General features: G+C 42.8%; 3 protein-coding genes across 12 annotated transcripts in view; 2 read left to right on the top strand and 1 right to left on the bottom strand.

The window, feature by feature from the left end:
• The first annotated feature begins 52,587 nt into the window (after positions 1 to 52,587).
• On the top strand, positions 52,588 to 279,736 carry TPK1 (thiamin pyrophosphokinase 1). 10 transcript variants are annotated; one of them, XM_077916546.1, is made up of 10 exons: positions 52,588 to 52,804; positions 93,177 to 93,251; positions 139,659 to 139,728; positions 164,739 to 164,811; positions 192,950 to 193,045; positions 203,125 to 203,271; positions 222,885 to 222,996; positions 252,209 to 252,259; positions 253,530 to 253,672; positions 276,521 to 276,653. In XM_077916546.1, exons 1-9 carry the CDS (start codon positions 52,603 to 52,605, stop codon positions 253,634 to 253,636), a joined length of 933 nt encoding a protein of 310 aa, XP_077772672.1. In that variant the 5' UTR covers positions 52,588 to 52,602; the 3' UTR covers positions 253,637 to 253,672; positions 276,521 to 276,653. The 10 variants fall into 10 exon arrangements, 9 of the variants coding, with proteins under 9 accessions (XP_077772672.1, XP_077772675.1, XP_077772673.1 ...); XR_013390279.1 differs by lacking the exons at positions 252,209 to 252,259; positions 253,530 to 253,672 and adding an exon at positions 258,481 to 258,623 and having other exon boundaries at positions 276,521 to 276,618; XM_077916549.1 differs by lacking the exon at positions 252,209 to 252,259.
• SEC61G (SEC61 translocon subunit gamma) lies at positions 278,036 to 282,466 on the bottom strand. Its single transcript, XM_028750807.2, has 4 exons — positions 282,311 to 282,466; positions 281,071 to 281,170; positions 278,641 to 278,743; positions 278,036 to 278,175 (listed from the first exon to the last, which is right to left on the bottom strand). The coding sequence occupies exons 2-4, from the start codon at positions 281,162 to 281,164 to the stop codon at positions 278,166 to 278,168; spliced, it is 207 nt and encodes a 68-aa protein (XP_028606640.1). The 5' UTR covers positions 281,165 to 281,170; positions 282,311 to 282,466; the 3' UTR covers positions 278,036 to 278,165.
• A 4,297-nt stretch (positions 282,467 to 286,763) lies between these two features.
• The window catches only part of LOC114607064 (uncharacterized), a 7,482-nt gene continuing 5,887 nt past the window's right edge, over positions 286,764 to 288,358 (top strand). Inside the window, exon 1 of the mRNA XM_028749820.2 lies at positions 286,764 to 288,358. This exon is cut by the window's right edge and continues 5,887 nt beyond it. Coding sequence (XP_028605653.2) covers positions 286,899 to 288,358 — 1,460 coding nt within the window. The 5' untranslated portion in view covers positions 286,764 to 286,898.

Here is a 288,358-nt window from a genome sequence, read left to right as displayed (position 1 = left end):
TCAGGCCCCCACCTAGAGTACTGTGTCCAGTTCTGGGTGCCACAATTGAAGGAGGATGTTGACAAGCTGGAAGGTGTGCAGAGGAGGGCAACCAAGATGATCAAGGATCTGGAAACCAAGCCTAATGAGGAACGATTCAAGGAGGAATGATTCAACCCTACTATAGTGCTGTCTACTATATTCGCCCTCATATTTTTTTCAGCCAACAGCTCCATGTGCCCCATGGCATTGTGGGCTGAGAGTTTTTTAAGCTTCTGTCAAGTTGGAACGTTCATATATATTCCATAATACCTCAGTAGGTGACTTCAATGCTAGGGAAAGGTCATTTCAATAAACCGAAATCAGAGCTGCCATAGCCAGTTGCTAAAGAGGTTTCAAACAGTGACTGTGTTTGCCAGATTCTTTATTATTTAATCAGGTTTAGCTGCTCTGGGAGGTAATCTCACTATTTCACTATTTTCCTGCAAATCAATGTCTTCTGTGCTTTAACCTGATGTTTTATAGGCTCCCTACAAACATAGAAAGTGCTTTATCTGAAGTTTATGTTCGTTTTACAAATATGGATATTGTGCAGATATTTTTCATTCAATGTGGTAGCATATTTATTTCATATATATTTTTCTACATTGCGAAACTATAAATAATGAAATAAATACAATTTGGCTTTAATGCTTTAAACAATGACATCACTAATACATTCAGCCCTGAGTGCTCACTGGAAGGACAGATCATGAAGCTGAGGCTCCAATACTTTGGCCACCTCATGAGAAGAGAAGACTCCCTGGAAAAGACCCTGATGTTGGGAAAGATGGAGGGCACAAGGAGAAGGGGACGACAGAGGACGAGATGGTGGGACAGTGTTCTCAAAGTTACCAGCATGAGTTTGACCAAACTGCAGGAGGCAGTGGAAGACAGGAGTGCCTGGCATGCTCTCGTCCATGGGGTCATGAAGAGTCGGACACGACTAAACGACTAAACAACAACAACAACAAACTCTGCTGGCATTTACTTTAACAATGGTGTCAGGACAGCAGCCTCCAATGCACCTGAGAGCAGCGGGTTAGCTTAGAGAGTTTAGGACAGGTTGTGTGGCACACACAACTCTGTCCTCAACCACCTTGCCACCACTCTCACGCACACACATCTCTGTTTGATGCCTGCCTACTGTCCCCTCAGGCAAATGCTTCAATACAGTTGTAGCACCAGCGTGAATCCATGTGATCAAAAAGGCATACATGTGCATGCATGTGTGATGCCTTCTGCAGCCTTCTGGCCCAGAAGAATAAAAGAGCAAGCATCACAGACACTGTGGCAGCAGCTCAAGAGGACAAGAATGGACAGGGGACTCCAGAAGAATGGTGGGAAGAGGCAGCTGCTTTTTCAGCATCCATCATCTGAGGAGGCCAACTCATTCTGCCCAGTGATAGAACTAGCCCTGGCTTAGGGGAGGAAAAGTAATGTCAGGTCGATGATAAATACTCTGAAAAGTTCCTGGGGAGAGAGAGGAAAGTTGGCATAGAATATCATTTGCAGCAGTATCCTTGCAGGAGTGTTCAAATGGTGGTCACATGAGAAGGGCAGTGGCAGGCTAATGCATCTGTAGGCAAACTGACCAGCAGGCACACTTTGGGCATTAATGAGAACAGGTCCTGTGTGGCTACAGCTGTATTTGTGAACAAGGACCCTGATGGCTCAAGGATTCTGATTGCATGCGCGCAGGGTCCTTTCTCATTAATGCTGTAATACTGGCTAGCAGGTGCATCTGCACCATATGGGTCAAATGTTCACCACTTGTGCCTTTTTAATATGCAGGTCAGCTCTGAGCGAAACCCACAGTTTAGAAGGAGCGTGCTGCTCTGATCTTTCCGTTGAAAACTGAAAGTGGTTTGCTACATATGCTAGAAATTCTGTGTTGAAGCCAGTCAGATTTTCCCCCCTTAGCAACTGCTCTCCTGGTAGTTGCTGCCGGTTCTAGAGTCCCATGGGAACGAGAGCATACAACCAAACTGTTGGCCATATTTCAAGTAAAGCACTCCACTTAAAGTGACAGAACATGGTCAAATGTCACTGCTGCTGAAGTTGGAAGAATTATGTGATGCCAGTACCTAAAATTAGAAATACTATTCCAAGCAAAACTTTGTTTCCAGCATATGTTCCATCCTTGCTCCTGCAGAAAAGAAGTTCTACTAATAAAACAAAGATTCCATCACAACATTATGAACAGAATGCCAGTGATGGACAATAAACCAAATATATTGTGCATTTCTTAAAGCGCTGCATGACAATAGGCTGTAAAGATAACTTCACACTTCACCTGTTCTTGGAAAATACTTTTAAAAGCCACTGAAGACAGAAGCTATGAATAAAACAAAAGCTTCTCACTCCCTCTCTTTCTCTGCTTCTGAACAAAGTTTAAGAATTAAATGAAACATACATCATACTTCAGAAATATGCTAGAGATGGAGCCATCTGGCTTTTTATAGTGGGGTAAAATTAAAGCTTATTTTCACTCTAAGAAATTAAGTTATAATCATTCGGATTGTTTCATTTTAGCAGAACAATGTGGATGTCCGTGACCCTGAAATTTATTTTCAGAATTTGCATGCTACACTTCAATAAAAATATTTTCAGAGTGCCTTACAAATGAAGCAATAAAATATAGAGTAAAATAACAATGAAAAATAAAGCTTTAATGTTTTATATTCTTGTATAAATTTTGTTAAATAGAATATTAAAAAAATTAAAGGCAGATTAAAAGCAGAAGGCAGACAAAACTGAGAGTTAACAGGTCTAAAACATCAAAAGGTCTTTGCACAACACTAAGACATCAAAATTGGTACGAGGTAAACTGTCTTGCAGGTAACTTTCCACAAGTGAGGTGCCACAACCAGGAAGCTGCACAACATAAGGCGTGCAAATAAATTTATGTCACTGAAGTCAAGAATTATCATCATCACCTGACTACAGTTAATTTAGCAAATGATGGTGATAGGGACATTTCTCCCTCCCCCACAACTGACCCTCCTCAACCCCCCATTTCCGCCTCCTCCCCGCAGAACATTTCCACTACCCTGCTGTCTGCCTTTGCACCGGTGTGTCACATGGCTGGGTGCAGCCTCTCCTGCTCCTCACTTGTTCTCCAGCAGCCATTACCAGGGAGGAGGCGGCAGCAGCAGCAGCCATGGAGAGGCCATGGAGAGGCAACGGGGGGCTCCCTTGCGGCTACCACTGCTGCCGCCACTGTCACTCAGGATAAGCACCAAACATTTAGAAGTGTGCACAGGTTGCCAAGGAAGAGCTACCTTCAATATTTCTCATTTTGGAAGTGAAAAGGCCAGGTATAATAAACCTAATATTCACCAGGTTTTGGATATTTAACATGTTACAACAATGGCTCCATTGACTTCAGTGGAAGAGAAATAATCAATAGGGCTTATAAAAGGAACTGCTGTGTGGGGGACAATTTGATTTGCCATATTCATTTCACATTACAACAATGCAGGTTTAGTTCTCCCTAGAGCTACTGTATGTCACTTCAGAATGCACTGGAGGCTCACAGCATTGAATGATTCTCTACACGACAGATTTGAAAAAGAGGGAGCATGTGGGAGAGAAGCATTCTGTGCTGGCCTAGCGCACCTTCACTAGTTTATGAACCATTATTTGACCTAACCATTGTAGTGTGACTTAAACAATATGTTTTGCTAATTCCTTCCATGAGGAACAACACAACCATTTGAAGTTCCAAGGCAGATTGATTTGATTTGATTTCCATTCTGCCTTTCTGTCATGGTATGAGGCACCCAAGACAGCTCAGAACAAGAACAATAAAGCAATCAGGCACAAGAAGTCAGCCAGAAGAACTTACAAATTAAGAGACATGGGAGGACAACAAGAAGGGATGCAGGAAAACATCAGCCAATGAGAGCAGGTATCATGCAGGCTGATGGCTTGCCAGGCTAAAAAGTCTTCAATAACTTGGGTTTAAGCTTAAAAATGGGTGGAGGGGAGCAGCACATTTCAAGCAGAGGTTGGATGGCCCTCTGCCATGGATGCTTTAAGTTGAGATTCCTGCATTGCGGGGGGTTGGACTAGATGACCATAGGGGTCCCTTCTGACTCTACAATTCTGTGAAGATTTTGAGAGTGGTGGCAGTTTGTTGAAACTTGAGGCACTCAGAAATGCAGTTGTGGCCCAGGCATGATGGAACCAGTGGCAGGGTGGGTGCACATACAATCAGACAATAATAGACACAGGACAACCATGTTGGGAATGAAATAAGGCCACAACTTTATTTATTACAGATGTCAGATGGTTTGACATGGACACTGAAATGAAGCCACAGTGACGCCACGGGGGGGGGGGGGAGGCAGAGACAGGAGTATCAGCATATTTGGGGAAACTCCTGTGTGCAGAAGTACAAGAACACTATGGGGAGAGTAGAATGCTCTGAGAAGGTTGGAATGGTTGGCCAAAGACGCTCACTGTTGTGAGGAAGATGGATACACTGCAATATTGGGTTGCAGGTGCTGAGGGATGTGTTGGAGCTCACCATGAACTTCTCCCTTGTTCTCTTAGAATAGCAATGATGGCCACCTGACAGGAGCTGGAGCTCAGTTCCTGTAAGCTCTGGTTGAAAAGAAAAGAAAAAAAGCTCTGGATGTGGAACAGGCAATCTACCCTGCACCCCCTAAGCTCACCCGATGCCCTCAGATGAGTCACCACCACATGTCCTCCCCTCCACATGCCCCCCTCTGCTTCCAACCAGGGTTTAATCAGTAGCTTACATTTAAAAGGGCCAACCTTAATTGGTGGGGTGTCAGATAATGGCATATCACCCTTGTTTCTAGGCTAGTTCTGGTATTTCAAAAAGGAGCGCTAGTTTAGAGGTGCTGCTCGTCTGCCTGTACTAAATTTAAGCAGTCCTACTTCAAAGTCAAATTCCTTTCAGCAATACCAATTCACACATTCACATCAGTCATCAAGCGATACATCCATAATGGAAATGGATGTATGAATCAGTCTGTGAACAGATTATCAACTGAAAAATATAAAGTCGAAAACTAGGAGAACACACTGGGTTTATGTGTCATAAGTGGAGGAAAAGAAGCCATCGTGGAGTAGACTGCATCAGAACTAGAGTCCATAGATGCAAGTGAAGAGAGATGGTTGATGGATTCCATCAGAATCTGGTAAGTATATTTCTAAAACTACAGTTCCTGCAGAATATGGAACGTGGCATCTGCTTGGCTCAGATCCTAAGAAAGTTCTCCTTTGACATCTTGCTCTGCCCTAGATAAGCACATTTATTCCCAATTTGAATAAAATAAAAGGCTATCAAATGTATTTTCAGATTTATCATTCTGGAGAAGCTGTCCTATGACTCATACATTTTTTACATAAATGGAAGGAAACTGTTGATCGATATTTAATAATTGTTCAGACCACACAGCAGCAGCACACATAGATTTAAATGAAATGAAGGCTCTTTCTGCACCAAGGACTTTTTTAAATAAAAAGAGAATGTTGTAGCATTGCTGGTAATTATCTAGGGATTTTGCCTGTGTGGTGGCAGATCTGAATTAGATTTTGCCTCTGAAACTGCTTGAGCTGTTGAAGCTTTGTCAGCTTCTTCATGTACTGTCCCAGACACCTACAGCAGGGTGCTGCATTTTAGAATAATATAGTTGGAAGGGACACCAAGGGACATCTAGTCCACACACCCCCACACACACACACAATGCAGGAATCTCAACTAAAGCATCCATGGCAGATGGCCATCTGACCTCTGCTTAAAAACCTCCAATGAAGCAGAGTCCACAACCTCCCGAGGGAGTCTGTTCCACTGTCAAACAGCTCTTACTGTCAGAAAGTTCTCCCTATGAATCTCCTTTCTTATGACTTATGAAGCCATTAGTTTGGGTCCTAGCCTCCATAGCAGGAGAAAACAAGCTTGTTCCCTCTTCCATGTGACAGCCCTTGAGATATTTGAAGATGGCTAGCATACATCTCAGTCTCCTCTTTTCCAGGCTAAATCTACCCAATTCCCTCAACCATTCCTCAGAAGTCTTGGTTTCCAGACCCTCGATCATCTTTGTTGCCCTCGTCTGCACACGTTCCAGCTTGTGTCAACATCCTTCTTAAATGGTGGTGCTCAGATGTGGACACAGGACTCCAGATGTGATCTGACCAAGGGAAAATAAAATGGCAGTATTATTTCCCTTGATCAGAACACTATACTTCTGTTGATGCAACCTAGAATAGCACTCGCTTTTTTGCTGTTGCATCAGACTGTTTTCACATGTTAAGTGTGTGGTCTACTAAAACCCCAAGATCCTCTTCACATGCACTACTGGCAAGCCAGGTGTCCCACACTGGATATTTGTGCAGCTGGTTCTTAAGTTGCCAGTGATCAGTCTGAGCATATCTATTACTAAACAGTATATTTTTAAAAACAAAGAACACACCATATTTTATTTTACTGTAAATTTATATTGAGTTTTTGAAGTTAACATTTTCATAACAATAGCAATCAGTTGTCCTAAACAGGTGAAATATTCTGCATATATCTCTTGATATTGTTAACAACTTATTATACTGTATTGAAATTTATTATATTGACATTTTCCATCTCCATTTCATAGGAAGTTCCGGTGGATGCCTCTGTATGGAGTTCTTTTGATATGAGTGTGCACAGGAGACATGTTATTTTTGTATTTGTTTACAAATGCATAAGCAAAGCCAACTGAAAGCAAGTACACTCTGTCCCAGCTTCTGCCAACCTAGCAGTTCAAAAGCAAACCAGGATGAGTAGATTAGGTACCACCGTTGCGGGAAGGTAAACGGCGTTTCCGTATGCTATGGCATTCGTCACAGTGTCCCGTTGCGCCAGAAGCGGTTTAGTCATGCTGGCCACATGACCCGTAAAGCAAGAATGAAGCAAGATGAGTGCTGTACTCCATAATTGCCCTTGACTGGACTTAACTGTCCAGCGGACCTTTGCCTTATTTTTAACTTTACACTCCTAAAGCAGACCTCAAAGCTGCTAAAGTCGGGAAATAAAAGTTACTCTCAGTGTCAAAGAGCTTCCTTTAAAAAAGACCTGTAAGACTCTGTCTGACTGCTCCAAATTCAAATTGCAACTGTTGTTTCAATGCTCCTCCCATTAGTTAAACTAAGACATTAGTTTAAGCCAAGTTACAGGGAACCAGGCAGAGGGCCTTCTTGGTAGTGGCACCCTCCCTGTGGAACGCCCTCCCACCAGATCTCAAAGAGAACAACAACTACCAGACTTTTAGAAGACATCTGAAGGCAGCCCTGTTTAGGGAAGCTTTTAATATTTGATGTATCACAGTATTTTAATATTCTTTTGGAAGCCGCCCAGAGTGGCTGGGGAAGCCCAGCCAGATGGGCGGGGTATAAATAATAAATTATTATTATTATTATTATTATTATTACTACTACTACTACTACTACTACTACTACTACTGGGACATAGTAAAAGGTTGATCGCTCACCACACTGGTGTCCAAACTTTTTCCAAAGAGAGCCAGATCTGATGCAGTGAAGAGTGAAGGGGAGGGCCGACCGAAGTTGTTGACCTTTTTTTAGGGTTGACGTTGCTGAGGTTTTTTTTAGAATTTTACCCCAGGAAATAAACTGCTGCAGGGGCCGGATTAAACCGACCGGCGAGCCAGATTAGGCCCCCAAAACGGACTTTGGACGTGCCTGGCTCACCAGATGCCAGGAGATGGGCCACAAGTAAGGCAGCCAAAACTTGCAACCCAATCTTTGTGCTTTTTGTGCTGAATCTGCTGGCACTTGATTGGCTGAGTTGGTGTGAAGGCTAACAATGTTCATGGAAAGCTATTTCCAGTCCACCTTCTATGAAGTGCAGAGACGTCAGTTTGGCAGAGATCTCAGAAGAAGCCCCAAATTGGGGGGGGGGGGGGGAGGAGCCAAGGCAGAAGCAGCATGGAGGAAACTAGGCCGAAGAAGGAAAGAGGCAGTGGGTGGAGGCTGCGCACACGTTGGCCGGTTTAAGACACAGCTAGATTGTCCTTTAAAAATGGATCAAAGCTGGTTTGCAGGGAAAACCCATCAAAACACAGTATTTCATAAGAAAGAGCAAGATAAATGCAGGGGAGATATGGATTGTGGCTAACATTCCCAACCCAGCGCTTGGGACACAAGGGGTGCAGAGTAAGTGGGAGTGTGGGCAGCACAAGAGGAAATGGGGAATTGAGGTGAAAATGGACAACCACCATAAAAGCAATTATAAAAATCAACTGATAATTCAAACAGTGGATGGAAAAAGGATCAGAAGGGGGGTTGCTAGTGGAAGCAAGTGACATAGGCAGGGGCATAAAATGCAGGGATCTGAGGAAATAACGGATGCAGAAAACATGGACTTGCAGAACAGAGAAAGCAAAACTATAGATAGGACTCAGAGACAGACAGGCAAGCAGGCAGCTGTGCTTTATTGTCAGGCCAGGGAGGTGTGGAGGTCTGGGGTCAGGGATCGTGGGCCCAGGGATTTCTGCAAGTTCTGACTTCTGGTATTACCGCAGCATTACAGTGGTACCTCGGGTTACAAACACCTCAGGTTACAAAAACACTTCGGGTTACAGACTCCGCTAACCCAGAAATAGTACCTCGGGTTAAGAACTTTGATTCAGAATGAGAACAGAAATCACGTGGCGGCGGGAGGCCCCATTAGCTAAAGTGGTGCTTCAGGTTAAGAACACTTTCAGGTTAAGAATGGACCTCCAGAATGAATTAAGTTCTTAACCCGAGGTACCACTGTATAACCAGCAACCTTAAACGTACGAGTGTGATGGGACTGAATTTCACATGATGATTTGAACTAACCCGCCAATTAACTGGCTGCAGGTTTCCAGTGTTCTGTTCAAATTTATGTACCCTTCTGTTCTGAAGGGTAGGTTCCTCATCTGAATCCTCCATGCACATAGATATGCATGCAAATACTGGCAAGATGCTGAATATTTGCAAAAAGAGAAATAACTTTACCATGCCCCAGTGATGTTTTCTGAGCTTTGATTTTCACAGTGAAGCAGTCAGTATTTCCTGAGAGCAGCTTCAAGATGGCCGCCGTGTAAGGTTCCTTCTTCCAGCTCTCTCCGACCTCTTCTCCCGATTTGGATTTTACAACCAATGGAGTAAGTTACTTACTTAAGTTTTGCATTTTGCTAGACAAGTAATTGCTGGACTCTCCACTGGTGTGATGCCAGATTTTAATTAAGTTTGACGAAGGAGGATTGTTTTGGATTGATCTGGGATGCGGCTGTAGAAATGGCGACGAGGTAAGACGCATCTGCCGGAGTCATTTCGAATCCTCCCCAAAATCTGTGTTGTGGCTCCCAGCCTTTCAAGTTCTTGCTGAAGACTGCACCAGGGTGTTGGAGCCCATGCCAGGAGTTCAAATTGCTGATAATCTGTAAAGCCTGCATCGTAAATCAGCTTTAACGAGCAGATAACTGTATCCTCCGGCAGCCTTCGACTCACTGGTTTTCCGCCAGCTCACATCAGCTTGTATTTCTATTTTTACTACCTTTTATTACCTTTTAAGCACTGCTATTTTAAAAGACTCACAACGATGGGCCAAGGCAAACGCCTAAGGGACTGTGACGAGGCTTTGCCCTCCCCAAGAGCCAAACAATCAAAAACCGACCCCCCCGTGTCTGGCAAATGGAGTGTCCCCACTGATCACTGCTATAGGGTGAAAACTCAGAACCGTTTTCACCCTCTAATGTCACCAGAAACAACGTCAACACCAGAGGAATTACTTTTACCCCAGATTAAAACTGTGGACGGCAAGCTCGGAGGAAGAGGGAGTGTCCCACTGGGGGTGGTGCAGGACGCTGGAGCTGAGGACTGCGCAAGACAAGAACAACATGAACATCTCCACCTTGTGGTCAGAACCCTTAATTGCATATTCAAGAAGATTGATGTGCTATCCTCCCAGCTATGTAACCTTGAACAGAAAATTGATAACCTCTGGTCAAAGTCTAAACCAACTGTAGCTACGGGGGAAATGAAGTGCCAGAGAACCTTACCCTCAACCAAAAAAGGAAGTGTGATCCCTAAATATAAACCAAATCCTGCACTGAAACAGCAAGCATTGTCTTTGCAACCTAAGAAAATCTGCCTAAATATCGGGGTAGGGTCAGCAAGGTGGCTCACTCTGGATGGGGTCAAAAAGCATCTAAGCAATCTCCTAAACATAGAAATCACACAATGTGATCTCATTGCAGTATTACCTTTGAACCAGCACCTCAGGCAACAGAAAGTGATGCTTGCGTTTTACTCTCCAAGGATCCCTTCAGCTATCATCAGGCAGAAATCACTCTTGGCTAGGTATGATATCATCCCAACAAGAGTTTTTATGGATAGCATGATCCATCCCCTTCTACTTGCCGGTTACGACACGGAGCGGACCCTGTCGGAGAGGTCGGGAGCACCTCGGGACATTGAGCCTCCTTTTCCGGAGGATATCCATCTGTACCAAAACTGGACTTACCCCACGTCCCCACGAGCTCCAAAGGAACCCACTGGCGCAAGTAATTCTCTGACCCCACCGGAGGAAAGAGAGCTTTTAGCCACCTTTGGCGACCTTCCACCGAGGGAACAACAAGAAATAATTGATAGACTAGAAGTACTTAATCATCAGCTCATACATGTCCAGAAGAACGGAAAAGTCCTGCCCACTTCTCAGGATAACCTTGCCAGCTTTTCGGAGTCGTGTTTTAAGGAAGTAGGAAGTCTTCCATACCTCAGTCCAGCTCCTAAACCCATGCCTCCCCCACTTGTGGGCAAATCCCACCGACGCTGGGCAGACCCAGGTTCTGCCTCACAAGTTGGCCTCTCATCCCAACTCTTGATAAATTTTGACTCGCCCCCCAAGAGTCCCCCGCCGAAGAGTGTAACTCAGAGTGTAACTCAGATTCCTTTCCACCAAAACAATTCCTTACCATCCAATCCATCAATGCCGGAACTGGAATCCTCATATTCCCCTGAGCGGCATAGACCCGACATACAAACAGTACCTGTACGTCAAGCACCCCCAGTACCTTCGCTAGCATCAGGACAGAGGAGTGTTCCACTTACATCAAAAAATGACCCGGATTGGACTGAAGACCCGGCCGGACATATAAATCAAATGGTTTCATCGACGACCTTTAGACCTCGCGGTGGGGCAGTCTCAGCAAATCCTGTGGAGTCTCCCACTGAAGTGTCCGCCCTTGGGCCAGCCAGCGGGAGACCCGTTCTGTCGCCCCAGTCTGAACACCTCACTACCAACTTCAAGATTAGGCACCTCCAGCAGGTGCCTGCCATGCAAAGTAAAATAACTGACTTTTTTGTGGGGTCTGCCCTGCCTCCAAAGGACTCACTTCTCTCCCCGAATTGACAGCGAATTGAACACAACAGGAACTCCCCCCTATCAGTCCTCAGCTGGAACATCGCGGGCTGGAGGGGAAAAAAACATGAGCCAGAATTCTTGGAGTTTATTAACCTGTTTCATATCATCTTGTTCCAAGAATCGTGGGAAGTAGAGAAAATTGTCCTAAATGGCTTTGAGCTGCTAGAACTCCCTGCCTGCCCCTCCCTGAAAGGAGGCCGCCCTAAAGGGGGCCTAATAATAGGCATCTCCCTCAACCTACATGCTAAATTTACTCTAGTACAGGCCTTGCCTCCCTATGCCCTTACCGGGCTGATTGCGGGGGATAAGATCTCGCTCCTAGTTACAAATGTTTACTTGCCACCTGGGGGTTCTTCCCTCGAACTGGGCTCTAAATGGGGCTCGCTAGAAGAGCATTTGCTCTCATGCTATGTTAAGTTCCCTAACACCCCGGCCATTATAGGTGGCGATTTTAATGCCCGCACAGCAGCAAACTGGGACTCGCTGACCAAAGCCAAATGGTGGGTTACCCCAAACCTTGATAATTACGACCTGGAACATATCATGAGGAGAACCTCTAAAGACCACAGAGCAAATGAGGCTGGGGTACTCCTCTACCAAACGGCCATCCGTTTGAATTTGGTGCCCTTAAATGGCACATGCCTCCCTGATATCCCAGGGGATTTCACTCACCTGAGCGTTAAATCAAACAGCGTCCTCGATTACCTGTTGGTCTCTAGGGATCTACTTAAGTGTATTTCCACTTTTAAGATCGAAAATGTACAATTTAGTGATCATCTTCCCCTTGTAGCTAAGCTCTCCCTGAACTGGCAGCCGGAGGCTCATAGACATGCGACCCAGATGGTAACCAACGAATCTCTCCAAGTAAGAGGAATCAAATGGTCGGAGACCCAGGCTCAAAGGTACCAGGAATTCTTTCAAAAAGAAATCCTCGGGCCCCATTCCAACATAGGCTCTGCCTCAGACGAGCATAGCATAGTGTTGAAGCGCTTCCACCATCATACGACTGATCTTACATCCTTCTTTAGGTTACCACCCAAAAATTTAAATCGAATCGAGTATACTCACGGTGCCCCCTGGTATAATTCTCAGTGCAAACAAGCAAGACAGCGCCTCCGTGCTATATATAATGTATATAAGACCTCCGATGCATCTACTCTGCCAGCTAGTTATGCCCAAGCCAAGCAAGTCTACAAACGCACGCAGAAAACTGCCAAGCGTGAGTGGCAACATAATCGTTGGCAGGCTTTGATTACTGCTTCAAAACCACACAGATCCAGGGAATTCTGGTCTTTGATTAACAGAAGGGTGAGGAAATACCCAAGGGCAGTCATCTCTGCACCGACATGGGAAGTGTTCCTGAAGAAATGCTTCTCACAGGCAGATGCTCCCTCCGACCATCTGATGCATCTGTTCACCCACCTACCTATTTGGCCTCCCACCGATCCTGACGAAATAGCCAAGCTAATAGCTCAGCTGAAACCGGGCAAAGCCCCTGGGCCCGACCTGATCCCTGCTGAAGCCATCAAACTACACCCAAAATGGTGGGCTGGCATCTTGGCCAAAACCTTCGATGCAATCAACGCTTCCGGTCTCATCCCCAAAATATGGAAGGAGGCCATTATAGTACCAATTCATAAAAAAGGTTCTCCAACGGAGCCGGAAAACTATCGCAACATCAGCCTCCTTTCGATCATAGGGAAAATCTATGCCAGCTTTTTGCTGACTAAATTATTGCGATGGGTAGATGAGACTAACCAGATTGGCCACGAACAAGCAGGGTTCAGAACTAAACGTTCTACAACAGATCATGCAATAATTCTTTATCATCTGGCACGGAAGTACTCCTCCCCTCCCCGGGGCAACCTCTGTGCTGCCTTCTTAGATCTAAAGGCAGCCTTTGACAGCGTTCCTAGAAATATTCTTTGGGAGAAACTTGCGAAACAGGGTATTGATAGAAGACTCTTATGGCTCATAAGTCAGCTCCACGAAGGTACCCTTGCCAGAGTGAGACTTACTCCTGCGGGCGACCTCACAAATTCTATACCAATAAACAAGGGAGTGCGCCAAGGATGTATATTGGCTCCCTGCCTATTCAACCTTTTCATCAGCGACATGCGAGCATCCCTAGTTAACTCATCTCCAAGTACACACGCGCCTAGACTAGCGGATTACCGCTGCCCACTCCTTTTATATGCGGACGACGCGGTAATTCTATCTTATACACGTGTTGGACTAACCAGAGCTCTGAAGATCTTTGCCACGTATTGCCAACTCAACCAATTAACCATCAACCATGCTAAGTCCAAGATTCTGATTTTCTCCAGAAGCCGGAGATTATACAAATGGAAGCTTGGTGGAGCAAAAATAGAGCAAGTCCTAAAATTTCAATATCTAGGAGTTATTTTTCAATACAACTTGGGATGGAAAGCTCAAATTCAACACCTACTTAACAAGGCCAAAACCCTGTTATATGCGCTCCTCCGATTTTTCTTTTCGGACGGAGCTCGGCATGTCCCTTCGGCCCTAAAGGTGTTCAAGGCAAAAGTGGTTGCAGTGCTTGCTTATGCTGCCCCGCTCTGGGCCGTGATGACAGATCTTGCTCCCCTTGAGACTCTGCAAAGCCAATTCCTACGTCGGCTCCTAATGCTCCCCCTATGCGTAAGCAACGCAGCCATGCGACTAGAATTGAAGATCGCATCCTTAGAAACTTGCCTGTGGAAGCAAGTCTTCAATTACTGGTTATCATTGTGGCATAGATTACCAAACCATTACCTTGCCCAATGCTTATGGCGAGATGAATTCTCCAGCCTTTGGACTAGTAAAATTCATGCCAAACTCCTGAGCTATGGAATCTCTCCCTCAGATTCCCTAAAACTAGACCAAATCACTGCTCAAAGACTGATCCGTCAAAGACTGGAGGACATCGACTTGCAGCAAAATTACACGCTGGGGGGAGGTGTTTGTTCGCCCCAGAACATTGGTATCACTTTAACTTATTGCGTTCCATCATACCTCTCCTCCCTTTCGACTGTTGCCCATAGACTGGCCTTCACCAAAGCGAGGTTCAACGTTTTCCCCTCCAATGTCCTGAGACATAGATTCTCAAAGGGCCAAGTCCCCGCCACGTGCGAATGTGATGAGGTGACGCCGGAGTCGCTCCAGCACATTATGTTCACTTGCCCCCTGTTCAATGTGCCACGGGCAAATTTGTTGGGATCAATCATACAGAAACTAGAGGGTACCCCACCAAAATTCCACCTTGCCCAAATCTTGCAGGATAAGGATTCCCACACGACCCTGAAAGTGGCTAGGTTCCTGGTCGCTGTCCTCTCCCAAAAGCGACGCCAAGGAGCGCTACAAGCTAATTAAGGCGTAGCATGCCTCTCCATCTTATAGTATTTATTGTTATAGTGGTGTTTTAGCGACTGTTTTTTCTTTTCCCCACGGCATAAGCTGTCACTTATGTGTTGTTTTTACCTGTATGGGCCTATGGCCGTAATAAATATTATCTTATCTTATCTATCAGTCAGTATTTCCAAGAAACTGACAGCCAGCTCTGTTGAAGCCACAGAACACAATGGCAGCTGTGAGTACATTTGGGGCTCAACTTTTCCGTTACTTGTTCTTTGCAAAGCTATTTGTCTGAAAGTTAGCAAGGGTTTATATTCAAGCTGCCAACTGAAATTAAAATACCACACGATTTCACCTGCAGTAAAATTTGGACCATATTTGGAGGCTCATGAGAAGTATCTGCAGGAATTGCAAGGTTGTTAATTTTTCTCTTTACTGGCTTGCTTCTGTTTAGTTCTGTGCTCTATCTTTCTTTTAAGACTTCTTATTAAGATTTTCCCATAATACAATAAAATTACTACTACAGAAGATACAAATCAAATAAATAGAATACGAAGTCCTCTCTTAAAAGTAATTCCTAGCCCTTCCCACCCACAAAGGGCAGAAGTGCTCACCTGGGACCTTTCCATTCTCTCCCTGACTCTCATCCCAGGTCCTCCACCAACCTTCTCCTACCCCTATGAGTGGACAATCTCTGGACCCTAATAAAGGTCCCAGAGGCAGGACTCCAAAGAAAGAAAAACAAAGGAGAGAAACAGAAAAGGAAAGAAATAGAAAGAAAGGAAAAAGAGAGAGAAGAAAATGGGGGGGGGGGACATTAGAAAAACCCCCACAAAAGAACAACTTGCAATTTTCCATCTGCTGGTTACATAAAAAAAAAAAAACATATTTTGCAGTTTGGAGACCATGTACTGTAGTTGCCTAAGCTGTACTTTGAGTTTTAAACTGCTTAATCTGTTGTGACATGACAGTAGCCCTTCAAATAATATAAGCAGGTCCTTGCATTCTAAACATCCTGAAGAGATGGTTTTGTTTCCAGGTTTTTCTCTCCATTTGTCCCCATAAAATGCAAGGACCATAATTAAAGCTGCCGCAACCTAGAGACCCCAAACTGATTTAGTACCTCTTGTTAAGTGCAGCTTTGCAAAGGGAAAAGATACTTGTAAGGCGACAAGAATGTATTCTGTGATTATGTGCTCTGGGGGTGATGTTACAACTGTAGTTCACACAGAACACATGAGGTAGATTACTAATTTGTTTGCTTTGGCAGGGAGTGTATATCTATTAACTGCATCCAGCTGTTTGGGGATAAAGGTAATGCCAGAACAGACAAAAGATGTCTTGATTGAGATTTGGGTCATGATTTTTCTCTGCTTCTGGAGGTGAAGCCGCAGCACCAGTCACAAAATACTGGCTATCCTTTGTTCCCCAAGGCCCTTCAAGAGCAAAGAATGACACGCGGAGACCTGGACTGGCCACAGCTTTTATTGATTACAGGAATAAGAAGTGTAGAATAGATCCTCAGGGTCCCTTCCAACCCTGCAGTTCTCTGGTTCTAAGGCAAGGATCCTGCTGTAGGGCAGCCTGCTTGCTGGCCAATGTCTCACTGCCTCCCCCACCCCAACAGGGAGTTTCTGGCCCCTGGGTGTGGGGTGGTCAGCCTCAGCTCCCCTTGGACAGTCCAAGCCAGGACCTCTTATTGTGGTCTCTCTATGTGATGGTGGATCCTGACCACCACCACCAAGTAAAGTTCTGACAGAACCAAACTCCAAAAGAAAACCCTCCATTTTGCTGTGGGGAAAGGGAAATCTCACTGCCTCTTGCCCATGAGTAAAGTTTGTTTCCAGCGCTATCAAGCAGCAACAGGCCATTGTCTGCAGCAGGAATGCTTGAAATGGGGGGGGGGGGTGAATTCGCCGAAGGCACTACAGTGCCACAGGGATATACAAAATGCAGTTGTGCGAGTTTACCTGGTTTGCACTGAAATGCGTGAATTTTGTGGTAATGATGATGAACCTGTTGATGTGATTGGCTGAACCTTGTAATATCAGATGAGGCAGAATAACATCTTCTGTCACTGGTTGAGATGCTCCTGCTGTAGAGTGATGGGTACATTGGCTAGGCAGAAGAACCCAGGGAAGGAGAAGGAGAGCAAGCCTTGACCTAGGAATGCGGCAGGCCAGGGGAAGGTGCATAGGAAGTGGGAGAGGGAGACAGCCAAAGGGCTGAGTGGAAGAGGAGAAAGGCCGTGGTAGGAAGAGCTGGAGAAGAAAACAAAGGAGCCGAGAGAAGAGATGCACAAGGCCATGAGCTGCCTGTGAGGACACATGTGTTGCTTTAAGATAAGCCAAGAGCCACCATCTCCCTACTACGTGCAACAGTGTTCCCTGCCCCTTCTATTGCCCCTAGTATGAAAATGCATTCTGCATTGGCATAGGGACCAACTCTAAGGAGCCCAGGTCCCTTCAGCCCCCACCACTAAAATATTTATTGCTACCCCATGTTGAAAACAATCAGTTGCAGAGGAGGCCTATCGTGGAGCATGCATGCCCCACAACAGGGATTACTGCAAAGTTGTTTGTGTGGGGCGAGGTGGGGAGAGCCCATTGCAGAGGCATTGTTGAGGTGATGGTGATAATAGTCATCACCTTTTTCCCAGGTTGTTACCAAGTTGGGGGGGGGGGGGAGTCAACCCCGCCCTTCAAATTAGTCAAGAGATAGTTGAGTGCAATCAGATGTCTAGACCTCAGCTACCGCAAAGGATCGCTGCCCCTTTGACATCTCCATTCAGACAGCAGCACATGCCGTAATGTTACAGTCCCACTCCTGCAGCAGTTTCATGCTTGCAAAGGTGGAGGCTGCCATATCTGGAGATGCAGGTGTCCTGGTGACTGGTGCCCCACCTCATGCCCCACAGCTGTAAACACATCTATACATGGTTGCTGTCTACATGTCTTTGGCACAGGAGCTCAACCCTCCTGGGTTTGGACCTCTTTGAATGGCTGTCATGCCCCCTGGACTTTCAGCTCAGCTGAGTTCTGACCCTCCCACTCTGTATCAGGACAATTGCTATGGGGTGATTTATCCATAACTGGCTGCTCAGCAAAACTGGCTCTTGGCTTTCCCCTTGGTGGTCATTTTAAAAGCTTCTCTGCCACCCTTTTTATTTTAAAAACAAAAACTTGGCACAACCAAACATATTTCCTATTTAAAGTTTCTACACTGCAAGTCTTTTTATGTACTGAAAACAGGACGGTATATTCTGATCACAGTATAACAGCAAAACAGCTACACTTCTCAGTAAAGTAGACCAAAACCTGTTCTACTGGCAATGCACCGGTGGGGTAATTGGACTGGTAGCCCTCTGTGATAGCTATGGTATGCTTCTGAAAGGCCAATCCCAAAGGATTTAGACCTTCTTCCCTTTTTTTAGAAGAAATAAAGAGGCGTCTAAGAAACCTTTGCATCATGTGAACTTTCATACACCATCTCATCTTTCCTTCAAACTCAAGTGGGAAAGATCAAAAACATCTCACCTGCTGTTCAAGGCTTCCTCTGTTACCCTATTGTACCAAGTGAAAAGACAGGCAGGAGACGGAGAAAAATACCCTATTCATAATGAGCTTGTATTTCAGTGTGGCAGAGGCTATACACTCATCAACTCTCATTCCTATTTAAAAAGTCTTTCTTTTTCCTGGGCTCTGTCATTTTCTGAAAGCTTTTTATAGCCCTAGCTATTATATCACTGTACATTCGCTTCACTCCAGCTGGGGACAAAGAGGGCACTTTTATTAGCAATAATGAGCACAGGATTGAAAGACGCAACTAACTTCTCCCTAGCCTGCTCATTCCCTTCACCTGATTCCTGATAGTTTTGGCCTGCCAAGTCAACCACATTATCCCCTTTCTTGCATGCTCTTCCAGAATTAGCACTGCCTTTCATCACCAAACTTGGTATTTAAACAATGAAAAAGCCAGTTCCGAGGCCAGGGGCAAAGAAACTGAGTGAAGGGGTTTCATACAGTCTGGAGAATTATTCTGCCTTGCACAAAGTGGCCAAGAATACCTGCAAAGTGGCTCAGTGCTGTACTCACAAGAAACCAAGGAGCAGATCTCGTGATAAACTCAGGAAGGAAAAGAAAGAGTTGAGGACCGAGCAGCCAAAGGAATGGATGGAATCAGAGTTGCCCCACTTGACTATCTCTGTCAGGAACAAGGAAGCAAAAGTGTGTCCCTGCTGGTTCTGTTGAACCTCTCAGCAGCTTGAATACAGTGGACCAAAATCTCCCAGACTGTCTTGCTGGGCTAAGGATTGGAGTGGTTGTTCTGCCAACTCTGGCCCCTTCTGGTGGTCAGGTTGAGGAGGTGGTGGGTGGCTTGTGCTTGATCCCTTGGCCTCCCACAGGGCTTTCAAACCTCTACGTGCAACTTCAGGGAAAGGTACGGGAATCTGAAGTTATTGAGTGGATTGTCACTGGTATGTAGGTGACATCCATGCCTATCTTGCTTTGCCTGTTCACTCTGGGGAAGTGGTTTGGAGTTTGTGATGGTCTAGATAAGAGTAAACAAGCTGGAATTAAATCTGGACCAGGCAGAGATGCTACGAGTCAGGATACCTACCAGACCAGAGATAGGATATCAGCCTGTTCTGAACAGGGTTGCGCTCCGTCTAAAAAATCACATTCGTACTCCTGGGCTTGGCCTTCCTACTGGATGGCCAGCTGATGGCTCTGAACAAGAGCGCTTTCACTTAACGTCTGCTAGTGTATCTATTCCTGACCCACTGAGACCTCACGACACGCACAAAGGCTGCATCTTGACCAAACCTCAGAAGGTGGCGGCCTTTCCTTTCTTGGAGGTCTTTAAGCAGCATCTGTCATGGATGCATTGCAGGGGGTTGGACTAGATGACTCTTGGGGTCCCTTCCAACGCTACAATTTTGTGATTCTATGAAGGCTTTTCCCAGTGGCCGTGCCATGTATGAGATGAGTCCCAGAGGGCTTCCCAAACCACTCACCAAAATTCTCCTCTGTAGATGTCAAAAAGGGATATTTACCAAATATCCCCAAATGTGAGAATGTTTGGGAAATATTTTATATTCATTGGATATTTGATATCCAATGTCAATCTAATAGTGTCAGCATTTCAGCTGACCCAACAACTAATATGCAGCAACAGTGACTGTCTATGGCCGTCATTCAGTGAACCAATCAAGAAATTCCCTGAATAGGGGAAGAAAACTAAACACCCTAAAAGCACAAAATATTAGTGGGCAGGAATGATCTTTTTATAATTGACAATATTTCCTCCTATTTTTTATTATCATGTTCCATCTGCTGTGTGGGTCTGTGTGTAGAAAGATATATATAGCTATATTGTGACCCCCAATAATACAAACCTAAGAGACTAGCTCCCTTGTTTAAATGGAGAAGGCTATCAAAAAGGGCACAGATTTGCCCTGCTCAGTGTGTGTTCTACACAAGAAAAGCAGCAAGTGCTCTGGCCTCTTCAAGGAAACCCAGGACTGCTGGTGAATCCTAACAAGCACATCTGCTTCATAAGAGTTGGCGTTCTCTAGGCCATGGGCTTGGCATCCTCCTCCCCGGAAGGTGCCAACCCCTGAGAGGAGAATAGGGTGCCCTGGCAGCAGGCTTCCCTTGCCTTTTCTGAAGCCACACAAAAGGAAGCCCTTCGGGGTTTTCCAAATCGCTGCACATATTGCAAAGGTTTGGCCTCTGTCATGCAACTTACCTCATTTGGATGCCTGGTTCATTGTGCATTAGGAGCTAAATTGTAAAAAAAAAAAAAAAAAGGCAATACAGAAAATGGATTTTTGTCTTGTTTCCTGCCTGCTGTTAATGGGTTTTATTATGATTTATTTCCATGTAAACAGTATTGTACAACTGCTGTCACTACCAAAACGTGGCTCCTTTGCAAAAGCGCTTGTGCAAGGGGTAATCACAGCATACAAATTTCTGAGATATTTGCAAATTGCTGTGTTATGGGAAATCTGGCCTGTAGCTATTGCTGCAATACTTCCTACCATGAGTGAAACCTATGGAGCCTTTTAACACCCTTATGGCAAGCAGCTTATAATGGCAGGTTTAAAAAGCACAATAACGGGCTCACCTAAATGCAAGGTGTGGATGGCTGGCATACCTAATTCAACTGCACTTTACATCATTATTTGTGGGGAAGTGGGGGCAGAGGGACTTTTATTTCAGGTGAAGAACAGCCTCCTTCAAATAAATGCAAGCCGATTGGTAAGTGGAACCCAGTACCACACCCACCGGAAGCAGAAGCAGATGGGAATCAGGAAGGCTCTCTATACAGGAGGATTTACCAACTGCTTGGTTCTGAAGGTCCAAAGAGCCTGGGAGGGTCCAACAGGCATTCACTTATCCCTCTCCTCTATCACTGGATGCAGGACCAGTCTCACAATTAAGCCAGCTGAGGGGTCCCAACTCAGGCAGCAGATTTTAAAGGACGCCATTGGAGAGCAATTGATTGTCAGTTAGTTAATTATTTTATTTTTTACAATAATGGATGGTGGGAGGAATTTATTTATTATTATTTTGCTCATGCACCAAACTGGCTTTGGCTATTTCTGATTGGTGCATCTTTGCAAGTCACTATCATTCACCAAGATTCCTTGAACTACTCCATTAAAATAACAGTGACCCGGCTCATGAGGAGACTTGCTGTTTTGCTTCTGGCCCACTTAGTATGCCTTACAGCAGCCTGTGGCAAAGAAATCAAGGTGGCAAAACCTTTCTTGTCATTTGAGTGTTTTAAAGATCCCGGGCTTAGGCTCCTAGTCACAAATGAGCATTAAATGTGCATATGTTAATTTACTTGTATAGCTACATATTTAGAAATACTTACTATTATTTACAATTTACAGAGGACAAACCAATTAATTTCCCATCCAAATCACCCCAAATAATTTTTCAATTAATTTTACCCTTCCCTGTATTACCCAAACCAGTTCAATTAATTTACCCATTAACCCCAATTACAGTAATATCCTACCCTGGTGATCCAGATCCTGCTCTAAAATCAATTTCTCTTCATTTATCCTCATTCAATCATCATTGCATCATTACCTCCTTAAATGAAAATATTTTTAAATTCAAAGTAAGTAGGAAGTGAAGGGGCTTCTACTTGGAAACAAAATTGCTGCTTCTCCTTTTTCTTCTGAAAGAAAATGCATTCTATCTCTGGCTCCAGGGGAATCTGTGGTGTTCTGGCAGACAGAATAGAATGCAAAAAAGATGGTGCAGTGTGAGAAAAGCAAGTAAGTCTGCTTATTTTATAGAATGCCCTTATTCACCACCTATGTTCTTATCTGCAGCTGTTCTTAGGCAGAAGCCACTGGCCAGTAACAATAAGTTTAAGAACTGCAGCTGACATGAAGGGGAGCCATTCAGCCTTGTGGGAGGTCAGACGTTGAGTGGCTACTCAAATCTCCATAGTCTTAAACTGATTAATATAACTGTCTGTTGTCAGGATCCAGAGAACCATGACATTTTAGTGAGCAAAGGGGCTTTTGCACTGCAGTCCCTACGTGTGTCTGCTTGGGAGAAAGTCCTGCTGAGCTCAGCGGAACTTTCCAGGAAGGTTTGTATAAGACTGCAGCCTTACTAGAGATGAGGAAGAAATTCAATTCCATTTATAGCTGAGGCTACCTAATTTTCACTTTCACAAATGACATGCAAACCCAAACACAGCCAACTATTGAAATTTGAAATGCAGCTCTCCAGCCAAGGATTATGTACAAAAATGCATATACTGAGACAAAGTATCCCCAGGAATGTGTATGTTAGTGAAAAGAGTGTGTAAAATGCACTATTTAAGGGGAAATAACTTTGCAAAAATGTCTATACTTTTGGCAAAATTGCATATGAAGATCTATATGTGTGCATGTATATACCATTTATATGCCAAAATACAATCAATGCATAATTCAAACACACAATTACATTGTCTCATTAAAACATATTTATTTATTTATTTTTTAAAAAACAACTCTAAACAGTTAAAAACAGTTAAAACAATAAAATCAGAAATATAGTTCAATGGAATGCTTGCCAACACTGATGAGCATATGATGTGCATATGCAGAGAAATTCACGCTAAAATGCTGCTGGATTTTCAAGATGATTTGTTGTTTTTAACAACTGCAAAGACATGCAATATGGAGTGGGAAAATGAGAAATTGAGAGAAAACAAAATTGACAGAGATTCACCCATCTCAAGTTGCTTTGGGTAACAAGAGAAAAAGGGTGGAATGCTCATTTTGATGTGAATGGATCCAAAACAGGCTTTATTGTAAAGGTTTGCAAGAAGGTAAACATGCAGATTTCACGCAACCAAAATATACTAGACAAAACTTGAAATCCTGCTGCTGGCCCAGTCCAGACAAGGAGTGCAGGAGCTGGCAGAACACCTGCTTTGCAGGTTCCACCCCTGGCATCTCCAGAAAGGGCTTGGGGGGGGGGAGTCCTGCCTGAAACCCTGGAGTGCTGCCACCAGTCAGCAGAGACAATACTGTTCCTAAATGGGTGATTCAGCAGAGATTTCTGTATTGCAGGGGGTTGGACTGGATGACCCGCGGGGTCCCTTCCAAATCTACAATTCTGTGAGTCTGAGCTGGCTCCGGAACCACTGACAAAAGTTGGATATACAGGCACACCTCATTTTATTGCGCTTCGCTTTCTTGCGCTTTGCAGGTGATGCTCCTTACAAGGACTCAGGTGCAGCTGCCTGGCCACTTCCAGGGGAAGGAAGCCCCCCCCCCCCCCCCGCCCCCCTTCTGGCCAAGAGAGTGGAGCTGGCTGGAGCCAGGCCTCCCCCCCCCCCCCCACCTCTGCAGCCAAGCAGGCCTGGCTTAATAAACTACAGTATACTATAAACATAACTTTTATATGCACTGGGAAACCACAAAAATTCTGTGACTCACATTATTACAATATTCGCTTTATTGCGGTGGTCTGGAATGGAACCCGCGATATCTCTGAGATATGCCTGTACATCTAAACAAGGGTGTCTAATTGCATAGCATTGCTTTTGATAGGATGTATGGATGTGCAGTCAAACTTCATAATCTATCTACTTCCTGGTACAACTAGTTAAATACACACACACAGTTTTTTACATGCAGCTAAATCTGGATAGGGGTACTTGTGAGTTTGTCTGAAAGTTTCCATCAGATTCACTCAGATTTAGGGCACACTTGTTTATTTTTTAGGCTATTTTTGTTCTGATGGGGAATGCTCCACTTTTTGTTTTTGGCAATATGCAAATTAATTTAAATTTAATTATTTAACCGGTGATTATCAACTAAAAATATTCAGTTCCTTTTCAAGATATCTGCTTTTTCACAGAGTTCCTGGGATACCCCCTGCCTCCCCTCATATGAGACTAGAAATGAAATATTAAGACTGGGAGTGAAATACCATCAGCATCACTTTTTCTTTCATGGGGTCTTGAGTGAGCAGTTGGCATAATATATCCATAAACAATGTTTACTTTCGATGCAATTCCAGGCAGATGAGTAATTTCTGAAAAGCAACTGTTGGAGATGCACTTTTGCCTCTTCATCAAGAATGTACACAAAACTAGTGTATTGCAATATTTATTGCAATGTATTGCAAACCTCAGCCATGATGCAATCAAAGTTCCTCTTCAAAGATTCCATGCACCTTCAAAGATGATGATGTGAAAAAGCCCTAGATTTTATGGCAGCTTAACTCTGAATATGTTACAGCCTCCCTATTAATATGTATTTCAAGCCCTGCTATAAACTTTGAATATGAAGAAAAAGATGTTTATATGGGTAAAAGCAGGTTTTGACAATATTTATGGTAAATCGTGTGCCTTCTCTGTCGTCATCCACTGAAGGCATAACTTATTTTGTATGTTCCATAAATTTGACATTTGCTAGATTTGTAAATCGAATCATTCACAATATAAGGGCCACACCAGGAAAATGATATATTAGGGAACATGGTCATAAAATTACTAGCTTCTCATAGTTCCATAGCCAATTGGTATTCATAGTTTAATTTGGAGAAATTTTTCTGACATCAGTCTTTGTGACTGCTGCTCCTTCTCAATACTCTGCTGTCTCTGTTTAAGTGGATCTAAATGCTCTTTTCACATTTATAGGAAAGGCTTCTAGGTCAGGCAGATGGCTGCCAGTAGATCAAACTTATACTGTCCAGGTTAGAATATAATCTTCTTGCCCTGTTGCCAGGATAGAAAACCAGGATGTAAAAGGAGAAAACCGTGTTTTCATTATGTTAGCATACATAGTGTTTGTATAGAAATGGTCTATCCAGCAGTGAGCACTAAACCTTTATTCATGGATACGGTTTGGGTGGGCACTTTGCACATGCTCACAGGAACTCTCCATATGTCAATTTTTTAAAAAAGAAAGAAATTGGCTCCCTTCACAAATGAAAGGTACCTTGGACATCATGGGAGGTCATGGCTTTGAGTCCTTAAAAATAGAATAAAAAGGATTCCACTTGGAAGAAGGCACTTTACAAATGCCAGACATATGCCATCTTTTGGACCTAACACTAGTCAGGAAATAGGGGAAAGATGTCCTTCTCTGTCCACAACACTCTTCCCCCACCCCACCTTCACTTTTTCCATTCTTTCCCTACATGGAATCCTCTCACTACATCCAAAATTTGTGAGATCTGGGACAAAGAGAGGAAGGAAGAGATCTGCAACTGAGTATCATGGGGAGCCAGTTCAGCCCCGCGGTTCCATCGGCCAAAGCATTAGTTAGATCTCCTAATCTCCTCCAGTGGTTTGACACCAGCGGGCGCTGCCTGGCTTTAAAAAAAAAAACAAAAAACCTGAGCATCGTGGAGTAGTCCTAATTTTGTGGCAAAGCATCTGACACCCATAAAGAGAAAGAAAAGATGGAGTATCAAAAAGTCTGAGCATTCGTCATCAGTTGAGTTGAAGCTATTAGGCAAGGCAATTGGTGGCTCTTGCAAGGACCCGACAGCCACCAGCTATATGGCAAATGGCCAGCAAAACTATGAAACATGCAGATTGGACAACATATCTATTTACTTTATTTAAATGTTTGTTTCACATCTTTTAATCTGAAGATCTGCAAGGCAACTAACAAAATTCATAAACCATGACACAATTCACACATGCAAAATTACATCACAATGCATACTAACTGAACCAACAGAATGATTTGCACCAAAAGAATCATCAGTAATAGTCAACTGACAAATGAATAGAGGTAGTACAGTCAAAGGAAGTGGGAAGCAGCAACTGATTTAAGGGAGTGCCCACACTGCGCCCCAAGCCAAGGGGGCGCCACAGGAGGCACCGCAACAATGATGAACAATGGAAAGTGAGAGGTGAGGGGTGCAGGATTTGGGTGTTGCACAGGGCACCGCTGGAATTTTAAAGCCCAAAGTCCGCCACTGTTCAAAGCACACACAAAAGTAGACTCTTCTAAACAGCTTCAGATAGAAAGATGGGAGAAATACAAAGAAGTGAGCTATGGAGACAGAGCCCTGTAGAAGTGACTTGTTTCATTGTCCCAGAAGGCTGTTTTATCTTATATTTGCATGCTCCTTCAAAAACACTGTGGGAAAGTAGGAATACCAGAGTACAGCCCTGCTCTCATGTGAAGAATAGAACACTCCCTATGAAAGCAAGCTTTTGCCCAGTCGCAGCCAATTTCAATGGGCTTCAGCACCTCTAGCTTTAAACTAGACTGTGGTTCAATCTAGATTTGCAATATAAGGTTACTTATATGTTGACTTAGAAATAAGCCCCATTGAGTTCAGGAGGGCTTTCTCTTGAGTAAGTGGATGTAGAATTGCAGCCAAAATTAGCTGCACTTCAGTCTCATTTATTTGGGAGGCTATGTTTCTCCATTGATTTGCGTGGGACCTGAATGCAACTAAATTAGCTTCAAACTTTATTCCTCCCAATTGCATATTCTTTTGTTGTTTTTAGATTTCATTTAGTTTACAGTATATTTCTAAGCATCAAACATATTGCATTTTGCTTCATACATCTTTAATGGTTTCTTCCGTTAAATGAATTAATTTGGTTTAATGACTTCATTGTGTCTCCTTTTTGCCACCAAGCCATAGATATGAATCTAAAAGATAGCAAAAATCACAGTGTGAAGTGAACCAGCAAAGAAGTGTTTATCATTAAAATGACCTGGCTAAAGTCAGAAAACTCTCTGTGGTTTGTTGGAATGAGATATTTAACTAACAGAGGTCTCATTTAAAATACATGGTGTTAATGAAATAATTTCAATCTCACCACCAGACAATCAACAAAAACAGCAGGGAAAGAATGGGAGAGGAAGCTACAGGAATCCTAAAGGCCTTTCATTCAAATTAAACTCAACAACTTTTAATTTTCTTTGCAAAACTATATTGGTGTCAGAAATCTACTCAGCCCCGTCCTGCAGGCTTCCAGTTAAGCTCAGCTGGGACATTTGATTTTACCAATTTTGGGCCCCAGCAACCCTTGCCAAAGGAAGCTGGAAAAGATTTCTGGGGGGCAGGTTTGGTCTATAGAAATGGAAAGCGTTAACCAGCATAAATATTGATGGTCTTTCCATTTGACTTGCAATTTCATTCTACCCTTTGTGTAGGATAAAGACACAGCATTTCTACTGGAACTATAGCTGCATTTGCATGTAAGGGAGTACTGGCTGTGGAATGGGATGAGTTTCAAGGAAGGAATTTAAGTTGAACTTTGCTGTCAGTGGCGAATCTTCATGCTCCGGCATGGGGGGGTGGAGAGCAGGCGGGGGGAGGGGCTGGCGCGCATCCTGGGGGCGGGGCGCGCCACACGCAGGGGCATGGTGTGCGTCCTGGGGGTGGGGCACGCTGCCTGCAGGAGCGGGGCTCCCAGCGTGGGGGGGCAGCATCGATGGCGGTGTGCTCCCCCCTCACTCCTCTTCCTCCACCAGTGTTTGCTGTAACCTGAAGTGTGTTCTGTTTGGGGATTTTAATTTTTTGCACAAAATCCAATGGCCACCAATAGAAAAGAGGCTGTGGTTAATAGTATTGAGGGCTGAACTTTGCAGGACACCAAGAGAACCATGACTCAGTGGTGATTTTTTGTGTGGAGGAGGGAGGGAGACAGAAAGGTGAGCTTTCCTTTGTCAAAACCTCCTTCTCCATTTAAACCTGCCAGTAGGAAGTGTTCTAGTTTAGTCTTTTCCCTGGTGTTTCTTTATTTTTACATGGAGACCAGTCATAATTTATATCATGCATGAAGGAATGAAGGAAACAGTAGTAAAATTGTGACAAAAGTTTGACTGGGTGCTAGTTAAGATCAAGCAAAAGATGGGAATACGGATAATCCTAGTTTTCTAATGAATATGAATATGAGCACATTTTCTTTCTGTTCTACTCATGATAAACATTTCCTAGATGAACTATTCAACAGATACTTTCCTGAAGAATGTATGTACTGAAGAAAAACCAAACCAGTTATAATATTTGGGTTATGCATAATTAATTCTATTTGCAATGCTCAACATATATCTCAGAACATTAAGTTGCTTCTCTTTTCAGTCCTGCTGTGGGGATTCTTAAAAGTCCCTGTGGAAGCAGCCATGAAAAGCCCTAAGGGTTGCTTCTCAAGCTCCCTGACAACGCACAGAACAGACAGTGCAGAGAAACCATGCTCTAAACCCAGCTACACTCAAATATACACCATAAACAAAGGGTCATTTATGTGCTTACACCAGCTGCAAAAGGTGGTGCTGTAATAGCAGAAATGGCTGCTGCTTCCTTGGGTGGCCTTGCATGGCTCCTGTGGGGGTTTCTTCACACACTCTCAGACATTGAAGAAATCTTGCTTGCAGATATGAACTGCTCCCAAAAGGTCAGGAAAAGTACAGCCTCTCCCATTAGCCTCATTTAGCAGCATTTTCGTGCATGGGTACTAGGCCCATAACCAGAGCTCGCCCACTCAAGAATGGCTTGGGCAAACCCTCCAAGGGTCCTGTGGTAAGCAGGGCATCCTGGATTGACAGAAGCCCCTTGCTTCTGATCCCAATTTGGCTCCCAGCAAGACCCAAAATGGGCATGGGTCAGTTGGCTCACACCAGAGCATGCAACCAAAAAACGGGGGGGGGGAGCACTGACCTTGTCCTCATGCATCCCCACTCCTCATCCTCCTTCTGCCATTGCACTTCCAGAAGCATGTCTGCAGCGCCAGAGGCGGAGGAGGCCTGGCTGGTCCACACAGCATCTACTGGTGCTGCACAGGCCAGGACAACCTACAGCCAGGCCACACCAAGCCGTGTGGTATCTCCTGAGACTGCAGAAGAGGACAGTGGGGGGAGGGAGGTGAGTGATCAGGTTGCAGCAGCAAGCAGGTGGGTGAGTGGTCAACAACAGGGATGGTGTGAGTGATGTGGTCAGTGGGGTTGTGGTGGGTGCCCCAAATTGCCCCCCAAAAATGTTTTGGGATATGCTTATTTCCTTTGGCTTCCAAAGTCAGCACTAAGACATGGCTGTACCTATAGTTTGTGGCATGAAAGACATGTGCAGTGCCACAAATATCTGAAAGGATATTTTACATATCCTTTCTGTCCCATGGGTAATGCTCAGCTGTAAGTGGATCGTTGATTCCCTGGACGCAATGGAAAGCTCAGGCCTCTCCCACCAATTGCCAAGCAACCCCCTCAAGCAGCCTCCTTCACAATCTGAGCATTGTGATGAACGAGCATGAATTCCCCTCGAGAACTAATTTAAGCAAGACTTTAAAATCCTTACTGGTTCTTTATTATTAAACTAATGAGTTTTGAAGTTTCTCACTGTAGGTCCTTCAGAATATTTCCCCCATGACAATGTCTTTTGTGGTGCTCACCCCTCCTCTTGAACAAGGGCATGAAGCCCTTGACCTTTCCCACCCCTCTGGCGGGTGCCCCATCATCAGATGACAGCTTTCCATATACTTTGCGCTCTGAAAAGGTTACAGCAAAATAACTGTTTAACATATCTCCTGTGCCTCTCATGGCCTCTACTTCTTTGCTATCATTTTTGGTGAACCAATTTTCTCCTTTATGTCAGCAGGAGCTTTTATATATCTATTATATCTATATCTATATCTATATCTATATCTATATCTATATCTATATCTATATCTATATCTATATCTATATCTCTATATCTCTATATCTATATCATCTATATCTATATCTATGAAATAGCATTGTTAGCTGAACATCCGCTTGGGAAATCTGAACTTTTCCTTGTTATCCTACTAATTTTGAAAAATAAGTGAGGGAACAGCTGGCTGGGCCAGGGAGGTGATCAATGCCTCTTTACAAGAGAGGGTGGTCCCTGCCTGTTTGAAGGAGGCGGTGGTAAAACCACTCCTTAAGAAACCTTCCCTGGGTTCAAAAAACCTAACTAACTACTAGCCAATTGCTAATCTCCCTTTCCTGAGTAAGGTTCTGGAGTGAGTGGTCGTGGACCAGATCCAGGCGCTTTTGGAAAAAAACTGATTTTCTGAATCCATTTCAGTTAGAGTTTAGGCCCAGTTTTGGCACAGAAACTGCTTTGGTCACCCTGTATGATGACCTCTGTCGAGAGAGAGACAAGGGAAACACGTCCCTGTGAATTCTTCTCAACATCTCAGCAGCTTTTGTTACCATCGACCATGGTATCCACACCCACCTGCCTGAAACTTGACTTCAAATATGTTTGTACTTTTTGTTATCTGCTGTTGAACAGCAGCAGATAAAAATTCTAAATAAATAATATGTGAGAGACATGGCTTCTGATGTACAATCAGGAGCCTTAAAGTGGCACCCCAACCGTGCATCGGAAAGGGAGGATGGCTGTCTCTACCAAACAGCCAATAGGCTCTGGAGGCAAGCTCTGCTTTTTTCTGTGATCCAGCCGACCTGGCCCCCATTATTGAAGGGGTTTGCAAAGAGCTGAGCCTGGCTTGCCAAGGGCTCTCCTCAGTACATTGACACACGGATGATCAGCTGATTGGCGATGCCTTTGAAGTCCCAACAATTGTCTGGACTTGAAAGCGCCCCGTCACCTGATGTCCTTGTGACGTCAGGTTGTGCCAATTCCTACCAGTGGAAAAAAACAACCAGTTTAAAAGGGCTTTCTAGCTGCATTTTTCGCGTTATCTGTAGCAGCATGTGAGGCTTCAGTTTTTGTTTGCTTTTTAAAATCAATAGTAAGCACTGGAGGATCCAGTCTGTTTTGATTCAGGACTGCAGCACATGAGGAAAGGAGGCTCAACCCACAATCCTGGCGAGAATCACCTCCCTGCCCTATGCTGCAATTAGCAGAGAGAAAGACTCCCAGTGGTGACCAAAGGGGGGAAACCTTGATGGGTGGTGTAATCAGCAACAGACTGTTTTACACCTACAAGTTGGAGGTGGACCATGAGCCCAGAACCTCAGTTTATGGTCTGCAACATTGTCCAGAAGTGTGGAAAGCATGCATGTTCCGTGGCTGCAATTCTGGCCAAAGTCTGTTTAGAGAACTGTTTCTCTCTCCTTTCTACAAAGTTACAATGGAAAATCAGTCTCATTTCAGTAGGCAGGCTCTCACAAATAACTTTAAAAAAAAAAAAAAACCACAATCTCAGTATTGTTTCATCCTTTCAAAGTTCAGGCTCTTTATCAACAAGGGCATATCAACCTTTTAAATAAAACAATAGAAGTCGCTTCTTCCAAAACTATCATTATAGTCTTGAGTTCTTGACAAACTTGATTGCAGCTGTAAGGACAGCTCATTAATTTAATTAGCAGCATAGGGAGTTCACTTTTAAATATTTCTTTAAATTTAAGTAGGGCTAGATTTTATAAATAAATGATAATAGTTTTTTTATAATATCGGGAGCTCCTTTGTGATTCAATTTATTCAGATTAATTTATCCTTAAAACTTCAACATGAGTGTCATTCTGATGCCTTTTATTACCATCTCTGTTCCTCTAACAATTGCCTTTAACAGCAGCATTAATAGCACAATCCAATCTGGGTCTGAGGCGCTGCAGAGTGTTGGATGCTTCACTGCAACTTTATCCCCACAGGCCAAGGCAGAAAGATGAGGTGGAGTTAATTCACCACTTTTTCACTGTGCCAGATCTATGTTGGCACATCAGAGATGTCAAAATCAGGCTCCTTTAGGACCAGAGGCCACTCCCAGTCACCAGTCTAGCTGCCATATTCTGGATCAGTTGTAGTTTCCGAGTCACCTTCAAACGTAGACCCACTTAGAGCATGTTGCAGTACAAGCAGGAGATAACTAGAGCATGCACTACTCTGGCAAGACAGTGTTCAGACAGGTAGGGTTTCAGCCAGAATACCAGATGGAGCTGGTAGACAGCCACACTGGACACAGAATTAGCCTGCGCCTCCATGGACAGCTGTGGGTCCAAAATGACTCCCAGGCTACGCACCTGGTCCTTCAGGGGCACAGTTACCCAGTTCAGGGCCAGGGAATCCTCCACACCTGCCCACCCCCTGTCCACCCAAAAGAGTACTTCTGTCTTGTCAGGTTTCAAAGTCAAACCATTAGCCACCATGCACTTTCCAACCACCTCCAGACACTCACACAGGACCTTCACCACCTTCATTGGTTTTGATTTAAAAGAGAGGTAGAGCTGGGTATTATCTGCATACTGATGAACACCCAGCCCAACCCCCCTGATGATCTCTCCCAGTGGCTGCATGTAGATGTTGAAAAGCATGGGGGTGAGGATGGAACCCTGAGGCACCCCACAAGTGAGAGCCCGGGGTCTGAACACTCATCTTCCAACACCACTTTCTGGACATGGCCCAGGAGAAAGGAGCAGAACCACTGCATAACTATGCCCCAGCTCCCAACCCCCTTAGAAGATCCAGAAGGATACAGTGATCAATGGTATCAAAAGCCACTAAGAGATCCAGCACAATCAGGAAACAGCTTTCACCTCGGCCCCTAGTCCACTGGAGATCATTGACCAGCACGACCAAGGCAGTTTCAGTCCCATGATGGGGCCTGAATCCTGATTGGAAGGGATCCAAATTGTCTGCATCCTCCAGCCATGCCTGGAGTTGCCCCATGACCACCTGCTCAGTCACCTTGCCCAGGAATGGATTGAGACTGGGCAATCATTGGCCATAATGACCGGGTCCAGCAGATTGATATAGAGCAGTAGATTGGTTTACTAGTTTGGACAGGATGTTGGGTTTCATGTAGTAACCTTTCATACATGTATGCATCCAGTCCAAAATCCCAGTCTACGCTAGGATGTACATGGAACTCCTGTGTGGGCAGGCTCTCTCATTCACATGACAATGGAAGGGACATTCATTGTGGCTGGGTGCACTAGAAACTGTGCACCTACAGCAGATTGCTAACACAGCGTGTGAAGAGGCTGATTTGCACATGCAGTTGTATCACCTGTGAAATGACTTAGGCCCTGCCTTGAAGTCTGAGCCTTTTTGACATCAGAATCTCAATCTTCAGCCCCAAGGAAGCACTATGAGTGGTGGATAAAAGGAAGAGAGAGCAGGATGAAGAAAAGGTGAAGGAACCGCAGAGCTTGAATTATTTCCATCCTCTCACTTGCTGTTCAAGTGGGGAATTACAACTTTTATTGCTATGTTTTTGTCTCTTGAAGACAAAACTGTATTTCACAACTACAGAGTCACCCTCATCGTCCTTTAAAAAAATGAAATCGCCTAACCTATTTTGCATGGCTCAGAAAAGAAATGGAGGTAATGAAAAACAGAATTATAGTAGCTTCCTCTTCGTTCATTTTGTGCTTTCTTTTGTCATTTTAAATTCTGGAAGATGCTTAGTCAAGCAAAGGCTCCAGTCACTGCAAACTTGTAACTAGGCCAATTTGTTCCAAGCTCACCAGGAGAGGATATGTTTACCCATCTGGGATTATGGAAAGCTGATCTGCCCATAACTCATGTCTGGTTTACACAAACACATTTCACTGAGTGAGACAGAAGGTGGTGGGATGGATTGCACCACATTAGATGATAGTCCTCTACCTTGGGCTTCCTATTTTGAATGCTTCACCACAAACTTTCTAGAAACAACAACACACCAGGAATAAAGATCCCAACTCTTTGCTCTGTTTTTCTTCTTGGGAGTGTTTTTAAAAATGTGACTACCCACCTGCAGTCAGAAGTGATACAGTTTATTCTACGGGGATAACAAGACATAAGAACAACAGAGGCTTCCACTGGTTCAGAAATAAGGATGCACATAAGAAACAGAGTTAAAACATCCAAGTAACTAAGGATCTACAGAACAAAGCGGTAAGGGATCAAAGGCCGAACCAGAATTATGATGAAACGTCACAATAATTTTCAAATAAGTCATATCTTGGAGTTTACAGAAACTCCCATTCATTTCAGTTGGGTTTGCAGAGAAAAACCTTTCAATGGATTGCACCCAAAGCAATTTTATTGTTTGGGAGACTACTATAGAAAAGTTGGAAAATGACCAACTGAGATTTGGCTGTGGAAGAAAGCTTTATGATGAATCAGACCTTTGGTCCATCCAGCTCAGTATTGTCTTCACTACTAACTGACTGATAGCAACTCTCTGGGATTTTAGAAGGGCTCTTTTCCAGTACTACTTGGAGAAACTGGTGACTGAACACGAACTGCAGCTTTCCTCCAAAGCTCACTGGTGCCCTTGGATTAGTTGCTCTCCCTGAGCCCAACCTGCCTCACAGAGCTGTTGTGAGGATAAAATGGGAGAAGAACTACATGTGCCACTCTAAACATCTATGAAGGGTGGGATAAAAATCTTATAAAAACTGGAGATGCCAAATATTGAACTTGGGAACTTATTCAAGGAATTCAGTGCTCTATATGGACTGAAAATTCAACGTCAGTGTTATCAGACAGATCATGCCTCTTCTTAATGATCTTCAACAGTATATGTATGCAAAAAAGGCAAGCTTCATATATGACCGAAAATGTTACATTTCACTGCTGATATGAATTCTAATTTTGGCTTCATTTTACTGGAAAACTACTGTGCTTAATTTTTTTCAACCAAACTGGAAGGCAAATTGTTATATATGTCAGTATGTTCTATTACAAATTCTTATTTCAAGAAATTTAATTCAAAACCATTCAATTCTCTCTGGATTGGTTTGATAAGGACAGGCACCCATTTATACAAGTGCATTTATGTGAAATGCCTTTGCTTCCTATACACTAAACACACCTCCCATTAGTGCATTTAAGGGAAATGGAAGCAAGATGGTAGATAACAAAGCTGGCATTTGTAGTTTAAATTTGAATAGCACAGCACTTTGAAAATTAAACTCATGGGAGATAATGGGAGTGATCCATAGTTAGGATTTCACTTGTACGGCCAGAGGTGACAGGTTATTTGGTGAACAATTTACTGAGTGTCTCCCTTCCTAACATGGGCATTGCAGGCTGATTCTATTAACCTTAATAGGTTTGCTTTGAAAGCGCTTTACTTGGAAGATTAAAATGTAAACTCCATCATATGTCAGTGGAGAGGGAGCCTAAGCCACTAAAGTGAAAAGTGAATGCAGCACATTCATCAGGCTCGCATTTGGAGCAAACAACGGAAGCTCCTGCAAGAAGCAGACGATGACTGAATTTATTACCTGCCTTTCACCAGCAGCTCCCTGGGCGGGTTACAACAATTTAAGACTGTGAAAACAAAGTACAGCCCGAGCAGTAGATGAGGCATGCTTCCTTTGTTTCTGTACACCAATGGAAAGCCAGCCCAGCTATTAGGCCAGGCCAGGCCAGGCCACAGGAGCCTCCAGGTCCATGGGTGCCCCACTGCCTCCACCAGCGGCACAGATTTTGGGCAAGATTGCTTCTATTTGAGGTGAGATTTCATCCAAATTCACACCATATCAAGATCTCACATAGTTTGGGGGTGAGATCTCTCCCAAGATCAGCGCAGTCTTGCCTGAAATTGGTGCCGATGGTGGCAGTGCTTCTCCACCAGCAGATATGCCTCGGCTGAGGACATATTTGGCAGAAGGGTGCTATAGCACAGCCTCCCTCCCTCCCTCTTAATAAGCAGCCGCCTTCCACCTGCCCACAGAGGGTGTAGGCTTGACTATATTTGAGAATAGGATATAATGGAAAAAAATAAGCAAACCATGGACTCACAGGCCAAAAAGATACACAAACTGAATGGAGATTTGTCTGCCTCTTCCCACATATGCAACTGCTAGAGTGTGAGCTGGCTGGGCAATGGTCATGACATGAGCATACATGTGGAGGAACCAAATAGGCATAGTTACTCTGCAAGGACTGTATTAGTTCCTGGTCAGTTCTGGACCTGCAAGAGGAACACTCTGCAACTTCTCTGATTCCTAATTTGGCATGGGAAAACATATTTCATATTTTCAGGAGGTTCCACTTGCCCTTTAAGAATAGGAAAACCAAATTATTATGCTAGAACTACCTCCCTCCCATTATAGGATACTGCACAATTTACTTAATGAAAGTAGACCACATTTAGAATTTGTGGTCATGTTTCTAATAAATGGTTCTATTAATACTTAGCTAATTTTGCTAGAATTATCTGGTTAATTTGTGCAGAATGCAAGGCTGTCATTAACACTCTATTTTAGCATTACAAAAACAATTAGGCAGGAGGAGCTACAGGAAAATTAGCAAGGAAGAAGGATGTACTTTGACATAAATGAATATGCAGTAATCATACAATGCTGTTAAAATGAATTCACTGTGAATAGCATCTGGATTTAGAGCATTTTAAGTCATGAAATTTGCCAATATGCAACTATTTTATCATAATCAGGCATAGATCATAACTCTTTGTTCCAAGTATACAGACCAAATCAAACATGACTGAACAATATCTATTTCTTCCTTAACAGTAGCCCCAAGACTATCAGTACCCATTGTTCATCACCCATATAGAGGCACTGAATTCCCATTCACAGATTTTGCAAAGTATAATAATATCCCATGATTTATAAAACTAGAATCGTGGATGGAGGCATGTTTGGCAGCCACATACACAGGAAAAGACAAAGGTCCCTGCCCTAAGGAATTATAGTCTAACTTTCAACAGTGGGGAAAATACAAAGGAAGGAGAAAAGAAGGGGTCAACTGGAATCCATGTGATTCCATCGACACCACCTGGCAATGACTCTCCAGGGTTTGGGGGCTGATCATTCCCAGCCCTGCCTGGAGATACTGGGCACTGAACCTGGAGGCTTTCAAAGCAGATGCTCTTCCACTGAACTATGGTCTGGAAGATGCAGAAACTGGAGGAAATAAAGAAGCACTAGAAAGGCAACTACAGTTGGTCTGTGTAATGCACAACCCATTCTATGCACACTTGAATTCAGCCACTAGTAGAACAAGAAGAGGGCAGAGTTGGACATCTCCCTCAGACTGAACCAGAAGGAACCTCGGTGGTAAGTGACTAATATTCCAATGTCAAAAGATTAAGACTCTTTTCAACTGGGCACCATTTTTTAATACAAAGGCTTGATGTCAATTACATAATAATCATTACTATAACCGTGCATTGAACATCTTCTTCTTCTTCTTCTTCTTCTTCTTCTTCTTCTTCTTCGGTGATCAATCGTAGCTGAGTAAGATTGTCTTCCATAAACACGGTTTTAACAATGAGTCCGTAAGTGACTGTGGAGGCCAATTCTGGACCCACACATCCTTCCACAGTGGGGACATTGGTTCCCGGGCAGGAGTTGATCACGGTGTGGATTTGCCAAGCATGCCTTCCTCCTAGCACATTTCTCCCTTGCATTCTGGGTGTCTTGGAACTTGCTCCCATAGGATAATGGCTACCAAGTACCAACCTGGAGCTTTAAAAGAGGATTGGACAAACTGAAGCAGGAGAGGACTATCAATGGCTACTAGCCAGGATGGCTCTGCTCTGCCTCCAGGTTAGAGGCAGCAAGGCTTCCAAATACCAGCTGCTGGAAACCACAGGAGGGGAGAGACACTCTTGTGCTCATGTTCTGCTCCTGGTTTCCCCCAGGCATCTGGTTGGCCACTGTGAGATCAGGATGTTGGACTAGATGGGTCATTGGCCTAACCCAGCAGGCTCTTATTCTGTTGTTCTGTTATATTCTGATGTCACATATGACACCAGGTGTGGGACAGGTAAGCCTGGTTTGTGGATGAGGGGCAGCCGCCATGAGCCCGGTCTTGGCTGGGGAGGGCGGGATATAAATAAAAATTTATTTCCTTACTTTGCTGGCCAAATTGGGACAAGTACAGACCCAGCCTGGGAGTTCTCCCCGATGAGATATATAGGCCAAGTATTCAAAGTACTTCATGAAAACAGCTGGACTTTATTTTATATCAATATTGCACAGATGAAATACATAGTTCCTTGTATCCTTTTATCACCATATTCTCACATTACTTATAGCTATAGTGCTGTATTCTCACATTACTTATTACACCTTACTCTCACATTTCTTCAACTTTTTTCTCTCTTGTTTCTCATGCTGAGGATCACTGCCTGAGCTCCCCTCCTCCATTCACATATTATTAAAGGTTCTTCTCAGTTTGCTGTATGGTGCATTAATTTACTTTGCAGTTGTCTGTCCTATACTGAGCTTTGAAGCAGGCTATGGTAATTAACCAACCATAATAATTTTATTTCTAAAATATATGTTAGTTTAATAAAATGTTCTATCTCACAATTGATTTAGTGGTACTTAGGCTAGTCTTCTTCTTCATGGATCACTGTCTTGTCGTGGCAAAGGGGCTTGAATAACTCAGAGAAGCTATGAGCTATGCCATGCAGGGCCACCCAAGACGGACAGGTCATAGTGGAGAGTTTTGACCAAACGTGATCCACCTGGAGCAGGAACCGGCAAGCCACTCCAGTATCCCTGCCAAGAAAACTCCATGGACAAAGACAACAGGCATATAAAAGTTATGACGCTGGAAGATGAGCCCCTCAGGTCGGAAGGTGTCCAACATGCTACTGAGGAAGCTAGAGAGGTTAAAAGCAACAAAAAAGGCTTTTATGGGTATGTTCGTAGCAAAAGGAAGAACAAAGAAACAGTGGGGTCACTCAGAGGAGAAGATGGTGAAATGCAAACAGGGGACACAGAAAGGGCTGAACTCCTCAATGCCTTCTTTGCCTCAGTCTTCTCCGATAAAGAAAACAATGCCCGACCTGAAGAATTTGGAGCAAATGATTCAGCAGAGGAAACACAGCCCAGAATAACTAAGGAGATAGTACAAGAATACTTGGCTAGTCTAGATGTATTCAAGTCTCCAGGGCCAGATGAACTGCATCCAAGAGTATTAAAAGAACTGGCAGATGTGATTTCAGAACCACTGGCAGTCATCTTTGAGAATTCCTGGAGAACAGGCGAAGTCCTGGCAGACTGGAGGAGGGCAAATGTTGTCCCTATTTTCAAAAAGGGGGAAAGAGAGGACCCAAATAATTATCGCCCAGTCAGTCTGACATCAATACCAGGGAAGATTCTGGAGCAGATCATTAAGCAAACAGTCTGTGAGCACCTAGAAAGGAATGCTGTGATCACCAATAGTCAGCATGGATTTCTGAAAAATAAGTCATGTCAGACTAACCTGATCTCGTTTTTTGACAGAATTACAAGCCTGGTAGATGAAGGGAACGCAGTGGATGTAGCCTACCTTGATTTCAGCAAGGCATTCGACAAGGTGCCCCATGATATTCTTGTAAAGAAGCTGGTAAAATGCAGTCTTGACTATGCTACCACTCAGTGGATTTGTAACTGGCTGACTGACCGAACCCAAAGGGTGCTCATCAATGGTTCCTCTTCATCCTGGAGAAGAGTGACTAGTGGGGTGCCACAGGGTTCTGTCTTGGGTCCGGTCTTATTCAACATCTTTATCAACGACTTGGATGATGGACTCAAGGGCATCCTGATCAAATTTGCAGATGACACCAAACTGGGAGGGGTGGCTAACACCCCAGAGGACAGGATCACACTTCAAAACGACCTTGACAGATTAGAGAACTGGGCCAAAACAAACAAGATGAACTTTAACAGGGAGAAATGTAAAGTATTGCACTTGGGCAAAAAAAATGAGAGGCACAAATACAAGATGGGTGACACCTGGCTTGAGAGCAGTACATGTGAAAAGGATCTAGGAGTCTTGGTTGACCACAAACTTGACATGAGCTAACAGTGTGACGCGGCAGCTAAAAAAGCCAATGCAATTCTGGGCTGCATCAATAGGAGTATAGCATCTAGATCAAGGGAAGTAATAGTGCCACTGTATTCTGCTCTGGTCAGACCTCACCTGGAGTACTGTGTCCAGTTCTGGGCACCACAGTTCAAGAAGGACACTGACAAACTGGAACGTGTCCAGAGGAGGGCAACCAAAATGGTCAAAGGCCTGGAAACGATGCCTTATGAGGAACGGCTAAGGGAGCTGGGCATGTTTAGCCTGGAGAAGAGGAGGTTAAGGGGTGATATGATAGCCATGTTCAAATATATAAACGGATGTCATATAGAGGAGGGAGAAAGGTTGTTTTCTGCTGCTCCAGAGAAGCGGACACGGAGCAATGGATCCAAACTACAAAAAAGAAGATTCCACCTAAACATTAGGAAGAACTTCCTGACAGTAAGAGCTGTTCGACAGTGGAATTTGCTGCCAAGGAGTGTGGTGGAGTCTCCGTCTTTGGAGGTCTTTAAGCAGAGGCTTGACAACCATATGTCAGGAGTGCTCTGATGGTGTTTCCTGCTTGGCAGGGGGTTGGACTCAATGGCCCTTGTGGTCTCTTCCAACTCTATGATTCTATGATTCTATGACTCTACACATGGATATCACCAGATGGGCAGCATCGAAATCAGATTGATTATATTCTCTGCAGCCAAAGATGGAGAAGCTCTATACAGTCAGCAAAAACAAGACCTGGGGCCGACTGTGGCTCAGATCATCAGCTTTTTTGAGCAAAATTCAAGCTTAAACTGAAGAAAGTAGGAAAAACCACTGGGCTGGTAAGATACAATCTAAGTCAAATCCCTTATGAATACACAGTGGAAGAGAGGAACAGGTTTAAGGATTTAGATTTGGTCGACAGAGTGCCTGAAGAACTATGGATGGAGGCTCGTAACATTATATAGGAGGCAGCAACTAAAACCATCCCAATGAAAAGGAAATGCAAGAAAGCAAAGTGGCTGTCCAACGAGGCCTTACAAATAGCAGGGGAGAGAAGGCAAGCAAAATGCGAGGGAGATAGTGAAAGATACAGGAAATTGAATGCAGATTTCCAAAAAATAGCAAGGAGAGACAAGAGAGCCTTCTTAAACAAGCAATGCAAAAAAATAGAGGAAAACAACAGAATGGGAAGAACCAGAGATCTGTTCAAGAAAATTGGAGATATGAAAGGAACATTTCGTACAAAGATTACCATAATAAAGGACAAAAGTGGTAAGGACCTAACAGAAGCAGAAGACATCAAGAAGAGGTGGCAAGAATACACAGAGGAATTATACCAGAAAGATATGGATGTCTCGTACACCCCAGGTAGTGTGGTTGCTGACCTTGAGCCAGACATCCTGGAAAGTGAAGTCAAATGGGCCTTAGAAAGCACTGCAAATAACAAGGCCAGTGGAAGTGATGGTATTCCAGCTGAACTACTTAAAATTTTAAAAGATGATGCTGTTAAGGTGCTACACTCAATATGCCAGCAAGTTTGGAAAAGTCAGCAGTGGCCAGAGAATTGGAGAAGATCAGTCTACATCCCAATCCCAAAGAAGGGCAGTGCCAAAGAATGCTCCAACTACCGCACAATTGCACTCATTTCACACGCTAGCAAGGTTATGCTTAAAATTCTACAAGGAAGGCTCAAGCAGTATGTGGACTGAGAACTCCCAGAAGTGCAAGCTAGATTTTGAAGGGGCAGAGGAACCAGAGACCAAATTGCAAACATGCGCTGGATTATGGAGAAAGCTAGAGAGTTCCAGAAAGACATCTACTTCTGCTTCATTGACTATGCAAAAGCCTTTGACTGTGTCAACCACAGAAAACTATGGCAAGTTTTTAAAGAAATGGGAGTGCCTGATCACCTCATCTGTCTCCTGAGAAATCTCTATGTGGGACAAGAAGCTACAGTTAGAACTGGATATGGAACAACTGATTGGCTCAAAATTGGGAAAGGAGTACGACAAGGCTGTATTTTGTCTCCCTGCTTATTTAATTTATATGCAGAATACATCATGCGAAAGGCTGGGCTGGATGAATCCCAAGCTGGAATTAAGATTGCCGGAAGAAATATCAACAACCTCAGATATGCAGATGACACAACCTTGATGGCAGAAAGTGAGGAGGAATTAAAGAACCCTTTATTGAGGGTGAAAGAGGAGAGCACCAAATAAGGACTGAAGCTCAACATCAAAAAACCGAAGATCATGGCCACTGGTCCCATCACCTCCTGGCAAATAGAAGGGGAAGAAATGGAGGTAGTGAGAGATTTTACTTTCTTGGGCTCCATGATCACTGCAGATGGTGACAGCAGTCACAAAATTAAAAGATGCCTGCTTCTTGGGAGAAAAGCAATGACAAACCTAGACAGCATCTTAAAAAGTAGAGACATCACCTTGCTGACAAAGGTCTGTGTAGTTAAAGCTATCGTTTTCCCAGTAGTGATGTATGGAAGTGAGAGCTGGGCCATAAAGAAGGCTGATCGCCGAAGAATTGATCCTTTTGAATTATGGTGTTGGAGGAGACTCTTGAGAGTCCCATGGACTGCAAGATCAAACCTATCCATTCTTAAGGAAATCAGCCCTGAGTGCTCACTGGAAGGACAGATCGTGAAGCTGAGGCTCCAATACTTTGGCCACATCATAAGAAGAGAAGACTCCCTGGGAAAGACCCTGATGTTGGGAAAGATTGAGGGCACAAGGAGAAGGGGACGACAGAGGACGAGATCGTTGGACAGTGTTCTCGAAGTTACCAACATGAGTTTGACCAAACTGTGGGAGGCAGTGGAAGACAGGAGTGCCTGGTGTGCACATGGGGTCACGAAGAGTCGGACACCACTAAATGGCTAAACAACAACAGGATAGTCTTAGCACTCCGCCTTCCAATGCAGCATCTCAGAAGCTTCAGTCACAAGCTCTAATTTACACACTTTGTGCACCCTCTTTCTTCTTTCCCCCTGCTGATGTGCTTTCCATACTTTCCAATTTATTGTTTATCTCCTCCTGAAAGTCACTCACAGGCCACAAGGTAACTTGTGGACCAGTGGCTATTTTGAATTCTATACCCTCTTCCTGACTTTGACGATGATCACTGTGTGTGGCTCCATGAAACCTCACTCCCCCTGAGCCTCAGCCTGTGAGGAGTGAAAGATTACAATTCTAGGGGTTTTGTCTGCAAATATTCTCAATGTTCTGTTTTGAAGCATGCGCCTACCCCAGAATGGATTCTGATCACCAGTAAGTTAATGTATGCAACCTGTTCATGGGAGGTGAACGAATGTTTCTCTCATTTAATATGAAAAGCTTGGGCTCCATTGTGAAATGGTCTAGAAATGAGCCAATCCTTTGTAGGGAAAACCCAAACATTGTCCTCGTGCAGGAGATCCATCAAAAACCTCAACTTTCTTACAGCTGAAAGGCAGATGGATCAGGAAACGCGTTTGCTCCCCTATGGCTTTCAAATCCTACAAACTGGCAATTTTAAATGTGAAAAAAATGTCAATTTCTCCACAGGCCCCAGAATGAATGGCAAACCTGCAAAAGTATGTTTGCCAATGATGTCTTACTGTTCTTAGACAAACCTGCAAAGGTCAGACCAGCACTCCAAACCCAGTTATACATGTTCCAGAAGGTGGCAGATCTGGAAATTCAATTCTGTAAAAGTGGAGCTTCTCTGTGTTAATATTCATCTTGCTGAACAGAAACATCAGCTATCCAACCCAATACTAGAATATTGCAGCTTTACATACTTAGGAATTCTCATTATAAAGGAAGTTACAAGCATCTTTGTAAGGTTAACTTTATTCACTTGCTGCACACTGTGCAAGAAGATCTCTCCTGCTGGAAGAAATCGACTCTTTCTTGGGTAGGCTAGAATGTGGCACTTAAAAGGCCTCTTCTCCCCAAGTTCCCTTTTCTGTTTCAGAGTTTACCTGTTTTGTGGAAGAGGAAAATACATGCAGATAAATAAAGCACTTTGTGCAGAGCAAAAAAGAATGGGGGGTTTGGAATTCCAAACTTAAAATTATACTTTGTTGCTTTCTAAACAAGGCCACTAATCAAATCACTAAGGAATGAGGCAGCTGTAAAAGGATATGATTTGGCTTTTGTTATTGCCTAAAATCAGGGACGTGGGTGGCGCTGTGGGTAAAAGCCTCAGCGCCTAGGGCTTGCCAATCGAAACATCAGCGGTTCGAATCCCCGCGGCGGGGTGCGCTCCCGTTGTTCGGTCCCAGCGCCTGCCAACCTAGCAGTTCGAAAGCACCCCCGGGTGCAAGTAGATAAATAGGGACCGCTTACTAGCGGGAAGGTAAACGGCGTTTCCATGTGCAGCTCTGGCTCGCCAGAGCAGCGATGTCACGCTGGCCACGTGACCCGGAAGTGTCTCCGGACAGCGCTGGCCCCCGGCCTCTTGAGTGAGATGGGCGCACAACCCTAGAGTCTGTCAAGACTGGCCCGTACGGGCAGGGGTACCTTTACCTTTTAAAATCATTTTGCAAAGGAAGGAGAGGGGGAGGTGAAGGGTGAGAATTCAGACACACTGATCTCAGCCAAGGTCTAAGAATGGAGAATCTGGATCCTTGCCAAAGGGGTGGGATCAATTGTCTTTTTCTTTCCAAAGTCACACACACACACACACACACACACACACACACACACCCTTTTACCAGTTCATAATCAGGAGCAGGCAGGCTGGAGATAGACTTCTTGTTTGCATTCTGCTGGGATCCAAAGCTGTGGCTATGGGAGAAGCAAGGCCTTCTTGGTTGTTAATGCTGTGAGCCCCTCCATCATAAGTTCAGGTTGTATATATGTGTAAATAAACCATCTATCCTAAAGACACCACAGCCTCCGCTGAGCCTCATACCAAGGCAACCGGACCCTGGGTAAGTGCCTGGAACCCCAGGAATCTTGCACTGCTTGACTATTGGGGTGGCTTGCAACAATATCCTTCCACCTTATTCCACATTCTTGAAAATAAGATGTGGACAAGAAGCAGCCGGACAGCTTATTATGTCCCTTGTTAACGGTTCTGTGTCGCACATTTAAGACTAACCAATTTAGGCTGCAATCTTATATACACTTAACTAGTGTGAGGGAGAAAGCCCCACGGAATTCAGTGGGCCTTCCTTCTGAGTGGATATGGGTAGACACTCCTGTCCATATAAGACTATGTCACAATAAACATGCTCGCTGGTTGTTGCATTTAGTGTAGCCCTAACAGACAGAAATGCAGTCCCTGAAAGTGTTTAATATATTCTGGTGGAGTTCAACCCTATAAATGTCTTAGAATTATGTCTCATTGAGTTACCATAGAATCATCATAGAATTGTAGAGTTGGGAGTCTGAGGGTCATCTAGTGCAGAAATGTCAACTAAAGCATCTATGTCAGATGGCCTTCCAGCCTCTGCTTAAAAGCCTCCAAGGAGGGAGAGTCCACAACCTCCTGAGTTAAATGAGTAAGTGTGTAATACTGAAGATTAAGAATTTGGGGTTTATTATGAGAAGTTTGTTTTCTACAGCAGATGGATGCAAGTCCAACATTTTATTCCTCCCTTCTGCTCATGAACAATGACCTTTCTTGCTGCACTAGCAATAATGGAAGGTCTCCTGCATGCCAGGAGCACTGGACAATGTAATTTTCCTAGTGCTATTATAGTGGCACTTAGAAAACTCCATGTCTCACTGCTCTTGATGCACAGCCATAATGGTGCGCCAGGCGGCAGAGAGGGGAGGGGGAAAAGCTCTGGCCCTCCTTGTACATTCCACTGGAGCAGCAAAACCACCTAAGAGGGAGCGGTGGGAGGGAGGTAAGGAGGGGAGTTGGGGGCTTACCAGGAAGGGAGAGGGAGAGAGGCGGGAGGGCCTGGTAGTGACACAGCCTGGCTCACCTCTGGCCAAAGCAAACGCTTCTGGGGCACAGTTAAAAAAAATCCAATTATAAATAAACAAATAAAGCCCCTCCCCCCCTCAAAAAAAACCAACCCAGGCATTTCCTATAAAATGCAAAAAGCCCCCCAGATGGGGATGTGCCCCCCCCAAGAGGACATTTCTGGGATTTTCTGGCCATATGGCAAGCCTAATAAACAGAGAAATATTGTGAGTTTGTGTGAAAATGCTTTTTTATTTTTCTGAGCCCAATTCTGAATCTGACTGGGGATGTTCTTCCCATTCCTAGCATAAACAAGGAGGGTGGACTCCTATGAAGATAGGTAATTGTTACTCTTACACATTCTAAAAGTAAAACTTGTAGGCAGTGATTTTTTTTCTAGATAAATAGGTGTCGGTACTGACCATGAAGTTGTTACAGTAAGTGTTACACTTTTTAACCAACAAAAAAGAGAGATACTGGTACAGGACGGCCTGCTCTTGAGGAGCCCCTGAAAAAAAGCCCTGTTTGTAGGGATGTGTGTGGGTTCCTCAGCTATCAGAAGTTTGAGAAACACTGTGCACAAAAGAACTAGAAGGAACATGTAAAGACTTGTGAGAAGGTTCTTACAGGAAAGCCCAGCAGCAAAAGGACATGTGAAAAAGAGAGAGACAGGTTCCTTATCTTTGTGAGTTTATTAATTCAGAAGCCCTTGTTTGTACCACAGGCCTTTTAAGGATCCTTCTGTCAGCCTGCTCCCCCCTGACTGATTTCCAGCGTGATGAATCTTGCACTACTTTAACTAGCTGTAGTAAGGATACAAATTGCACTCCGCAAAGTAGCTGGCAGCTCATCAACCATTGCACCCAGGCTATATTGCCCAAACCGGCAAAGATTTCAGCGGAAAGAAATAAAGCATGCAAACAAGTGGAAGGACAAGGAGGAAGGCAGCTTCTCCTCAGAGGGAGCAAGACCTAAATAAAACCTCCAAATTCAAGTAAGTTGACACTGCTAAGAAAACTCAGGCAAGGCAGGGAGAGGTTTTGCTCTCCTCCTAGACCCCCAAGTCCTTTTCGTGTAAAGTGAACATGTGTTTCATTCTCCTTGCTTGGAGGTTTTTAAGCAGAGGTTGGGTGGCCATCCCTCGTGGATGCTTTAACAGAGATTCCTGCATTGCGGGGGGTTGGATTAGATGACCCTCAGGCTCCCTTCCAACTCTCCAACTCTATGACTCTGTGATTTGCACTCAACCACCCCACATTTCTAATTTGGCTTTAAGAGGAAATGGAAGAGAGAGGGAGGGTGGAGAACAGCCATGCTCCTCTTTCCCTGTAGCTTTGGTGCAAAATGAGTCCAGCCCCCCCCCCCTCCAGGCATGTATAACATCACCAATATTCCATCGTAAACAGAGTGCAGATTTGGCCTTTCTGCCAGGCTTGCCTCTTTGAGACTTTTTCGTTAGTCCTAATAATAGCAATACCGTTAGCTTGGATGTTTTCTTTTAGACAGACAAGGTTGCCTGCAATTTTGGTTTGCTAGCAATAACAGCTGCCATTTGACTCTGCAAGCCATGCTCCTCTGCTGCCCTCTGCTGCAGAGCTCTGTATATTTCCCCTACTTTGCAAAGAAAGGAAAAAAGAGAGAAGCTTGTTTGCTCCCCATCCCCTAAGACAGAGGTTTTCAATCTTTTTCAGTCCACGGCTCCTTTGACCAACTACATTCTTTCTGCGGCTCCCCTGGAGGGCTCAGGAGCTCATTTATGTCCCCCCTTGCCTGCAGAGCTGGCAGCCTCTCAGCCCTTTTCGAACACCCTCCCTTGTGGAGTGTTCCCTCAGCCTCCTCTCCTCTCCATTCTCCTCTGGGCAGCCGCAGCTGCTGCACCTGGCCTCTGAGCTGCCCCTCACCCGAAAGAGAGGTGTCTCCCCACACTGCCCCCCAGGGGCCTGGGAAGCACCCCCTGGCCAGCCCCAGAGGCACCATTTGCCCGGGGAGCTTGTAGCCAGGGCTGCTGCAACAAACAGCTGTGCAAGTCTTTGGGAGGCAGAGAGGCAAGAGGGCATCAGAGGAGGGAGGGGAGGAAAGAGGGACAGAGGCCAGGGTTGCCACGGCACACTAGTTGAAAACCACTGCCCTAAGAAGTCATTGCTATGAGAAAGGGAACAATCAAATCCTGGCTTCATAAACTGAGATTTGCACAAGCTTCCGGCAGCCAGTTCACTCCTCCCTTCTCACAAGTAGCCACACAAGCCAGGAAACCACAGTTAAGCAGAGATTCCAATATGAACTGGGAACTCTGCTTAATGGCTTCTGAACAAGCCAGGGTACGGAAGCCAACTTTAAAGTATAACTTCATATGCTGCTTGCTAGGAAGCCGGATACCATCATTTCTGGTTCAGACATAACAAGAGGCTACGGTTAGCTGCAGCTTCCTGGCTTGACTGCTCACTTGCAGGAAGGGAAGAAGCAGTTGCCATGCAGCCTGTGCATAGCTCACCTTCTTCTTTTCTTTTTCTTCTAAATGCTTTTCATTGGTTTTTCAAAAGGAAGATGAGAACATAACCCCCCCTCACCCAATGTTTTCCCCTTCCCACCCCCAAACACAGAATCCTATGGGGAAATGTGACCCCAGAGCTCAGTGGCTGCCACTGTAATTGATGTTCTGTTGAGTAAGTGATGAAAGGGTACCATTTCTTTACATAACTCAGTTTATTAAGCCCAAATGTAGTTTTCCAAACTTGGCCAGAGTTTGCAAAATCTTGTGAAGTAATGGACCACAGGAGGTCAAATCCACATTACCCAACAGGTGAAGGAGGGGGCAGAGCTTAGGAGACCCCACCACTCCCTCCCCAGGCATGGGGGACACAAGCAGCGCCTCCTCTTTGCAAAGATACCACACTGCTGCTGCGGCAGGGGGCAAGGCACTTCTTGGAGGCCTGATCTGCTGCCCAAGTCTTGCCTCCTGGCTGGGCCGGCCCTGCTTTCTGCTGTGAAAAGCTTACAAGCAAACTGCTGTCAATGTCACAAAAGCAGACCAGTCAGTTTCTTTTCCTGGTCAGGTGGCAACCACTGAGGTGGAGGGGGGGTGGGACTGAGATAGTGGCTTGCCTAATGCCACCTGGTGAGAGAAGTGATATTTGAACAGGGGCCATCATTCCTATTCTTTGGCTGCAGTCCTATCCACTTCTTACCTGGGAGTAAATTCCATTGAACTTCTGAGAAGACGTGGTGGGATCTCACGGCTACCCACCAGACACATTAAAGACATTCAAAGATGCTGCCATTGTGAAATAGACTAGGAAATGCATTGCAAAATTAAAAGGAATATTACCTGTAAATATCCCCCTTGTTCTTGGAAGCAGTAACATTATCTTTGATTAATGTATACTACACGTGTGAACTAGCGTTTAGAAGCGTCTGTGTTACAGTATGAATAATTGAATAGAAAACAACGGAGTTGGTGGATTAGATCTTAAAAAGGGTTTACTGATCTAAAGCAATGACTCTTACAATAGATAAAAGTGGTGTTGTTTTTAAAGCCAAAGGCATGAAAGCATAGATGGTTGTGAATGAATAAAATGCGAAGTAAAACCTTGGAAACATAAGTAAAAGGCAAACTACATTAAAATAAGTGAGATGAAAAACTGAAGTGACTCCCATAACTTAACATGCAACTGAACCATCTGAGTGGGGCAGAGTTCTTCACTTGCAAAGCCTAATTATCTCTGACTGAGTAGCTCCCAGACTGCGTGGTGACTGGTGAAGCATATTAGACTGTCAACAAAGTACTACTAGCATGTCATTAGAAATAAATATGTAACTGAAGACATCTGTGACCTCAAAGCACAGATCCATAGAGGAGCCTGTTTGCTGCATCTCTGCATGATCAATTGCTCCGGCTTTCCTGCATCTCGGCCTCCACCAGGGGAGAGTAATTCTGCCCAGTCTCAGATGCAATTGGAGCATTCGGTCACTTTTGACACAGAGACTGCATAATTACACACCCTTTGAAGAAGATGCCTGTTGTGTTCCTGCATGAATCACCATTCTCTCTTGGCCTCCTTCCAGCCCCCAATGGGGTGTTATTAAGAAGTTCTGTTGTAAGCTGATTTTGTTCTCTTAAGCACCCCGAAAGTATACCTTTTCATGTGTAAAGATGAAGGGGGTTCCAACATTAACTCAGAAAAAAAGTATTTTAGCTATCACATACCCGTCAACTGTCCCAGAAAAAAATGGGATGTCCTTGTGAGAGGATGTCGGCCAAAAAGTCTGCTGTGATTTCTGGCCGCATTCTTGCCCCCAAAAAGTGCTTTCTTTGAGGCAACGATCTTGCACAGCCCTCAAAACAAACGTTTTAGGGTGCTGTGCCCAAAAACGTGCGGGGGGGGGCCTGCAATCTTGCGCAGGTTATGGGACTCAAGGCAAAGTGAAGCCCCAGAAGATGGTGTCCCGGTTTGGGGCCTCTTCGTATTGGAGGGCATGCTATTAGACATTTGGGGATTTCTGAAACAAGCCATGAGCCCCAGTTCAGAAGTAATATTAAGTCAGGATTGTGGTTTATGGCTCCAACTTACTAGAGGGCAGAAGTGAATCAGGTGTGGTTCACACATTGAGACTACTGCAGCTGCTGCAGCTGTCCAGATGGCCCTGCCTGTGGAAATGGTAGCATTTCAGAGAAAGCCACCTTGGAGGTTGGGTTTTGGCATCCTACCTAGCAACCTAAATTTGGCTTCTAGGACCTCACAAAAAACATTTTCCCATGCCACTGGTGCTAACATGATTCCGCTCCATCACTGTCTACAAGACTGCCTAGCCAAGAGGCCACATCTGCAACCTTCATGCACTCTGCTCTCTGTATGCCCAACACACACCTAACTATCCATGTTCCTAATGATCAAATCACCCATTGCCACGATCCCTCCATCCACTGGAGAAGTACACCCACCCCTCAACACATTTGGTTTTTAAAGGGCATAAAATTAAGCAATATATTATTTGAATACAAAGTTTTATATAATATTTGTACTAATTCCTTGTGTTTTCTTTTTAGCCGCCTCCCTCTTACGTTTGGAAGGCAAGTGTGGTTAATATGCACAGAGACAACCATCCACCTGCAACAGAAAAGTAGAAAAGAGAATGCCAACTTCTCTGAGCCTCTGAAGTGACTCTTACTTCAGACCTCAACCTCGGCCCTCCGGATGTGTTTGGCCTACAACTCCCATGATCCCTAGCTAGCAGGACCAGTGGTCAGGGATGATGGGAACTGTAGTCTCAAAACATCTGGAGGGCGGAGGTTGAGGAAGCCTGCTTCAGAGCATGTTTTTGGTAGCACCCTTGAGCTGGAGAGACCAAGTGGCTTGAGAACAGGATCAGGCTGTGTCCTTCCTTGGGTGCGGATTCCCTGCTTCACATATTGCTAAGGAAAGGCACTCCCCCCCCCCCCCCGAAATTTCACATGTCAAGCACTTCCCACAGGAAACGCATCAATATATAATAATAACAACAACAATAATACAATGAAAACTGTGAGAATGATCAGTAACCTGAGAGTGAACACAGTGGAACTTATGAGTAAAAATACTTAGGATTGCAGTATAAGACAGTCAATTTACAATAATAATAAAAACACTCCATGGATTTTCTTTAATTAAAGAATTTAAAGTGGACTGGAGGGAGAGGTCTGATCTCTCCAACACTTTTCACTGATCTCTGAGAAGTGAAGGGGAGGAGAAAGGGAAATAATAAGATAAAAGATATTCTCAAGCCCTTTCCAATACCCCCCCCACTAGTGCATCAGAAAGATCTCCCATAAATAATAATTTATTTATGCCCCGCCCACCTGGCTGGGTTTCCCCAGCCACTCTGGGCAGCTTCCAACAAAATATTAAAATACAATAGTCCGTCAAACATTAAAGGCTTCCCTAAACAGGGCTGCCTCCAGATGTCTTCTAAATGTCAGGTAGTTCTTTATTTCTTTGGCATCTGATGGGAGAGTGTTCCACAAGGTGGGTGCCACTACTGAGAAGGCCCTCTGCCTGCTTCCCTGTAACTTGACTTCTTGCAGTGAGGGAACCGCCAAATGGGATTGGACTAGATGACCCTTGGGATCCCTTCCAACTCTACAATTTTATAAATCTGCTTTTCCAAGCCTGGGCATCAGTTGTTTTAAATTACTTTTAGTGCACATGACTTCCCCCTCCAAAACATTCTGGAGACCTGCAGCTTCCTCCTCACCAAGCTACAATTCCCAACACCCTTAAGATGTATGATGTCTATGAGAACGGGGCGGCGGGAGGGCGCGCGAAGAGCTGCGGCTTGGCAGAGGCTTGGCAGAGGCGGGGCTCGGCCCGCTCACGGCGCTGCGGCGCTTGAAAAGAGCCCTCTCCTCTCCCTTCCTGCCACAGGCTCTCTCTCGAGGTCCAGAGGCAGAGGAGCAGCCGGGGAGGCAGGAGCTGCCATTCTCCTCCTGCAGAGCTTGCTGCCGCATTTGGCTTTGGTTTCGCGGCGTTTCCGTGCAGCAGATGCTGCCTCCTTCGCCTGCACAGCTCGCCGCTCTGTTGCTGCAGCGCAAAAAGCAACGCAGCTCTTTGCTTGCAGGCAAAATAATCCTCCTCTCTTTTCCCGCTCCGCCTTCGAGTTGCTACAGCCTTCCTCCACCTGTGGGTCCCCAGATGTTGTTGAACTACAAGTCCCACCCACCCCAGCTAGCAAGGCCGGCGCTCAGGGATGATGGGAGTTGTAGTCCCACAAGATAGACTCGAGTGGCTGCTCGGAAGTCGACCGCCGAGCCATAGATTAGTGTGGCGATCGGCGCGATCGTCCCTCGGCGCGTCTCCCCTGGCGAGCCGGTCCTGGAGCCTCCAGGTGCAAAAGGGAAAGCGGCGGCGGCGAGAGCGAGCGAGCGGGTGTCTCTGGGCAGCAGCACCAGGTACCCCCCCCCCGGCAGAAAGACTCTCCTCTGGCCCTTCCTGCTTTTGTCAATCAGCCCCCCCCCCCCCACTTTCTTAAAGGGAACAGCTGCCTGGCTCCTGCTCTTTGCAAGTTGCAGCTCCTCTCCCAACTGGCCCGGGACTTGGAGTCTCTTCTCCCGGTCCCGCCTTTGGCCCCCAGGGGCCCCTCGAGTCCGGCATCCTCTTCCCACGCCGGTCCCTCGTGCGGGAGCACTCTCTCCGGGGGAGGCAGAGGGGGGCCGCGTGGCTGGTGGCCCTCTACTCCTCTTCTGGAGGCATCCAAGCTGGTGGCCACGGGTCGCTGCCTCCTGGTCCGGCGTGGGCTCTGCATCTACTTCCTTGACTAGTGAAAATATTATTATCAATTCATACCCCGCCTTCTTTAGCTGAGATTCCTGCATTGAAGGGGTTGGACTAGATGACCCTTGGGGCCCCTTCCAACTCTACAGTTCTATGATTCTTCCCTGACAGGGACTCACACACACTCCTTCACACTCCCTAAGCACCCTCCCATCCCGACACACAGAGAGGTGGAAGAGGGAGGGGGAAAGGAAGTATCTTGCCTCAATGCTCACTCTTGCAGAAGAGAGAACTTTGCAAAGAAGTACATGACCTTTGCAGATGCCCAGAGACACCCGCTCTCGCTAAGGACAGTTCTTTAAGAGACTGCATTGCATTCTGAATAGAATGATGGGCAGCCTGTTTATCATCATCATCATCATCATCATCCTTTTATTTATTTATTTAATTTTAGGGATAAATCCTGGCTCCTTTAAGGAAGGATTCAGGATTCTAAAGGGGTAGTTCTACCTCCCCGTCTCCTAAAAGCTGATAGCCCCCACGGGAGGTTCAGGAACAGCAAAACACGAACAAAAAAAATAAGGAGAGCCAACCTCCTACTTGAGAACTGAGGTTTAAGAACAAAGGTTCCCCTGTGCAAGAAGTGGCTTGACCCTTGGAGGGGGTTGCATTCAACAACAACAACAACAACAATGGCCAAACAAGCTGTGTTAATAAAGTGGCATCTGTACCTGTATTCTCTCTTCCCCCTCCCGCTCTAGACTAAGACTGGGGAGAGTCAGGTTCAAATCTTCATCCAATCATGTGGTTCACTGGACAGCCTTTGAATTTATTACCTGGGCTTTGCTACAGAGTCCCAGGTTTTATGTATTTATATTGTTGCAAACCGCAGTGATATATTTTTATGATGCAGCAGTACATAAATATTTTTATAAACAATAAAACAAACAATGTAATATGATAGACAGATTAAAACAAATTACAAACCAAATAACCAACAACAGCAAGGTTGCTTTGATGTGACAATGGATAGGGGCCGCGCTGAACTTCTTGGAGAAGGGCTGGGATAACATGGCAGGGGTGGGGAGGTAGCTTTTGGCAGGTGTGGGGTCCTATAAAGCTCTGGGCCTGCAGTTGATTTTGCTTTTCCAAAGCTCTTTTCATGCTCTTCTCCCCCCCTCCCCCATTGCTTCCCACCATGCTCACATACTTCTCTTTTAGCTCTGGAGCTGGCTTGGCAGTTTGAGGAATCACTTGGGCAGATGTCACTGTTGGGCTTCTAGCTGCCGGCATGTTGTATTCTGCGTTGTGGATTCTGTTATGGACAAGCCCCCCACCCACATTTTTTCGGTATTGAGTGCTCCCTGCCCACATCTTCTCTTCACACATTCCCTTGTGTTCACAGTTAAAATGCTAAAATTCAGTCCAGCTGTTTTGCTTTAGGGCACTGGACCTTGTTGCATCCAAAGTATCCCTGACGTCATGCATTTGTCCCAGTTGCAGTGTTGGAGAGACCAGCTGTTTATTGGTGGACATGCTGATATTTTACAAGTTACAGCATGTCAGCTCTGCTGGTCTTGTTTTCAGAACTGTGATAGCCATATACAGTCATACCTCGGGTTACAGACGCTTCAGGTTGCATCTTTTTGGGTTGCGGACCACCGAAACCCAGAAATACCAGAACGGGTTACTTCCGGGTTTCGGCAGTCGCGCATGCGCAGAAACCCTAAATTGTGCTTTGCGCATGCACAGAAGCACCGAATCACAACCCACGTATGCGCAGACACGCTGCTGTGGGTACGTGCATCCTGCACAGATCACGTTCGCAACCTGAGCATCCACTGTAATTCTACTGTCTTGTGCACATCTTTGAGGTTGGATAAATACAGGAGTTGGTTTATTGTCCCAAGGAGCATAAGGTCTGCACCCTCCTATCACTGCTATATCTGTTCAAAAAATTGTAATGCTTTAGAAACCTATTTGACCAGAGGAGACGACAGTAGAAATTAAGATATTATAGACCAAGGGTCCCCAAACTTTTTAGGGACCAGGAGCACATTTGGAAATCTAAGAAGCTGTCAGGGACGTAAAGGGCCAGTCTTGACGGGCCAGTCTTGACAGACTCTAGGGTTGTGCGCTCATCTCACTCTATAGGCCGGGAGCCAGCACTGTCCGCAGACACTTCCGGGTCACGTGGCCAGCGTGACAAGCTGCATCTGGCGAGCCAGCGCGCACACGGAACGCCGTTTACCTTCCCGCTGGTAAGCGGTCCCTATTTATCTACTTGCACCCGGGGGTGCTTTCGAACTGCTAGGTTGGCAGGCGCTGGGACCGAACGGCGGGAACGCACCCTGCCGCGGGGATTCGAACCGCCGATCATGAGATCGGCAAGTCCTAGGTGCTGAGGTTTTACCCACAGCGCCACCCGCGTCCCTGTCAGGGACATTAGAAAATACCAATTTAACAAAAGTAAAACTGGTATACTGAGCCCCCCCCCCCCGCCAAGCCACACACAACAACAGCAACAGCAGGAGAAGCACCTACACACAACCCAGAAAAGAGCCAAAAAGAAAAAGCAGGCCATCACCCCAAATTCGTCCCAAAGAGTGTTTTAAAACCTAAATTTAAAACAAATAGGAGGAGCTGGGAGCCTTGGGCATCTTTGTTGGATTGATGCAGAAAGATGAATACAATTTTGTTCCTATGACTATATAAAAAAAAAAGATTGTAGTCATCTTCATTTCAGTCAGTCTCATTTACCATCTGAGTCAATCAGTCAGAATCCATGTTGTCTAGTAGATTAAAAATACATTTTTATTTTAAACCTAGAACTTATTAATGTGCTTAATTAATTAATTAATTAATTAACTGCTATTTGTACCCTAGCCACTGGACTGGTGGCATTTAAAAAAATCCCCCAAAACATAATTATCCATGAAATAATAAATAAAGTGGGGCTTTTACTCAATAGATAATTTTAATAAATAAGTTTAGTAGTTAGCAACTAAGGGCCTTTTGTATTCTTTTCTTTATTGCACATATCCCAGAGTTGAGCATTAGCATCCAATCTATGTTCCTATACTACATGGCTGAAGGATGGTGCAGATTAGGTCCCGCTTTTCCCAGCCAGCTCAGACTCTCTTTTTCACCTAGCCTAGCATTGTCTAATCAGCCTGGGAATGGCTCTCCTGGGACCTTCTGCCCGCAGAACACCTGCTCTGCCACTGAGCTATGTTCCCTGCCTTAAATTGGGCCCAGAAATCCAACTGTCTGGGAACTGGTGTGCGCAGTGCTGTGTACCACCTGTGCCCCTAGACTGCCAGTGGAAATGCACACCAACAGCAAGCTGTGCTGAGTGCCCACCTCCATTCATGGCATGGTTCCTAACCCAGCAAACATGTTGATTTGGAAATAATGTCTCCTCTACAAAAATCACATCTGCTTCTATAACGTACTCTGTTTTAACAGAGCTGTAAATACATTGCTCATGCAACCTTTATTATTTTGCTTATTATTCAGTTTTGCTTTCAGGTGGCAAGTTACTTCTATAAAAATCAATATTTGCCAATTAAAAATTGAACCCTCTCAAGCTTGGCTCGTTCATTTCGCTGCTTCCCTGCTCCTCCAGAACTCAGATTTTCCAATCCCTTGAACTGTGTGTCACACTATCTATCAATCTGGCTGATGCCAAATGTACTTATAGATTAATCTCTTCACACTGGAATGGGCTTCCTGCCACCTGCTATATGTAACGGTCCATGGTTCTGTGTAAATCAGCTTTAAATGTATTTATCTTAAAATCAATATTTGTGTGTGCCTGCAAATTTGTGGCTATTTCTGAACTGAGCTTTTTTACCCTGTTCATTTTCTCATGAATATTATGCTTAGGGTATAGTTTAACTATAATTAAAATATTGAATTAATAAGTGAGGTTCATGAACTGTGGTTTTTAACACGCTTTTTTGTTTTGCTTTAGTTTTACAACATTAATAAGCAGCTATGGATCCTGTGTTTACTCCCCTGGAATGCCTGCTTCCCACTGGTATTGTATCTACTGCTTACATTTCTTTTAAGAGTGTTTTTGTTGAAATGCATCCTGAATGCACCACATTAAAAGGCGGCTTTAGTGTTGGGCGTTGTTACGTAATATTTGAAGAGACTCAGCCTTGCAGCCCCACCACAAATGCAGAATCTGGTAGAATCAGTGTTTCATTTTAGTTATTTGTTATGAATCTCTGCACTAGCACTAATGCAGTTACAACGGGAGGCTGTGCAAATGGTTTGGGAGTAGACTTTAACCATTTTGATTTGCCTGGGTAGAAATGGTTGGGTAGTTGTTGTTGTTTAGTCGTTTAGTCGTGTCCGACTCTTCGTGACCCCATGGACCAGAGCACGCCAGGCACTTCTGTCCTCCACTACCTCCCGCAGTTTGGTCAAACTCATGCTGGTAACCTCGAAAACACTATCCAACCATCTCGTCCTCTGTCGCCCCCTTCTCCTTGTGCCCTCCATCTTTCCCAGCATCAGTGTCTTCTCCAGGGAGTCTTCTCTTCTCATGAGGTGGCCAAAGTATTGGAGCCTCAGCTTCAGGATCTGTCCTTCCAGTGAGCACTCAGGTCTGATTTCCTTAAGAATGGATGCATTTGATCTTCTTGCCGTCCATGGGACTCTCAAGAGTCTTCTCCAGCACCATAATTCAAAAGCATCAATTATTCGGCGATCAGCCTTCTTTATGGTCCAGCTCTCACTTCCATACATCACTACTGGGAAGACCATGGCTTTAACTATACGGACCTTTGTTGGCAAGGTGACATCTCTACTTCTCAAGATGCTGTCTAGGCCTGTCATTGCCCTTCTCCCAAGAAGCAGTCGTCTTTTAATTTCGTGGCTGCTGTCACCATCTGCAGTGATCATGGAGCCCAAGAAAGTAAAATCTCTCACTGCCTCCATTTCTTCCCCTTCTATTTGCCAGGAGGTGATGGGACCAGTGGCCATGATCTTCGTTTTTTTGATATTGAGCTTCAGACCATATTTTGCGCTCTCCTCTTTCACCCTCATTAAAAGGTTCTTTAATTCCTCCTCACTTTCTGCCATCAAGGTTGTGTCATCTGCATATCTGAGGTTGTTGATATTTCTTCTGGCAATCTTAATTCCAGTTTGGGATTCATCCAGCCCAGCCTTTCGCATGATGTATTCTGCATATAAATTAAATAAGCAGGGAGACAAAATACAGCCTTGTCGTACTCCTTTCCCAATTTTGAACCAATCAGTTGTTCCATATCCAGTTCTAACTGTAGCTTCTTGACCCACATAGAGATTTCTCAGGAGACAGATGAGGTGATCAGGCACTCCCATTTCTTTAAGAACTTGCCATAGTTTTCTGTGGTTGACACAGTCAAAGGCTTTTGCATAGTCAATGAAGCAGAAGTAGATGTCTTTCTGGAACTCTCTAGCTTTCTCCATAATCCAGCGCATGTTTGCAATTTGGTCTCTGGTTCCTCTGCCTCTTCTAAATCCAGCTTGCACTTCTGGGAGTTCTCGATCCACATACTGCTTAAGCCTGCCTTGTAGAATTTTAAGCATAACCTTGCTAGCGTGTGAAATGAGTGCAATTGTACGGTAGTTGGAGCATTCTTTGGCACTGCCCTTCTTTGGGATTGGGATGTAGACTGATCTTCTCCAATCTTCTGGCCACTGCTGAGTTTTCCAAATTTGCTGGCATATTGAGTGTAGCACCTTAACAGCATCATCTTTTAAAATTTTAAATAGTTCAGCTGGAATACCATCACTTCCACTGGCCTTGTTATTTGCAGTGCTTTCTAAGGCCCATTTGACTTCACTTTCCAGGATGTCTGTCTCAAGGTCAGCAACCACACTACCTGGGGTGTACGAGGCATCCATTTCTTTCTGGTATAGTTCCTCTGTGTATTCTTGCCACCTCTTCTTGATGTCTTCTGCTTCTGTTAGGTCCTTTCCACTTTTGTCTTTTATTATGGTAATCTTTGTACGAAATGTTCCTTTCATATCTCCAATTTTCTTGAACAGATCTCTGGTTCTTCCCATTCTGTTGTTTTCCTCTATTTGTTTGCATTGCTCATTTAAGAAGGCCTTCTTGTCTCTCCTTGCTGTTCTTTGGAAATCTGCATTCAATTTCCTGTATCTTTCACTATCTCCCTCACATTTTGCTTGCCTTCTCTCCTCCGCTATTTGTAAGGCCTCGTTGGACAGCCACTTTGCTTTCTTGCATTTCCTTTTCATTGGGATGGTTTTCGTTGCTGCCTCCTGTACAATGTTACGAGCCTCCATCCATAGTTCTTCAGGCACTCTGTCCACCAAATCTAAATCCTTAAACCTGTTCGTCACTTCCACTGTGTATTCATAAGGGATTTGACTTAGATTGTATTTTACCGGCCCAGTGGTTTTTCCTACTTTCTTCAGTTTAAGCTTGAATTTTGCTATAAGAAGCTGATGATCTGAGCCACAGTCAGCTCCAGGTCTTGTTTTTGCTGACTGTATAGAACTTCTCCATCTTTGGCTGCAGAGAATATAATCAATCTGATTTCGATGCTGCCCATCTGGTGATGTCCATGTGTAGAGTCGTCTCTTGTGTTGTTGGAAAAGCGTGTTTGTGATGATCAGCTTGTTCTCTTGACAGAACTCTATTAGCCTTTGCCCTGCTTCGTTTTGATCTCCAAGGCCAAACTTGCCAGTTGTTCCTTTTATCTCTTGATTCCCTACTTTAGCATTCCAGTCCCCTATAATGAGAAGAACATCCTTCTTTGGTGTCACTTCTATAAGGTGTTGTAAGTCTTCATAGAATTGGTCAATTTCAGTTTCTTCAGCACCAGTAGTTGGGGCATAAACTTGGATTACTGTGATGTTAAAAGGTCTGCCTTGGATTCGTATCGAGATCATTCTATCATTTTTGAGATTGCATCCCAGTACAGCTTTCGCCACTCTTTTGTTGACTATGAGGGCCACTCCATTTCTTTTACGGGTTTCTTGCCCACAGTAGTAGATGTGATGGTCATCCAAACTGAATTCGCCCATTCCCGTCCATTTTAGTTCACTGATGCCCAGGATGTCAATATTTATTCTTGCCATCTCATTTTTGACCACCTCCAACTTACCCAGGTTCATGGTTCTTACATTCCAGGTTCCTATGCAATATTTTTCTTTACAGCATTGGACTTTCCTTTCGCTTCCAGGCATATCTGCAACTGAGCGTCCTTTCGGCTTTGGCCCAGCCGCTTCATCAGCTCTGGATCTACTTGTACTTGCCCTCCGCTCTTCCCCAGTAGCATGTTGGACGCCTTCCGACCTGAGGGGCTCATCTTCCAGCGTCATAACTTTTATATGCCTGTTGTTTTTGTCCATGGAGTTTTCTTGGCAAGGATACTGGAGTGGCTTGCCAGTTCCTCCTCCAGGTGGATCACGTTTGGTCAAAACTCTCCACTATGACCTGTTCATCTTGTGTGCCCTGCTCGGCGTAGTTCATAGCTTCTCTGAGTTCTTCAAGCCCCTTCGCCACGGCAAGGCAATGATCCATGAAGGGGATGGTTGGGTAGACTGTCTTTCAAAAGTAGTGTTCATGCTCCCATAGCCATTACAAGGGGATATGGGATAACAATAATGATTCTTCTCAACTTCAGGAGAAAACAGTCATTTATTCCCCATTCTGTGATTTGTCTTTCGCTCCATGATATTAAAGTTTAAGAGCTGCTTTGAGATCAGAGTGAGCCTATCCAAATGGCTGAATTACCCAACTCATAAAAATCATTGCTCTTATTTAAAATTTTTAATTGGGGTGATGTTATTTCAAGATGGTTAGACTTTTCCCCACTAGATTCAACATGAGTTAAATGAACATAGACGCTCTGAGCATCCCATTGTAATGCTTTGGGTCTTTAACTGAAAAACATTTAAAACAATTTATTTTATTTTCCAAGTTGTTGGCCCGTCTCTGCTACTTTCTTTTATAGAGGCAATAACACACTTCATTTAAGTGCGGCTATTTCACCTACCTATGCATATCAGGTAGCTGGAACTTCATTCATGGGTCTTTAATCTGTACCACATGTTTGTTGTGCATGTCTGAATTAATTAAACTTAGTCATTTCAGTTTATAGCTTGCTGAAGGAATTGCAGCCCCTAAAAGTTCTTAATTTCAAATTATTTTTGACATAATTAGCTACATTCTTTCTATTGCTTGTAATGAACCAACTAATAGATGGCCAATCTGTAGCACGTGTGCCACAAATAACAAAAGTAGGGGTTTGTGGAATACGTGAGGTGGCCTGATTTGCCAGAGAGTAAGGTCTCCATCCTTGACAACCTCTTGTGTGCCAGTGCGAGAGGGGGGAGGGGATTATTGCTTTGTTTTTGTTTTTATTATGTATTTTGCATTTTCGCTTGTATTTTTATGCTGTGACCCACCCTGAGATCTATGGATGAAGGGCGGTATACAAATTTAAACAAGAATAAGCTGAAGGTCACCCAGTGAGCTTTCTGACAAAGTGTGGGTTTGAACCTCCTTCTTCCTGATCATGCTTGAACATAGTAACTGCACCAATGTTACTGCTATGTGCTGTGGGCAGAAGCTTTGGATGAATAGACCCAGGACACTTAGGACTTTTGCCTGTGAGATGAATGTCAGCCAGGAACTGGCACTTGCCAATGAGGAGGCCTGGTGGCCCAAATTTGGCTCATGAACCAGAGGTTTCCGACTGCTGCTGTAAAGAGATGGTTGTCTCAATCCAGGTTTTGATGGGATTTCTACTTCTGCCCCTTTTTTGTTCTTATAATTCTTATAATTACCTGCCATTCATTTGCTTTGATTTTGGGTAGGGGTAACACTCACTGGGGGACGCAGGTGGCGCTGTGGGTAAAAGCCTCAGCGCCTAGGGCTTGCCGATCGAAAGGTCGGCGGTTCGAATCCCCGCGGCGAGGTGCGCTCCCGTTGTTCGGTCCCAGCGCCTGCCAACCTAGCAGTTCGAAAGCACCCCCGGGTGCAAGTAGATAAATAGGGACCGCTTACCAGCGGGAAGGTAAACGGCGTTTCCGTGTGCTGTGCTGACTCGCCAGATGCAGCTTGTCACACTGGCCACGTGACCCGGAAAGTGTCTCCGGACAGCGCTGGCCCCCGGCCTCTTGAGTGAGATGGGCGCACAACCCTAGAGTCTGTCAAGACTGGCCCATACGGGCAGGGGTACCTTTACCTTTAACACTCACTATTTGCACTTTCGGGGACTGAGCAGTGAATTAAAACAGTGATTGATGTATCTTAATTTTGAGAGAAAACTATGCATTTTTGCCTGCTTCCAAAAAGGTGGTGTGCGTGACAGCAAAAGCTGCATTTGCAGGACCTGAAGGGAAGTAGGGAATTTTGCTTTTTGTTTGTCAGTGTTGAACTGCCAGTTATAAATGCCATTAAAATAATCAGACATCCAGTTGTTTTTAAGGATTTTGCACAAAACTGTATTTTGTAATGCAGGTTGCAGAACTGAATAATTAATGGAGCCAGGCTTTGGGGTGATTTGCAGTTGCACCCCATAAACCTTTCTAGATTGCAGTCTTTACAATCGCCGGTTTACTTGGTGGTTGAGTTGACACTGAACAGACGACTGCTTAGGCCATCCTTCTAGTGGTTATGCTGCACCAGAAGGGATGGTTCACAATTTGCAAATGGTATAGTAAAGGACGGATAGGTAGCAGACAATGTTCCCTGCCTTATTTAAACCAGGAGAAATGACCTCTTAAACCCCACCAAGAGTTCTGTCTTGCATATCACATACTTTTGAATTCACATGTAATATGTATTTGAAGAATCCAGAGGTCTGTGGGCCAGATTTAGAATTATCTATGTGGCCCATGTCAGATGTGGTCTAAAACTGGGCTCTGTCCAAACCGAAGGTGGATTGCACCTGTAGTACCACCATCATTTCCTCTCTCTCTCTCTCTCTCTCTCTCTCTCTCTCTCTCTGTGTGTGTGTGTGTGTGTATTTCTCCTTCAAAGACACACCTAGAGAAATAGAGGGCGGAGGGCAAAGATACAAGGGACAAAATGAGAAAAAGTATTAAGAAAACCAGCAGCGGACAGAAAAGGAAAAGGAAGAGAATGACTGTTATAAGGTTATTAACAGTGGATCCCATATTGCAGGTTATACTTAAAGCTGAGCTCCCTTCTTGTATCTCCCTTTCCTTATGTGAGATTGAGATGAAAACAACTTTAGCACCTAGACTGAGCACCAAGGAACTTCTTCTCTCCCCCCCCCTCCCTATTCTTTATGGAAATTGTTCTGAATAGAGTTATACAGAGTCACTGACATAGCTTTGGGGTGAAAACAAATTCCTTGCTTTATTGCCTTATGAAAGTGCTTCAAGTAGTTTGATGCAGAGCGTTACAGCACTAGTGTTATTAAGTTCAGAATATCAATACGAGTGAGCTTCTGTGACATTTAAAAAGATCTCTGCAATACTGTTAATTTTGTGTTATTGGTGGTTGTACAACTCTTGATAGATTAAAGGGGGGGGGGGGACACCCTGACATTCTCAAAAGTGGTTTGCAGTGATTGAAGCAACACTGAAGACCAAATTGGAGACAGCCAGCCATGTGCTCAGAGAGTGATCCTGTGGAAATGAGCAGGGCCTTCATTCACACTGCAACCCTGAAGTGTCGTGCATGTTTAACACCTCTCAGGCAAAGTCCCTTAAATAACAAAGGTGCAAAGGTGACTTAGTTAAAGTTAATAGCAAAACCTTTTGATTATATTATAGTCAACTTGCATGGTGAATAATGCAAGCATGCATTTCCTGCCCCTGTTCCCTGTTAGACGTTTCAGCTGTGTGTGTGTGTGTGTGTAGTTCTCACTTCAGAAATAGTGAGAATAATACCAACTTTACAATGCCCTTGTCTGAATTCTGTCGAATGTTGGGGTGTTTAAGAAAATCTCAGTACTGTACACTCTTCTCTGAAAAACTGAACTGTGAACATACGGTGGGCCTGATGCTTACTAGACTCTGCATTATGTTTCCCAAAATGTTCATATATTTTGGAGCAGTCATCTCCAGTCTTTTGACACTGCGTCACTTTTCACTCCAACCTGCCACATGGAACCCACTTTTCCATTGTGTGCCGTTCTGTTTCTCCCTTTCTGTCTCTCTCCTTCCCTTCTTTCTCCTGCTCTTTGCAAAAAAGCATTTTTTAAAAAAAGGCAAAAGAAGGTAATAATTGTGTGCCTCATGCAACACACTGTAAGTTGGTCTGTAACTCAGTTTGGGGTCTCAACCTAACAAAACCCCATAATGTGTAATGTTTCTCTGCATAGTCACTTGGAAGTGATCTCGTAGGTGACTAGGAAAATAGCTATCTGCATTACTAGTTTACATATAACTAGTTAATTACTGGTATAATGTGTTCAGCCTGTGCGTTGTAGTACAGCATAAAGTGTCCGCACCTAGATTTGTAGCCCATCCCTAGCCAGAGTTTAGATATTCAGAAATAATACCCAGTCATGGCTAAGGAACACAAATAGGGCTTCTTTGGGGAAATGAGTGCAGCTAAGCTAATTCATCTTCTCAGCTAGTAGGCATAAAAATTTGATCGGGAACACATTAGGTCCTTTGATTTTTCCCCATTTTCTGAAAACTTGATAGTGTCTCCAACGTTGCCGTAAGTTTCATTTCCTCCCCCCAAAAACTACTGCTTTTATCAAATAATCGGGGGGGGTTTAAAAGCATAATTTTACTCTGAAAAGTGATTATGTGAAAATAGAGTCTGCCCTTTTTACTGAATACTGAGTCTACATGTGTATACCCCTTGTCAAAAACCACTTTCTTGAGAAAAGAAACTAATCCGTTTAGAGCTTAGTGAATGGGTGCTACTAAATGAGGAGCGTTATCTTACATGGAGCAACATGGTGTTGAGTTGGAACATTTGCCTGCCTTTCACTGCCTCTCACCTCTATCCATGACCCTCCCGTTCCTCATTCTTTCACCTGTTAATTTTTGCCACTTTCAGTCTCCATTACAGTTGCTCCTTATAGGACCTCTCCAGCTCTGCACCTGAGCTAACAGGTGTTTCTCTGCCTGAATGGACTAGCTTCTCAGCCCCTTCTGTATCTAAATTGAATGTTGAGTCCTCAAGAAATACATACTTGGGATAAAAGAGGGAGAGAGGCATAGGACTGAATCCTGAGGGTTAGTCCCACCCGTAGAAACAAAGTAAAAAATTAGTGATGACTGACTTGATTCCCCATTGATTACAGCGAAGGCTCTTGCACTACTTTGGTCTAAGGAGAGGTCGCACTGTAAAATTGGTACCATACACACATGGAAACTGAACATCAAGTTCACAATTCTTTTCTCTGCTAAGTCTGTAAGTCGATTTTTCAAAAAAAGCATTATCAGTGATCACATTTGTAGCATGCGCTTTCTCCAAGGAAGTCAGGCTGTTATTCATTTGCACGCAGGAATCTATTCCTGAATTCAAAGCACATCATTTTATGGATAGTGCACATGTGACTTTTAGTCACCAAGCACAAGAACAAAATGGCCCAGGAAGAATCGGACTCTTGCCAGCAGAAGCTGCCATATCTCGATGTTCCTTCTGTTCGTGAATGACAGGGTTCAAGTGTTCTCAATAAGCAGTTCCCTTGTTCTTGTACAACCTTTTTTAAAACTCTGAACAAAATCCCTGGCTGAATTCTTCAGCAGTGGCTGAGATCATCTGTACATTATGGAAGGAATTCATAAAGCTATTATTGTGGTCATTCTTCTGAAAACAGGGAGGGCAATCTCAGCAATTTCATTGTTTGTGTAGCAGATCTTCTCGGCTGATGGCTTTGTGTACTGCTTCCCAGTCTGCAGTATCCTGCTTTTGGTCCTGTAGATGTTTTGCCTTTTATTGTGCTTGAATTTGTTTTCATATTCATGTCTTATTTTTCATTTCACTTTTAATTAGTTTCATTATATTTGATGGCAAATGTTTAGTTTATCTCCACTGTTAATAGCCTAATTGTTTCTCTTGCCTTAAGTAATATCTCGTTAACTTTATATGCCATCTTTTCCACATCATCTGCAGAATTAATTTCCTGTGCATGGAGTTGTATTTAGTCTGCAGCGTTTTTTCCGAAACTTTCCTAATTAGCATTTTTATAGCTGCATTGGGTTTTTCTGTTAAGAATTAAGCTTCAGAGGAGACTTAATAAAATAAGTATTATCAGTTGATTATCTTTTTTAACACCTCTACAAAGCTGGAAATTGGTTTTGGGGAAAATGTTTGCAGAATTAATAGACAGTTTTTAAAAAATGCAGTAGAGAAATATTGGAAATGCGATAATAATTATTTTTAATATTAATATATTCTGGTTGTCTGATTCAGTAACATACGTGTTTTCCAGGGAAGATATGTTTCAGCATTTACATCTTTGTAAGTATTTTAGGGCCTTTTCTGAATTGAATTTACAAAAGAAATGTTTTTTCCTAGAACAGCAAACAGATGTTGCTAATGCTTAGGCTTCATCCTTTGGATTCCTCTCGGTTCTTAAAACCTCATGGTGCACAGACACAGAGCAAGTGTTGGCTCATAGCCCCACCATCATACTGCACATAAGCAGGGCTCTGTGGGTGCCAACGAGCATTGATGGCACATTAGTGTAGATAGCCACGCTGACATTGTATCATGCCTGTACAGCTGAGCTACTGCAAATCACTGGGTCACCCTATGTTCTTGTATTGGCCATGAGGGAGAAGCAAAAAGATTGTCAGTTCTTGCCATCTGAATTGAAGAAGAACATATATCACAATTTTAAAAATAGTCTCATTTTTTGGTAGTGAGAAATGTTTTTCAAAGCTAAGCTAGTCTATGAAGGCAAAATGAAAATAGCACTTACACAGTCCAGAAGCCTTCAAAAGTATAGAGGAATCCTTTAATTTTCATCTGACATCTCTTGAGCTTTTTCACTTTTCTTCCCCTTTGAAAAGTGTTTCTCATTTATCACCAAGCGATTTATGCTGCATTAATGTGTGACACTTAATGGGTAAAGGTTCTTAATGGATAAAGGTACCCCTGACCATTAGGTCCAGTTGTAGACGACTCTGGGGTTCCGGTGCTCATCTCGCTTTATTGGCCGAGGGAGCCGGCGTTTGTTCACTGGCAGTTTTTCTGGGTCATGTGGCCGGCATGACTAAGACTATGGCGAACCAGAGCAGCGCACGGAAACGCCGTTTACCTTCCCGCCAGAGCGGTACCTATTTATCTACTTGCACTTTGACGTGCTTTCGAACTGCTAGGTTGTTAGTCACCTATTTCCATAACATGCGTTGTGTGAAGAAATGCTTTCTATTGGTTTTCAGCCTCCTGCAAATCATATTCACTGGGAGACCCCTTGGTTCTAGTGCTTATGGGGGGGGGCACCTCCATTTTCTTCATTGAACTGGAGAAGGAGGCACCATGCAATCATTTTTAAAAACCCTCGCTTTTGAATTTCTCAGGGGCTTCCAGTACTGTCAGCCAGGGGTGAGATTGGCAGGCACCGTGCTTTGATAGCTTCCATGCTTTCTGAAGGGGAGACCCAGAACAGCCGTGCCAGAAAACAAAAAAGAAGATCGCCTTTGAACCAGCCTTGTTGCGTTGGATAGCAGGTTGCCTTGGCACTTCACATTGATATTTTGCTTCACTTCAGATCTGACGTAGAGACTTCCTTTGGTGCATTTTTTGAAGCTTTGCATTACTTCTCTACTAACTATAGTGGAAAAAATCAACAAATGCCTATGGCATGTTAATTTGGGGGCAGAATTGGGTGAATTTTGTATGCACAGTGGAGAGGAAGCCTGCCAAATTTCAGACAAAGAGGTGTGACCCTCTGCTTTTACCTGTGGTGAAGAGGCAAAGGGTTGGGTGGGTCGGAATTGATTTGACTTCTCTTGCTGTCTGTAGCATGTTCTCCCAGAAGCTGCATTGGAATGCTATATTTACCCTGCTCCCATTTCACTCTTGATAGAGTGGGTAATACTTCATGGAAATGTATGGAAGTATTCACTAATGTACAGCTTGGTACGTGCTTACAGCAGTGTGTGTGTGTGTGTGTGTTCGTGTGTGTGTGTGTGTGTGTGTGTGTGTGTGTGTGTTGTCGTCACAAAGCAAAGAACAGAGAGTTGGAGAGATGCTATCTGATTGCGCACATGCACATAAACACTGCAAATAAGTGAAACAATGCGAATGAAACTAGGGTCAGGTCAGGGTAGGGTGGGGAAGAAAAGTGACTTACCTAATAACTAGCAAAACGGCTGTGAGACGGCTGTGGACAAAAGCAAGATTAAAGGAGGCGTGTGCGCGCGCACGCAAGAAATCAGAAATAAAGAAAGGAAAGGAGAAAAGAAAGCAAGGCAGTAAGTGCACAACCAACCACTAGCTCCACAAAATAGAGTTGCTCCTAAGAGATTCAATTAGCAAAGAGCAGTTTAAACTCTTTCTACATCCCTTCCAAGTCCTTTTCAAAGGCATTTTAACATTAGGTAAAGAAGGATAGTTCTGGTAAAACCATTTACCTGATTGGAAGCTAGAGCTGTCAGTCACAGAGCTGTACCCCCTGCCGCCGCCGCCGCCGCCACCACTGTTTGCCTCTCTCCACTTTTCTCAGCTAGCATTTTCCATTTATAGAAAACTTGGAGACACTTATGGGAGATTTTTAAAAAGATATCAAATTGGGCAGAAGAGAAAGCAAGAAACATCCATCTGAATCTCTGAGATGCTTCCAAGGCCTCAGGACCAGCTTTGTGCCAGAGTTGCTTTGTGCCAGAGTCTCTTTGGACTCCCAAGCAGGGCTATTCAGTGGAGCCCTAGTTCTAACCTTTGACCTTTGGCATGTGGGGGTGACGCAGGATTCTGCCTTGTCTCCCATAATGTGTGACCTCCACATTTAATCACCACATGAGGCTGTCCAGAGATTTGGTGAAAAGTGTCACCAGTATGCTGATGTGTCTTTCTCATTTGATCCAAGGGAAACAGAGGAGGTTATGACCCATAGAAATTATGAAAATGATGGGAGGAGATCTGTGACCTTTCTTTCTTTTTAATTCAATAGCAGCCACAGGGTCCCCTGAAGCCTGTCAGGGCTGCAACACCAGAGAAAGGCGCTTTAGTGCTCAACGGTTGGGTTGGTCATGGGCACATGGGAAGCCTTGTGCTCAATGCTTCAGAAGCACTGAACCCAGAGGGTACTAAACACTTTCCACTTTCCAAGTGCCTGATCTATGCTTTCACTTTTTGCAAACAGCTTTGGATTCCTTTCACAGAAGTTTCTATAGAATGGAAGGAATGGAGTTATAAGCAAAGGAAACGGATGAGCCTTTTTGCTGAACCCCTGCATGTGTTAGCAGCTGTCTTTTCAGTTGTTCAAAAGAGCTGAAATAAATATAGAAGCAAAGAAAGCAAATCTTTTTGGAAAGAGTGAAATGTGATGTGGGGAAGAATGGCTTAATTTTCATTCCCTGTCATGAATCCATGCAATTCCTGAGCTTTGAATATTCAAAGCTTTTGTGTGTGTGCTATAAATACTGCCAAAGATTTCAACACCAAGTTTAATACACATATGTATAAAATAATTAGACACCTCTCATTTCAAGATTTCGTAAAAATAGGCAGGGTGTCGTTCACTTTGCATCTCACACATTTCTCATTGGAGAGAGCCAGTGACACTTGTTTACTGAACATCCGCATAGCTAAATGAAAATGAAAATGTATTCATAGCTTCATATGTCACCACGATGGTCTGGATCCACAAAAAGCTTATATTAAATATGCATCACAAGAGAATTAACAACAGAGTGTGGAGCTGTGTGGTCTCTAGGTTAGTTACTGTTTGGAGCATTGCTTAATGAAGGATTTACCTGGAACGTGAGTAGGATGTAAGATTTTTAGAAAGTGGTGTGTGTGTGTGTGTGTGTGTGTGTGAGAGAGAGAGAGAGAGAGAGAGAGAGAGAGAGAGAGATCCTTTCTTTTGGTTTCCCATGTTGTTGTCAGGGGCATGCTATCAGGATCTAGAGCCAAGCTAGATGTGGACATTAGGTGTGTTTGCTTCTTTCATATAACAATCTTTCTTTCTTTCTTTCTTTCTTTCTTTCTTTCTTTCTTTCTTATGCAAGTAGATTTGCTTTGGGAGGAAAGCTTCCATTGGTGCCAAAACTATGCCCCAAGAATTCTGACTGAAGAAATCAAGTCCAGACCTGGTTCCAGCGATCAGGCAGAACATGTCAATCAAAATGGCCTAGCATTAAGAAGCCAATTCAGGGGGCTTGTCTTTGTGAAATCTGAAGCTTGGAAAGAAATCTCTCAAAAGCAACAGGGATTCTGAAATGTAAACCCCAAATGTAGGCTAATTAGATGTACAAAGTGAAGTTGTTACACCTCTAGATGGTACAGAAGTAACAAATATTCTCCATGAAATGAAACACACTATAAAGTAGCCCTCTGTCAGGTAATTAGGAAACTGTAGAATCCATTGCGTAACTATTGTGGGTGCATTTATTGTGTGTGTATTTCACTATGATATGGAAAATGTATTGCTGGTGAAGGTGATGTAGATCAGAGGAGACCAACCAGCATTCAGTAAACAAATAATTCAGAAATGCCCCATATCAAGAATAGTGATAGAACTACAGAAGTTAGCAACACTTGCTTAAAAATATAAATCAGATCTCTATTGGGGAAAATGGTTATAAATATGGGGCAAAATTCAGCCTTAGGCATGAATAACCAAATCTCCCCTTTGGTTTCCTTGCTTGTAGTGGTGCTGAGAGCATGCCCCTGGAATGGTATTTTAGCATTTTGATTAAGTGATAATGAGGAGAACAAAATGTAGCACAATAACTTTTGAGTTATAATACAAGAAAATGTATTCCAAACAGGCACTTCTTGTTCTCAAAGATCTGAAACTTATGTTTTATACATCAGAAATAATTTCTAACATGCATATATACTGGCCTTTAATGGCTTGGCAGAACCAAGTAGAAAGTTCAATTTTCTTTTTAATTGGTTCAAATAATTCACTGGGAATGATTTAAAGAAAGAGACAAGATGCAACTCACATCCTATTGAAGTCAATAACACCTTTTTAATGCAAAGGCTTGGAAGTTAATACCTTTACAAGTTGAGGGACCACAAAGATTCATGTGGGAACCATGCGGAGGGAGCTGGTTGTGGTGGGAGAACATGGAGTGTGGTCCCCAGACCAGAGCTGCATAGTTTGCCAAATGCTTGTGTGTTAACTTCCTTACTACACTGTATTGTCCCCCATAAACCTGAGATCTGTGGCGCTCTTGTCAGAGTTTTGGTTGTTGACAGTGGGGCAGTGACACAGTCAGACCCAAACTGAGCACGATTGTGTATCAGGGAAGCCACTTCCTCTCAAGCAGTAAAACGAGGTTGAGAGGAAGTTGGCTCCACTCTTCCCCCCACTTTCTGGAAGAGCCCCTTCCTTCCTCTCCCGCCACTTGTTAAAAGCTCATTTTTCTTCCTTTGCGATCATCAGGACATTGAACTATTTCTGATGTTCTTATGGGACGGCTTTTTGCATGTACCGCGTAGCCGGAAACTTTTTGCTTCTTAAGCCTCTCTCCGGCTTTAAAAAATAAACTAGCAATTTTCTGAACATTTAGAAAATCTGCCCTGGAATTAGTTTTGCTTTCTTTTTTATATTTGGTGTGGTTTGAGCTGCATTGCTGCAACCTGCTAGTCTTTTTGCATTCGGTATTCCTGCTGTGGTCTTGGGAGAGCTAGAGAGGATGCAGAAACAGGCTTGTGGATAAATGCCAATTTGAAAACAAAAGCTTTTTTCCTATGTTTAGTAGCAAGGGCTAGGGCAGGGGGAGGGTTGCAAACTTTCCTCTCCCTGCAAGTCTGCCTTGTTCTGCTCAGCTGGCGGGCGAACAGCTGAGGATAATGAAAAGGAGTCTGAACTGCAGAATCAGTTAATTTTACCTGGAGGTCCTCTTTCTTCCTGCCTTGACTGATCAGCAGGAGGGTGTGTTGTGGGTCATGGAAGATTGGGTAGTGGGGCAGAAGCAGTCCAGGGGGTGCAGATTGCACACTTTTGAACCAGAAATAGAAAAGAAGTCATGTTTTGTGGAGACAATGCATACCGACTGAAGAATGTCCATATTGGCTAGAGAACGTACAAAATTGTCAAGGTATTCACATTCCCAAAAGGCCTAATGGAGATTATGTATATACCGTATTTTTCCCTCTATAACACGCAGATTTTTTCTCCTAAAAAGGAAGGGGAAATGTCTGTGCGTGTTATAGAGCGAATGTGTGGTCCCTGGAGCCAAAAAATCAAGCAAAAGTCAAATCGCGAGTCACGGAGAAGGGAAACCTGAAAAGAGTTTCAGGTTTCCCTTCTCCTTGACTGCTTTCCTGCATTCTGCCTCAGGGTCTTACTGCCCACCCTCCTCTGTTTCGTTGCTGTGATTGCTGAAACGGAACAAAGAGCAGGGAAAGCCCCTCCCCTCCAGGCAAGCAGAGTGTCGTTCTTTCTAATTCCTCTCTGTGCTCCGGTGCTGCTGGGGGAGAGGGAGAGAGAGTGGGGGAGGGAGAGGGAGAGGGGGGGGAGAGGGAGAGGGGGGAGGGAGGGAGGGAGGGAGAGAGAGAGAGAGAGAGAGAGATGGCTGGCTTGGAGGGGGGAACTTTTGCCTTTCTTTCCTCCCACCCGTTAAATCTCTCTCCAGCATTCTTAGCCAGCTGCTTCTCTGCACACCCCTCTCATGTCCCTTCTTTGTTTTTCCTTCACTCCCCACTTAAAATGTGGTTACAAAGCATAGATCAACATGGATCCTCAGGATCTTTGCATTGGGTCACCCCAGATTCACCATCAGATCACATAGCATGTCCATGGCTAGAGCCTGCCCCCCCCAAATCACGCACCCATTGTTGCCTGGGGCTGCAATGGTGCAAAACGTGGTTAAAAAGCATGGATCCACATGGATCCTCAGGATCTTTGCATTGGGTCACCCCAAATTCACCATCAGATCACATAGCATGTCCATGGCTACAGCCTTCACCAAAAAAATCACGCACCCACTGTTGCCTGGGGCTGCAATGGTGCAAAACGTGGTTAAAAAGCATGGATCCACATGGATCCTCAGGATCTTTGCATTGGGTCACCCCAAATTCACCATCAGATCACATAGCATGTCCATGGCTACAGCCTGCACCAAAAAAATCACGCACCCACTGTTGCCTGGGGCTGCAATGGTGCAAAAACGTGGTTAAAAAGCATGGATCCACAGGGATTCTCAGGATCTTTGCATTGGGTCACCCCAAATTCACCATCAGATCACATAGCATGTCCATGGCTACAGCCTGCACCCAAAAAATCACGCACCCACTGTTGCCTGGGGCTGCAACGGTGCAAAAACGTGGTTACAAAGCATGGATCCACAGGAATTCTCAGGATTTTTGCATTGGGTCACCCCAAATTCACCATCAGATCATATGTCTGTGGCCACAGCATGAAGCACAAAAATGATACATCCACTGTTTCATTCAGAATGTTTTTTCCCTTGTTTTCCTCCTCTAAAAACGATGTGCGTGTTATGGTCAGGTGCGTGTTATAGAGCGAAAAATACGGTAGATTGGGAAATATGAACAGTTATTTCTGGAAGGATTCTGTGCACATTCTCCATGAGGCCAGGTGAATATACACATTGGCTAGTTGTTATATACATGAACTGCTCAACATGCATTCCTACTCACACAAATGTGTGTGTGATGCTATGCGGTACTGGTGGGAAATAGAGAAAAACTATTTCATGAATTGAAAGGCTCCATTAGTTCAATCAAGTTTTACAGGAGTGCCAGCATTGTTGTTGGCTTTTATAATAATTCAGATGTCAAAATATGGCTTCTGAATTATGAAGCCCACATTAGACATCTAATACATGTATTCTAAAGTTTTAGGAAGAGAAGGAGAAGGAAGAAACCCCTGCAAATTTACCGTAAGCAAATACAATTGATGCTTTTATTGAAGGATAAAGAAAAGGTGGTGGAGTTAATTGCATACACTTCCAAGTCACTTTAGAACTACCAGCAGGAAATTAGCTGTTGTGCAAAAACAGCATGAAATGTAATTCAGAACAGCTGTCTAATTTATCAGCAAGAACAAACTGCTCATGTTCTTAAACTGTACTCAATTACTCCATCCACCTTTTTTGACCTGTTCTGCCAGCTAATATTTGCTTAAATTTCAAAGAAAGTTTGTCAGGCTTTTTTTGAAGTAAGCCAAAAAGCTCTGAGTCGTTTTTCTCCTGTAATATCCAGTTCATTCATATTTGGATTTATTTCCAATTTTGCACCTCTAGAATCTTTGCTGTGGGATATGTGGAATTCTCCACTTAATTAAATTTTCATCCTACCCTTCCTCTAGGGTGTCCCACCCTACAGCAGCACCCCCCCCCCCCAAGACGGATTGGGCTCAGATATAGTGGCTAGTCCAGGGCTGCCCTGTGACCTTCATGCAAAGTATGGATATGATCATCTCTTAGGCAGGCAGAATCAAGGCATGGAGGTGTTCCAGAGCCTCGGCACACCTCCCCCCCCCCCCTTTGAGAAGCATCACCACACATGTGGAAGTTCCTACCAAAGACCACTTCCTCCAGCGACTCCTGCTCACGCTACACTATACATGCTCATTGCTACATGCAGCGGGTGGCCTGGATTGTCCCCTTATTGTTTGTAGCAGGACTGAAAATATCCTTCCATTGGCCACATGCAACACCCTTCTAAATGACCACAAAACATTGAGATAAAGCTGTATCTCTCACTTGCGGTCAACCAAGGAATGCTTATTGGGTGCTAAACTGGAATGTTTTCATTTGCTCTGACCCCTGACTCCCTTCTCAGTGTTTTGCTTTAAAGTTGCCTTTATTTTCACTCTCTCTGGCACTGTGACAATGCAAAAGAAGACAATGAAAAGTGGTTCCTTCTCAGTGAATATGTGGATCTGTGTATGTTAATGAGCGAGAAGGTTCAGGAAAAGTTCCAATTCAAGGACTGTTCTTTCTAAGGGATCTTTTAAAAAGAAAATTAAATCCTCAAGAGACTGTTTATACAGACAAATTAAAGGAGTATGTTATATTGTTGCTCTGAAAGTGTTAATAAAAAAACAATTTTTCCAAAGATTTTTCTTAAGTAGCAGGCTTAATTCAGAATACAAAGCAGTGGAGCAATCTTTAAGCAGAATAACATAGCATAAGCAGGATAAAATGCTTCCTCGTTCAGTTATCAAGAACTCCAGGGAACAATAACGGAGTATGCAGCACCCTCCCTGGCAGGGAGGGCCAACGCCATAGGTCAAACCCTTTATATACTTTAGACCAGTATTTATTAAACTTGGGTCTCCAGCTGTTCTTGGCTCCCACTACAACGCCCATCATCCCTCATCACTGGTCCTGCTACCTAGGGATGGTGGGACTTGTAGTAGTTCAACAACAGCTGAGGACCCAAGTTTGAGAAACATTGCCTTAGACCAGCAGTTCTCAACCTGTGGGTCCCCAGATGTTGTTGGACACAACTCCCATCATCCCTGAGCTCTGGCCTTGCTAGCTAGCAGTGATGGGAGTTGTAGTCCAACAACATCTGGGGACCCACAGGTTGAGAACTGCTGTCTTAGACGCTTGGAGGCGACATGCTGACTGGCCTGATATCTGAATACCTCAACCTGTTACAGAAGCCGTTTTTGAGATGGTGTGAGGGATGTTACATCACCTCCAAGGTGAGATAGGCCAATAGATGGGGACCGGCATTAGGGCTGAGCGATACTCCAATTTATTGACGTTCAGCATATTGTGGTATTTAGTTGCTGAGGGTGGCGCTGTGGGTTAAAGCCTCAGCGCCTAGGATTTGCCGATCGAAAGGTCGGCGGTTCGAATCCCCGTGGCGGGGTGCGCTCCCGCTGCTCGGTCCCAGCGCCTGCCAACCTAGCAGTTCGAAAGCACCCCCGGGTGCAAGTAGATAAATAGGGACCGCTTACTAGCGGGAAGGTAAACGGCGTTCCGTGTGCTGTGCTGGCTCGCCAGATGCAGCTTGTCACGCTGGCCACGTGACCCGGAAGTGTCTCGGGACAGCGCTGGCCCCCGGCCTCTTAAGTGAGATGGGCGCACAACCCTAGAGTCTGTCAAGACTGGCCCGTATGGGCAGGGGTACCTTTACCTTTACCTATATCACAATGTTGAAAACCAGGTACAGCCTAGCCCTACCTGGCATATGTAGTTAACCTTCCGCTGCACTACTGCTGGCAGCTTCTCAGCCTTCAGCTGGCTCAGCTATAGGTCCTTCCACATCCTGGTCTCTTATCCCCCAAGCACAAGCAGCAAATCAAGACAATAAAGCAAACCAAAGAGTTTAACCCTTTGCCAGTAAGCAAGGGGGAACAACCGTAAAAGCCAATTAACTAATCTCCTCTATATACAAAATTCTTCTGCAGTAGGTTTCCTCAATAGAAAAGTTGATAAAGATAAGCCCCCCCATCACATTAGAGCTTGGGGTTATACAGTGACTTTGGGTGGCTACATTTCTCTGAGGTCCCTGGTTCTAGACAGTGTAGACTTCAGATCTGATAGATAGGTGAATTACAGGTCAGTGAAGTATTAAGATAAGATTTTGGATTTAAATTTGATAAAGTCTGTTTTAATGGGTATTCAAAAAAACCCCACATAGGATTCATCTTCACCACTTAGAAATAATGGATTTCATTCTCTTTGAATGAAGTATACAGATGAGCTAAGTAAATATGGTCACACTACTAGGTTGTTTATAAAAGCATCATCTGTTGTATAACCAAAGGCATTTTTTATAGAAAAGCAAAATGCAGTGCATTAGAAGATATGAGCATTAATTTTGAATTAGGTCTGAGTGCAGTAATCATGACATTTTGAGTCCCTTTAAGACTTGCGTTTTCCAAACACTTTTAGGTGGGCCTCAGTGCCATTGTCTCCCTGGTGCACCCTCACTTGCCTGCCCTGCCCCCTGGCCATGCCACAGCCCTTTGGTTGGACCAGTGTCAACACCAACAGCTCACTGGCTGCTCTATCAAGGTGGGCAGGAGATGGGAAAGTTTGGAAGAGGAAGGAAGGAGGGAAGGTGCTCTTCCTCTGAAGGAAGCTTTGAAGGAAATTGGAAAGAAAGATAGAAGGTTAATATTTATTATCATCACTACCAATAAATTGGGAATAGAAGGGAAGGGGATAATAGAGGGAAACTGTTAGAGGAGGAAGCAGTGAATATAAAAGGACCAGGGAAGAGAAATGAAAGAAACTGGCAGTTTGGGCAGTTGAGCATGATAAGAGAATAGGAGAAGAAATTACAGGAAATGGATAATAATACTTTGAGAGCTGTGTGGGTGGGAAGACAGAAATGCAAAAGAAAAAAGCTCCACTTGCAGTCTTTGGATCAGCAAATTCTACTTAAAATGGGGAGGCTGAGTCACAGTATTTCCAGAAAAATACTTAGCTTGAGGAAAGCTGAGCTATGCAACTCCTTGCTGCAAGGAAAACTCCATGGCCCCCAAAATTAGCAATTCCTAAAGATAAAGACCAGTAGAAAGTAATCACCAATTGGTGATTGATTGCATTTCTATCCCACCCTTTTCTGCCAGCTGCTGCCTTTTTGTGAAGTAGGGATAGCAGTGGAATCTGTTGAAAAAGAACCGCCATGTGGATTTCCGCCCGTTGGTTGCAGGGGCTTTTGCTGGGAATGCCTTTCACCTTTTGCTTGCTTGTTGCTAAAGGTAACTAATAGGCATCAAGGCTGTGATCCTAACCCTGTCTACTCAGAAGTAAGTCCCACTGAATTCATTGGGCTTACTTCCAGATAAATTAGGTTAGAATTGTTGTCTTAATCAGCTTCTGACTTTGAATTTTCAAAAACCTAGTGAAGGGCATCATTCATTATTGTCCCTTTCACATGGAAAGAAGTGGTCACTTTTGTTAACTTTGGACTCTCTCCGTGGTCCTCACTTAAAGTCTGGGGATTTGGAGCTGTCCCGTGGTTTCTCCAGCAGCTGGTATTCAGAAATATTGCTGCCTCCAGCCGTTGAGGCAGAGCAGAGGCCTTGTGGCGCATAGCCATTGAGGGCCCTTTTCTCCTCCATGAATTTGCCCCGTCCTCTTTTAAAGGCCATCACTGCCTCCTTAGAGAGCAAAGGCCGTAGTTTATCTAGGTGCTGTGTGAAGAACTCCTTTCTCTGATCTGTCCTCAATCTCCCAACATTCTGCCTCATGGGATGTCCACAAGTTTTAGTATTCCTCCCTCTAGAGAGGAGAAAACTTTTCTGTAATCACGTCCTCCATGCCATTCATAATTTTATAGACTTCTATCATGTCATCCCTTACTTGCCTTTTCTTTAAATGAAGAAGTCCCCATCGCTGCAGCCTTTCCTCACAGGAAAGTCGCTCCACCCTGGGATCGTTTTGGTGGCCCTTTTCTGAACTTTTCCCAACTACCAGAACTGCACACAGTACTCCGAATGTGTTTGCACCATAGATTTGTATAATGGCATTATGATATTGGCAGTTTTATTTTAAAATTGTTTTCTTATGAAGTTGGCTAGAGCATGTGCTGATAATGCCAAGGTTGAAGGTTCGATCCCTGCATGGCACAGCTGAATATTCCTGCAATTCAGGGGTTGGACTAGATGATCCTCAGGCTCCCTTCCAATTCTATGATCCCTACCATGGATTTTGCCTTTTTCGCAGCTGCTGCATGCTGGGTTGACATCTGCATCCAGCTATCTGCTATGACCTCAAGGTCCTGCTTCTGGTCCATCACCTCTAGTTCAGACTCCATGAGTGCACACATGAAATTTACTTATTTTGCTCCAACATGCATCACTTTACACTTGTGTACATTGAATTGCATTTGCCATTTTGCTGCCCATGAATTCATGGAGACTTTAATTTTATGCCAAGAGCGATTCCTTCACCTTGCAAAATAGAAAAAGGAAGCTCCACTCTTAAACCATGCACACCTGCATATTGGAGCGTTTCAGTCACAGCCTTTATTTTTCACATACAAGAAACCTAAGGTTATTGTGGGAACTGCAAAGTGCCTCCCTGTGTGGTGCTGTTTTAGTTCATTCTCAAACTTTATTTCTCAGAGAACTGTAAATAACATAATATTTTTCAACAAAAACATAGGAATCATGATGAGTTGGAAACTGTGCCAGGAAGCAGATAATGTTGTTTTTTGGTTACCCTTTAGCGTGTGCTAGAGCTGCTATCATCTTCTCTGGCAACTATCAAGGAGCTAGCTAGAAGCAACAGAGACAGTAAACAAAGGATGTTGGAGGAAAATCACCCCCTATGGGAGATTGTTTTAAAGTCACTGGGAAGTGCTGCCTTCAAAAGACATCTCCAGCTCCTCCTAGATTGCCTGTGGGAGTGGAAACTTCGCTTTGGAAGCACTTGCGCAACTGTCATTTCTTGCTATAATGTTTATAACTAATGTTCAGCTGCATGCATCTCTTTTCTCATGCATCATCACATACACTCACAGTTTCTTTTTACCAGTCAAAAGACCACTGTTTATTTTTTTATCCTAACCTATGGCACCAGAATAGCTGACGTAGGCAGCAGGATCCAACGAGCTGAGTAAAGACATACCCAAGTACCTGGGATTTTGAGCTTCCATGACATAGCACAAGTCCAGTTTCAGAGAATTGTTTGCCATCTGGCATTAAGAGTTTGATTCCTGAGAAACATAAGCCCTTAAAGCTTTTGTACATGTGGAACTAGTTGTATAACTCTGGATTCTGGCTATACATCATGATAAAAGGTAAAGGTAAAGGACCCCTGACAGTTACGTCCAGTTGCAAATGACTCTGGGGTTGCAGCGCTCATCTTGCTTTACAGGCCGTTTGTCCGCAGACAGTTTTCCCGGGTCATGTGACCAGCATGACTAAGCCGCTTCTGGCGCAGCGGAACACCAAAAGCAGAGCAGCGCACGGAAACGGTGTTTACCTTGCCACCACAGCAGTACCTATTTATCTACTTGCACTGGCGTGCTTTTGAACTGCTAGGTGGGCAGGAGCAGGGACAGAGCAACAGGAGCTCACCTGTCGCATGGATTCGAACCGCCGACCTTCTGATCGGCAAGCCCAAGAGGCTCAGTGGTTTAGACCACAGCGCCACCTGCATCCTGCATTAAGATTACTTAATCATGACCTGCAGAGTATCTGGCTCAAAGAGATTTGCACGTGCAGGAACGGGGAGGGACCACGGCTGCTTGACATGTCTGCTTTCGCCTTGCATGCAAAAGGTGCCTGGCTGAATCTGTGGCATTTCCAGCTAACAAGGATCAGGTGTTGGGAGGAAGTCTGCCTGGGACTGGGGAGCCACCGGCAGGCAGAGGAGCCACCTTGGCTCAGAGACCTGGGATGATGCAGGCTCTGGAAATGTGAGAGCTGCCACGTGTCCTTGCCCTTCCTGGCTCATTAGAAAGGCCAGCGCCTCCTTCAAACAAGGCAGAGTTCCAGCATGCCTAAAGGCATCTATCTGTATTTTAAAATATTTGTTTTTATAATGTTTTGTAATAGCTTTGAACAATTATCTTTTATATGTTCTGTGTTTTATTCATGTTCATTTTAATTTTTTTGAACCATCTTGAGGTGGAATATAAATATTATAAAGCTAATACTAATAAATAACTTATTCATGCACAGGGATTTCTCTTCATAAGACCATAAGACAAGCCTGCTAGGTCAGGTCAGCGGTCCATCCAATTCCTGGAATAGCCAGGCTACCTTCCTGGTGAGGTAACGGGCCATTAAGGAAACAAAGGAAGTGGATCTGTGCTAGAAAACCATGCTATGAAGCCCTCCATCGTAGGCTCTGGTTGTAAATATGTGCAAATAAGCCATCTATCCTGAAGATACCAGTCTCTGCTCTTCCTCATTTCAAAGGAAACACGAACCCTGGGAAAGCACCTGGAACCCCTGGAATCTCGTACCACTCAGAGAATAGGTGGCGCGCAACAGTGTTTTATTTTGTAAAAGTGGTTCTGGAAGGGAGAGACACCAGGCTGATGGAGACAGTTCTCCTATTAAAGGCTCTTACATGTGAGATGCTCTTGCAGAGAGTGGGGGGAAATAGCTCAGGCTGGCATTGGTCAGCCTTGTCCACCTTGTATTGAACAAGTGGTCTGCTGATATTTGAAGACAGAAAAATATTTGGGATAATTTGTAGTGTCTGAAGTAGTCAGGGTAGTGAAGTAGTGGAGGTGCTCTGATCCATGGAGACACAAAATTAACAGGATTATATTTGATTTACACAGCTTAATGCATTATGATCATAATTCTACTTGAAACTTCTTCACCTTGTATATGAGGGAAATACCTTGCTGCTTTGGCATCATTTCTTAGGACGACTCACATATTGTATTGAGCAATTCTGATTCTTTGTAATCCATAGCTGTCCCATTTAGTATAAGAAAATGATTAAAATTATGATTTAAACAGATCTGGAATTCATGACCATTATATCTGCAGTGGGTATCTGAGAAAATGGAAATGTTTCAGGTTCCTATATTTGTTTTTATTATACTAGCATTTGGTGCCAAATTAGGCATTTAAATCACTTTTTTAATGCTGAAATAGCTAGATTTTTGAGAGAAAGTGAGATAATTGGATTAAATGATTCATCTGTGCATCTGCAAGATCGCAGTTAGCAGTTTAGCTGATCTCTTGCGGAATTACAGATTTATTTGTTTAAAACAAAAAGGTCGGGATTTTTTTCCTGGAGAGTATAATATTTGGTTATTAGGCTGTTTGCTACTCTGATGAAGAAGAAATTAGAAACAATCATTTTGTTTTAATTTTTTGCTCTCATCTGCCCCCTCCATATCATTTCTACCTTTTTTTGGCCAAAGTGGTTGAAACTGTAGGCAGAGTAGCCCCGAAAAAGTGAAAAAGGCCCCCTAAGTTGTAGGCAAATAGATATAGGGGGATATGTACAGGGCACATTAATAATTTAATGTTTGTTTTCTTTAAAATGGAAATGCCTGTAACTTTTTTTATTTGGGGGCAGACACTACAGCTCTGAAGAGGGTAAAACAGGAATCACAACCGCCGATAGTGTTTTCTGGGCATTTGGTTTGAAAATTGTAGACATGAGAGAAGTTCTCCTGGGTAAGAAACCTGCCAGTTTGCAGAAAAAAATGACCTTGGGGCTTTTAAAAGTTGATTTTTTGAGGGAGGGAGAATTAAAAGGGATTTGATTTCTGGGTCAAGGCGTTCCCTCCGATTACAAGATGTCAGTCAAAATGGAGCTCTTTCTGGTTCTTCTCATCTCCCTTCCCTGGCACCTTCCTTCTGCCATGATAGGGAGACGAGAAGAACGAGAAGGAGCTCAATTTTTCTCTTGCAAAATTGAGGGTGTTGGTAAATGAATCTCCTCTTATTGTAACTAGCCTTGACTGTTGAGAAGAATTTCCCTATCTGATCATAGCATGATCTTAAGCCAGAGAGGTAAGTTTAAGCTTTTCAGGGTTGTTCCATCTCTCTCCCCTCCCCCCATTTATGAGACGCATGGGGACATCATTTGCCTGAAGTGCAGATCTGCAGTAATTTTGGGGTGCCAGGATCCCTGAGGTGCCACAGAGCAGTTTAGGAGTCCCTGTTTTCCGCATGCAGCTTTGTCAGGGTACCACTTTGCCTCAGGCAAGGCAGCCCAGCTCAGGTCAGGATTCATCTGAATCCAAATCTCCATCAACAGCAATGAAGCATTGGCTAGTTCTTTCATCTGATTTTAGCTTTTTTTGTTGGACAAGTTAATATGAACTCAGCCGAATAAATAAGCAAAAGTATTTGGAGTATGTGGTCTTAAGTGTCAGATGAGGAATTTATAGCCAAAAGGAACACTTTTCACTGAAGGATGATGAACAACAAAGACACTGACAGTATTAAGTGCCAGAGTTTCTCTTTCCCTCATTGATTTTTATTGTGTTTATTGTTTGGCTCCCAGGCATATGTATTTTCATTTTCCATTAGTACAACCAATACTCTCTCTGGAGAGTTGAGCTGACATAAGTAGCACCCATTTCATTAAAAATGGCTCCCTCTTCACATAACACAGCCTGTGATTATTAAAAAATAAAAGTTAAAAAAGGAAGCTGACATTTGTTATTAGGCCTCAGAGCTATTAAGTTTTAAATGCCATTTGTTTTTTCTTTTCATTAAATAGGCTTTTCATTTTTAAATCCTTGGCTCAAGTTTTTCTCAGTGATGCTTTTTCTTCATGGCTTTTTTTGGGGGGGGTGGCGTGTGTGTAGATTTAATATAAGTTTATTTTTACTTTCCACACACACACACACACACACACACACACTTAATCAAATGTGAAATTTTCCAACAGCAGTCTCAAGTGAACTTTTGTTACTCCTCAAACCTCAGGTTGTATCTGGGGAGAGACGAGGGGGAGAGATTGGGAGCAGCCGTTGGCCCATCTCTCCCTCTTTCTTTGTTGCTGGGGGTGCCGGATACTCACCCCCCGTGGCACTGTTAGTCAAACCTTGGTTCTCAAACGGCTCCGTTTTCAAATGTTTTGGCTTCCGAATGCTGAAAACCTGGAAGTACCAGTAAATCATCCATTTTTTGGAACCCGAACATCCGACACGGCTTCCATTTTGAATTTCCCTATTGAATTGAGGCTTCCGCTTTCAGTTTTTGGTTGCCGAATGTTTCGGAAGTCGAACGGTCTTCTGGAGTGGATTACTTTCAAAAACTGAGGTTCCACTGTAACTGGGATCTGGATAATGTTGCTATTTAAAGTTAACTTTGTACCTGCAGGGAATTGCCCCCCCCTCCACTGCCCCCACCCTGGGGAAACATTTAGCAATGCAATTCTCCACTTTCCTTTTGAAGTGGTATGTTCCATAAGCAACTTTGCCGCCTCTGGGTGCAAGGCAGTCTTGGAATGGTGGAGCTTTAGGGAATAGGAGCCAAATATCAGCGAATGTGCCAAGCCACTCTGAGATCCCTGAAGAAAATGATGAATTGTTAAATTAAACAAGAAGTATGTTTGTTTGTTTATTTATTGTTGTGGGATGAGTGTTCAGACCCCTGGGCTCTCTCACTTGTGGGGTGCCTCAGGGTTCAGTCCTCTCTCCCATGCCTTTTAAAATCTATATGAAGCTGCTGGGAGAGATCATCGGGGGTTTGACTGGGTGTTCATCAGTATGCGGATGATACCCAGCTCTACCTCTCTTTCAAATCTGAACCAGTGAAGGTCCTGTTTGAGTTTCTGGAGGCAGTTGGAGGATGGATGGCGGCTAACAGATTGAGGTTGAAGTACTGAACAGAACAGAAGTACTGTTTTGGGGGGGACAGGGGCTGGACAGGTGTGGAGGACTCCCTGGTCCTGAAAAGGGTAAGCCTGGGAATCATTTTGGACTCACAGTTGTCCATGGAGGCACAGGTCAATTCTGTGTCCAGGGCACCTGTCTACCAGCTCCATCTGCTACACAGGCTGAGACCCTCCCTGCCCACAGACTGTCTTGCCAGAGTGGTACATGCTCTAGTTACCTCCCTCTTGGACTACTGCAATGCGCTGTACGTGGAGCTACCTTTGAAGGAAACTGCAGCTAATCCAGAATGCAGCAGATAGACGGGTGTCTGGGAGTGGCCACTGGGACTATTTTACACCAGTCCTGAAAGACCTACATTGGCTCCCAGTAGGTTTCCGAGCACAATTCAAAGTGCCGGTGTTGACCTTTAAATCCCTAAATGGCCTCAGCTCAGTATACCTGAAGGAGCATCTCCACCTCCATCGTTCAGCCTGGATACTGAGGTCCAGCTCCGAGGACCTTCTGGTGGTTCCCTCCCTGCGAGAAGTGAGGTTACAGGGAACCAGGCAGAGGGCCTTCTTGGTAGTGGTGCCACGTAGAATCCCTCCCATCAGATGTCAAGGAAGTAAACAATTATCTGACATTTAGAAGCCATCTGAAGCCAGCCCTGTTTAGGGAAGTTTTTAACATTTAATGTTTTATTGTGCTTTAATTCTGTTGGGAGCCACCCAAAGTGGCTGGGGATACGAAGGCAGATGGGCGGGGTATAAATAACAACCTCCTCCTCCTCCTCCTCCTCCTCCTCCTCCTCCTCTTCTTCTTCTTCTTCTTCTTCTTCTTCTTCTTCTTCTTCTTCTTCTTCTATAAAACACCTGATAAACCATAAATAGATATGCCTTAGTGCTCTTCAGATGTTTGGTACCTTTGGTCATACTGGTCCCATAACTATTGGGAACTCCTCCTGCTAGTCCATATGCTAGATCAGAGCTTTCCAAACTCTGTGTCTGGACACATGTTGGTGTGTCGGCTGCAGTGTGCAGGTGTCCTCCTGGGGCTGCAAAGGTGTTAGTTTAACTTCTGGTTTACTAGTAAAACTGAATTACTGCATCACAAAATGATGCATGTCTAAAAAGTGTGTCATCGACATGAAAATTTGGAAAGCTCTGCTCTAATACTTGACTCCATTCATTAACCATGCAGACAACCTCTTGGCCCTGGTGGTATCTTTCTTGATCTGCATTACAGGCAGTGACCATTTTGCATGCATCCAATTGATGTGCGACACCAACGCGTGGGTCCTTTTGGACCCAGAAGAGAGCAGAATGGGGTCAGAATGAGTCAGGCTTATGTGCTCTCCACTGGAAGAGAACCCCATGCAAAATAGTTGCCACATGTATACATGCTAGCTGAGCTTCTAATGTAGTGGTTTTAAACAACTCCCAAGCAATTTGGATAGGTTTGATTGTCTTGATTTTGCCTTTCAACTTCCTTTTTACCAATCCCCTCAATTTTGGGAAAGTTTCTTCATTTGAAGACAAATATGGCTGTGTCAGATTTTCCTGCCAACTTTACATATTTGCCTGCTTTTTTCCAAGATGACTTTACCATAAGATCTCAATGTCTGGAACAATTTGCTTCTTTGACAACTAGTCTTAGAACAGTTCATAATTCTTCAAGGTTAAGACTTCTGACATTGGCTCACAAGTAATTAAACCATTTGTGTAGAATATACTTTTTTGTATAATTTTGTTGTAAACTTACCACCAGGATACATAATCTGAAGAGTGGCCAATGTGTTTTAGCCTTTTCTTTAAAACTTTTTAAAAAATAATAATTCAACCACTCCATCTAAATTTAAACAGAATCTTGAAATGGACTTTTCTTAAACTTCTGCAAACTTATGCCTGTCATCTTGCCTTTAGCCATTATTTCCTCTCTCCCCAAAGAGTTGCAACTTATGCGGAAAATACAACAGCACTCAGAAAATTTCCCCTGCTTTGTCCCCATTATGCTGAACAACTCTGGGTGTTCTATGAATATTTACATCATTATTAATGTTTCATGTATTGTCCCTTACGGTAAGGGTCTTACCACAGATGCGTATTTAGTCTATATGGATCTTTAAAGCATGTTCAAAGGCAATATATATGTGCATGTATTTAATTCCATCATCTTTTCTGAAATGCAGGGTAAAATTAAATAATTCATTATCTCATGTTTCCTCTTATAAAAATAGTTTCAGAGGTACTATACCTTCTGTGACTTACTTTGCAATGTATTTTGTAGACAGAATTCCCCACCCTCCAGTGAATTGAAACAAAATTAAAACTTCAGGGAAGGCTATGTCTACTTGTCTTTAATGGAATAATGCATTGCAAGCTTTAAAAAAAGACAGCTTGTGAAGTGCTAAAATAATGTCCCTTTACTCACGTGTAAATTCAGTGGCAAAGCAACTCCAATCACATTCACAAATGCACACACATCAGTCAACAGGGAGCAGTGTTTGATTGTTCACCTGAAGAGCAAGAATGTCTTTACCACTCCCAATGATCCCACAAAAGTTAGGAATTAGGTGGAGGAAGTAAGAAAAGAATACTCATTTCAAAAAAGAGGATTTTTTCAAATCTAGCAAAATTCTGTATTAAAGGCTTAACAACTAGAAATCACAGTATCAGAATAAAATTACCATTAACTCTCAGAATACTTTCCAGTTTGCAACACTTTGTCCTACTCCAACATGACCAAGAAATAGAATGCTGGACAGGATTTGGCAGGCAAAATCAGGCCTGACACTGAGACGACTCCTCCCTTTCCTAGTTTTCTGGACTATTAGGAGTCCTCCTTAGGTTGTAGGTGGGAGCTAAGAATGAAATTCTCAGGATTATTGGGGGGGTGGGGGATGGATCGTTCCAAAAAGCATACCCACAGCCATTAAAACAGGCTTGCAGGCCATGCAGAATGACTACGCACCTGGGAATAGTTGTGGGAAGTAAGGCACCATTACAGTAGGGGGAAAATGCTTCAGAGTAAACACATCTAGGATAGCACCATAAAACCTTGTGCAGTACCTGTGGGCAATGATTGTGTGAAGGGGCTGTTGAGAATGTGCCAGCTGGCTCTCCCTCAGATGCCAGTGCATCTTGCCCCCCAGTTAACACTTCATTGGCATCCGTCATGCTTAGACTAATGCAGATCAGCTAGGGTTATGGCCAGGGCCTGAACACCAGCATCTGGCACAGAGATTTCCAAACTTTTCATGTCGGTGACGCACTTGAACCAACCCCTTTCCAGCCCCAGGAGGTGCATGGGGAGCGTTGTGCAGCACACCTACACATGACAGCTGATACACCAATGTGTCATGACACACAGTTTGGAAAACTCTGTTTTAGAGGCAAGAAGGCCTCTTTTGGAAAGTCTTCTCCAAGACTCCAAATGAGAACAAAAGGGAATACAGACTTTGGCAAAAGAAATGCAGGCAGAGGCACACGTTGCAAAAAGGAGAATAGATTATTTAAATACATTAAGAGCAGGAGACTGACCAGAGAGGGGGTTGGACCTTTGAATGACAAGGGAGTCGAAAGTGTGCTGAAGGAGAATAAGTAGACTGTGAAGCTCAATGAATTCTTTGCATCTGTCTTCACAGTGGAATATGCATGGTAGATCCCAGTCTCTGAATGGGATTTGTGATGAGCTGTCTAGAACTTTCTGGTTGCTGGGATTCTTACAAATAAGTTTTGATTAAGTGCACTTTGATTAGCTACACACCCTTGCTCTGTAAACAGAAGCACATAGATGGTTAAGGCTTCACAGGTTCTCTAACATTACATAAGGGGCAACTGAAGGGACAAAAATACTTTTAAAATGAGAGGGTATATTGAAATACAGTGGTACCTTGGGTTACATACGCTTCAGGTTACAGACTCCGCTAACCCAGAAATAGTGCTTCAGGTTAAGAACTTTGCTTCAGGATGAGAACAGAAATTGTGCTCCGGCGGCGCGGCAGCAGCGGGAGGCCCCATTAGCTAAAGTGGTGCTTCAGGTTAAGAACAGTTTCAGGTTAAGAACAGACCTCCAGAACAAATTAAGTACTTAACCTGAGGTACCACTGTATGCCATTGTTGAGGGAAGTCTCTCTCTCTCTCTCTGTGTGTGTGTGTGTGTGTGTGTGTGTGTGTGGCATTTGTGTGGCATGTGTAGCCAAAATGTAAAAGAGAAAGCCTCATTTTAGATTTTATATCTGTTCCCCTTGCACTTGAGATTTATTATTGCCTCCTCATGCTGCAAATGACTGGATCTGCTCGGTCGGCAAAAGCTGCAAGTAAAGCACATCATAAAAATGAAGCAAAAATGCACTTAAAACAGTAAGAAGTTACCCGAGGGAACAACTCTTTCCCTGTATACCTCAGCAATTGTTGAGGTCAGAGATACGTTATCTCAGAAGAATTTCACATACCTGAAATTTCAAGAACTGATTTTGTGTTATATTGTTGAGCGACTCAAAAAGAATTTATTGTTGTTGAGTGTGGGTGTTTGGTAGTCCTTCAGCTGCAGAACGTAAGCAGAAGTAACTGAGCTGGGAATACCTGGAAGCCAGGCTGTTTAATGTGCTTTATCCTTTCCCTCTTGGCTCTCCTTTCCCAATTCCCTATTACTCCAGGGCAGGCTCAGGGCTGATGTTCCATTTCCTGAGCCATGGGTGAGAGATCAGTAGGCCCACATACTTATCTTTCCTGTGAATTTCTCCTGCCTCCCCTCTTTCAAACGTTGGTATAAGCCTAACCACGATTAGCATTGGTTTTGGTGCAGAGATGAAATGTTAAACGTGCTTGATGTGGAAAGGGAAAAGAAAGGAAGAATTCACCTGGGAAAGAGAATGGAGCACATAGTCCTCTCAGGGTGTACCTCATTTCTTAACCTTGATTTTTTAAAACATGAAAACTTACTTCTACACCTGATGTTAGGATATAATCATGTCTCTCCTCTTCTCCTGAGATAAACTGCCAATAACTATATAATCAATGATAATAATAGCCTTCCATCCCAGCAACCATCTTGCTTTTCTCTGGACTTCGTAATCACCATTTTTCATCATTCAGATGTGGTATCATCAGTGTTTCATACAAGGTACCTGTATTCCCTACTTGGCTAAAAATACCTTGACTATGCATCTGATATTTGCATTTGCCCTCTTTGTGGCCATGTGACAGAGACCACTTATAGTTATGACAGTCAGGTTGTGTATCCACAGCAGTGACCAGAGGAGGAATGACTACAGGGAGGAGCGCAGAGAGAAGAAATGCCATGGTCCACCTGTAGTAGCACAACCGGATGCCTTTATCTGCCCCACCTGCAACAAAACTTGTCTCTACAGCCTTCTGGATTCCTGAGGGAAGGACTGTTGCCAGCAATTCACACCTAACATCTTTTCAAACCACCAGGATCTCACCTCCTATGTGACAGGGGAAAATAGTGGTGAAATAGAGACTGATTTACCAGAGACAGGACTACAAATAGGGACTATCTGATGGAAATGGGAACAACTGGAATGTATGCTAAGATGATGGCCTGAGGCACTGAAGAACAAGAAGAAATTTTTATACAACACCTTGGGGTAATTCGGAAATGCAAAGTCCCATTACGTGCATTCCCTATTAAAACTAAGTGTTGTATTTACTCTGTGGAATTGAAGCATGAAATATCAAGTATCCATTTGGTATATTGCATTCTCTGACTTCTTTTTGTAATGTAGATACTGTTATGCACTCCCACTTCCCAGAGCACAGGGATGTTTCGGGGCAGGACTATCTGAGAAAACACTGGAGACCTTTTTGTATTATTTGCTTCATTTACAGCTATACAAGAAGACCGTAAAAGAAGGTAAACAGCCTCCCTGGTTACTCCTCTGATTTCAGCTAGATTTCTGCCCCTCTTGCTGGGGTTCTGAACAAGATTTTAGAATGGCTTTGCAAAAGTAAAACACACACCTGAAATCTTCTATCAACATGACATTTAGATGAAAGCAGGCGGCTTATGTAGTGCCAAGCAGCCAATTTGCGAATATACCATGGCTGGGGTATAACATGAGCCGTGTTCAGTTCTGAGTTATTTCTGGGAATTGCCTCGTGTGGGGAGGGGATGCTGTGTAAGGTGGAGGCGGGTCCATATTTAAGTGCTCTTGGTCTCATGGAACCAGTTTTGTAATTCTTCAGATCCAGGCTGATGGTTGGTAACTTACAGTGCAATCCTGTGTGTGCTACTCAAAAGTAAATTCCACTGTGTTTGGTGGGGCTCACTCCCTATTAATCATCACCATCAAACTTTATTACAGTTGCAGACCAGCATAAGATAAAAATTAAGCACATAAGACTTAATAAGGAAAGGGATAAAAGTTAAAAGTGATTATAACTCACATAAAATTAAAACAGATAGAAACAAAAGACAAGCGGTTAAATGCGACTCTGAGTCCTGATTTGTGGCACAAACCATCCTTCGACAGATGTCCATCATGGCAGCGCAAAATCTAGCAGCAGAGGATGTGATATCTAGGTTTGCAGCTTGGAGTAGTAGGGAGTTATAGAGTTGTTCTGTACGTCTTGGGAATTTGTGTAGTATAGGCAAGATGAACCTAGCTCGTAGATCTGTATAGTATTGGCAGTGAAAAAAGGCATGTTCCGTTGTTTCCACTCGCCCAGAGTCATATGGACATTTCTTCTTCTCGTAAGGAGTCTTCCTAAAACAGCCTTCCTGGGTGGCTGAAGGGAGGCCAGAGGGAAAGCCCGTCGCTGTTTGGGAATTTCCAGGTTGCCTATATATGGCATCTGGGAGATGAGGTATTTTCTGGTTACCCTGATTAAGAATTTTGGGGACCTGGCTAGATCTGCCTGGCATTCTGTGTCTTCTGCGTTCTGTTTAATGGTTGTTCTAGCTTGTTCACACCCCATGTCAAGTAGAATCTGTGGGGTGGAGCCTAGAGTTGTTACGTTGATCGCTGCATGTTTCCATGTCATTTGGAAATCATCCTTAAGAGTTAAGGGATCAAGGCCACACAGGAGGAAGGATAGTCTCAGCCAATAATTAAGTGTGGGAAGCCATACTCTGGCCTCAATTCTTAGGAACCCAGTTTCAAGACGTATGGTAGCATTGGAGACGTGTTTAGGCACTTGTAGGGCTGGTCTCAAAACATTCAATTGAACCAGTTCTAAGGTAAAGGTAAAGGGACCCCTGACCATTAGGTCCAGTCGCGGACGACTCTGGGGTTGCGACGCTCATCTCGCTTTATTGGCCAGCATGACTAAGCCGCTTCTGACGAACCAGAGCAGCGCACGGAAACGCCGTTTATCTTCCTGCCGGAGTGGTACCTATTTATCTACTTGCACTTTGATGTGCTTTTGAACTGCTAGGAGCTGGTACCGAACACCGGGAGCTCACCCCATTACGGGGATTTGAACCGCCAACCTTCCGATCGACAAGCCCTAGGCTTTGCGGTTTAACCCACAGCGCCACCCGTGTCCCTTGTAGTACCAGTTCTAGTGGTGTGCAATAGGCAGAGGGACCTTGTTGAGCACCATATAAAAGCTGTACCATCTATTTGGCTTCTAACAGTTTGATGGCTGCAGGTATATTATTTATTTATACATACATACATACCTACCTGCCCATCTGGCTGGGTCTCTCCAGCCACTCTGATGTCTGCTCCCTACTAAGTGCATTGTGCAATCCTGTGCACTTAAGTTGTAGTAAATCCCATTGAACCTGGTGGGACTTCTCAATAAACATGCATTGAAGTAGTTTGTTCTTTCTTTCTTTCTTTCTTTCTTTCTTTCTCTCTCTCTCTCTCTCTCTCTCTCTCTCTCTCTCTCTCTTATGTCCTTCCCTTTCCTCCATAGAGCTCAGAGTACAGTTTGCATCTCACAGCAATCCTATGAGGTAGGTTTGGCTGAGAGAAAGAGATAGTTAGTTACTTGCCCAGGGTCACTTGGTGAGCTTTCTAGCTGAGCAGGGCTTTGAACCAGAGTTCCCCCAGTGGCACAGTGTACTTGCGTAGCCAATAGGTGCTGATACCTGTACTGGGTTCATCATACCCACCTACCTTTCCTTGGGGTTTGGTTTGTAGCAAGATGCCACCATTGAAAATATCCCACTGTATCCTGGAACAATGCTACTTTGGGTCATTGCAAGAAATCTAAAATGGCTCACTGCATATCATTGCGCTGTTGCTTTCTCTAGATGATAGCGAACCTTCTGGTTGGGGGTAACGGATGCCAGGGGCTACCCAGAGGGACACTTTATTGGAGGGACCTTCAAATCTGGAGTCAGTCCTGTCCCCAAAGCTAAATCTGGCACTGCAGCACACCGCCCAATTTCACTGTAAATCTAGTAATTTGAAAGCTCTTATCATTTACCCTTTATATGATGAACACTGGTCTTCTGCACGTTGTATTAATGGAAGTACAATGGATCCCTGTTTTAGTTTTAGACTGAATGTCAGTAGATTACTAAAATGTACCCATGAAGCTTTTTACCCTGCTTTAAAGTGAGCATAGATACTTACATACACACAAATAGATGAAACTTAAAGCAAAGTGGTCCTCTTCAAAATATACACAATAATGCTGCAGCTTTTCTAGGTTTCTGGCTGTACAGTATATTAGCTAGAAATGGGTTGTAGGAGAATACCAAGTAGTGCAGGGAATTAACAATACAATCTTTTCTTGCAGGAAACCTGAAGATTTGCCTTCTGATTCTGAACCAGCCTTTCAACAAAGGTCATTTTCATCATCTGTGGAACAGAGGTAATAATAACTTTACACATCTCTCCACTTGCTTATACGCTGCCGGGCTTGAGGTACTTTCTGCCCACCATTTCCCATACAGCAGTTTCCATTAGCAATATCACATGTTCAGGGTCTGGTGTGAATCCAGGTCCTAGACCTCACTGAGGTGGGAAATCTCTTTTCTGGGATGTATTTTTTTTCAGGGTGTAGAGGGAGTTCACGTGATGGAATGGCTCTTCATTCAAAAGAAAGGATCTGCACAGATAACATGAGGAGCATGTCAGAAAGGAGGCTCGGCCAGAGCGCTTCTCCCCATCATCTGGTTTTCCATGGTGAGGAAAGCACTCCGTTATGTGACCCTACACTCTGAAGTGGTATCACTCTGACAAGAACTAGGCCAGATAAATATTTCCCTTGTCGCCCTGTGTAGCAAGTGAGCTGATTATGCAAATTCGGCATTTCTTATTCCAGTGGGTTCTTTATGGACTGATAAGTTACAAATGCACTTATGTGATAAAAAGATTCTCAGGAGCTTTTGATTGCTAGTTTTGTAATAAACGATAGTGGATCAATGTTCCATTTATAATTTAGGGAATATGTGTTTCTGAAAGGTCACCAGCAAACTCTGCTGGTTTAATTACAATAGAAAAGAGAGCTTGTAATCTTTATCATCAACACTAGGAGCTGGTTTCTCCCCCAATTCCCTGTTGGAGATCTGTATGATTTGAATAAGCAATGTAGAGCTCAGAGTCTTTGGAGATATATAAGTCATGGGATGCTTGAAGCTATTTCCTCTTTCCATGTGAAAATCAATGCTTGGTAGGAATTCTTGCCTTCAAGAATTCTTACAATATTTCAGAGCTGAGCCCAGAACCTATTTCTAGCAGTCATTTATTGAGTTTCCAATATCAGGACAAAATTGAGAGTGGGGCACAGCAGGATTTTCAGTGAGATTAAAAAAGAAGTTGGCTTGTTGCAAGATCCGTTTATCAGAGCTGTTTATGAGAGCTGTTACAGGCTGCAGACACTGCATTTACTTAAGAAGATGCCCTGTGGAACTTAGTGGGGCTTACTTTTGAGTAAATGTGTATGATCAGGAAGCATCCCATTCAAATTTTGCCTTAGCCATGAACTCACTAGGTCAGGGTTGGCTCCATGGAGATCTGCGGCTGAGAACCTGCCCCGGCTCCTTATATATCTCTATTACAGAAGCCTGGCCCTCTGAGCTGGGCAGCTGGTTTTCCCTGTCACAGACTCCCTCAGAAGGTGGTGGACCCTCCTTCCTTGGGGAGGTTTGAAGCAGAAGTTGGATGGCCATCTGTCATGGATGCTTTAGCTGAGATTCCTGCATTTCAGGGGGGTGGACTAGATGAGCCTCAGGGTCCCTTCCAACTCTGTGATTCCATGATTCTATGCATATTGAAGAATATGAGTAATATAATGCATAACTTGGCCCAGAATGAACAAGGGATTGCAGTTCAAGACAATTCAGAAGCACAATGTTTTTTGTTTGTTATTACATTTCTATCCCACTTTCCTCCAAGGAGCTCTAGGGACACTTGTGGCTTTCACTCTCCCCACGTTATCCTCGCAACAGCATGGAGGGGGGTCCCCTGGTGAGCTTCCTGGCTTTGGCCTCCCAATTTCTAGTACAACACGTGATGACTCTCTTGTTAATTAGCCTCTGTTGCATTTTAATGTGTTGTTGAGGGTATAGTTAGCTCTTATTCTCAGATTTTTCTGGGGGTTTGATAGGCGTTTTGTAGAGTTCTCTGAAAGTGGCTGTGGTGGTGAGTTGAAAAACAAGGGGCATCTAGTGGATCCCAAAGAGGCTGTAATAAGTGACATGTCATCTCCATCATATGCTAACCATGGCTATGTCCGCACTTGGCCTGTTTGAGTCATATTACACACAGCAGTCTAAGGACAGGCTGTTTGTTTAATTAGTCTTCTGTATTATTTTAAAATGAGGAAAAATGAATAATTAATCATTCCCTTTCTGGTGTTTTGAAGTGCTGACCCCTGCTGATCCTTAGTTCATCGTAACAACTGCAGCAGAGAATTGCTTTGAAGTGTTTGAGAAAGGGGCTAATGAATGATTGCAAGTAGAATTTTTTTAAAAGGAAGACCATTGCGGTACTTTTTACTGCTGAAGTGGGACACACATCCTGTGAAGGACTTGCACTGTTGTCAGGACTGGTCGTTGTCGTCTTCAGATCACCACACAAACGCTTCTTGTTCTTTTATGAAACTTTATATTGTGTATTAACAAAACAATCTTATAAACGGTTCTTAACTATTATTCCTCAGAGTCACTTCTTTCAGATACCTTCTGAGCTCTGCTTCTCCATGACCAGCCACTCTCAAAATGGCAAAGGCACCATTGTTCCTTTCGCTTTCCCGCTCTTTTTCCTACCCTCCTGGCTAGAGCTGGCTTGTCTCTCCCCTCCTCCAAATCTGAGCTAGAACTGAACCCTGGCCTTTCCTGGGAACAGCCGGTCCCTCCCTCTTGTTCCTGTTAGAATCACTGCTCTCCTTCCCCCATTGGGGAAAACATTCTCCCTCTGGGAAACTGGAAACTTCTAACTCTAACTCTTCCCTGACAATTGTTAAAAATGCTTTTGCTGTATGGAAGTGTTTGAGAGCAGCCTGTATTCTGCTGCCACCAAGTTTTATTGAAGTGACTGCTGTTGGAGGGATATTGAGAGGCATCCGTATAAAAACTTGAGACAAATAGAGAATAGAGAAAAATCAGCATACCAACAACAACGGATGCCTTCATCTGAGGATCACAGGGTAGTTTACAATATAAAAACACGAAAATACATAACATAGAGACAAACAAATTTAGAAGGCCATAGATCAGGGGTCAGCAACCTTTTTCAACTGTGGCCCCCTGCTGAAAAAGTTTGCTGACCCCTGCTCAAAAGTTCAAAATTTCTATCAAGAACATCAAGGGGGGAATGGAACATCAGAGAAGCGTTCATGATGCGGACGCTTCTGGCCCATACCCAAAAGCAACCCCACTTGGAGTGCATTGCAGGGATACAATACTGAGGTTACCAACGCATGACTTAGAGTGGAGAAGTGATCCCTGCGCAGGAGCGGCTGCAGCTGAAGCTGATGAAAGGCACTTCTGTGTTTCAAGGGACAACAGTAGCTCATGGAGCACCACCAAACTATGTACAGTGGTACCTCGGGTTACAGACGCTTCAGGTTGCAGACACCGCTGACCCAGAAATAGTACCTCGGGTTAAGAACTTTGCTTCAGGTTGAGAACAGAAATCGTGCTCCGGTGGCGCGGCAGCAGCGGGAGGCCCCATTAGCTAAAGTGGTACCTCAGGTTAAGAACAGTTTCAGGTTAAGAACGGACCTCCGGAACGAATTAAGTACTTAACCCGAGGTACCACTGCACCTGCCCCTCTGAGGGAGGGCGGTCCCATCCAGGACAGGCAACTAGCCTGCTTCCCAGAGCTGAGAACCACGCACCCACTTAGAGGCAGATTTGCAAACTTTGGATTGAGCTAACCATAGTTGGCAAAAATGCTGATGCTTACAGTTGAGGTGGACAAAGGTCCACTGCTATCTATTTTACTTTTACTTTTGCAAATTCCAATTCTTTAATTGCATCTTGAAGCACTTTGTTTCCATAGCCAAAATGTCTGGCGGGTCTTCTGTAGTCACTGGAGCCTATGTGAGATAGACTGCATACTTTCAGATGTTCATTTATTCCTGACCTTGAGAAAAGCACAAAATACCTGCATTTATACCACCACAGCTTGTAGTATAGTGGTTTTATCTGTATCTTTAATAGCTTTTTTGATCATGGATTGCTATTTTATGGCTTTTTTCCTATGCTGTCAACACCAGACTTTTAAGAGGTTTGATTGTTTTATAGCTTTGGTTCTAATAAATGAAGAACTTAATCACGGAATGTTTAAGTAGGCCATAATAGCTGCAACTTTATTGAGCTTATTGATTGATGTAGAACCTTTAGTTTCTGTGCTCCCTCAAGGAAACCTCTCATTAGCGGCTTCTTTTTGTGTTTTTTTTACTCAAGACAGCTGACCACTGCATGTGGAAAGCCTGGTTGCACCAGACACAGTTCCTCCGGTGCTGCTGAACTGGAAAAGGAAGGTCGGACTTTCCCCTTCCTGCTTGGTTCAGCTGCTGACAGGAACACCCATAGGCAATGTAAGGTGCATTTTTGAGCATTCCAATAATATACCAAAGACTTAGCTAAGTAGTAGACATGGGAGGAGGGGAAAGAGCAATGAATGATGAGTCCAACAAAGGGGACGCCGTGGGGAAGGTTACAGCTTGTGAAGAGAGCTTAGCCATGAGTCTGCTTTGGACAACACGCCTAGCTCAGCACGGCGTGGCAGCAGAATGGACCAGGGAAGAGCAAAGGACCCCACATTTGCACAGTCTCACTAAGTCAAGGTTTGGTTTTGCATGCTGGACAAGCCAAGCCAGTGAGGTGAGTAGGGATGCACAGGGGTTTCCTACTGGAGCCAGCAAGACAACTGACAAGTGTGAGAGAGTCTCAGACGCATCCCAATTTCTGTAATTGGGATAATATAAGAAGCTGAACCATTGTGAGAAAGCGTAGTTCTGTTCCTAAGACCTGACCAAAGTTTGGGTGGTGCTGTGGAGGCAGTAACAGCTGGGTTCTCCCACAGTTGCGGCAAGGAACCCACCCATTTTTCTGGGAGTGGTCAAGAAATAATACTCCCCTGCCACCCTTTTAAGTTTAAGAGAATTAAGTGTGCCTGCAAATTCAGTCTGGAAAAATGCTCCAGGTATCAGAAGTTTGAAAAATACTGATCTAGACTTTGGTATGCTAATGTCTTCAGCCCCGTTGACCTTTTCCTTGGAAAGCGGGGAGCAAAAACGGCTCGGCAGGAGACATTAAATAGCTTTTTTTGGTAGTGACTTTTGTAGCAGATTCCCCCATCCCACTTTCTTCTTGAAAAACTCCAGCTTTCCAAATCTCTTTAATTTTATTGTCTTCTTTGTAGAACTGAAAGAGTGAGGCTTTGCCTGTATTTTATCCAGCACTTTTATAGTACCCTGACACTCCTAGCTTTCACCTTCTGAAATCTTTCCTAGCAGAGGGAGGGGCAGGAGCTAGAGCTGGATAAAGTGTTGAACTGCGTTTGGCAATTTGGCTGACACAGTTCATCATCTCAAACATGTTCATTGCAAATCCTGCTCTCCCCACTCTGGTAATTTAAATTACAACGCATAATTAACTTGAGGAATTCACTACCACAGAAACGAGGAGATGGCAAATAATTTAGATGGTTTTAAAGAAAGGATTAGACAAGTTCATGGACGAGAGGTCTATCAACAGCTATTAGCCATAATAGCTAATTGGAACTTCCATGCATGCTCGGTGGCCACAAAACTGATTTACTTTTGAGGAAAGAAACTGAAAGTTGGGTGAGAAGAGGAATGGAATGGAGCATCCTTGACGAGAGTATGGAACAGCAACGCTCCACATTGCAACACTTCGTTGCAGGTCCCACTTGTATACTTCTGAATACCAAATCTTGGGGGCATAAAGCATAGTATGACCTTCATGCCCTACTTACAAACTTCCCTAGAGACACCTGACTTGAGACTCTTGGAAACAGAATATTTGAGTAGCTGAACCTTTGTTTGATTCAGTTAGGCAGGTCTTCTCTTCTTATGCAAATATAGTATGTTTTCTTTGTCATATGGTGTTGTATTGTGTGGTGTTGTCAAAGTTTACGAAAATGACCTATCTTTCTACATCCTTAAATCACAGCTCATATGTTGCACCTGCAGTTTTGTTACCATTGTCAAGCTACTCCTCTTTAGTTGACTTGCATATACAGGTGTTCTGATCATGGGAGAAACTTTGACTAACTGACTTAATCTCATGCAAACACCAGCCACTTTGATTGTGGGAGAGTGTATTCATGTAGAACCGCCACATAAAATCATAGAATTGTCGAGTTGGAAGGGACCCTGAGGGTCATCTAGTCCAGCCCCTTGCAATGCAGGAATCTCAACTCAAGCATCCGTGACAGATGAACATCCAACCTCTGCTTAACCCCCCCCCCCACGGAAAGAGAGCTCACCTCCTCCTGCAGGACTCTGTTTCACTCCTGAACGACTCCTACTCTCAGAAAGTTCTCGCTAATATTTAGTTGGAATTACATTTCTTGCAACTTGAAATCATTGATTCGTGTCCTACCCTCCATAGCAGGAGAAAACAAGCTTGTTTCCTGTTCCATGTAACAGCCTTTCAGATATCTGAAGAGGGCTATCATATCTCCTTTCAGTGTTCTCTTTTCCAGGCTAAACATACCCAGCTCCTTCAACTGTTCCTCATAAGGCTTAATTTCCAGACCCTTGATTATTGTGGTCACCCTCCTCTGCACACATTCCATCTTGTGAACATCCTTCTTATATTGTGGTGTCCAGAATTGAACACAGTATTCCAACTGTGGTCTGACTAAGGCAGAATGGAGTGGTACTTTTACTTCCCTTGATCTGGACACTAGACTTCCGTTGATAAAGCTTGTGGTCTACTAAGACCCCGAGATCCTTTTCACATGTACTTCTGGTAAGCCAGCTGTTCTCCATCTTATATTTGTGTAACTGATTCTTCCTGCCTGAGTGCAGAACCTTATATTTGTCCATACTGAAATTAGATGGTTTTAAAGAAAGGATTAGACAAGTTCAAGTTCATTTTGTTAGATTTGACCCAGTTCTCCAATCTGATTCATCTTGAATCCCGATTCAAGGCTTACCTGTGTAAATTGAACATAACATCTTATTGATCCAGCATGGGGCTAACTATTTGGGTGGTGGTAGAGAGCTTTATAGTGACAACTATCATACAATATACAGTTACAGACTGGGCCCCAAGTTAGTCTTCAGTTGAGCCTAGTGTGGAGCCAAGTTGGTGCTGAGTAGATATGTCAGGGTGGCAGAAAAGCTTCTTTCCACAAGATCTAAAGTATTCTTTGTTCGCCACATGACAGTCACTTGCTTACAAAAGAAGGTGAGATAGGCAGCCCTTGTATGTGCTTTCCATTTGGCATGGAAATAGTAACAACAGGAGTTTCTGCCTTTTCCAGATCTTCTGGGGTTGCCTGTGATATTTCAGTTAACTGTATTTCACACTATGGTTCCTGCTGTCTCCATTAACTTGGCACTTTCCAGCAGGCATATTCATCCTTCCAGCAAAACATTTGTACGATAAAGTATCCAACTATAAAAGTATTTTGCGGGGGGGGGGGGGTGATATTTAACTTTTTGGCAAGTACAACAGAGCCGGTCCATATAAATATTGTCTGTCAGGAGAAAGAACTTGGAAATGTTTCACATATTGGAAGTTATTTCCTGGAAGTTGTTTACAAAAATAAAAATCCATTTTAAAACAATTACAATTTAAATCAAACATACTTTTCAGTTGGAAAAAGGCGGAGTTATCTGGTAAAATACCCCTTTGTTTGTTATCTTGACATGACTTGGCTTTAAAAGATGGAACGTTAGAGCACTTAAAAATGAGCTGACAGTTTTGCATTTCCCTTTATGAAGTGCAACTCTTCAAAGGTGTACAGAGAGAAAAAATGGAACTTTCTTAAAGTTGGACAGACTCTCACGCGCAAACTACACATTCCCCCTCTGCTTCTCCCAGGCAAATTAGAGTTGGGAGGGAGCAATTTATAGCAAAGAAGCCTTGGGAGGAAAGTGCTTATGTCTTCCCTTGCCCAGCTTCTCACCACCTGCCCTTCAGCCATAACACATTCCAAACCTGCATTTTCATTGCATGTACAGGGCTCCAGCCTGTAACCAAGAGAAAGGTCGTGTGGAGAGGACACACTGCAAGAAGAAGCCAGCAAAGAGATGAAGGGTGGAGTGCTCGCCGCCTTCTCGGAGTTTATCCCACCCAGTTCCATTTAACACAGAAGAAACAGCAGCCAGTTTTCAAAGATAAAAGCCTAGGCTAGAACTTGTAGTTCCACCTCTAAAGGCATCATTTTCCAGGATTCAGATGGGACAGGCTGGCATGTTTTTGGTGTAGGCATTCCAGCTTTGGGGCACAGGGATTTCATTAGATTTTCCACAGCCAGAAGTCAGACTCTGAGGACTAAACCTCATGCTGGGAATTCACCTAATAAGAAACTACTAGGTTAAAGGTAAAGGACCCCTGGACGGTTATGTCCAGTCAAAGGCGACTATGGGGTTGCGGCACTCATCTCGTTTTCAGGCCTAGGGAGCCGGTGTTTGTCCACAGACAGCTTTCTGGGTCATGTGGCCAGCAGGACTAGACCACTTCTGGCGCAACAGAACACCGTGACGGAAACCAGAGTGCACGGAAATGCCGTTTACCTTCCTGCTGCAGCAGTACCTATTTATCTACTTGCACTGGCGTGCTTTTGAACTGCTAGGTTGGCAGGAGCTGGGACAGAGCAACGGGAGCTCACCCCGTCACGGGGATTCAAACTGGCGACCTTCTGAACAGCAAGCCCCAAGAGGCTCAGTGGTTTAGACCACAGCGCCACCCGCTCTCTAATAAACTTGCCTTTACCTTAATAAACTATTATGGACTTTGGAACTGAGTCAGAGTTCTTTTCCATTCTGGGGTTCCAGATCTTGTTGCCTGTTAACTGAGTAAAGTTTCCTGTACCAAGCATCTCATCCGGTGAAGTGGATAGAAGGCCTTGTACTGGTGAAGCTTTAACATTGTTCTGCCTCATTGTTTTTATTAATCTTAGGCAAATTTCTCTTATCTAGATGGACAACATATTTTATCTTTTTCAGTTATGACATTTCTAAACTGAAAGATCTGGCTGTGAGTGGGTCACCATTTTTCAGCCATCTAGTTTTTGAAATATAAGCCAATATGTCTGCCCCTTTTTCATAGCTTACTTAAAAACAAATGGGCAAATATATAGAATGCCGTTTCTGCTTTATTCTTACTGTCTGTGCAGAAAAAAGGCATAAAGATGTATTTTCCCTTTTATCTGCTCAACCTGACATCAAACCTAAGTATGTTCTCATTAGTGTTCAGCTGTCATGTGCAGAAGATGAACTTATAAACTTCATTCTGTGCATACAGACAGTAATGATTTCAGCAGCATTCCTCATTCACAGGAGCTTGGCAACACATTTGCATCCCAGGCACATCACTAAAAGAGGAACAAGCATTTTAAAAGCACCAATGCAGAAAGTGGGTCTGTGTGTCCATTCAGATCACAGAATTTTTGTTTTCCTGTTACAGGCTCATATTTTTATTTTACAAAAATGAGACTTGTGCCACTTTCCTTGATGTGAAAAGTTCCTTCCACTGATGTTTGTTTCTTTGTAATGAGAGAAAGCGAGCTCTGCAGAGTATTTTCATAATCTATCCTCATTTATAAATATGCAAGCAGAGCAATTCAGGCTTTGGGCTGCTTGTCCATCATCGTATCATCCGAGGGGAGCACCATGAACCTCCTTAGCAGCATGATGCCAGCAAGGTAGCATCTCATTTACCCAAACTCCAACTCTCTCTCCCTGCCCCCCAAGCTGTGACATGTGGGAGCTTTGGTAGGGGAGGGGGGTACCCTTGCAAGAACCAAAAGCCAGTGTCCCCCTTTTCCATTGTTAACTATGTTAGGATAATCCAAGGAAATTGGAATTCTGAAGGCTGGTTGGGATTACTTGTGTGTCACAAATACCACTACCTTATGCAAGGAAGTAAGCAGCATTCAGCAGTAGATCTGTGACCCCTTAGGTCAGCATGAAGATCCCAGTTCAGCTGCTTCCATTTATTTCAGGACAAGCAACTAACCATAGCACCCCATCTTTCTCACTTCTGCCTGCCTTTCTCACTCATGAATCTTGTTCACCTACAACTTTTGCAAGTTGTGAACCCTCAATATTTGCATGTGAACTTTCCCCCTTCCTGTTTTGTTTCCCACAGTTCTGCTGGACTCCTACAGCACAACCCTCAGTACTCCATATAGGGCAAAAATTCTACCTATCTTTATCTCTATGTTATGATGAACTGTATTAAACTCATGGTCAAGGCAACGTGGCCTATGTTTTTGCCTTATGTTGAACTAAACACCTTTACCATTCTGTAATGTTGCATATTTAATACTCAGTGTTGATTATGTAATATATTTAATATTTAATATATTTAATATTTCTCCCTGTATAATAAATATGTAAGAATGACATGACACAACTCCCACTGGTGGATTTGTAGTGTCTCATCACAATCCTGAATTTGCATGATAGGGAAGCAAAAGTCAAGGCATGTTGCACCAACGGCAGTGACTATAGCATGAGAGCTAGAAGGGAGAGCTACTGAGAGGGAAGAAGTGGTAACTTAAAACAGCAGAAGTTTGAGTAAAGCATGGTTGGAGTGAAACCAAGAAGAAAAGGCCAGTTTAAAACCTCAATAGAAGTTTGAGTCAACAGGGACAGTAACTTTAGTGTTAATCAATTGCCTCCAGTAAAGATTCCCAGAGTCAATTCCCAACTCTGAGAACCCATGTGAAAGGTATGGGTTCATATGTATGTGAACATATAAGCAGATTTGGTGACAGAAGGTGCTGTGCTTGCCCCCCCCCCCATCCCATCCCACCCACAGACCAGCATAGTGATCCTTCTGGAATTTGTCCATGGAAGCAACTTTCCAGTCAAAAATATTTGATTTCACTGTTTTTATTTGTTTAAGGTATTGACCAAAGTCCCAAAAGTGCATTAAAGAATGATGTTTAAAACTTTCATCAAAGCGTCTTATGAATTTGTATGAAGTTGGTGTTTAAAGGAACCCCCATTTGTGGATTGGTAGATAAAATAATTCATTTCAAGAAGATATAAGCATCTTCATAAATCTAATATGCAAAATGCTTATATACATTTTCATGCAGTGTTGGAATCTGTTTTGATTCATAAACTTAAAGCTGATGCAGAGCTACCATCATGCTAAGATACGAGTGTCTCTAAAGAGAACTGTAGATTTCTTACTGATATGGGTCACTGAGCACTATATAAGTTTATGTTTATGCTTCAACAAAGTTTGTGGATATTTGGGGGGCGTTTAGAGGCCACCTGCTTGTTGCACTGGTGTGTGAACCTGTACAGCTGTCTATTCTTCATGTTGCCTCCTTATTGAAGCACAGTTTGTTAAGCCAGAAATCAGGAATGGCCGCTTACCCGATACAGAGGTGGGCAGCAGTTGCGACCTGGTGCGGCGCTTCCCCCTCCTTTAGAAGCCACGCCATGTGCCTGCCTGGTCCCCACCAATCTGTGGCAGCCTTGCACTTGAGGAGGCTTTACTCTGATCTGCTCCAAGAGAACAAAAGGGAGCCAGTGCTGCTCTCGGCCCCAGAGCATCACCCACCCAGCCCACCCTCTCATCTTGTTTTCTTGCGGAATAACCTTTTCTTTCCAGGCACGCGGGCATTGCTATGGCCATACAATGGTTGCCGTCTTCAGGGCTGGGAAGGGATTTCCCCTGCTCTGCAGGTTTAGCCTTCCCCATGGCAATTGTCACAACTTTGGCGGTTTAGGCTTTGGGAGGAATCCTTTAGTCTAACATCTGAAGAAGGGGTGAAGTGGTGACTCACCTGCTTCCTGCAGCAGTGACAACAGGGTCATGAGGGGAGTCTCTGTCCTCAAGCACACAGTGGGGGGGGGGGCATAGAGCTCCCCGCACCGATGCGGTGAGGGACCAGCTGTGTTTTGCATTGGTCCCATCTTCCCTAACTGACCCTGTCATGCCTCAGGCCCTCACCAGGGGGCTGAGAGGGATACGTGCCCAGTGCCTGTGCCAAGGCTTACCTGCATCTGAATTCAATAAAGTTGTGGCCAGTTTAACCCCAAATATATGTTGTTGTGCCTTGTAGTTCTATAAATCATTTAATGTGTCAGCACGAATAGAAGTTATTAATATTGCAGTTGTTGTATAAGGGATTATTATTATTGTGACAGGAATGTAATTGAGACTAATAAAATTTTGGAATGCAGAAATAAAGATTATTTCTGCCTGATTACTCAGAGATCATGGATAATCAAGCATGTAGCTTATATGCAAGCCTGGCTTTCCGTGCAACTCTTTCATAGATGACACCAGAATTGCCTTCTGATCCAGCCTCCCCTCAAGACATGGATTGTTTGTGAATGAAATGCTTCCCAGAGCACACACTTCCATGTTTCAGTCTGTTAACCAGAGGATACTTTGAATGAGTTAAATAACCTCTTTGCTTATAGTCTATCTTAGTATGGTTCAGCTCCCCTGCTGGGATAGCTCAGTAGACCGTGAGACTCATAATCTCTTGTGGGTTTGAGCCCTACATTGAGCAAAAAGTTTCACACATTGCAGGGGGTTGGACTAGGTGATCCTTGGGGTCCCTTCCAACTGTACAATTCTAGGATACAATCTTATTCAAAACAATCATACTCTGTAAACATACCAAGTTGGTGGACTCCCAACATCCAATACGCCAAAGTATGTAAGCAAGCAAACAAAGGATGAAAAAACAAGCAATCCAGTTGATTTTCTACAGAGGAGATCCACGCACACAGACACATTTTTCAGAATACATTTTTCAAAGGAGCAACATTCTAAGAGTGCTTTTTCTATCTCTGGGGTTTCCTCTGCCAGAATCCTGTAAAATCCATGTTGTGAATAGAATTTATTTGAAGCCTAGTAGCAAAGGGCATTTGCTGAGTATTTTTTTAAAGACCATTGTGAGTTTCTGATTTTGTTTTGTGCCTTTGTAAAGTAGGACAAATGATTCTTTCTATCAAAATTGTCAATAACTAGACTGGGACTGTTAGAAAGCAGTTGTGCTAAGGAGCCCCCAAGGTCCCTGGACACCTCAAAAGCCCTTTTAGAGAGGCATCGCCACAAATTCTGCTCAAGACTTTTGTAAGTCTTTTTAAAAAGAAATTGAAAAGTAAGACCTTTCTAACTAAAATGAAGGCAGAGGAAGGCAGATCAGGTTTGGTACAGCCAAATTTCTATCAATAAAGGACTCTTTTGACAAAAGAGAGTAAACAATAGGCCACTTTAACACAGCACATTTTCACTGTAGGCCTAAATTAAGTGTATATCTAAAAATGTTAGCTGTCAATGAAATAAAGATGAGTTGCCCCTTGTACGGGACAGCTGCATATTCCTGCATATTCTCTTCCAGCTCTTCTTTTAGTGTACGCCTGACACAGAAGTCAGCCTGTGTCTCAACTGAACCACTTCAGGCTGCTGCGAGGGCACAGAACACATTCTTATACATAGAAAGCCAGTAGTTCAGTGTTCCTTTTCTTTCAGGTTGGAACCCTTCTCTCTGGTATCTATGTTTCTAAGTGAAAGGATTTTAAATATTTTTAAATTTTATTTGCTCTTTTGGAGACTTAGGCTGAGCAACGAGGGTTGGGCTTGCACATTCTCATTCTTCATGGTGCTGTGGGCAGAATTGTGCGCCTTCATCTGCAGTGGGCAATGCAAGTAAAGGATGCACTAGAAACCTCAGGTTCAAAAAGACATCCTCTTGTGCAACCCACATTATAACGGCTTCTGCACCTCTTTATTGAAGAAAATCAATATGTGGGAGCTTATGCCACTGCTTGCCGACTATGTCTGAGGTGCTAAAACCTTTTATTTTGACCATACCTATACAAGACTCCTCTTCTAGTAATCCATTTTTTATTGCTATAATTTCCTATCAGAATACTTAATTTGTTGTCGGATTGGCTGATGAAATACTTAACAATGTTGCATGTCTCTTTACATGGCCTTGAGGAAGATTTAGTATATGAAAACAAAATACAAAAGCTAGTTCTCCTTTTCAGAAGATGAGTGAAAATTCACCAAAAAATGAAGGAGCACCATCTAAGAGAGTTAAAAGAGCTTAGTTTTGACTGGATTGCGTCTAGGGTTTTTTGGTTGTGCTAGGAAATGACTTCTCTTTCCTTATACTTCCTAAGAAGGCAATGTATTTGGCAAAGGAGTATGGGAGAAGGGCAGTTTCTCTTGAAAATAAAAGGCCATTTCAGATATCCTTGGCTAAGAAAAGAATCTGGAAAATGGTTATGTGAATTGTTGAGAGGGTGAATGAAAGAAAAGGCTTGTAAATTGTAATTCAATAAAAATTCAGAAAGCTTCACTTGCAAAGTCGCTTTAATGCTGGCACTCATTAATAATACTTAATTACTCTCTTTGGCATTTACACACTGATTTTTTGTTCTGCTTCCTTGATTTCATTAGTGCTTATTTGCCATAATTAAAACCCTTTGCAGAGGATTATAAGGGAAGTGAATGCAAAAGATAATATAAATGCACCTAATAATGTAGGCTTTCAACTTCTATTTTCCAGTACACAGGATTGCTTTGTTATTGTGTCATGTAGATGGCGTTAGTATACTACACTGAAGATACTGCTCATTTGTGGGACCACGTTTAATGAACGTGCTTTCACAAAAATTGCAATTCAGATCAGAGAGTATGAGCAGGAACGCCTGGGTGAATAATGCTTGACCTAGTTCTGCAAGCGAGAATCAATGGGGTGGGAGGTTGTGTGTGTGTGTGTGTTATTTAATGGGGATATGAAGTCTGGAGTATTGAATCTCATATTCGATAATGCTTTATGTCAGATGAAATGTATGTAAAAACTTTGACATAGTGGGAAGATCTGAGCTCCACCCCTTTCTGTGTGTGTTTGTGTTCTTTTCTTATTACTTCATCACTTAACATGGTTGGCTATTTTGTCTTTAAGACAGCAGAACTCTTTTTTTAATTTCTATATTGATAAAATTCAGCATTATAGCTAAGCAATACTTAAGGGGGCAGAAGTTCCTTTTCTTTTTATCAGACTGTGCCTGATGTGTAAGAGATCTGTGATCTATGGGAACGTATTTCAACAGCCCTATAGATTTAATGTAAAATATATTTGAGGCGCTGTAGAGTAGAGTGGCTCTATTCAAGTTCTCAAGTTTTCATTCTCCTCAAAACTGACGCATTTTTTAAAATTCATGATTCCAAGGGCATTCTGAAGCAAAGTAGGTTTAGGACTGGGAAGTCAATGCAGGCCACATTGTGTTCCATCAGGAAAGGTGGGATTAGTATATGAAAATAGGTAAAATAAAGGCAAGCCACCCAGTTCTGTTGTGGTTCTGCCTGCTGTGGATCCAGTTCTCTGGAACACCAGACCAAAAATGGGCAGCACACTTCTTGAGCACTATTTGTATCAGGGCTGCTAACTTCTTTTCCTGGCCAAACCTCCCAAGCACTGCAATCTAGGGGTGGACATGGCCAAAATGGGTGCGCTAAGTCTGGCACACATATCCCCACAGCACATGCATACTCCACACACATACAGCACATACACATCACAGGTGCAAAGCACACCCCACACGTTCCTGTTACCTGCTTCTGATTCATACCATTGAAGGTGGCAGCGTGCCATGAGCTGGCAGGACACTGAGGAAGGAGAAGAGAGAGGATCCCAGTCAGGAGGGTAGCCGCAACTGGGACATACTGGGACAAGCTGGAGATGGGGAAGGGTGGTGGGGGACTTAGGAGGTACTCATGGGACATCAGGGGATGTGGCAGGGGCAGCTGACAGTTCAGGGGAGCCAGGGGAGGGGGGCATCACCAGAACCAGCGATGCCCCCGTCTCTGTGGACATGGCGGGCTCTGAGGTGCTGGGAACAGTGGGAAGTGCACTCCAGGAGGCTGAGGCAGGCAAGGGAACACAGCCCAGATAGCTAGTGGACCCGGTGGGGATCATGGGAGGAGGTTGTGGCCACTCAGATGGATTTGGCTCAGGGCAGGTGAGGATCCCATGCATTGTCAAGTGGAGAGCCACAGATGTTCAGCTGGAGCAAACTCAGGTGCATCAATCTGTATGCTTTTTATTATGCTTTTAGCATTGATGTTCTGTAATGTGTTTTTAGCATTGTAAACCGCCCTGGAGTCGTCGTCGTCTTCTTCTTCTTCTTCTTCGTCTTCGTCTTCTCATTATTTACAGGTGAAACTCGGAAAATTAGAATATCATGGAAAAGTTCTTTTACAGGTATTTCAGTAATTCAACTTAAAAGGTGAAACTAATATATGAGATAGACTCATGACATGCAAAGCAAGATATGTCAAGCCTTTATTTGTTACAATTGTGATGATCATGGTGTACAGCTGATGAAAACCCCAAATTAACAATCTCAGAAAATTAGAATATTAAATGAAATCAGCAAAACAAGGACTGCAAATAGACCAATATTGGACCTCTGAGAAGTAGAAGCATGCGTATGTACTCAGTACTTGGTTTGGGATCCTTTTGCATCAATTACTGCCTCAATCTGGCATGGCATGGATGCTATCAGCCTGTGGCACTGCTGAGGTGTTATGGAAGACCAGGATGCTTCAATAGCAGCCTTCAGCTCTTCTGCATTGCTTGGTCTCATGTCTCTCATCTGTCTCTTGGCAATGCCCCATAGATTCTCTATGGGGTTCAGGTCAGGTGAGTTTGCTGGCCAATCAAGCACAGTAATCCCATGGGCATTGAACCAGGTTTTGGTACTTTGGGCAATGTGGGCAATGAAGTCAGCATCCCCATAAAGCTCGTCTGCGGAAGGAAGCATGAAGTGCTCCAAAATCTCCTGGTAGACGGCTGCGTTGACCCTGGATTAAATGAAGCACAGTGGACCAACACCAGCTGATGACAGGGCTCCCCAGATCAACACAGACTGTGGAAACTTCACACTGGACTTCAAGCATCTGGCATTGTGTGCCTCTCCATTGTTCCTCCTGACTCTGGGTCCTTGGTTTCCAAATGAGATGCAAAAGCTGCTGTCATCAGAAAAGAGATTTGGGGAGCCATGTCATCAGCTGGTGTTGGTCCACTGTGCTTCATTGAGTCCAGGGTCAACACAGCCGTCGACCAGGAGATTTTGCACATTCATCACTTAATAAGGCGTGTTCCGTAGTGCTTTAGCAAACCACTCTGAGACATTGACAGTTCCTGATTAATTATATTTTATTAGTGAGAAAGCTGCATCAGTCGCTAGGTTGCAGCAGGTGTTCCAGCTCACAGAACCCCTGATGGATTGTGGGTAGGGGCTGCCTTGGGTCTAACTGGGAACAAAAGCTGGAATATTGTAAAGGGCAGCAGGGCCTTGCAGGGGACCAGCGGAGGCTGGCAGGGTTGTGGCAAACACAGGCTGTGTCCAATTTACCATTTATTCCAGCTCCAGTGTGCTCCCACTCCTGGTGTTTGAAGTTGAGTACAGATGGTGTTACCCACAGTCTATATGTATCCCATAGTTTCTTGAGAAATGCTCCTGTTTCCCTCAAAATGAGCTTCTGTCCAATTTGAAAAGTTGCTCCGTTGTTAAGCCGATGTGTGTGGATCTGAGGCAGCTGTTGAGCATGTGAAGATAACAGCTTCATGGAACAGGATTGGGGGGGGGCAGCATCGCAGGCATGGAAGAACAAATCTTGCAATGCACATTGGGTGAAGACATCCACTCTCTGGTTTGTACATTAATGTAAAAATGCAACCTGAAACATACTGTGGTGGGGGCATTTTAAACCAGTAGCTCAGTCAGTAGAGCAGGAGACCTTTAATCTCAGGGTTTGAGCTCCATGTTGGCGCTGCAGGGGGTTTGATCCTCATGTTCCTTTCCACGTCTACAATTTTATGATTCTATTAATCTGTACATAGTCTCGATGATGCTGGCATCCCATTGGTATCTTGTATTTTTGCTTCAAATGAATTTTACATTTCTGTGAACCTTTTAAGCCTGGGAGGCTTAAAATGTTTTAATAATAAAACTGAATAAAATAAGTGCAAGTAGTGTAGCTATATAGTGTTCTGTTAATTAGAACCAATTAAACCAAATAAAATCCCAGTCTTGCATGAGTTTTGCATTTTTATCAAAGTATGTGAAAGCATTTTATGCACTTTATCTATAATGCTTGGAAACTCTTTCATTCCGGTGGCATAAGACAATTTGAGCTGCCTGCGTCCTCACAGAGCCTTAGAAGTAAAATAACAAAATACGCATCCACTGTAATAATAACTGTGAACCAAAGAAAGAAAAACAGGAAAATCAGTAGCTCATGTATACAAACCCATTCTTCTGTATCAGTGAAACATTAGTAATTCAACAGGCCCAAAATCTGGAGTCCACCTGCAGCTGTGAAGGCTTCGCTTTGTAGACTAAAAAGGAAAGACAATGGAGACCAACTACGGTCTGGCCAGACTGCCATTTGTGGTGCCTTCACGCAGCACATGCACTGAGAGGAGCTGGTGAAGTAGATTTTGTTGGGCTTTTTCGTGTTCTGTTATTTAGGAGTGGTGAAACTGACATTTGCTCAGAGCTTTTCGTCTCTCAAATTTATGTTACTGTTATATTTATTACGGTTATCAATGTGTACAAATGTTTAGTTTTGTACCATTGTATTGGATATTGTGTAATTGAATGGCTGCTTTCTTTCTTTATTGTTTTAACCAAAGGCAAATCTTCTTTCCCTGCCTCCTCTCTTGTCCTAACAATAAATGTCATTAATCCTTTATTTATTATATCTTTTGGAACTGCATGTTCAGAAAGCATATCCACTTGTTGATACACATCCATCTTGAAATTCATGTACTGTATACAATATCTTTATGGGCTTTGTACCATTCTATAAATACTTTCTGCATGGATTCCCATCATATCTTCCTTTATCTCCATCTTTGTTATAGTCCTTCTTAATGGCTATAGCTGATTGATGTCAAAGTTCGCCGTCTTTTCATTATCTTTATGCAGATATTCTGTAAATGCTTTTCTACAATATTTTCTCTTCCCTTGCTGTGTTTCTCCCTTCCTGGTTAGAAGTAGACTGTCTTCAGAAAGTGTTTTAATGTGAATTTTGTACAGTATTTTCAGAAAAAGGAAATCCAAGACGCACTGGGGCAATGTTGTGTTTATGGAGGATTTTTTTGGTGGGGCCATTTTAAATAGTCTTGCTATGTCCACACACACACAAATCAATAGTTCACTTGCCTCCATATACCAGTTTTGGTATGTAGAGGGGGGAGGGGGACCTGGCATCTCCCAGTATTTTTGGAGATGATGTAAATAGGAGGGGACCAAATCTACCCACTCTTGCACTTTGATCCAGAGACATCTGTCTCTAGATTTGCAGCTGCTATCTTCCTGTAGTTTCTTGCTCTTCAGCAGGTTTCTGGAGCACCACCTCGGTTTCCTGTGCATCAATGAAGCTGTTACCCCCAGTGCCAGGTCTCTTTTGTCATTCGTATTGTTTTGTTCCTCCCCCTCAAGATCTAGTTTGAAGTTCTCTTGATTCTCAAGACTCTTGGCAAACACATTCTTGCCAACTGCTGTGAGGTGCAGCCCATCTCTCGTCAGAAGTCCTGCCTCAAGGAAGCAGAAACCATATCCAGGAAGCCAAATCCTTCCTGACGACGACACCTGCGCAGCCAGTGGTTTATCTCTCTCTTCTTGGGCCACGATCTTCAACAGGAAGGAGGATTGAAAAGACTACCTGTGTTCCAAGTCTCTTCAGCTCCATGTCCAGTGTCTCATAGTCCCTTGCTGTGTGTGGCAGTATTATTTGTACCGTCATGAATCAGAAAGAAGGGGTGGTCAGTGGCAGTGGCGTAGCGTGGGGGGTGCAGGGGGGGCCGGCCGCACCGGGCGCAACATCTGGGGTTAGGGCAAATCCACAGGTTAGGGGGCACAAATTCACGGGTTAGGGGGCGCAAATTACTTGCCTTGCCCTGGGTGCTGACAACCCACGCTACACCACTGGTCAGTGGGCTTTATAAGACTTGGCAACTTCTCCATCGCTTCGTGAATCTTTGCACCCAGAAGACTTCATACCTCCCAGGACATCCTGTTTCCTCCACACACTACAGCCTCTGTTCCCCTCAGTAGGGAGTCCCCTACCACCACCCCTCATCTCCTCCTCCTCTGGGGAGTAGCAGGAATCATTCAATGGGCTGTGCCTTCCAAGGATGCTTTGAGTGCTCTGATGTCTGCTTCTGTTTTTCCGAAGTCTTCCCCTCTTGTTTATTGGAGCTTATTTTGATATTGTTGGGATAAGTTACAAAGGCCTGAAACTTAAGGTTTGAGTACTTCCTCCTCCTTCCTACCAGCTTGTCATCTCTAGGCTGCAATTCTCTTTCTCTAATGTCATCTCTACTGAAGGTAGCAAGTGTGTTATTATATCAGTTTGTTTTTCCTTTTCAGGGTGAATCATGTTGATAGGTGTGTGAGTGATCAGGGGCAGAGGCAAAATTACTGCAGGCTGGTTTCTTTATAAAATGCGGTAATAACTTTCAGTCCTTCTATTTTAGATAAAGTAATAGCACACACACACACATACACAAACAGTATGTATGTTTACCTTTCTAAAAATTTCCTGCCCAAAGTTTGTGTGTATTTCCTTAGGCTTGGTGTTTCTGCTTTTGGAATAATTCAGAGATGTATAATTGTTACTAGAAATCAGTGGCTCCTTGCTTTGAGTGTGTTGTTTTTTGTTGAAATGACTAGAAAATATTTTTTACAATGCACTTAGTATTTCAAAATATAACCAATTATTACATAAACTAATAACAGAAGCTCTCTTTTATGTTTCTTTTTGTGCTAAGAGCTGCATATATTATATATGATGTTGTTAGGAGAAAGAGAGCTTATGTTTTTCAATGGGGAAAAATATTATTACTGTTCACGAGTTTCAGAATTCCTGTATTCATTGTAAGCTAAGGCATTTCCACACGTTCAACGTGATGGTGATGTCGATTGGTACTTGCCTCCCTTTCTCCCTAATTTTTTCCAATTTGTATAAAACATTATTAACTGATGACCTTAGAAAGCTAAGTCATCACAGTTGATTTTAAAAACAGGTTACATTTTTGTTCTTACTGGATTATTTTTGTTTATTTTAACTGCATTGGGAAGTATTCTTTATTTGCATAGTAATATAATCTTTTTGAATATCTTTCTATTATACATTAGCAGGAATATAGGTAAACTAACATAAGATTCTCCATTCAGCAAAACTGTAATCTTTTTCAAATTGCACAGTTTTCGCTAAAGCGATGCAGTAGTGGCAATCAATATTGTTTCCTTTCTTCCAGTGTAAATTTACACAAAATACAAGGCAGGTTTCATCTTACATTTAAGCAAGTTGCTAATCTTAAATATATATTAAAACTTAATCATGTCTTTCTTCTGAAGAACTCTGCAGAGTTTATTTGCAAGCAATTTTATTTTGGACACAGTAATATATGAAGCAATAAGCACTTATGAGCGTGAATTGAAGTCTAGGTGGAAGTATAGAGATAGAAAAAATAATGCTAATGTCCTTGAGAGGACCAATCTTCCTGTATAACAATGAGTTACAGTAAGCCTGCAACGTACGTGCACATTCCGCTTTATGCACGTGGCAAAAAGGGGGTGGTGGAAAGGGGACAGGGTTCTCGGGGAAATGACTTTGGCAATCCCACCTGCCACTGAAACTAATGTGTTTTGATTATACAGTATTTTGGCTTTGGACCCAGTCCCTGGAGCGTAACCTCCACATAAGTTTCAGGCTTACTGTGTTGGTCATTGGTTGACTGGATCAGCTAAAGTTAGCAGGATGGACACTTGACTGTATGTGGAGGATCCACAAAAATGGAAGGCTAGTCAATCTATAATTATGGATGATCTCCCAGAAACTAAGGAGCTGATCAGTATTCCGGGGGGTTGGGGGTTGGGCTGAAGGTCTGTTATTTAGATCTGGTGTTCACCACCACCTTCTAGCATGGTAGCAGCTGAAGGAACTACACCAACATAGTCCTGTGAGGGGCAACTGTGGGTGCCCTGAGCCTTGGTGCAACCTTGCAAACAACCAAGTTCAGCACACACCAGGGCTTGTGCATACTGGCATCTCTCACATGACCACCTTCATGTTAACAGTATTCCCTCAGCACACCCAGCAGTGACTATCAATATTGTTTCCTTGCTCTACTGGGGGTCATGAAATTTGCCTCTCAGTGATGACTTCTAGTTTCCTTAAATGACAAAGTGTTGACGAAGAGCCAATCTTTTTGACTTGCCCATGAATAATGAGGGGATCTTTGTATATCGCATCTGGAAATATGATCATGTAGACTACAGTGGTACCTCGGGTTACATACGCTTCAGGTTACAGACTCCGCTAACCCAGAAATAGTACCTCGGTATGCCTTGAACATCGCTTCTGACTGAGACATAATATTCAGTAGTCTGTGATTCAATTCAGGAGGCAGAGAAAGCTCATCTCACGATCCTCATGCAGGAAAGACTGTGCCACCCTAGAAATGCTCAGGAATGCAATTCCCAGCTTAGGAAGGGCACTGCGGTGCACCTTTTGCGGCTTCCTCCACTGTCAAATGGGAATGGGGATGGCTTGGGAAGGGGGGGGGAGCTGGCAGAGGAGAGGGGGTCAGGTAAATCCTGTTTCCAGCCTGAGCAAAGCCAGAAAACATCTGGGCCATCCTAGAAAGGGACGAGATATTTCAAATGGCAGAAATTCCCATTCTTGAACTTCCATTCAGCTAAATGAATGCACTAAGCAAAATTGTTCAGAAACCTATTTTGAAGTCTGCTGTGCACTGGAGAGCTTCTTGGGGGCCATCCCCCTTTCTCCACCCCTGGTAAGTGTTCACAGTTCAGCTTTCATTCAAAAAGGTAACTCTGTAGCCTTTTCACTCTGCCATTTAAAGCAGGGATAACTAGCTTAAGCCCTTTTTAAAAAGTCATTAATTTTTTAATGTATTTATATCCTGTATCTTTTGCCCAAAAGGATCCCTATGCATTTTCCATAAAATGCAGAGATCATTGTAAAAACAACAAGAGTTGCTCTGCAAGTGCAGCAGCAGTTAAACAACATAAAGATTAGTAAAAACCATGATAATTAAAATACCTAAAATGTCCAGGCAAATAAAATAATGATGATTTTTTAGCATGCAAGAAGATGAGGACATAACAGCCATGCAGAGTCAGGCCAAAGGCATATATAGTCCAGAATCCTGTTCTCAGCATACCTGACTCTTCCCCAGGTGAGCATCCCTGCAGAGTTTCTGGTCACTGTTCACCTCACCTCACCTCTGAAGGTGGCAAGGACCTGAAGGTTGCACAGTCTCAGATAGTGCAATCCTAGGCGTTTTCCCTCAGAAGTAAATCCCACTCCAATTCCATGGACCTTATTCTTGTGTAACTGTACAGCATTACAGTGTATATAGATCTTAGTATTTGGGAAGGTTCATATTAGGCTTTTGGGATTTATTTTCTCAGTGTTTTTTCATCTCTCTTCCCCCCACCCACCCCTGGACCCCTCATAACAAAATTTCTGGCCACGGGCCCAATATCTGATACATTTGTCAGTAAGGATAGTTTGTATCAGGGCTAGATGGCGAACCTGTGGCCATGCAGCTCTTATCATCCTTTCCCACTGGCTCTGCTAGCTGGGGCTGATAAGAGTCATCCCCATCCCTGATTTATTGAGATGGACCGATTATTTTATCCGTCCCTGTGCTGGTTAAAGGAAGAAGGAATGGGGAATCTCTGGTCCTTCAAGCATTGTTGGAGTCCAATGGCCATGCTAGCTGGGGTTGATGGAAATTGTAGTCCCGCAACCTCTGGAGACAGGAGGTTTCCCATCCCTGCTGTAGACCGTCCTGGCTGGGACACTGTCAGAACCACCCCTAGTCCTTCTGGTCACCCCAGAGACCAAGATGGTGGCCTTGGCTTCCAGGTAGGCTGGCTTCTTTCATTCTGTGCAATCGGTGGCAGTGCTGTCTGTCTGTCTGCTTTTGGAGTTAAATATGGTTCTTTCTTATTCCACGAACCTGCGTGCCTCATGCTGTGTTTTTTTCTAATTGCCTAATTCTAATTACTTCTTCTAATATTACTTAAAATTCAGAGGTCTTTGAGGAAGGTTTACAAATGGACCCCAAAGGAAATGTAGAGTGCAGTTTTGTGTGATTGTGAATGCTTTCTATTAAACTTTCCTAGTAGCTTTGTCCTTCATTCTCTGATTAATTTTTTCATTAGTTAATGCTGACTCTGCTACATCTGCACTATGTTCACTGTTGCTGTTTATGGGAAGCAGAGTTACAGCTGCCATAAATAGAGAGTTTGCAGGAGGAGGAAGTGGTTGTGGAATAAACAATTTATTTTCATGTGTTTGGGATTACCACATAACTCACAAGTGTCAGAAGAGAGTGGAGTTTAATGGTCATCCTTAGCACATTAAAAGCAGATAGAATTGTGTACTGAGACTCTCTTTGTGTGGTTATTATGCTAATGCCACCTTTAATTTAGAATTATGATGAAGTATCATCTCTTTATTACTCTGACTTAAATAATCAGATAGGAGTTTTACAAAAAACATTTGCATGAAATAATATAAGGATAATTATTAGCTGAGGTGAAATCAGGCATGAATTGAATGCTCAACATCTGCTTTTTATTGCCTTAACGGGAATAGGATTGTTTACAGTGAGATAGTGATCTTATATGCTAGTTAGGAGTTTGCTCTAATCTTGAGGATGGTTTGCGTTCAATATTGATGGCCTAGTTCTCACAAAGTGCAGATGACACCTTTTTTTCAACTCTTGTCATTTCACACTGCAGGAAGAAGCACCTGTGATTAAATTCCTTCCTCCCGTCCATCCGAAAAGCCTCCCTGCATGCTTAAAATTAGAGTCGGCTAGGCTGGCATCTAGCTTTTTATGTGTGTAGATTATTGATTAATTGGACATGGAATAAAAGGCAAATTACGCCCTTCTTTCTTTTCTACCTTCTCCCTCTTTATGGCAGGTTTAAAGACACAATTGAAAGAAACAAAAGTATTCATTTCTAAAACAGTAATACATATTGCTTGATGTCAAGATTATTAATATAAAATATTTTTGCATAATCAACTCCCATCACAATAGTATGTTTTAAAAACAATCAAACATGAACATGCTAAGTTCAATTTTTATTAAAGGTATACTGCAACAGTGATCAAGGTATATCATCTAAGATAGTAACTAAATTGGAAAAATATGATAAATACAAAAGTAATAAAAGAAATTTGAAACAAATTGCAGAGGAAGAAAATAGTTCTGATCTCCACGCAGTTTAGTTTAGATCTTTGTTTAGCAAAGTATGATTGAACTTGCTCCTTTTGGATGGCAAACTGCAACAGAGTTGAAATAAGAAAAAAATAAATCCTTCTAGTTCAGCTTTTCTGGTCCAGCATCCATAAAGTGTTTTCCATTTTTTGCATGCATAGCAAGGATGTTCTATGTATAATGATTTTGGTAACATCTTGTTACAACATAATATCAGTAAAATTTATTTACAAAGAAGAATAAAGAAAGAAATATAGGGACAAGGTAAGTAGATGCAGTGAAACAGACCTCATCAGACTCTAGCCTTCTTCTCCTGAGCTGCTCTACAAATTCGTCACCGTACCATAAGAAAAACGAGTAACCAAGAAGCAAGTGCTGCCATGTTTAAGAAGCAGGAGAGCAACTAGCACTCAGCTAAAATGCAACTCTATGGCTATGTTTCAATGCCCTTCCCACCATTTGCCATGCGTTGCCAAATAAGAGCTTGGTTCAGATTAGTGCAAGGCCATGAAGCTCTTTCTTTGAATTTGGATCAGCTGCTACCTCTCAGTCCAACTTACCTCACAAGTAGGGCTGGGCGATACCTGGTTTTCAACATCACCAGTTAAACATTGCAATATACTGATATATCATAATGACTGGAATAAGGATGGAGCTATGCAGAGGCATTGTCTGGCTTCATGTTTTTTCCTGCATCGTGATTTTTGCCAGCACCTGCTCTTGTGACTCACTGGCCCCTTCATGAGGCCGGGGAGAACTGAGCCGGCAGAGTCCACAGGGGCTGCAGGAATCAAGAGAAGCATTGGCTGGCTTCACGGTTTCCCCCACATGGTAAGTTTTGTATCACACACACACGGGGGGGGGGGGGGGAGATATTCATGATATATCACCAGGTCAAAAATTATGAAACTGATATCACAATATGGACTTCAAACTGGTTTTGGACGATATATCAATATATCACCCATCCCTGCCCACAAGGTGGCTATGGGAATAAAGGAAGTAGGATGTCATGAGCTCTTTGGCAAAACACACAATAAAAGTGTAATAACAAATTAAAAACAATTAAAATAACTTATCTACAATATTAGTATAACTGGATTGTGAAAACTCATCCATACTCCTAGCTTTAAATTAATTTCCTTTTGCATTATGGAAAGGTAAAGACATGCCCAGAATTAAAGTGCTATCTGAATGTGGCCTTGGTGTTAGAATTTGTGTTGTAGGGACTTCCGGTGCTTCCTGCCTTAATGAATGCAGCTCCCATGCTAGCGGAGATTGTTTGCGGAGAATAAACAAGGATGATTTGGGAGTAATTGTCCTTGCAAGCCCCCCCACCCCCTGCCCAGGGCCCAGGGCGAATGAGCTCCACTCGCAGATCATCTTGATAAATGGCTCTCACTCTGGTATGGAACCCAAGAGGCAGGAGACACTGAGTGTAAAAGCGCTTCTCATATTGATAACCCCCCAACAGAGGGTTCTTCTGTTTATTAGGATGAAATTGGCTCTAATTTACAGACATATGCAGGATGAAGGGGACAAGATTACACACTGCCAAGTGAATCAGCTACTGGGTTGCAACATTTTGAACTGGAAATAAAATTTCCTTCATTGAAGAATAGGTATGTGAGGGGGGAGGGGAGCCTTTACCCTTTTAAAATTATACTATATTTGCTATACAGTGGTACTTCGAGTTACAAACGCCTCAGGTTACAAACGCTTCCGGTTACAAACTCCACTAACCTGGAAGAGTTACCTCAAGTTGAGAACTTTTCCCCAGAATGAGAATGGAAATCGTGTGCCGGCGGCGCAGCAGCAGCAAGAGGCCCCATTAGCGAAAGCAGGCTTCTAGTTAAGAACAGTTTCAGGTTTAGAACGGACCTCCGGAACGAATTAAGTTCATAACTAGAGGTACCACTGTATAAATGATTTGGCAAGCCTCCCCCCTAAACGATAACAAACAGAGAAAAAAGAAGAAGAGAAAAAGAGAACAGAATTATATTTATGGATTAAAACAAAAATAGAACCATGTGAGAATATTGAAATTATTTAAAGCATCTAACTTCCATTGGATGGTGATTTGGATTATGGCCTTTGAAGATTGTTAGAGATCTAAGAATCGGAGTGTTTGGGCTAAATGTTATGACTTTCTTTAATATCTGTGTGGAATTGATGGAAAACTTCTGTTCCAATATGAATATAGCATATACCGTGGTAATTCATTCTGGAGGTCTGTTCTTAATCTGAAACTGTTCTTAACCTGAGGTGCCACTTTAGCTAATGGGGCTGCCGCCGCGATATCTGTTCTCATCCAGAAGCAAAGTTCTTAACCTGAGGTACTATTTCTGGGTTAACGGAGTCTGTAACCTGAAGCATCTGTAACCTGAGGTACCACTGTATCCTGTAACCATGGGGCAGCCTGGAAATGTCTAGCATGCTGATCACAAATTGTTATCATATAGAGGGACGCGGGTGGCGCTGTGGGTTAAAGCCTCAGCGCCTAGGTCTTGCCGATCGAAAGGTTGGCGGTTTGAATCCCCGCGACGGGGTGCGCTCCCGTTGCTCAGTCCCAGCGCCTGCCAACCTAGCAGTTCGAAAGCACCCCCGGGTGCAAGTAGATAAATAGGGACCGCTTACCAGCGGGAAGGTAAACGGCGTTTCCGTGTGCTGCGCTGGCTCGCCAGATGCAGCTTTGTCACGCTGGCCACGTGACCCGGAAGTGTCTTCAGACAGCGCTGGCCCCCGGCCTCTTGAGTGAGATGAGCGCACAACCCTAGAGTCTGTCAAGACTGGCCCGTACGGGCAGGGGTACCTTTACCTTTTAGAGGAGAGGAGGCATCATGCAGCCTGAGAGAGCTCCATGAGGTTTCTCCAGGCTTCCTTTCGTTTGGTCAGAGGTCTCTGATGTCCCAAACTGTACGTGACTGTAGTGGATTGTAGAATCCATTGTGGATGCCAAAGGCCACTCCGGAGTTTTGATGAAACAAAATGGATTAAAAACTTTTCAGAGCACAACCTCCTTCGACCGGATAAATGCTGAGCAAATTAATAAAGGAAAATGCAAGCTACACTGTTGACAAAAATTCCCTTGGTTTCATTTCCCATAAAAGTACAGTTAGCTCTTACGTTGTAAATGTGTTTTCTTCCCTTGAAACAGATAACTTATTTTAGTAATAGAAAAATAACACTGTTTGTCATCCAGGATGGAAAATAATCTCAGCGGGGCTACACATAGTGTATCATACAGTAATTGAATTCTCGTTTAATATAGAGTAGAAGCCTAATACTGTTCTTGAGATGTTACTGCTGGGTTATCAAAAACACATTTCAGACAGAACAAGTTGATGAATGCGGTTATAAAGCATTTTATTAACGATTTCATTACAATATCTCCATCAAGCCTTAATAATCACAAGCAGGTTCCTTTTAATTATGTTTAATGTGTTCCACTCATAATTTCTTTGTTATTTCTTGGGATGACTATGATTTCCTTAATGTATTCTGCCCCCCCCCACCAAAGTAGGTATGAAATTGCAATGCCTTCATAGTTTTGGTTGCTCTTGCAATATCAGCAGATTCTAATGACTGCAATTAGCACCTCTTCCAATGCCCTGCTTAGTAGAATGTACCAATGGATGTTTAAAATTCCTCTTACCACCCAGGCATTACCCACCATCCCCTGATAACTGATCTTGCCATGGTCTTTTCTGGGTTTGAGGGGACTTGAGCTACATGCCCCCCCCCCCCCGTGGACTCCCCTTGTGGGCTTACCCTCCATGCAGGTGGAGTTGCCACTCTCTGACCCTCCCCCCTCAAGGACCTGCTGTTACAGAAGACCTTTGCCAGCCAGCCAGCAGGAAGGCATGCCACCATCCTTTAGCAACCTGACTCGACAGTGGGCATTGTTGCTCTTCTGATTAGTTTCTAGATTGACCCCTTTGGCACCTGACCTAATAAAACAGAGCTACACAACCAGCAGAATCCTAGGAGTAGTTCTCAGTGATTCAGACAGTAAGTGGTGTGTGCGTGCGTGCAAGCTTGCAAGCAGGGCTTTTTTCCAGCCGGAACTCAGTTCCAGCGCCTCTCAGGTAGCACCATTGCCATTCTAAGAGAACGAGGGAGGTGTTAAGGATCAGTTCCAGTACCTCTTTTTCTAGAAAAATAACACTGCTTGCAAGTGAATGAGAAAAACCTTTGAATTACTCCCCGTTTGAAAAACAAACACTGCATATGTTAGAAGGATTTTAGCATTGCTGCTGTTCAAGGGCGCAATTTTAGCTAGATTCATTTAATGATGATTGAATTTATTATTATTTTTGCAAAGTGCCTTGACTGTTTTGTTGAAGGGAAAGGTGGCCTGGAAAGGTTTTTAAAATACTAAATAAATGAATATGCTGCCCCCCAGAAACTGTTGCCTAAGGAGTTACCTTATGATAAAACTAGTCCTTGACCAAGTGATGCAAATCCCGACATACTATTTCCATAGCCTATCAGATATTGTTACATCTCACTGCCTCTCATCCACTGGACCAGCTGCAGCAGGAGCTGATGGATGGATGCCCTGCAAATCCTGCCAGGCTTCACTAACTCACACCTGTTCTTCTACTCAGGAATAGGATAATATTCTTGGCAGGTCCCATAGATCACTACCAGATCTTTCTTTCTTTCTTCCTTCCTTCCTTTCTTTCTTTCTTTCTTTCTTTCTTTCTTTCTTTCCACTTTTTCTCTTGCCCCTTCATATTTGATTGTACAGTATTTGATTGTGGTAGCACCTGATTGCTGGCTTTTCAGACATCTGCCAGAGCTTATAGCTCCCATTCTGCATTCAGTTTCTGTGCCCCACAGAAACTGAGGGAGACATGTAAAAAAAACATAAGACCTGCTTCAAACGCGTAATTGTTGTTTGTAACTGCCTACATTACAGGTGAAGGAGACAAATGTGGGTTTTGTAATATGTATCACAAAGGTATGTTTGGTGGAGAATGAGAATTAGCTGCATGTCTCTGTATATAGTCAGTGACAAACCTGAATTTCCCCCCACATAATTTGCAGATTGGCCTCAAAACATGTTTGTGTAGATTTGGTGCTAAAAATGGTAAAAATCAGATTTCTGCACCTGTTTTTCAAAAAGCCCTAGATTCTGTGTTGTGGCAAAATAAGCTATTTAAACTGGGGCAGTGGGGGGAAGAGAAGGAGCTATGGTCAGCCCAAGACATTTTGGTACTGTAGAAGGAAAGGCTGAAAGCTCTGCATTGTGTTCTCCACTCTTATTCTTCCTAGTTGGTGTTTTACTTGTTCCTAGCTGGTCTCCCTCCTCTGAGGGGAAGGAGCCAGAGATGTTGAAGGAAAATAGAATGTGAGATGGGCTGCTGTGGATTACTAATCCTACCACTACTATTAGTATTTTAAAGGTAAATAAACCAGGAATAGAATGGCAGGGGTAAGAGACAGTGAAAGGAAGTGGACGAATGAAAGAAACTAGCAGGCTGGGCAAAGTACATGTTGAGCGTGAAAGGAGAATGGGAGAAGAAGTTACAGGAGATGGGTAAAAATACTTTGAAGAGGCACATGGGGGGAGGGAGAGGAGAAATAGAAAAGTGTTTTTTACCCTGCTTAGAGGACCAGCAAATTCTGCCTGAAATGTCACAATAACCTTGAGACATACACCTGTACTTAGCTTGAGAAAAGCTAAACTATGGAACTGCTTGCTGCAAGGAAAAAGCTTTGGTACATAGTGTAGCCATTTCCAAAGATGAATGAGCTATCACTAGAAAACTGCCAGCTCATTATGCCACACTCTGCCTCCACCTGCCACCTGCACTTGGTAATTTCCAGCTGTCTCAAGTAGTCCCATAGGATGGAAAGTATGACTAATCCCTGGTGTAGTGGAGAGTGAATTGGAGTTAGGTGTGTAAACCTGGTTTTCAGACCATCTCAGGTATGAAGCTCACTAAATGGCCTTGGGCAAGTCCCTGCCTATTTGTCTAGCTTACCGCACAGGACGGTTGTGCAGCTGAAATGCATATTGCTCTGAACTCCTTGTATTAAAGATTGAGTAGCACACAAATGCAATATATAAATAAATAACTGGAAAGGACACCAGCAGTTTCCACTTCACCATAATCCAAAAAAGTATAAACAGAAAGAAACCTATGTACCCTTTTCGCTTTTTTTCAGAAAAACTATAAATAACTAATAAATTGTAGGTAAAGGGGAATGCTGTCATTCTTCATTGCTGCAATACATGCGAGCCTGCAGGAGTCTAGGGGAAGAATAAATAAGGACTTGCCCACCTCCTTCACCCCAGCTATTGATTTTGATTTGCTGAAAGAGCACCAAGGAAAAGAAGTTCTTAGGCAGAAAGGGCAGCTGTTCAACCAAATTTTTAAAACTCTTATTCTCTGTCATGGGAAACAGTGATAGATTGAGAATTGTGGCTTAAAAAAAAAAAAGCTTTTACAAAGATGGGAATATAGCATTTGTATTTATTACATCAGAAATATAGACTGTTTACCAGAAATATAAAAAGGAGCTAGTCTCAAATATTTGAAAGAAGCCCATAGAGAGATAAGGTGTTTGTTTACTGAACAATAAATGCTAATGTGAATTAGGTGCTGCATGCCAGATCCTGCAGGGAGTACAGATCAAGGAAACCTTGTTTACCACAGTCACCTGCCCATTCCATATTCAGAGATGCATGTCTTGCCTCCGCTTGCCTTCCTGATTAGTGCAATAAATACACCAGGGTAACGTAATGGCAGCCTCAGCCGCAGCAAACACTGGCGCTATGTAGAGTGAAGTGACCGTAAAACCAGCCACACTGCTTCTCCCAGGATGTTTAATTCACAAGATGCTGGTGTTCAAAAATATGCAGGGTTGTTATTATCCATTGACAACCAGCATGATTAATTGTTCATGGTCTTTGAGCAAATTCTCTGCAGTGGGTATTAAGGAGCATGCTCCACAGTTGATTGTAATGATTTTATGTGATGAATTTCATAACAGGCTTGTTGCTTCTGATGGGCATGATGTCTTCCTTCCTTCCAAATTGCTAGAGGAGTTTTACAAATATCATGTCATTGAGCTGCATAATTAGGAATGTCCTGAAATATTTATTAAATTCATATACCACCCTTCATCTGAAGATGGCAGGGCGGTTTGCAGTAATGAAGGCACCAGGCATGCCTCCCTGGGGAGAGCATTCCACAAGTGGGGAGCCACCACAGAAAAGACCCATTCTTGTGTTGCCACCCTCCGGAGCACTTGTGGAAGGGCCTCAGATTGTGAACACAGGGTCCAGGTTGGTTTCTATGGGGAGAGGCAGGACATTTCAAGAAAATCCTTACCCTGTGATACACATTCTCTCAGTAGCAGCAATTTGTGGGTGAGAAAATGACGAAAACTGCCCACTCCGATTGAGGCTAGGAAACACTGCCTTCTGATTTGACTTGGATCTGGCAGCATGACACTGTCCTTGATTGCATGGAATGCTAAGCCAAACCATGGATTGCTTAGCATGAGCAATAAACATGAGGCCCTCATAGAGGAGATGGCAGCCACTTGCCCAGTTATTTTGCCATGGCAGTGCTGAGCTGCCATGGTTTGGTTTAGTGTGTTGTCTGAACCCAAAGCTGTGGTTTAGTGCTCTACTAATAAACTTTGGTGGGACGCGGGTGGCGCTGTGGGTAAAAGCCTCAGCGCCTAGGGCTTGCCGATCGAAAGGTCGGCGGTTCGAATCCCCGCGGCGGAGTGCGCTCCCATTCCTCGGTCCCAGCGCCTGCCAACCTAGCAGTTCGAAAGCACCCCCGGGTGCAAGTAGATAAATAGGGACCACTTACTAGCGGGAAGGTAAACGGCGTTTCCATGTGAGGCTCTGGCTCGCCAGAGCAGCTTTGTCACGCTGGCCACGTGACCCGGAAGTGTCTGCGGACGGCGCCGGCTCCTGGCCTCTAGAGTGAGATGAGCGCACAACCCCAGAGTCTGTCAAGACTGGCCCGTATGGGCAGGGGTACCGTTACCTTTACCTTTAATAAACTTTGAACTGCAGACCTCATGATAGCCCTTGGCTACAGCTCATGGTTTGTCTGGAGAGAGCTAAATCACGGCAGTGGAACAACCAGGGAGGACCAAAGTGGTTGTGATTTTCCCTTTCATGGGAGGGTGGGCTGCCCCCACCCATTCCGCTTTCCTTTTGCTGGCAAGCAAGTGCCTTTTTTGGTTAGACAGGCCTTTGGCCTCTACTGGTGGTGCAGCAGGGTCTTCTGAGGGTGGGTGTTGTACATTTTCTTTTCTTTTGTTGTCATTGTTGTGCTTTTAAATGGTTTTGAATGTTCAAATTCATCACTGTTTTAGTAGGGTAACAACGTTACCCTACTAAATTTCTTATTGATAGATTAAATATTGATTTTGAAACATATTTTTAATTGGATCTGCTATCATTCCTGTTGTGAGCTGCTTTGGGACCTGTACTGGGAGAAACGTGGGATATTAGTAAATAAATATTCTCTCCAGCAGTCTGCTCATTCACAGGAAGCCATGGTTTGGCTTAGCATAGCGTGCAAACTGAGCCATTGCACGTTCTCTCGCTCGTGTGTGTGTGTGTTTTAAAAAAAGACTATCTAGAATAAGAATAATGGCTCCTGCCCTGACTTGGACTTGGACTCAGTATGTCTTCCCATGGACAGATCTGTTTGGCTGCAATTTGTGATTGGCTGAGATTGCTTCTGCAAGAATCAACATGTTGCAGCTGCTGTGACCAGGCTGTGAATAGTATTTGAAAAAGGTAAATGGGCAAGGGGAAAATTATGAAACACACCTCTCTCTCTCTCTCTCTCTCTCTCTCTCTCTCTCTCTCTCTCTCATACACACACCCACACCCACACACACCCTGGTGCAGTACTATTTATACTTCATTATAATTCTTACAGCAGAATGCATAGGGATGTATGGTTGTAGGCACCAATATTCTTCGAGTGAGTTTCTTGTAGCTCCATTGCATAGCAGCCTGGGGTATTCTAAATATATTTTACTTAATGAGTAATGATGGTCCAATTTGAAGACCCCAGAAGAGGAAGGAAAGCTCTCCTCAATATTTAACACAGTTGGATTGTGGATCCAAAGCAATGAGAACTTATCAATGTTGAATATGCCTGGAAGGCAAAAGCATACAGCCATGTATTAGATAGTCACAGATTAGCAGTTGTCCATGAGGAATCTTTAAATTTACCATTTTCAAATGGAACCAATCTACAGAGTAATTGAAATAAGCAGTTTCTGAACTGGCAGAGAGGGTTGGGATAGTTTGAGCTTGACTTCACAGGGCTTTGAATAATTGTTTCCTTACTGAGCTGAACTTTTGAGCCTGCAAGGACATGATAACATTTAAGAGCTGATCTAAACATTATGCAGAATGAGGTGGCGGACTAGGTGGTGAAATTCTTCAGATTACAGGTGTGTGCCCTATTTTTCACTGGCCCTATAGTAAAAAAAAATCCTGCATATCATAGGCTCAGATATCATGGAGAGGGCCACTCTAAATCTTTCTCCTTGATTTGCTAGTTTATTACTTGCAAGGAATTGGAGAGATCCCCACTCCCAGAATAGTATAATATAGAAAGCTACAATTAATTCTTCATAATGTGTAGATTGGCTTTTGATGATGTTTCTTTGCCTGCATGAAATTCTCCATTTAGACTACTGATTGGATTTCTTTGCCTTGGGTTGATTGAGACTACCAGAGAAGGAATTTTATCTTCCTCACACATATATTGAAACCAGGCTCGGTTTTCTTTAACTGCCATTGAAAAAAATAAGCTTGAGAATTGTTTGTTAGAAATCTTCAGCCGTATTTCAGTGCCCAGTGCCTTTGGCCAGTAAACATCAGTTGAATAGTTCCAAAATTGGTTTATATTTGTAGTGTAGTCTTGCCCTTAAAGAGAGGTGCCAGAATCACAGTAATAGGAAGACGCAGCATCAGTCTTTAACAATATGTAATTTCTTTTGTGAAGGCTAGAAGGTGAAATTTGGCCATTTTATTCTGTATCTGCACAGCTTAGCAAAGCAATTGGTATACAGTGGTGCCTCGCAAGACGAAAATAATCCGTTCTGCGAGTCTCTTCGTCTAGCGGTTTTTTTGTCTTGCGAAGCAACCCTATTAGCGGCTTAGCACTATTAGCGGTTTAGCGGCTATTAAAGGCTTAGCGGCTTAGCGGCTAAAAGGCTATTAGCGGCTTAGCGGCTTAGAAAAAGGGGGGGAGCGGGGGAAAATCGCAAGACTCGCAAGACGTTTTCGTCTTGCAAAGCAAGCCCATAGGGAAATTTGTCTTGCGAAGCAACTCAAAAACGGAAAACCCTTTCGTCTAGCGGGTTTTTCGTCTTGCGAGGCATTCGTCTTGCGGGGCACCACTGTATATAGGGTGGATACATAAAACGTTAGTATCAGTACAGTCAAGCCTTGGTTCCCAAATGCCTCCGTTTTGAAACGTTTTGGCTGCTGAACAGCGAAAACCTGGAAGTGTTCCGGTTTTTGAACATTTTTCCGAAGCCAAACGTCCGACGCAGCTTCTGCTTGAGTGCAGGAAGCTTCTGCAGCCAATTGGAAGCCGTGCCTCAGTTGTCCAACATTTGGGTATCAGTATCAAACTTAATTTTGGTCACAGACCAGCATAAAGTAAAACATATGGATAAACTGAACACATAAGACTTAAAACAGGTAAGGGATAAAAACTAATGATTAAAAGGTGATTATACCATACATAACTTTAAAAGATTTAAAAGGGTGGGACATAAAGGAACGCAAGTCTTGCATTTTGGGCCTTCAGTTTGGGCCTAGTTTGTGGCGCAAACCATCCTTCAACGAATAGCCACCCTAGTGGCGCAGAATCTAGCAACTGAGCATGTAACATCTGGGTTTTCATCTTGAAGTAGCAGGGAGGTATAAGGTTGTTCTGTGCGACCTAGGAATTTATGTAGTATAGGCAAGGTGAACCTAATTCGTATATCTATAGTATTGGCAGTGATCCAAGGCCTGTTCCCTTGTTTCCACAGGGGCATTTCCTCTCCTCGTTCAGGGTCAGGGACTGGACTGAAGAGGAGGGCCGGGGGTCGCCCCTCCCTCTCCTCTGCTTCCCTGGGGGGGGGGAGCCCCCCTTCTCCACTAGTTTCAGGAGAAGAGGGAGACAGGATTGAATTACAGCAGAAGCCAGAGTTTTGAGGTGTTAGGAGGAGGAGGGGGAGAAGTGCCAGCAAAGACGTCCTTGGAGAGCACAGAAGCGCCACCTCCCCGCGCAGTTAGAATTTGAGAGCAAAGGGCTCAACGACAACGGACTCCTGAGCCCCTCCGTAGGGCCACAGGCTGGAAGAGGAGGAGCTCCCAGGGAGCAACGTGCCTCTGGCGTTAAGGACTGGCTTCTTTGTCTTGCTCCACGATTCCTGAAGAAAAACTACAGATACAAACTTTCATGTTTCTTCCTTGATCCTTGATGCTGCCGGGGAGGAAAGAATTCCCCAAGCCTGATAGCAGCCTTCCTGGGTGGCTGAAGGGAGGCCCTGGCAACGGGCCAGAGGGAAAGGCCGTCGCTGTTTGGGAATTTCCAGGTTGGCTATATATGGCATCTGGGAGGTGAGGTATTTTCTGGTTACCCTGATTAAGAATTTTGGGGACCCGGCTAGATCTGCTTGGCATTCTGTGTCTTCTGCGTTCTGTTTCATGGTTTTCCTAGCTTGTTCACACCCCATGTCAAGTAGAATCTGTGGGGTGAAGCCTAGAGTTGTTACGTTGATCGCTGCGTGTTTCCATGTCATTTGGAAATCATCCTTAAGAGTTAAGGGATCAAGGCCACGCAGGAGGAAGGATAAAATGTTTGTAATTCATAAGAACAAATGAGAATCTTATTTATCAGCTGTTTATAATATTTTCCCAAGGAGCTCATGATTGTGTAATAGTGTTCTCCCTCCTTTGTTGTAGCTTCACATAGCCTTGGGAGGCACGTTCTGCTGAGAGAGGGAGACCAGCCCAAACTCATCTAGTACACTTCATGGTGTAGGTGGGTGTTTTGTTTTAACAATTCATTTAAAAGCCAGGGGGTGACATTTATTGCAATCCTATACTTATCTACTCAAACATAAATCACATTGAATGCAGTGCTACTTGCTCCCAGGTAAATGTGTATAGGATTACATCCTTAAGGCAACTGTTATAAACAAGTGAATTAGACAAGATTACAGTGGTACCTCAGGTTACATATGCTTCAGGTTACAGACGCTTCAGGTTACACACTCTGCTAACCCAGAAATAGTGCTTCAGGTTAAGAACTTTGCTTCAGGATGAGAACAGAAATTGTGCTCCGGCGGCGTGGCAGCAGCAGGAGGCCCCTTTAGCTAAAGCGGTGCTTCAGGTTAAGAACAGTTGCAGGTTAAGAACGGATTAAGTACTTAACCCGAGGTACCTCTGTACTGAAATCTTCTGACCGCAACACTTATGGTAACTAAAGCACCAAGCTCTCCGTTGCGGTATAAACCATTCTGCAGAATTAATAAATGGCAACGAGTTTACAGTAAATCCGTCTCAATTTTATCATTTTTCCTTCGCCCGTTGTAATATGTAAATTTCTCTATAAGTATGAAATCCCATTTCTTGTCTAATCACTCTTTTAGGGAAAGAAGGACTGACAGTCCTGCTATCTTATGCACAGCATCCCAGCTGCTGTAAAGCTGTTACTTCTCCCATGGGTTTGTGGATTTGGGGTCTAATGGATATCATAAACATTTCCCAAATAATGTATAAATTTTTCAAAGAAACATTCCATGTGAATGAGCCCCTTCCCCCTTTTTTAACTTATAGCAAGTTGTGAGCTTTTTCAGCCTTGGGAATAAGTCTGAATAAGTCTGCAAAAGGGGCTTGGCAGAAGAGGGAGGGAGAGCTCTGTCCCTTTGGTAGCAAATACCTTCTTTTCTATGCCCGGGGGGGGGGGCGCCCTCTCCCTCCTCTGCCAGGCAGCCCACTGCTGCATGGAATTCTATGTCTTGTCTGTGGCTAATAGGCTAGTGCTTATATGCAAGACTGGGGTGGTTGTAATCTATTTTATTTATCAGTACAGGTGCCATGCGCTACCTTACTTTATAACAATTTGTCCAAGGAAAAATGTCCTTTATTCCATACATTTTATCATATCTGCAAAGATATGTGTGGGGATTTGAGCCCAAGGCTCCTAGATCCTAGTCTCACACTTTAACCAATATGCCACAAAGAGGACCATCAGAATATTGGGGTAGACTATCCTCCATCAAGAAAATCATGTTGAGATTTATAAAATCTTTGTAGACGTAATCTCAAAATGTCAAAAATATCTGATGAGTAGGAAATTGCCAGGACCTGTCAGCACTCAAGGTATCTTCCTATCATATTCAGAAATGCACTAATTCCCATATACAGTATTTAGAGGTTGGTTGTGATAGCTGAAGAGATAATTGCCCAATGCTGACGTCTGACTTTCCTAGTGACCTTCCTAAGAGCATAAAAGTTGTATCTGAGTTCCACTTAAAACATTTTCTACATTATTCTTAAATAGTTCAGATGTACTGGAGAATCTGGTTTAATACAAGTCAGGAGGTTCACGACAAAGCCAGAATGTGAAGGGAAGGGAGTGCTTCCCTAACCATGGTTTAGGAAGGCAGAAATGGTTGTCTGAACTGGGTAACAGTGAGTCTATGAATCATAGAATCATAGAGTTGGAATAGACCACAAGGGCCATCGAGTCCAACCCCCTGCCAAGCAGGAAACACCATCAGAGCACTCCTGACATATGGTTGTCAAGCCTCTGCTTAAAGACCTCCAAAGACGGAGACTCCACCACACTCCTTGGCAGCAAATTCCACTGTCAAACAGCTCTTACTGTCAGGAAGTTCTTCCTAATGTTTAGGTGGAATCTTCTTTCTTGTAGTTTGGATCCATTGCTCCGTGTATGAGGGCAAAGCGTTGTAAAGAAAGTCTTGATGCCCATTGATGCCCACCCTGCAGTGGAGTGGATGGGCTGTTAGAGATATTTTGTGTGCATGCCATTACTCAGCACTCCTTACCACTCTCCCAACACTTGAACATCATGAAAAAACAGAAAACAGGACATTTCTATGCAAATAACATGGTACTTCATGATCTTCCAGTGTTCTAAGGAAGCAAGGTTTTAGTGCCTTTCATTGCGTGATCTCCACACACAGATGTTTCTTCTTTGTATCCCATCCTAGGAGCTTAGTTTTGAGGCCAAATAAACAGCAAGCCAAGACCATAAGCAATCTAAATTGATCCTTGAATATTCCTCCGTATATGTCAAATATAGAAAGCCTTCCTATTACATTTCATTCCTTGACACAGGATTTTGTTTTGTTTTTTACGTTTGTGCAATGTTTGAATTTTGTCTCTTGTTACCAAGATTCTGTCACACTTGTATATGACAAAGAACCAAAACTTGAAACAGAGCCGTGCAGATAAGGTGAAGCTGGTTCTTAAGGTTTAGTGGCACATACATGAGGTCCCTTACTTTCACACACATTTCGCCTGTTGTAGTGACAGGCATTTTGTTAGTTTATTCTAAAGAGGAAGTTGACAATTTCAAGCACGTTCTCTTCCTTCGTATTTCTCCAGCTGCCCGTTTTACCTTCCTTCCTTTTTATTTATATACCTGTTCTTTTTTCCGTGTTCTGCCTATTTAGTTCTCATATTCGTTCACAAACTAATGATGTGTCCTGGGTGCGCTGCCATGCATCGAAACAGACTATGTGCATATGAGAACTGAATGAGATCTGAAAGGGGAAATTGCCTCCTTTGACGTGCTCTGCAAGAGCATACCAGCTCAATAAAGACCATAGATGAGAAAAAATATACAGGCATATGTGAGGTGAACTATGGAGTAGAATGTACCCTGTCAATGAATTAGAAAATATATTCTAGAAAACAATTCTGTGCTGGCTAGAACATTCGGCTTGCTGTAGTATATGTTTTCTATCCATAGTTTGCATAGTAGCCTCTTGCAACTAAGGTATCTTTTCAGGATAAAATTCCTCATATGAAAAACAGGTTATTTTGGATTATTTTTCAGCATAATATCAGTTGGGTTAGATTTATGTATTATAATATTCTAATCTGCTTCTAAGAAAAATGGAACAATACGATTTTGTTACGAGTTTTGAGAGTTCAGTGGAAGAAAGTCATAATTGACAATAGAGTTAGGGGAGAGTCCTGGGGTAGGAGATTTGTAGTGAAATGTAGTCTATGGTGATAAGAAACTGTCCCTTCCAATCATTTGTAGTAGAGTTAATGCAGTCTGCATTATTAAATGAATACTGCATAAACATACAACAGCAGAAGCTAGATTTGCCAATTTGCCCGTTTTTCTTAGTTCAATTTATGAAAACAAATAAAAGTAGGAGAAGCTGCCAGAGCTATTTAAACAGTGTTCACCTCCCCTTTTCTAGGGGGTGGGGGCGAGATCACAGTATTTAATCTGCCTGCAAAATGTGTGTTTGTTTAACAGCCTGAAGGGGGGGAGCAGGGGGGGGTATATGCTCCTGCTATGCTGCAGTCTCTCTTCAGGTTGCCACCATGGCTGGGCAAGCAAAGAGAGGAGCTGGCCACAGACAGGCATGGCTCTGCCAGAGGCGGTGCCAGCCTGCAGAATGGACCATGAGACAGACTGGGGGAGGCTCTTTCCCCACTAGTTAGGCTGGCCTCAACTAGAGCCAGGGCTTTTTCGGCTGTGGCTCCGATCTGGTGGAACACTCTGTCCCAAGAGACCAGGGCTCTGCGGGACTTGACATCTTTCCGCAGGGCCTGCAAGACAGAGCTGTTCCACCAGGCCTTTGGCCAGGGCACAGCCTGACTCCCTCCCTCGGCAATCTTCGCAGAGCTCTGGCCCAATGGCTGCCAGTGGCTTGAATGAATTAATTTTATAATGAATGATTTTAGAACGTTGTTTATGCTGTACTTTTGTACTGTTTTACTGTTGTTAGCCGCCCTGAGCCTGGCTTCGGCAGGGGAGGGCGGGATATAAATAAAATTTATTATTAATATTATTATTACCGCCAACCTTCTTCCTCCCCAGTTGTCAGGAGCCGTGGTGTAGGTGGAGATAGTGCATCCCTTTGTGTCCTGCTGCTCCCATTTTCTGTTCACATTTTTGTATTTCCATGAGGTAGAAACCAACATAGGACTTCTATATGTGTGATGTTTTGACCTAGAATGCAAACGGGGCAATTCAGGGTCTGTTTGCTGCATGCATCTTTCAAGGCAATACGGCATATAGGCTGCTGTTTAGAATCACAGCTTTCTGCTTTGTGTCCCAGCAGCCATGGTTGTAAAGGAGGGTTTGTGTGAATAAATTCTGAAATATAAGAAACCAGCTGCCAAGGAAATAACTGTATACTTAGCCCTACTACTGGCTACTGAAGCAGAAGTTGATCTTACACAGTCACTTTAAACCAGGCCTGCATCAATTGTGACCCCTCAAGCTGAGAAAAGCCCACTAGCCATATATTGTAGCCTGCCAGAGAGATGGCAGCCCACCTCTTTTTTACAGTCCCAGCAAAAAGAGGAAGTTTATGAAGCCCCTGGAGAGTCACCTTAAATGGCAGGTGAGCTGCAGTAAGTGGAACTGAGTGTACTTTTTCCTCTACAACATTCACAGTGAACTACCAAATACTGTACGTCTGATTTCTCTGATATTTTCCTCTTTAATTTCTTCTCTCTCTTTCTCTTTTTTTAACAAGTTGCATCAGTGCAACATAGACAGGTTTCTTCAATTTTAAAATCTGTGTGATGGAAATTCTGAATCGCAATTAAAATCACTTTTGGCAGGGGGCATTCTATCATACTCTGAGTTGCTTGTCTTCCTGTTGTCAGAAATCAATAAAGCCGCTTTGGGGGGGAAACGAAGAAGCCGGCAACGAAGAAGGAAAAAAGCCGTGATCAAAACTTGGCGTTTGTACACACTCAAACTGAATTATTAAACAACCTAATTTTAAAACTTCAGAAATGCTGTCAGCACACAGGCATCTGCATCTCACTGACAGACTTAAATAATTGCCTTGGGGGGGAATATGAATCTGCAATTCACATTTTCAATTGGCTTTTGAAATTGTCATTTGATTTATATGTTTTCTTGGAATGACTTCGTTACATGTACAATAGAGTACTTACACCTCTTTTGTTAGGTCAGGAATTAGCTGTTTAATAAAATGTCTAAAAGTTCAGATGAAGGAATGTGACACCTTTGAGTTCAGAAAAAAGGCTGGGGAGACAGGCATGATAGAAGTTTATAAAATTTTGAACTTGGGAGAGGGGGGTAATTATAAATTTTAATTCTTTTTTCTGGAAACTGAGCACAGTGGAATTGACTGACAGTAGTAATTTCAGTATTAACAGAAGTACTTCTTCACACAACACACAACATGAAATTTACCACTGCATGTTGTCTTGAGGCTGAATTGTGTCTCGGGAGTCTTTTGGGTATCCCTCTTACTGTCTTGGAACTTTAGGAGGAACATTAGGGAAATGAATTTAGATTAGTGTCTAGTGGCTCTAGTTTTACTGCTGGAACAAAGTTTATCCTCAGCGCCCAAAGAATCGGCGTCTGTCACCACTTGCTGGCTATAGGACAGTCAGGTGTTAACGGGGCGAGGTTGAAGTGGGTTTCCAAGTTACAACTTATGCTGCTTCCCGTCTCTAACTGCCTAACTGCTCACAGAGGGTTAGCATTGATTGATTGGTTGATTTTACATATATGCCACTTTTCCACAATGAGCAATGCCTAAAGTGGCTTACAAGCAAACATTTGAAATATTAGAATATAGGACATTGGAAATTCAAGCAAAAAAAATGCAGAACATGTCAGTAAACTCAAAATAACAAAAACCAACAATTTAGCAAAGACATAATAAATTCAATATTACAAACCCACCCACACACACACAGTGTAAACTTAAGTACATAAATACAAAGCAAAAACGAAAGTTAACCAAGAATAAAGTTTCTGGTACCAGTTTTGCTGCAGCCCAAGGAGTCTGGCTTAAACACAGTTCAGAGGGGAGAGTAGATGACATACAGTTGAGTCCTGCACCTCTCTTCCAGAGAAGGCTGACAGCAGCAAAAAGCAAATGTTGGGGAGAGCAATGCTGGTCAGCCACTTCTCCTGGACGTATGAACGGCTGGCGCAGGTCTTACTGCATTTTTGCAGTAACTAGGCTGGAGAAAAGCAAGGTAGCTGCTGCCTTTCCCTTTTGTGAAGTAGGATTGTGGAACTGGCAGCAACAAATAGAAATTGAAGGTAATACACTGGGTAACCATTTCACGTATTGCTACCTTCCCATGGAGTATGTACTCAACAGGAATCTGCAGCCAACCGTTGTTCCTTTATGAGTGAAGCTTATATGATACTTGTGTTTGCAGGTGCGTGTTTTTCACATTGATCTGTTGTATTTTTAGCTAAGCACTTAAGACTTAAAGTTCTCAAACTTTTTTCTCTGGACCACACTTTCACAATAAAAATTTGCTGAATGCCTCACTGATTGTTTTTTATTGATAAGAAATACATTGGAAAACAAAAAGAAACAACTCCTAGCAGTACTTGATTAATAATAATAATAATAATAATAATAATAATAATAATAATAATGATTTATTATTTATACCCCGCCCATCTGGCTGAGTTTTTGCAGCCACTCTGGGCGGCTTCCAATTGAGTGTTAAAAACAACACAGCATTAAATATTAAAAACTTCCCTAAAGTTTTTAATTAGATGTATTTTAAAGAGAAGATAGCTGCTTATTTCCTTGACATCTGATGGGAGGGTGTTCCACAGGGCGGGCGCCACTACCGAGAAGGCCCTCTGTCTGGTTCCCTGTAACCTTACTTCTCGCAATGAGGGAACTGCCAGAAGGCCCTCGGCGCTGGATCTCAGTGTCTGGGCTGAATGATGGGGGTGGAGACGCTCCTTCAGATATAGTGGGCTGAGGCCATTTAGGGCTTTAAAAGTTAGCACCAACACTTTGAATTGTGCTCGGAATCGTACTGGGAGCCAATGTAGGTCTGTAGGTCTAGCTGCCGCATTCTGGATTAATTGCAGTTTCCAGGTCACCTTCAAAGGTAGCCCCACGTAGAGCGCATTGCAGTAGTCCAAGCAGGAGATAACCAGAGCATGCACCACTCTGGCAAGACATAGAACGCAACTACTTTTATAATATGATCATGGGACATCCAGAAAGTATAAAGCAATGCAGATATAGTAACATGAATTATTCCCAAAATATAATTATAAACAAGCCTCTTACAAACTCAGTGTGAGGGGTGAGCTTGCTTTTGCCCGGTAATCTAGGTCTAATTTGAGACAACTCTCATCTCCTCATTAGTTCAAAGAAGGCTTTCTCTTTTCTGATCTTTCATATTTTTCAGAGTTGAAAATCCCTATTTACAACAATATGTCATGGAGAACTTTAGAACAGCCATTGCTATTCTCCAGCACTGTTCAAACAGCTATTCTGGATGACAGCTCTGATTGTCCTCAGTATCACCTGATGTTCTTGCTCTCATTTTGAAAAGATATCTATCCATATTCCACAGATTTTTTAAAAAAATATTTTGATACTGTACTACACTGAAATGTTTAAATAATTCTTTGACTGTCCTTGAATCTTTCTGCCATACTTGCCATCCCTACACCCTTTGCGAACCCCTGGCTTAAGGCATCTTGGGAGAACAGCTAAAATGCAGTGTTTGAAGTGCCTCTTGGCGTCCCATGATACTTAATCATGTTAACAAGCAATGGAAGCATTTAGTGCCAATGGAAGATTGTAAGCAATATAACATCCAAGGCACGTGTATTTATGCAATCTTCTGTCTTGGCCAGCAAACTTCTACATCACAGCACTATTGTAAGAAATAATAATAATACACATGTATGAATTATTGCTGAGTTTCCAAAGACTCTAACTCTGAGATCATTATTGATAATGCAGCCTCATCTGTGGAGTTCTAAAGGGCATCGAAAGTAATCACTTTCTATATTCTGTTATTTTCCCTTTCTAGCTTTCATTTGTGAAAGACTTCCTATTTATAATACTTGCTGTTTAAGAAAACCAAGCACAATTTGAGCCATAGCTATGAAAATAATACAGTTATTGACCCTTTTCCCATCAGTTAACTGCCTCTATTTAGCGAGAAAACCTTTGGTTCTAGTTCATACTGATGTGAATCATTAACATGCCAGGAAAAGATCAGTACCTTGGATAATTACCGTACTTGCTAAGTAACTTTTAAAGTATAGAGAAACTGAAGTGCTAAGAGCAAAAATATGGGAGGAAATCCAGTTAGCAAAAAATAATAATTTCTGGCTCTCCTGGATGAGCAGCCTATATGAGCTATCAGACTTTATTATGCTGCTTTCAAGAATTAAGATGTTTCAGATGACCTCACAACTTACAAAAGGAAATGGCCCCAGCTGTGCTGTTTTTTAATACAAAATATTTGCAGTTTGATGTGGATTTTAACTATGTTTGGTGTAGGGACAATTATTACTTTTCATTATCTGCTGAAGGTGGAAATGAAAGCCTTAAGGACTGCCAAAACCTTAAGGCAGAGCTTTCCAAACTTTTCATCTTGGTGACACACTTTTTAGACATGCATCATTTCGCAAAACAGTAATTCACTTTTACTAGCAAACCAGAGGTTAAACTATCCCCTTTCCAGACCCAGGTGGAGCATGGGGAGCCTTGGCGCAACAAACCTACACACTGCAGCTGACACACTAAAGTGTCGTGACACACAATTTGGAAGGCTCTGCCTTAAGGACTGCTGAGGCCTCCTAGCCAGCTTGTTCCTGTGGTATATTGCCAGATCACAATGTTTGGCTGGTGATACATTGCAGTGTTGAAAGCTGACATCGCCCAGCCTTAACTGGCGCCATGCTTCCCTTTACAGTAATGGCTGGTGATACCCAGCTGGTGTAATTCTCTCATTCTTTTTCTTTTACCACCAAGGTTCATTATCCTTGTAGTGACTGATACTGACTGTATTTTAATTTATTTTTCTTTTTTAAGCACGTTGTTATGTTTTACTTGTGTTTTTCATCTTGTTTTTGTAAACAGTCCTGGAAGCCCTGCTGACGGTCAGTGCATACATCGTTTAACGAAATAAGTATTTCTGTCACTTTGGCACAGAGCTATGCTGTGCTGTAGGAAATATTTCCGTGTAAATAAATTTGTTACTTGGTTATGATGTCAGGTTCTTGACAGCTTCTCCCTTTCCTTCCAGCTGTTCTGAGAGCATGTGCTGATGGAGGTGCTAATCGTCTGTATCGTATCACAGAAGGAAACCATGAGAGGTACATCCATAATAATCTGTGCAGATAATTTCCCCATTTTTATCTTCATGAAGAGCACTGATGAACTTGCATTTGCAGCTTTCTAAAAGCTCTTGGCTCCATTGGGTTATTCCCCCCCCTCTCTTTTTTGCAAGGAGGGGGGTCAGAAACACAGATCTTGTTCAACATGAGGCTGCTGCTGCTGCTGCAACTGGCATCTCTTTGTCCAGTCCTTCTGTTCTCTCTTGTAACATGTTGGATCACTAACCCTCTCTTGTGATGCTGTCATATTGTGTGTTTTCCTGTCCTGCCAGCAGCACTCAGTGATGTGGAGCAAGGGACGCGGAGCACACAGTGTGATGATGTCACAACACAGAAAAGTTTTACTACACATTATGTGAAAGAACTCTATGTGGGATGCCATTTTTTGTAACTCTGCCTTTTTGATTCAAGAAGTAGGTTAAATCTGTACCAGAGGATCTTCCTGTGCTAACAGAGCCCAATGATAAATGCAATAAGTTATAACTTCAATAAGAGGACTCCAGATAATCCTTTTCCTCCAACTACATCTGAAGCTGACAACAGCTGTCACAGACTTAACAACCTTGCCTGCCCATCCCAAATGGGTTTTTTAATGTATAGTTCTGCATAAGTGTTTATAGTTTATATACAATGAAAGAGGCTTCCACCCACTGTAGTTTTGCAAAACAATGCATTTGATAACCATGGGGCACAGCTAATCCATTTTTATTGTTCTAGTCTAGAGGAAGGTTCCACATGATTAGCAAGTATCCTGATAACAGTATGAGTTATTGTAACTTTATTGAATTGTATTAATTGTTTTGATGAATCTGTTGCTCTTGTTATTTATATGCCATTGTGTTTGATATTATAATGATTGCAATGTTTGAGGTTTTAAAAAATGCTATTGTGATTATTGTGAGCATTTTTGAGCTCAACATTTATCGCTGGAAAAGCAGAATGCAAATATATATCTTCATCTGAAGATCTCAGGGCAGATTAATATGCTGTGGCATATTAAAGCAAATAAAATCATATCAAGATCAAGATTCACCTAGCAAAAATGAAGCGATACTACAACTCTTAATTTTTTAAAAGCACAAATTATTATCATTATTATGTATTTATTTATACCCCACCTTTTTTCCTGAGAAAGGCCCAAATATATAATTGGTTGTTTTTGAAGGAGCTTTTTTCTAGAATTGGGAAAGGATTTATGTAATTTTCTCTTCCATAATTGCTTGTGAGGTTGACAAGTTGCCCTTTTCTCCAGAGTTGTATGTTTCTTCCTTATAGTCTCACTCCTTCTCTTTCAATCTTTATATAGTGATGCATTAACTGACAGGCTTAAGGCACATGGAGGAGGTATCATAGGTGATGAGTGGGAATGTTGCTTCTGAGCCCAGCTCTTAACTCCTAACCAATTTTGTTATACTATGCTAACCCTTTAAAGTGGTATTTAAATCCTCATAGAAGAATACAGGTAAGGAATCATGGCTCTTATCATTCTGCTACTGTGTTTTGCATAATAGCTCTCAGTGTTGCAATTATGGGAATGATTTGTGCAAAAGAAGCACTGTGCCTGTGAAAAAAATCTTTCCCCTTCTGCATTTAATAATTCAGAATGTCTGTGTAATATTGCGGCCTCTAAAAGCATGGAGAAGTGACAGCTGATTTCTTAAGCGGACCCAGCTTTTAAACTGAGCTCATCGCTGAATGGCCAGTAACATCCACAAATAATGACAGAGGCAGAGGGCTCTTGTTTAAAGCTGCCTTACCATTGTGAATGGCAACACAGATTTTGGCAGGAGCCTCCTCTTATTTATTCATTAGAGTTCTCGACTGTGGTATCAGAGTAGCTTGAAGCAATTTTTCAGAATGCTGATCGTCCTCACCCCCAGAGTCTCGTGGTTTAAAGGGTTCTTATGCAGTTCAACCACTCTATATAAGTAGCTCCATTACAATCCTTCCCTTTGTTGTTGTTGTTTAGTCGTTTAGTCGTGTCCGACTCTTCGTGACCCCATGGACCAGAGCACGCCAGGCACCTCTGTCCTCCACTACTTCCCGCAGTTTGGTCAGACTCATGCTGGTAACCTCGAAAACACTATCCAACCATCTCGTCCTCTGTCGCCCCCTTCTCCTTGTGCCCTCCATCTTTCCCAGCATCAGTGTCTTCTCCAGGGAGTCTTCTCTTCTCATGAGGTGGCCAAAGTACTGGAGCCTCAGCTTCACGATCTGTCCTTCCAGTGAGCACTCAGGGCTGATTTCCTTAAGAATGGATGCATTTGATCTTCTTGCAGTCCATGGGACTCTCAAGAGTCTTCTCCAGCACCATAATTCAAAAGCATCAATTCTTCGGCGATCAGCCTTCTTGATGGTCCAGCTCTCACTTCCATACATCACTACTGGGAAGACCATGGCTTTAACTATATGGACCTTTGTTGGCAAGGTGACATCTCTACTTCTCAAGATGCTGTCTAGGCCTGTCATTGCCCTTCTCCCAAGAAGGAGGCGTCTTTTAATTTCGTGGCTGCTGTCACCATCTGCAGTGATCATGGAGCCCAAGAAAGTAAAATCTCTCACTGCCTCCATTTCTTCCCCTTCTATTTGCCAGGAGGTGATGGGACCAGTGGCCATGATCTTCGTTTTTTTGATGTTGAGCTTCAGACCATATTTTGCGCTCTCCTCTTTCACCCTCATTAAAAGGTTCTTTAATTCCTCCTCACTTTCTGCCATCAAGGTTGTGTCATCTGCATATCTGAGGTTGTTGATATTTCTTCCGGCAATCTTAATTCCAGCTTGGGATTCATCCAGCCCAGCCTTTCGCATGATGTATTCTGCATATAAATTAAATAAGCAGGGAGACAAAATACAGCCTTGTCGTACTCCTTTCCCAATTTTGAACCAATCAGTTGTTCCATATCCAGTTCTAACTGTAGCTTCTTGTCCCACATAGAGATTTCTCAGGAGACAGATGAGGTGATCAGGCACTCCCATTTCTTTAAGAACTTGCCATAGTTTGCTGTGGTCGACACAGTCAAAGGCTTTTGCATAGTCAATGAAGCAGAAGTAGATGTCTTTCTGGAACTCTCTAGCTTTCTCCATAATCCAGCGCATGTTTGCAATTTGGTCTCTGGTTCCTCTGCCTCTTCTAAATCCAGCTTGCACTTCTGGGAGTTCTCGATCCACATACTGCTTAAGCCTTCCTTGTAGAATTTTAAGCATAACCTTGCTAGCGTGTGAAATGAGTGCAATTGTGCGGTAGTTGGAGCATTCTTTGGCACTACCCTTCTTTGGGACTGGGATGTAGACTGATCTTCTCCAATCTTCTGGCCACTGCTGAGTTTTCCAAATTTGCTGGCATATTGAGTGTAGCACCTTAACAGCATCATCTTTTAAAATTTTAAATAGTTCAGCTGGAATATCATCACTTCCACTGGCCTTGTTATTTGCAGTGCTTTCTAAGGCCCATTTGACTTCACTCTCCAGGATGTCTGGCTCAAGGTCAGCAACCACACTACCTGGGGTGTACGAGGCATCCATTTCTTTCTGGTATAGTTCCTCTGTGTATTCTTGCCACCTCTTCTTGATGTCTTCTGCTTCTGTTAGGTCCTTACCACTTTTGTCCTTTATTATGGTAATCTTTGTACGAAATGTTCCTTTCATATCTCCCATTTTCTTGAACAGATCTCTGGTTCTTCCCATTCTGTTGTTTTCCTCTATTTCTTTGCATTGCTCGTTTAAGAAGGCCTTCTTGTCTCTCCTTGCTATTCTTTGGAAATCTGCATTCAATTTCCTGTATCTTTCACTATCTCCCTCGCATTTTGCTTGCCTTCTCTCCTCCGCTATTTGTAAGGCCTCGTTGGACAGCCACTTTGCTTTCTTGCATTTCCTTTTCATTGGGATGGTTTTCGTTGCTGCCTCCTGTACAATGTTACGAGCCTCCATCCATAGTTCTTCAGGCACTCTGTCCACCAAATCTAAATCCTTAAACCTGTTCCTCTCTTCCACTGTGTATTCATAAGGGATTTGACTTAGATTGTATCTTACCGGCCCAGTGGTTTTTCCTACTTTCTTCAGTTTAAGCTTGAATTTTGCTATAAGAAGCTGATGATCTGAGCCACAGTCAGCTCCAGGTCTTGTTTTTGCTGACTGTATAGAGCTTCTCCATCTTTGGCTGCAGAGAATATAATCAATCTGATTTCGATGCTGCCCATCTGGTGATGTCCATGTGTAGAGTCGTCTCTTGTGTTGTTGGAAAAGCGTGTTTGTGATGACCAGCTTGTTCTCTTGACAGAACTCTATTAGCCTTTGCCCTGCTTCGTTTTGATCTCCAAGGCCAAACTTGCCAGTTTTTCCTTTTATCTCTTGCCTCCCTACTTTAGCATTCCAATCCCCTATAATGAGAAGAACATCCTTCTTTGGTGTCACTTCTATAAGGTGTTGTAAGTCTTCATAGAATTGGTCAATTTCAGTTTCTTCAGCACCAGTAGTTGGTGCATAAACTTGGATTACTGTGATGTTAAAAGGTCTGCCTTGGATTCGTATCGAGATCATTCTATCATTTTTGAGATTGCATCCCAGTACAGCTTTCGCCACTCTTTTGTTGACTATGAGGGCCACTCCATTTCTTTTACGGGTTTCTTGCCCACAGTAGTAGATGTGCTGGTCATCCGAACTGAATTCGCCCATTCCCGTCCATTTTAGTTTACTGATGCCCAGGATGTCAATATTTATTCTTGCCATCTCATTTTTGACCACATCCAACTTACCAAGGTTCATGGTTCTTACATTCCAGGTTCCTATGCAATATTTTTCTTTACAGCATTGGACTTTCCTTTCGCTTCCAGGCATATCCGCAACTGAGCGTCCTTTCGGCTTTGGCCCAGCCGCTTCATCAGCTCTGGATCTACTTGTACTTGCCCTCCGCTCTTCCCAAGTAGCATGTTGGACGCCTTCCGACCTGAGGGGCTCATCTTCCAGCGTCATAACTTTTATATGCCTGTTGTCTTTGTCCATGGAGTTTTCTTGGCAAGGATACTGGAGTGGCTTGCCGGTTCCTCCTCCAGGTGGATCACGTTTGGTCGAAACTCTCCACTATGACCTGTTCATCTTGTGTGCCCTGCTCGGCGTAGTTCATAGCTTCTCTGAGTTCTTCAAGCCCCTTCGCCACGGCAAGGCAGTGATCCATGAAGGGGATCCTTCCCTTACACAATCCTATTTGCATGAAGTGCATAAGAAGTGAGTTTTGGGAAAGTCTCTGTCAGAGGAGGCAAAGCTTAAACTTAGGTTACATCCACACCAGACATTTAAAGCACATTTATACCACTTTAGTTGTCATGGCTTCCCACAAAGAAACCTGGGAATTGTAGTTTACCTCCAACAGCTGCAACTCCAAGCACCTTTAACAAACTACAGTTCCTGGGATTCTTTGTGGGGAGTGGGGGAGCCATGACTTTTAAAGGGGTATGAGAGTGTTTTGAATGTGTGGTGTGGATGTGACATCAAATAACTCCATCTTCTCCCCGCTTCTTGTTTTTAGCTTCATTAACATGTAATTCTGAAATGTTGGACCCCCTTCAAACTGGTGCCAAAATTTTGTGATTGCTTTTGCACTGCAAACTCTATGTTTGGTACCTCATCCCAACCTGAGTAATTGATACTCAAACCGGGGGCCACAGGTATCCCTCCAAAAGCCAACATTGTTTGATTTACTCCAAAACTGTGTCAAACTTTGCAATACTTTCTAACTCTTCTGCATCACAAATCCTGCTCCCAAAATAGGAAATTGATACTAAAAAACTGAGTTCCTAGTTCATGCCACTGTAGCTAACTGCACTCAAAATCTGACAATGTCTGATTGGCTCCAAGCAGTGCAAAAGTCTGGCACCGCTTTGAAGTGAATCAGACAATGTTGGCTTTTGAGAGGGTACCTGTGTCCCCCGGGGGTACAGTAATTGATACTCCGTTTGTTGAGAGCTTTAAAACACAGGGTTTGCGATACAAGATGGCACAAAACAAGCACACAACTTTGACATTGGTTTGGAGGGGATCCAAAATTTCACAGTTACACGTTAATGAAGCTCTCATTTTTCTTTCTTTCTGCAAACCGTCTTTGCTTTCTGAGCCCTTAAATTCTGGATTTAAGAAAATGGGGGGGGGGGAGCCCTTAGCTTTGTTTTGACGGGGGTGAGAGAGTTCTTCATGTCCTGACATAATGATATAACATGGTTTCTCTGCTAGCAGCAGACACAAAGGTGAGGCTTGGGGCTCTGATGATACAATTTCAGTTTGACATGTGTGCCATATAAGTGAGCCAGAAGTGCATGATGTGCTGTGAACCCTTTGGCCCTCAGCCCCTGTGCATTTTCCTGGCCACAGAGACAATCTGCTTTCCTGCATCTGGATTTTGTTCTGGTAGTCAGCACTTCTTTGGGACAAGCATAATGCATTCTGCAGACAGAATCAACTGGGAAATAATGTTTTAGATAGCTCATTTTATTTTCAAACTATTTAATGCGCACTATACAAATACCACTCTTATGGAATAAACATAATTATTTTAAAACTCATTAATGCACACTATGGGACGCGGGTGGCGCTGTGGGTAAAAGCCTCAGCGCCTAGGGCTTGCCGATCGAAAGGTTGGCAGTTCGAATCCCCGCGGTGGGGTGCGCTCCCATTGCTCGGTCCCAGCGCCTGCCAACCTAGCAGTTCGAAAGCACCCCCGGGTGCAAGTAGATAAATAGGGACCGCTTACCAGCGGGAAGGTAAACAGCGTTTCCGTGTGCTGTGCTGGCTCGCCAGATGCAGCTTTGTCACGCTGGCCACGTGACCCGGAAGTGTCTGCGGACAGCGCTGGCCCCCGGCCTCTTAAGTGAGATGGGCGCACAACCCCAGAGTCTGTCAAGACTGGCCCGTACGGGCAGGGGTACCTTTACCTTTTTAATGCACACTATACAAATACCGCTCCTATGGAAAAAATGTAATTATATGTTAAATAAGTTCTCATAAATGTAAATAGGTAATTCAAGAAAAACTAGATGGTTGTATCGCAAGTGAATAGAATTATTCACTCTTCATAGACTTGGCCCTTTAAGCATTCTTACCTTGGGATTATATTATATCATCAAAGTTCAATTTTTGTACAACAAATCCAGCTAGATTTTGTTATTTGCCTTTAAGGAAACTAAGCCTGCTGAAAAGATTATTAATTTACTTTTTTAACATGTTCCCCTTCACTCTCATTTCTCAATGCAGTTTTATTAAAGTCTTGTCTTCTCAGAGAACACTGACAAATTAATTAGATTTTTTGAAAGAAAGAAAGAAGATGGGGAAAAAACCTCAGCTTAATCTCCTCTTCTTTAATTTTCTCCCCCAATTTAGAGACCTGTTACTTTGATATTTTTGAAGCAGGCAAATATCCACATACTATTTATTAAATAGTACCCACTATTTCTTTTGGAAGGCGAAGTGGTGCTCACAACTAGGAAGCTGCAACTCTTTCCTCTTGACTCCAGGCCAATATTCCCTTGCTTTACTGGAAAAATCCTCCTTCTCCGACAATTACCTAATGTTTTGGAGCAGAAATACATTTTGATTTACTACTAATTAACTGTGTGGGTACAGCAGCTTTGGAGCACACACAGATAACTCCTCACGAGCAGAGGCTGCCACATTCTGTTTAATATTACAGAGCATTGATATATAATTGGGATCAGGGGTGCCAACTTGAATAACATATTGGAGGGGAAATATGCCCCACCCCACAAAATTGATCACATGACACAGTGCACACATACCATTTGAATGGCAATGGGGGGGAGGAACCCCCCTCAATTGTTTTATTGGGAGGACTGAAGTGTGTGTATGTATGTGTGCATACTTTGATATGGCAATTCCCAGTTCAGAAAATATTAAGGATGAAAAATAAATTAATTTGCACCTCCTTGTCTAGTATATGAATTGGAATGTAATTATCCTCCAAAATTTAGAGATGTGAAAAATCCAAATGTAATTATCCTTTGGATTTTTCACATCTCCAAATTTTGCAATACAGCTCTCAGCTCAAAAGAAATGAATGAAAATATGTAAGAAACATTTAGAAATGTGTACCTTGTGGTAAAAACAGGCAAAGTAGATGTAGAACTCTATGTATAAAAATGTTAACGTTGGTTGTAGCCAGGTTTTTTATGTGTGTGCACCTGATCAGTGGAATGAGGGCTCTCCGTGTTCCCACTAGTGTTAAAATAATTGGGGAACCTTCATTCAGTCTAGATTCTAGCGAATACTCTTACATAATGGTTGTCAGCAAATCAGTCTCATTCCCACTTATCTGTAAGTAAGGGCTCATCCATACTTCTGATTGTCCCGCCTCTTCCCCTCAGGAAAAGCTGCAGTTTACCTGCCAAACTGGAGTTAACAGCAATTGGGTTCTCTGCAGGTTGCTCTTTGTTCTGATTCTGTAGTAAAGAGCGTGTTTTCCTGAGGAAAGCTGCAGGGCAAACGCAAAACTGCTGGGACCTGTACCTAGAAAGCACAAGAGAAGAAAACCTGTCAGACTTGTGCTTTCCAGGCTGTGGCTGAGCCTTAAGACTTACTGAATTCAGTGTTCTTACTGGTGAGTAGTCCTGTATAGGTTTGTGCTGCTTCCCACTTACTAGGTCATCCATGGGGAAAGCTCTTGACCAAAAACTGACAGAGGTAAAATTTCTGTTTTCGGTCACTCTTGCCCGGGGCTTCTGTTGCTGGAAATCTTCTCTTTGACCAGAACTAAGAGCACCCAGTTGTTATGGCCTTGCTTAGGGGAACAAGTAACTTTCTGCTCATGATTTGCTTCCTACTTCTACGTAGTTTATTATCACTCCCTCTTGACTGTATAAGAATAAGTGGGGTAAATAGAAACATACTGCATAGTGTTATTGATTGTAGATTTCCTGGTTATAAAATGGATGATGTGAAAGCTGAAGGCTGTGAGAAATGCAATTACTGTCACATAATTCTCCTTTCTGTGTCTTCTAAAAAGAGCCTTATTATAACTTTAAAAGGCACGAGTGCTGGTGTTTGAAACCCATCTATGAAGCTCCCTTACTGAATCACCCTGACCTTCTTCCGGATAAATGTTTGAATAAATGTTCATTAAGCCCAGAATGTATTTTATTATTGGCAGTAACATGCATTAGTGGGATGTTTTTCTTTTTACAGTTTTATGCTCCCTTTCCAAAGTTCATGGTGGTGCACAGTCAAACAGGTAAAGATGCTGAATATTGCAAACATGCGCTGCAAACATGCATTGCAAACATGCGCTGGATTATGGAGAAAGCTAGAGAGTTCCAGAAAGACATTTATTAAAGGCAGTAGGTCAACAAAATTGTTAATCTGTGTGAGCATATTAGACATATGCAGATTCAAAATGAAATAAATTTTTTGAAGAGATTATGGAAGGTAAGATGGAAGGTACATTTGCTAAGAATTTACTGTGGGATTCTTGATATTAAAAGGCAATATAACAAGCAATCCAGAAGAATGCATTCATCTTTAATTATTGAGTAAGCCAAAAAATATCTATTTCCTGTCTGGTAGTCATCAGCTGCCCTGAACCAAAGAGCTAACCGTTATGCCCAATTTATTTTAGGACTGGTGGAAGATCCAAAGTCTTGTAGGGTCGCCCCCCCCCCCCTTCCAGACCACATAGCACATATATAAATTCTGAAGGACAGATCAAACAGCTGAGTTTACTCAGAGGCACTGTTGATTATAGTAATAATATTCCATAAAGAATGTTCATAACAAAACGAAACCTAAACCAAAAATGTTAGAAACGGGGGTGTGTGAGAGAGAGAATAGCTGAGGAAAATAAGTCTTGCATGTTATTACCGTAGTTATAGTGTTGTCTATGCTCTGGTTAGAATACTGCGGAGCCCTGTTCGCATCTAGAAGCAAACGTAACTAGTGACGGCATGTCTGCGCACATGCGCGTCGCTTTTCGCTGCTTCTGCGCATGTGTGTGACGTCATTTTGAGCGTCTGCGCATGCACAAGCGGCAAAACCCGGAAGTAACACACTCCATTACTTCCGGGTTGCCGCAGAGCGCAACTCAAACGTGCTCATCCCAAAGCACATTCAACCCGAGGTATGACTGTATGTGGGGCTGCCTCTGAAGACGGTTCAGAAACTTCAGCCAGCGCAGAATTCAGCGGCTAGGTTGATCACTGGGGCAAGATGGTTTGAGCATATTATACCCAGGGCTTTTTTTCTCTAAAAAGAGGTGCCAAACTTGATGACCTTTTCTTAGGGGATCACCCACCCAAAGTTGTTTTTAGGGGGGAGCACCCACCCAAAGTTGTTGAGCATGGGGGGGGGGAGATAGCCCCTAAAAACCTTCTTATGCCACTGCCCTCTGCCTCACTGCACCAGTCGCCATGCTGCCCACAGCCTCTGCTGCACAACATAAAGTGCTGTGCCACCCAAAGCTGCCATCACTAAACACAGAGTGCCATGCCCACAGCCTCTGGCCCACAGCCCCGAGCGATGTGCCAATGTGCCATAATGCTACAGAGGTGTCGGAACACACCAAAGAGGTGCCAGAACTCAGTTCTGGCTGAAAAAAAGCCCCAATTACACCAATCCTGGCCAAACTGCACAGACTGCCAATTAGCTTCCAGGCCCAAGTGCTGGTTTTGACCTATAAACCCTTAAACAGCTTAGGGCCACAATATCTCTCCATATAAACTGACCTGGCCTCTGCATTCACCATCTCAGGCCCTTCTTTGTGTCCTCTTCCACAAGAGGTCTGGAGGGCAGCAACACAAGAAAGAGTCTTTTCTGCAGCAGTCCCCTATTTGTGGAATGCCGCCTTCATTATACATCTTTAGGCCCCAGGCAAAGCATTCCTCTTCAACTAGGCTTTGGCTGATTAATATTCTTCGGTCTTTAAAGTGTGTTTGTGGGAGGGGGATTATGTTTTGTTTTTGTTTTAACTATTAAATTGTGCTTTTATTCTTTATTGTTATCTTGTGAACTGTCCTAAGATCTTCAGATAAAGGGTGGTATATAAATTTAATAAATAATAATAATAACATGAACTGCACACCTAAATTAGATTCTCATCCCGTTGTACATTCCAGCACAAATGCTGTCTTTTCTGAACCTCGTTGCTTTCAAAAGAATGCACACTCAAAAACACATCCCATCTATATCAGGATGCACATCCTAATATGTATTCCTGTCAGGATCCCACCTAACGCAGAATCTGGGGAGAACCCCAGTGCAGCTGCAGAACTGGAGGAGCCTGGCATCTTATGACTGCTATCACCTGCCTTGATCCCCAGCAGAGTGAAGGTAGGCAGCAGACCTGGTGGGTGTCATGTCCAAACCAGAGGCATCCTCTTTAGAGCAGCCTGTGTCCAGTGGTTGTGAGGTAGGCCAGGGGCCAACACTGAGCCCTAAGCAGCAAAGATCCAGGCTGAAGGTGTAGGCTAAGTCAGCCACCAGCCTGAGGAACAAGGAACTCCTCAGGAGTAAAAGAATACTCGTGAGCAAACTGCTTCTTGTAAATAGACTACACCTGCAAGCAACACTTGTGCCTTGTAACAATGTTCTGGGTGGGTCTGCGAAGACTCAGGTTTAAAAACATTCAGTTCCGGGCCCATGGCCCTAGCACAGCATTCTTACATCAGCTCCCTGACTCGGGTTCCCCTGCCACCCAGCTGGTCCCCCTCACCTTGGGCTGTTTTCTGACCTTGCCCCTGTGTTTAGACTGCTATAGCACACTGATTCTGGGACCTCTCCTGCTAACTCTCAGCTGCTGTGCTCATGTGCCACCTAAAGCAGGACAGTGGAAAACCCAGGATCTCTGTAGGAGTGGCTGTTCTGCTGCCAGGAGGGTCTGTTGCTTGGGATAAAGCATGGCCCATCTGGTGGCTAGGAAGGGGAGAAGCTGACAGGGAAGATACAAGTCTCTCTGTTGCCTCTAGGCTGTTACTGGCTTAAGAGATCCCTGTTGAGTTCAGTTGCTGAATTTCCTTGCTCAGCTCCCCAGCCTCTCCCCCCCCACACACACCTTTTTGCTCTTCGAGGGCAATTCCATGATGGATTGGGATGTACTTTTGAATGTGTATTCAATTACGTATTCCACTGAAGACAATGTTGTGGTGATAGGGAGCTTCCATACTCCTGTGCACACCTGGCTTCGGACTTGCAGTCCTTTTTACTGGGAGGGGGCATTTTCCTTGCAGGTTAAAGGATCCTGTGGTGAAACCAGGCCCTGAGAGGTCCTACTCCCATGGGTTTCTTAAACTGCAAGGGGGCATTCCCCATCCCCATTTAAAGGACCATATGGAGGAAGAAAACCAGAGAAGGAGGCACTTAGGTTCCTTCAGCCTGACTCCCAACAGGAGACTTGCAACTTTGCACTGAACTTATTTGCACTGTGTTAAGTGCACCACTCAAACCTCACTGATCGGTGAAGCAGGATTTTTTATCTATAAAGTAGGACTTTCCTGCATACCTGTGACATCTCCCCAGTCTATAAGCATCCTCTCAAGTGCATAGGAAGTAGCCAAAGTACAAGGTGTAATTATGAGAGTACACATAATTCAGATTATTTAGAGTTTTATTTCCATGTCTGTATTAAGAATTTTTAGAGTACATATGTATGTGTGTGGTTATGTGTGTGCGTGCATTTGCATATATGTATATATGTATCCATTCTCCTCAGCCATTTTTCCTCTCCCAGCTCTGCACCAGCTTTTTGCAAAAAGCAAAAGCATTTTAGTTCTACCTTAAAGAATCTACATTGAAACACATAACCTCATTTTGAGAATCTGCTTTGAAATCTGTTAAATATATTGTTAATAAAGTCAGCATCTTGCACATTCAGGTACAAATGAATTTATCTTTAAGCCTTTTGCAAATATTTGTTTTTAATCTGATTTTGTTATTTCAATTTTATATATTCCCCCTCCTTTGGTTTATTCATTTTTAAATGTTGTATATTGCAATTCCCTTGCTGAAAATAACCTCCAGAACGAATAAATGACACTTTTATCTCTCACCAAGGTTGTACATTGAAATTGGTAAATAAGAGCTCAATAAAAAGTGACGCTTCCTTCCCACAGATTTTTCCAGTTAAAGGAATTGGTCCTTATGTCTGTATATTTATTGTTACATTAAGCTGCAAACTTTTATGCATGTATTCAGTAAAGCTTTCATAGTGTGCACTATGGGAAATATAGTTTCTAAGAACTTTCTGTTCTGGAACTTTGATACAGAAACTAAGTCTTAGCTGGAGGTGGTAAAGGACCCCTGGATGGTTAAGTCCAGTCAAAGGCGACTCTGGGGTTGCGGCGCTCATCTCACTTTCAGGCCGAGGGAGCCAGCGTTTGTCCACAGACAGCTTTCTGGGTTACGTGGGCAGCATGACTAAACTGCTTCTAGCGCAACGGAACACCATGACAGAAAGCAGAGCCCATGGAAACGCTGTTTACCTTCCCGCCGCAGCGGTACCTATTTCTCTACTTGAACTGGTGTGCTTTCGAACTGCTGGGTTGGCAGAAGCTGGGACAGAGCTCACCCCATCGCAGGGATTCGAACCGCCGACCTGATTGGCTCAGTGGTTTAGACCACAGCGCCACCTACGTCCCTGGTTCAGCAGTACTAACTAGACACCATGGTACCATTAGATGGCTCTTTTATTATACAATAGCAAAATGTCCATCATGGAGGGTGGGCAGAAAGGGCTTGTATAAGAGTCTATATGAAGACTATTAGAATCTCGTGGGTTTCTAAGGCACTCACTGGAGTTTCCCTCAGTCAAATGTTGTTTCGAAACACTGCTTTTCTTTCCCCATATGAATCAGTCAGATGTTAATTACAGCCAACCAGCAATTAAAGACAAAACATAAAATAGTACAAAATCACAGCAATAGTAGAAGGGATAGGAGCCTGACACAAATGGGTATAAAAAGCTGTTTGCAGATCCATATCTGTCTTTTGCAAAGAGTAGTATATACATCTGCATACCTTATTACTTTACCCATGTGCATGAATGCTAAGAGCATTCCTGTGCCTTTGAAAAGGTCTCTTACGCCAATTCCAGCCTTATGCATGCGTACTTGGAAATGATTTCCATTAGAAATGAACGAGACCTTATTTCCAGTGAATGTGCTTGGAACTGAACTGTTACTGTTAATTTGGCTTGTATGCTACATGCTTTAAACCTTGTTTATTAAGCAGCAGTGTGTGTCTCATTACACACTTCTACATTTCATTAAATCTGAGGCAAAATTTCCCCATGGAACAATATTGCTAATATTCCCAATGGCTTTGCAAATCTGCAGAAAGGCCCCAAGGTCAGAATTTCTTTTGGAAAGGTTAATTAAGTCTGAAAGAAAGATATTATGTGGTGATTAAATAGTAATGAGCAAGGAGCCCGGTACAAATGTGGTGTGTGACACAGTACCAAGCGGGAAAGCTGAAAACACCTACAAATTTATTATTTTATTACCTATTCTATTATAAAATTACCCCTGGGTGTCCAGAGTAATTTTTATTCTTTCTCAACTTGCTTCTGACAGAAAGGGGATTGAGTGGTCAGCACTCTGCCATACATATATAAAATCATAATGCATCTCTGGAGGAGTTCAAGGAACTTTAATAACATTCCTGACATATTTAAGAGAACTTTCATCAAAATTGCCATGGCTCTCAAGCTGGGTAGCACCTCATTCCAAATCACAGTGGAGTGTGCTGCTTAATGCAGGCACATATAGGAAGGATGTCTTGCGATTTTACCTTTATTAAAAAAAAAAATCACATGAAATTATAGCATCTTATTCACGGCTCATTTTAAGAACTTCCAGAGTATTGACTTCACAGTCTCTGATGCTTTGGGATTTAATATTTCAGTATTTAGAGAGTTCATCGGGCACACAAGCTTAGCAAAGGGAAAAAATGTTAATCTAATGTGGGTTTTCGTTTTCCCAAATCAAGGGTGTAAATCAGATCTGATTTGGTTCACTGCCTAGTGCCCAGACAACATATTTCATTCTGTCTGGAGCTGTTGGTCTGCTTGAGCTCTCCTTTAGCGTACTGTATGTGAAACATTTGCGTTCATAGCACAGAGATCTTCCATTAAATAGTAGTTTAAGCTTTTTCACTGGTAAAAATTAAGTCCTTGGGTTAATTTTAAGCATTTGCTTCAAAATATATAGCATTAAGGACAGTTTTACATGCACCATCACATAGTAGGCCTTAGAGTGGATCACTCAGTTTGCAGGGTTGATTTTACATGGGGCACTATTCTTTAATATCTTCGTATTTCTTTTTAAAATGAGCTCCAGTTTACAGCAGGGGGAGGGTTTTTTACTTATTTACATTAAGTCAGTGAATGCATAAGCTTCAGTTTATACTTTCAGATAGATGATGTTGGAATGGTTCAAGTCCCTCCTCTCCAGGTCATAGAAAGCCTTCATTGTAAACCAAGCTTTCTTCATGAATGCCTGGTTCTTTCTACCCTTTTCTTCTTCTTCTTTTCTTTCTAAAGATGGAGAATCTCCTTCTAGTGGATCCAACCACTTATCACCAATTAATCATGTGTAGACTTACCCCACTAACTGCCCCCTATTAAATATAGTGCACACACCTCACTCTACACCAATTAATACAAAGTTTTACAAATTTACCACGGGATGTCTAGTGTGGGACTTGTGTGAGGGAAAACTTAGTAATTAGAGTCTCAGGAAGAAAATGATAAGCAAGAAAAGTTTATGAAACAAAAAGAAAGTTATGAAACAAAGTGAGTCAGGAAATGCGGTCTTTCAGGTAGAAGTTAGCTTATTTACTTTAATTAACTATAAGATGTCTCAGGATTAAACACAGTGTACGGTCACAGCTTCTCTTAACCTCTCTTTACACAAAATCAGTTGTTATACTTCCGTTTCTGTTACTTAGTTATATGACAGGTTGTTCAGTTAAATCCTTTTAATACGACACAGCTTCCTTCACAGACTAATGCCCTGGTTCACGAGTGAGGGGCACTTTTCCTCAGTTACCACTCCTGAGGTATTCCCAAAGGAATAACAGATCCAGGGGATCCCCTCACCTAGAAGGACTCTCCCCTCCTGGCTAGATGGAGACCCAGGGAGCCTGGATTCCCACAGCTTCTGCCTCTCCCAGTTCAGTCCCAACCCTCCCAGGACACTCCTGTTCTCTCTGTATTCCTTTCCCCCCAGACCCTCAAGATGGTCTCCCTATCCAAGCTGCTGTGAGGCTCTGTCCTCTCGCTATGGATGGTCTCCTCAGTGTGGATGTTTAACTTCACCCAGAACCAGTTCTCCCTCAGTCAAATCCTATCCTACTCCCTGTTTTTCCAACTGAACCTTAGCCCTATCTCTTCTCACATCCACCCCTATCTAACTCTCCCTCCGAAACTGCCCCTTTTATTCTCCCACCCCCCAAGTGCTGCTCCTCCCCTTCTGTGGCTGGCCAATCAGATAGAGGCTCCAGCCCTCTGGTGGCATTTCAGGGGCACTGCATCGCCAGACTCTGGCCCGGCTCTGCTGTCCGTCACACGCCTTAGGCCAGGCCTTTGTACAGTCAAGCGCTACTATAGATGGTCCAGTTCATGGTGAAAGTTAGCAGCGCATAGCTCAGTTACTTCAGCCCTCCTCACCCGAATATATGAACCATGGCAGTCACAGTGGCAATTTCTGCCGGCCAGGAAGCAGGGTTAACTAGCAGAGGCTGATACTGAGACAAGCAAATGGATTAAATAATGGATTAAGTAAATAAAATAAAAACAAAAACTGTACTGTGCCCTGGTATCCTGGGTGTCAAATTTCAGATCTACCAATCATTGATATGTCAGCCCTTTAACCAGGCCCTGAAGTTTTTATGGTAGGGTTTAAAACCATATGGGTGAACTCCTAAAGGTCTTGATAAGCTTCTTGGGATTTTCTAGACATCTTTGCTTTACATAATATTACTGGAACATGAGGAGCAGTCTCTCATATATATTTTTAAAAAGCAAAAACAAAAAACCAACAACATGCAATTGTATACTCAAAAACCTTAAAAGAATCAAACCATTTTTGGGATTTTTCCAACATGCTGCTACAGAGGTGCCAACTTGAATAAAATATGGGGGGGGGCAGGTAAGCCATGCCCTGCATGATTGATCACATGACACAGGGCACACACACTGAATGGCTATCAACTTGGGGGGCACCTCACTCAAATAATTTTGGGGGGGGCAAAGATCCCTCAGCCCCTAGGAATTGGGTCCTATGTGCTGGTAGTTTCTTTGACTAGAGCAGTATCAGTAGACATAATAATAAAAGTTGATGTAGTAGTCAATATTCACATTTGTCAAGCAAGCTAATACTGCATACCAGCTCCTCAGTGATTTCTGCTTACTCCATCCCAAGGCAAGAAATTCGAGCAGAGGCTTTGAATTGACCAAGCTATGCTGTGATATTTTCTTAATCTTGATACAACATCACAGAAACTTGGGTCACCGGTTAATAATGAACTGCAAGACAAGATTTGAGCAGAAAGTACACCTGCTAATAGATGTGCAGGAGTGAGCTACTCTATTCTACTTTGGAAAATGCCAACACACTAAATAAATTATGTCATGTATAACCCATATATTCCCATTTTGTGAATGTAGCTAACTCAATGCTATATTACTAGTGGAAAATAATAATATCCAAGTTTTTGGAAACATTTGTAATCTCGCAAAATCAAAAATATGATAACATTTTAATTAATATTATTAATAGTATTATTTATTATTATTATTAGTAGTATTAATTATTAATATTATTATTAGTATTGTTTACAAATGTTGCAATACATCATTAGGTTACTTTATATGACACATTGCAACACATTTTATTACACAGGTCTTGATGTAGAAAATTCCTGTACAGTGGTACCTCAGGTTAAGTACTTAATTCATTCCGGAGGTCCGTTCTTAACCTGAAACTGTTCTTAACCTGAAGCACCACTTTAGCTAATGGGGCCTCCCGCTGCCTCCACGCCACTCGAACACAATTTCTGTTCTTATCCTGAAGCAAAGTTCTTGACCCGAGGTAATATTTCTGGGTTAGTGGAGTCTGTAACCTGAAGCGTACGTAACCCGAGGTACCACTGGTTTTTTCCACTAGTTGGTTTTTTCCAGCATCCAAACATCCAAAAAAAGTATCCTACTTGCACATCTCCAGTAACAAACTTGCCCAAATTAAATAGGTATACTTTCTAAATCTAGTTATAATGTATCATTGAGAAAAAGGCAGACTCTTGCACTATTTTTGTTATTTTTTTCTTTACCTACTGCATAATATTTCTCATGTAGTTTTATTGCTTTTTATTGTTGTGCACTGCTTTGCATAGAGCAATGTAAACATTTCCCTATTAATAGCCATCCCCTCTTCTCAGTGATCCTTGGAAATTAAGTTATGCAGTACAAGAGGGAGGGGTTGCTGGGGCCGTCTTTTCAGCCCTTCAATCTACCACAGTTAAATTCCCAAAATGCTTTGGGGGACCTAATGACCGTTAAAAGGTGTAGATATAGCCATCGTCTCCTGCTTGTTGCAGGTCAGAATTGACCCAATAGGACCTTTTGAACAAGTGGAAATACTTCCAAATATAAGTTTTTCCTAGTAAGTCAGCATTTATATTCTCTTTAGCAGCACTGATGCATATTGATGTATAGTACTAAAGAGTGCACTAAAGAGTGTACAGTACAATAGAGTGACAGTTATCACTGCATTCATGAAGAAGTGGTGATTCAAGACTTGGATCAATGGACCTTTGCTGCAGCATAATAGCATAGTTCAGAAAACCTTGATAAGGTTATTTAAATAATTCTCAGTCAGCAAGTGAGTTAAGCCCATCCTTATCTTTAAGCACAAGGTTAAGTGTTACTTAAGTTAGTGGAAGTAGCAGTTTTCATTAAGCAAGTGTAAAGTTTGTATTTTAATTAGAATCTAGCATGCTGAACTAAGCTTGAGTGGAGAGCCTTAACTAATTAAAATGAAATCTGTCTAAACCACAGAGCCTAGGGCTTGCCGATCAGAAGGTCGGCGGTTCAAATCCCCGTGACGGGGTGAGCTCCCGTTGCTTGGTCCCAGCTCCTGCCAACCTAGCAGTTTGAAAGCATGTCAAAGTGCAAGTAGATAAATAGATAAATACCTTCCAGCAGGAAGGTAAACGGCATTTCCGTGCGCTGCTCTGGTTCGCCAGAAGCAGCTTAGTCATGCTAGCCGCATGACCAGGAAAAACTGTCTGCGGACAAACGCCGGCTCCCTCGGCCAGTAAAGTGAGATGAGCGCCGCAACCCCAGAGTTGGTCACGACTGGACCTAACGGTCAGGGGTCCCTTTACCTATATAACTGAAATCAAGTATTCAAAGCATTTCAGTAGACCAGTGAAAATTTTGTAATGAACAGATTTAAAACTGTTCACATAACATTACAGTTGTCTGTGTTTGTTCATTTGCTTGTTCCTTGACAGCACTGTACATCGGGGTCATCCATTTTATCCTCACAACAGGCCTATGGGGTTGGTGAAAGATAGTAGCTGGTCCAATGTCACCTTATGAGCTTTGTGGTTGAGTGGGGATCAAAGCCACTCACAATTCACTGTCTGGGCCTATATTCATAATTTAGCATATTTGACCTTAAAAGTCGAATGTCAAATTGAATTAGTTATTTGACTGCTTATGACATGCCAACCAAGTGGATGTTTGAAATCTGCAGCCTGGTTTATCTTGGAGTTAGGGGAAAGAACAAGAAATGATTGATGTAATGGCTGCTGGCATCACAATGACCTTTATCTCTGCATTGAGAAAGACTTTTCCTTACTGTTGCTCCTGGGGAAGTGGAGAGCACGAGGGCTCTCCAACAGGTTATCTATATTAGAAGGTCCTCATCATATTTTACCTTCTCATCTTCTAATGCTATCTCTCCCGCCTCTGCTGATGGACAGACTTACTTGTATGTGGAAACCTGAGATTCGTTTTAGAAATAGCCCTTCTGGAGGCCAAAGATATTGCCTAGTATGGCAGAGTTAGTCAAGTGCACAGTGTTGTAATACCTATTTATCTACTTGCACTTTGACATGCTTTCGAACTGCTAGGTTGGCAGGAGCAGGGAACGAGCAACAGGAGCTCGTCCCATCCTGTTGCGGGGATTCGAACCGCCAACCTTCTGATCAGCAAGCCCTAGGCTCTGTGGTTTAGACCACAGCACCACCCGCGTTCAGTCTGAGGTAGCACATCAATGAATGTAGCTAATCACAAAAGTGCAAGGTTAAAACCTACCATGAAGGGTTTTTTAGTCTCGTTCACGGTGGAATTCGGATTGTTAGACTCAAGGCTGCTGCTTACAGAACTTTTCTGTCAGATTACCAGGTGGTCTCTTAGCTGGACATAAAACAACAAGATTTGGGGACTCTAAAAAACGTAAGAAATATATTGCTTCATAGAGAAGAGTCTATTTTCACCAACCATTATGTGGACAATGAAGACAAGGGATTTTGTACAAATGTGCATAAAGTGATTTATGGTCAGGGAACTGTAATAAACAGATGCCAGGAGCCCAGGAGATGACATTCCATCACTGAGTGTGGACAGGCCCCTAAATGTAGATTGGTCCAGGTAGACCAAACCCTTGCATGTCATTATGACGGATGGCAGTGATTTAACCAATCTTCACCTCTATTCGTGCCAAGTGGAACTGAGTCCATTCTGATTGTGAATCTTTGCTCAAAATCCTCAAAAGCACAGATAGCCTCATTTAACAAGACTATTCTTTTAGAATTTGGCTTCAGCTATAACAATTAATTTAGGTAATCAGTGTGATTAAGTGATTGATATTTTTGCAGAAGTGAACTTAAAAAATACCCACTGTGAAAGACTGCAACGATTGAAAAAATAAATCATCTTTCTGCATCTCTTGATTGGTTATGTGCATTTAAAGATGACCTTCCAAAAAATAAATGAGATGTCTGTTACTTAGTCAACTGTTACCTTCATTAAGGAACCACAAAATGGCATCTATATATTTGATAGCATGGTATTTATTCCAGGGTGTGTTTGGAATGATTAACTCATCAGTTAAAAGCATGGGATTAAAACATACTTAACCGTTTGGTAACCCCACTACAGTTTTTATACTGACAGGAGTGGTTTGGTTCCCGGTTGGCATCCACCTGTCTTGGGAGACAATGGAAGAGTGCACTTTTGGGTAGGGAGAGCCAAACCGTTGAGGAGTTACAGTGCCTGCTATGGCCGTAGAAACCAGTGTGGGAGAGACATGTTTTGTTGCCGCTGGGGTGGATGAAGGTGTCCAGTTGTGCTATTGCAGATGCACCATGGTGACCCTTCTCTCTGCGCTCCTCCCAGTGGTCATTCCTCCTTTGGTCACTGCTGCAGATACATGAGTGATTAAACAAAATAATAAAATAAAATGGTCAAAAAACCTTTCAGTTTAACATGTTGTTAACATCACAGATTTCTGACTGTAAGTGCAGTTGCCACGCCAAGGAAACAGAGTCATGCAGAATCAAGTACATAATACTTGCCACATGCTTTCAACTGTTTCCGCATACTCACTGCAGTATTCCGTGATACTTTCTATAGACTGTGCCATGGATCATTGTAACTGCTAATTGGGAGGAAAATAGATTGTACAAGCCATGCCAGCATACATAAAATTTATAAGCTGATATAGAATACCAAGTGAGGTGATTAAAGTAAATTAAATACCCCAGCAGCACAGTTATTGTGTTGTTTACTGCAAAGATGACATATATTCAGGAGATATGGCATTGAAGGTTTAAAACAGAATAAAATGCCCACAGGTCTTGAAGAAGGATTTTGTTTGCTTATAGGCTTTATGAGTCCCAAACATGGTGCTTTGTTAACTTTTAGGGGTACTTATTACTGGCATCAAGAAAGAAGTAGAAGCAGAGTAACAGAAGACCTGTAAGGTTTCACTCCACTCCTGACATCTCAAAGGCCAGGTTCCACAGATCCGCACACCATTAACTTCAGATGTGCAGACTATTTTCAGCCTTCCAGCCATAGCCACAGTGGAACTTTTCATACCCTTTCAGAGGCGTTGCCTGAGGTTTGAGTGGCTGTCACTGACTCTAGAGACTGGCATTGGTGTTGGACTGGCATAATAGGTATATGTTATAGTTATGTGGAGGGGATGCGCTTAAAGTTAAAACAGTTCATAATAAAACGTATAGCAACTCAACCTTTCCTTGTTCTGAATAGTTCTTGTCCAGAGAGTCATTAAGAAAACGAAAACCAAATAAAGTGCTCAAACACATAGCATATTATTTGAATGACTAATATATAAAAGACCGTGTAGCTAGGAAGGGAGCACACAAATTATTCCCTTTCAACAGAATGAAACATAAATAAACCTTGATAACTGTCGGCTCATGGATGATCAGCAGTTGCATAGGGCTATTCAGGATTTTTAAGGGAACTGTAGATGTTTATGATGCTTGCTTTTGAAAGCTATGATAGGAGCCCCACAGTATCCTGTCTGTTACTTTTTCAATGTTCCAGTCAGATCTGGAATCACATTCAATGGCAAGAAAAGCTTAATGGAAAAGATTCTCCATTAAGTGAAGAATCAAGGCATAATTGGGACAATTAAGGTGCCAAAAAAAAGCCCTGAGCAATTACTGAATTGCTCACTTTTGCATTTCCTTACTACATGGGGCATTTTTATGATCTTAATCTTAAACCTTATTTTAGCATTAACACCAATGTTGAAATCCTGTTTTTTGGAGTTTCAGAACTTAATAATAAAAGGGCACACTATGCTAGAAAGTTCTGTCTTGCCATAGAATATTTCTGCCAGTTTCCTGTCCTGAAATTATGGTGTTAGTTGCCTGGAAAAGCCAACAAAATGCTAAAAAGAACAAACTACAATGCTTATGTTGTAGTCTTAACACCCAGAAAGGGCCATAGGATCCCCATCCCTGGTCAGCTACTGTGCATTGAAACATATATTCCCAGCTTACAATTCCAGCCCAGCCAAAGGTCTGTGTCTTCTGCATGGAAAGTTCTCCAGAGGAACGAGCAAGTCAGGCTGGCTTTGCAGTCCCTCTTCTGAAGAAGTGAAGAATAAGACTTGCCTGATTTAAAGCAGGAGGTTCCACACTTCTTCCCATTTTATATTTCCAAAAAGGAGGGGAAAAGATGAAGGTGGTTTGGAGCACTGGCGTAGCATGGGAGGGCACATGGGCCATTCCCCATCCTGCATGTGAGCTCTTTTCCATTAGCAGCAGGGGCTGGGGAGGGTGGAAGGTCTCTTTACCCTCCACTCCTCGGCGCACCAGTGCTCACCCGTTGGTAGCAGGGGCTGGGGAGGGGGGAGGGGGAAGAGCACCCTCTGCCCCCGCTCTGTGAGCCCCCACCTGGCAGCGTCAGTGGCGAGGGCTGGACAAGTATGCTCCGCACCTGGCGCTGATAAACAGCTACTGGTTTGGAGACACTTAAAAAAAAAAATTCGCCGAAATCTACACTCCCAACATTTCCCCTGAGATTCCAGAGATTTCCACCCAGACACTGTTTCCGAAGGCCGAATCCCAGCTATGTCTGGGAAATTCTGGACATATGGCAGCCCTAATTTTATGTATTGTGACTTGCTGTTATTTTTATTGATTATAGTTTGGTTTAGTAATTCCTTATTGTAATTGCTGAGAGTGGATTTCAGTTTACTTGCTATTCTGAGAGGTAATTTTATTATGCCCTATTATAGTCTAATCAATTATTGACTATTACTTTATTTGGTATAAGATGTTTATTTTAAAGACATATTTTTATTATGACTTTTTTGGATTGGATTGGATTGTTCTAAGATGTGTGATATTTGTTGTATATTTTGTTGTTCCTTCAGCTTGCAAACCACCTTGTGAATAGCAATATAGAAAGGTGGCATACAAATTAAAAGTGAAAATGAATTAAAATATTGTGAGGTTCAGATTTAATGCCCCTGGTCTGGTGTTACAAGAACAGGATCTGAGATTGCGGTTGGGTGTGTCATGCAGTGGGAGCCACTGAGACCGGCAGATCCATGCTTTGTTTGCTGAGCATGGCACAGCTTCTGGACTTGGCAGCAGTGCATTAAGGGCTCATACATTACATTTCAGTCTCCAGGATAACTGCTGCCTTTCAATCTCTAGGTAGCTGTAAGCCTTTCTGTGAGCAGAAACATAAGTCACTGCAGGTTAACATTCACCAGAATACACATGCAACTTCAAATTCAATTCCAAATGTTCCATGGCAACAAAATAATATTTTCCAAAACGTGTTGAAAAACTACCTTTCTGCAAGTCCACGGTGTGGGAGAAAATAGGAATAACTACTCTAGATTTTCCTATTCATGTAATCAGTGATGCTTCCTGTGCTATACATATGTGGGGGGACTCTTATCTAGTTTCTTTCAACCCTGGAAACCCAGCATGGAGAATAATCTCTGCAGACTATGCTGCTCATCCATGGTGGAATTATAGGAGAGCTGTCTCCTCTAACTGGATGGATTCTTTCTTTCCCTAACCATTGCTGATGAATACACAAACATGCCTAGATGCTATGAATTATAAAAGAGACGGAAAATCAGCCCATTAATAAGATTCTGAGTGACTTTGTAGCAGAAGTACCAAAGTTGTGAAATGAATTGTGATACGTGCTATAATTTTCACTCATTTAGTATCTTCAAGGATAAATGTTACATATCTGTGCATCAGTCGGGCTGATCTCAGTCCAGTAACCACAAATTATTGTAGTCCAAGACATTAGTTTCTTAGAAGGGAAGATTGGAAATTTCAATCCATTTTATTGATGTTAACTTTGGAAAAGGACACCACTGTTTCAGTCTTGCATCCCTCCCCCCCCCCCAACACTCTCTTTTTTAAATTCAAGAAATAAAGTGTGAGAAGGTTAATAAAAAATATCTAACTAAGTATTACTTCTTTTTCAGCTTTTTGCCTGATTACATCAGTGGGGACTTTGATTCTATTATGCCTGAAGTAAAGGAGTATTATACAGTTAAGGTAAGTTTTTTTTTTAATTAAAATTTCCTAGAAATCATCTTTAACACTCATTTTGCTACTCTATCGCCTGGCACGCTTGGGAAATACTTCCCCCTGTAGCAAACTGTTCTAAATAAGGAACCCTGGGTTACTGGGTCTCAGGCAGAAGCAAATCAGTGTATTTCTGATATATATCACTTTCTTGTGATCCATAACACCATTCTATCCTTTTCCTTAATCTGTGAACTTAAAAAAAACCTTACAAAAATCACATCTTAAATATGTATTTTCTCTCAAAACACATGCTTCAAAACATATATTGATAGGCCTTTTTTTGATCCAAGAACTGTGTTGGAATATTTGGGAAGTAAGAATCTCAGAGCAGATCAGTTTGTGTTAGAATTCACAGTATCAAATTCCTGAAGCATCCCTAGTCAGGGCCGGCCCTACGATGAGGCAAAGTTAGGCATCTGCCTCAAGTGAAGGATGCTGAGGTGTTGGGAGTGACCAGAGCTATGAGTGCCATGTGGCCCCTATGTGAGCCTGTCCTTTCACCAGTATTGGAATAAGATTCAACTACTAGTCCTGTTGGCTTCTGTATGTGCCCCAGGGGAGGGCACCATCTTGTCCTTCGCCTCAGGCAGCAAAATGTCTTGAGCTAGTCCTGTCGCTGGTCAAGCGTTCTTCAGTGAGCATACTTCAAATGACAGACCAGCATCCCTTGAAGCAGTGTTTCCCAACCTTTTGCGACCGTGGTCTCCTTCCCACCTTGTTTCCTTCCTGTGCCCCCACCCCGTCCTACCAGTAGAAAGGTAGCTATTTAAATGTTTTGTTTGTAAATAGAACATGTTTGTTTAGAAATTTATAATATATACAAAATACAATTACATAAAATGGTAAGAACATGATGAAATATTGTTGAAGCAGAAAAACAGATCTGGAAGGGACCCCAGGGGTCATCCTTCTACTGCAACCCTCTCAACGTAGGAAACTCTGCTGAAGCATCCATGGCAGATGGCCATCCAACCCAGTAGCGTAGCCGGGGGCAGGGGGGCCCCCCGGTGGCACTTACCTTGGGGGTGGCACATCGGAGCCCCAGGCAAACAAGCAGGTCCCCTTGCCCAGCCCTTCCCATTGCCACCCCACCCCACACTTACCTGACCAGGGGGTTCTGGATTTCGGGCTCTATGGGTCAAAACAGGAGCCTCTGCAGTCGCCCGCTCCCCCCGGAAACAAACCAGACTCTTGGCAGAGTTGGAGTTCCAACAGATATTGCAGCCTTTCTCAGCCTGTAGGTCCCCAGATGTTGTTGAACTACAACTCCCATCACCCCTAGCTAGCAAGGCCAGAGCTCAGGGATGATGGGAGTTGTAGTCCAACAACATCTGGGGATCCACAGGTTGAGAACCGCTGAGATATTGGGACATTGAAGTCTCCCATGACTACTGTATCTCTCCTTTTTGAATGTTTGGTAATCTGCTTTTTGAAGTCATAATCCAGTCTTCAGACAGTTTACAGCAGACATCCACAGTAGGGTCACTGTTGTTTCTTTCTCCTACAATTTTTACCCATATTCCCTCAATCTGCTTTCCATGCTCCAGGTCATGGATTTCTTCACAACTGTAGACATTATTTACATATAATGCTGTTCCTCCTCTCTTCCTGTTTGGTCTATTCCTTTTGAACAGGTTATACCCCTCAATTCCTACATTCCACTCATGAGTCTTATCCTACCAGGTTGCAGTAATGCCTACCTGTACTAAAAGCTCCAATTCATCTTGCTTGTTTCCCATACTTTGTGCATTTGTGTAGAGACAACTGAAACCATGAGTCACTCCCTCCAGCTGCCTTCTTCTTGTGATATCTTGCCCTAAAGCAGGTTTCAGGAGCACCACCTCAGTTTCCTGTGCATCAATGAAGCTATTATCCCCAGTACCATGAGTTCCTCTGTCCCTCCCCCTGAAGTTTAAAGCTCTCTTGAAGCGGAGACCTTGATTCAAGAAGCCAAACCCTTCCTGAAAACACCACCTGCACACCCAGTGGTTTACCTCCAGTATTTTCCTCTCTCTTCCTGGACCACGACTTTCAACAGGAAGGTGTGATGAAAAGACTACCTGTGCCCCAAGTCTCTTCAGCTCCCTGCCCAGAGTCTCATAATCCTTGAAGCCTGGTATTATTTGTACCGACATGAGTCAGAAGGAAGGGGTAGTGATCAGTGGGTTTTTTATGACTTGGGAACTTCACAGTCACATCATGAATCTTTGCACCTGGAAGATAGCACACCTCCCAGGACATCCTGTTTCCTCCTCACACTACTGCCTCTGTCCCCCCACACATCTCTTCCTCCTCTGTGGAGTGGCAGGAATCGTTCTGTACACTTCCAAAGCCTGCTTGGAGTGTTCTAAGGTCTGCTACTGCTGTTCTTGAGTTTTCCCCTTCTGTCTGTTGGAGCTTATCTGAATATTATTAGAATAGGTTACAAGGGGTGGAAGCTTATGGTTTGTGTACTTCCTACTCGTTCCTCTCAGCTTGCCTTCTCTACACTGCAATTCCATTTCTCTGATGTCTCCATGGAAGGTAGCAAGTGGGTTATCAACATCCTCATCTACCATCAGTAGCCTAGGATCTGAAGGACTTAGGTCAAGAATGGAAAAAGACTCATAGAATCATAGAATCATAGAGTTGGAAGAGACCACAAGGGCCATCGAGTCCAACCCCCTGCCAAGCAGAAAACACCATCAGAGCACTCCTGACATATGGTTGTCAAGCCTCTGCTTAAAGACCTCCAAAGACGGAGACTCCACCACACTCCTTGGCAGCAAATTCCACTGTCGAACAGCTCTTACTGTCAGGAAGTTCTTCCTAATGTTTAGGTGGAATCTTCTTTCTTGTAGTTTGGATCCATTGCTCCGTGTCCGCTTCTCTGGAGCAGCAGAAAACAACCTTTCTCCCTCCTCTATATGACATCCTTTTATATATTTGAACATGGCTATCATATCACCCCTTAACCTCCTCTTCTCCAGGCTAAACATGCCCAGCTCCCTCCAAGTCCATCCCCTCCTGTCTCTTTCACCTCTGGGGCATGGCAGGAATTCTGCACACTGTACCTTTCACAGCCACCTTGGTGTATTTTGAGGTTGGCAACTGCTGCCTAGCTTTTCTGGACACCACAATCTGTGTCCAAGGTGAGAGCATGGAAGCAACTTTGCAACTCTAAAGACAAAGTGCGGTTTGTGACTGTCCCACTTCTGTGTGTCACATTCCTCCAGAGGTTTCATCTCTTGCACTGGGTGATCTTCCTGCTCCCTAGGGGCACCCAACCTGTGTTGCTGTACCATCACAGTCCACTCAGCTCTGTTGAGAAGCTGCATGTTGTCCTATAGCTGGAGGTGTGGCTAGGCGGGCCTCAAGTTCTGTACCTTCTCTTCCAGCAAGACAACCAGTTTGCACTTGCTTCAAGTGTACTGCCGCATGTTTTCCGGCAGAATGACAAACATGGCACAGGTGTCACAGGTCACTGCAGTGTAATCCAAGTAAATTCACTTATAAAAACATGATAACTTCCAGGAAAATGTAATATTCCAAAGATACTTTCACTATGTTTACAGTCTGAAGGGAATAGGCACCAGAAGTATCAAACCTGCTGTGTCATTAATAAATACATTAACACTACAGATAGCTCTGTCATTAATCTTTCTCTTTTGAAGGCCCCCAAAGATACTCGGTAGAAATAGGCTTTCAGTGAATCTTTATGTCAACTTGCTTTTTATTCAAATGTCAGCAAGTTTACATGAAGATTATATAGCAGCTACGATTAGTCCTTTGACAGAGTATCAATCATTTGGCAAATGGTGTAGAGGGCAAATGGTGTACACTTTATTTTTCTTGATTTCTGCTTATCTTTTCTGGTTATTATGTGAAGAAACAGACTGAGAGTGTAAAGCTGCTCAACTAGGAAGTTTTATGGGATATTAATTACTGTTGAGTGACTTTCAGTGGAATGTACAGTGGAAGTATGGAGTTTTTTCTGGAACAGAAACATACCTTTTCACATATTGAAGAAAGTGTGTGGTGGCCTTCAATTTAATAAATCAAATTTGCTATAATTTACAGGGAAATATCACCTATGACATTTTCTTTTTAAATTTCCTGTTACAATACCATATTAAGACAGGGCTTCACAGATTCTAGCTAGGTTTTTTTAAAATGACCATTATTTCCTAGTACCCAGAAGTAACACCCCACCATGAATATATCTACACTTAGCAAAATGCAATAAATTATTTTCATCAGGTTAAGAAATAGATAAAGTGAGTTTTTTATTTTTTAAAAAATGATGTACTTACTTAACTTTCAAAATTTTCATCCTTTTTTACATCAGAAACAAAATGTTTATAAAAAGTTGAAATACTATATGTAGCATTTAAAGTTGCTGATTTTAAAGCCAAAAAAGTGAGAATGTATGGATCTCAGCAAATAATGCTGCAGCAAAACCCTCTAATTACTTGTTTCCCATTCAGGCTTAGGGGAGAAGTCACACCTTCCCTTTAGCACACAAAGGACTGATAAGTGCTGTCTGGCAAAGACATGGTGAAATCAAGAAGTAATTATCAGTGCTATAGATATCTCCCCAACTTCCAAAAGGTGTCAAACTATCTGCCTGACTGACAAGGCACAGCCAGCTCTCAGTCAGTACCCACCAGGCTCTCAACTCTTAAAAGTGGACTATAGCTTTATCTCTCACTGCTGCTTTACACATGAGGAGACCAGAAACATGTTTGTAAGTAGCTATAATAGGCTACTTATAAAAGGGTCCCCAAACTAAGGCCCGTTGGCCAGATAAGGTCTGAGGGACTCGTTTATCCAGCAAGCGGCAACACCCCCTGCCGCCACCTGCTCTTACCGGGGCTGCACTTCCGGGTCGGAGGAGCACCCGAAATAGCTTGTGCCCAGAATAATTCCTGGCCAGGATTTTGAATTTGATTCCACAGTTTAACACATAATATAATATACTGAAGCTTACCATTTTTACAAATTATTTTTGTCCAGGCCTTTCTTCTTCCCCCCTCCCCTATAATAAAACCTTTTTTGTTGTTGTGGACCTAATGTTTTGTATATTCCTATTTTAGTTCCCCGCTGTTCCCCAAGCTTGTGGGGCTGGCGGTGGGGAGAAGCGCTGCTTTCCCCACCGCCACCCTCCAAAGCAGGTCGGGTTTGGAGGCTGCTATCCGCAAGCCTTGGGAGCCCGGCGGGAACTCCCGCCGAGCTCCCAAGGCTTGCGGATATCTGCCCGAAGCCCGGGGCGCACTGCGCAGCGCTCACCGGGCTTCGGGCTGCAGGCTGCTATCCACAAGCCTTAGGAGCCCGGCGGGAACTCCCGCCCGGCTCCCAAGGCTTGCGGATATCTGCCCGAGGCCCGGGGCGCGCTGTGCAGCACTCCCCGGGCTGCAGGCTGCTATCCACAAGCCTTCGGAGCACGGCGGGCACTCCCGCCGGGCTCCCCAGGCTTGCGGATAGCTTCCTGAAGCCTGAAGAGCGAGAGGGGTCGGTGCGCACCGACCCTTCTCGCTCTCCAGGCTTCAGCGAAAGCCTGCATTCGCTCCATAAGACGCACACACATTTCCCCTTCATTTTTGGAGGGGGGAAAGTGCGTCCTATAGAGCGAAAAATACAGTGCTTAAATGCATACAGTATTTGCAGCAAAATCAGTGACCGTCCGGGGTGGCAAAAGCCCTAGCTATTCCACTGCCTGGCTGGATCAGACCAAAGAGCCCATCTAGCAGCATCCTGTTTTCACAGCATCCCGTGTGTGACAGCACTCTCCTTGCCTGTTCCTAAATGAGAAAATACAGTTTCGCTGATCATCAAAAACTGGTTTGGGTCTTGCAAGGTGTTCAGATAATATTTCTGTAGCAAGCTGATGTAAATTGTATACTTACACATTCATCAACACAAACTGAACACTGTTGAAATATATAGAGACCAACTTAAGTTTGTTCTTGGTATCAGCTTTCATGTGCATGCACACTTCTTCATGAACACTGTTGTAATTAGTAGCACATAGCCAAAAATCACTCATTGAGTGCTTTTTTGAATATGAGTTCTGAAATATTCTGCTCTTTGGGACCAACACTGGCTGCCTGAAATTTAACTAGTTTTCACTCAACTCCAAGGAGCAAACCAATTTGCATCCCAGGTCTTGAGCACCTTGCATGGCTGTCTTTTTGTATTTGAAGAGGCTAGTCATGAACTAATTCCATTCAGTTTCCCTTTTCAGATTAGGCTGTCACTGGTTAAAGCACTTCATGTATCTAATTGGCTTTCATTGTAATGCATTTCAACTTTTTCTGTACATCCTGTATCTCAAACTGACAGGGAAAAATGTATTTTTAAAAGAAGACATGCAGCATGAAAGCTCTCTGTGCAAAAGAAACTTGGTTGAAGCTGCAATCCTGTGTATGCTTACCTATGAGTAAGGCCTGTTGAACACAGTGGGAGTAAATGCTTAGAATTGCCCAGTGTATATAGTTAATCCTTTTGGCCTCTTTTGCCTCAAGCTGTGCCTGATCTGCACAAACAGGAGGTAAGTTGCAATAGTAAACAGTTGTAAAACTTTTCCTTGTTTATACAACTAGAAACAGCAGGTGATTACATGACTGAATGCTTCTCCATATTAAAAGTTAGTGTGTGTGTGTGTGTGTGTGTGTGTGTGCGCGCGCGCGCGCGCAACATGGAAGAACAGATGTCACAGCGAAGGGTTCTCAGAATTCTCCTTGATTTTTTTATGGAGCAGCATCCAGTCATGTAACCCGAACTCTTCTTCCTGCAAAGAGATATGCTGTCACCAAACAAATTTACCCTTTACCTCATGATTGTGAGAACTAAGCCTACTAATTAGAGGAAAAAGACAAATTTCCAATCACAAAAGTCCTAAATTCATCACATCAGCAAGAAATGTTGAACAAATGTCACATGGCCTGTATAATATATTATTTCTAAGCATACATGTACATAGAAAAGGCATTGTTTTCAGCATAAAAATACATAGAAGAGTTAAACCCAATGGCATTTTCAGAAATAATGCTGATAGTTCCAGTAGACCTTACTCTACAGTTCTAGATTTACCTTTGAGCTTGTGAAAAATCACCTCTCATTAAGCTACCATTTAGTTGCTACTGGGAATTGTAGCATGTCAATAGATGCCTCCTGTCTCCATTTTATCATTCCAAGCATGGATTCAGCTTCATTAAGATATGAAATAAACCTGTTGTCAGTTGGACCTTTCATTCCACAAACAAGGTAACTTATAGTTTTTCCACTGATGGCAGTCTTTCCCCATTGAACTCAGTGGAACTTTGTAAGTGCAAAGGCAGATACAGTGGTTTGAGGTTGCTGTCCTGTACACACCTTTCTGGGAGTAAATTTCATTAAACTCAATAGGAATTACTTCTGAGTCAATGTGCATAGGATTCCATTGATACATCTCTATATAGGCTGCTGCTTTAGAAGAAAATTCTTTGCTTTTCTATAATGCTAGTACAGTAAACCTGTAACTTTGGCTTACATGATCACAGCTTTGAGTGTGTGCATGTGGAGGGCAATAAATAAATAAAGAGGGAGCTGGGGAAACCCACTGTTCCCTGCTCTCTGTTTATTTATTACACCCTTGCACCCACCTGATTTTCCTTGCTTAACTGGGCTTTGGGAAGTTGACACAAGGGCTCCTCTAGCAGCATCCCAGAGCCCTCATGCCTCTTTCCAAGACCCTGGTAAGCAGCCCTCCACCTTGGGGGGCATTTCTGGGGGTTCCTGACTTTGCACAATTTTGCATTTGCACATGGACCCCCCAGAACCATACTCTCACAAAAACTACATTCCCACTGTAGTCTAAATCCAGTAAAGTGGCTCCTGGAAGGAGTCTGTCTGACTGTAGAATTTATCCTCATGTTAGTCCGCGAACCCCAAAATCTGGGATCCCCTCCAAAACAGTGCCAAAATCTGGCAACAGTTTTGCAGCATTTTGCAGCAAAAATCCTGTGTTTTGAAGCACCCAATCAACTGAGCAATTGCTACTCAAAGCTAGGGTCATAGCTATCACCCCAAAACCCAGTGTTGACCAATTCACTGCAAAACAGTGCCAAAAGTGTGGCAAAAGTTTTGTAGCGTTTTGCAATAAAACCCCACATTTTGCAGCACCCCGCCAACTGAGCAGATGCTCCGTAACTTCAGAAGCATTTTAGGTTCTCTAGTAGTCCAACTCCCTGCAATGCAGGAATCCCAAACATGGTAGGTGGCCATCCAACATCTGCTTAAAAACCTGCAAGGAAGGAGAGCCCACCACCTCTCGTGGGAGTCTGTTCTCCTTAACATTTTCTTACATCTTGATTTTCATCATGACCAATCCTCGTCAGTGAGTTTTTATGGATGGTGGGGCAGGTTATACCAGTCCAAGACGATACAAGTCTGTATATGGATCTTTGCACACGGAAGTGCTGCAGATGTGCAGAAAGCAATACAGAAAAAAATGGAATCAGTGAGGAAATTAACGTAATGAAAACTGACAAAAAGGGCTGGTGCAAGTACAGCCAGAGTGTGTTTTCCTGCTGAAATGAACTAGGACACCTCAGGGCAGTATTGCTCTCGCACAGCTCCCATTCACTGCATTTTGGCATACACAGGATAATTTTTTTAGTGAATCCTTTGTTGCTGATTGCTGGTGCCTTACTGTGCTGTCTCCAGCTATGGCTGCAGCTGCAAACAAAAAACGACAACCTCATAGATAATTGTTGTTAAAATTGGAGTAGTATGGTAACATAAGCTAGGATGTGTCGTATTAGATCTATTATTTTGAAGAATTCTACTGCTTCAGTCTTTGATTTTAAAAAACGAAAATTAAAGGACTTGTTATTCAAACCAGGAAATTGTGGGTGAGTCTTTTAAAAAGAAAAGGAAAAAAACATATTTGCAAGAGGAGCAGGGATTAGCAAAAAGTGAAGATTAAAGGCACAGTTAAAATGAGCAAATAGCTCAGAATTCAAAGGAGACAAAGTGGGTGGTAAATGAGGGAAATGTGTAGGAGTGTCAGAGTCAAGGGAAGGAAGACGGACCACTTCATTAAATCCAGAGCATCCTACTTGGCTCAGATCACCAGATGGCCACCTAATGCAAGGACACCCAGACCACAACTGCTGTTAGGGAAATGTGCAAACAAGGGCTAAATCTCCCCTGCCTGTGCAGAATTGTAGAAATTTAGGATTAAAGGGACCAGGTATGGGTCATCCAGATGTGCTCTAGTTGCAAGAGATGATGACAATACGTGATGTATGCATTTAACTTTTTATTTCTTTCTATATTTCTTTATATAAATAAATCTAGATAACAGGACTCAAGGTGGCTTTTATTTAATTACAATGTTTGTATTATGCCCTTCTTTACCGACTGCATTCAGGTTTCTTAGTTTTGGCATTATTGGGGATTCTTGTGAGGGAATTGCTGACTTTTCCCTGGTTTAGGTTATTTTGGGCGCAGACCTTTCGGGGCCGTCTGCTGCTCATGCCCGCTGGCTTACAAAAAAGAATGCAAATAATGTAAATAAAACAGAATCACATTAATTGTGTCTCCGCTGGATCCAGAGTGCTGTTCTTTCATGGCCTTTTGTTTCTTTGGGCTATTGGAGAAAATGATCAGTACAGAAGCACAGCCTTTTGCGTTGTGGATGCTTCCCAAGGCAGGCTGGTAAAACACACAATTCCCTTGTTAAACATAGCTAAGTCTAACTTCCAGGCATCACAGACAAGGAATTCTTAGTAAGACATCATAAACTCTTCAGAAGGACATGTCACAGGTCTTGCCCGCTTGCTGTGGTGTTTGTTGCAGGTTTATGTATGATATTTACAGAGTTTAGGGATTTCACTGAAGTATAGAATTGATAGTCCTGATTATATGCTTAGGTTGGTAGCAGTTAGAGCTTTCCTATTAGTTCTTTTGGGTACTACTTCAATGGAGTTCACTTTGAAATAAATTTGTATTTACTTCTATATGATTGATTGAGCTGAGTTTGTGATCATTGGGTATATTGGGGAAATGAATTAATTTATAATTATAAATTCAAATTTCATATCTTTTAAATCAATTAATTGTGTTGATTGGTGAGTGCATTGGGGAATTCAGTGGATTTATATTTATGAATAAATACAGTTCTGCTTAATTCCTTTTGGAATTAATTCATTGGGTTATTGATTGGTAGGTACATTGGGAAAATAAATGATTTGTGCTGCCTTCTTTGATTCTGGCACATTTGCGAATTTGTTTAAAAGTGTTACCAAGTTCATAATAGTGTTTTGTCATAGTGGCTTCTCAATTAATGGAACCTAAAATTGCAACAATTATCAAGGGGGGGTGTCCATGATTTTTTCTGTGGTTATAAGGGGGTCCTCATACTCATAAGGGTTGGCAACCACTAGTCTAACCTTCTTGTGAGAGTGAAACAGATGCTTCCCCCCATATATGCTATGATACAAATGATAAATAAATAATAAATATTTATAATGGTTTGATTAAAAAACCAATGGTTGTCATAAGCCAAGCCACATCCATTCCACATATTATGTCAAAACAAGTACAATTTGCTAAAGGGGCAGTGTGATATCTTCTCCAAAGGACAACATGAAATTGTCAGGTAGTTCTTAATTCTTGAAACTTTGTTCACTTTTAAGTAATTAGAAGGATAGAAAGACTAATGCAGCCTCACTGTCAAATTTTGGGATGAAAGTTGGCAGTGAGGAAGAAAAACATGACTCAGAAACTGAATGGATAGGCTTCGCTGTAAATAAATATATGCGTCATCCCACCATTTAATTTTTGTAGGGATGTTTTAGCATATAAAATAATGTGCCATTTCAGGTTAATTTCTGCCCTGCAGAACTCCATGAAACACTCTAATGTTGACTAATAACAGCAATTTGTCATGTGAACCTATCAAAATAATTGGCTGTGCTTCATCGGCAACGGCTGATCAGTCTGCGTAGCAATACCTTCTGTCAGCAAGATGATATACAGTAAGTGCACAGATGTTATTTACGGTATCTCACTAATTCTTCTTGTATTATGGGCTGTATTTCTTCTTGTGCACAATCAGCTTGCCATTTTTAAAATGAGCCCTGCACAAGATCTTCAAATCATTTCCAAATTTATGGGAATAAGTGGGTACTTGAACGATGCTTTAGATGCTTTAAATCATGTTTCCTTTTGAAGTGTGTGGGAATTAGCAAAGTTTTTAATAATGTTGGATTGAGTGATACGGACAAAAGACCCTTCTGAAATGTAGGTAGTTCCTATTCTAATTATAAAAGCTTCTTAACAGAATGCACAGAAACACACAGTTGCAGCAATGTCGGGCAAATTATTGAACCCGAAGGCTGGAGCCAACTTGTATGCTTTATTCATACAGAATTAACATCCTTTGTACAGTGTAGATGAGAGTTTTGCAAGCTCTAGAGTGTGCAAGCAATACTATTCTATTCCAACAGTGAGTTCCTGATGAAAGTCCTTGCCTAGTCTGCACTTGCATTGGAATGAGATTTTGGAATCTTGAGGTGATTAAATGGATTTAAAATAGCAGATGGGGGAATTCCCCTTTTGAATGCTTCCCTGCATTTCAAAAAATCCCAGCAATTAAAATACAAACAACACAGCAGGGTGGGGGGGGGGGCGAAGTTTCCATCCAGGAAGGGGGGACAAAGAGAAATGGCCAGATGATGTCCCTTACTTCCCCCTAACAATGGTTATGCCTTGTGTCCTGGAACTCAACCAAGGGAAACCAGAAAACATCCATAGAAGTATAAATGGCAGGACAATCTGGTTTGGCTATGGTTTGAACTGTTTCAAAAATAGCTTCAAAAATAGTCCCACACTAAAAGGAGGAATTATGAATCTGACCACCTTGTGCACCCTTTGCAAGAAGCGAGAGAAGGACAAATAACAGGAGTTTTATCAGTGAATGTCATTTTTTCCATTTTTCTTCTTTTAAAGCAGGAATGAAAAATGTCCATATTTTGCAGTCTATTTTACTATCTAGACCAGGGGTCAGCAAACCTTTTCAGCAGGGGGCTGGTCCACTGTCCCTCAGGCCTTGTGGGGGAGGCAGACTGTATGGGGGGGGGGGAGAATGAATTCCTTTGCCCCACAAATAACCCAGAGGTGCATTTTAAATGAAAGGACACATTCTACTCATGTAAAAACAGGCTGAATCCTGGACCGTCTGCGGGCCAGATTTAGAAGGTGATTGGGCCGGATTTGGCCCCTGGGCCTTAGTTTCCCTACCCATGCTCCTGACAGTGATCTGGGTAATGGGAGGTGTACTTTTTAATACAACCAATGAACTTCTTATAGTTTCTATAATAAAGTTGACACTGTCTAGGATAAAGGTGACTCCGTTATTAGACTGTCTCCACCCCCATCGTTCTGCCCAGACACTGAGGTCCAGCGCTGACGGCCTTCTGACGGTTCCCTCACTGCGAGAAGCAAAGTTACAGGGAACCAGGCAGAGGGCCTTATCGGTAGTGGCACCCGCCCTGTGGAACGCCCTCCCAGCAGATTTCAAGGAAATAAACAACTATCTGGCTCTTAGAAGACATCTGACGACAGCCCTGTTTAGGGAAGTTTTTAATATTTAATGCTGTATTGTGTTTTTAATATTCAGTTGGAAGCCACCCAGAGTGGCTGGAGAAACCGAGCCAGATGGGTGGGGTATAAATAATAGATGATGATGAAGATGATGATGTCAGGTACGCCAAGGCCTTCTGAGAGAGATGTGACATTAAAACATGGAATAGTTCAATTTCCTACTGCTTTTGAGAACTTTTTAATAAGGAAACTATAGGAAAACATTTTACCAAAATGGGGAAACATTTGATTAAAATTTGGTGGGTTTACTGGGTGCTCTCTGTGGCGCAATAGGCCAGTCCATCTGGCTGTTAACCAGAAGTTTGATGGTTCAAGCCCACCAAGGGATGGCTGTCGGCAGGATTCCTGCATTGCAGGGGAGTTGGACTAGATGACCTTTGGGTTCCCTTCCAACTCTGATTCTGTGATTCTACTAGAGGCTAGCTATGACCCATGGACTCCCTCTTTAAAGCAGAGTTGGTTCTATTAGGAGAAGTGCACAGATCTTTTGGGGAACATAAATCATGTACAATTCTTTTTTTTATTTCCTTTTCATTCTCATCTACCAACCAAATCTTGTATGTGGTTTGAAAGAAAAGCTCAGTTTCTATTATTATTATTATCATTATTGCTCCTCGGGAGGTCCATTACAATAGGATATATCATTTTCCATTTGATTAGATTGCATTTAGCTAGCAATTTCGATAGCTAGCTGTCACTTTCAAAATACTGTCAAACTCTTGTCTTCTTTTATTGTTGCACTTCTGTTATTACAACAATAAGATTAGGGAAGATCAAAATATAGAAGCAGAATGTAATTGGTATCAAGCAGAATATTCTGTAATGTCATAGAATGGTGATTGATGGGTATGCAAACATAAAATGTTAATATCTTCAATTTATTGGGACGTTTGCTAGAAATTGTAACAGGTAAAAACTAAGCCTCTCTAAGCCCTTTGGTGGAACTCAGCTTTGGCCACGTTATGCCCATTTTTGGTTTATGGCTGCCCTGAAATGCTTCCATTAAAAAGTGAAGAGTTTGTTTTCTCTTAAAGTTGCTAGAAGCCCTTCTCAATGTAAAAAAAGGTAAAGAACCCCTGGACAGTTAAGTCCAGTCAAAGGCAACTATGGGGTTGCAGCGATCATCTTGCTTTTCAGGCTGAGGGAGCCAGTGTTTGTCCACAGACAGCTTTCTGGGTCATATGGCCAGCAGGACTAAACCACTTCTGGCGCAACAGTGACAAGTGCCAGAGCACACGGAAACACCGTTTACCTTCCCGGCAGAGCGGTACCTATTTATCTACTTGCACTAGCGTGCTTTCAAACTGCTAGATTGGCAGGAGCTAGGACTGAGCAATGGGAGCTCACCCCAATTGCGTGGATTTGAACCACCAACCTTCGGATCGGCAAGCCCAAGAGGCTCAGTGGTTTAGACAACTTTCTCAACACTAGTAATGTACAGTGGAGCTTGCTTTGTTTTCCTTTGTTAGAAAATAACTTGAAACATCCCAGTTCTTTAGAAAAATCAGTGGTGGCACCTTGTTTTAAGACAAGCAGGTCTAGTCCTAGTCAAGCTCCTGAATGGGACACCAGTGGGAGCCCCATGTAAGAACAGTATGTGAATATTTTTTAAAGTTCAACATCTGATATTCTTTCTTTCTGAACACATATTCTTTCAAGAACCTTGTGAGGCACGTTACATGGTGAGAGCGGGTGCCTTAGAAAGCCCTTTTATGCCATGTTAGACAATTTGTCTAACTGACCTAGTGTTGTCTTCTCTGAGTAGCAGTGGCATTCCTGAGTTTGGAGGAGAGGTCTTTCACATCACCTACTGGGTCCTTTTAACTGCTTCATGGCTGAGTGGGCATTTGAACCAAAGTCCCAGACCACTCCACCCGAGCAGCACCACTGACTTTCATGCCAGCATCAGAATAAATTAAAATATTGTATCAAAAGACAAGACTCATGTATGTGGTGGCACCTACCCTTCATTGTTGTTGTTTTTTAAAAATTTCCCTGCATATTGAAATTCGACTCTTTTAAATTAACTTTTTAATTACTGCTTATGTGTCTTGCTTTCATAATGTGTGGCTAAGTTAATAAGATGAAAAATTGTGAAAGAACGGAAGTCCACTCATGGTGATGTTTCCCTGAAAAGTTTGTTCAAAAATACATTGAGTTTGATTTGTATGCCCACAGTTAATTTGCATTAAGTATGTAGAGAATTCCAAAAATGCAGCATTCAGAGCGGAAGATGAAAAGATTAGTAATAGTGAATGCAATGCATTGCTGTGCAACTCCTGTCCCAGCCCTGTATTCATAAGGAAGCCCTTTCAAGGATTACACTGACACAGATTTTTCAAGTAATTACTCTCATGGGATGGAAGACTTCAGCTAGCTCAAAAGGCATTTGCTCTTGAAATTCATTCCTGTGGATTTGTTTTTCAGACATATGGCTGCTCAAGTTGTAAGATCAGTTCAATATTTTGGTTACACACTAAGAAATAGACTTTGATGCCAGTCAGGGGCTTCATTTTCTTTTTATGGTATAATAGATTACATTTCAAAAGGTGCAGTAGTACGGCCGTAAAAAAACAAAAACAAACCCTCAGCTCACCCTGTTTCTTCCACCTAAAAATCAAAATTGCTCTTTACATAGTAATGCACTCACACAAAGAAATATTAATGATAGTCCAGAAAGATTAATAGTCCAAAGAAATATTAATGATAGTCCATTAATTAATGATTAATGATACTGTTGAACTACCGCATGAACATCAGTTGTCTTTTCACTGCTATTTTCCTTGTCCAGTTCAAGAACATATTTTGCTGTTGTTTACACAAATGCAGAAACAAAGCAATGACCAGGCAGCCAAAGACACCATTAAATACCTCAGAGTCTTTTAAGGCGTGAATCTCCCATTGACACCAGAAGAATTTGTGCATATCTATACTTCACAGTAATGTACTCCACACTATTTATCTTCTCTTGTTTCATGTACAGTACACCAAATTCTATGTGGAATCTGAAATCTGGCCTATGCAGGCATTTCAGCTGTACCAAAACATATTTATTTCATATACATATGTACCACCTAATACTTCAAATGCTCTGTATTATATTATGATCCCTATGTTGCCAGCAATCTTCTATTGAGTTAATCTAGCATGAGTAACATGCCAAGAACTCCAGGGGATAACGGTATGTAGATTTGTATTGGCTTGAGCTGAAGGCCCATCTTTAGCATGGATGGCTGTATAGCTTTGGTCAAGCCTCTCTTGTAGCCTCTGTTCCTCGTATGTCAGATGGGAGAATTAAACACCTCCCTCACAGAGTTTTTATAAGGATGAACTAGAGAAGGACTGTAAATTATCAAGGCCATCCAAAGAACAATAGTAGTAATGTGGAGACCCATGGAATTTTACAGACATTTGGTAGACCAAAGGCATTGGAGAACCATGCTCATGCTTCACTGGGAGTAGATTTCCATCCTGTCTTGGGTGAATGGAAGCACCCAGACATCACTTTCAGAATCAAGGTAAAATCTGTGCTAGCATACATTCAGCAGGAGTTCAATGAAATGATCCAAAGTATAGAATAAGGGAAAATGCAAGGGAGAATGGGAGCTGAAAGCAAGGAATACAGGTGGGTACGGAAGTCCTGATTTGTAGGCAATAGATCCCTAACATCTTGGTGTATATGTATGACTCCTAGCAGATTTAGAGATTACTTTGGGTACTAGTCACAGCTTGGGAAATAACTGACAGAAAGTGGAGAGGTTTCCTACTTCCTAAAGCTGTGAATCACATTTGGATGACTTCTGTACATAACCTAGGATTTTTTAAAAACTCCTGTTTCACTGAAAGCTAACAGACCCAGATTTCTAATGCCAGGAACACTTGCACTTCAGAAAGAATTTTAGAAATATCATGGGAGCCATGGAAAAATAACAAGAATGGAATAAACAAAGAACAGTACTTAAATACCTAATAATAATAATTTATTACTTATACTCCGCCCATCTGGCTGGGTATCCCCAGCCACTCTAGCAGCTTCCAACAAGTGATTAAAAAACATCAGTCATTAAAAACTTCCCTAAACAGCATGCAGCAATCAGTGTGACTGGTACAGAGCTAGCACATGCTCTGGTTGCATTGCCCCCACCAAAAACATTATGCATCAGTTGAAGTTTCTGAACCGTCTTCAAAGGCAGCACCACATTGAAAATGTTACCATTGTCTGATCTAGATCTTACTTGGGCATGCACTGCTGAGACAAGCTCCAGTTGTGCTATATAGTGTTGTAGCAGGCGTATTAGTCAGTTTGTAAAAAGAATACGTTGTTGTTGTTGTTGTTTAGTCATGTCTGACTCTTCATGACCCCATGGACCATAGCACGCCAGGCACTCCTGTCTTCCACTGCCTCCCGCAGTTTGGTCAGACTCATGTTGGTAGCTTCGAGAACACTGTCCAACCATCTCGTCCTCTGTCGTCCTCTTCTAGTGCCCTCCATCTTTCCCAACATCAGGGTCTTTTCCAGGGAGTCTTCTCTTCTCATGAGGTGGCCAAAGTATTGGAGCCTCAGCTTTAGGATCTGTCCTTCCATTGAGCTCTCAGAGCTCTCATTTCCTTCAGAATGGATAGGTTTGTTCTTCTTGCAGTCCATGGGACTCTCAAGAGTCTCCTCCAGCACCATAATTCAAAAGCATCAATTCTTCAGCGATCAACCTTCTTTATGGTCCAGCTCTCACTTCCATACATCACTACTGGGAAAACCATAGCTTTAACTATACGGACCTTTGTTGGCAAGGTGATGTCTCTGCTTTTTAAGATGCTGTCTAGGTTTGTCATTGCTTTTCTCCCAAGAAGCAGGCGTCTTTTAATTTCAAAACTGCTGTCACTATCTGCAGTGATCATGGAGCCCAAGAAAGTAAAATCTCTCACTTCCTCCATTTCTTCTACCTGTGCTGCTGCAAATTGCTGAGTTCAGGAGGACCCACAAGCTATGAACTTAGCCCTCTAAGGGGAGTGCAAGCCCATACCTTATCCACAGCAATTCTACAGCAGGTCCCAAATGCACTCCTTTCTCTCCTGTTTCAGTGGAGTGATTTTCTGTTGGTTGGCATCAGCCTGTCTCAGGAGACAATGGAAGAGTTAATCTTCAGGGATGAAGTCAAATGGTTAGAGAGTTGCAGTGCTTGCTGTGCCTGTAGAGACCAATGTGGGAGGGACACGTTTTGGTGGAGTGCAGGCAGATGAAGGAACCCGGTTTTGCTGCTACAGGTGCACCATGGCTTTTCCTCTTTCTGTGCTCCTCCCAGCAGTCATTCCTTCTCTGGTCACTGCTGTGGATACATGACCCTGACTGGTTGTCTCCAGGCGCCGTGGTCGTCTGCAAGGGATTCCCAGAAGGCAGGGTTGATGGTGCCAGCCTTCATGTCAAATATCTTTGTAACACAGAGTTGGTCTACCAGCATGCCTGTTGCTGGAAGCCAGCTCCCTATAAAGCACATCCTTTGGGATCATGCCATCTGGCCAAACTAGGTCACCACATTCTCCTCCTGTAGCACCAGTGGAACTTATTTGGGTCCTTGGCACCACCTGCCTGTGGCAATTTCTCAATCTAGCCTGGAGCTTTCTTGTGCATATCACTGGCTGAGAAAGTGGCACACATGATTTCAAGCAGAATGTATGTGGCCCCCTGTGAAGTTTACATTGCAAGAATTACATTGTTTTGCTGCCCTTCATCATACAACAGAATTTTCAGAGGAAGCATTACAATTAGAGACTTCGTGTTGCTTGAACGCACTATCATTGGAAGGCTGCTAGAGTTAACGTTTGCCAGGTGGGGGTATAATTGAACCCTTTGGTGAGAGTAATGGGAGATTTTCAAACAAGTTATTGTACTACTGTGCAACTGTTTGGTGTTTTCCAAAGTTAATAAAATTGTGTCCCCTCTCCAAGCACACTAACTCTTCCATGCCTTTTCCTAGAAATTGTTGTGGGTACACCTGCCCATCTCCTACATCTTCTTCACCTGCCCAGCTCATTAACCAGGTGTGTGCATCATTAATCCTCAGACTCTTTCACATCCCAGTCCCCACACCATTTAATCTCCCACCTGAAATAACTGGGGCTACCACATTTGAGCCAGGCCCAGCATTAGCCCCAGTAACCCCAGGTCAGGGAGCTGCCAAGGCTCCATTGCCACGGGAGTGGACCTCAGCATGCACACCTGAGCCAGCCTCTGTGCTGCAAGCCAACATGCCAAGCAAAATGCTTCACCCCACCACCCTCACCCCAAATCTTGCTGGTATCATAAATGCATCTCTTCTAAGAGAGGAGGTGTTATTTGGTTGTTGCTATTTTGGTTATATAGTGGTTTTTAAGTTGATTTTGTTCTGTGAACCGCCCTGAGACCTCCAGGTATAGGGCGGTATATAAATTCGAAGAAGAAGAAGAAGAAGAAGAAGAAGAAGAAGAAGAAGAAGAAGAAGAAGAAGTGATATAAATTGTTCAGAAGGTTTGTTCCATCTTTCTGGTCCTTTTTTTACATTTTGAAAGCTTATGCAATAATTACAGTCTTTTAAGGAAAGAAAAGGTAGTGTTAAGAAAGAGACCTTGAAACTGATGTGGAAAAACTCTTTTGCTGCTGCAACTGTCATAGTAAATATATGTTGTAAAAAATCCACAGTCAACCAGAAACCAGATGCTGTCTCAGAGAGTTAACTACTTTGAAAAATAACACTTCAGGATAGGGAGGAAGAGGGGCGAAGGAACCAGCATCTGCTGAAGTTAAAAGTTTCAGCAGCAGAGGGGCTGGGAGAGCAGTTGTCAAATTTGACAAGTTCATATAGCTCTTGGTTTGAGGAGGTGTGCAGTGTTTCCTTACGTTTTGTGCCAGCCCAGCCATGAGGCAAGGTGAAGAACCACTTAAGGTGCAGGGTCCACATGGGCAGCAGATCCCAATGTAGATCTTTATTCTGGGCTGACCCACCCATGAAGCAAGGTAAGGCGACCGCCTCAGGCAGGACCCGATTAAAGCAGCCAGAAGCCCTGGGCTAGAAGACCTTGGGAAGCCCAAACTCAATAGCCTTTGATCATGAGAAACAAAAAAATCATTCTCTTCTTTATCTGCTCATTGAAAGTGGAGCATTGCTGAAATGTTAGCATTGATAAAAAGATTGTTTATTAATTTATAACCTTTAATAAGTTTATAGAAGTAGGGAAATAATTAAGACATTCACACGGACCATTCACAGAGGAATCATAGCTATGTTATAACATTATACTATATAAGAAGTCAGAACAGTTTCTTTCAAGCAAACTTATCAATTATATCAATAAAATCAGTAAATCACAGTTCATCATTTTCTATGCAGACAATGCTTAGATCAGGCAATTGGTCTTGGGACATTGTTGACCATGGGTCATTCTTTATCCTCTAGTCTAGAAAATGATATTTCACCATTAATGTTACCATTAAACACAGGAAGAATCTGAAATTTGTTTCCACATTTGGAAAAGCTGTGTGAACTTTCTCCTGGAGTATTATTTGATACATGTTTTGGTGGCTGAAATTTTATTTTTCAGGGTGAGCTTCTTTGATGTACAGGTGGAAGTGTAGATATTAAACAACATGGGGGATAGGATTGAGCCCTGCGAAACCCCACATTGAAGGTTCCATGGGGCTGAAAAGCATTCCTCAAGTAACACCCTCAGATACATAACGTCCATGTTTACAAGTTGAAGAAAATGGAGTAGACCACACTGGGCAGTCTGCACAGACTGAAGAACAACTAGCTTACGTACAAAACGCAGCCTCCCAAGAACTTCAAGGAGAACTGTTGTCGGTAACTACCACTAGAAGTACAGAAATGTCTGGAGAAAGTGACAATGAAAACAAAAAAACCAAAGAATTAACACAAAGTGCTGAAGGAACATGTCACAAGATAGTTACACCAAAAGAAGCAGTTCAAGCTCATTGCTGTCCTAAAAGAATTTGAAAGCAAAGCCAGTGATTTCAGCAGAAACTTCAGCAGAAACTTCAGATTTCAGCAGAAACTTCAGGTAGTGCAGAATTCAGCAGCCAGGTTTTGACCAATAAAGCCTGTTTCCATATGAACCTACCTGGACCCTGAGATCATCATCTGAGGCCCTCCTTCGTGAGCCTCCTCTTCGAGAGGTCTGGAGGGTGGCAACGCGAGAACATGGCCTTCTCTGCAGTGGCTCCCCGTTTGTGGAGTGCTCTCCCCAGGGAAGTTAGCCTGGCGCCTTCATTACACACCTTCAGGCGCCAGGCAAAAATGTTCCTTTTTAACCAGGCTTTTGGTTGGTCTATTTGATATCCTATACCCTTTTAAAATGTGGCTCTTTTCGGGGGGGGGGGTGTTATTGGGTTATTGTTTTTATTCTGTTTATAAACATTGTGATATTTACTGTGAACCACCCTGAGACCTCCAGGTATAGAGCGGTATGTAAACTCAAATAACAACAACAACATAGGGCTGTTTCTGCCTGCTGTACAAAGCAATATGACATCGTTGCCTTTAAATGTTGTGTTCTTTTTGTCACTTTCATTTACTAGCACCACTTTCATACTGCTTACTCATTATTTCACAAAAAGTCAAAATTGAATATTATTGTGGTTCACAATGATATAAAAGAATACTCACTTGTTCTCAAAATGCACAATATAATGATAAACAGTAATCTGAACACTTATTGCTTCATACCTTAACTTTATAATTTGATTCTAAATAGCTTTAAAGCCTCCGCAAACTTTACTAAACAGTAATATGCACTTTTGTAACTGTTATACAGTCATAGGCTCATATGTCATGTGCTTAATGTTACTAAGCAACTGAGCCTAGGTAGTAAAATCTGCATGCTTTAAAAAAGAAAATTGCAAGAGGCCGAGGCCACTCTAGATTATGAGGCCCTGGGCTACAATCTGCTCCGAATGTATGTAAATCAGGCACTGGTCCGTCTGGAGTTGTAGAAACCCAGCTCCCATCAGCCCTGGGCAGCGTGGCCAACAGCCAGGCATGGTGAGGCCACATCCGAGAACCACAGATTCCCTGTCGCTGCCACAAAGCATCATCATCAAACAGCTCTGTGCCAAAAATTTTGACAAACAGTTGTTTTTCACTGATAAGCTTTACTACCTGTTTAGTCCTAGCAATGGCTGGTTGGTTGGTTGGTTGGTTGGCTGGCTGCTTTAAAATGTGCTCACAATTACCCTGCTGAGCATGAAACCACTTGTTTACATGAATTATGCCTCAGTATTGACCTCCCAGGCTTTTGTGAGAGAGGAACATGAGAACAGTGCCAACATATAATATGGAGGTTTTTGGATTGGACTCCATGTCTAACAGCGGCTTGTAAAACACTTATTTATGTGGTCACTTGTGGTGAGCAGGAATCAGTAAGAGCAGCTCAGCTGTCAGGAATGGGCCAGCTCCTAGTGGAACTTTACAGCCGGCTGCAGAACAAAGAGGTTTAGATTTGACGCAGGCCGAACAGCGGCCAGTGCCCAGTGCGACTCCCTCGGACATTGGAATGCCGGTTGCCAAGAGAACAACTGAGAGCGGGCTGGAACACAGCCAAAGCTCTCAGGAAGCTCAAACAAGTGCAAACAGACACAGAGACAGTCTAGATCAGCGGTTCTCAACCTGTGGGTCCCCTGATGTTGTTGAACTACAACTCCTATCACCCCTAGCTAGCAAGGCCAGAGCTCAGGGATGATGGGAGTTGTAGTCCAACAACATCTGAGGACCCACGAGTTGAGAACCTCTGGTCTAGAGGAACAGGAAGAGGTTGGAGCTGATCCAATAAGTCCAAAGAGTTGGCAAATGGGAGGGCCGCTGGACAGGAAGCAAAACAAGAGATGTAAGGTGCGAAAGTTCAATATCTTCTGCAGGAACCGGAAGGCGTCTTCAGAAGGGTCATTTTGAATGATAATGTCAGCAGCTTTGTTAGAGCCGCCCAGAGCTATCTGTTTTTGCAATAAATCCTCCTTTTAAATTACCTATGCTTACTGTGTTATCAAGCCGGAACCTGGACTCCTGACATCGACAGAGTGTAATTTCTTTCATTGGGAGGGGGGGGCACCATTGTGTCACAAAAACTAACGAAACATACATGTGGGCAAGTGGACTAGTAAAATTATTTGTCGGCTAATAATTTCTGTGGACTTATTTCCAAGATCAATGAAATGGTTTTATGTCAGTTCAGCTTTTCTGAGTGCTGAATGCCGCTGTATTCTGCCTACAGATACCAGATCAAATCTGCAAGGAAATGGATTTTAAAATGTCAGCTAGTGCCAAAGTAGTGAAGCAAAGAGTGCTGATGGGGTTTTATATCTCTTATTTATAAACCAGTATCTGTAAACTGCTTACTTGTCTTGTACTCTGGAGCAAAAAAGAGAGAGGGAGACCCTGGGGGAAAACAGTCTTTATTTTTTAATCTAAGAGTAAAAGTGTCATTCTTTGTCATTCTTCTAGTTCCAGCAGCTTATGTTGGTCCTGAAACACCAGCTGTCCTCTTAGTTTCATTCTTTCAAGAAAAGCTGTTATAGACAATGGGCTGTTGAGATTGAGAGCCTAGAGGTTAATTCCTTAGAAACAGCAAAAGACTGTATTTAAACAGTCGCCATATATTATAGATTCTCTCTGCAACTACAAAGACAGTGCTTTTCTTCCATAAGAGGGCACCTCATGTGGACAAGCATAAGCACAGTAGTTGTTCCATCTGGTTGTTCCTTCTGCATGGTCACATCCCATGCTGCTCTGGATGTAACGTTGGAGATGCAGCAGTCGTGTGGATTTATGTATGATCCAGTTCTGTCCCAGGCCTGCACCACCTCTTCCTGGAGCCCTCAGCATCACCATGAGGAGTTACCTATATCAATTTGCCCTTCCCATGTGTCAGTAGAATTTGGGATGTTCCTGAAGCAGAGTGGGTTGCAAAGCACGCAGAAGTGGCAGTCACGCTTGCCAAGCAATCAGTAACATGTGGACTTGCAAATCACAAATTCTCCCACAAGCAGTAGTTGTTATTTCAGTAACTGTTACCGAACACATTACATTTTCCCACATGAACTCATGTACATGCACAGTCAACAAGTAGGCTGAGGCCATATTTATATGTAAGAGGAAAATACTGTGTCATTCTTCAGTAACTTACCAAGGAATTTAGGTGGCCCTGAGAATCTGAGAATTCTAATAAATATCCTGTGATCCCAACAGATAATTTCTGTATTTACTCAAATCTAATGCTCACCTTTTTTGGCCAAATAATGTTGCGAAAATTAAGGTGCGCATTAGATTCGATTGCACATTTACATTCGCCAGCAAATACTTTTTGGTTGCAAGGTTTTGAAAATTGAGGTGCACATTAGATTCAATGGCACATTAGACTCGAGTAAATACGGTATATTTGCAAGTCTGGATTTAGTTATCTGTTGGCAGATGATGCTTTACTTTTTGAATTTCTGGACCTATATTTTTTAAAGCTGTCGGCCTTTGTTTTATTAGCCTTTCCTGAGCTTTAAATGGTATGTTCAGACTCATAATATAGGGGGGCTCACTGGTGAGAACCTAATTTTCTTATCAGTCACTACAGTACAAGGTAAAAGTATGAAATGAATCATATATGGATAGAGCCACAAAGCCTTTAAAGAGACCTTGAAGTAGTGGGTGAAGGAAACTCTAAATCTAGCAACTGTGGTCCTTATTATAATTTATGACGCTATATAGGTATTTTGTATCCTTGAAACCTCATTGAATGGCGACTTTATATGGTGGACATACTTCACTATTCCTTACTCAGCTCTTTAGCAGCAGCTTAGGAACTGTTTGAGCACTGAATTGAGAGATGCGAACTTGTGTATTGCTCCATTTTAACATAATCTTGACACCTATAACTTAGTGCAGTATGTAAGGAGTCTTATTTTTTAAAAAAGAAAAGAAATACTTAAAACAAGCTCACCAAGCTATAGGAAAATGATGTTTTTGTGCCCTCTGATTCAAGCATTCCACAATAGCTGAGCTATAGCTAGGGGGCTAAAATCAGCAAATGGTCCTATGCTGAGCTTCAGAAACTTAGCTTGTTAAAAACCTTGGAAAGTCATGTGAGAGATGGAGCTTCACAAGCTTTCCTCCATTGTAGGTTGTCCTTTTCATCATGATGCCATGTTCAGGGTCAGTGTCCACCACCTCAGCCATTCGCTGGTCTCATTATGAGGCGGGAATTGGAAAGAAGCTCCCCTTTTCTATAGGAAAACAATGGCAATTATTGTCAATGATGGCAGCCTTTGGGAGTAGATTTGCTGCTCCTTTTCTTATAGTAAGGCACCAGCAGTTAATTTTCTGCATTCAAGACCTTTTGCTGTTATACTTCCTCCACAATAAATACTAATAAAATAAGAGAACCAGAGTTAAGAAAGTGTATTTTATATGAACACCTTTGTTTATGCTGCAATACAGATAAGGATACACATCAAAGCATCATTTTATATGGCAATGCAGATCAGCTCATCATATTTGTTTTTTTGTTTGCTGAATTTATATACTGCCCTATACCTGGAGGCATTAGTAACAAAGTTAGATATACGTTTACTTTTTTAAAAAATGGCTTTTCTGGTCTTTTTGGTGAAATACTTAAAATCACAGTATGAAAATTAATTGTTTTGGCAATGTTGAATTCAGTATTTACCCTGGCCAAATCCACAACAAGTTCCTGAGACACTGTAGTCCTCAAATGATTCTTAATTAACTTGAGTTTGCTAAATGACCTCTCTCCAGAATTTACTGTTGCTGGAATTGTTAGTAGTATTCATATGCTAACACAAACATTTGGAAACAGGTCACCACAACTGTACTCCCTTAACAAGTTTAATGGCTTCAACTGCATTTACAAAAATTGCTTCATGTACTGAGGGTAAATGTTGCATTTCTTTTCCAAAACCATCACGTTAAGGTCACGTTAAGGTCAGTAGGGTGTTGTTATGATAAATATAAAGCTTTTCTCTCCACATCACTTTTACATGTTGACAGAAGAGGAAGCGGGTGTGGGGAGTATTGTGGCATCATATGTTGTTGACTTCCATTTGTCAAACCGCTGTGTTAGATGCACCATAGTGACCCCCCCCCCTTGACCTCGCTGATGTGGTCCGAAGGAAAGCAGAGCAATGCATCTGGCACCAGCTTGGCTGCAGGAGTTGCCAGAAGGAGGCGTACAAGACGCCATCCAACCGTCTTAGGGCCCCCACTCCAGATTTTTGTAGGGTTTACTCCTTAGCCTTTCTTCTTCTGAAGATATCCCACAAGGCAGTGGAGGTTTAAGATCAGCGTTTCCTGTTTCCTTCTCCTAGATGGGCCACCTTCCCAGGTTGGCAAGCCCTATCTGCCACTCACTTTTCTCCACAACACGCACAGAAACTGCCCTCTTGACCCACTATTGGTCTCATCCACCCAATCCACCAGAGCCTGTCTTCTCATGCAGGAGAAGTACCTCACTCACTGTCAGCTCATCTGCTTAGCCAACCAGTCAGTGAGACCCATCAGCCACCCTCATCTGGTTTAGCCGGACATTCAAAGTGTCCTGGTGTGTGGCCTCTGTTGCATGTTGACAGATTCTAGGAGCCACAGGTGAAAGCTGAGTGCAGGGTGGGAACAAAAGGTGGAGAAACTACCCCAGAAGGAGCATGATGTGTCCTCACCAGAGGTACTACCCCTCCCCTAACACTCCATACACAAAATGTAAATGCTAGTCTTCACACAATATACATAAGCACACATCTTCTGAGGTCTCAGAAAATTTCTGGCTCCCAGACCCCACTTTTGACCCTTGGCAGGAGTGTAAAATACCCTCTGCTCCCCTGTTTGCTGAGCGCTGTTTCATTGTTGTTGGCAGTCATTATTTTGCTCCTCCAGGTGCACCATGGCATTTCTTCACAGACTCAAATCTGTGTCCCAGTCAGATAAAGAGAGGGAACAGGGTTGGCCCACCCATGAGGCAGCATTCACAGGCAGTGGGACCTTACAGGGGCAGTGCTCCTGCTGCTGGAGAAGCAGTGGCTTCTGCAAGATCTCATTGAACGCTTGTGAGTTCTCATTGCTGCTGCTCACTTCTTCCATGGCAGAGGACAGCCAGCCCAGTGCCACCAGAGAAGCAAGGAGAAGCAGCTGCAGCTTCCAGAAGGATCATAGATCTCTCAGGAGATCTTTGCATCACAGAATTGTAGAGTTGGAAGGGGCACATGCCCTTCTTAAATCTCAGCTTGTCTTTCACCTCCTTATGCAGTGGCACCACTTTATTTGTGTGCCTCCTACTTTTCTTTCTTGTTTGCAGTGCCTGCCTTTGTGCCTTCAATATTTCACCTTTGAAAAACTCCCATCCATACTGGACTCTCTCTGAGTATTTCTGACCATGGGATCTCATCCATTAGCACCTTAAACTTTTTGAAATTGGCCTTCTTAAAGTCCAGGTTGTAGGTCTGACTATGCTCCGCTTTCCCTTGCCTCTGTATAGTGAAACTCAAGAGGACATCTTGCTGGATACCAGGAAGCAAGGCTTTGGTGGGTGAGGGCATCTTTCTGTTTCACCTCAGGCGGCAAAACAGGACAGACCATCCTGAGATTAAAAGAATGGTCATTTATAGAATTCAGAAATCATTCCAGAGATCCATTATATATTTCCCTCTCTCACACACACACCAATGGTGGACCTTGGCATCTCAAATTTTAGTAGTGCCCTCTGTAACACCAAAATCCAGCATTCCCCTGCTTCTCACTTTCCATTGGCTGCCATAGGTGCGGCGACCCAAAGGCTCTACACCAATGTGACCGCACCAATCGCGCTCTCCTAGATTACACACACAACGGTGTCAGATACCTTTCCTCAATTTCGGAGATTACATGAGAGTGATAATGAGGGTGAGCCCTGTCCCCTGATTCCCCTGATGGCTGTGTTCAGCGTTCAGCATAAGAATCTTTACCATCCCTCTAATAGGCCACAATGCATGCCTTATCTTACAGCATCATACACAATGTTTATAAATATTGATTGCTTATGTATTTAAGGTTATGAGTTAAGGTTAAGGTTATGAGGTTTCCAATGGTGCTCCTGAATTTAAATTCATTGAATCTTGTACATCAATAACAACCGATTAATAAAAAAAACCACATGCCTTCATTGGGTGGGTTTCATTGGGTTTGGTAGGTCACAAGTAGCAGAAACCTGCTTTCTGATGTCACAACAGCCACAGAATTAGAGACTTCATCATGAAAAATACATATTGAAATGTATTTGTAAAAGCTTGTCTCTAAATGGAGCTGGATTGAAGTCTGTATTTTGAAAAGAGTTCTTTCTATACCGAGACACAAGTATCAAAGCAGCAAAAAGCAAGGAAAACAGTTGTGCTTGATTCTGAAGTTGTGCTTGATCCTGAACATCTGCCCTTTTCTTTCTGCTGTTTTATTACCTCCCATAGGGGTGTGAACTCATAGAGACCCCAGATCAAGACTTAACAGACTTCACCAAGTGCCTTCAGATACTCCAGCGGAAGATAGAAAAGAACAACTTGCAGGTAACGGTAGCAACTCTTTAAATACACATTTTGTGACAGTGAATCTTTCTCCCAATGTTCACGGAATGGCATAGCCTTACGAGAGTCTCTTGATGTTTTTCCAAGTCTAAGGCTCATTTATATTGTGTTAAGTCATGTTGTGTCATGTGGCTTGAGGTAGAAAGCAAAACAGACATCAGCTACCTAAAAAAGATTACTCTTTTTATTATTTATTTATAATATTTTATTAATACATTAAAATAAAAAATCTAATCTAAACAAAAACAAAACAAAGAAGAGAAAAAGAAGCATGCCTCTTTCAGAGGTAAATCGTTACTGGACCAAGACAGAGAAAGGTGGACCCTCCCAGTTCTCACCTGGGAGCTTCCCTTTCTTTTCCCAACCTCCCATCCTGGGAGATCCTCCTTTCCCTGCCCCTCACACAGGGTCTTTCATCAACTCTCCATCACCTTCATCTACAAGTTAACCCTTTCTTAAACCCTGAGTAGAGGACCGTAAATAATACGACAGACAAAGCACAAACAAAAACAAAAATAAAAGGAAAGGGAAAGAGAACAAAAAGCTAAGAATATTAAAGGAAGTAATAACAATAAAAAGTTAAAGAAAAAAGGACTGCCAACTATTTGTCAGTCAGTTCCTCAACAAAGTCAAATATTCAATCCAGAGTAATATCTAGCTATTCCTCCATCTGCTATACAATGTTTTCCCAGTTTTCTTCAGTTTGGGCATCTCAAGTTCATTCTTTTTTCTTTCCAAACAAGAATTCCAAAAGAAGTTATCCAATACTTATTACAAGTCAGCCAGAAATAGTCTTCCTCCACCCAACTTCATCTCCAATATTAAAAAAAAATATCATTCTTTGTTCTTTATTCTCTCAAGAGTTTATTTGCTGTGGTTATGTAATAAGACAATGATCCATACTTGGTTACTTATTTTATAGTCATTAATTCACACCCAAATCCATTTCTTTCCAATCCCATTTCAGGTTGGCCATGATTTTCTGTCCTTATTTTTTAGAAAAATATGATTTCCATTCCTTCTCTTCCATTCTTTTTCCAAAAATGATGCAAGAGACTTAGTTGCTGTTTCCTCTGAATTCAATCCAAACTGTACACAGAGACCTTTCTTTCTCAACTCTGTCTCTACTGACACAGAATATTTCTTAATTTCTCCTTCAACATCATAGCTCCAACATTATATTGTTCCTGTCCTTCAGACATCTGTGTAAAGCCATTCTCTTGATGTGGCAAATCATCATTAGTGTTTTTCCCCGAAAGCTGTAAATCTTCTTCAGCCTCTGCTTCATCCAATACATTTCCATTGAACATTTTCTGTTTCCACTCTTAATTCCTTTAATTGTTCATCAAATAATTGCTGTACAGTCCTTTAGTGGTGTCTCCCTTTAAGCCAGCCATTGGGTTGTATTTTCAATGAAAAAGATGGCTCTTGTGACAGAGAATGAAATTGGAAAGACATCCGCAGTAGCAAAGTGTAATGGTTGTGGGACCCTTTAGTTACCCTCACATAGCCTGAGTAAATGCATGTTCCGGGCATGTCAAAAAGGTGAAATTCCTTACTGTGTCCTGGAACTCTGATGCTATATTTATTTATTTCATAAAATTTATATATCACTTGATCATAAAAAACCCTCAAAGCAGTTTATGAAAAATTAAACAATAAAATCAAGCAAAATTCACAACCTTACTTTAAAACAAAATTCAAAATACTGAATCAGATTAAAATTACCTCAACTTTTAAAGCATCTGGGTAGGCTTGTCTAAACTAGAATGTTTTTTGCAGATGCCGAAAAGACTCCAGTGAAGATGCCTGCTTGATATCAATAGCAGGGAGTTCTATAGTGTTGGCACTGCTACACTAAGCACTAAATTGTGTTACTGTTGCTTTTTGGCCAAAAAAGCGCCACCGCCCCCCAGCAGCTTACAAATAATGAACACCACAAGTGCAAACAACAAACAATACCAAATGATAATATTTCCAAACAAAAACTTAACATTTCAAAAGTCTCAAAATGCCAAATACATTTGAAGAGCATTCACTCAACAAAAAATGTTGAGAGAGCAAGAATAAGCACTTACGCAGAATCTCCTCTTTAAAAGGGCTCCAGTCATGGAAGTAGGACAATGAAGGTGGAAAATCTTGCCCTTGCTGGTTCTAGCAGCCTCTCCTCTGTAGATGGCTTTTGAAGGAAATTTAACAAATTTAGCTGGTACCAGAATCACCCTACCTGTGAAAAAGGGATGCAACAGGAATATGCAGAATCCTGATTAAAAAGCAGACTCACCCAATTTGATCCAGATGGATCATGTCCTGGATCAGATCACGGACCTATATTAGAACCTGCAGTCCTGCAGATCTGTTTGTGTGGCAATCCAAGGCCTGCAGGGTCATCTCTATCCCTTAAAAATATCCTTTTTAAAAAGGCCAGAAAAGGTTGTCTGTCTCCACAGCCTGGAGCAGCTATTGCACACACCTCCAATTGCAATAAAGCAAATCCCCCTGGAAGCAACAGGACTTGGTGATGTTCCATTGCTCTCAGAAGAATCCTACAGAAAGAAGCATGACTGTTCCCAGGCTGAGGGTGGCTGGGTGACATGTTTTGGAGCTTTTTAAAAAGGACAGCCTTCAGACTGCCTCAAGGGATCTGCAAAACTGTGGGGCCCAATCTTCACTATACATTTAAACCCCTTTCAACAGTCATGGCTTCCCCCAGAGCTTCCTGGGAACTGTAGTTTCTAAGGGTGCTGAAAGTTGTTAGGAGACTTCTTATTCCAGTGTGGTATAACGGTTACAGTGTCAGCCTATGGGAAGACCACAGAAGGGACAAAAAGCAGTAGCCCTCTCACACTCTTATTGCTCAGCGACTGACGCTGACAGTTTGGAATGGATGGACCCAGTGAAGCCCTGTCAGGCCAGTTTCCAAAACACTCTTCCAGTCTCCTCAGAACAAACTCTTCAGTCCCCCATGACAACTCACAGGGACAAAAAGGGCCGTGCTGCAGATATGCTCCACAGGGTCACACGCGTGATCATAGCAGACCCTCATTTAAAGACAGGAGGCTCACCCTTGATTTTGACTTTATCTACCGGTTCTTCCATTCATTTTGCACTATATTACAGAATCAAATAGTCAAATCACAGGGCTTTATGCCACAGAGCAAAGGTTTAGAAGAGAATTTTTTTAATTGTCTCCATTAAAATCCTCCCTGGGAGCAATTGGCAGAGTTTTCATTTTTTGTTTCTCTGCTCCCTTGGCAGTTCTGGACTGGAATGCCGTTCTTTTCACTTTGGTTACAAAGCCTGCAGAATCTCATTGGGCCTAAATAAAGGTTGATGAGGCTTTTTGTGGTATGTTGCTTTACAGACAAAAGTCAACTTAGTCTAAATTTAGAGCTTTGGCTGGGGTGGGGGAATCTTTGGTGACAGTCAAAGCCTTTGACGTTATACAAAAGATTCAGATGTATTCCAAGTCACAAGTATATTTTCATGCAGCTTTGCTAAGAAATAATGAAATGCTAGAACCACAGGACATCTTACGAAATAGTTCATTTTAAACTTGCTGCATTTTATATAACAAAAGGTAAATACTTGTCTTACGCGCAGGAGTCCTCCATTTAGTTGATCCCATCTTTCCTTGTTGGTGAAAGCTTTCAAGAATAAATCAGTTAAGGCTTAATTCCCAAGTCTTTCTTTGTATTGTTTCTATTGCATTCATACATACATTTTAGGCTCTGGTTTTTTGTTTGTAATTCTTCCTTCACTCTTACACTCCCCCATACACACACACACACACACACTCTTACAGAACCTGAGGCTTGCACTTATATTAGACTTACCATATTTTTCGCCCTATAGGACGCACTTTTTCGCCTCCAAAAATGAAGGGGAAATGTGTGTGCGTCCTATGGGGCGAATGCAGGCTTTCGCTGAAGCCTGGAGAGCGAGAGGGGTCGGTGTGCACCGACCCCTCTCGCTCTCCAGGCTTCAGGAAGCTCTCCGCAAGCCTTGGGAGCCCGCGGGAGTTCCCATCGGGCTCCCTAGGCTTGCGGATAGCAGCCTGCATCTTGAAGCCTGGGGCGCACTACACAGCACTACACAGGCTTCAGTTCCCCGACCTGGTTTGGAGGCTGGCGGCGGGGAGAAGCGCGCTTCTCCCCGCCGCCAGCCCCACAAGCTCGGGGGACAGCGGGGAGGCGCAGCGCGCCATCCCGCTGTCCCCCGACCTGGTTTGGGCTTCAGGCAGATATCTGCAAGCCGTGGGAGCCCGGCGGGAAGTCGCACCGGTCTCCCAAGGCTTGCAGAGAGCTGCCTGTTCTGGGGGCTGGGGTCAGGGGAAGCTTGGGCTTCCCCCGCCCCAGCCCCATGCCCGGGGGGCAAATAAAAAAAAAATTCTTTATCCCCCCCCCCAAAAAAAAACTAGGTGCGTCCTATGGGCCGGTGTGCCCTATGGGGTGAAAGATACGGTACTTCCATTGCTTTCTGTGGGGGTACCTTGGCAAAAATTTACTATTCTTTCATTTTCTCTCTCTACATTGTTCTACAATTGCAGTACAGTTCCGTAAAAGAACTGTATGTGTGTACAGGGGTTTAAGTGTCAAACTCTTTATACACATACTCTGTGTTAGAAACTGAGATATGAAAGCTAGGAGCTAAATGGCACCTTAAAGCTAGGTTATGGGTGCAACAACAGAATGTCTCAGTGTGATTTTTTATAACAAGAATACAAAGCTGAAAATGAATGAACTGCAGCTAAAATATTATGTTCATAATATTATTTTTCACATGGTCTAGTCCTTCCCCCTAATATTTTTTAAGAGGGTCTCTTCTCCAATCTTCAGAGAGTAGCTAGAAGTGGGGAAGCAGAAAAAAGTCCTCCTTTCCTTCCACTCTGCAGTTTTAATCTGAAATCTTAGGTGCTGTATTGCACCCAGAGCTCAGAAACTGCTCACAGTCATGAAATTCCTTGTCGCAAAATGTGCCTAGAACAGTGGGAGTTTTGAACACTGTACACACTGATTCCAAATAAAGTGTTGACCGTAGGTAACTTAGTGCCCAATTCTGGGGCTTTAGCCATCAAATATCCTTCACTCTTGAGTTTCATTACATTTAGTAATTTATAAGTTCACTAGTGAAGTTCTCCTTTCTTCTTCCTATGTGAGGTATTAATTTTAATCAATTGTTCCTTTATGTCTTTATCAGTTATTATGTCCATCATAGTTATTCCTAGGCTCCTGTTGTGTCTTGCGGCACTGTTGACTTGGTGTCACTCTAGAGAGATATCTCCTTTTTGTTATCCAGCTCCTCTGATTACAGCTGTAAAATTCGATCGCCATTACTTTCAATCCCAGGAGAGGGGTTGCCTGGCGCCCCGCCAAAGCCTTGGCAAGTCCTCAGAGTCCAATCCGTCCTCCCCTCAGTCAAGGAAAAAATAAGAATTAACTCTGTCGAGATTCCAAGTCTTTTAAAAATTATTCCATATTATTATGTTTTCCTCACACAGCTCCGTTTGTCATTGTAATCCATATCTGTACTTCCGTCTTCCTTCAACTTCACTTGCTATATTGAAAAAATAATAATGGCATTCTCCATTGCTGAGTCATTTATGTAACAAAGGATTTATAATGAAACCATTGGCTCCCCCCCCACACACATACTGTCTTTTAGATCGAATGAAATCATATTTGCTATTTAAATCTGTACAACCTTGTAGCTGTTTCAATTCGGCAGTTTTTGATCTTGTCCCATCATTACCAGCATGTGTCTGTGCATTAATCCTAATTAAAATCTTAATGAACAGAAGAACCACTGCTTCTTAATGAATGGCAGCGTTGGCATTCATTGGCATTACCGAAAGGCAAAGTGCTTTTGCACTCAGTGCCTCCCTACCTCCCACATTCCATGTTGGAGTGAAAGCCAGGTACCCAGACGATCTGTGAGTGAAGCTCGTTTTCCCTGACCCTGGGGAGAGTTTACAAAGATAATTACCTTCATTCATCTTTATTTATTCCTTCGCCAACAATCTCTCATTGTCTTGGGAGCTGCGCCATTAAGGCAACCGGAACTAGAAGCTGTGAACCGGAACTAGAAGCTTAAATAAAATAAAATAAAAAGGCTTAAGACTGAAAAAACTAAATGTGGAAATTAAATTCAGGCAACAATTTTAAGTGCTTTTAATCCCCATTTACTTCACAAAACACATGCTGAAAATTCTGCAAGAATCAGTGTAACTTAAAAGTGCTTGAAATCCTGGCATTTTTAAAAATTGAAAACTTGATTTTTGAGCTAGACATGGTACCTTCAATGACCATATGTCACCTAGTCCTGCTGCATGCTCTGTTTGTCCATTTTCTATCCAGATGTAATGGTTTGTAAATCCATCAAGGAGAAATTTCAACGGAGTTTCTCAATATCAAGCACAATACAGTGGTACCTCTACCTTCTTCATTATTAAGTTATCCAAAGAAGAATGAGAATGTCTGCTGTACCAATTAGCACAGAAGTGTGTTGTTTAACAAGCTTATAAACTGTTTAAAATTAATGGTCCCTTCCATTAGTCCCAGTAGGAGACAGAATTTAGAAGCTGTGTGATTTTTATCATGTGCTATAGCTTTTGCTCCCAAAGGGTAGTGCTTGTTCCTTACCTAAGAACCCCGCCCCCGCCCCCCGTTTTTTAGGTGGGTGCCATTTATGACACGACAGGTGGGGTATATAACCAATTCATGTAGCTTCTCCCTTTATAACATTAGAAAGGACAGAGCCCTTCTTTTTTGTCTTTTCAGCAAAAACTCTGCCGCATACCTTGGTTATCTCTCACCTTGACTAGGATAATCTTCTCTTAGCTGCTCTTGCTTTCTTTCATCTTGGCCAACTCACATCAAACCAGTACTGTGTTCGCAACATTATTCCCCTTGATTGTTGCCTTGACTGTATGAGAGGCAGACCTCCTTAAATCCCTGCATTAGCTTCTTGTCCTCAACCAGATGGCCTTGCCCTCTTTTTTTCTTATTGTCTCTTATATCTTGACTCATAATTACCAGCTCTGCCATCTGATGGCCTCCTGCTCCCGGAAACAACTCTGCTTCGTTTGATGCCCCTGAAGCCTGGAGCTGCCTCTCAGAACACTCTCACGGTGGAGCCACTCTTACTTCCAGGAGGGCACCATTCTTTCTCCCTTAAAATCCCTTATAAAAATCCGGTGAAGCTTTTCAAATGGCCCCATGGTTTCAATATCTAGCTATAACTAAACCAAAGTACATGTAACTGAAATAATCACATATTCTTTCCCTGTTTTCTCCTGCCTTCATTTCCCTCTCCTTCTTCTTGACTGGGCTTTGGCTAGAACAACAAACTTTTAAAAATTATTATAATTATCATTTGGAAGCTTTTTAATGTGCAATATTTGATTATGTTTTTATATATGTTTGAAGCTGCCTGGAGTGGCTGGGGCAAACTTGTCAGATGGACAGGGTGCAAATAATAAAATTATTATTACTATTCTTCTTATCATCATCATCATTATTACCAGTGCTACTACTATTACTATTTATTCAGTTTATTAGTTGCTTGCCACATAGGACTCCCCAAGCCATTTGTAGTATTTAAAGATAATAACATTAGTGATAATATAACAGCATTTAATTCTTTCCCACTCATATATCTTTGAGTTCCTCTTTGATATATTCATCTTCTTTTTTAAATATATTCATCCTCTTCTTTGATATACAATATGTTCACCTTTTTCAATGTAATCACAGAGTATAATATACAGTAGCTGTAATGTTAGTACGTTATGATTTTGTTGAAAGAAAACAGGGCAGGGGAGTGAGTGAAGGGTGAAAATCATGGATGTGAAGAAGTGTTTGTCATATATGAACCTGCACATGTGGAAAATCAGAAACTGGTACTGGGCCTTTAAAAAAGATCATGCAGCACAGCATAAACTCAGAAGAAGAATGTTTCATTACAACAAAAGCCAGAAGAGACCCAATAAAACAGCAGCAAAAGCATACTGTCAATATACAGCAAAATCATCACAATCCATCAAATGCCTCCAAGAAGAAATGAGTCCTTACTTGGCATGGAAAGGATGTTGATGATTGTGCCAGGCATATCTCACTGGGGAGAGCATTCCACAAGTGGGAAACCATGGCTGGAAAGGGATCTCTCGCTCATCACCACCCTCCAAACTTCCCTCAGAGGGAGCACCTGGAATGCAGCCTCAGATCAAGATTGAAGGGTCCAGCTACCTTTACACGAAACCATATTAGGACAAGTTATATTCCATTTATGGGGCAGGGAGGTTCTCTATAAATTATCATAAATAAATATCAAATTTAAATATCTAAGAAAATTGCACATTACAAAACACCACAGTGAGAAGCTAAACAGGGTTTCCTCTAAAGCATCAGAATAAAACATTGTGCATGAAGATCACCTACAAAAATACTATGAACATTCCATATTTTAAACAAATACCCATTAAAGCATCAGAATAAAACATTACAAATTGAGATCAATTGCAAAAGATACCGAGTAAAAAGTCCACTTATTTAAATAACACGATTAACAACCAAGCAAAAGAAAAGTAAACACACTGCCAACATATGACCAATGAACCATACAGTTAAGCAAGCCAATCCAATTAAGTTCCCAATCCCCTGTAGAACAACAAACACAACTTAATCTAACTACTGCTAAAAGTGCCTTCCATTCAGTTTCACTCCAGCACACTCTTACATAGTCAACACACAACGTAGATACAATAAACAATACTCTTAAACTTCACTCTCCTGGTACACACAGTATCCATACTCTGCAACCACTCTCATAATTCAGGGCTCATCCAGACTTGCTTTGTCCCACCACTTTCCCCCAGGGAAACCCTGTCCTTACGGCTGAATCAGAACAAATGTCAGTCAGGTTTTCTCCAGCTTGACTTTCACTCCTATTTATTGCTAAAAGAGCGGGTTTTCTGGGGGGAAGTGGTGGGGCAAGGGCAAAACTGCAGGACAAACAAAAAAGCGCTTGGACACATGGCTTCTAGGCACAGAACAAGCACAAGTCTAGATGAGCCCATAGTTTTAAAATTCTTACTCAACAGCCACTCTCACGTGAACGCTGTGAAATCCTGATAAAGCCGGACAAATGCTGATGAACAGAGGCCACAGCAATATACAAACATTCTTATCAGGTTTCTCCCTTTGCGTCTCACTGAGTGGGCACAGGAGGGATCTACCCCCAATAGTGGGCTCTCATCTCAGGGGTATCAAAACCTCCTTCTCCAACTTTATGACAAGCAGACAATCACACTTGAGCCTTATGTATCTGTGTTTAAATGGTAACACCCTTAGGTCGGAACCTGTCAAAACTGATTTTGTAAAGTACCATGTGCATAGATGGTGCTGTATTATATTACCGTGTTGTTGTTAATTGTAAGAATAAGAAATGCATAATTGGTATCTGGAGGAATTTTTTGATAATATTGTGTACACCTCTGTGTGCTCTGCAGTATATCTCATACAGAAATAGTACATTGAATCTCCCTGCAGGATTGCCACCAGTTGAACACTAAGCCACTCAGTCTCAAGAGGTGAAAGAGTCTCACTGAAATAATAAGTGCTATTTTTCTAGAAAAAGAGGTGCCAGAACTCACCATGAACACCTCCCTCATACTCTTAGAACAGCAATGGCGTCCACCTGAGAGGTGCCAGAATTGAGTTCCAGCAAGTTCCGGCTGAATAAAAGCCCTGCATCCAAGTACAGTGCTTTGATTTTATCCATAGGAGTGACTGGCAGACATCCACTTGTATGGAGGCTAAGGGCTACACTCGGGGAAATCATGCAGGTGGGGCTAAATGTGCCCAATCTGTTCAGCTCCCTCTGCATCCTCCAGGTTCTCTGAATACTCTGCAAATAGCATGCTACATATTTCTGTAACCTCTTGGGCATCCCCTTAAACTGTATTTCTGCACTTTGTACATATGAGAGAGAGTTATCCAAAGGAAAAGTACAGCAGATGCTCTCAGTGATATTTACCAATGTTTGTTTTGTGTCTCTTTTAGATTGACATGATTGTAACGCTGGGTGGACTTGGAGGTCGCTTTGACCAGATCATGGCATCTGTGGAGACACTCTTTCATGCAGTTAAGATAACACCCTTTCCGGTCATAGTTATTCAGGAGAGTTCCCTAATATACTTACTTCAACATGTAAGTAAAATGAAGCAACATTTTTTGTTTTGAAAAAAACAACAGTCTAAGAAGACGGATGATGTTGGTCTTCTAAAATTATTTCACCTTCAGTAAGACTTATGTCTATTCCAGCCTGGAAATCAATATGTATCATCAAAGGCAACCAATGTGTTGTTTCTATCTATTCAAGTTTACAATGAAGTTATTGATTCAGAAATAAAAGACCAAGGGCATGATTCAGCCAAAGTTCAGTTATTTTTCAGTCCCATTAATTTCAGGGGAAGAGATTTAAGCTCCTGTTGAATTCTTCCACTGATACTGATATCAGACTTCGAAAAAGCTTAGCTCCAGCTGGATGTTAACTAGATTGCGCTATGCAACATTTTCTGTTTGGTGCTTAATTTAAAATCAGCAGTTAGGGTCACTCAGGTCTTGCAGCAGCTGCCTCTGTGCTTCTGGTTACTTCTCAGCTTGGTGGCCTAGAATGAAAACACCAAGAAGGGGGTATGTACAATAATGCACACTAGAGTAGCATTAGCTCATTCTTCAGACTATTTGTCTCCATGGAGCTTGCAAAAAGATTGGCCATGTGTTTGAGACAGGTGACAGTTCTTCTGCTTTATTCTGTCTAACCACTGCGCAAATAGTGAACTGGTTTCCTTTGAGTCAGATTCCCTCCCTGCCCCTGATGGATACTGTCTGAGATACAGCTTCATCTGTGAAATAACGTGCTTGGAAGAACCACAAGATTTGCACAAGTAGAAAAAAAAGTTTTAGAAAAGAAAACCTAAGGGGGTGACTATCCCACAAAAACAGCCCAATGAAGTCTGGTTGTACACAGTGGCCATTACTGGACAGTAGTGATGGAAAAGAAAAATGGAGCATGGGGGGCGGGGAAGAAGGATAGTGGAATACCCTACTTGGAAGAAATGGCTGGCTGGAACCCTGAGCAGGAGCCCCCCTTTTAGACAGGAGGATACACTATAGTATTTTGTTGTTCAGTAGAGTTGCTGACCAGAGATAATACACTGAAATTCAGCAGTAAATAATGTTTCCTCAATTTATGAGACCCTCAAAGTTTTAAGAAGGATGCTGAACATAGGAAGTCATCTGCTATTACAGTGAGAAATTACTATTATGGTTATTTGCAGAGCAGAAAAATCTAGAAACATTTTTATGCAAATGAAGGTCTGAAGGGGAATTGTGATGCAGTTTGAAATTAGGGAGTAGTTTACAGGGAAACAATTTGCACACATTGACATTAAATTAAATTTAGATGGCTTTTGTGGGGAAGCTGGTTAGAACCTTTCAAAGAGTCTCAACAAGTGAGTGCTGCCCCATTCAGAACAAAAAATGGTTGGCTTCACTTCAGTGTTGTATTAAGGCACCTAAATGGGTTTTGAAATGCCATGTTAAAAGTCTGTGAAAAGGGATCATGTGAAGCAATAATGAAACCACTAACAATTTTGCAAACTGCCTCATTATTAATAATTGTATCTTATGTGTTGCCGCTTAACTTCAGACTGCCAGGCTGTTATTATGTTTAGCTGGCAGTTATTTACCATCCTCCACTTTACTCAGTTGGTAAATATGCTGATAGGGAATCTTCAAGTAGAACTTACGATCATCTTATTTCTTCTCAGTGGTCATCCTTTTTAGAAAAAAAAAAGTTTTTATCCCTCAGTTGCAAAGTAAACCTAGAACAAGGTGGTACAATTCTGTTGGGTGACCAAAATCAGAAATGAGCCTTAAATGACAGCCGTATGAGTGATGAATTGTCACAAGTTGCGGAGTCTCAAGTGCCACAAAGCAGACTCAGGTAGTCATAGTAAAATATTGGAACATTGTTAATCCAGCCAATGGATGGGCAGTCTGGGATATATATATCCAGAACAACTAGTAATCTACTAAGAAAATGCAGCTCACCATCCATGCATTTATTATTTCTTCATATACTACATTTAGATACTCCCTTTCTCCTATGATGGTAAGGGAACACCTAGCTACTTCAAATCTCCAGGCCTTGATGAGCTGCACTCAAGGGTACTAAAGGAGTTTGTGGATGTAATCTCAGAGCCTTTGTCCATAATCTTTGAGAATTCAGGAGAGCAGGTGAGGTCCCGGCAGACTGGATGTGGGTGAATGTTGTCCCCAGCATCAAAAGGGGGATGAAAGAAGATCCAGGTAACTTCTGACTGGTGAGCTTGACATCAATACTAGGAAAGGTCCTAGAACAGATCATTCAGCAGTCGGTCTATGAAGTTGTGATGCTGTGATTACCAAGACCCAGCATGGGTTTGGAGAACAACTGTGCCCAAAGTAACAAAATGAATTTCAGTAGGGACAAATGTCAGGTTCTACACTTAAGCAGTAAGAACCAGCTGCACAAATATAAGATGGGGGACACCTCATGTAGTGGACCTACCACTAAATGCAATTAAATGTAGCAGATCCCACCACTAACTGCTCCCAATTAAACCAGTAGTGAACCAATTAATTAAAATTCTAAATTACCGCAGGTTATCTTTTTGACTTCTTGTGTGAGGGGAAAATTGGTGTTTTGGAGTCTTAGGCAGAAATTGAACAAATAAGAAAGGTTTTATCTACAAAACAAAGTTGGTAAAACAAAGGTGGGTCAGGAGCTGTATTCTTTCATTCAGTAGAAATTAACTTATTACTTAAACTAAATCTAAAGATGTTGCAGGCGTTAAAACAAAGTAGTAAATGCACAGCTTCTCCTAAACTACAGTTGATAAAAAAAATCATCTGAAGAAGTGTGCATGCACACGAAAGCTCATACCAAGAACTAACTTAGTTGGTCTTTAAGGTGCTACTGGAAGGAATTTTTTTTGTTTTGACTATGGCAGACCAACACGGCTACCTATCTGTAAAAAAAATCAGTTGTTGCACTTCAGGTAGATGTTCAGGTTTCTAGAATAGATAGTAAAATGCTTAACTCAGTTTCTGTTCCTTCCCTCTCGTTCCTTTACTTCGTTATGACCGGTATTACAGTTAAATACTTTTAACACAGCACAGCTTCCTTCACAGTTTAGAACTTTGGTTCATGAGAAAGGGGCACTTTTTGCCAGTTACAATCCCATTCCTGAGGTATTAGTCTAACAGACCAGGGGATCCCCACACCCCTCTTAACAGGCTTGGGAGTCTTCTCTTTCTAGAAGATCTCCCCGCTCCTGACTGGAAGGAGACCCAAGGAGACTTCATCCTCACAGCTTCTACTTCTCCTGCTCAAACTCAGCCCTCCAGTTCACTCCTGTCTGAATACTCTCCCAAGACACTCAACACCATCTTCCTAGCTATGCTACAAGGCTTCTTCCTCTAGCTGTAGTTATTCCCCTCAGAGCGGATGTTAAACTCAAATTTGAACCAACTCTCTCAGACAAACCCTATCCTATGTTGGGATCTCCGCTCGGCCAAGCTGATAGAGCTCATCCTCCTCCGGCCAAGTCCGATGTGATTAATGACCTGAGCCTTTGATGTGGCCTCAGGCACATTCCCGTTCAGCAGAGAATCCAGCAGCATGCGGAAGTGATGAGATTTATGGCTACATTGCAAAGAGTTTTATTTTCCTAACTACGCAGACAGAAAAGACATCCTCTCTCTGTGAAAGCAGAGAGCAACTGAAACAAAGGAACAGGAACCAGTAACATCACATCCATCTCCTGTGACTCTTCCAACAGTATGGAATGTGTGGAATGTAAACAGAGTCTTGTGACTCCAAAGCACTGCTCAGTGGCAAACAGAAACTAACATCCTCCCCCTTTCTGTGAACACCACTGGGCAGTGTGTCAGTACAATCTCAGTACAAACCCAGTTTCTGTACATAGGTACAGTGTTGATCCTTCGGAACAACCTTGGACAATAAATCAGCAGGAATTTCATTACCTGGCATGTAGGACACCGTTACGAGTCCTTTCTGAACACATTCTCTAGCATGTTGCAGCTTCAATTGCAAGTGCTTTGTGCTTTGCTTACAATCTTCAGAAGCCAGCAAAGCACGAAGCACTTGCAATTGAAGCTGCAACATGCTAGAGAATGTGCTTTGTTGTCTTGAAAAACGTGGATTGGACACTTTATAGGAATTCTCATGTCTTTACACAATTGTAACAACCATTCTCAATCCACAAGTGAATAAGACAGTGCATTCAGTTCAGCTTCACAAGAACTTAAGCTTACTGTTGTTTGCTTCTTGCACAACCAATCAAATAGACCCTGGTTGTACATGTAGCAAACTCCAGACGTGCTTTTCCTGTCTGTAGTGTCACTTCCAAAACGCACATCAGCAAATATCTCAAGACCACCAGACTTCTGATTGTTAAATCTCAGTCTGTAGTGTATAGTGCCTTTCAAATAGTGTGCTATGCGTTTCAGAGCTTTCCAATCCTTAACAGTAGGATTGTTGACTTGTCTGCTTAGCAAGTTCGTGCTAACTGCAATGTCCGGTCTTGAACATCTGGCAATGAAGTTTAGTTTGCCTAGCACACCTCTGTACAGTGTAGTGTCAGAAAATGCTTCTTCAGTATCATCTACCTGATAACCTGTTGTCACTGGTGTGCAGAGGAGGATGACCAAACGTGTGAAGAGGAGGCTGACCAAGATGATCAAGGGTATGGAAACCAAGCCTTACGAGGAAAGGTGGAGGGAACTGGGGGATATTTAGCCTGGGAAAGAGGAGGCTGAGAGGAGATATGATAGCCATCTTCAAATATCTAAAGGGCTGTCATATGGAAGGAGCAAGCTTGTTTGGCCATCTGTCGTGGATGTTTTAGTTGAGATTTCAGCATTGCAAGGGGTTGGACTAGATGACTCTTGGGGTCCCTTCCAACTCTACAATTCTTTCTTCTTATTTATTTATTTATTTATTTATTTATTTATTTATTTATTTATTATTGATTTCATTTTACATGAAACTCTACAATTCTATGAACTTCTGAGTACCTAATGTTGAAGAGCACTGATCTAGTGCACCCAGCTGCTGCTTTGACTGGCAGCAGCTATCCAGTCAGGGACTTGAGGGCTGGGAGTGCCAAGGAAGTTCAGAGTCTTCCATTTGGATAGCACATACTCTCCTGCCCCTAAAGCTAAGGCTCTTCTCTAGTAACTCAGTCAGATTCTGAGCAAGAGCGATTATGTTTTGCTGAGAGAATCTGAAGAGGAATGAAAGAGGCAGGTGGCTCAAACGTTTTGTTCTATTCTCTTTTAAAATGAAAGCCGGAATAACAAAAAAGGGGAAAGAAAAAGGCAGGAGCAGATCAGAAAGTGGAATGAGCCCCATGGAATGTTAAAAGTGGGAATTCTGAGAAACAAAATGCTACTTTTAACTTTGAAACTTTCAGCTATTAATGTAACAGCCCGAAAGGCAGTTTAACACTTTGACCATGAATTGCAAGGAAGCTTTTGATGAGATGCACATCTGGAAGCTGAAGGCCAGGGGTAATATCTTATGATTTCTTAGGTCTTCCTCTCACCCCTTGTTCTCTGGCACAAGGCTCAATTTTTAAAAAATGGGGGATGGGGAGAGAGAATTGCCAGTTTCTTTGATGAAAATTGCCTGAGGAAAATACCATGCTAATAAGAAGCAGGCGAAGCTTTATGCAGTAGATGTGAAAATTGCTAAGACTGCAGAGAGGAAAAGAATAATTTGTTCTCTCTGTTCCAAGAAAACAAAGCTCCACATATAAAGTTAAAAAGATGTAACCCTATTCTTTCCCAAATGTATTTTGCACTCCACCCCTAAAAGATGGACAGAAATGGACCCCAAGTGCATTTTTCACACAGGCAGTTGAAATTGATCCTCACCCAATTTATGGACTTTAAAAATACAACCTTTGGGGCCTCTTGTCCCATTTAAATGTGGGTTTTATGCTCTGGGGAAGCAGAAAACTATAATTCCAGTTTCATATTTTGAGAGTTCAGCAACCCTGGAGCAAAAGAGCAATGGGAAGGTAATTTCAGATCATGAGGATCCAGAGTCTCTTAACCATACATGCATCCACTACCTGTTCTGCATCATCTTGACTGACTGATTGCTCGAAGCAGCAGATGCTGTGGGCATTCTGGTGCATCATGAAAAATTAAAAGACTTTTGATTGAAGAGTAGGCAGATGCCTTAGTTGGCCGTGTGCACTTGATCTAAGGACAGACCCTCATGAACTGACATATTCTGTGCATGTGAGGGCTCAGAGGACACATAGTCAGGGACACCTGAAGTATTCTTGAGGGATGGGTGGGACTGCTCCCCTGTACAAAGTGAAAAGCCATCTGTGTAAGCTGCACAATATAATTTATTTGTTGCTTTATACAAAAAAAGGTCTTAAAGTGACTTTCAAAAGGTTAAAATAACAAAACATTCATGACACGCTGGTCCTGCGACCTATGCTGCGTACAATGTGTGCTGATGGAACCAGGGTAAACCGAATCCTTCTGCGCATGTCCAGTGCAGTTCTAAAGCATTGCAATAGATCTCTCTTAAACTTCAGTGTGCATTTGCACTAAGACATGTGCACAACAATACTATTTATTTACTGAAAAGCATTTTTAATCCCACTCTTTTATCATAAAAGGCTCTCAGAGCAGTATTCGAAGTTCAGTAGCAAGCCAATCTTTGTTCAAAACACACAAGGAAAAGGGGAGCAGACAGGCAAAGAAAGCGCAGGCACCAGTTCTGAAAGTTCCAGTTTTAAACATGACTAGTTGGAATGTTAACTGCTTAGGTAGTCTGATGGAATAGCCATTGCTATGTGACATTATTCACTGCAAACATAGGTACTTAAGAAGAGCCCTCCTGGTTCCAACCCAAAGACCTGTCTACTCCAGCTTCCTGTTCTCTCAGTAACCAACCAGATACCTATGAGAAACATGCAAGCAAGACTTGAGTTTAATAGCACTCTTCCCACTCACGTTCTCAAAAAGTGGTATACAGTCGTATTGTCACCAATTTTGGAGATACTATTGCCATTGTGACCAGTCGCCATTTATTGCTTTGTACTCTATGAAATATATATTGTTCATCCCCCAATGAGATAAGTGAGAGTTTTCCCCAATTAGGCCATAGAATGGACCCATAACCTCTTTGCTAAATTATTTCTCTGGTTCATTTCAGAAAAGGCAGGTATGTAAATTACATACATATATACTTCCTAATTCTCTAACAGAAGGACACTGGCTATATATCCAACATTAAATAACAGGGCTCCCATAGAAGGACTGCAATACCCTGACAGCCGTCTAATCTCATTACAAAAATGTACTACACTGAGCAGTATTTAAAAATATAAAATATAAGAACACAAGGCAGGAATGATTTAACTTTGAAACAGTTACAATCACCAGCTGCATTCCTCCCCTGTAATCTCAAACCCCACAAAGTTCTTCAAAAGACACGTCAAATAAGTATATATATGCAAAAAAAAACTCCACAGTGGGTATGCAATTTTAATGAGCAGTTTGCTCATGAATTTGTTTGAAATCCATGTGACTTAGAAGCAGAAACAGGAGCATGCTCTGAAATTCAATATACAAAGGCTGCTCTGCTCAGCAGGTGGGAGTGAACTCCTGAATTGATAGCCTCTGTGCATTATGTGAATTGAAGCCCATGTGCTCCAGTATGTAGGCACCCTAGTGCTACCCGCTATGGCAAGGAAACCATATGGAATTCGAAGTACCTATCGCACTGTGTTTATTCGTAGATCCAGAAAGATATCAGGAAACAAACTAGTCCCAGATGTGTGCAGGAGCAGTGAGGAACAGGATTCAGTGATGAAGCTCATCTGATCTGCATTTTGTATTTATGAATTTTTTGATGTTTTTGAAGGTTTGATGTAAGCCACTTTGGGCACAACTTGTGGAAGAAGCAGCAGTCAATGTACAGTTTCCTGGTTCACTCCCCTACCCTACCATAGAATAATAGAATCTTAGAGTCGGAAGGGACCCCGGGATTCATCTAGTCCAACCCCCTACAATGCAAGAATCTCAACTAAAGCATCCACAACACATGACCATCCAACATCTGCTCAAAAACCTCCAAGGAAGAGGAGGCCACCACCTTCTGAGGGAGTCCATTCCACAGCTGAACAGCTCCTACTGTCAGAAATTTCTTCACGTTTAGTTGTAATATCCTTTCTTGTAACTTGAAGCCATATGTGTGGGCCCTACCCTCCAGAGCAGGAGAAAACAAGCTTGCTCCATCTTCCATGTGACAGCCTTTGAGATATTTGAAGATAGCTAGCATATCTCCTCCCAGTCCCCTCTTTCCCAGGCTAAACATCCCCAGCTCCCTCTGCTGTTCCTCATGAGGTTTGGTTTCCTTCCTTGATCATCTTGGTCAGCCTCCTCTTCACATGTTTCAGCTTGTCAATATCCTTCTTAAATTGTGGTGCCCAGAACTGGACACAGTGGGGTGGGGTCTGACCAAGGCAAATAGAGCAGTACTATTACTTCCCTTGATCAGGACATTAGGCTATAGTTGTTGGGTTACCTCTCCCACCATCCATCACCATTGGCTAAGCTGGCTGGGGAAGGCAAGAGTTGGAAAACAAGAACATGCAGGGGGCACTGTGCATGATACATCACTGATATCACTCAGCATAAGGAAGCTCCTTAAGTTTATATCTAAATAATGTGCATATTTATAATATTTATAACTAAAAAAGGCTAATGGCCCTGGGTATTTTATTAGCTTCTCTTACAACTTGCTTCATTTGATGGAGTCCTCTGGAGCTATTTGCTCTGCCAGCCTCTTTTGTGGTCCACTTGCTGTCTCCTGGTATCACACTGTGGCCTGGATTGTGTAGGCCGAGTTGTGGGCTGAGTAGATGGATGAAGGAGAGAATAGCCTTCCTACAACAGTGGATGGTGATACCTTTAAGTCCCTTACAGCTCCATGATTCTGAAGCCTGCCAGACAGTTGTTGGCATCCATCTGTCTCAGGGCACAAGTCAGACCCCTGTGTTAGCAGCGCCGAAGTGACCTCCCCTGGGCGCAAGCCTGGGCAGTATGTATGGAGGTCCTGGGCTGTGCAGATGACAAGACCCCCTTCTTGGCCTCACTGATGTGGTCCAAAGGAAAGCAGAACAATACATTTGGCACCAGCTTGGCTGCAGGAGTTCCCGGAAGGAGGCATGCAAGACTTCATCCAACCGTCTTAGGGACTCCACTCTGGATTTGTGTAGGGTTTACTCCTTAGCCTTTTCTTCTCCTGAAGCTGTCCCACAAAGCAAGTATTCACAGTATTATACACCCATATGAGCAACCAGTAGACAGAGCAATGGCATAATTGATGCTTAATGTAGACTTTCTCCAAGACTGGATGCAGAGCAGAATTTGCCATGTACCATCTTTCTTTCTTTCTTTCTTTCTTTCTTTCTTTCTTTCTTTCTTTCTTTCTTTCTTTCTCTCTCTCTCTCTTTCTCTCTTTCTCTGTCTCTTTTCTCTTCAAAAAGATAGGGGCAGCTGAAGAATAATTATAATTATCATCATTATTTATCTCAATTTAAATTTATTTGTTGCTTCGCATCATTTATATCACACATTTTGAAGTACTCAAAGTGCTCCCTCACATTATTTTTTTCAATATTCATTACAACATTTCTATCAGGTAGATATTAATCTTATCCCTTTGTTGCAAAAATTGAGATAGTGGTTTGCCTATGGGCTCAGGGTGGTAAGTTCATAGCGCCATCTTTCTTGACTACTCTGTTGTACTAGTGACCCAAATCTCACCTTATCAGTTCTTTGGGTGGCCTTTGGCAAGCCATTATCTCTGTTCCTCATCAAGTTGTTGTCAGGATTGCCAGGTGTGGAATGCTGTAAGCAGTGGCTCCCAATTGGTGGTTCGTGTACCCCAGGGAGTCCATGTAACCCACCCAAGGAGTCCGGGGCACCATTCACATAGCAAAAACTACCATAGAGATATCAAAATTTTCAAAAGTAGGGAGTCTATGAAAAAAGTTTAGTGCTCATTTCCTGGTTAACTGCTTCCGGGGGGGGGGGTACATTTGCAACCCTGTTAACCCAAAAAATCATAAGGGGTTTGCACTGTAATCATGGATTGCGCTGCTGCTGCTGCTGCTGCTCACACAATTTGGGGCCATAATCCAGCATGCAGTTCTTTTCCGCATGGGAGAATCATGGGAAAACAAAAATGCACATGCACATAAAAGGTGGCAACCTGTCTGGTGATGTCTGCTGCAGTGTCACACTCTGCCCTTTGGTGTGAAATTTAGCTTAATATGGTGGCATATTGATCAAAAAATGATCAACAGGTAAAAACATTGTAAAAGGAACATTAGAAATTGGCACAGAAGCACTAGCATTATAACCAGGGAAACGAACATAATCCCACATCTGAATGCCCCTTTAAGTATGATTTTACTTCCTTGAACCTCAAATGTCTTTAAATTCCTTCCAGGACAGATCCTCCCCCTAATTAACTGATGGGGCATCATCAAAGGTACTTTTACATAATATACTGCAAATTAATACTCCCATATGCAATTCAAAGAAATGTGATTGAAACTTTTCTTTTGATTTAAGCACAAAAGATTTCAAGCTATATAATGATTATCACGATATACACTGTAAGGCCATTAATCAGTGAGCTGTTGATATTGAAGTTAAACAAGTTCTTGCATAAACTCTGTAGATAATGACTTTCAAATTATTGGTGTAAACTTAGACACAGCTTGATTGGAACAGTCATGTATATAATTATCCAGCACAACAATTTAAAACATGCTTTTGGAGGCCAAATATCGCTTGCATTGAATCATCTGAGAGAGCAGGAGAGCATCAGTTCTACCTATATAAGTTTTCTACCTATATAAGGCCTGCCTAGCAGTCATGGGCTCTGCCACCATACGCTGCCCTAGCCAGAGTTTCCCTGTGTCTTAAATTACTGAATTTGACTAGGCTCATAAAAACTGCTTACATTGTTCAAACAGATATGCTCAAAACCTAAAGGACAAAACTATTAATAATGATGAACCAAGAATGTCCTTGCCACGTGTCCAGGTAAGCCCCATCTCCTGAAAATATCCAACTATTTTTCTCCCAGCTGGAACATATATATTTCTGCCCACCTCCCCTACCTGCTTTTCAGAGAAAAGGGCTAAGTTGATAAGTAAACATGATACATTAAGGGAGAAATTGTGTGACATTTGCTATGTGCTTTGACATAGCTGGGCGTCGGGGGCAGGGTTGAGCTGGAATCGGAACATGACATGGGAGAAGGAATTTGTCTGCATTGTGGTCCCAATTGCATTTGCTAGGCCCCTTCCCCCAGCACCTGCTATCTGTAGTGCCCTCTCCTCTCATACCCCATGTTCCTGAATCGGGTACCTTCCTTTCTCTGGAATTCAAGGGGTCCGACATTTGCCCTCCCAACTTTCTTACTACTATAACTAGAAATTGAGGCAGGGTTCCAATTTTTGAGGTTTTTGAGCCCAAGTAATAGTTATTATGCTTTTCTTTATGCCTAGGATGTGCCCCAGAATCCTCAGCAGACAATGTGGAAAGGGTTGCCCTGAATGTAGAAAGCTTGAAAACTACAGTTGTAATCTATAGTGAAGTCTGCACTTTTCTGTGTCTCATGCCACAATACCCCACAAATTAAATATGATGAAATGGAGCCACCTTTTAAAAATATTATGAGCATTGATCAATTTGGCAAGGGCAATCATTTAAATGAAGGAGTATGTAATAAGCAGTAGATATCATTATCTTGTTTTTTCCTAGAACAGTAATAAAAGGGTAGCACAGGTTTCTCTTCCTGCATGACTTATAGCCATACTCAGTGTGTTCCTTTCCAACCATCCATTTTATTCCTTCATACAGAATAGTTACAACTCTATGGTTAATAAGGTCCTCTTCAAAAATACATGTTCATTTCTTGGAAACACATTATTAGGTATATAATGAAACAAGTTAAAATGTTATTTCTTTGCTGGATAAGATGTGCCCAGGAAAAAAAGCTAATAAGCTTATTCCATGCATTTCTGAATATAACTGTGGGAGGTTGGGAGAAGCTGGCTTGTGGGGGAATGATGAATATTGTTTTGTGAACCTAACATCTAATTTGCCAGGAAAGGGTTTTGTTTCATTCTTGGAGGTTTCACTTGGCACAAAGCTAGCTGTAGTGTGTGATCTATATAGATTATGATGCTTCTGTAGCCACATGCAGCAAGTAGGAATATTCATGAATATATAACTAGAAAATACACTCATCACAAATTACAGCTTTCAAAAAGCTGATCCTCTGCTCCTTTACTCTGAAGTCAATCCTACTATGTTCAATGGGACTCCCTTCAAGGTAACTGTGTATAGGATTACAGACCTAGTATTGTCGGCATCTGGGGGTTGAAAGGCCAGCTGGCCATCCCTCAGCTGGATCGTCTCCTTCCAGCCATGCCACTGCGAAGATCCATTGACCTCTGGCTCTGAAATAAATCAGTAACCCAAGCCTCCCAGACTTCAGCATACTATACTTAGCAGTGTAAACTGCACAACAGAAGAGGCTGAGGCTTGTGAATACATACTATGAACTACGGATTTATTAAACATAAATCAAGACAAAGAAACATGTTGTCTCTCCTTGCCATCTCCTCAGAGAGAGAGTCAAAATCAAAAGCAATACAGTGGAAGTTCCACTTACGCCAGCAAACTGTGCTGGAATGTAAACAGACATGTGACACGTAACAATCCCATGTCTGCAAGAAAAGGTGGAATGGCATCCTAGGATGCCATTCTGCTATCAGCTGTGCGCAGTCAAATCCCTCTAACCTGAAAGACAACATTTGGACAAAAAAACTAGGCCCAGAATTTATAGTTTATTATTGATTTCCTCTATGTGTCTTTAAGAAATAACATTACAGACTGTTTTAGTTTCCTTACAATATGTTTCCTTTTGTGTTGATCAGGTTGGTATCTGATTATGCATTCACATCTTCATGGCCCACCATTTAATTTCCTTTAATCTGTTTCAGAAGTAACAGATTTAGAAAGCATAAAGGATCCAATGGACCAATGCAACTAGTTACACACAGAGAGCACAATTTTGGACTTGTGCTTCTCCATAAACAGCTTTTTTGCACATAACATGTTATTTCTGAAACAGAAAACCTTCAGACACTTTTTATGATCTGGCAGTGGTTTGGAGGACAAAGCAAAAAAAGTCCAGAGTCCTAAGCTAGTGCTAGTGAGAGCCTCTCTTCCCAGGCAAATGACAGGCACAAAGGGGCTGATCCAGTATGGATTAAAGCACACACACCCCTCGACACTGCCACAAAGGGACTGCTATTTTCAGGGGCTGCACACTTGATTACTATTTAAATGCACAATACACAATACTTAATTGCGTATTAATCTAGTATGGCCCTTTGCCTAGGTCTGAAATTGCCAAGGGGTTTCGGTTGCTTTGGGCATATACACACACACCACCACACACACCTTAATGATGGCCACTTTATAACAATAGGAGTAACAATGTTTAGCATTTATATACCACACTGACATACTCAAAGCAGTTCACATATATTATTTCAGCAATCCTGACAGCATCTCAAAGATGGCTAATATTGTCTCCCTTTTTTAAGTGGTGGTGGGAGGGGCCTGCAAGAACAGTTGCCACCACCTAGTGAGTTATGAATGCGGTAAGATTTGAGTCAGGGACTTTTTTAGCTGCTGTGGGCCACCAGATTTGTGCAGTGAGGCAAGTGGGATGTTCCTCACAGTGAGAGTTGTGCCAAGGGTAGACAAAAGGAGGCACATGCAAGTAAAAGGGCTACCAAAACATTCCATAAGTCCTTTCTGCAGCATTAGATAACTGACAAAAATGTACTTCCTTGATAGATTTTAAAGTGTAAGTAGAAATATCTTCCTCTTCTAGCACTATGCTGAAATCTTACATGGGTTACACTAAACTCAGCTCAATGTAATGTAAAAGTCATGCTCCATTAATTCTTGGACATCTTCCTATTTCTTGGTCATAAATCCTACTACCTTGTATTACAAACTGCTGTAAAACTCACAGATAAAAGATAATTTATGTTCCGTATATAGCCTAATGTTTCTGTACTCCTGAGAAACACAGTAACAGAAAATGAGAAAGTACATATATGAAATATTCAGCTATTCATTCTGACCACGGCTAGCAATGATAAACATGACTCTGAAGGGACCAATGTTCTTCAGGGGAGGTTTAGCCTAATGGTAATTGACATTACACTGAGGTCCAGCTCCCTCACTGCGAGAAATGAGGTTACAGGAAACCAGGCAGAGGGCCTTCGCGGTAGTGGTGCCCACTCTGTGGAATGTCCTCCCATCAGATGTCAAGGAAATAAACAACTCTGACGATGTTTCCTGCTTGGCAGGGGGTTGGACTCGATGGCCCTTGTGGTCTATTCCAACTCTATGATTCTATGATTCTAACTATCTGACATTTAGAAGACATCTGAAGGTAGTCCTTCCTGTTTAGGGAAGTTTTTAATGTTTGATGTTTTATTGTGCTTTTAATTCTATTGGGAGCCGCCCAAAGTGGCTGGAGAAACCCAGCCAGATGGGCAGGGTATAAATTTATTGTTATTATTATTATTATCATCATCATCATCATCATCAGAATTTCAGGCATAAAAGGCTATGGGTTGTATCAACTGCAATTCCATTATTAATGATAATTTTCATCACTCAGAAGTAGCCATGATTATTATTTAGTGATGGTACCACATAATTCTGCTTTTTTACAACAACAAAAAATATAGTCTTAAGTGGATGAGCACATTATGAATTCCATCAAAGAGAATGTCTCTTTCTGGGGCTTAGGGGGACAAAGATCATCTGCAGTACACATTTTGGGGATTTCCTTGCTTGTGCAGTAGAATATGACAAAGTGGGGAAACCCTCACCACTCATTGAGTAGGCTTTCATCTGAGCAATTTAAAATGCTTTCTAAGGTTCAGTTCCAACAGGCTCCCAAGACAAACAGCTCATCACAGAGTAAAACAATTTCTGGATCTACATTAGATTTAAGGTGGGTAACTCCTTGATTGAAAACTGAAGTTTTTACCCTATCCAAACCTTCGCGCACAGTCTAGCTTACCATTTATCTGACCATCAAGTTTTCTATATGTGGGATTTGGGAGTTGGTGGGGGAGACTATTTGATTGTGATTCCTGCACCTCCAATGTAAAATGGTGTAGCCTAATAAAAGTTTTACCATGTTTTGAGCAATATGTCTAGAAAGCCTCAAGTTATCAGTCTGCTTACAGCACTACACTATATCAAATTTCACATGGTTGGGTGGGGGTTGACACTTGTGAGATACCAGGCCAACATTGTGACCCCTAGATAAGAGCAAAGACTTCAGCCCACCTCCGTTCAGAAACGAATCTCTGTGAAAAGGAGGGTTGACGTGCAAGTTTTTGGCTCAGAGGCTAAAGCAAGCTAAATCTGTAGTTTTGGGGGGAGGATATTTTTGCACTCCTGCCATTTCTTTGCAATTTGTTCATTTGTAAATAAGTCCGATATGTTTTAGGAATGGAAAAATTCACTGTACTTCATTTCTTTAAAAGGAACCAACTACACAAAAGCTAGCTTTACATTTTCCACCTCTCAAGAGATGGAAGTAAAAGGAGGACTGTGCAGCCTCTGACCCACAGAGCCAAACACAGCTGCAGTCATGTATGGAGGACTCCAGACCTTTTGCTTTTGTTGACTGCCTGGGATTGCAAAACCAAGGGGGCCTGATATAGTAGCAGCTGTTCTACAATACACCAGCTCCACTTAACTGATTGCATCAAAGGGAAAGATGAGATAGCAAAGATCTTCTGGCTGGGCACAAATGCTGCTTAGTTCTTGAGACCCCACCTGCTTTCTTAACTGGTGCCGTCCAGATGCAGCCTCAATGAGAAGCAGGCATGTGCATGTGAGTCCTAGAACAAAATCTTGTAATTTGGGGGAATCCTGAGCATGCTCAGTCCTCTTTGAGGCATTTTTGGATTTCCCCTTCCCTTGTGATTTTTATTCCCAAAGAATTTTTGTCCTTCGGCAAAACTCCAAGCCTGTTGATACTTCTCTCTTGTTTGTAGTTAGTTCCATTTTGGATCCTCACTTGGAGAATTGAGATTTCTGTAAGTGTGCAGGATTAATTCTTTCTTTGCTGTGCTTTAATTTGTATCCCCATATCACCCTTTGTAGTGAGAGGACAAAAATGAAATGGACTCAAGAAATTAGCTTCATCCAGAGTACTTTTCTGAGATTTTGTATGACTGCAGGTCTTGCTCTTGTGTAATCCGTTCTGTTTTGTTTTGTTTCCTTGTGCTGGATCACAAAATAATTTCTGATAGCCTTTGGTGATCTTCTGATATTGCAGTCTAATTCTGTAGGGATAATTCATCAGCATTATGGCTATGATGATAAATGAGATGCCAGATAGAAACAGATTCTGCTTTAGGAGGTTTGTGCATTTTGAGAAAATGGTCTCTGCTTGAGCTACTATAATACATCCAGCAGGAAGTCACTATGAATGTAGTAGGGTCAGAAACATTTTACATAGTTGTGATTTCTCCCCAAGCATCCTATTCCATTCTTGTTGAAATATATGACTTAAAATTACTAGGGGTCTTATATGACTGTGGTGAAAGTTCCTGATACTGCATTCTCTTACCTGAAAGTAAATGCTACAGATATTATCAGGGCTGATTTCTAAGTAATTTGAAATCCAAAACAAATTTTAGTCTTGCTCCATCTTCCATGTGGCAACCCTTGATCATCTTGGTTACCCTCCTCTGCACACTATACAGTGGTACCTCAGGTTACAGACACTTCAGGTTACAGACTCCGCTAACCCAGAAATAGTACCTTGGGTTAAGAACTTTGCTTCAGGATGAGAACAGAAATCATGTGGCGGCGGCGCAGCGGCAGCGGGAGGCCCCATTAGCTAAAGTGTTGCTTCAGGTTAAGAACAGTTTCAGGTTAAGAACGGACCTCCAGAACGAATTGAGTTCTTAACCCAAGGTACCACTATACTTCTGTTGATGCAGCCTAGCATAGCATAAGCTTTTTTTGCTGCTGCATCACACTGTTGACTCATGTTAAGCTTGTGGTCTACTAAGACCCCTAGATCCTTTTCACATGTACTACTGACAAGCCAGACGTCCCCCATCTTATACTGGTATAGCTAGATCTTCCTGCCTAAGTGTAGAACCTGACATTTGTTCCTATTGAAATTCATTTTCTTAGTTTTGTCCCAGTTCTCCAATCTGTTAAAGTCATATTGAATCCTGATTTGTCTTCTTTGGCATTAGCTACTCCTCCCAGTTTGGTGTCATCTGAAAATCTGATAAGCATCTCTTGAGTTCCTTCATCCAAGTCATTTATAAAGGCGTTGGAACAACAATGGCCCATTCCATTCAGTTTGGACAGATTCACAAGTAACACTAAGCCAAACCAGGAGTGCCTCAGTCACGATGTCCTCTCTAGAAACCCTTGTGTTCACACTAAGCCAAACCATTTTCCTATGGTTTCTAGAGAGGACATCGTGACTGATGCACTCCTCTCCTGGTCCTCCTCCAGCTGCACTGCTGTAAGCTAAAACATGGTTTGGCTTAGCATGTAAGCTGATGGGGGCTCATGGTTTGTCTCACTCTCTAGAGCTCATAGGATTGAATGCTCCCCCATGCAAACAATTCCCTCTATACAGAAAGCTAGAGGTCAAGAGTAGAATTCTGGTCTAGCCAATCACTTGGCATCTAGTTTTCTATATGCAGGCACTGGGGATGGCGGGGTATGGAACAGCATTCAGTCTTCTGAGTTCCCCACATGCTCTCTGAAATGGTATGGGCTTGCTATAAGAATATATTGGTTTTGCTAGAGAACATTCAAACAGGAGGCATGAAAAGGAAAGAAACTGAGGTTTCGCTGGTGTCCAGCTTAGGTCAACACAGGCAAGCACGTTTTATATTCATAGTGGTGCTTCCAGGTCCCATGTATATAATGAAATGGGAGAGGGGGTGCCCTGTGTAGAAAAGATGAAATTCAGGTATATCCTTATCAAGAAAACCTCCAAATACATTTTTATCATTCAGCTTTGTGCCACAGTGTGGTAAATAAGTTATGAATTAAAGCCTTGCTTCCATTGCCACAAGGCTGTTTCTCCAACCCCTGTACGGTTTTGCTAGTCACAGAAGCCACATTTAATGAATAACTCCTATTCCTTCAGGCTTTCTAGTCAAAACTATACGTTAATGTGAGCAAAACATAAAAATGAAGTTATATGAACAAAACCATATGAAAAGCTCAGTCTCATTTTGGTTAAAATGCTTTAAAAAAAAAAAAGCACGCACACACACACATTTGGATGTTTTCCTCAAAAGGCTGAACTTAAAAACTGATCTTTATTTTCCATCACCAGCGATGAAATGAAAACGGAAAAAGAACTGAATCAATTTTTCTGATTGATCAGAGTTTTTCAAAAATGGTTTAATAAGACAAAAATCAATGGAATCTCATTATATAACATGATTTTTATCAGCAGTTACATTAATTAAAGCACGGTCAGCCTTGGATCCAGAAGAAAAAATGTTAAAGCTCTGTTCAGGTTTTTTACTTTGGTGGTGGTATCTCAGCAACTAAAGCATAAAAGGGAATAATTAGCCACCTTGGCATTGGGTATTGTTTTGCTTTTAATGTTAAAACCTTGAGGTGCTTCTGCTCCACTTTATCCTGACTGACTTGTGACTCCCTGAGATATTAAATCAACACTATAGCCAGTTGGAGACCACAGTAGACTTGATGCCCAACTGCAGGGGTGGATCGAGATTGCAGACTACGGGTACAATTGCACTGTAGTCAATTGAGCTACAGTCCACCAATTTTCTTCATTGCAGCTGTGATGCCCCTCCTCATTGCATTTCACTACTTCTGCTGTCCCATGAGATTTTCCTCTAGATTTGAGGCTCTTATCTTTAAAGTATTTGGGAGACAGATATGAAATGTGAAATAGATGCTAAAACTCTCATCAGCTTTCCACAAATTCTCATCAGCTTTCCACTCCAATTACAACCCATTATCACCCCAAAGGGATTGTCCTAAAATGCAGAGTAGAAACTAGTATCCCTCCTATATTTTAAGTCATACAAGGGATTTCTATTGCAGCCATAAATTAAGATTATTATTATTTTTTAAAAAGGCATAAACAGTGTTTTCTCAAACCCTGGAGAATTTTAAAATGCTATTTATATTACTTCATTTGACATCCTTAGAATTGTACTGATCCTTCAGAGCCGAGTTTATAAATATCTGTAAAGCTAAGCTTTTAGTCAAACCTATAAGAAAACATAAGAAATGGCCTCCTGGATCCGACTGAGGCTTCCTCTAGTCCAGCCGGGTGCTTCTGGAAAGCTCACAAGCAGAGCTGTACCCAAATCTGCCTCCCTCTTTCACAAGGAGGGTGAAAATCTTGGTGATTTTTTTCAGTAGTGTTGTGGGTCCTCTTTCTTACTGCCTTAACGGCAGTGATGTGCCTAATCTGTAGCTTCTTTTGTGCATAAAAATGTGTTGTTTACATAATCATGTGCTTCCTGATCAGTGGACACTAAACCAAAGTTCTTTCTGTGTTGCAGGGAAAGCACAAACTACGTGTAAACACAGGACTAGAAGGCAAGTGGTGCGGCCTCATTCCCATTGGGAGCTCTTGCGACTGTGTCACGACAACAGGCTTGAAGTGGAATCTCAGTAAGGAAGGCATTTTGCTACTAGACATATTTTTTCATCCTTTTAGGACAGTTTTATAGATTCTCGGGGGGGGGGGGTGTTCTGCTTCAGAAGAGAATATGTGGCAATGATTTACTTCTAGTTTATTATGTAGGTGCAGAAACCACCCTATCAGCCCATCATTGCATTGTGAGGAAATTGCATTTAGCCTGAAAACAAAAGGTCAATTACCGTATTTTTTGCTCTATAAGACTCTCTTTTTCCCTCCTAAAAAGTAAGGGGAAATGTGTGTGCGTCTTATGGAGCAAATGCAGTCTGCGCAGCTATCACAGAAGTCAGAACAGGAAGAGGATTTGCTGCTTTTACTGCGCAGCAATCCCTCTTGCTGTTCTGGCTTCTGAGATTCAGAATATTTTTTTCTTGTTTTCCTCCTCCAAAAACTAGGTGCGTCTTGTGGTCTGGTGCGTCTTATAGAGTGAAAAATACGGTAATAGTAATTGAAATAGTACCATTCTTCTTCCTGCAAGCAAATCTAATATTACTTGTGAAGTACTATGTGTAATTAGGCATATCTCAAACGTTTTTCAACCCCCGTGAAGCACACCATTTCTGCCATGGAGAAGCCTTCTTGGTTTTCCAGTCACATAGAACAGGCCTACAACATACAGCTGTGTGCACATTACTGCTAAATTTGAGTGGCGGGGGGTGTCTTGTAAGACCTTTGCATGCTTGCTGTTCGTAGGTTGAGGATAGGAAGAAATTTGATCTTTGATGGCATTTCCAGTCATGAGAGGACAGGGGGAGGCAGAATAAGGTTCTGGAGGTCCGTTCTTAACCTGAAACTGTTCTTAACCTGAAGTACCACTTTAGCTAATGGGGCCTCCTGCTGCTGCAGCACCACCGCACGATTTATGTTCTCATCCTGAAGCAAAGTTCTTAATCCGAGGTACCATTTCTGGGTTAGCGGAGTCTGTAACCTAAAGCGTCTGTAACCTGAAGCGTCTGTAACCTGAGGAACCACTGTATATAAGCTTGCATCATCACAGAGAGAAATGTGTTTGCTCCTGAGAATTCTATTTTTTCAGTAAAAGGTTTGTTGAGGTCATGATACAGTACCGTCTCCAATGCGTTACTCTTCAAGGAGAGCAGGTTTCTAAGGCCTAAATCTCATACTTTATAAGCCATAAAATTGACAGGTAAATAATAGAACAATAAAGATTATTAAAAGCCCCCTCCCCTTTTGCCCTGAACTGCTTGTTGTATGTCATTTGTTTCTCAATTCTGGAAAAAAGTATATGGCTGGAGGTCCTTTTATCATAGACAGTTCATTGAAAATAAGAAAGGCAAAATAGGAAAAATAAGATGCTTTCTTCCCCTCTCATGTCTTCTTTGCCCCCCCCCCCCCGCAAAACTGCAGGGAATGTATTTGTGGTTTTCTGCTCCTTATCCAAAAACTCCATATTCAGTATTGCAGATAGCTATCCCAAACAGGCAGTAGAGTTCAGTATATTATTTTCAAAAAGATGGGTGAAGGAGGAGGGGGCAAGTTCTGCAAATTGATACACATTTAAACCAGTTGTGCATGTGAACTGCGACACTGATTCAGCCCTGTAATATGCTGCTTTTGAATGGGGGGTGGTGTTGTGTGGAGCTTAGCCAGGTGTTGATGGTACATGCAATGTACAACATTTTTTTCTACAGATCCTGGAATGAAAGGACTAGGCAGTAAATGTGTGGAACTATGAGTCACAAGCTTATTGATTTACATGGATGATCTGTAGCATTTTATTTAGTTGAAAGACAGCCACTCCAGGCTCGGTGCAAGTGTCCTTGTTACCAAAATACTAGGAACCACCATTCCTCCCAGTCAATGCAAACACTGGGTCAGGGCTACACCAGGCCCTCTTCTTCATTTCCAACACACCTGAAAGATTTGCATAACCCATCCCTGAGCAGGTATAACTTTTGGAGTCAGTGAGACTGCCAAGGAGGCATCTCACTCCCAAGCTCCCTCTGGTAAGTAGGCCATGAGAGTATTTTATGGGTAATCCAGTGCCCACGTCCAGTGCTCAGGGTGCCTACCATTTGTTCACTGCTTCTCTCCATCCTTCAAGACCACACTGAGCCTGCTTCTTGTGACCTGTTGATGTGGGGGAAAGGATTTTCCCAGATGAAGTCCGCCCTTTGCATAATGGGCATGTGCTGGGTCGGATTTCCAAGTAATATGCGGCAGAACCCCTTTTCTAAGCAGCATCCATCTGGCCAGTTCACTCTTTTAGGAGATTTGTTTAAATCTTTTTTGTCCAGGATACTGTTGGTGGTGCTAAGAGGCAGCTGATGTTTGACGTCATCTATTTTTCCTCATACTTTCAATATCTGAATGTTGCATACTAGAACTGCAAATATCATACTGTGGTTTTAATAGAGATAGATAATATAGTTTGTGTATAAAGATTGTATATATAGAGATCTCATCTGAGAGCTTGCAGACTAGTAATGCAGCAAATACATTTTACAAATAAAAAATGTACTCTGACCCTTTAGAAAGCAATGGAATACCAAATAGACATAAAGAAAATACAAGTTGATGAGAATATTAATCAAAAGTGAAATCTATGCACTCTCCCTCCAGCAATAATACTAAATGAAACTGCATGTCTTGATTACATGTCTAACTCTATGGAAATCAATGAATGTTAGTTCAGACTAGACTTCTCTGTCTCTTTTTTTAAAAAGGTGTAATGTGTGTGTCTACAGTGGGTTTCCCAAGCTCGACTTTGCAGGAAGAATCTCTGAGTGCAAAGACACTCTATAGAAGAGAGAACTTCCTTAAACATGTTTTGATTTTGTGACACATTTGTTTTTCTCTTTCTTGGCAAGTATATTTGGTGGGTGCTTTATATTCTTGAAAACTTGTTTCCTGGGAGACGCTATAAAATGATCTTGAAAACTTGTTTCCTGGGAGACGCTATAAAGTGATCTTTCCAACACATAGGGTTGCCATATTTCAAAATCCGGACACTAAAGCTTGGGGATTTCTTTGGCAAAATCTCCAAAAATCAACATTTTCAATATGGGCTGCCATACACCCAGGTTTTTGCTGCTTTTCAAAAATTCTATCCAGACACCATTTTTGATGGGCGAATCCCAGCTATGTCCAGAAAATTCCAGACATATGACAGCCCTACAACACAGAAAACAAACATTGCACACTGAGAAGAGGCATTGTATAGATGAGATATTACTATTCAAATAAGAGCTTGAATTTTGATCAAGAGCTCATTGTGATATGTTTGGGTCTTGGTTACATAATATGCAGATATACTCCAATGTTTCACATTTTCAAGAGACAGAATGTTTCCTGGTAGACACAAGTCCCCATTTCCTTTTTGATCTTGACATACTTCTGGTTTCAGCACTGTCCTCCTGGTTTCTAAAAAAATAAGTTTCTATGTGAATGACAATTGCAAAGTATCTCTAGGGCACATTTGGAAGGGCATGAACATCATAGTGAAATGTGCTGTGAAGTCTGCCATTTCACGTTTTAAGCTGGTGAGGTTCGTTTTGAATTGTTACATATAACAACGTATGATAGGCAATCGTGTTTTTTGAACATGTCCTTTAAACTAATAATAAACACTCAGATGTGTCTAAGTCCTTGACTGAGTAAACAGAAAATGTCAGGGTATTGCATCCTTCCCCCCTCTCTGTTCTGCCTATATTTTATTTTATTTTATTTTTTATTCAAAGTTATAACAAAACATATTATCCAAAAACATATCCTTATTCCCCCCCCCCCATTTTTCCTCCCTCCCCCCTCTCCCCCAGAACCCCCACCCCACCTCTCGACTTCCCTCAGTTCCAGTCTTTGGTTTCTCTAATATTGCTATTTTCTGCATGTTACAAAGTTATATAGATCCTCAAATTGTTTAGCTGATTATTATCAGTAAAAAAAATTGTGGATGTTTATTCAAAACCTGCCAAGGAGTCCAATTCGCTTTGTTGTGTCTTCAGATACTTTGTAAAAGGTTCCCATTCATCCTTAAAGTCACAGTTATCCTTGTCCCGTAGCTTATATGTCAGTTTTGCCAGTTCTGCATAGTCCGTCAATTTTTCTTGCCATGATTCTTTAGTTGGGGTTTCTTCAATCTTCCATCCTTGTGCTACCAGAACTCTCGCGGCCATTGTTGCATACATGAAGATGTTTTTCAACTTTTTTGGCAGGTCTTTCTCTACAATCCCCAACAAAAATTCCTCGGGTTTTTAACAAATGTTAAATGGAACATTTTCTTCAATTCATTGTAAATCATTTCCCAAATTTTTTTAATTACCTTACACTCCCACCACATATGATAAAATGTTCCCTCCTTTTCCTTACACTTCCAACATATATTTGAACTAGTTTTGTACATTTTCCCTAAATGCACTGGTGTTGTATACCATCTATACATCATCTTCATATAGTTCTCCTTCAATAGGGAGCAATCTGTAAATTTTAAGTCAGTTTTCCATAATTTAACCCAATCTTCCATCATAATGTTGTGACCTACATCTTGTGCCCATTTAATCATAACTGATTTTACCTCTTCATCTTTTGTCTCCCATTCTAATAGTATGCTATATGCGGCCTTCAGTAGTTTCACTTTCAAACCTAGATCTAGTATAACTAAATCCTTTCTTACTGTCTTCTTTATATGTTTCATATAGTTGTCAATAATGCAACCAACTCTGAAAGTGGTCTTTGATTTCATCATAATCTCTTAATTTCCATTTTCCATCATGTTCCTTTAATAAATCAACGTATGTGAGCCATTTTCCTTTCTTTCCAAGTGGTTTGAGCAGTAATGCTTCATGTGGTGAGAGCCACCACGGGCTTTTGTTCCAATAAGTCTTTGTATCTCTCCCATACTCTCATTAATGATTTCCTGTAAAAACTTCTATCTGTTCTGCCTATATTGACCTACACAAACCATTGCTAAAGAATGGATTTGAGTGGCAGCTCAATGGAGATCAGATCCATTATATGGTTAAACACTATTTACTTATTTTTAAAAGGAAATAGTTATGATCTGTTTACTGCCCTGCTTTTGCTCTGGTGAAGGACAGAAGATGATTTAGTGATGCGAAATAGCAATGGGAGAAGGGTTCAGATGGTAAACTTTGGTGTGTGGGGATGGAGACCAGTGGTCAGTGAAAAAGCACATTCCTTTCATGCAGAAGTCCTGTCACCAACCTACTTGGAATTGTAAGCAGTAACCAACTTACTGTAAGTGAAAGGTTCCCTTAGCAGCTCCTTGATCCAACCTGCCCACCATCTGTATTTGATTTTGTTTTGTTTTCAGTTCATTAGTCAGAACGCTTTGTTTCAAATCCCTCATGGCAGCCATTTGCTGCTCTCTCAGCCGCAGTTGTTCTTTAAGTAAAAGGCAGTCACACCTGATGTCACGGCCATGCTCTCTTTGGGCCCTGGAACTCAGCATTAGAGCAGCTGCTTCAGCTACAAATATTTTGCTATGTGTCTTTTGGGGATCAGTCAGTTACTGCAAGGTGAAGCCTATTTGAAACACACTTAAGCAGGGCAGATGTTGCAGTCATGCCAAGGCTGGTGCTGTGCAGAGCAGTTGTAGCATTCAGAAAGCCAGATCTTTCTCCTCTCGCCCCTACAAATGCAAAGTAGGCCTAAGCCTAGAATTCAAGGCATCAGATACAGGGTTGCCTAGTGGTCTCTCAGCTAGCAGTGGGCCAGAAATTACATAGCTTCAGCAGGACTGTTCCTTCATGTGCCTTTGCAACATGCTCTAAGACAGACAGTGGTATTAAGGATAATAATGTAACCTTATGCTGCGTCGCGTCGTGTGGGATACCTGGGACACCACCCTTTTTGGCCCTTAGGCGTTGCCATAGGAGTTTCCACTGAGTAGACTGGGGTGAAATGAAGGATACTCTGAAGGAAGCTGATGACTGGGAGGAGAAACAGAGAAACCAAGGAGATTGCAGAAAGGATAGAAGTAAAAAGAAACCATGCAGAGAAGCTTATGGAGGACAGAGCAGCCACTGTCTTCTACAGTCACACAGCAGGCTTACTGACACCTGCCTCCCAGGACCATCTGGGTCAGAGCAGGTCTGAGAGACTCTGGGTGCCATTGTTTGTTTGTTTGTTTGTTTGTTTGTTTGTTTATAATTGTGTAAGCAGCCTTGTACCCAGCATTGCTTGGGATTTCCAAGAAACCAAAAAAGCAGTGCAGTTTTGAAAGGTTCAGTCCCCCATCCATAGCTGTCAACTTACAGATTTGAAAATAAGGGACCAGCAGCCTTGAAAATAAGGGGCCAGCAGCCAAAATAAGGGACCTGCAGCCTCACCTGTTCCAGGCACTCCAGTCTTCCTGTCCTCCTGCAGTCTGCTCAGACTCATGCTGGTAGCTTCAAGAACACTGTCCAACCAACTTTGTAACCAGAGGTTCAACTGAATAGAATCTGAATCACATGCACCACAAGGCCTATGCAGCCTCAACTTAAGATGGCTCCCCGGCCTGGCTTTGCACTGCAAAGTTTGCAGCAGCACATGCAACAAAATGGCGTCCAGCATTCAAAAAACCCCTCAGCTTGCATTAACTAGCCACACACAAGGCATGCAAGCTCCACCCCCCAGTCGTTCTTAGACTTCTTATTGGGTGAGCAACACAGCCAAGCAGCACAATTGGAGCCTCCCTCCTCCCTGGCCGGCAGGGAGGGAGGGAGAGGAGCTGCTTCCTTTGAAATTTAAGGGACATCATTTAAGGGACATCCATCAATAAGGGACAGCAGTGGGACATGGCGCTGGAATAAGAGACTGTCCCTTCAAATAAGGGACACTTGACAGCTATGCCCCCATCTTGATTCAAAATGGCATCCAATTGTATCCAAACATAGACAAAACTTGCTCCTTGATCTTGGGAACAGTTATGCAAAATTTGGTTAAAATAAGTGCAGTTTTCAAAAGTTCAGTTCAACATCTTGATTCCAAATGGCGTACAATTGTATCCAAACTTGCTTCTTGATCTCAGGAACCATCAGTCAAATTTTGGTTATGATATCTTAAGAGGTGTCCAGATGCATAGCAAACATGCAGACAAGCAACTTTCCAAAATATATAGTAGATTTTTTATTTATAAACCACCAACTCATAAGAAAAACATGTTGGTACAATAAAATCATTAAAATCTATTTTAAAAAATGAAATAATAAAATACAGAGTAAATGGCCAACACTGAATCAAATGAATTCTCTAGAAATGCTTGGCCAAACAATGGGGCTTTTCTAGACAAAATGTTACACCCACTAATGTTCGACTCCATCCTCACTTACTGTCTTGCTTAGAAACCTAATGAGAGTGGTATACCGACCTCAGTTGTTCCTCTTGCTTCTTCCCCTCTTTTTTCATCTCTGTTAACTAAATCCTGACAATCAGTTTTTTCCTATTCTGTTAAGTTTTCCGCTGATTCTTTCCCCTAACTTCTTTTAGGAAACTGGACTATTTTTGAGGCTCATCTTTCCTCCCTCCTTTGCTGACTTGGAGAAAATCTCAGGGGGAAGTGAGGCACTCCTTGTATCTGTTCTGAGCATTGCAAGTCACTGAGGTTCATATTCAGAGCCAAGGAATTACAGAAGCTTGGTGACATCTTCAGTGAAAATGTCCCCTGAAGTTGGAAAGTATGAAAGCCACTCTGCCAGGAAATTGTTGGATGGTAGAACCATGTGAGTGTTTGAATCCATGCAGCCCAAATTTATCTCATGGGGCTTCCGAGATAAAAAAATTAAATCCTCTATAATTTTATCCTTGCATATGTTGCTTTTGACACATTACTAAACCTGCTGAAGATGGCCCCTATTTTGAACAGAAACATAACTATGAAAATATAGTAGGGTTGCCATATTTAAAAAAGTAAAAACCAGGACACCAGAAAGTTGTTGAGCTTTTTATAGGAAGACCCCAAAATCGTTGAGCCTTTTTTAAGGAAACCACTGAAATTGTTGGACAAACCCCAAAGTTTTTTGACTGACTTGCCAAAAATCCAGGACAAAGTGCCACCTTTCAGAAATTCCCACCCCCACCCCAGATGTCAATTCCGCCTTTGAAATCCCGGTAATATCCGGAAAAGTCCAGGTGTATGGCAGCCATAAATATAGTAAATGGGACCAGTTTGTCTGCGGGGAAATCTTCTGCCTCTGTTAGTCACCTTTCTGACAAGTTTCTTCCATGAAATATTATGGAAATCAACTCCTTTAGACAACTGCAGAAGCATGGCCGAAACAGTGTTCATGAAGCCAGGCCAGTAAAAAATTAGCCAGTGTAGAGATGCTCATTTGTCTTACTCTTGCAAATGCATTGCATTATTTTCATATTGAAAGACCCAAATCAAGTATAATAAATGGATGGTGTCTTGTTATTGAAACCTTTCCAAAAAACAGGTTGTCTAGAGCAATGGCTTGCTGCTTCCCATTAATTTCTTCAAAGGCTCTGAGCCATTCCACATTTCCCACTCTCCAGGGTCCACTGCTAGGTGTAAAATTATGAAATGGGCAGGATACATAAACTGTCAGTTTGCATTTCTTGGTGCAGAAAGTATTGATCTGATGTGTGGAGATCTTTCCTATTCCAATTAATTCAAGAGGGTTCTGGAGGCTTCTCTGTGTGAAAGAAACAAGCAGGAGGTTCATGGTGTTTGGGTTATTCCTTCAGAGAAGCCGAGTACAGCTGGCTTAAACTGGTTCTCTTATCTCTTCTGTCAAGGTCATGCTGACTATGATAATAAGGCCAGAAGGAGCCTGGGTTTCACTTTCACTCTCCATCTCTCTTTCCTTCTGGTGTGGTGTTCTGTATATAGTGTTAAGGTTTAGTCTTATTATAAGTTATTGTAAGTTTAAGTTAAGTCTGCTGCAACTGGATTTCTTGTGGACTGCGCCAATCCTGAATGTATTGGATTTGTGACCATGATGCTCATTTATCTTCAGTAGCAGTAAAGCTCTGCTAGATGGAATATAATTGCCTCTGGTCTATTTTTTGAGAATCCTGCAACGTGTTTAAGTTTTTACTCTTCTAACAAATGTTGGAGTTCTGCTCTGGATCAATATTGAATAGAATTTCCATGACATAAACACGCCAACCTGCAAGAAAAAGCCATTTCTAGAGTCACAGCATTGTGAGTAGACATGTAAACATCCTTACTACACTGTGACATTATTAATCATAATGTTTTATTGAGCCCTGTTTGGAGAAACGAGACAAGAAATGAGATAGGTCAAATATTAAATATGAAATTAAATTGCAGTTTAAAGGTAAAAGAGCCAGTGTGGTGTAGTGGTTAAGAGCAGTAGTCACGTAATCTGGGGAACCGGGTCCGCGTCTCCGCTCCTCCACATGCAGCTGCTGGGTGACCTTGGGCCAGTCACACTTCTCTGAAGTCTCTCAGCCCCACTCACCTCACAGAGTGTTTGTTGTGGAGGAGGAAGGGAAAGGAGAATGTGAGCCCCTTTGAGACTCCTGAAGGGGAGTGAAAGGCGGGATATCAAATCCAAACTCTTCTTCTTCTTCTTCTAAAATATTTATTTGGCACTCATATGCAAATGGCTGATATGGTTGTTGTTGTCATATTTATATGTAGAAAGAATCTTTGAGAGGCTAATACACTATTACATTTAAACATTTAATACAAAAAATGATAATAAAGCAGAACAATAATAGCCTTTCCTCCCTATGAATTAAACAACCACGATTCACATTATTCAGTTCTGTGATAGCAATCAAAAACCTTGGTTTCTCAGGCTCAGCCTAAGTCAATGAAGGAATCATTGGGAAAAACCAGGTGCCACATTCCCTCTAGGAAGCGGTTGATTCCAAACTGACATGAAATGAAAAAATAGCAGTATTTCACACTGAAATGCTGCTTCCATATTTTTTCCTTGAGTCTCGAAAGCATTAGGAATGGTGAAGCTGTAGCATTTATGATCCAATACAATGCAAGATTATTTACTGATTATGAAAAAAAATATAATATTATTACTGTAAATTTGATTTCTTACCATTCCTTCACCAGAAGACCCTAAATCAGGTTGCAGTAATTTAAAATTCAATGTTAAAAACAGTTCAAAACAAACACACACATATGTTTCCTGACATTTTACAACAACCCTACTTTCCCTCATTCTGGAGAGCCAGTATGCTGTAGCAGATTACAAATCTGACTTGGATTAGGACCCCTGTGTTCAAATCCCCATGAAACACACTGCAGGAGAAGGCTGGGAGGAAGAGACAAGGATGTGTGCTTTGAGGAGTACATCTCTCCAGGTACTCTGGCCTGAAGCACCTTCCGTATCGAAAGATAATCCTTACTTTATAGATGTAGGATTCCATATTCAGATATTGATTTATTCCATGCAACGTGGCTAAACTAAAGTTAAAAAAATAAAATCAGTGCCTACAGTTTACATCTTTATCAGGTTACAAGGGACACACCACAACAGCATTTAGTCATAGCATGTTTTCCTTGTAAACCAGAAGTGTAAAATCTGGCTTTGGGGGGAAACAAGGCTATTCTATCTAAATATGGAAATGCAGGTACATGACAGCTCCTAAATATTGCTTTTCAATACTGAATTTTCTTTTGGCTAGAACAGAGCAAATGACACTATAAATCTTAAGTGAAAGCCATTAATCTTCACGGTTTTTTCTACTCGTTTACACTAAGTCTGAGCTGAATATTCCCTTTTAAGAGACCATTCATTCATTAAAAATATTTCTTTAAACAAATATTCATCCACTGTGAAATGGGGCGGGGGGTATTCTTTGTGGGGGAACTTGGCTGCTCACCTCAGCCCAGAGAACACCCTGCTGCTTTGGGAACAAGGCAAATGAGAGCCCTCATCTTCTTTCCCAAGATCACCCCGAGACTGATGCTCTTAATGATGTAGCATTGAAGGGTTCACTGAGAGTGTCAGCAAGCATATAGACAGAGGGGACCCAACAGAACCATTTTTGGCCCAGTGGACCAGATCTTTTCCCTCCCACCCCGTGAGCCAACCTTGAAAGTAGGCAGCACCACCCATGTGCCAGTCATCTGACACATCGAAGTTGGGTGAGGGAAGGCAGTTTGAAGAGCTTACTCAGCTCTTTGTGCAGCTTCGCAAACCCCTGACAACCAGCTGCATATGAAAAGCGCTAGGCATGGGATTTGCAAAGCATTCTGTGTGGTGCTTGCCAAACACCTATCAATCACTCTTTGGGAATCTGTGCACAAAGTGCTTTGCAAAGTGACTTTTCTTTATTGTGCTGTCACTTCGCTAGTTTTTAATTGAGAACAAGCAATCCACTATTTCAGGGTGGGTCCCTGTAAAAATACGATTAAAAATCATACAGCGTCTAGCACAGCACATTACAGTTGCTGCAAGCGGGATAAAAACCATCAAGTGGGCCGCCAAAACCTTCAGCAACTTTCAAGTGGTCCCTTGTGGTGGTGGGAGTTTGGGAACCACTGTTCTATTCTAATTTTTGGTCAGAAGTCACCAATCAAGCCTGCCAAACAAGTCTAGCAAACTTGCTTCACCTTTGGCAGGGGGCAGGTGAAGTGGTTCCCATTTGCCCTGCATTTCCTGACATTTGTCAATGGAACTAGAGCAAGGGTGCCCAAACATTTTTTCAAAGAGGGCCAGATTTGATGAAGTGAACAGGCATGAGGGCCGACCAGAGTTGTTGACCTTATTTTAGGATTGAAGTTGTTAAGTTGTTGAGCTTTTTTTTACAATTTACCCCAAAGTTGTTGAGCCACAGGGGCCAGATTAAACCGACTGGCAGGCCAGATTTGGCCCCCGAAACAACAGACTTTGGACGTGCCTGTACTAGTTAGTCTTTGGGGTCACCACATTTTTGTCACCTACACAGTGGCACAGTTGTGAATGACTGCACAGCCTGACACTGAGAGTTACGTACAGGGGGTGAGGATTTGCTTTTCTCTTGGTTTGGAAAGGCTTCCTTGCTGCAGAGCATGTCCCTTTGGGAGGGGTGGAGAAGTGGAGCATTAGAGGGTAAAAGCAGCCCAGTTCAGCTTAAGAAGTGGGCAAAGGCATATGCATGCACACATCCTCTCCGTGAGCAGCATGCACAGTGCTTTGAGGCCCTTTCCTTAAAGAAGAAGGAGGAGGAGGATGGGAAGGTCATCTGAACTCTGGAGGAAGATTTGGGAAGGCATCCAGGCAGGTGCTTTGCTCTGTTGGAACTAGTGCAGTGGCCCCGATCAGCCTCGGTCTGATGCAGAAGGTCCCCTCTTGCATTATGTGGTATCTCTCCTGATTGGCTTTCTGCTCAAGGGCTCTGTTTGTGAGGCAATTTTCTAATCAGCTGCATGAACATTCATCAAAGGGAAGGCTTCTAATTTTGAAGCAGAACAGCTGGAAATCAGGCACATAAGGAATGTTGATAAAGCGGATATTTGAAAAGAAGCAGAAGTTTGAGGGGGGGAAATCAGATATTCATTGTACAAAGCAAAGGTACGTTGTCAAAAAATGCCATTCACGCATTATTTATCAAAAGGTTTTTCCACATCTTGATTATGCCCTTATTATCACATTGTAGTCCCTAATCAAATGCTGATTTCTGAATGTGAGTGAGTCAGTTGTCCTTTTATTCCATAGTTAACAGCTCTGAAATTTGCTAGCAATTACCTTCAAATTAAAAACTCCTGTTTGCAAAGTATTGCTCTATTTGTAATCATCATTCTATTTCACAGCAATCATAAATTAAATTATCCGATATTCCAGATAGACACCTCAAATCCTTACCATTTCCCCCTACATTTTCAGATAAGGTTCCACACCCACCCCACCCCCCACAAATTTAAATCTTAGGAGTGAGTTATGCATGTTTTTGGTATAGTTTCATTGTAATGTAGGGTGGATCTACACGTGGGGGGAAGCTATAAATAAGTCAGAAATTAAATCATTGTAACAAAAGAAAAATGCTTTGGAAAAACGCAAATACATTTTTTTTCTCTCCAGTGCCATCTGGTGTTGCATGTTTATAACACATTCAGAATGCTTTTTTTTTTACTAATGTAGTTCCTTCCTCTAAAAATTATATGGAGGTAATAGATTCAGGACAGACAACAGGATGTCATTCATTCCTTGCCCAAGAAATGTGATGTTGAGTATGCTTAGGTGGCTTTTTAAAAAATTAGACAAATTTGTAGAGGCTAAGTCTGTCAACAGCTATTAGCCATGATGTTTTTAGTGGTGCCCTTAGCATATATACCTCTCAGTACCACATACTGGACAACAGAGGAAGGTTTTCACCTTCTTGTAAGCAGTTCCGAGAGGGAGTAGCCATGCAGTAATTGCTGCTCCCCAGCCAACAGAAAGGACCTGGCTGTCTTTTGTCTCCCTCTGGTGCAGAGGAGGAAGATCTGCTGCTTTCCCCTTTGAGTAAATTGCTATTTTGTCTCTATCTGCCTAGGTCCATACAGATGATGCAGTAGCCTTCCACATGTGATTCCCTCCCTGAATAAAGAGTGACACAACCAGGTTCTTATGTTTCTTATCCAGAGGCAACCACCAATCCCTCTGATCAAGCCCTCTCCCTTCTCTCCTTCCCTTTGGATTAAATGATCAGCACTGTAAGATTAGGTCTCTCTGTTACTTTCGTAGAGACCAGATAATAACTAGACATCGCACTGCATACTGGCTTTATGGGACCACAATTTTATTGGTTACAGATGTGAAACTTCTGCCAATGGCTTGGGGACAAGTAGCTGCGTATACCACTCCAGCCCATCTGCTGGCAGTGTCTCTAAGGGTAAAGCCAACCAGAAGGGACGCCCTATGACCCACGTCAAATCTGGGCATCCCCTAAGTGGTTCCCATTGGATGACTATGGCCCTGGCCCCCATCTGGGCATCGGACAGGAGACACTCCTCTCGGATCCTTTTAACAGGATACCCTTACCCATGGAGGGACAGGCAGAGGCTACAACCTCTCCTCCAATCAATATATAAGTTTACCCAGTGCCTATCTGCCTTTCAGAATTGTGAGAATTGCTATGAGGCAGGCAAAAGCCAGGTGTAAAAATTCCTGCCCAGCCCCAAAATATGGCAGCCAACAAACATCCATGGCAAACCATCCACGAAAGCCCTAAGCTAAGCGAGGGAGGGTGGGAGAACCAGTGCAGCAAAAAGAGGCCGAGTGGCCAGGCAGGCCCAGAATTTATCCTGGCCCTGGCCACGGCGCCAAGTGCTGCCATTGGACAGTTGGTCCTGCGCTCAGGGGAACTCCCTCAAAGTCCTGCCGCCATTGGCCAATTTGGCAGCGGGCAGACAATCTGTCCTGCCCATGGCCCTCCTGCAAAGCCACCCACCAAAGAAGGCAAACAGACTTGCCAAAGATTTCTCATACCTTCTGGTTAGGGAAAGGCTGCTCCTAGTTTTCTACTGTTGACTCACTTACTGTCTTGCTGCAACTGTACAGAAAATTAGCCTGCCCATCACAAGATAAACTTGTCAATTGTTTGGTTTAGTCTAATAAGGTGGTTCTTGGGTTTGCTTGGTCTTTCATGTAAAATGGCCATGTAGCAAATAGTTCTGCCTTCCATTTTCTTTATATCCATGGCTACATTACAATCAAACTTCTCCAAAGAACGGCCAAAAACTGCTTTTGTGTAGAGACTTCCAAGTTTGTGCAAGCAATAATCTGTTCATCAAAAGGCCGGCCTCTCTCTCTCTCTCTCTCTCTCGGATGCTGTCATGGATGCTTTAGCTGAGATTCCTGCATTGCAGGGGGTTGAACTAGATGACCATTGGGGTTCCTTGCAACTCTACCGTTCTATGATTTTATTATTCTTTCGCTTTCATTTTATTTTAGAAAAATTCTGTGCAGCACCACTACATGCCTGGTATTAACAATAGGCAATTAGTGATGAGATCACCAATTACTGGTAGCTTTCCAGTGTTGTTTTTAGAAGCTTAATATTGTGAAATGATCTGTGATTCTGAGTGAGCATTCTTTACATATTGTGTTAGATGCTCTGTTTAGATTAGTTTTCACTGCCTGTAAGACTTCTGGGGAAGAAAGCCCCATAGTTTGACATACACTGCCATCTACAGAAAAAGCTGTGCAGGCCGTATAGTATGTCTGCTACTTTTACTACACTACAAGTGACATCTGTGGTCACAGTGTGTGATGAACCTGCACAGTCAGAACATTTATCAGCTGCATCGTCATGGTCAATAAATGCTAAATTAGAATCTATAAAGTGTGTTTGTCAGTGTACCCATGCACACTGTGGAGCTATTTCTATACTGTTGGGAACCAGAATGAAAATCATTAATTGTTTCAGTGCACCCCGGGGCCTGACCTTACAGCTGTAATGATGTGTTTAATTGTAAACGTATCCCCTTTATGGAGGGAGGTCTGGCTATGCTGCCTGCATCGCTTAGGGCCGACATCATTCCTGAGCAGCTAGGAGCATGGTTTCATGGAGGGGTGCTTTCCATCTTGGGCGTGCTGGCAGGGGAGGGAACGGTAGAGGGCAAGTCTGGCAGGGAAAGCTTGAAGAGAAGCTTATTTACTGCAGTGATATCCCACTTTCCTCCAGGAGCTCAAGGCAGCATCCATGGTCTCTTCGCCCATCCCCCTAATTTTCTTCTGAGTACAATCCTGTGAGGTAGTTATGCTGAGAAATAAATGACTGATCCAAGGCCACTTAAGGAGGTTCACGGCTGAGTGAAGGTTTGAACCTGGGGGGCCACAGTACTCAAACCCAGGAGTTCCCAAGATGGACCACCAGCAGTCCCAATGCTCCATTCAGTTGGTCCACAGTGTTGGGATTTCTGGCAGCGCATCCATCACATTAAATATTCATGTTGATGTTAATTGTATTTTATTGCTTGTTTTATTTTTATATTGTAATTATAAAAAAATGCAATATATAAGAAATCAAAGAAGCAATAAAAAGACAATTAAAATAAAAAAAAAGCATCTAGCACAACACATTACAATTGGTACAACAGGCAGAAAAATAATTAAGTGGCCAGCTAAGACTCAACAATTTTCAAGTGGTCCGTGGGGGGGGGGGCAGGAGCTTGGGGGCCTCTGCTCTGACTGCTACATCACTAAGCCCACTGTCACAGATCCATGCCTTGAAAGGTCTGCGTACTTCTTCAGTGACATTTATTTTTTGCAGCTCTACAATTTAAAACCCACATTTTCTTTGGGTAGATTGCATCTGAAGAGCTTCCAAATCCCCCCTTTTCTTTGGTTTTTATTTCCTAATCAGTGGTGTTGGGCAGTTGGGATTAACAATATATACTTTGCAGGAGCTCATTTGCATATTACCCAAATAGGCTGTGTACAGATTGAGCTACTAGATTACTATAGAGCTCTCTCACTGCTGTTCTGAATAACTGCGATAACTTTAAAGCATCAGTTATTGTTACGTATAGAAGTTTGGGTATTTTCTCTATTTATTTTTAAAGCACCAGGATGCCTAAACATCTGGCCCTAGCTCCAAAGTTGGTGGGCAGCAGGGAGAACTGTAGGCAGTTTTCCGGAGACATTGATGCAGGACCCCAAGATTCTCTTGCCCCAACAACTCAGTTGAAGCTCCCCTTCCACCGCCAAGCGTCTTCAGTGGCACTGGCTAATACGAAGCTCCTGAATATAGTGCATTTTCCTTTGAAATAGAGAACTTGTTGGTGAATGAAGCCCATAGGCTTCCGTCTTTGCCAGCTGACTGCCAACATTTGGTCTCTCTGCCCACACTGAGTTGCTGAGAAGATATTGGCAATATTGGTAGTTCCAGTTAAAATGGATTGCTGATGATGAGTTGTCTTTTTTGTTGCTGAGTCTGCGCTTTTGTGATATTCTTAATCAAAATTAAACCTGAAAGGGGACACAATTAAGTATGAAGTGCAGCAGTGTTTTAGGATAATTAGGTTGTGGTAATCACCAGCATTTTCATTTTTTATTAAAGTAGTTTGGAACTACTTAAGCATGGCAGTTCCTGTAGCCTGAGATTAGATAAATGGATGCAAATGGGAATTGTAACTGATGAGTGATTGATGATGGCTCTATATGTTTGATACTGTAGACCCTTGTAAATGATTCCTTCCCCATGGAGGACAGAAACCTGTAGGCAACAATTGGAATGTGAAGCACAATCCCTTTAACAGCATACAGGGTATGGAATGCAGCCTGGGAATATTCTCAGGGAGAATCACGATTAATTGATTAAGCTAGCCATTGAAGTCAAGGTGTTCGGCACCACATCACATCAAGATAAGTGTTCAACCCCAGAGGAGCTTGGAAATCAGGTGACTTTTGAAAATTCAGGACAGAGAGGTTATTAAACTTAGTGTACTTAGTGTCTGATAGTCATCTTACCTATATATCTGGAAAATCTGCCTAGTGCAGAGAGAAGGAGAACTTAAGATTCACAGGATATATTCAGGTCATTCCACATCAAATCAACGCAAAAAACAAGGGTTTTGTCACACACCATTTCAGTTTTGGATGAAACTTGGTGTACACCATTCCCTTATGGTTGAAAGAAACCCCCTTGAATTTCCCCCCTCTATCTCAAATGGTTTTAATTTTATAGCACTTTGAAGTTTCGTTAATCTGTGTTGTTTGTCCCTCTTGAGACCCTCCGCACAAGATACCCTTGTGTACATTTTATTTTTTTCCTCCATAACCAATGATCAGATCTCTTTGAAATTTTACACAGAGCTCAATAAAATGACGAGGATTTCAGAAAAAATACATCAGCACTCAAAAGATTGTATAAATCCCTTAAAAAATATATAAATGCACTTGTAGCCTAGTTTTTTTGGTTGAAAAATGTGTGAACATGATGTGACCAAAAGATTTGATGTTGAAAATTATTGCAAAGAGATGCTCTTTCTCAACAAAGAATGAAATTTATAGTTGAAAATTTTATGTTTTTTGGACATCATGGGGGGGAAATGGCTACTGGGTAGCCATTTTGTACAATTTTCCTACAATCCATAGCTGTAATAGGGGCGGGGGGGGGAATGAAACAAAGTTGTTCTTCCTAAAAATAATATTGGTTATTTTAGGGGGGTTTTCAAAAGTTCAGACTTGTTTTAATTTTGGAATATTTGAATTTGAAGTTATGAAAATTGGCTATCGGGAATAAAAAGAAAAGAAAAAAGAATTTACAGTCAGTAGAGCATTAAACGCTGACATGTAAGGAAATAAGACCTAGCAAGAAATATATTCCAAAAAAATTGAGTGTTATATACATCAAATTAGGCTTAAATTATTAAAAAATAATTATTCATTTCAGAAATATTTAAAAAATTAAACATTTTAAAAGTGAGGAGGCTGCTGTTTTACTCGGGTCCTTCCTATGCTGACTTCCTACGGGCAGCTGCTTGGCCACTGCAAAGACAGGATGCTGGGGCAGGTGGGTTTTCTTAAGTTTTGTGTTCTGATCAAAAAATATTAAAGAGTAACAACTTTGAAACACAATTAAAGTCTTGTTAATAAAGAACAGTAGAATATCTTAAAGCGCAAGACCCAAATGCAGTAAACCCAAATTCTGCAACATTCAAAGATCAGCATTAAACATGAATAACCCTCCTTAATGTAAATGCTGGTGTGATGTGCTAATGTAAGGCTCCTTTGCACCCTTGGCAAGGAGATGTATTGGTGCACCTGAAGCTGGGAGAGACCAGAAACTCGGAAAGTTTGTTTTTCATCACCTTTTGTGCTCCGCCAGTGACTTCCTCCGTGGTCACTGAGTGTCAGGGACTGGACTGAAGAGGAGTGTCTGTAGCTTCCAGGGAAGAGGAAGGCAGTCTCAAATTGCAGCAGGGCTTGGAGAAAGATGACAGCTCAGAGATGTGAGAACAGCAGAGTTATGCGGTGTTAGGGGAAGGAGGAGGGGAGACAGAGCAGCCAGCTGACACATCAGCCTGCCTCTGCTCACTGTTTTCCCTTCTGCCTCCTTCCTCATCCTGCAACTCTAGCCTGCTCTCTCAGTCTTTCTTCCCTCTGAGCCCTGCTGGGCACTCCCTTTAGAGCCTGAGTGTCTTGCCCAGCTGCCCAGAGCAGTGGAGGAGTGGCCCAAGGAGCGTGTGGGCAGGGGGGCAGGCTCCTAGCCACTCTGGGGCAGAGAGGAGGTGCACATTTTTTGGGCCACCCTGGACCTGCACAGTGGACAGAATGTTACACATGGCCCAAAATGATCCAGATTTGATCTCTCACTGACCATTTGTGCCACATTAACTGGGACAGTTAAAAAAAATGATTCAAATTTTAAATTTACCCTTGTTTCTGTAGTGCATGAGCCAGTATTCTTGGTTTTGCTTGAATTACTCACACACCAGAGCTGACACTTGCAAGACCTGTAAGGAAACTAGCCTGCCACGCTAAAATCTATGTGAGTGAAATATTCTGTTCTTTGAACTGCTTTGGAGAAATCCACCTAAATTACGCAAACTGATGCTACACAGAAAAAGAAAAAGACAGGCATGCAGTGAAAATGTTGTGGACGTTGGGAAAGAATTATGAAATGTGAAGATGAGAAAATGCTTGTGAGCTTTCCCTGCCCCTTGTTGGTTATCTAATAAACCCTTTAGCAGTGAATGTTAGCAAATAGTGTTCATGTATAATACAGATTGCATTCACGCTGACTGAAAGCTTATTGGAATTTCACATTTTTATATTTGTGTATTCAAAGTAACGGTTCCATATTTGCCTAGAAAGCTTTCATGGACAGAACGTAGCTGGAAAAAAGCACACAAATCGGGGTGAAAACAAGCTTTTGCTTCAAAATCTTTTAATATGCTACATTGCTGCAGAACAGGAACCTGAACTTTCTTTTTCACATTTTCACTGTGGCCTTGAAGAGAGGAATGGGGAAGCTTGTTTTATGTGCTTTTCGGTTCCTGGTTTTGTATTTCCACAAGGTCGAGCTTTTTCACACATGCAGCAGGAAGCTCAGGTTTGCCACTGAAACAGGAAGGAAGCACTGTCAGTCTTATTTCTCTGATTATTGTACCCATATAATTTGAATGCTTGTGAATGTCTTTTCTGCATTCACACTTTGTATTTTTAGCTGTTAAACTGCTCTTCTTTAAGGTGCTACCAGACTCTTTGTTGCTGCTGAAACAAGGTGCATTGAAAAGTGTTAACTTGGCAAATCAGTATATTTCTAGTCCCATTTGCTTAGTCAAAATAAGTTCAACAGATGGCTTCTAAATTTGAAGGAGGAGGACTATTTGGGTATTTTCTATTTGATATGGTTTAGTACTGAAATTATTTTTAATTGAAACAAGGAAGGTTCTCCAGTCTCCTTATGAATACTAATTGCAAGTGTGCCGTTTTTCTATGATACAGGCTCAGGTTTACCTGCACATTTTAACTAAAGATTGGTTTACATTCTGATTTCATGCACTTTTCCATTTTTTGGGATAAGCACCTACAAATCAGCCTTTTAAGGTCACCTTTGCACTTTGCCCTTCCAGCTGCCCTAACAAAAAGAATGGGTTTCCCTCCCTTCTATTTGAATCCAGAGAAAGAAATACAGAGAATGGATGGGAAATCAGAAGATGCAGTGTAGATGCATGCACGATGAGAGAAATTTCTGTTTGTGGTTCTCCGGAATTGTCTCTGTGTTTGGTTCTGTGTTCCTATTTTATACTGTCATTGTGTGAAATTGGTAGCTCATTAAGTCTGAAAGACTCATCTTACATTATATCTTCTGGCACTTCCAACAGCATCGCCTCACCCTCGATTCTGTTTCTTAGAGTGCTTGGAAAGGGTGTGGAGAGAATCTCCAGATTCCCAGCTTTCATGAAAAGAGTAAGTTCCTAGAAATTATAGAACCAATGATGTGAAGCAAGGTTTGCAGATACTGTTCTCTCCCAGGCTAGATCTACACATCTATAAAAAAAAATTGCTCTGAAAACAGTATGGAAAAAACGTAAAATTCACAATGGAAAATTGGGTTGCTATTTCAGCTCTACAACGCCATCTGGTGTCACATTGTTATAACACATTTATAACATAGTTATTTGATTAATGTAGCTGAGTCCCTACTTTGTTGTTTGAGAAACAATTGTAGGTGAGCCCAAAATCTAAAAATTCCCACCAGACTGCCATAAAAGAGCCTGGTTTTGCTTCAGTAAGTTTTTCCTGAAGAGCAAAGTTCCAGACACTATTCCACCAGTTTGTAATACCAAAACCAGAATGTGTTTTGTGCATCAAATTATAGTCTTGCTTTTTGAGGGGTAGATTTTTTTCCACCTTTGGCGGCCTGGTGTTGGTTCACCCCATCCTCTACTTGTTGTTGCTGTTGGGTGTGTTTCTCTCTTATTGACTTCTTGGGTGCTGGCATTCAAAAATACGGCAGACTCCACTTCCAGCCTGAAGTGTTACCATCCAGAGTTCTAGCAACTTAGGCTACTGCTTCACCCGTCTGGGCCACCTCTCATTAGCAGAACTTTTCCCATTTAGAGGGGGGAACTCTGCTCCCAGGAGTGTCCTCTAATCTTGGTTAGTTGTTGCATGTTTATCTACCCATTTAATGTTATCTGCTCTTTGCATATGCCTGGGCTCACTGCTTTGGCAAATTCAGGTGCCATTAATCTCTCCTTAATTTTAAAAAAAAGGAGTTAAAGTTTTGTTCCAAACATAGTAGACAATGTAACATTTTTGTGGAGAAAAACTATTTGTTAATGAAGTGTTCTCTGTAATTAAACATCACAACTTTGCTTTATTTGTACTTAATAGGTGTAATAATGTTTGCCTATTGCTTTTTGTGGAAGCATCGGGTGTTTAATTAGTCTTTATCAACTGTGTTAAGGTCCCAGGATATGACACAGCACCACAACCAGCAACAGTTCCTGTTAGCATTTTATTAATCAGTGCTGGGTATGGGCTTTGACATTTGCATTGCTTCAGAATAGCCTTCTGTAGTTCTTTTAGAACACATCTTTTTTCCTCGCAAACTTTATTGGCTTTAATTTGTCTTCCTAGCTCTCTGAGTTTAGTTTTGCTTTTTTCCCATTAATATGATTTGCATTTCGGAAAGCTAAAAGCATTTGGCTTTTAGAATAATTTTAATGTGTGCTCAGTATCTTGTGCATTAAATGTCTCCTGGTTATGCAAGGTAAAGAAATAAACCTAAAGCATTAGAACTCTCCATCAAGTCCTGAACAGGAAGAAATAATTTCTTTCGCTTTCTTGGCTTTCTTGACGACAAGTGTGGGGCTTAAAATACAGCACGGAGTTGTATTTCTGTTAACTTTTGTGAACTGTGTTGAGGGCTGTTTGGCTGAAAAGGTGGCATAGAAATAATCTATAACATAGCATATTACATTACAATATATTCAGCATTTGCCAATTCCTCCCTTTTGTTAACAATTGCAGGAGTTGAGCTGCAGTTCTTGAGATGCCGAACTGAACTTGATTTCATAATGATGAATCTTAACATCAAATGGGCTATCTTATTACAAACAAACAGAATGCAAAATGGGAAAATTAAAGGGCTCACTTCTTCTGCAAAACCAAAACCACAATACCAAAATGCCACTTCTGTCTTCAGGATTTGCATCCATCTGAGTGCCTATTGATGAGCACAGTCCACAGGAAGAACTGTGGCCTTTATGCCTTGCTTGCAGTTTGATCCAACAGGGCAGTTCTTACACTCTTTCATAGCTTCCATATGAGGGCTTGTCCCTACAAATAAGGGTTCTTTGTAAACCTCATGAACTGCTGAAGAAGTTCAGTCCTCCTCTGGAGAATGGCCTCCATGGGGGTTGGGTGCAACTTTAACATTTCATATCATTTTAATATCATTAAAGGAAGCAATGGGTTTCGCTCCTACTCCTTCTAGTTGGTTCTTATCCTGTTGCTTCCTTTATCCACTGTGCTGGAAAGCTCTGGTAGACCAGAGTTTGGTGATGCTGTGCAACGGGATTCCACCAGAGTGCGGGACTGTAGCCTCCTTCTGATTGGCTGCAGGTACAGCTAGTCAGAGGGGCTGAAGTCAGCACTTAGGGAGGGAAAAAGAAAGACACTTGAGGGTTGGGGTACGTAGGATCCACTCTGAGGAACATCTCCATCCAGAGAAGGAAGTCTCTGGGCTTAGTTTGAAGCTCTTAGGTCTTTTTAGGATTATACAGACAAGAGAATAGCTGGGAAGCTGAATTGGGGGCAGGAGTAGAGAGGTGTGAGGGAAGACTCTCCTTGGGTCTCCGTTCAGTAAGGAGGAGAGTGATCTTCTGGAAAGAGAAGAACCCCAAACCAGTTATGAGGGGTGTGGTGATCCCCTGGGTCTGCTGTACTACTAGAGGAGCCTCAGGAGTGAGAGCTATAGAAGGTTAGGAAACTGATAGAAAGCACCACCTTGTTTAAGAATGCAAGTATTAACACCTAAGCTGTACCATCCCTGCAATTAGTTTAAGGAAATGAAGAGAATATAAGCTGTACGTTTCCTATCTTGTTGAGAAGCCTATAACATCCATTGGTGGGGGGGGGGTGGAGAGAAAGTTTACTGTTTCTTGAAAAAATTCTGTCTCCTGACACATCTTTTATTTCAACAATTTTGTTGTAAAATAAAAATCTTTTTCCTTTTTAACTTCCCTAAGTCTCCAAGTGCCAGAGTTTTCTTTTAAAAAGTTAAAATAACTAGTAGTAAGAGGGGGACTGCCTCACCCACCAACATGAACTAGCAAGAGAATTTCATTCAACATTAAATGAGTCGAAATTTCTCATTGCACTTGTCCTACAATAAAGGAATGTTAGCAATGAATCATATAGAAGGCAGGACAGATTACGTATAGACTCCTTTTAGACCCATTGGTGATTCTTTTTTGGTATTTAAAACAAGAACCTTCAAGGAACACCAGAAAATGATAATTAATCTTCTGATGGCTGCCATAATGAGTCAACTAGAAAAAAGGAGGTAACAAGCTTTCAATGCCTATTAAAGTATTTTAAGTATGATAAAATTAACTAATTTTGTTAAAATGGGGAAAAGGAGACTTGTACATTTACTGAAAAATTGAGTGGGTTAATTATATTTTGGAATATAACACAATCCAAAATATAAGCCCCTCCTGCCTACACTGAACCTGTATGTTGTCACCAACACATGCTAACACAAAACCAGATTATACAGTACCATACACCAAAACATTTCTGCAGTGTGCAATAGATCAGTGTTCCCAACCTTTTGTGACCGTGGCCCCCTTCCCACCTTGTTTCCTTCCTGTGCCCCCCACCCTGCCCTACCGGTAGAAAGGTAGCTATTTAAATGTTTTGTTTGTAAATAGAACATGTTTGTTTAGAAATTTATAATATATACAAAATACAATTACATAAAATGGTAAGAACATGATGAAATATTGTTGAAGCAGAAAAACAGATCTGGAAGGGACCCCAGGGGTCATCCTTCTACTGCAACCCTCTCAACGTAGGAAACTCTGCTGAAGCATCCATGGCAGATGGCCATCCAACCCAGTAGCGTAGCCGGGGGCAGGGGGGGGCCCCGGTGGCACTTACCTTGGGGGTGGCACATCGGAGCCCCAGGCAAACAGCCCTTCCCATTGCCACCCCACCCCACACTTACCTGACCTGGGGGTTCTGGATTTCAGGCTCTATGGGTCAAAACAGGAGCCTCTGCACTCGCCCGCTCCCCCCGGAAACAAACCAGACCTGCTCCAAGAAAATGCACCTGGAAAAAGGAGTGCTAGGCCCTGGAGGGCTGCCCCTTACCTGCTTCTGATTGGCCAAGGGGATAGCCAGCTAATCAGGATTTTTTAAAAAAAACCTCCACTTCTCACTTCCCTTTGTGGCCCCCTTTGTGGCCCCCTAGTCTCATGCTGTGATCCCCCATTTACACAATTTTCACCTGGGGCCCTCCAGGGGGTCACATGCCCCCAGTTGGGAAACAAAGGGGGGAAGGGTATTCTTTATCTTCCTAATGACTGTATTGGTTACAACTGGAAAAAGAAGGGACTTAATAACTGCAGATATGCAGTTTGTTCCTAGGCTTGCATCTCTATTTAGGTGGCCTAATGTTGTTGATGAGCAGGTGCTTCAAGAACAGTCCTACCAGCCAATGCCTGTGTGAGAGAGAAATCATCTCCCCAAACTGGATTTAGATGATTGATGAGCTGAGCTGAGCTGCAGAGGTATTAGCTGAGGGCTGTCATTAAGAAAAGGCAATCTTCTGCTATAGCTTTTTCTGCTGTACCTGTCCCATATCCTTAAGAGCTGATCACCTGTGAAAAGTTAGATAAGCCCCCCCCCCTCACCTTCCAGGTGCCTCACAGTGCTCACAGTATATGTATGCTGTGAATAGAAATAAACAGCAGCCATATTAATTGTTCCCACTGATTTCTTTGTTTTCAGCAAAACCTGCTAGGTGAGAGCGGCTGATATGTGAGGGCAAAGACCATTTTTAAGAACAAGGTGTCTCTGTGTTGTGAGGTACCAATGGATATGGACAGAACCAGCCCACCCATGATGCAAGGGGAAGCAGCCCCCTCAGGTAGTCTAAGTGCAAGAGGCAGTGCTCTGCCCCCCCCCTTCCACCCCCAAAAGGGAGGAGTTCTGGCACACAGTCCCCAGCCAGAGAACCTCAGTGGGAGGCAACACTTAGAGGAGTTCCTTGGCTCCCACCGAGTTTGGCAAGAGCTGGGGCTTTGCTGCCCCCCCCCCCGTGGTGCCCAGGTAATCACTGAACTCAGTGGGAGCCAGGGCACTCTTCCAAGTGCTGACATGTTTTCATACAAGGCAATATAAACAGTTACTACTGGATCACTTAAGCCAGCTGTAAAAAGGCCTGCATGTGTAGAATGGGGATTTCAGAAAATACATTCCTGCCAGCCACCACAGAATTATGATAAAACTGTTTTGCAAGATATTAAATATCTGAAAATGTGAGGCAAAGCACAACAGCTTGGATTGCCTTCTGTTTCCTTTTCTATTTATTTAGCGTATGCACTTTGTCCTTAATTTAATAACTCTGCATTCACTTCTGTGTTTCTAACACAGTGTTGCCTTCTGCAGTTACAGAATTCCATTTTCCCTTGGCTCTGGTTTGAGCCAGTGACAAGGAACAGCAAAGAAAACCCAAACCCAAACTGAAAAGGTCCTAAATAATCTTAAAGTGAATTAAGTACTTATCTATATGGCACCATCAGGGTCCCTCTGGGTATCACCAATGTGGGTGCCTGCTTATACCTTCTATGGTGCCCACAAAGGCCCTCAAAAGATAGCACTTCAAAAACCCATGATGCGCAAGAGAGCATTTGCTCTTCATGCTTAGTTCATATTTGTACCAATTTAGCCTCTCTTACATTGAACATGAATTGATGCTTTTGAATTCTGATGCTGGAGGAGACTCTTGAGAGTCCCATGGACTGCAAGAAGATCAAACACATCCATTCTGAAGGAAATCAGCCCTGAGTGCTCACTGGAAGGACAGATCCTGAAGCTGAGGCTCCAATACTTTGGCCACCTCATGAGAAGAGAAGACTCCCTGGAAAAGACCCTGATGCTGGGAAAGATGGAGGGCACAAGGAGAAGGGGACGACAGAGGACGAGATGGTTGGACAGTGTTCTCGAAGCTACAAACATGAGTCTGACCAAACTGCGGGAGGCAGTGGAAGACAGGAGGGCCTGGCGTGCTCTGGTCCATGGGGTCACGAAGAGTCGGACACGACTAAACGACTAAACTACAACAACAACAACAACAACAACATTGAACATGTCTAAATATCATTGGATGCCAGGATTAGACACCCATTTGGCCTTCTGTTCTGAACAAAGGAGAACTACAGAGATCTCTCTGGGAGCAAATGCGGCAGTAGCTGATGTCGGTAACTTTTCTGCCCCCTGGTGGCGTGGCTGAGGGAGGAGCATACCCACATCATTTTGTGGTCCTGTTTCTTTTTCTTTTCTTTTGGACATGGCTGCCATTTTGTGTTTTGCCACAGCAGCCATGACACTAACAGATGTGACCACTTGCCCATGTAAGAAAAATAAACAGGTCCATGTCCTAAATAGAGTGCAGTCGAAAATAGACAGTGGGGAAAACAAACGCGAAAGGGGGAGAATGGGAGGGATGACTATGGAGCTCAAAGGGAGAGAAAGAAAAGTTGGCACTGCATCCCTGTTCAAGGAGAGAATTCCATAAATAGGGAAGAAAAAGAGAATTCACTTTGTGAATTTGGAATTTACCAGATGGAGGGGGACGCCATTCCTGATAGGGATGACTCCCCCTACTGGAGACAGGAAGGGTCTTCAACTTGCAACATCCTCTCCAGAGAAGAGGAGTCATCCTGTCTTTCCAGACTGACCCTGCTTGCTGCAAGGGATGGTTGGGTCTTCCTGCCTCTTTCTCTGTGTGGAGAAAAATGCTTGCTTGAGTGCTTGTTTTATGTGGATTTTCCCTTTGTCTAGTCCTCTCCTTCATCCTGTTTGCTAGATCCCCTTTCTGAGTGAGTTTTTTCACTGTGTTTTCCTGTTGGCTGCCCCCCCCCCCCCGCTTCTTCATTTCCATTTCCATCTCTTTGTGCTTCTCTCCCCCCCCCCCCCCGTCCCCACTCTATTGTCTGGGGAAGGGAAGAGTATAGGGGGCAGCTGGATTCTGACCCGATTGTCAGTCAGGCACAGGAGGAATTGTCTAGAGGCGACAGGGCCAGGAGCTTGTGTTTCCCGCCCAAAATGGAACACCATTTTGTTTCAACAACTCAGCATTTCTTCAGGAGGCCCCAACAGCTCCTAGAGATGTGATTGCTGCACCTGTTGGTCTAGTGACTTCCACACTCTCTGTGCTCTCTGCCTGCCTCCAGTGGCTGAATTGTTGCTGCACCTTCAGGTCCCAGCACAAATTGGGAGTTTGAGCAACAACTGCAGTGTGTTCAGTTGCATTCATTTCCTGTGCACAGAATGACTTTGCCTCAGTAGGGCAGCCTCTCTCCTCACGATGTTGGCACAATGGAGGAGGCCTAGACATTTTGAGATCCCAGGCAAGCAGCCTTGGGTGATTCTCCAGGTTCTTTGACAGAACAGGCAGGGATGAGTATGGAAGGTGCCCCCCCCAGTTCTGAGGCCTTCCTTAGTTCAACGAATTTCCCCAGACTGCTTTCTTGGATGAAGAGGTTTATTTCCACATAAATTAATTATTCCCTCTGCGGGTTTTTGCACCTGGACCAGCTTGCTTCATCACCATAACAGTAAATGCAAGTACAAGCAGTCCACATGCAGCCACGGGTGAAAGAGGGGCTTTTCACCACACAAAGCCCCCCTCCTGCCCCTCGCATCCAAGGTCCCAGGAGTCCTTTCTGGTTGACCCTCCCTTGCCACCAGAACAGGCTAAGACATCTGTTCCTCAGGCAGTAGTTCAACAGGAGACGTCACTTCTGCTCCCCAGGTCTCAGGATGCCACTGCAGCCCAGGGGGTGGCCTCTGGGGAACTGCCTGAATCGGGGTCCTCCCAGCCCAACCCAGACATGAAAGAGAGGGAGCTCTCAGAAGAAGAAGTGATTGAGGTTAAGAACCAACCTAGGGTGTTCTCTGCTGAGGTTTTTATGCCTTTCTTAAAAAGGCTTGTGAGGTGCTGCAATTGCCAGAGGAAGAGACAGCCTGCCCCCCTGAATCCCCTACGGGGCCCTTGGAAGCAACCAAAGCTCTTCCTGCCACAGCAGCTGAGCCTGTCTCTGTTCCCTTCCCCAAGGCCTTTGAGAAACCTTGGGATGCGGAATGAGGAACCCCACATAGAGCTTAGGCTCCTTGCAAATGGGGAAAGAAACATTCTATTGTATCTTTCCAGATAAGTTTATGAATCACCTCAGAGGTCCAGTGATTATCCACCATGGTAGTCCTGGCTTCATCCTTGGTACTCCCTTCAGAAGGCGAAGGGGTCCCAGGTACCCAGGTGAGAAACGAGTGGAAGCGTCCCTGAGGCCTGCGTTTGAGGCCAATGCTTTTGCCTTTCAGGCTTCCACCACCTTCTCTGTATTTTTAAAGCAGTGAGCTGTAGAAATGAGATCAAATGCAGACATTCCCAAGTTTATTAAGGATCCCTTTCATTGGCTGCAGACCCTTCCATGGACACTCTGCAATTAATGCATGGTCCTTAGCTACTTCCACAGTGGCCTACAAGACAATCTGGTTATGACAGTGGGGTGTTGACACTGCGCCACAATCCTTTATGATCTCATTACCTTTTCAGGGTCCGAACTCTTTGGGGAATCTCTGGAACCTCACCTGGTGGATACTAGGGGTAAGAAGAAGGCCCTATCTTCCGCCAACAAGCCTGAGGAAAAGTCATGCCAGACTCAGTTTTTCCATACTCCCCAACAATTTTCCAAGTCTTGTCCCTTCTTTTCCATTCAGAGTAGAGGGGGTAGGCAGGATGGGGTGCTCCCTGCCCCTCCTCCTTCAGATCAGGAAAGTCTTCCTCTGCATCCTCAAGGCCCCCAAAAGAGGGGAGAAAAATACTTCCGCCTGACTTAGCTCCCAGTAAATCTGCCTCCCCAGGGGGTGTAATGCTGCCAGCCTTTGTTCACTGGTGGGCAGGTGGATGCTGGAGATAGTATTGATATCGAGTTTGCTTCTCGTCCACAAGACCTCTTCATCCCTTCTCCTTGCTTAAGGCTTCAAGAAAAAAATCAGATATTCCTACTGGTGACACATCATTTGTTGAAAATAGGGACAATCGAACCAGCAGGTCACTCTCAGAGCAAGTCAGGGGTTTATTCAGTCTTCTTTCTGGTGCCATATTATAAAATATATCAAGAATACAGATAGATCAGATGACTGAAAATTAAACAGCTACAAAGCTACAAAGGACCTAAGAGTCAAGCTGAATCTCTGCTTGAGGAAAGTTCCTCAGCCTTGGACTTCTAGTTGAGGTCAGTTGGACCTCTGTAAAACATGGGGAGGGGTGATCTCAGTGACCAGGCTGGGCCATAAGGGGTCAGGCAGCCCTAAGGTATCCTGGTCCCAAGTTATTCAGGACTTGGTAGCATCTAAGCAGCTGGTGCAGATGTTTTTGCAGAGGTGTCACATGTGGGACGCGGGTGGCGCTTTGGGTAAAACCTCAGCACCTAGGACTTGCCGATCGCATGGTCGGCGGTTCGAATCCCCGTGGCGGGGTGAGCTCCCATCGTTCGGTCCCAGCTCCTGCCCACCTAGCAGTTCGAAAGCACCCCTAAGTGCAAGTAGATAAATAGGTACCGCTTTATAGCGGGAAGGTAAACGGCGTTTCCGTGTGCTGCGTTGGTGCAGGCTCGCCAGAGCAGCTTCATCACGCTGGCCACGTGACCCGGAAGTGTCTGCGGACAGCGCTGGCTCCCGGCCTCTTGAGTGAGATGAGCGCACAACCCTAGAGTCTGTCAAGACTGGCCCGTACGGGCAGGGGTACCTTTACCTTTACCACATGCTATTGGCAGTCTGCCCCCATCTAAAAACTGTTCCAGTTCCCTGCCAAGTTGTTTCCTTGGTTGGAAAATGTTAAGGGAGAGTTGTATTTTGTTTTGTTTTGAATGTAGGGGATCATTCAGAAATGCAGTTCATCACTTGCTGTCTGAGATGGCAGAGCCCAGCCGGTGCTGCATTGCACAGCTCTTCCAACCGCACATTTCAATTCCACGTCTGATGTGGCTGGTGCACCACTTGAACTGGCCTAATCTCTGTGAGCAACCTGCTTTATTATGTTTACAAACATGATTGTAATGTAATTAAAGATTAAATTACAGATTGTTTTAGAAAGTTTTTCATTAATTTGTGCAATTCTGGAGACCAAGCAAACCAAAATAAAACATGCCATGGACATTTCCCATGTAGCAAAGAGAAAGCAGTCCACAACTGGCTTTTTTTTATTTAAACAATTGTCTGAAAATCAGTGCAATCAATTATGGATGTTTAATATAATTTTTAAAGGTCATTTCTGCAAAAGCCAAGATAATGCTGCCTTTAACTGCTGCTGTGATTTGCTAGAGGAGGACAATTAACAGTCCGTGCTTAATAGCAGGCCTGTTTGGACTCCCCTCTGTTCAGAAATCAGTGTTGTGTGTTGATTAAAAAGCTTAAATCCACTCCTGGATTCCAAAGAAAATGGACAGGAACCTGGGGAGGGGGGATGGTAAAAAGTTGAGTAACTAATACTGTATTTAAAATGGAAATGAGCTTCCCTTGCTTATTTCCCTGCTTTCTCTTCTTCCTTCCCTCCTTTTAAATGTTTGTCCTTCGCCATCTTGTGGGATGTAATTGCATGTGGTTTGTTTGTGTTATTCAGTAAATCCATAAGGAGCATTTAGATAGAGGAAACAAATGACCTGGATGCATGCAGAGTGTGCCACCAAAGAGTTTGTGCTCCCCTGCCCATCATTTTTAGCATTGTATGAAATAATTAAGCAACTTCTGTATGGCAGACCCACAGTGGCATGTGACCCTCCAAGCAGATTATAGCCCCCTAGGTGTAACTTGTATCAAATGCTTGGACAGTCATGCTGTCTACTACTGGAGCCTGTCTTCGCATGCAGGGAAGTCCCTCACTCACTGAGGATTTGAGACCCATCAGCTACCCTCACCTGGTTTAGCCAGCCACTCAAAGCTGTTCTTAGGGTGTGGCTGCTGTTGAATGCTGACAGCATCTAGAGGTACTACCCCCTCCCCGAACACCCCATACAGTAGAGGGAAGTGAGGGGCAAATGGGGCTTGTCAACCTGGGAAGGTAGCCCATCTTGGAGAAGAAATACTCTGATCCTAAACCTTCACTGTAAACCCTGTGCTAATCCAAAGTGGAGTCCCTCAGATGGTTGGGTGGCACCTTGTACGCCTCCTTTTGCCAACTCCTGCAGCCAAGCTGCTGCCAAAAGTCTTGCTCTGCATTCCAAGGCCGAGGGGTGGTGGTCTTGACATCTGGGCAGTCTAGGACCTCCATATACACGATTCTGGCTTGTGGCCTGGTGAGGTCACTTCAGTGCTTTGAAGTCACCCCTCCATTGTCTCTCAAGACAAATGGGTGTCAATGTTTCAATTTGTTGGATCACAAATTGGTTTGTTGGTTTGCTCATTATTATTTAGATAATTTATAGATCACTTGATATTTCAAAGAAATTATCTAAGCAGTTTACAACATTCAAAAAATATCAAAAACAGAAGTCAAATCAAAAGAATACAGTAAGTAAAGGTTAAGGACCCCTGGACAGTTGAGTCCAGTCAATGGCGACTATGGGTCGCTCATCTCACTTTCAGGCCCAGGGAGCTGTTCATCCACAGACAGCTTTCTGGGTCATGTGGCCAGCATGACTAAACTGCTTCTGGCGCAACAGAACACCATGACGGAAACCAGAGTGCGCGGAAACGCCATAAGAAACATACATTTTAGAGCATTCTAGAGCAGACAACAATTAGATAACTCCATGTGGTGTGTGGTATGGTTAATGGTAGTTAACCAGATACAGTGGTACCTCAGGTTACATACACTTCAGGTTACAGATGCTTCAGGTTACAGATGCTTCAGGTTATAGACTCCGCTAACCCAGAAATAGTGCTTCAGGTTAAGAACTTTGCTTCAGGATGAGAATAGAAATCGTGCTCCGGCAGCACAGCAGCAGCAGGACGCCCCATTAGCTAAAGTGGTGCTTCAGGTTAAGAACAGTTTCAGGTTAAGAACGGACCTCCGGAACGAATTCAGTACTTAACCCGAGGTACCACTGTATGTGAGTTCCCTCTGTCCCTTAGCAGAGATTATGAGAGAGTTACAACCTCAGTGAACATTAGGTTGTTTTTTAAATTCAACTTTTGGGTTTCTTTGACATTAAAAACAACAAGAAAGTGAATGCTAGCACTAATGAAAGGTTCCACACAGTTTTTGCCTTGTAGCACCTTCATTTCTGTGCCAAAATTTCACAATTGTGAATTGGAGATGAAGCCTAGGAACGAGAGTCGTAGTCTTGCTTCTTAGCCGTTGGCTTTTCAGTGAGTTTGCCAGCTGACAATTAATTACAATGTCTGATGCTGGGAACTGGCTAAGGACCAAAACCTCTCATTGTACATCAACTACCAACTGAGATTTTCAGACGGAAACAAAGTTTTGCCACTGCTATAGCTGTGAGCTGATATTCTTTTTCCTGCCTTTCTTTCCTTTTTTCAGTAGCATTCTTTTCTCACAGTCTAAACAGTATTAATGCCTGACAACAGGACATCTGAAATGATAGAAGAGCATTGTGCTTGAGTTTATATGAACATTCTATCTGTGGAGGAAGCTACACAATGCGCCACTCACACAAGCAGGCGCTAAACATGACTGCATGAACTGCCCTGTAGATTCTCCCATGTTGCGCATTGCCCAGGTGAACCCCAGAGCAGCATGGCCCAAGTTCAGCAAGCACAATCGTTGTGTTAGTATGGATTTGAGCACACAACCCAAACTATTTCAGCTGTTGTTCTGGCTAATGAAGCTACATCTAAGACAGCATTTCTCAGACTATGTTCTAGCCTCATGACTCTGTATGATTCATGACCCCTCTTTGAGCACCCCAGATTTAACAAACCAAAGAATGGCAAAGCAGTTCAATTGACAGTGCAGTATCATTTCCTGAGATTTGTGTCAGAACTTATGAACACAGCAGGTTCTGGAGCCAAGGAGCAGTTTGCAGCTAGGGCTTATTTCACACAGTATGCTGCTTGATTAATCCAAAACGTGTTGACTTGGTTATCTTCATTGAAAATGTTGCTATGAAGTGATATGGAAGTTCTGTGCCTCATGATTACACTGCTAGTTAGCACTTGATGGATGATGGATGAGTGATGCTTGTAGTCATGTGTGCACTAAGCACAAAGGTGCAGTTGACACTTAGAATCACAGAATCCTAGAGTTGGAAGAGACCACAAGGGCCATGGAGTCCAACCCCCTGCCAAGCAGGAAACACCATCAGAGCACTCCTGACATATGGTTGTCAAGCCTCTGCTTAAAGACCTCCAAAGAAGGAGACTCCACCACACTCCTTGGCAGCAAATTCCACTGTCAAACAGCTCTTACTGTCAGGAAGTTCTTCCTCATGTTTAGGTGGAATCTTCTTTCTTGTAGTTTGGATCCATTGCTCCGTGTCCGCTTCTCTGGAGCAGCAGAAAACAACCTTTCTCCCTCCTCTATATGACATCCTTTTATATATTTGAACATGGCACCCCTTAACCTCCTCTTCTCCAGACTTAATAGAAAATGGGTAGGGTTTTCTGTTTTTGTTTTCATTTAAGCAGCATGATCAACTGCTTACCTATTGCCATAGGTCACTCCAGACATTTCTTATATCTTGATACCTACTAGAGGCAAAAGTGGATTTAGCATGGTGCAGTAAGTAGACTAGGACGGGCATGACCCAGGTTCGTATCCTCAGCCATGAAGCTCACTGGGCAACATTGGGCCTGTTGCTCTCTCTCAGCTTAAACTGCTCCACAGGGTTTTGTAAGGTTAAAATGGTGGAGTGTGAGGAACCATGCATGTTACAAAAGTGGGATATAAATACATACAATTGGACAATATATTCTAAAGACTTATATCTCAATAGTTGACCAAATGTTCTTCAAGGCAGCTTACAACATGTTAGCAACCCTGTGCACATTTACTTGAAAGTAAATCCCAGTGTTCTGAGGTAAATTTGTTCAGGACGGCACACTAAAATATACATGGAAGTACTCTGTACCCTTGTGCTGATGGCAGAGGTCAAAATGACTTCTGTAGTTATGGTGCAACTGTCGTTTACTAACTGGGGTGGGGCAGAGCTGGAGCAGAGGCTTGACAACCATATGTCAGGAGTGCTCTGATGGTGTTTCCTGCTTGGCAGGGGGTTGGACTCGGTGGCCCTTGTGGTCTCTTCCAACTCTATGATTCTATGGTGGGGGGGGGCTAGCCAGAGTTTTTGCCCCGGGTGAAGCCTCCAGAGGGGCACCATTGATCCTCCCATCCTGTGTATAAAAGGTACACAAATGTGTGTGGGGGGGTGCGCCAGACTGGGTCTTTGACTCTGGTGCAATAAAGCCTAGTTTTGCCCCTGGGTGTGGGGTTCGCACAGCTGGTTCTTCTCTGCCTGATGACTGTTAACAGGCTACTTTTCCTCTTTCCACATTGTTCCTGGGAGTGGGGGCATAGAATTTCCTAAAGTTCCTTGGGACTGTGCCTAGGCCAGAATGTCCTTCCGCTTGCTTAGCTAGTCTCCAGTGCACTCATTGTTGCAGTCCCGATACATATTTCCATAGCAAGAAAACTTTCTTAGTTCTTTGCTACTTAAAAAGGAAATTGGGACAGTGTTATTCATGTGCTAATGACTGCCTATTCAGCTTGACACTTACTTATTCCAAAACTTGACATTTAGTTTAATGGGCACTGATGGGCATATCATCTCTGCAAGTACCGTGAATTGAGGATGTCTATGTTGGCCAAAAGTCACGGTGATGAGCAGAAACTTGAGTATACACTTTTTTCCTTTCACCTCTTAGAAACCCAAGTTTTCTCCAAGGCAGCCTCCAGTGAAGGCAAGGTTGGGTTTTTGCCAGAACTCCCATACTGACAAAGTACCCAGCACTCCAACAGAGCAGCTATTATGATGTTTCCTGAGAAAGCTGGATCTCACAAGCAGATGGTAAACCTGTGTCTGGACTGTACCACCTTAATTGTGAAAGTATGATTGCCAAATCCAACACCTGACAAGATATCAAGTCACATGAATGGGGAAAGTGCGGTAGCTCTCTTAAATTGGGGGGAAATAAGAAAGCATTCGAGGTTTTATGTTTCCGAGAGGGGCAGGCAGGGAGACACGATAGATGTTTATGCGGTTATAAATTATCTCCCATAATACTGAAACTTGGGGCTCACCCAATGAAGATGATTGGCTGAAAGGTTCAGGTCAGACAAGAAAGAAGTATTTCTTCACAAGAATGTAATTATTTTGATGGTCACTAGCTTAGATCACTTTTTGAAGCAAGTTAGGGGAGAATAGATACAGCTGGTAGTGCACTTCCAAATACTAAATGCTTAGTGCAAACAGAGCAAGCCACCACCTTTATACCCTGTCTGTGCTGGTTGCTGTTGGCTTGTTCTTAATAAAGAAAGTCCTCTGCTTTTGTATGTAGGGCTAAGAATGTATTAATTACATTTTTGTACAACTCAGAGCTGCATTCATGAGGGCTAACCATTGATGTATGTCAAGCAACCCCACGTTCTCCACAAATGGAGCAGAGCAGCATTTCATCCATACCAAATAATTGTTGGTATTCTGACACATAGCATCACATCATATCTGCAAGAATGATGGGCTGTAGCATAAAACATGACAAGACTAATGGAACATAACATGGATTATTACAATTTTTACTACTATGGTAAGCTCAAAGAATTGTCTACTCTACATGCACATGGTGCTGTTTTATTGGGGAAAGAGCCTGGCTGAATGGTAGAGCACATGCTTTGCATTCCAAAGGTTTGAGTTTCCTTCCCCCTCCATCTCTGGGAACAGGCCAGGCAAAGAGCTCTGCCTGAAGATATTCTCACAACATTCATGAGAGGATACCAAAATGTGTGAGAGAGGTAACAATAGGGATGAGAGCCCTGATGTGGGATGGGATTGTGTGGCAATACAATGGAGAGAATAGTGGGAGAGAAATAAATTTTCTGGCCCAGCCTTTGGGTATGAATTTCCAATTCCTCCTCTGCACATAGGTATGAACTGCTGACTCTTAAATCTATCAGAAGGCTAGCACTGAACTGGCAGGTTCTAAATCCATGATTCATATAGGAGTGGGAAGTCTTAAGTGGAATCATTTTTGTGATTTCAGAAATTGTATTGCTTATAATTTTCCCTGCTTTTCTAGCCCTGCAGAGGTTTCACTGCTGGGGGATGCAATGTGCTACTGGCAGGCACAGGAGTGATAAAATATATTAACTAAAGGCTTCTATAAATTTTTGGAAGGCTCCTATTTGTTTAATCGTGGCTCAGGTGTACCAGGACTGCTATGCGCAATACAGACATAAGAAAGAATGATGAAAAGATTATATTAATGCCATGATGAATTATCACTGTTTTGTAGATGCATAAAATAAAGCTACATGTTGTCATAAACTTGCACATTTTTCCAGAGAGCCCTTTTAGAAGGAGGAGTTCAGCAGCCCATTCTGGCCCTGTACTCTACCATCATCCCATTGACACAACACAGCTGTTACTCCCTCCACACCATATCACTATTAGTACAGTAACTGGGGGAGTGGGGAGAGTTGATTTAAGGCCACTTTTAAATCAAGAGCTGGTAGTTGTTAACCTTTTCCTCTGTCCCATGCAGGCACCAAGTCTTAATAGATGCAGGTAATACTGTAAACATTACCATGGAACATACATTGTTTGGGGAGAAGACAGCATCATTTCTGATGCCATTCCGTAGGGCTATAGAAGAGTCATGTGTCATTTGGTACTCAGATAGCATGGACTGAGTAAGTCTGTTTCTCATGGCAAAACACAGAGAAATGTATAAGAACCCAACAGGCAAAAATAATTTTATATGTTGATGCCGAGACTATGATGGTTGTGAGAATGAAGAGGTTTCAAGACATAGGAAATTGCCTCATACCAGATCAGACTCTTTGTCTGCATAGCCTATAAGTACTGTTTGCTTTGGGTGCAGGTGGCTCTCTAAAGGCTCAGGCAGAAGGTCTTTCCATCACCCGCCGCCTGATCCTTTTAACTGCAGATGTCAGGGAGTGAACTTGGGACTTTATGCATTCAAAGCAGATGCTCCACCACTGAGCTACAGCCCTTCCTCCAATATGGTCTGCCTCTGAGCTATCGTCCATCACTGAAAGAATGGCCATAGTGGCTAGGATGAAAGCCAAATTCACTTCGCACAGCAGCTTATGTTGAGAGTCACGTTCTCTTCTTATGATAACTAAGATTGTTCTTGCTGCTGCATCTCCAATTGAGATAGACCAATGTGGTTTATTTCTCTTTCTTTCTTTCCTTTCTTTCTTCCTTCCTTCCTTCCTTCCTTCCTTCCTTCCTTCCTTCCTTCCTTCCTTTCTTTCTTTCTTTCTTTCTTTCTGCATAATGTTTTATTGATTTTTTTCATCATACAATAAAAGAACAAACTAATCTAAAAGCAAAAGAGATGGGATTACAAAGCCCTCTCCAAGGTGTCTCACACAGAAGGGGGTGGACCCTCCCAGCTTTCACTTGGGAGCTTCTCTTACTTCTCCCAGCCTCCCAGCCTGGGAGATCTTCTCTTCCCTGCATCTCACACAGGGCTTTCACCAGCCAGCCATCACCTTCATGTACATAACCTCATTAATTCAGAGGGCATCAAAGAACAAAACAAACCTTAAGCAAAAGCAAAGTAGTTAAAAGAAGAAAAAGAAGGGGGGAAATGAAAAGAAAAAGAGAAGAAAGAAATAAAGAGGACTTCTGATTTTCTGTTAATTGTATTGTATAAAGATTACTCAAAATATTCAAAGTGCTCCAGGATGCTATCCAGCTGTAGTCCAGAATAATATCCAGCTGCTCCTCGTTCTGCTAGATGATGTTTCCCAATCTTAAACCAGACATCTCAAGTTCAAACATTTTCCCTTCCACACATTTCCCTTCCACAAATGTCAAGAATAGCCTCCCTCCAGCCCAATATAACGACTTTATCACAAAAGAATTCCAAAAACCCTTCCTCCAAGCAGCCAATCAAAAGCTGTGTTTTGGTTTTCAAATGTTTTCTAAGTCGAATGGACTTCTGGAACGGATTCTGTTTGACTTCCAAGGTATGATTGTATTTCATTGATCAGTGTTCCATTAAAAGTCAAAATAAGTTGTATGTTTTCCTTCGTTGGTCAGTTAGATGAAGAGATTTCTGCTGTAATAGCACAATGTGCAAGAAATCCCCCTGCAATGTGTTGTTGTGATTGCCTTAATTTTAGTTAACTTAAATAAGCTAGGATGCGGCAGATCCCTTCTGCTCCTTTGGGGGGGGGGGGCTGTTGATTTTAGCTGATGTCCTCTTCCAGCTCCCCATTACTCAGTGTCTCGCAATCCTCAGGAGCAGTTTTCAGGGTGGTTTTAGGGAGCAGCCACAGATCCAGACTGTATTATCATTGCTGTTTCTAATTACCTTTCAAACAGTTCCCCTCACCTCACCCAGCATGTTATCCTCTCAACAACCCTGTGAGGTGGGTTAGGCAGAGAATGAGTTCCCCAAAGTCATCCAGGGAGTTTCACGATAGAGTGTGGATTTGAACCTGAGTTTCCCAGTTCCAGTCCATCCTGACAGTGGGCTTCTAATGCTTTTATCACATGGGTTGGAGCACTACACAGGTCTTCAACGCACAGTGGTAGTAGAAAATGCAGAAAAGCAGCTTCCATACAGGAAATATAAAGTATACATTGATTAAAATGAAGAAGATACATAAAAGACAGGCTTGTTTACTGCTGCGCATCCTGTCTGATGCACCCTCACCAATTTCTCCCTTTAAGTAATGCACTGTGACATTTTGGCTGAACAAATGACCCTCATCTAAAGACTAATAGAGCTATGCATGGGTATTTCCACAGATGTACAATGAGATCCAAGTTCTTCTATTTGTCTATGGATTGAGATGTCCTTTATCTAGGATATCTATATCTTTGAAAACTAAGATAATTATTGAAGAGGGCACTAGGCAATTTAGGAGGATCACTGTCTTCATATGACAGAAACTTTGCAGCAAAGCACAGTAATTTATGATGATAAATTGCAGCTGTCAGAATGTCGAGATCACTTTATGGAATTTATTTCCAAGCTCACATTTTGAGTATATGTGGTGGTGGGATTTCCAACTCCCACCCCTACCCCCTCCTGTGTGAATTGCACAGGAAAGTAGCACGAAGTCTTGATAGCCTTCTTTCCAAACTGCCATAGCACAACTGGGGGCAAATTAATTCCACTTTGCCTTAATGCAGAAACAAAATGACTTCTGTCCTTCTGAAAGACAGCTGCAGCAAAAGAGGATGACACTGTGACTTCTAGGTGTGCTGATGGGTTTCAAAGCCCAGTTAAGCACATGAACTAAAGTCTCATCTGGTCCAGCACTCTGTGCTCACTGCAGTCAACCACATGGCCATGGGAAGCCCACAAGCAGCACCTGAGGGCAACTGTGCTCTCACCATCTGCACTTCCCAGCAAGTGGTGTTCAGAGGCATAATACCTCCATACCATCTGCCTTGGGAGAAGGAAAGGCTAAGGAGTAACCCTACACAAATCAGGAGTGGAGTCCCTAAGAAAGTTGAATGGTGTCTTGTACGCCTCCTTCCAGCAGCCAAGCTGGTGCCAAACCTATTTCTCTGCATTCCTTTGGACCACATCAGCGAGGCAGGCTGGGGTGGCTGTCTTCTGGGCAGCCCAGGACACACAGCTCAGGCTTGCACCCCAGCAAGGTCACTTCAGTGCTACTAATGAATGCAGTAAAAGCAACACTGGAGGCAGCAGTTGCAAGGTACCAGTCTCTGCAGCTACAGCGGGCACTGTGATACTCCAGAGATATGGCTTCACCATTGTCTCTCTAGAAAAACGGATGCTAACAGCTACTCCAACTGTACAGGTGGTATAAAACCAATGATAGCCTTATCTTCCCTGAATCTGTCTAATCCTAAACCTTCTGAGTCGGTGGCCATTTTGTCAGCTGGGTTTTTAGAATTTTGTATACGTTTCAGAATGTTTTTGCTTTGTTTTCATTTTTAAATTGTGGTTTTGTTTGCTGCCCTGCGCTCCTACAATAAATAGTAATAAATGTCATGCATGATGCTAGGTGCAACAGGTGGGCATGCTGTGGGGATTGGTCCATAAGGACAAATAGGGCACTGCCCCACAAGCTCAATCTGCCTTCATCCAGCCTCCTGCTTCCTTGTCCATAGTGTCAGTGTAGAAGATGGAGGAATTTGGAGACAAAATGAGAATTAGTTGGCTCTGCCTGTCATTGGGTCTTGCTGCTCTCTGGCCTACCAGTGCCAGTGGGCACCAGCCAAGACTGTGGCCTGGCAGGTCAAACGGGGAAAAACAGAAGAGCATCTAGAGTTCTTAGATATACTGGTAGAATTTCCTAACACAGGACATTTTGGGAAACTGGACACAGCCTGGCTCTTGGTGCTGGGTGAAAAGATAAAGATTGGTTCTGTGCTCTGCATCCTGTGCCCTCCTACTGCTGCTTTGGGAAGCAGTTGCACGCAATGTTAGTCACACAATCCATATAAATCCTGTCAGAAAATACTATGTTTTGATGCATTTCCCCCCAAGACCATCTTTGAGCAAAATTGAGGAAAAGAATGAGCTAGCTGCACTTTAATCTGGTAGTGCATACCAGCAAAATCTAGGTGAGCAATGCCCTGCTCTTCAGCTGCTACTGTGGTTCATGCAGGGCCAACTAGGCAGCTGGCTCAGGGGCAGGCCTCAGAGGGGCACAGTACTGACCTTTGAGGGGCAGTTTTATATAGCTTAGTTTTTCTTACAAATTTCTGATATTACCTTCATATTTTCATATATTGGGGGTAATGACATTTGGGCATGTAGCAGCTGGGTGGGGCAGTTTTTAATCAGGAAAGCAGTGGGGGGGAGGGGTTAAGAAAAGCTTCCAAACAGATTGCCTATCAAGTCCCCTCTCCTGTGCGATCAGAGCTCCCGTCATGTCCAGTTGAAACTGCCAGTGATAATAATGGAATCATCAACATGCCCAGTTTTGTGTTGTTGCCAACAGTTTGCCTGTTATCAGTGCTCGGGTGTGTGTATTCTTGGGCATTTAGCAGGTGCCTGAAGAGAAGGAATGGGGGGGGAGGGAGTTTTCAGGAGAGATGATGAAGAGCCTGGTCTGCAAATCAGGCCCACTTGACAGGCACTCACTAGGGGCCAAGAAAGATTATGCCTGGGGAGTTTATTTCATTGCTTTTCAATTGCACATGTCACTGCCTTTTCACCCCACGTGTCTGAAATTAGTCAGAGTTGACAGAAATCCAACTAATTTCAGGCACTTGAGGTTAAAAGACACTGAAAGACTGGAATGCATTTGATTCAGCCTGTCATTGTTTTTTGCACTTCTATTGCCTGATTTCTGGCTTGCCAATTCCCACCCCCGGTTTTACTTAACAGTTTCGGAAGTTTAGGTCGAAGCTGAATTTTTACACCAGGTTTATGGTTAAACTGGAAGCCAACCTCACCACGAGAGGTGATGGATGAGCACCCAGGTGAGCCATGGAGGTTTGCTAGAATAGGCTGCTGCAGCACTCCAGCTCTGCTGGGTCCTCTGCCTGCCAGCCTTGGGCCCCCTGCCTCCAGATTCAGAACCCCAGGCTGGCTGGTACTGCCACTGGCCACCTTTGGCTTCCCTGTCCAGCTTGAGGATCTGCTGTTCTTGCTACCACCCAGCCATTAGAAATAATAAAAAAGTCTCTTTGGCTATGTCCAAAGTAAGAGGAAGAACAAGCTAGTGGTAGGTGCTCTGCATGGAGAAGACGGGGAAATGCTATTGGGTGATAGAGAGAAGACGGAACTACTTAACACCTACTCTGCCTCTGTCTTCATCAAAAGGAAAGTGATGCCCAACCTGGTGATAACACAATACATGATGTAAGGAGGGAAAAGGTAGTAAGGGAACACGTAGCTACTTTAATTGAATTCATATCTCCAGGGCCTGATGAGCTGCATCCAAGGGTACTAAAGGAGCTTGCAGATGTAATTACAGAAGCTTTGTCTATGATCTTTGAGAAATCTTGGAGAACAGATGAGGTCCCTACAAACTGGAGGCAGGCAAATGTTGTCCCCATCTTCAAAAAATGAGAAAAAGGAAGACCTAGGTAACTGCCAACCAGTGAGCTTGACATTAGTACCAGGGAAGGTCCTAGAACAGATGATTCAACAGTCGGTCTGTGAGCATTTCAAATCAAATCAAATACCTTTATTGGCATCACAGTATAAAACATTTCAGGTCACTGGGATAATTAAAAGAACAAGGCTGAAGTGAGCATTTAGAAAAGGATGCTGTGATTACTAAGAGCCAGCATGGGTTTCTCAAAATAAGTCATGACAGACCAATCTGATTTCCTTTTTTGATGGAATTACAAACTTGGTGGATCAGGGGAATGCTGTGGACATAGTGTATCTTGATTTCAGTAAGGCTTTTGACAAAGTCCCCCATGATATTCTCATGAGGAAGATGGTAAAATGTGAGTTTAACGAGATAACTGTTAGGTGGATTTGTAGCTGGTTGACTGATCAAACCCAAAGAATACTTATTATGGTTCCCCGTCATCCTGAAAAAAAGTGACAATTGGGGTGCCACAGGGTTCTGTCCTGGGCCTGTTGTTGTTCAACAGCTTTATAAACAACCTGGATGAAGGAACTGAGGGGATGCTCATCAGATTTGCAGATGTCACCAAACTGGGAGTGGTAGCTAATGCTGTAGTGTAGAAGGAAGAATCAGAATTCAAAATGACCTTAACAGCAAGCTAACAAAATGAAGTTTGATAGGGACCAATGTCAGCTTCTGCACTTAGGCAGGAAGAACCAGATGCACAAATATAGGATGAGACACACCTGGCTTACTAGCAGTACATGTGAAAAGGATCTAGGGGTCTTGGTGGACCACAAGCTTCACATGAGTCAACAGTGTGATGCAGCAGCAAAAAAAGTGAATACTCTTTTAGGCTGAATCAACAGACGTCTAATGTCCAGATCAAGGGAAGTAATAGTACCACTCTATTCTACCTTACTCGGGACGCGGGTGGCGCTGTGGGTTAAACCACAGAGCCTAGGACTTGCTGATCAGAAGGTCGGCGGTTTGAATCCCTGCAACGGGGTGAGTTCCCGTTCCTTGGTCCCAGCTCCTGCCAACCTAGCAGTTCGAAAGCACATCAAAGTGCAAGTAGATAAATAGGTACCGCTCTGGCGGGAAGGTAAACGGTGTTTCCATGCATTGCTCTGGTTAGCCAGAAGCGGCTTAGTCATGCTGGCCACATGACCCAGAAGCTGTCTGCGGACAAACGCCGGCTCCCTCGGCCTATAGAGCGAGATGAGTGCCGCAACCCCAGAGTCGTCCATGACTGGACTTAATGGTCAGGGGCCCTTTACCTTTACCTTTATTCTACCTTCCTCAGACCACACTTGGAATACTGTGTCCAATTCTGGGCACCACAATTTAAAAAGGACATTGACAGGGCTTTTTATTTAGAAAAGTTGTTGAGCTTCTTTTAGGGGGAGCACCCACCCAAAGCTGCTCAGCTTTTTTTAGGAAGAGCGCCCACCAAAGTTGTTGCGCTTTATAAACGTTCACCGCAGACCTCTGCCGCCATGATCACCCTGCCTCAATTCTATGATTCTGTGATTTAGAGCGGAGAGTTGGTCCATCAGAAGGAGCGAAACGAGGAGGAGGGTAGCAAACAGAAGTGGCGGCTGGCCAGCCTGGTAATCTGCTGCTGCGGCTGCCCTGATCCCAGGCTGACCTCCACTTTCTGTCCTCTTCCCTTCGCTGCTGCTCCTGCTGGAGCCACTCTTAATCCCACATGGCTATGGTGGTGGCATAAAGGGGAAAGGAGAAGGCCTAAGTCTTTTGCAATCCTCCTCTCCTTCTGCATTACAACTTTGGGGGTGCAAAGGAGAAGTGGATTTATGACCCTCACTGCCGTTTTCTCTTGTACCACTAAAGTGGTGGAGAGGCAGAGGGAATGCGGGGAAGGGTCCCCAAAGCCTGAAAGGATCAGCAACCTCTGTTGCTGGGATATTGGCAGGTGGGCTGCCTCGCACACCAGTCAAAATTGGCCCACAAAGTGGGAGCTAGAAAAGCTCCTCACCCCTGGTCTGAGAGGTTATGGGGGTGGGGGTTAGCAAGGTCTAGGGGAGGAGTTTGGCAAGAGCTGGAGGGAGTTTGGCAAGAGATGGTGGGTTGGCAGTGCTGGCAACCAAGGCGAACATGTGTACAGCCCCTAGTAGTTCATAATCATTATACACAACAATAAAATATCTGTGTTCATTTCTCCATTTCTTTTTTATATGAGTAACAAAAAACATATTTGCCCCAATCCATCTGCATGCGCCCTGTTGAGTGCAGCAATTAATAGTTTGGGATGAGGATGTGCCTCTCTGTTGGCAGCAAAACATTAGCGGAAGGAGCCTCCACCCAAATCTGTGGGCTCTAGCTGAGCATCACAATACAAACATGGAAGCTGTCATAGACAAGCACCTCCACATTTGTCTGCTTTCAGGGTCAGTGAAGAAAGAGTGTTTCACTGTCCCTTCAGCCACCATTTCCCTGGTCCAAATCACCAGGCCAGTGGCTTTCCTTCTGTGGAGTTTGAAATATGCCTTTGCAGGGTGGAGGGGGGGCCTGCTTTGGGGCAAGGGCAACTGGACCACATGTGTGGCACTGCTGCTCCAATCCTGATTGCCCTTCCCCAAGTGGCTTCTGCTCGTTTTAGAAGGGAACTTGCATGTTTCTCATGCAGATGATGGAAGGTGAGGTGCTTTGATGCCCATATAAATGATCCCAGGTCAGTACTGACACCTTACAAGTGATAAGGATACTCTGCTTCTGAGGAGGATAAAGATAGATGCAGTTTCTTTCCTAACAGGAATGTAATGGTCCTGCTTACGCCAACACACATTTTAAAGAATAGATCTGTTGAGAAGAGAGGAACTTCAGTGCTGTTGGCAGTGTGCGCCAATCCATTTCTCCTTCTCGTACTCTAGCATTCTCCAACTTTAGGCAGAACAGTCTATAAAATATAGATCTGGTACTTGGGTCGTGTGCATGTATTTATTCTTTTTACTTTTTTTAGTGAGAATATAATGCCATGTTTCCATAAACCCCATTATCTTCTCAAAAGTAATGGCACCATTTATTCTTAAAAGCTTTGCAATAAAGCTCTTGGTTATGAGGTTTAATTTGATCAGAAGCTGTTGCGCATAATCTGAGCTTTATGAGCCAAGCAGCAGAAAGTGGCTCTTAACCTCCTGTCCATCCAGCACCCACAAGGCAGAAACAGTCAGCCAATGTAAGCTTGGCCAAGGGACAATTTGTGCCCCTTGTAAACCTGTGACACGATGTCAGTTGGATGGTTGGCAGGCATTACAAATTTCTTCCACATATATCCAGAATATTTTCCAGGGATCTTACCATTTTGTGGCTGTGGTTTGAAAAACTGTGTTCTAAAGAACCTTTGGGTCCTTTTTGGAAGCTCATCTGGGATTTCTCAGTGAACGGATTGATACTTGTGGACAAGCTTCTCTGAAAAACAGCTTGTCATCCTTTGCAGTGGGCAATAGCAGTGGAGCACTGGGTGTGCCCACAGATTGATCAATGCAATCTCTAGAATACACTTTGCCACAAGACGAGAACAAACACACTGCAAGGGATTCCTTTTCCACAAAGAACTTGCCAGTGGTATACTTTGGTCACATTGTGCATTACCATAGGGTTGAAGATTCAACAGGACTGGCATAATTTGTTTGTTTTATTTACAGTATTTGTATATCACCTGGGGCCAGCCCAATATATTTTGGCACCTGAGGTGAACCATAAAATGACGCCCCTGCCAGGGAAGGAGTGGGGAGTGAAGATGTGCATCAGGAACAAGGTGGAGGCGAGGGTAAAGACTGACTTGCAGTGTGGTCCTTGGAGGCCAGATCTGCTGCCTCTGGTAGGCCGGCCCTGATATCGCCCAATAAGCAAGGTTCTCCAAAGTGGTCTCTGAGTAAGGCCACTTCAACTAGGTTTCCTCTGAACAATGTCCAACACACCCACAAGTCTGTTTTCATTCTTCTAAACTTTGTGAGCAGGAGAAGTACCCCCAAGGAGCAGGGAGGAAAACTTGCACCTTTTAACCTGGGAAGAACTCCCTAAATTCCCCTTCTTGGGAAATGCCACTGCCTTCTCTGATTTAGGAACCGTCAAAGACTTTTAACAGTCCACCACCCTCAGGCCTACAGTGGTACCTCGGGTTACAGACGCTTCAGATTACATACGCTTCAGGTTGCAGACTCCGCTAACCCAGAAATAGTACCTTGGGTTAAGAACTTTGCTTCAGGATGAGAACAGAAATTGCGTGGCAGCAGCAGGAGGCCCCATTAGCTAAAGTTAAGAACAGTTTCAGGTTAAGAACGGACCTCCAGAACGAATTAAGTTCTTAACCCGAGGTACCTATGTATCCGGATGCATCCACAAAAGTTGATGGTTTCCACTCTCTTGTGTTGAGGAGAGTAAAGTCTTATGCTTGGGGACTCACTGGCAAATATCCTGGATGAGTGTTAAATTCATGTCCATTCAGAGACACACTGTAAATGTGCACACATGGAATATGCAAGCTTTTGCTCTACACACATAATCATATTGTGTATTTTGATAGAAAATAAAATGGTTGAGTGTTATTCTTCTGGTACCCAGTGCCTACAAAGACAAGCTGGTGCATTGCTAAAACATCCCTATTTAAATGCAGATTTTGCTCCTTCCATGGGGACTCTCCGAGTAAATTGAAATAGGCAAGCAAAAAATTGTAATTCAATATTTTCACTTTATGCGTTTCAGCTTATTGATTGTCATTTTCTGTCATTTTATAATGCCTGAGTTCCCTCATGGGAAAAGATGGAAGTTGTGTTCATTTTACTAAAAGCTTTTAATTACTTATTAATAATATCAGATATTTCAAATGTCCAGACTTGTAGAGATTCTTCTACCTATTCAGTAATGGAAATGACCAGGGTTTTGACCTTATGTGTGCACAGAAAGTACAGGAGACAACCTAAGGGAAACCTGAACCCTTAGAACAGTGTGAGGTTCTGAGCTCTGAGGTCATTCAGCATAATCCTGAGGACACGAGTCTTCGGAACTCCAGGGTTCTGTACTAGTTCACCACCGTGTGACAGGAGTGGGGAACAGGGTTCCGTTCTTCCTTAAAAGTTGCTTCATTTTGTTTTCTTTTTAGTTGTGGTCATTGAAATCGCATGACAGTTGTAAAACAAATCATTTCTCCTAACCCAGAACTTGCATTCAACTCCATTGAATCTTTTTCTTTGAGCAGCAGGCTGGTCTGGTAATAGCAAGGCATTGTCGCTGGTAATGCACCATTCACTCTGCAAGGCTGGTGGGCAAAAGGGGGGGCGGGGGGGGATTGCCCTGCTAGAAAAAAATTAGCAGACAAAAGTAGGATAACCAGAGGGGGGGGTGGAATATATATTCATTAGCATGTATACAGCATACAGCAGTTCAAACTGGAGCAGTTAAGCCTCCAGGTGCTCAGAAATTATTTCAATATGATTTGTTACCTAAACAATTATTTTCACAATCTCCATTGATTTGCTTATTGAAATGTTTTATGCTTTCTATACATTAGATGTGTAATACAATGGTGGTATGTTTATATCTTTTCCTCATTCATTCATTCATTCATTCATTGTTGGCTTCTGTTATTTAGTGTTCAGTTTTGGGATATATTTTTGTGACATCACAAGTTATTTTGCAGTCAGTGTGCACATTTACATGTTGAAATATGAAAAACTTTCAATAAAGGGTTGTTGTTTTATTCATATTGTAAATGAAGGGATCACTTTTTTACAATTACCCCAATTTTTTTTAAAAAACCAACACTTCATGTTGAAAACTAGTACATCAGGCAGAAAAGCTCTACCTTAGCCTTTTTCCTGATAGCCTAACTTTCTATCCACAGGAAGCCTGTTGTTTTTTACTTCAGGGAGCATTCAAAAACATGTTTTGCAGTTGGTACTCCAGCTCAGGAAGGACTCTTACAGACCCTCCAAGTGTCTCTATTTTCCAGGGACATCCCTGATTTAGAGAAGCTGTTCCTGTTTCTGATTTGATTCTGGAATGTCCCGCTTTTCTTTAGGATGTCCCTATTTTCACTGGAGGAATGTTGGAGGGTATGACGTTATCCAACCTCCAAGCCATCTGAAGGCAATCCTGGATAAGGAAGGTTTTTAAAAAATGTTATTTTTTTATTATGTTTTTATATATACTGGAAGCCATCCAGAGTAGCTGGGCAAGCCAGTAAGATGTGTGGAGTATAAATATTAAAATTATCATTATGGAATGGGACGTCCCTATTTTCTTTGGAGAAATTTTGGAGGGTATGCTTTTAGCACATGTAGATTTCATGTTTCTTTCCTACCTCTATTGCTTTTTAGAAGATAGATTCATGCCAGCAATGCTCTTGATAGATACCTCTCTTCCCAAATCACCTAGCAGCCCTGTCACACCAGTAGGCTTTGCCTCATGGCTTCCTCCCTTTTCATTTGTTCCTTGTTGATCTCATATGAAATCTCATTACTGGAATCAGCAATGTGCTTTTGCTGTAAATTCAGCCACCTCGTGTCATATGTAGCCACCATGGCCTTTTCTGAGAACCATTGCTCAAAAGATATAAGCATTGTCAGGGCCGCCTCAGGTCCCAGCTCACAAGAGACCAACGCCAAGTCCACTTTATTTACAAAAGTCTTTATTGAAGTACATTGCTTGCTCCACAGCCGAGGCGCTGAAGTCCCCTCTGAATCAGTCCCGCCTCCACACCAGTTTAAGAGGCTTCTGCTGGTCCACCTCTTCCTGTCCTTCCTTTTCCGCAGGGTCTTTCTGCCCCCCTGGGTTCCTTCCCTCCTGCTTTCCCCTGACGCTGAGTCCCCAGACGCCTGCTCCCCCCTCCTCCGTGCTTTGGGACCAGGCTCCTCCTCCGGGCTCTCCGCATTTCCGCGCGCCTCCACATTTGAACTTGGCGCGCGTTCGCTACCCCTGACCTTCCTCTTGACAGTTACACTACTCTCTGTACTACTCTCCGCCCCTTCCGGCAGGACGTCTTGCCCCGATCTCCTTCCCCTCTCTGCTTCCTGCTCTGCTCCGTGTGCCACACTGGGAACTCCACCCTCTTCACTCCGTTCCGGCTGGGAAGCCGGCCCCGATCTCCCACTCCCACTCGGGGTTTCCCTGCTGCTCCCCTGCTCCTGACGAGTCCCCCCTGTGGCTCCCCTTGGCCTGACCAGGGGCGCCCCCTTTTGGGAATCCTCCGATTCACTTGAAAGACTCATGGAAACCCTCAAGTCATTGTCATCCTCCTCCTCCTCGTTCCGGGATTCTTCCCCCTCGCTCTCAGTCTCCTCCCTCATCTGTGCCTCTCTCCCTGAACCCCTGACAAGCATGTTCTATTCAAGGCATATTTTCACTACCTCTCCACCCATGTGGGCTAGAAATTTTGCAGAAGATTGTAAACATGGTATTCTAAATAATAAATCTCCAGTCATCCATGGAAACCAGTAATTTGGGACAGCTAAACCAAAGATAGTCCAAATGGTGCAAGCACAGTGAGCCTTTCTCCCCCTCCTCACATACTCTGAACGCAGAAAGTTTTGTTTCTTTACTTTTTTTGGTAAACTACCATTTCATTTTCATTGCTAGCAGTGTGAGCAATTACGTTCCCAGTTCAAATGTGGCACTGGTTGTGAACTTGCTGGGCCACTTAACACAAACCAAAAAAATCCTATTTTACAGGGGGGGGGGTCATAAGATTTGTTAGATAATGTATGCAGAATGCTTTGAGCACTCTGAAGGTTTTAATACAAATCCTAAACATTATTAATTTATCCAGTTACACTACTCAGAGTTGATATTGTGCTGCCACACACCCCGTAAAACAAGGGAGGGAAACCATGGCCCTCCTGATGTTGTGGAAGCTCAGCTCCCCTCAGCCCCCGGCAGCATGGCCAACAGCCAGGGATGGTGAGGATGCATCTGAAAACCACAGATTCCCTGTTGCTGACACAAAGCATCACCACCAAACAGCTCTGTGCCAAAAATATTGACAAACTATTGTTTTTCACTGGTAAGCCTTGCTACCTCTGCGTAATGCTAGCTACAGTTGGTTGGTTGGTTGCTGGCTGGCTGGCTTTAAAATGTGCTCACAATTACACTAGTTAGACATGTTTGCTGAGCATGAAAACACTTGTTTACATGAATTATATGAATTGATAGCAGCAGTTATTTCTTGTAGTGTTTCAGTAAACTGCCCTTGCGAAAGAAAAACTGCTTGGAGGGAAAGATGAAAGGTGCCACCTACTGTTCACTAAGAGCTATTGCTGCAGGAAACTGTCTGAATCTTAGCCATAGGGAGAGGATGCTGCTGCAGAACCTGTTGTTTGGATACCCCACCTAAACTAGATGTATGTAGAATCAACTGTAACCATTCCTTCCAGACATTGCCCCACGTCAGACATTAACACTTAGGCTAACTTAAACATGTAGTTTATGTAGATGACTCTAAACAGCACCATGCATATACTTTCAGCTGGCTGACTGAGGAACCATGATGCAGTGGGACAGTGAGACCACAATGTGGGATCCTTAAGCATGTTGACGAAGGACTGCAGCGCAACAGCTCATTGTCAGGGACTGAAAGAAAGCACTGCATTGGGCTGGATTTGAGCCTGTATGGAGGGGTGGGGCAATTAGTTCAGTGAGCAATGGAGGACCTATAGGCAGAAGAGTCCCTATGACTAATGGGCAGAACTCTAGCTGAAGGACAAGGGTAGGCACGTCATTCCTCCATCCATCTATGCCTCTTTCCCACCAGAATTCATCAGCCTCACTCTCACATTACATGTGTTTGTAATCTGCTTTCCCTCGCTTTCTTGCACTGTCTTTTTACCACACTAATCAGCCTCCCCCTTACTTCCTATCACTAAACCCCACTGTTTCCCCGCTCCACAATGTCCATTCCACATCATTCCCTTTTCTCCATCACTTATTCCTATTTTTCCGATATAGGCACATATGTTCTTAAAGCTCTGTAGAGCAAAGCCTTTTTATATTATATCCAACAACACATTAAAAAATTAACTGGTGTCACTTGCCATGCTGAAAGGTTTGTTACTCTTATAAATACATCTCATCTCCTACTTGAAGGAAGGTGATATCCCGGGAAGTCCATAGTATTATCCTTTAATTGGTTACATAATAAGTTCCACATAAAAGAGGTCCAGCCTCGAATAGTTACCCTACACGTCTTCATGCAAGAAGGCACAACCTTTTCCTCCACCACTTTTACAAGACATGGCAAGGAAATAAAATGCTGTTTAATAAGAAACAAAAGTAATGGGGCTAACAAGATCTTGCAGCATGTTTTTATAGACCCTTGTCCTCTGGTTAGCAACTATTTTTTAGAATGGACAGTCTTTTGAATGGAGTAGGACTGAAGGGTGAATGACATTGACTTCACCGACCCACTTCCACATAAAGCTAGAAGATTGTACCGCACAACAGAAAAACAACAAAAGGACAAAGCCCACTAGTACAAAAATCTTCAGTGACTCGTTTTATTGCACTGATTGCCCTTGTCCTTTTGTCCCTTCACTCCCACATGAAGTAGGTGAAAGCAAAGGCTTTCTTTCCTCTCATCCCCTGGGACAGCAGCCACAGATGGAGCCCTCCCTTCACCCACTTCAGTTGCTGCTCAGACCTGTTTACCTCTTGCTCTGAAATAGCAGGAAGATGCTTTGCCTACATTTCGGTGCCAGCAGAGGGCTGCCTTGCAGAAGATTGAGACTAGTTTTCTGCTGCTCCAGGGGCCAACACTGAAACCAGTGGGTAGAAACTGCATGGAAGCAGATTTCTGTGAAGCATCGGGATAAACTTCCTCACAGTAAAAGCTGCTTGGCAATGAAACAGACTGTCAGGAGTTGCTGAAAGCATTGAAGCAGAGACCCATTTGTCAGGGATTTTGCAGCTACATTGAGCAGGGAGTGGGTTAGAGATGACCTCCAAAGTCCTTTCCAACTTCTGTAAAGGAGAAGACTTTGCCAAAACCTCCATCAGATGTACTGGTGATGTACAGGGAGTGAGTGGGTGTCATCAGAAGCCAGGCTTAGAATGGGAGCCCTGGTGTCCGATTCATCACTTGAACTGCTGTAATTTATGTGGCTAATTATCTCAGGGCAAACATAAGAGTCATGGAATTGTAGAGTTGGAAGCGATCCCCAAGGGTCATCTAGTCCAGCCCCATGTAGGAATCCTGCCCATAGCCATCCCTGGGTGTGTTCGGACCAACTTTCTGGTTAACAGCCAGACACATTGACACATTGTGCCACTATTATGCTACTTTAGATGGGCTAAGAACCACCACCCCAAAAATGAAGTTCACATGGGTAGATAGGCAAACCTATCGTAACAGCATGTTTTCAGCACTCAAAAAACTAGTGCCTGGGACTCTCTGGAGGACGTCGTGACAATCAAAGCGCCACCATGTGTTGGCAGTACTGATCAGACACACTTCTATACTTTCAGGGGGCTGTGGGGAGCTTTTATTATCATGTCATCATAGCTGTAGTTTTCTATCTCCCATTTATGTAGGAGTAAATTCCATTGAACTTTGACAGCCTCACACCTGAATAAACATGTTCAAGATCATGCTTACACTGCACCAGTTCTACTGACTTTATCCCTATTTTTGTGTTGGTTCAAACTTCAGGAACTCTTGTGCTAACCCTTCTTTTTCATTGCTTACAGACAGAAGCATTCTAAAGTTTGGGACACTCGTCAGCACTTCAAACACTTATGATGAGTCTGGAGTTGTGACCATTGAAACAGACAAACCTTTGCTTTGGACAATGGGCATCAAAGATAAAGGATGTGCATAAACTCTCAGCAGCTATTTTTGTTCAGCCCAAGCCTTAAAGCAATGCTTCCTGGGAAAATGTCACTGCACTATCTAAATCTAGATTTCGTGCATTAGCTGGTTTCTCCAACTCAAGAGTTTATGATTCTATGCAGCTTCAATCTATAGAATGCCAGGGATTTTAGTTTTTTGCTATTTGAGCAATGCTGTATTGTAAGCTTTTTTAGAATTCTGAACATTGATGTGTTTTTTATATATACTGTGCATAGGATTTTTTTAAAGATTGGAAGGGCTGATAAAGTGATATTTATATCACTTGATGAGATAAATAACTTACAGACTAGAACACTGTATAACTTTGTGTTCTGAAAATTTGATAGCTCTCTTCAGCAGAACACAAACATTCAACTTGCCAGTGGGCTGGAACAAGTAGTGCGCACCCCAAGCCAAAACCCACAAAATAAGTTGCCATGATAATATAATAACCATGCATGCAACCTCTGTTGCATTCATCTATATTTAGCCCATAGTGTGTGTCAGGGGCCAAATACAAATGGATGCTCACTGATGACAGCTTGGATGCATACATCACGGGCTCCAGGGACCACTTTTGCTGGTATTAAAAGGGGATGGGGAGAGGCAGGCACACAATGAAAATGTGTGGAGTGTCTCCCTGGTAATTACAATAATCTATAAGAAACAAAAACTATTCTTGAGCTAAAACACTTAATTATAATTGCCAAAGTTTAAATGAACAGTCTGTTTTTAAAAAGGGAAGATGGCCTAATGTCGCATTTTAAACAAGTGTTATGCAAATTCTTGCATTTAATAAAGGCTATATTTAAATATCAGACTTGTTATGAATTTGCTTCTGCTATTACATGAGGGAATAAAGAGAAAAGGGCTCTGTCAGTGCTGAACATCTTAAGAGGCAATCAGAACTATGTTTGTATGCAAAGGTTATACAGTGGTACCTCGGGTTACAGACGCTTCAGGTTACAGACGCTTCAGGTTACTGACTCCACTAACCCAGAAATAGTACCTCGGGTTAAGAACTTTGCTTCAGGATGAGAACAGATATCGTGTGGCGGCAACAGGAGCCCCATTAGCTAAAGTGGTACTCAGGTTAAGAACAGTTTCAGGTTAAGAACGGACCTCCAGAGCGAATTAAGTTCTTAACCTGAGGTACCACTGTAAAGAGTTTGGAGTGTCCATGCGCTGCTCAGTTTATTCAACTATTGATGCTCCCCTCCCCAGACACTGAAGAGATTGAGCATTTCATAAAACCTGATTTGACCTCAAAGGTTACATCATTCAGTTTACTAAGCATAAAGTTTTAAGTCTTAAGTCAGTGATGGACATTGGCCTACACGTGCTTGTATTAACCAACTAAGAAGCCACACCAGTTTTACTTTAAAATCTGTTTATAACGACAAGTAGCAAAAGATGATTTAGGAAGATTATGCCAGAAAGGCCAGAATGTTCTCTTTTGTTACCACAAGCAAAATCAAGTTACATGTCTTCTTGATGCAGCATTCAGCCACCCCTGTAAAAAAGAAAAAAAAAGACAACACAATCACAGAGGCACTTAATAGCATTTTACTATTTTGTTTTTAAAGTAATGTCCCCCCCCCCTTTATTTAAATCGAAAAATCTTTACTTAAAGTGTATCATCCTATTTGTTTTTAGCAGCATGCCTTTCCCTTCTGTAAGCAATAGAAAAGTAGCCTGCACATACTTTAAATAAATAAGGCAAAAAGTTAAAGGACCCTTGGATGGTTAAGTCCAGTTGGAGCGTGGCACTCATCTCCACTTTCAGGCCAAGGGAATACATAGTGCAGATTCAAAGTAGATATCTATGTTATTTAAGTATACCAGTGCATACAGGATTATAAAGACGACATCATGAGAGCCAGAGATCACAGCAGAGTGCACAAAAATCCAATTTTAGTACATTGCTCACAAGTTGTTGTTTTATACCAGCAATATCAATTATGATGCATGTACTTACACAATGATGTTGTTGATTGGAATATGGATCAGTTTTACAAAGAAACCAATAAATCCCATTATTGCAAATCCTATTGCTGTTGCCATAGCAATCTTCTGGAATTCTGGAATTTAAAAAAAATGTATTTAAAAAATGTACTCTTAAATGAATTTTGAATAATTACAACCAAATGTGTTACAACCAAATATTTAGCCAGGAATACTTGAACAATTGGAGGAGAATATGAAGTTTTTCTAATTTAAATCTGGTTATTATTTGAAAATAAGTGTGTGACCATCACCACCCTGCCTATTCACTGAGCACATGCTAGCCTCCCCCTCCCCTCCCCCACTTACAAAATGCCTACACTTTCAGAGTTAAAGGGCCCGTGTCTCCCATAACTTGCTAAGTTAGAATCATAAAATCATAGAATTGTAGAGTTGGAAGGGACATCCAACCCCCTGCAATGCAGGAATCTCAGCTAAAAGCATTCATGGCAGACGGCCATCCAACCTCTGTTAAAAACCTCTAAGCAACGAGAGTCCACAACCTCCTGAGGGAGTCTGCTCAACTGTTGAACAGTTCACACTGTCAGAAAGTTCTTCCTGATGTTTAGTCGGAATCTCCTTTCTTGTAACTTGAATCTAATGGTTCTACCCTCCCATGCAGGAGAAAGCAAGCTTGCTCCCTCTTCCGTGTGATACCCCTTCAGATATTTGAAGATGGCAATCATATAAGCTGCTCCTTATATGAGCACCCTGAGCACAATTGCCACCTTGTATCCTTTAGTCTGTCAAACGACTCCTGGACCAAATATGTATATTGCTGCAGGCAAAGACATTTTCACCCACGTAGCAAAACTGATGTGGCAGCTAAGAAAATACAAGCCAGGTTCAAAAAAACATAGGGGGGAGTGGGATGTGTTTTTGTTTTATTGCATTTTTAACACCTGTATATCTTATTGAAGAGGGACAATGCATTGATTAAATTAGGGAGGTGTTTTCTTTCATTTTTCTGTTTTTGTGTTTATGTTTGCTAAATACATCAAAATGACAGCTTGGTGTATTTATACTGTGGTGACCTATGGCTTCAAGAATAAAGCTTATATATTGATTCACATTGGTTCATGAATGTAATTGGGGATCCAGGGATTATCAGATTCCTCTCAGGGTTAGAGGTTTGAGCCCCATGTTGGCCAAAAGATTTGTGCATTGCAGGGGGTTGGCCTAGATGACCCTTGTGGTCCCTTCCAATTCTATGATTCATGATTCTATGCACACCATGGACAGTGATACTGAATGCCCAGAACTTTTTTTTGGGGGGGGGGAATCTCCCTCTTGAGCAGAGCTTTCCAAACTTTTCATGTTGGTGAAACACTTTTTATACATGCATTATTTTGTGACTAGCAAACCAGAGATTAAACTAACCCCTTACCAGCCCCTAGAGGACCACTGCAGCCAACACACTAACATGTCACAACACACAGTTTGGAAAGCTCTTCTTCTCTACAGGTTAATATGCCACATGTGATGGCACCTTAAGTAATCATTAAATCTTCAAGAATTTATGCCTATGCTGCCACTATTTTCCATCTTGTAACATATTCAATGATCTGATGTTACAGAAGAGCTAGGCAAGGAAGGAAGGGAGGAAAAGACCCTAAAAAAGAAGAGTGGTCCACAGGAAATAGATGAAAGAGAGAAAGTCAAGGAAAGAGGTCTGCAAGACATCATAATCACCCACATCATGGGCTTAATATCTCTAACCAGATTCCATAGTGTAACTATACACTTAATCCGAATAATTTTTTGCAGGGTCTACAATTTTGTCAATTTGTGCTCACTACAACCTTCCCTCACCAAACATGGGAGGGTCAGGGTGTTGTCCAACATCACATTGAGCTTGAGGCCCAACACAGCTGCATGGAGTGAGCTGGGTTGGGGAGGCAGAGTGGAGCTCTACCCTGTCGCACCAGGACTAAGAAAGCCTTGTTCCTTTCCAAGTTACTCGAAGGCTCCAATGACAGAGAGCAACTGACCTTCTCTCGGCTCAGGAGGATGGGCGCTCTTGCTGATGCTGTGTTCCCAGAATATGCTCATCAGTGACAAGATGACAAGCACACTTCTAGACTCTTGCTCAGAATCACTATCCTCACCCCATTCAAAAGCAAAGCCTCTAGCCATCTATCAGAAACCACACTGTTGCGTAGCTCTTAGGCATATGAGCTCAGCTATATATTTTAGATTGTTGGGGTTTTTTGTCTATTAAAAATGCAGCATTGATCTCCTCTTTAAAAAACCTACTAAATATTTTACCAACAAAATGAAAATATGATATTAAACACAGGAACTTGTGTTTATTGTCATCTACAGGAATAACCTGTTTATTACATTTTATTCTACTCTGCAATGTCACAAAAACATTCAGTGTTTTTCTTCTTGGTGGATTTACCTTTCCTATCTGGCTTTGTGCATCGTTTAACAAGCCTGATGGAATCTTTCACAAACTGACGACTAGGTTCCACAAACTGCATTACTTGATCCATGATATTCTGCAAGAAAAAGAACCAACATACCAACTTATTAGGATTTTTTTCATATGCAATCATTCCAAATCAGGCTAAGAAATTGCCTTCAATTCAAACCACAAAGCTCCTATACAGCAAATAAAGTTGTTCTTGCAAGTTCCCAATTTTTGTTAGCATTTTTTTATTTAACTGGTAAAAAAAGAGACATTATATTGATGTTCACTTAAAACAATGCTAATATACCCCAGCATCTACGATGTCATTTTAGAGATCTCCAACATGTTCCTTTACTATTTTTTGTTGCACTAGTGCATGATGATAATGAGCTCAGGGAATTCGGTCATTTGTATGAAGCTATAGTGCAACAGTAATGCACTCATTTTACACCATCACCAATTATGGTTAGCCGACACTGAGGCTCCCAAGCTTCATAGCTCCTCCCCCCCCCCCCATTCAGTGTAGGAATATTCAGTTGCTCAAAAGGAGGCAAATCTGCAATACCTTTTAACATTTGGGAGAACATGGAAGTACAGTTGACCAGAGTGGAGGGTGGGGGAGCAGTGATATTAAAAAACACCTGGTGGTAATATAATATCCTACACTGCGCAGCTAAGTTAAGTTATTTAAGTTTCTGTCCCTCTCTCCCCACCCCTGTGTCCTGAAGCCAATGACAAAGTTTAGAAAAAACACTGCAGTTCGTGATTTAGGCACAGAAAGGGTTACAAACCTTCAGAAGTGCTTAGTCTCAAACCTCCTATTTGGCCAATATTTAATTAGGAACACAGTGAGCACAAGTTTCCCGTCTGTGTGTAACGTGACCAGATGTGCCCCCCCCTTTTCTTACCCCCCCCCCTTTGTTTCGGGGGGTGGGGAGAAGACAGCGATACATGAAACGTCGCGTGGTCTGTGCCTGGGAGACACGCGGCATTTCCAGACGCAGAAATGGGGCGACCCTCCTCCCCCCCCCCCCCCGCCGCCTTCCCTCAGCCGCGGAGACGAGGAAGGGCCACCGAGTCCTGGTCTCGCCGCCGCTGCGAGTCGGGGCTGCTCCCTCCGGCGCCTCCGCCTCGGCCGGGCGGCTTCGCAACTCGCTTCTGGGCCCCCCTTACTGCGCTGCTCCCCCCCCCGTCCCCCCCCCGAGACACGACTCCCCTCGAGACTCACCGACTTGTTGGACACGTAGCAATACCAGCAACGGGAAAGGGAAGCGGAAGCGAGAGAAAAAACTTGCGCCGGCGACGGGGAAATGGCGTCACGGAGCGGCTTCCGCTCGAAGGGGAGGCGGCCGCCATCGCTTTCCGAGGAGACTTCCGGCTCCCAAGCGGCGCAGCTTGTTGTCGTCGCCGAGTTCTGTGGCAGAATCAGGGCGCCCTGCAAAAGTGCCCTTTGTTTTTGTTTGAAAGCCCGTCAGGACGCCTGCTTTGGCCTAGCAGGTTTATTACACATTTGCCGAAATCTAAAGAAATTTGGCACAGGGAATTACCGTGTCCAGTGAAGAAGGGATGTGCCTTGTTGTTGTTGTTATTATTATTATTATTATTATTATTATTATTATTATTATTATTATTATTATTACAATATGTTTATTTTCAATGTTTACTCACCCACACAGCTTTTCCCTGACAGGGAAATTAGAACAGTTAAAAACATAATGGGGAACAATCATTTTTTTAAAAACAAAAATGAACATTAATAGAATTAAAATTATATGTGTATGTGTGGATTCCTACCAGTTATATGTAGCTGTTTGAAAAGCAGAGAAGGTCCCAGCGCAGCTCTTAAGAATTAGACTTAAGGCACTTGCCGATTTGTTGCTATTTTCTGGTGAGGTTCAGCCACATACAGGCAAATTCAGGTTGCTCAGTTAAAGTTGATTTGGAGGTCTTGCAGCAACCCCCCCCCCCAAAATACATGCACAATTCAGACTTTTTGTGGTAGCAGAGACAGGGAAATACGCTGGAAACTGTCAGATGACATTTGGTTGATGTAACATTGTGTAATCTCTCTGCAAACAAATCAGGATGAGTGCCCCATTTTATCCGTTTTGCAATACAGATTAAAAATAAAACAAATATAGTCTATTCTAATGGTAGCTCATCATTAGCATATCAAACCACATGAGACAAGTTAATTAAAGATACAAATTATTTTTGTTTGAGTAGAATATGTAAGAGCGGAAATCCAGGCTTAGTCTCCTAAACAAAGCTTGGGTTTGTTAAAACAATCCAATGTCCCCTTTCAGAGGTACCATCACTCTTATTATATACTTCTTATGAATTATGAACCACTGTCAGGGACTGGGCAGAGGAGAAATGGTGGAGACCACCTTCCCAGTCTGAACCTTCCACAGAAGAAGACAGTATAGGTTTACAACAGTGGTTTGCAGAGGTCACAGTTCAGAGGCAGATGAGGATAAAAGTTGGGAAATAATGGGAGAGGAGGAGGCATAGCCGGAGCAGCTGGCTGACACGTTATCACTAAAAAAATTTTTTTAAAGTCCAGTAGAACCTTAAAAGGTAAAGGGACCCCTGACTGTAAGGTCCAGTTGTGAACGACTCTGGGGTTGCAGCACTCATCTCACTTTACTGGCCCAGGGAGCCAGTGTACAGCTTCCGGGTCATGTGGCCAGCATGACAAAGCCACTTCTGGCAAACCAGAGCAGCGCACGGAAACGCCGTTTACCTTCCCGCTGGAGCGGTACCTATTTATCTACTTGCACTTTGACGTGCTTTTGAACTGCTAGGTTGGCAGGAGCAGGGACTGAGCAACGGGAGCTCACCCCGTCACAGGGATTCGAACCGCGATCTTTCGATCGGCAAGCCCTGGGCTCTGCGGTTTAGACCACAGCGCCACCTGCGTCCCTAAATGTGTCCATAGCACCTTAGAGACCAACTAAGTTTGTTCTGGGTATAAGCTTTCATGTGCATGCACACTTCTTCAGATACACTGAAACAGAAGTAACCAGTGGGAGGGTGGGGTAGAGTTTTTCTCAGAAGGGTAGTAGGAGATGGGTGATTTTTATTTATTTCAGCTGCGTCAGACCAACACGGCTACCTACCTGAATCACTTTATCACTAGAAAGCATTCTAGACCCCCCCGCCTTCTCCCAGAACCTGGCAAGCCTTAAAAGTAGGAGAGCAAAGGGCTCGGAGACAGGTGGCCCTAAGCAACAACCGTAAGGTGGGTGGTGCTGTGGAGGAAGGAGAGAAGGTGGGTGGAGATTTATTTGGAGCAGCACCAAGAGGCTGCATTTCTAAGCCTCTCTCTGTGAATATTGAATAAACAACATTGTTAAGAACTTTCCTTGTCTTATCCATTCCTGGCAACCTACCATGGGGGGTTGGATCCTCTGAAGCCTGACACCCACTATTTTTCAATATCCTTAGACATTCCCGCTTCCTGAGGAATTATTCACAAGCTTATTCACAAGCTTAGTTGTATCAGTTTATTCAAGAGTCACTTTGATCAAATTGATAGTTGTACTTGGATCTCTGAAAATTTTAGACCTAACCATAATTCTCAATATGTTCAGTTTTGTGAGCCCCAGTCTGAATCAGGCCACCGAGATTCAGGTTTCTGATGTCAGACAAGGCTTCTTCCCATAGCTGTCAAGTGTCCCTTATTTGAAGGGACAGTCCCTTATTCCAGCGCCATGTCCCGCTGCTGTCCCTTATTGATGGATGTCCCTTAAATGGTGTCCCTTAAATTCCAAAGGAAGCAGCTCCTCTCCCTCCCTCCCTGCCGGCCAGGTTAGGAGGGAGGCTCCAACTGTTTTGATTGGCTGTGTTGCTCACCCAATAAGAAGTCTAAGAACGACTGGGGGTTGGAGCTTGCATGCCTTGTGTGTGGCTAGTTAATGCAAGCTTGAGGGGGTTTTTGAATGCTGGACGCCATTTTGTGGCACGTACTGCTGCAAATTTGCAGTGCAAAGCCAGGCTGGGGAGCCATCTTAAGTTGAGGCTGCATAGGCCTTGTGGTGCATGTGATTCAGATTCTATTCAGTTGAACCTCTGGTTACAAAGTTGGTTGGACAGTGTTCTCGAAGCTACCAGCATGAGTTTGAGCAGACTGCAGGAGGACAGGAAGACTGGAGCGCCTGGAACAGGTGAGGCTGCAGATCCCTTATTTTGGCTGCTGGCCCCTTATTTTCAAGGCTGCTGGTCCCTTATTTTCAAATCTGTAAGTTGACAGGTATGCTTCTTCCTGGTAGACTGTTGCAGCCCAAAATAACAGAAATTATAGGCAAGTCAAATATTAGGGTATTTTTGATAATTTATCTTCATTTAACAGTCCTCGCATCTCCATGCATGTAAAAATTTGCTGCAAATAATAAAGACCTATAGGCCTAAATATGCCCTCAAAGACCAAATCATTTTTAAAAAGTCTTTTAAAACAGACACAATTGCTCCAAATTGTTTTAGGCCAATGTCCAGCATTGCAAATTTATTATTAGTATTAGTAGTAGTAGTAGTAGTAGCCACCCATCTGACTGGGTTGCCCCAGCTACTCTGGGTAGCTTCCAACAAAATATTAAAAATACAATAAATATCAAACATTAAATTTAGAGTTGCCTTCAAATGTCTTCTAAAAGTCCAATAGTTGTTTATTTCCTTGACATTTGATGGGAGAGCATTCTACCACTATCGAGAAGGCCCTCTCCCTGGTTCCCTGTAACGTCACTTCTCCCAGTGAAGGCACTGCTAGGAGGCCCTTGGAGATGAACAATGGGGTGGGGCAAGGCCGTTTAGGGCTTTAAAGGTTAGCACCGACACTTTGAATTGTGCTTGGAAACGTACTGGGAGCCAATGTAGATCCTTTAGGAATGGTGTTATATGGTCCTGGTGGCCGCTCCCAATCACCAGTCTAGCTGCCACATTCTGGATTAGTGGTAGTTTCTGAGTCACCTTCAAAAGTAGCCCCACGTGGAGCACATTGCAGTATTCCAAGCGGGAGATAACCAGAGCGTGTACTACTCTGGCAAGAGTCTTATTGTTTTCCAAAATGGCATTCAATTCCTTGGTTCATCGATTATTTGTTTATTTATTAGCCAACCGTCATCCTAAGGTCCCAGGACGGGTTACAGAATTAAAAAACAGTATTAAGAACAATTTAAAGCAATGCTTTAACAAACAATCTAACAATGCTCACCTAATGTCAAGTAGATAACCCTGTACACAGTATATTCATGTATCATTGTATAAAGCATACCAGTTCCTGAGTTACAATGAAGTCAGAAATCAGTGTCTCATGATTTTTCAAGAAGAGAAGCATGATGCTGATGGGATATTCCAGAAAGTGAGCAAGCTGCAGTTTTACATCTACGTAATGATGTAAACAACTTCCTCTTTTTGATTGTAAGCATTTTTGTGCAGGTGAAAAATCAGTAAAAACTACTATTCATACATAGCATATAAATGAAAAAGACATAGCATATAAATGAAAAAGAAAGGACTACAGGCGATTGTTGGCATTACATGACCTTAAGAACTTGCCTCAAAATTCCAGTGATGATGAGACTGATGACATCACAAAATCTCCCTTTGTTATTGAGTCTTTAAGACTCAGTTTTGGCACATTAAGAAATAGTTGTAGATATAGAAGTAGGGCCATGGCAGAGAGGAATTATGAGGGCCTTTTTCCATCAGGCCACTCATAAACTTAATATCTAAACTCTCAAGCCAGCTTCCATAAATTCTCCCTTCCTTTCTAAGGCCAAACTATCTCCTGCATCTGTTCATCTTTTCCCCTCATCATGGATCCAAGAAAAGTTCACAGTGACATACATGACCAGGTCAAGCCTTACTTGAACTTAGCTAATTCTGAAGATCGAGTCTTCCTTCGGGAATCATTAGGAAACATAAATAATTCCTTACTACACACAACAAACAACATTTGTGTAGGTGAGGCTGGTGATAAGCTTCTGAAAGATCCAAGCAAGGAGAACAATTTTGAGAATTGTAGTGAGGAAACGGAACAATGTCAGAACAATATCCACGAACTGGGATGCAATAGCCTGAAAGTAACTGAAGAGATGAGGAATCAAATCAATGAAAAGTGTAAGGAGGCATTTGAAGTCCTAGCTAAAGGTGAACTTCAGAAAGCAGTTCATTTGTTCACTGAAGCCATTGAGTTGAATCCACATATTCCTAGTTCCTATATTAACCGGGCCAATATCTTTATGCAGTTGCAGGAGGCACAGGCTGCCATTAAAGACTGTGACATAGCCATTGAACTGAATCCCAAATCAGCAGAGTCATACAGACTGCGAGGGAAAGCATTCCAGAATTTGGGGCATTGGGAAGAGGCAGCCTGTGATCTTGCTTTAGCTTCTAGACTGGAGTATGAAGAAGAAGCCAATGCTGTGGTAAGAAGATTGAAGTTAGGGTTTCAAAGAATATCTGAGACCCGTGCAAAGTGTGCCTTAAGATACAAGGAATCTGAGTTACTGGAGCAGGTTAAGAATGTAGAGGCAACTTCAAAGGATGATGCAGAAGATCAGAGAGAGAAAGATTTTAGCCCACTATTAGAGAATAAAACAGCAAATGGCAAACTAGATCATGAGGATGAGTTCCAATACATGCTAAATGAAAATGTGGAGACAGTTGAGATGTGGAAGCAAACCAATGAAAAAAAGAAAGAAGCCTTTGATGCAGTGGATAAAGGTGAACTGCAAAGAGCCATTGACCTGTTCACTGAAGCTATTGAATTAAACCCCCAGTCTGCCAACTTGTATGTTTGCCGAGCCAGTACCTTTCTAAAGCTGCGTATGCCACATGCTGCCATAAGCGACTGCAATCAAGCTATAAAAATAAACCCTGATGCAGCATTACCATATAAGTGGCGCGGGGGCGCATTTCATCTGTTAGGATACTTGCAGGAGGCCGCTAAAGATCTTTCTTTGGCCTGTCAGTTGGATTATGATGAAAATACATATACCATGTTGAAGGAGGTAGAAGCAGAGACCCAGTCATTCACTCAATGTTGGAGAAAGCATGAAGAAAAATGTAATACAGAATCATTTACGGAAAAGATGGAAAGGATGAAAGAAGCCCTTGTGGACCCAGAGAGTACACAGACAAAGATTCCATTGAAAACACCAAAACACCAAGATACCATTTCAGAAGAACAAGAAAGGAGTAAATTTAAACTCTACCAAGAAAAGGAAGTTCCATATGATCATGCCCAAGAACATGAACCATTTATTCATTTTCC

The sequence above is a fragment of the Podarcis muralis genome, chromosome 12, assembly GCF_964188315.1.
Source record: "Podarcis muralis chromosome 12, rPodMur119.hap1.1, whole genome shotgun sequence".
Lineage (NCBI taxonomy): Eukaryota > Metazoa > Chordata > Lepidosauria > Squamata > Lacertidae > Podarcis > Podarcis muralis.
This window is presented reverse-complemented; position numbering and strand designations above follow the sequence as displayed.

Excerpts from the sequence above, each read along its gene's own strand:
- SEC61G (XM_028750807.2), bottom strand. The coding sequence starts at position 281,164 with ATGGATCAAGTAATGCAGTTTGTGGAACCTAGTCGTCAGTTTGTGAAA. Across the intron at positions 278,744-281,070 it reads CACAAAGCCAGATAGGAAAG|AATTCCAGAAGATTGCTATG; the intron begins GTAAATCCACCA and ends TTTAAATTCCAG.
- TPK1 (XM_077916545.1), top strand. The coding sequence starts at position 52,603 with ATGATGGGAGTTGTAGTCCCACAAGATAGACTCGAGTGGCTGCTCGGA. Across the intron at positions 52,805-93,176 it reads TCTCTGGGCAGCAGCACCAG|GAAACCTGAAGATTTGCCTT; the intron begins GTACCCCCCCCC and ends CTTTTCTTGCAG. Across the intron at positions 164,812-192,949 it reads AGGAGTATTATACAGTTAAG|GGGTGTGAACTCATAGAGAC; the intron begins GTAAGTTTTTTT and ends TACCTCCCATAG.